The 288,358-nt window shown below is 38.5% G+C and overlaps 2 long non-coding RNA genes and 1 pseudogene across 2 annotated transcripts; 2 read left to right on the forward strand and 1 right to left on the reverse strand.

The window, feature by feature from the left end:
* Window positions 1-113,595: 113,595 nt before the first annotated feature.
* Window positions 113,596-209,884, forward strand: LOC115931739 (uncharacterized). Its single transcript, XR_008670909.2, has 3 exons — window positions 113,596-113,923; window positions 132,659-132,836; window positions 209,651-209,884. It is a non-coding gene; the product is annotated as an uncharacterized lncRNA (long non-coding RNA).
* On the forward strand, window positions 178,202-178,377 carry LOC115932896 (uncharacterized; annotated as a pseudogene).
* A 13,172-nt stretch (window positions 209,885-223,056) lies between the features above and the next one.
* Window positions 223,057-224,942, reverse strand: LOC109026553 (uncharacterized). The gene is made up of 3 exons (XR_004070097.3): window positions 224,819-224,942; window positions 224,413-224,621; window positions 223,057-223,602 (listed from the first exon to the last, which is right to left on the reverse strand). It is a non-coding gene; the product is annotated as an uncharacterized lncRNA (long non-coding RNA).
* Window positions 224,943-288,358: the final 63,416 nt, after the last annotated feature.

Genomic DNA, 288,358 nt, shown 5'->3' on the forward strand with positions numbered 1-288,358 from the left:
GAAAAAAAAAATAGGAAGAGTTCAAACAAAATTTCAAACATACCTCAAGGAAATAGAAAACCAAAAAGAAATCAATCACAAGGTTTGCACAAGGAAAGAAATAATAAAATCAAAGTATAAGTAAATGAAATCGAGACTAAAATAATTATATACTATTAACAAACAAAAAGTTGGGTTTTTGAAAGGATAAATAAAAATCAATAAAGTGTCATCTAGACTAAGGAAAAAAGTGGACTCAACTAAAAAGAATCAGAGACAAAACAGAAGACCTAACAAATGAGACCACAGAAATACAAAGAATCATTAGAGACTATTGTGAGCAACTATCTCTAAAAAATTGGAAAACCTAGAAGAAATGGAGAAATTTCTGGACTCACACAGCCTACCAAGATTGAACCATGAAGAAATAGAAAACCTTAACAAACCAAAAAACAAATAATGAGATCAGAGCTCTAATAAGACTCCCATCTAAGAAAGCCTAGGAACTGGTGGCTTCACTACTGAATTCTACCAAAATATTTAAAGAACTAATACCAATCCTGCTAGAGTTATTCCAAAAAATTGAAGTTGAGGTAATACTTCCAAAATCTTTGTATGAGGGTGCCATTACACTGATACCAAAATAAGAGAAGGACACAACCAAAAAAAAGAAAGAAAACTACCAGCCAGCCAGTATCAACAATAAACATAGATACAAAAATCCTCAACAAAATGCCAGCAAACTGAATTCAACACCACATTTAAAAGGTCATGACCAAGTGGGATCCATCCAGGGATGCAAGACTCATTCAACATATGCAAATCAATAAACATGATACATCACATTAGCAGAATCAAAAACAAAAGCTATATAATCATTTCAAAAAATGCTGAAAATGTATGAAATAAAATTTAATATTACTTTATAATAAAAACACTCAACAAATTGGTTATAGAAGAGCATAGCTCCGGATAACAAAGGCAATATGTGACAAACCAATTGTTAACTTCATAAGGAAAGCAGAAGACATGAAATGCTTTTCTCTAAGATCTGTGAGAAGGCAAGGGTATACACTTTCCCCACTTTTATTCAACATAATGCTGCGAGGCTTGGCTAGAGCAATTAGGCAATAGAACAAAGAAAAAAAAGGCATCCAAACTGGAAAGGAAATAGTCAAATCAGCCTACTTCTCAGATGACATAATCACATACTTAGAAAACCTGACCACTCCACCAAAAAGCTGTTAGAGCCAGTAAGCAAATTCAGTAAAGCTTCAGAAAACAAGATCAACATACAAAAATCAGTAGCATTTCTATATGCCAACGCTGAACAATCTGAAAGAGAAATCAATAAATAATCCATGTATAATAGTTACAAAGAATATAAAATACCTAGGAATAATTTTAACCTAAGAAGTGAAAGATTTCTAGAAGGAAAACTATAAAACACTGATAAAAGAAATTGAAATGGACACACCAAAAAAATGGAAACATATTCCAGGCTCAAGGACTGGAATAATTAATATTGTTTAAACGACAATGTTACCCAAAGCAATTTACAGATACAATGCAACCCCTATCAAAACACGAATGACATTCCTCTTATGAATGGAAAAGTCTCCTAAAATTTATATGGAACTACGAAAGATCTTAAATATCAAAGCAATCCCGAGCAAAAGAAACACGGTTGGAGGCCTCACACTAGCTGACATCAAAATATACTACAATGTTATTGTAAACAAATCAACATGATACTGACATAAAATATTCCATATAGACCAATGGAATAGAATACAAAACCCAAATATAAATTCACACATCTAGAGCCAATTCTTCTTCAACAAAACACTAAGTATATTCAGTAAGGGAAAGATAGTGCCTTCAAAAAAATGGTGCAGAGAAAGCTGGATATCTATATGCCAAAGAATGAAACTAGGCCCCTATTTCTCACCAAATGCAAAAATCAAATAAAAGTGGATTAAAGACTAAAATATAATGCCTGAAACCATACAACTACTAAAAGAAAACATTATAATTCTGCTTCAGGACGTTGGTCTGAGCAAACTTTTTTTTGTGAAAGACTTCAAAAGCACTAGTAACCAAAGTAAAAATACGCAAGTGGAATTGCATAAAGATAAAATCTTCTGCATAGCAAAGGAAACAACATAGTGAAAAGACAACCAGCAAAATGAAAGAAAATATTTACAAAGTATCTGTCAGACCAGAGATTAATAACCGGAATATATAAAGCCTTCAAACAACTCAATAGCAAAAAATAAGCCAGTCACAGAATGACACATATTGCATGCTCTTACTCATACATAGGAGCTAAATTTAAAAAATAAAGTTATGGAATTGATTCAGGGAAAATGGCAGACAGGAGGCAGGACTAACTTGCAGCATCCACTCAGATGGACAAAGCAGTGTGTGTGGAAACCCATATCTTGAACTTTTTCTCCAAGAACTACTGCTGGAACATACCACGAAAGTAAAGAGAATCCACAGACCTTCTGAAGGAGGTGGGTTGCTGTGGGTTCTGTGGTTCTGTGGGACAGGTGAGGAATTGTGAGTCTGCTTGCTTTCTCAGCTGGGAAAAGTTCTCAGCCCTGCTCACCAGCTGCCTGGAAATAAACTCGGTGCTGTTTTGGGAACACAGTGGGAGTGAGACCAGCCTTTTGGGCGGTGGGTTGCATTGGAGCTGGGTGAAGACTGTGAGGACTGTGGCTGCTAGCTTTTCCCCACTTCCCTGGTGACCTGTGTGATTCAGCGGAGACAGCCAAAATCCCTCTGGGAACATAACTCCCTTTGTCTGGGAACCACACCCCATCCCACACGGCAGCCACAGCAAGCCCCATGGAAGGAGAGTCTTGAACACAGACATGGCTAACCCTGACCCCACCTGATGGTCTTTCTCTACCCATCCTGGTAGCAGAAGAAAAAAACATAATATCTTGGGAGCTCTATGACCATGTCCACCACCCGATTCCCCCTAACCTACCATAGCAGATGTGCTCTTGACAGCACAACCTCCTGCTTGAAAATACAAAAAACACAAAACTAGTGCTCTTAACAAAAATGCAACAAAAGGCCCTCACAGAGTCCTCTTTACTCCTCTGCTACCTCCACCAGAGCAGGTGCTGGTATCCACAGCTGAGAGACCTGGAGACAGGTCACTTCAGAGATCTCTTTGCAGACATTTCCCAGTACCAACCCTGAGCCTGGTAACTGTGCTGGGTGGCTAGATCCAGAAGAGAAGTAACAACCACTGTAGTTGAGCCCTCAGGAAGGCCCATCCTTAGGGGAAAGGGGAGAGTACCATATCAAAGGAGCACCTTGTGGGACAAAAGAATTTGAACAGCCGCCCTTGAGTCCCAGAACATCTCTCTGACATAGTCTACCCAAATAAGAGTGAACCAGAAAAACAATTCTGGTAATATGACAAAACAAAGTTCTTTAACACCCCCTAAAAGATCATACTAGGTCACCAGCAATGAATTCAAACCAAGAAGAAATGCCTGAATTTCCAGGGAAAATAATTCAGAAGGTCAACTATTAAGCTAACCAAGGAGGAACCATAGAAAAGTGGAGTCCAATGTTAAGAAATCAATTTTAAAAAAGGTACAAAATATGAATGGAAAAATCTGCAGTAAAATACATAGCATAAATAGAAAACCATGACAACTACTGGAAATGAAGGACACACTTAGAGAATTGCAAAATGTACTGGAAACTCTCAGCAATAGAAGAGAACAAGTAGAAGAAAGCATTTCAGAGCTTGAAGACAAGGCTCTTGAATTAACTCAATCTTACAAAGATTAAAAAAAAAAACAAAGCCTCAAAGAAGTTTGGGATAATGTTAAACAATGAAACCTAAGAATAATTGGTATTCCTAAGGAAGAAAAAAATCTATAAGTTTGGAAAACATATTTGAGGGAATAATTGAGGAAAATTTCCTTAACTTTGCCAGAGATCTAGAGATCGAAATACAAGAAGGTAAAAGAATACCCAGCCAATTCATCACAAAAAGATCATCACTGAAGCACATAGTCATCAGGTTATCTAAAGTTAAGAAAAATTTTAAAAATCTTAAGAGTTGTGAGTCAAAAGCCTCAGGTAAACTATGAAGAAAAATCTATCAGATTAACAGCAGATCTCCTGGCAGAAACCCTACAAGCTAGAAAGGATTGGAGTCCTAAGTTACCCTTCTTAAACAGAACAATTACCAGGCAAAAATTTTGTATCCAGCAAAACTAAGCATTATAAATTAAGAAAAGATACAGTCTTTTTCAGAAAAACAAATGTTGAGTGAATTTGCCAATACCAAACCGGAACTACAAGAACTGCTAAAAGGCGCTCTAAATCTTAAAACAATTTCTCAAAATACATCTAAATAGAACCTCATTAAATTGTAAATCTCACAGGACTTATAAAAAAAAGATAAAAACCTAAGGTTTTCAGGCAACAAATAGCATTATGAATAGAATAGTACCTCACATCTCAATACTAATGTTGAATGTAAATGGACAAAATGCTCCACTTAAAAGATACAGAACAGCAGAATGGATAAGAATTCACCAACCAAATATCTGCTATCTTCAAGAGACTCACCTCACACATAAGGACTCACATAAACTTAAGATGAAGGGGTGAAAAAGATATTCGATGTAAATGGAAACCAAAAAACAAGCAGGAGTAGCTATTCTCATGTCAGACAAAACAGACTTTAAAGCAGCAGCAGTCAAAAAAGACAAAGAGGAACTGTGATGATAAAAGGAGTAGTTCAACAGAAAGATATCACAATACTAAATATATATGCACCTAACACTGGAGCTTCCATATTTTTAAAACAACTACTACTAGACCTAAGAAATAACATAGACAGCAACATAATACTAGTGGGGCTCTTCAATACTTCACTGATAGCAATAGACAGGTCATCAAGACAGAAAGTCAACAAATGAACAATAGACATAAACTATGCCCTAGAACAAATGTACTTAATAGTTATTTACAGAACATTCTACTCAACAACTGCAGAATATATATATTTTTTTTTTCCAAGTCTCACTCTGTTGCCCAGGCTGGAGCGCAATGATGCAATGACATGATCTCGGCTCACTGCAACCTCCACCTCCTGGGTTCCAGTGATTCTCCTGGCTCTGCCACCCAAGTAGCTAGGATTACAGGTGTGTGCCACCACGCCCAGCTAATTTTTGTACTTTTAGTACAGATCATGTTGGCCAGGCTGGTCTCAAACTCCTGATCTCATGTGATCAGCCCACTTTGGCCTCCCAAAGTGCTGGGATTACAGACATGAGCTGCAGTGCCTGGGTTGACATTCTTTTCATCAGCATATGGAACATTCTCCAAGAAAGATCATATGATAGGCCGCAAAACAGTCTCAACTTATTTAGGAAAACTGAATTTATAACAAGTACTCTCTCAGACCACAGTGGAATAAAATTGGAAATCAAACTCAAAAGCAACCCTTAAAATCATGCAAATACATGAAAATTAAATAACCTGCTTCTGATTGATTTTTGGGTGAACAATAAAATCAAGGTGGAAATTAAAAATTATTTTAACTGAATGACAGTAGTGATACAGCCTATCAAAACCTCTGGGATACAGCAAATGTGGTGCTAAGCGAAAAGTTTATAGCATTAAATACCTACATCAAAAAGTCTGACCGAGCATAAATAGACAATCTAAAGTCACATCTCAAGGATCTAGAGAAACAAGAACAAACCAAACCAAAACCCAACAGAAGAAAAGAAATAACCAAGATCAGAGTAGAAATATATAAAATTAAAACAAAAAAAAAGATAAATGAAATGAAAAGTTAGAGAGAAGATCCAAATAAACTCAATTAGAAATAAAACAGGAGATATTATAAGTGATACCACAGAAATACAAAAGATCATTCAAGGCTACCATAAACACCTTTATGTGCATAAACTAGAAAACCTAGAGGAGATAGATAAATTCCTGGAAATACACAATGCTCCTAGATTAAACAAGAGAAAAATAGAAACTCTGCACAGACCAATAACAAGCAGCAAAACTGAAATGTTAATATAAACATTACCAACGAAAAAAAAGTCCAGTACCAGATGGGTTCACAGCTGAATTCTATCAGACATTCAAAAAATAATTGGTACAAAACCTATTCACACTATTCCACAAGACAAAAAAAGACAGAATCCTCCCTAAATCATTTTATGAAGCCAATATCACCCTAGTATGAAAACCAGGAAAGGTCATAACAAAACAAGAAAAATGCAGACCAATATCTCTGATGAACATAGATGCAAAAATTTAAACAAAATACTAGCTAACCAAATTTAACAGCATAATAAAATGCTAATCCACCATGATCAGGTGGGTTTCATATCAGGGATGCAAGGATGGATTCATATCTGCAGGTCAATAAATATGACATGCCACATAAACAGAATTAAAAACAAAAATTACATGATCATCTCAATAGATACATTTGACAAAATACAGCATTCCTTTCTATTAAAACCCTCAGCAATACTGGCATAGAAGGAACATAGCTTAAGGTAATAAAAACATTCTATGATAAACCCACAGCCAACATTATACTGAATAGGAAAAAATTATAATCATTCCCCTGAGAACTGGAACAAGACAAGGATGCCCACTTTCACCACCTCTATTCAACTTAATACTGGAAGTCCTATCCATAGCAATCAGACAAGATAAAGAAATATAGGACACCCAAATTGGTAAAGAAGAAGTCAAAATTTCACTGTTTGCTGATGTCATAATTGTATACCCAGGAAACCCTAAAGGCCTATTCAAAAAGCTGCTAGAACTGATAAATGAATTCAGCAAATTTCAGGATACAAAATTAATGTACACAAATTAATAGCTCTTCTATGCACCAACAGTGACCAAGTGGAGAATCAAATCATTTATAGAATTCTGATGGAACTCAAAAAGAGTGTGCACAGCAAAAATAAGACTAAATTAAAAAAAAATCTGGAGACATCACATTGTTCAACTGCAAACTATATTATAAGGCCATAGTCACCAAAACAATATGGTTCTGATATACAAACACTCATATAGGCCAATGGAACAGAATAGAGAATGCAGAAATAAGACCAAATACTTACAGTCACCTGATGTTCAACAAAGCAAACAAAAACTTAAAGTAGGGAAAGGACACCCTATTCAACAAATTGTGCTGGGATATTTGGCAAGCCATGTGTAGAAGAATAAAACTAGATCCTCATCTGTACCTTATGCAAAAATCACCTCTAGGTGGATCAAAGACTTAAATCTAAGACCTTAAACCACAAAATTCTACAAGATAACATTGGAAAAATCCTTCTAGACATTTGCTTAGGCAAAGACTTTATAACCAAGAACTGAAAAGAAAATGCAACCAAAAACAAAGATAAATAGACAGGTCCTAATTAAGCTAAAAAGCTTTTGTGCAATAATGAAATCATCAGCAGAGTAAACAGACCACCTGCAGAGTGGGAGAATATCTTGTTAATCTATACATCCAACAAAGAACCAATATTCAGAATCTACAAGCAACTCAAAAAAATCAGCAAGTAAAAAACAAACAATTCCATCAAAAAGTGAACTAAGACAGTAGACAATTCTCAAAAAAAGATATACAAATGGCCAACAAACATGAAAAAATGCTCAACATTACCAGTTACTAGGAAAATGCAAATCAAAACCACAATGAAATACCACCTTATTCCTGTAAGAATGGCCATAATTCTTTTGGAGGCTGAGGCAGGTGGATCACGAGGTCAGGAGTTCGAGACCAGCCTGGCCAACATGGTGAAACCCTGTCTCCACTAAAAATACTAAAAATAGCTGGGCATGGTGATGGATGCCTGTAATTCCAGCTACTCAGGGGCTGAGGCAGGAGAATTGCTTGAACCCAGAAGGTGGAGGTTGCAGTGAGCCAAGATCCTGCCACTGCACTCCAGCCTGGGTGACAGAGCAAGACTCCATCTCAGAAAAAATAAAAATAAAAAAAAGTAAATAGATGTTGGCATGGAAGTGGTGAAAAGGGAAAACTTTTACACTTTTGATGGGAATGTAAACTAGTACATCCACTATGGAATACAGTGTAAAGTTTCATTAAAGAAATAAAAGTAGATCTACCATTTGATCCAGCAAGCCCACTACAGGGTAACTACCTGGAGGAAATGAAGTCATTCTTCGAAAAATATACCTGCACATGCAAGTTTATAGCAGCACAATTCACAGTTGCAAAATTATGGAACCAGCCTCAATCCCCATCAATCAAAAAGTGGTTTATTATGGTATATATATACCATGGAATACTACTCAGCAATAAAAAATAATGAAATAATGGCATTTGTAGTAACCTGGATGGAATTGGAGACCATTATTCTAAATGAAGTAACTCGGGAATGGAAAAACAAACATCATATGTCCTCACTTATAATTGGAAGATATACTATGAGGACACAAATATTTAATACAATGGACTTTGGGGAGAAATGACTAAGAGTGGGGTGAAGAATCAAAGGCTATACTTTGGGTCCAGTGTACACGGCTCAGGGGATGGGTGCTCCCAAATTTCAGAAGTTACCACTGAAAAACTTATTCATGTAACCAAACACAACCTGTTCCCTAGAAATCAACTGAAATTAAAAAATGAACTTATGGGGTTAAAAGATAGAATGATAGATACCCCAGGTTGAGAATGGTTTGTGTGCAGGAGGGGGAATTAAAGAAAGATTCATTATTGGGTGCAAACATACAGTTAAGCAGAAAAAGTAAATTCTAATGTTCAATAGAAGACTAGAGTGACTATAGTTAGCAACAATATATTATGTATTTCAGAGAAACTAGAAGAGAGGATTTGAAATATTCAATCAATATTCAAAGACAAATATTATTTGTTCTCACTCCCATTTGAAAGCTAAAAAAATTTGATTTCTCAAAGATAGACTAGATTGGTGGTTATCGGAGGCCAGGAATGCAAGGAGGCAGAAGATGAAGAAAGGCTGATTAATGGACATAAATATTCAATTTGACAGAAGACATAATAACTAGTGTTTGATAGACAAGCAGGGTAAATATAGTTAGCAATAAACTATTGTATATTTCAAAATAGCTATAAGAGGAAAATTCAAGTGTTTCCATCATAAAGAAAATATAAACATTTAAGATGATGAATGTTCCAATTAAACTGATCTGATCTTACAAATTGTGTGATTGTGTTAAATTATCATATATACCTCAAATATTGCACATCTATTATGTATTATTTAAAAAGTTAAAATTTAAAATATATATTGGATTGAGCCAAGAAAAAATAGAAAATTTAGATGAGATGATCTTTTCAATAACAAATGAGTCAAATAAAAACAACTAAGAAAATATTAGAAACAATATAACATTAACATTTTCTTACATACAAATGGATTAACCTTTGAAATTAAAAACTAGAGATTGTTAGACTCGGGAAAACTGCTGAGAGGCAGTATATCCTTTCTATAAGAGGCATACTTTTAATATAGATATGTAGAGACAAAATGCAAGATAAGCCTTCAAATGCACACAGTATGCAAATAAAATATAGTGTGATGATATTTATTCAAGCAACAGAGAAGTCAAGAAAATGAATATTACCACAATAATGAGATATTTTGCAATGATGATAATCAAATTACTTCAATTAGCATAACATCAAAATGAGCATGCTGCTAAATGCAAAGCTTCAAAATACACAGAGATAGCTAACAGTACTATTGGGAGAAAAATACAAATCCACAGTGACATTTACATACTTTAAGACACCCCATTTTAGAATCTAGTTTTAAAAATAACTGAATCCATAAAAGTATAAATTATCTGTATGTACTTAAACATTTTCATTTTATTAATATCTTGGACCCTGTATTAGTTCATTCTTACACTGCTGTAAATACATACTTGGGACTGGCTAATTTATGAAAAAAGAGGTTTAATTGACTCCCAGTTCCCCAGGCCATACAGGAAGCATGGCTAAGGAGGCCTTAGGAAACTTACAATCATTGAGGAAGGTGAAGGGGAAGCAAGCACATCTTCACATGGACAGCAGGAGAGAGAGAGAAAGAGAAGTGGGAAGTGCTAAACACTTTCAAACAAGTAGATATCATGTGAACTCACTCACTATCACAAGAACACCAAGGGAGAAATCCACCCCCATGATTCAATATCTCCCACCAGGTCCCTCCCTCAACAATAGAGATTACAATTCAACTTGAGATTTGGGTAGGCACACAATGCCAAACCATATTATTTTGTCCCGGACCCTCCCAAATCTCATGTTCTTCTTACATTTCAAAACGCGATTATGCCTTAATAGTCTCCTGAATTCTTAACTTATTCCAGCATTAACTCAAAAGTCAAAGTCTAAAGTCTCATCTGAGAAAAGGCAAGTCCTTTCCACCTGTGAGCCTTGAGGCTGTAAATTTAAAAAAAAATTGTTATTTACAAGACATAATTGGGGTACAGTCATTGGGTATGACTTTCCATGCAAAAAGAGTGAAAGTGACAAAAACAAAGGGGCTACAGTCCCCTTGCAACTCCAAAACTGAGCAGTGCAGTCATTAAATCTTAAAGCTCTAAAATAATCTTCCTTGATTCCATGTCTCACATCCCGGCCAAGCTGACACAAAGGGTGGGATCACAAGGCCTTGGGCAGCTCTGCCCCTGTGGCTGCTTTCATGGGTTGGCATTGATTCCCTGTAGCTTTTTCAGTCACACTGTGAAAACTGTTGGTGGATCTACCATTCTGGGGTCTGAAAGTCAGTGGCCTTCTTCTCACAGCTCCATTAGGTATTACCTCTGTGTGAATGCTCCAAACCCACATTTCCCCTTCACACTGTCCTAGTACAGGTTCTCCAAAAGGGCTCTATCCCTGGAGATGACTTCTGTCTGGATGTTTAGGTGTTTCCACACATCCTCTGAAATCTAGGAAGAGGTTCCAAAACCTCAGTTCTGTGCACCCACATGCTTAATACCATGTGGAAGCCTTGGTTGCCTCCAGCTTGTACCCTCTGGAGTACCCTCTGGTTGCCAGAGCTTGTACCCTCTGGAGCAGTGTCCTGAGCTGTACCTTGGCCCCTTTTAGTGACAGCTGGGGCTGGAGCAGCTGGGATGCAGGCACCATGACCCAAGGATGCACAGAACAGTGAGGCCCTGGGCCTGGCACACAAAACCATTTTTGCCTCCTAGGCCTCCAGGCCTGTGATGGGAAGGGCTGTCATGAAGGTCGTTAAAATTCCTTTGAGGCATCTTCCCTATCGTCTTGGGTATTAACATTTGGTGCCTCTCTACTTTTGCAAATTTCTGCAGTCTGCTTGAATTCCTCCACAGAAAATACGTTTTTCTTTTCTACCTCTTGGCCATGCTTTAAATTTTCCAAACTTTTAAGCTTTGCTTTACCTAAAGAGATTTAATTGACTAACAGTTCCAGTCTGTACAGAAAGCATGGCGGAGAAGGACTTAGGAAACTTACAATCATGATGGAAGGCACAGGCAAAAAAGGGCCATTTTCACATGACTGGAGGAAGAGACAGAACAAAGGGGGAAGTACTGCACACTTTCAAACAACTAGACCTCATGAGAACTTACTGTCATGAGAACAACAAGGGGGAGATCCACTCTCTTCCATGATCCAATCATCTCCCAACAGTTCCCTCCCCTAACACTGGAGATTGCAATTCAACATGAGTTCTGGGTGAGGACAGAGCCAAACCATATCAGACCCTAAATCTAAGAACTATAAAATGATCACCTTTTAATGTCCGTGTGATATGCTAAGTTAGATCACATACTGTGTCAAAAAATATGCAAAATTATCTCAACAGATTAAAATCTTATAGAGTATGTTGTCTATTTCTAATAAAATTAAATTTGAAATCAATAATAAAAAGACATTAAAACATCCTCACTTGATTTTAAATGAAATGACACTTATAAATAATACCTCACCAAAGCAAATAATCACAAGGGAAATCAGAAAGTGTGTCATACTAAAAAATAATAAAATCACAAAGTAAAATTTTTGTGATATGCTTTCAACACAGTGCTTAGGAAGAAATTTATAAATATAAATATACTCATCGGATTATGTCAATTTTCTCATTTTATGTCTCCTAAACTTACACTTTATAATTCGTTGCAAGAGTTCTATTTGTTAAAATTCTTACAGTGATAATGCAAATTTGAATTCTTGAATTTTGTTTTAAACTACCACAATGTACACCTTTTTGTTACAAAACTTTAAAAAAATAAAGTTTTCCAGTTTATACTTTATATTGTTGAGGTGTAGAAGAGATAAAGAGAGGGCCTCTAATAAGTACAGGATGAAAAAAGTTAATGTTCCTCCTGGTTTTGCTGACTGTGGGCTCCTCTGGTTCCTTGATATCATATTCTCCAGATCAGGGATTTTGGGTCAAGAAATATGTTCAGCACAATTACGTCTAGTAGATAGAGCTACTTAACTGTGTTGGCCTGTGTTGCAGTAAATAATAATAGACCAAACCTCAAAACAGCTGAACAGCTGTCACCACAGCTAACAGGGGAGCCAATCACGAGGTCAGACGAGAACTGTAACTGGGGAGCACACATAGACCCAGCTGCCAGAGCTAACAGCACATATATATTTATATCTGGGTGGCTGTAGCTGCCAAACCTTTTCCACAAGCAGCTTTGTGTATTGACTTCAAGCCTGATAGAAAGACAGAGAAAAAAAATTGCACATTCAACAATGCTAGAAATAGAAAGAAGAATGTGTCAAATAATCGTGTAAATGTTTGGTGTATGGTGAATATTATTTTCAAAGAAGAAAGATGTTTAAATTTTATGATAGTTAATTTAAAGTTTTTTTATTTTTAAAAATTTCACCTATATTGAGTTATGGAAAATAATATTCTCTTTTTCTCTAGAAGTCTTGTGGTTTATTTCCCAGTTTAGATCTCTAATCTATATAACATGATTTTTCTTTAGGATGTTATTTAGAGGTAAGTATAAAGTTTTCAAAATATATATCCTATTATGATTTTTAATTTGGGAGAAACAGAGAAAGAGAGAGATAGTAATTTAGCCTTAATTGACAAACTTGTGTTTATATCATAATGGCCCATATTTCTAAGTGGTACTTCAAGTGTAAAAGCAAATAATAAGAAGACATACCTACTGAGAGAGCAAAATTAAAACTTGATTAGATCTGCTTAAAATCTGCCAAGCTTAAAGTTAAGTAAATGCTTTCTTAAAAAAAGCTTTTATTTTAGTTTTAGAGGTACAAATGCAGGTTTGTTACATAGGCAAATTTGTATCATGGCGATTGTTGTACAGATGACTTCATCACCCAGGTATTAAGCCTGGTACCCTTTAGTTAATTTTTCAGATCCTCTCCCACCTCTCACCCTCCACCCTCTGAAACACCCCAGTGTGTGCTGTTCCCCTTTATGTGTCCATGTGTTCTCACCATTTAGCTCCCACTTATAAGAACTTGTGGTGTTTGGTTTTCTGTTCCTGGGTTAGTTTGCTAAGGATAATGTCCTCCATCTCTACCCATGTCCCTTCAAAGAACATGTTCTTGTTCTTTTTTATGGCTGTATAGTATTCCATTGTGTATATGTACCATATTTTCTTTATCCAGTCTGTCATTGATGGGCATTTAGGTTGATTCCATGTCTTTGCTGTTGTGAATAGTGCTGCAATGAACATATGTGTGCATGTGTCTTTATAATAGAATTATTTATATTCCTCTGGGTGTATACACAGTAATGACATTGCTGGGTTAAATGGTGTTTCTGTCTTCAGGTGTTTGAGGAATCACCACACTGCCTTCCACAATGGCTGATATAGTTTACACTCCTCTCAACAGTGTTTACGCATTTGGTTTTCTCCACAATCTCACCATCTGCTATTTTTTGATTTTGTAGTAATAACCATTCTGACTGGTGTTACATGGTATCTCATCGTAATTTTGATTTGTGTTTCTCGAATCATCAGTGTTTTTGAGATTTTTGTCATATATGTTTTGGCTGGCTGCATGTATGCCTTCCTTAGGAAAATGTCTGTTAATGTCCTTTGCCCACTTTTTTATGGGGTGTTTGTTTATGGAAGTGCTTGATATTCAATGAAAGTCTCAAAGTATTTCTCCTATTATTTACATTTAGTAAATGACACTTGTAAATATTATAAGGCATACCAGCAGACGTGGACAAATAATGAAAAGCCAAGAGGCAAAAAAGAAATTCAGCAGCAGATTATCTAGATTTTGGAAAGATTGAGCATAAATATTAAAATAATTGTGATTAATATATGTCACAATATAGATGAATGAACAAATAATATTGCCATAAAACTGAATCTATAAAAATAATAAATTATTTGTAGATTTAAAATACAATATCTTAGTCTGTTTTTGTTGTCATAAAGGAATATCTGAGCCTGAGTAATTTATAAAGATAAGAGGTTTATTTGCCTCATAGTTCCACAGGCTGTTCAAGAAGCATGGTGCTGGTGACATCTGCTTCTGTTGAGAGTCTCAGGCTGCTTCCACTCATAATGAAAGGCAAAGGGAAGTCAGCAGGTGATGTGCACAGAAATCATATAATGAGAGAGGAGGCAAGAGAGATCAAGAATGCACCAAGTCCTTTTAAACAATCAGCTTTTATGCAAACTAATAGAGTGAGAATTCACTCACTCCAGACGGACGGAATTAATGTACTCATGTTGGATTTACCCCCATTACTCAAACATCTCCCATCAGGCCCCACTTGTAGCACTGGGGTTCAAATTTCACATTTGGTTTGGGGTGACAAATATCCAAACCATAATATCCAATAATATAAAATTCCCAAAATATAATCACATTAAGAACCAAGTAGAAGGCTAAAGTGTCATTTAAAACATCATAACAGAATAATAGTGAACTGAGTTACATATAAATAGAAAATACTGGACCAGTTACAGTGGCTCACACCTGTGATTTCAGCACTTTGGGAGACCGAGGTGGGTGGGAGTTCAAGACCAGCCTGGCCAGTATGGTGAAACCCCATCTCTGCTAAAAATACAAACATTGGCCGGGCATAGTGGCAGTCTCCTGTAGTCCCAGCTACTTGGGAGGTTGAGTCAGGAGAATCACTTGAACCCGGGAGGCGGAGGTTGCAGTGAGCTGAGATCACGCCACTGCACACCAACCTGGGTGACAGAGTGAGATTCCATCTCAAAAAAAAAAAAAGAAAGAAAGAAAAGAAAATACCCCTCTTGATGTCCAGAGACAAAAAAGAAGGGAAAACTTTATAAAAATACATGATAGGATGGCTATAGTCTAAATATTTATGTCTCTCCAAAATTCATATGTTGATATCTTCTATGGTTTGAGTTTGTCCCCCAAAAAGCATGCATTAGAAACTTAATATCAAATGCAACAGTGTTGGGAGGTGAGGCCTAATAAGAGGTGATATGGTTGGCTTTGTATCCCCACCCAAAACTCATGTCAAATTGTAATTCTTAATGTTGGGGGAGGAACCTGGTGAGAGATGATTGGGTCATGTGGGCAAATTTCCCCCTTGCTGTTCTCATAATAATGACTGAGTCTTCATGAGATCTGCTTGTTGAAAAGTGTGTAGCTCTTCTTTCACTCCCTCTCTCATGCTCCACCATAGTAAGACGTGCTTTCCTCCCCTTTGCCTTCCGCCATGATTATAAGTTTCCTGAGGCCGCCCAGCCACGCTTCCTTTACAGCCTGTTGTACTGTGAGTCAATTAAATCTCTTTTCTTCATAAATTAGCCAGTCTTAGGTAGTTCTTTTTAGCAGAGTGAGGATGGACTAATGCAGGAGGTTTTTAAGTCATGAGTGTGATGCCTATCACAAATGGATTATGCCTATTACAAAAGGGCTTGGGGCTGTAAGTTTGATCTCTTGCTTTCTCTCACCCTCTCCTGTACTTTTACTGTTTGTCATACGATAATGCAGCAAGAAAGCCCTTGCCAGAATCCAGCCCCTCAATCTTAGCCTTCCTACCCTACAAAACATGAGTCAGCAAATTTCTGTTCATTACAAATTATTTCGTCTCAGGTAAAAAATGAACTAAGAAAGAAAACTGATATCAGAGAAGTGGGGTGTTGCTATAAAAATATATAAACATGTGAAAGTGGCTTTGGAACTTGATAATGAATAGAGATTAGAAAAGTTTGGAGAAACATGCTAGAAAACCCTAGATTGCAATAAACAAAGGGTTAAGGAGTTTCAGCAGAATTGCTGAGTGTTCAGAAGCAAAGAACTGTAAAGAAAGATTGAAACATCTTAGAGATTACCTAAGTGATTTTGATCAAAATGTTGCTAGGCAAATGAATGATAAAGGCAATACTAATGAGGTCTCAGACAGAAATAAGGAATAACCTATTAGAAACTGGAGGAAAGGTCATATGCATTATAAAGTGGCTCAGGATTTGGTTAATTGTGTCCACGCCCAAGGGCATTTTGAAAGGCAGAATGCAAGAGCTATCAACTAGCATATCTGTTGGAAGGAATAATCTAAACAGCAAAGCATTCAGGGTGCTATGTGACTTTTTTCAATTTTGTATAGTAAAATAACAGGACAAAAAGTAATTTAAAGACAGAATTGTAATTAAAAAATAAAAACAGTGGTTAGAGATTTGAAGGATTTTCACCTTGGCCTTGTGGTACAGAAAGAACAAGCATCTTTAGTAGAGGGAACCTAGGCTGTAGGCAAGAGAATGTTTAATAAGAAGTTGAGTATGGATAGTATAAAGCCAGAGATTATTTATTAAGACAGTGGGAGAAAGACCCCAAAGATATTTGAGAAATCTTTTAGACTGCTCTTCCCATTGCAGGCCCAGAGCTCAAGAATGGCAGAATGGTTTCAGGGGGCAAACCTGGGGTGCCTTATGTAAACTCACTGCCCAGATCCACCTCAGAACTCTGTTCCCTGCATTCTGGTGCACATTGCTCCTTGGTTACCCCAGGTAGGGCCCAAGATAACGCAAGTGTGGCTCACACCAGAGCATTGGAAGATGCAAGTAGCAAATCTTGGTGACCTCCATGTGGGTCTAAGTCTTTAGTCGCATATAATGCAAGAGCTGTAGGTGCATGTCCTCCTCCATCTAGATTTCAACAGATACAACAAACAGCCTGAGAGACAAGGCAGAAAACTGTAGCAGGGGTGGAGCCATTGAAGAGAGCTTTTACTAGGCCAATGCCCTGTAGAATCATAGAGTCAGAGCCACTGCAAAGAGTCCCCATTAGGGCAGTACCACATGGAGTTACAGGGGTGGGGTTGTCACCAAGGCTCAGGAACTGTAGAGCTAGCTGTATGTAACACCAGCCTTGGGAGAACCACAGGCAAGAAGAACCTTAGACCTGTGACAGCTGCAACATGGGCTGAGCCCTCCAAAGCCATGAGCTTTGGGCCCTTCAAGGCTTCAGAAGTCCAACCTCTACCCCAGTGTGGCAGAGGTATGGAATAGAGCCAACAAAGATTCTTCTGGAAACCTAAAGATGTGACATTTGTCCCGTTGGGTTTTGTACTTGCTTGGGACCATTAACCCCCCTTTTATGGCTATTTCTTTCTTTGAAATGAGAATGTCTATAAAATTCCTGTCTCATTATTGTGTTTTGGGAAGATTTTAGTCATTCTACCTCACAAGCTTATGGCTGGAGAGCAATATGCCTCTGGATAAATCATGATTTGAGTCTCACTCACATGATGTTACACGAGAATTTGAATTATGGAGTTGGTACTGGAATGAGTAAGAATTTGAGGGTAGTGGGGTGGAATGAATGTGTTTTGTATTTTGAAAATAACACAAAGTTTGGAAGTTAGGGTTGAAATTCCATGGTTTGACTCTGTGCCCCAAAATGCATATGTTGGAAACTGAATCTTCAATACAACAGTGTTGGGAGGTAGGGCCTAATTGGTGGAGTTGGGATAATGAGAACTCCACCTTCATTATTAGATTATTCTATATTATAAAAGGGCTTGAGGCTGCAAGTTCAATCTCTTCTTTCTTGCCCTTCTGCTTTTTACCATTAGATGATGCAACAAGAAAGCTTTTGTGACATGGCAGCCTCTCAATTTTGGACTTCTCAGCTTCCACAACCGTAAGCCAATACACTTCTGTTCCTTATACAGTCTCAGATATTCAGTTATAGCAGCACAAACCTATCTAAGACAACACTCAAACATTAATGCAATAATATTAAGAGGTGAGGACTTTAGGGTGTGATTAGGTCATAACGGCAGAATTCTTATGGATAAGATTAGTGCCCTTGTAAAAGAGGTTCAAGGAAGGGAGCTCATTCTTTCCTTTTCACCTATGAAGAATTTGGCCCTCACCTGACATTGATTCTGCTAGTGCCTTGATCTTGGATGTTCCAGCCTCCAGAACTGTAAGAAATAAATTTATGTTATTCATAAATTACCCATTCTAAGGCATTTTTGTTATAGCAGCTCAAACTAAGGCATAGTATAAATTGTTACAATAAATATTTACTTTGTGTCTTAAGAGGAATGATGAATAGGAATAAGGTAGAGATAATATGTGATGAGAGATTGGTCATAAATATTCCTTAACTATAAAAATAATTTATTTTTAAGTTAAAATTTGTACCTACTTCAAGAAAGGTAAATCAGTTTTTTATTATTGTATATTGAAAAAAATCTTCCCTAAAAATATAAACATTTACTTAGCTTATAATTCTGTGGTTAAACTATTTGCGTTGGGATGACATGAAAGGTTCTTTTGTCACCAGCGGGGAGCAACCATGTATGTAGAATCATCTGACATTTAGACAGCTCTGTTTCTGGAGAGTGGGTAGCATTAGCTGGGTTGATGGGAGTAACTAGTCTATGTGGTGTTTGGTCTTTCATTCCAGTCTTGATCAATGTAAGGAAGCATCCAAAAGCATCAAGAGACTATAAGCTCCAAGGTATAAACATTTTTCCAAGTTTCTGTTTCCATTGATCTTCCTGTTCCCTTACACAATGCAAGTCACATGGGCAGAGTAGGAGTCAATGTAAAAAAGTCTGCACAAAAAGTACAGGGATGCAAGAATAAATTAGGGGCCACTACTATAACTATGCTACAGACCATCTCTAATCCTCATGATGGGTAACTTTCCCATAGAAATTCTTCCATCTTTGACAAAATACATCATAATCACATTTAATTATGGGATTATGTTTGAAATCTAGAACCACGCGTAATTCCAACAAATCAGTAGCTCCTAGTTTGCAATTCTTCTTAATACAGAGATCTAAACTCAAAAGAAAGGTACAAATCTAAACTAAAAAGAAAAATTATCTGTCCACCAAACACTCAACATATAGAGTGAAATAGACATGAATTAACTACAATAGACACCTTCATTTTGTCTGGTTACTTACTCTACGGGAAAGGAATAGTCATTGATATTGTTAAAGTCTTGATATTACTCTATTCCAAGGGAGTGTTTCCCCATTTCTTGTTTTTATAACTTTTGGGCTCACTTTTTTGGCTTTTGCCTTCTCCATTTGGGGTATCAATCAAATTATATTAAAGTGGTCCAAGTTTGTAACTGAGAAGCTTTCTCAACCCGCTAAATTCTCATACAGAGTTTGGAACCCAGAAGTCTCCTGCAATTTACTCAAATCTGAGATTGTATTTGCTGCTCCCTTAAAACCTTTGCAGAGTGATGTAACAGAAACTAACAAAGTAGGGATATCAAATAATTTGTCTCTCCAATGAAGGAATCATTAAGCTAATAAAAAACAAGACAGAATCCATTTTTCAAGAACTCCCGAATCTAATTTTTAAAACTTACAGTAATTGAAGGAGTGCTTTAAAAAGAAAAAGCCTGCTAAACTTTGGTAGAAAAATATTGTAGTGCTTTTGCTTACCCACTTACCATTTTCTCCCTATTTACCAGTAGAGAAGCAGCTGTGGGGGCAGCAGTAGACATTTCTGGCATGGCTTGCTGGTATTAGAATGTAATAGGATCTGTTCTCAAAAACTGTGTGTATGCATTTTGACATATCTGGTGTTTTCCTGAGGAGTCAATGCAGTGGCTGACCTTTGTTTCATCCCTCTCAGACTGGAACAGTAGTCTTGGTAGTGGTGGTGCCTGTCAAAAGCACTTAAAGACATAAACTACTTATAGTTGTCTGAGGCAAGAGATGGCATACGGGGCAAGTAAAAGAAAAATTCAAAAGGGTGGGAAGGGGAACACTAAGAAGAAAAATTCTTGGTGGATAAAGAATTTGAAGAGATATTGTGTATAGTATGGAATTTGGAGTGTGACATGCATATATACCAACAGTTGAATGCATGCTTAGAAAAGACCTAAAATGTTTCTACAGTTATAAAACTGACAGATCTGTGGGTTCCATGCAAGATTATGAAGGCTGGTTTGTCTTAGCATTAAAGGAGTGCCACAGCTTACAGTGAATTTGTGGACTGAGAGAGATTATTCTATGTTTATTTTATTTGTTAATTGGTTTTCTCCATATGTTTAGCCAATCTTGGTCAGGTGATCAGCTGACCACTAAGAAAATAGAATAAAGACTTCAGAGGCCACACATAGAAATGAATACAGTATCTGCAAAAAATAGTTTGGAGAATTCATTTTAAAGTCAGATGACTGCAGCAATTAACAACTGACATCAGTAAACCCTTGAATTATGTATAATCTAATTCCTAGAGTTACTGCATTACAATATTCAAGATATTTAGTTTTCAATAATCACAAAAGTGAAAAATAATACAAAGAAATGGAAAAGAATGACCAACTTATAAAGAAAAAATTAAACATGTCAGAAGCCATGCCTGAGGAAACCTAGACTTTGGACTTGCTAGACAAGGACTTTAAGTCAATTATCTGAAATATATTCCAGGAGAGAAAGAAAACTAAAGAGAAAGAATGAGGGGAAACCAATAGAACAATGTATAAAAAGATAAATATCAATAAAGAGATATAACTATTTAAAAAGAACCCAGAAAATATTTTTTAAAATTATACTTCAAGTTCTAGGGTACATGTGCACAACATGCAGGTTTGTTACATATGTATTCATGTGCCATGTTGGTGTGCTGCACCCGTTAACTTGTCATTTACATTAGGTGTATCTCCTAATGCTATCCCTCCCTACTCCTCCCACCCCATGACAGGCCCCGGTGTGTGATGTTCCCCATCCTGTGTCCAAGTGTAAAAAGAACCCAGAAAATAATTTAAACTGAAGTGTATAATAATGGAAATGAGAAATTAATTAGGAGAGTTCTACAGCAGATGTGAGCAGGCAGAAGAAGAAATAAGTAAACAAGAAGAAGTTGAGAGATTTAAAATTATCCCATCTGAGGAACAGAAAAAAATAAAAGATTAACTGGAAATTAACAGATCGGTTTATGGGACACCACATAGCATGCCAAAATATACATTATGAGAGTAACAGGGAAAGGGGCAGAAAGAATATGTAAAGAGCTGGGCAAAAACTTCCCAAATTTGATCAAAGACAGTAATCCATAATCCAAGAAATTAGATACACATGCAACAGGTTAAACAAAAAGAGATCTACACCAAGACACATTACAACCAAAACGTTGAAAGCCATAGTCAAAGAGAGAATTTTGAAAGCAGCAAGAGAGAATCAGCTCATCACATTAAATGGATTTTTTTTTTGAGGTGGAGTCTCATTGTGTTGCCTAGGCTGGAGTACAGTGGGGCAATCTCAGCTTACTGCAACCTCCATCTCCAGGGTTCAAGTGCCTCAGCCTCTTGAGTAGCTGAGACTACAGACATGTGCCATGATGCTTGGCTAATTTTTGCATTTTTAGTAGAGAAGGGGTTTCGCCATGACGGCCAGGCTGGTCTTGAACTGTTGACCTCAGGTGATCCACCCACATCGGCCTCCCAAAGTGCTAGGATTACCGTGACCGGCCTAAATGGATTCTTAATAAGATTTCATACCAGAAACCATGGAGTGCAGAAGGAATTAGGATGACTAAAGTTCTGAAAGAAAAAAAAAACAGTCTACTAAGAATTCTGTCTGTGACAAAACTAAACTTCAAAAATGGACATACTGAGATATTCAAAAGCTGGGCAGTTTGTCAGTGGTGACATGGCTTACAAGAAATGTTAATGGGAGGCTTTCAGGCTGAAATTAAGTCACTAAACAATAACTCAAAGCCACATATAAATATACAATAAATATATATATACACATATAAATAAATATACAATACACACATATATAAAATGAAGAATTCAACAAAAGTAACTTCATAGGTAAGTATAAAAGTATTAAAGTATTTTTGGATGTAACTTCTTTTTTGTTTCCTATATGATTTAAAAACAAAAACTATAAACTCAGGTTGATGGACACACAATGTATAAACATGTAACGTATAATAGGAGCAATCTAAAAGTGATGACAGCTTTATAGGAGCAGAGATTTTAACACATCATTGAAACTAAATTCAAACTCAATTGTTAGAAATGTACGATATTAATTATAATTCACATACTAACCACTGAGAAGTTGCTCAAACACAAGAGAAGGCAGTATTAAAAGAACTGAGGAACAATAGTATGTGTTTATACATATTTTTATATTTGTGCATGTGCATATATATGTAAATGTATATAAATGTATGAATGGGTGAATGGGTGTGCATATATATAAATATACATCATATAGAAAGTAAATTGGAAAATGGCACAAATGTGTTTGTTTGTGCTGCTATTAAAAAAATGCCAGAGAATGGGTAATTTATAAAGAACAGAAATTTATTTTATCTTGGTTCTGGAGGCTGGGAAATGCAAGGTGAAGCGCTGGTGATGAAGTGCTGGCATATTCAGTATCTAGTGAAGGCTCGTCCCTCATAGACAGCACTATCTACATGTCCTCACATTGTGGAAAGAATAGAAGGGCAAACAGGGTGTTCTTACATGGGGGAAGGGACACAAGTATAAACAGGAATGCACATTTTTGGCTATACAATATGTTACACTAGAAAAGAAGTCTTAATTCAGACAGACTGAGATTATACAAATTATTTTTTCTGATTGCTATAAAATAAAGCTACATATAAAAACTGGAAAACTTCTAAATGCATGGAAATTGAACAACTTACTATTAAGTAACCAATGGGTGAAAGAGGAATTCACATGGGCAATAATAAAATACTTTGAGATGAATTTAAACAAAAATACAACATATGTAAATTTAAAGGATGCAACAAAAGCAATGCTCTGAGGAAAACTTACAGCCGTAAATGAGTACATTAAAAAAATGTCAATAAATACCCTAACTTTACCAAGGAACTGGAAAAAGAACAACAAACTGAAGCCAAAGCTAGCAGAAGGAAGGAAGTAAAGATTACAGCTTGAGTAAATAACATAGAAAATGGAAAAACAGAGAAAATCAACACAACCAAAACTTCATACTTGGTAAAAAAAAAAAAAAAAAAAGACACACAGTTATTTAGACAAACAAAGAAACAAAGAGAGGGGATACAAAAACTACAATCCGAAATAAAAGCAGAGATAGTACTATTTTTTTGTCAATAAAGAACATGGAGATGTTTCTCGAACCTAAATAGAAAGATAGAGGGCCTGGACAACGAAGAATCTTTACATGGATGGATCTGATAATAAACTAATGTTTACCCCTTCTCTATCTATTATTTTAAATATTCATTAAAAATAATATCTTACATTAGATCATAGATTTTCTAATGCACTTATGACCAAACTGTTTATATATACGAGGTCCTGTCTGCAAAATAAACAAAGAAACAAAAAACGTTTGCTTGACGTTCTGCAAACCTATGGACAGGCCTGAAAATGACTCCTGTCTTAGGTCTGCTCTGGACTTTTGAGTTTAGCATCACTGTCACAGTTCATCCACTTTAAGAAATCTTAGTATGTACTATTAGGAGAAAAGCTTGTTCATTCTTTCTTGTATATTAGCTTGGCAGTTTTCTAAGTCTTTTTCACTGTTAAGTCATTTACCATGACTTTTTTTCTAGATGAGGGTTTAGCCAAATACCCTAGCCAGCCCTTAACAGAAATAGTATATCCTATATTTCAATTTTTAATTTTAAACTTTATGCTGCTATGCTTAAAGTTTGTGTATATCTCCTAGTATACATATGCAAAAAATTTATCTGGGGTGTATACGTAGGAGTAGAACTAGTGTGTCAACAGCTATTCATATTCTCTACTTAGGTAGATATTGTCAAGTAATTCCCCAAATATATTAGCACCATGTACACTACCTCTAGAATTTTTCTATTGCCCTATGTAACAAGTTTCATATTTTCAGAATTAAAAATAAAAACCAATCAGATAAGTAGGTTGGCATTACATATATATTTGAAATCATATCAAGTTTTGATCAGTTTGAATTTCTTTCCCTAATAGCCAATTGAGTTTGTTGTTTGTTTTCATAACACACTTGCTCATTTCATTAGTCTATTTCTCAGTTAGATTTTTGGGTTTTTGTTGATTTGCATACTAATATTTTAGAAGTGTTACAAATACCATCATCCAAAATGTAACTTGTCTGACATTTTTATGATCTCATAAATAAAAAAATTATTATAATTTTGATGTACTTAAAATCATCCATTGTTTCATTTGTAATTTATACCTTTTATATATTATTATTCTAGGTCATAAAGATGTTTTATGATTATTTTTGGAGTGGGAAAAAAGAAACATTTGAGAAAGAAACAGTGAATCTGAACAAAGAAATTATATATTGCATTAAAAATAAGTAAAATGTAGAGGTGTTAATTTTCTTCATAAAAATAGACATTAAAATGGAGCTTACTGTTTCCCCCTAAAGTTTACCAAACATTTCAGATTGTTGTACTTAGTATTTCAATGTCTATTTGATTATGGAATGGTTTAGCTGATGGTTTCATATATGAAATATGTATGACTTTCACTTTAGATAGCTAAAATGCATGGCTGAATTACTACAGAACAACAGGAAATGTACCTGGTAGTTCAAGTTCAAACTATGACATTAGCTTTGATGTAACATATATGAATTGTAAGTAATTGATTGTTTTTGAACCCTATGAATTTTGCTTCAATTAATTTTTTTCAAAGAATTCTACTAATATAATCATAAATGATATCTCCCTTTTCATGTTGTCCATGTTCAATTCCCTTTGGCTGTCAAATAAATACTCCTTTTATTTTGTCCTTTGCTACCTTATAGATATAAACTTCACAAGGGGAAATTCCTTATGAAACATTTTACAAAACAGTGTTTCCTTTAAGCTATGAGCTGCTTACGGAGATTTAAAAATAGACATACCACAAGTTCCAAAAGCTCTTATTTTTTATTAGTTTATTTACCAATCTTGCTACCGTTCCCTTTCTTTGCAACTTTCAAAGCTGTAGAGCTATAGAATTACAGTGCAATATGAGGAATAGAAAAAAGATAAATTTAAATAAGGCTCGTCCTTTAAATCTTTTATTAAAATAAATTTGTTGTATATATATTTTCAAAAAAGGAAAGAAAATTAATACAGATTATTATGTGCCAGCCATTGTTCTAAAAATAGTATAAAAAACCATCAATTGGCCAGGAGCGGTGGCTCACTTCTGTAATCCCCGCACTTTGGGAGGCTGAGGCGGGCGGATCACGAGGTCAGGAGATCGAGACCATCCTGGCTAACACGGTGAAACCCCGTCTCTAATAAACATACAAAAAAATTAGCCGGGCACGGTGGCTGGTGCCTGTAGTCCCAGCTACTAGGGAGACTGAGGCAGGAGAATGGTGTGAATCCGGGAGGCGGAGCTTGCAGTGAGCAGAGATCGTGCCACTGCACTCCAGCCTGGGTGACAGAGTGAGACGTTGTCTCAAAAAAAAAAAAAACTATCAATTAAATAATAAAAATAATAAAAATATTGATTTATTTTAGTCAAATGAAGAGTGTAACTATTTTGAAACCATAAACTATCTTCTTTTACTCTTTATATTGAGGTATAAAGGACAAATAAAATGTGTATATTCCAGGCATACAATGTGTCATTTTTGTATATGTGCACATTGTGAAATCATTACCACAATCAAGCTAAATACATCCATTAACTGCCATAGTTACTCTGTGTGTGTGTGTGTTAAGAATACTTAAGATCTACTGTCTTAGTAAATTTCAAGTATGCAATACATTATTATTAACTATAGTCAGCATGGTACACAGTAGGTCTCCAGAGCTTATTCATCTTAAATTGGAGTCTGTATCCTTTGACCAGTATCTCACTATTTCCCCAACCTCCAACCCCTGAGTGCCACCTATAAATTAATTTTTTTTTTGGAGTCCAGATATAAATAAGATTATGCAGTATTTTTGTTCCTATGTCTGGCTTATTTCACTTTACATAATTTCATCCAATTTCATCTTTATTGTTGCAAATGGCAAGATTTCCTAAAAAAAAAAAAATACCCAAGTCTTGGAAACAAGTAAGTTTGTTTGTCTATGGAAAAATAAGTTGAATTTTTAAAATGTGGTTATGGACATTTAATGGAATGCCATTCAGTTTTTCTTACTTTATTACAGATAAAATAAATTAAAAAGAGAAAATTTGCTTGTGAAACCCAGATATTACTCATTGCTTACAAAATATTAATTGTTTAAACATTTTTAATGTGCTGCTGACTTTTTTAATTTCTGCATAAAACATAAATATTATATTTGAAAGTAATATAACACATAGAAGTGAATATTTATAAGTGCATATAGTTTGACATATGTGATCAAATATATCCATAAATGTAAAAATAGGCATAAGTATGTATACAAATATACATAAGGATAGTGACTTTCTTTGTTGCTCTCATTTTTTTGTTAATAAATAGCTATTGGTGCTAGGCTTAGAGGTTCATGCCTATAATCCCAACACTTTGGAAAGCTGAGGGGGAGGATTGCTTGAGCCCAGGATTTCAAGATTGGCCTAGGCAACATGCCAAGACCCAGTCTCTACAGAAAATAAAAAGTTGAAAAATTAGCCAGGTATGATGGCATAAGGCTATAGTCCCAGCTACTCAGGAGGCTGAGGCAGGAGAATTGCTGGCTCTCAGGAGGTTGTGGCTGCAGTGAGCCATGTTTGCACCAGTGCACTCCAGCGTGGGCAACAGAACAAGACCCTATCTCAAAAATAAATAAATACATACATATAAATAGCCATTGAAAAATGTTCAGTAATACTGAATTATGCATTGAAAAAATTAAAGATGACTCTTTGAGTTTTGAAAAGTAAAATGATAAAATCTATGTTGAATTTGTTTTATCAAAAACACAATAACTTTGAAAGTACCTGTTAAAATGCTGTTATATAAACAATAACCATTTTAATTGAGTGAATTTCCATACATGGCCTTAATATACAAAATATTTTTTAAAAGTTGTGACTGCATCTAAATAATATGCATTATATATAAAATTATTTTTAAGATACCCAGAGAGAGAAAGACAGGAAGTGAGTGGAAGATAGAAAGGATAAGATAAATAGATGAGAAATGAGGAGGAAAAAAAGGGGAAAGGGAAAATATAGAAAATTTTCAAGCTAAAGATATTGAGCCAAAATCTAGACCAGCAGTTTCATTTCAGAGTGTGAACAATAGCTACCAAGTACATCAGTAACACAGCTATTAGTACTTGACGAATCTACTGAATAACTTCTAGAGTGACAAATTAGAATTAAAGAAAACTGTCTAGTTGTAACTGAAAAATCAGCACTGTAACAATATAAGAGCAGAAACTTAAAAAAAAAATCTGCTATGTCTTTAACAAAAAATGACAAAATAATCATAATTAGCATTAGTGTAAATAAAAACAAAACAGGATTTTAAAGCAGCAGTCCACTTTCATAGGAAACAATAACAATAGGATTAACATAGTGTTGTTGTTTCAAAAAATTCTATATATAAAAGAAAATCTCTAAACATCTGGGTGATATCCCTCATCTTAAATTCTGTAGTTTAATTAAGACTCTTGGAGGGCCCTTATCTTATCTCTTCAAAAATAAGTGATATTATTTTAGGTAACTAATGAAGTTCATGGCAGACATTATACATTCTTTGCTGGTAGTGATTAGTTTGAAGAATGCTTGAAATATGTATCTAAGAAGTGTATTAGAAGGGAAGGTAGGAGAGTTTGTATGAAGAACTTTTGTAGGAATTCAAGTTTGATTTCAAATATTCAACAGTCTCTTAACACTTTTGATTAAGTACCTCATCTCATCAGGCATAGTCAGAATTGACATTCCTGTGTGCCCCACAGCTCCCATTCTAAATATTCTCAGGCAAGCACGATCCAAGGGTGCAGTTTCCAGTTTCAAGTGACCAGCATTGCAGGGCCTTTGTGTTTTGTTCCACTAGAAGACTACCAAAAGAGTGCTATATGTGTCCCCAATATTTTACTGAGTTTTGCTGAAATACTCCTCACAATGTTGAGTTGTCCTTCTGCTCTCAATTTTCTTTTACACTCTTCTAACGATCACTAAACCATGCAATACATTTGTGTGATTAAAAGTCAGGATCCTGGCAGGAAAGATAATTCATCACAAAGACTTGCAACAGTGGAAGTTAATAACACCCAAAAGGGACAACGGGAGGAAAACAAGGACAAAATACTCCAGTCCTCTATACTCTTCTTCCCGTTTATCTTCTTTTGATGCCTCCTTTTTGTCAAACTTAACTTGAAGTCTGCTGAAAACTAAGCCTGAGAGATGCAATCTGCAGAGATTAGCATCTGGACGGAGGGATGAAACATGTATATGAGAGGCAGAGAAAGAAACAGAAGCAGAAAATCACTATATTTTTTTCTGACAATGAAGAATTTTTGCTTTATCTAACTCATAACCCAAAGTAGAGTTCTTTTCCAGGAAGCTATTTAATTACACATGTCAACAGTCCTCTTTGCCAGAGATAATCCAAAACATGCAAACTAAAATAGAGGTACAATATGCAAGGTATAACAAAACAATGAAAATACCAAGTGAAAACAACTATGACTGAGTCAAGGATTACAGAGAAATAAGAAAATACAACTTTAAAGAGTCAAGGGAAATTCATACAGTATTGGAATCTTGAAGGATTATAGAGAGTTAGATAAAGTATCACAGAGGGGGAGAGTGTGAGAAAGGATAATAATCTAAAAAATATAGATGGGTTTTAATAAGATTTAAATGTTGGTAACATGGAAGAAACTACAAAGAAAATTATAGCTCAATTAAGCAAAAGGAAAGTCATGGATAACCATTTACACTGAGATAAGAAATTTTAATTTTACTTTACAGAAATTGAAATAATTGAATCAGGTGAGTGGTTATGGTTAGCTTCCTGTGACAGAAAAACTGCTCTGTAAGTTTGGAAAGAGGCAAACTAGAGGCTAAAAGCAGCCCAGGCATTAATAATCTGGGAGAGTGATGTACGTATAAATCACAGATGTGAAAGTGAGCATTGAAAAGGAGGCCATATTTTATGTGGGACAAAGTTGAATCTGTACTTATTATTTCTCAGAGTAACTACTTTTGCTTGTATTGACTAATATCTATAGAACACTTTGTTTTCAAAATATGTTGGTGAGTGTCTAAATAGATCTATAAAAATGTTGGCAGTGCTCATGTGAATTTAGGGTGAGGATTCATTGGTGGGAGTATTTTTATTTGTGAGTATTTTTATTTATTGTTTTCAGTGACAACTTTTATGAATTATTTACTGGGACAAAAATTATCTGAACTGTAAAAGAAATAGAGATTTTGTCTAACATCCATCAGGGTTGTTACCAAGTGTATGTAAACTGTGGAAGCCCTTATCTTGGTGAATAGCTTAAAACAGGCACTTGATAAATGTTTCCTTCCACCGCGCTTTCTTCCATTACTCTGAGTGGAATCTGCAAATGCCTGAGTCTGCTGAGTTATGCTGAAAGAAAATAATACTTGAATTGCAAAAGAAAATGTTCTGTATAAGTTAGAAAGCTATTTTGTTTAGTTTTCTGTATACACTCATATATTTACATAATCAGTGTTTATCAACTTGCATCATATTTTGTGATGTGTGGATATTAGATAGATAAAATATAGGTATATATATGTACATATAGGTATACATATATTTACACACACATATAGAGAGAGAGAGAGGAGCGAGCAATAATTTTCATCTTTTATGTAAAGATTGCAAGACAGTGTTATTTTAGTTGAATAAACTGAGGAATTTATATCTTCCTGTATATCAAAATAATACTCTATTGCCATATTGCCTTAGCACAAAACATAAAAATGTAAGTTATCTTTTTCTGCCAACCTATTTCACAGAAGCTCATTTATCCATCTATTCCTTCACAGAATGAAATATTGAGAGACTTTATGCTAAATCTACAAAGAAGCTTTTCTTTAGAAAAATATATTTCAGCAATTGCTTAGTAATGTCGATCAAGCTATAAATATAACATGCTCACTAGAAATACTTCGTTTAAGGGGAAAACAAACATTGCATACCTTTTCGGGTTGTTCATACAGAAAACCAAAGTAGCGTCTGTTTAGGGAGGGATAAATGGATTTTCTATTAAAGGGACTTTTCAACAAAAACAGTAGAAAAGGAGACCTTTCATTTGAAGAAGTCTTTATAACAAACAACACTTTGTTAGCTTAGTAAGAAAGACTATTTTCTTCTCAGGAACCAATACCTAACAACTAAAAACAGAAGATAAAGATGTATTGTTCAGAGCAATTACACCGGAAAGAAACATGAATAAAGACAGTGGCTTTGTGTCATTTTCAAACACATCTCTTGAGGAAGAAACCAGTTATGAGGCTTCAAAAATTGAAATTAGGACATTTAAAAAAATATGTAAATCTACTCTTCTGTTTCATTTTTATCTTGAACCAAAAGATTAAGAATAAATAAATCAAATCAACTTAAAATTATAAGTTCAATACACAAAATAAATATTTTCATTTTAAAATAGTCAAAAAGCATGAAGCAAAATAATTACATAATAAAATTGAAATTGTTTTAATATGTATGTTTCTCTAATTGCATAAAATAGACTACTCAATTTTATTTTTAAATTTTTCCATAACACTTGTTTCTTTCTATAATACTACATGAGATATTTGTTTCTTACATCTGCTGTTGATTTTCTCTGTATCTCTACATCTCTATTCATTATCCGCCTCATCTTCATTTAGGCAGACATATTTTGTCTGCTTTTTTCTGACAATATTAGATGCTATATTAGTAGAACCTGGTGATTGATTCTGTGTTAGGCTTATGGTAATTAGAAGGAATCAATGGTGACATCTTAGCTTCTGGTGGTGTGTGTTGTCATTTAGGATAACTTAGAATGCCAAAGAAGGAGTAAGTTTTCTTGGTAAGACAATGACTTGAGTTTTGGAAGCTTGTATCTGTTCGTCTTGTGGCTCATCTAATTGTAAATGTCTAATACACAGTTTAAAAAAAGTTTTCTGGGTCTCAGAAAAAAAATCCAAAGTCTGAGCTGAGCAGTATTGGATGAAGTAAAATAAGTTCAGATATTGAGATTTGTGTGAAAATAAATTAGTATATTTTAAAATAAACTGTAGTAATACATCAAAATATTTGCCTAAGCTTCATTCGTCTAAATATTTGATCCATACCATGAAGGAATTGGTTGTGTTTTGTTTACAATTGTTTCTCTATTTTTGTATATAGGAACAAAATTGATAAATGCATGCTGAATAAATAAATGTGTTAGGAAATGAGTATCAATGCTTAGGAGTTATTTTGTTACCACTCAATCTTTAAACATATTTTGTTTTTCTAGATAGGAGACCTAACTCAGGTTAGCACATTCTCATATTCATTCATTGGGCATTTTATATTAAAGCACTGTTTTTTTGTTTTGTTTTGTTTTTTTTTGTGGAGTCTCACTCTTGTTGCCCAGGCTGGAGTTCAATGGCATGATCTCGGCTCACTGCAAGCTCCGCCTCCCAGGTTCACACCATTCTCCTGCCTCAGCCTCCCATGTAGCTGAGACTACAGGCGCCCGCCACCACACCTAGCTATTTATTTGTATTTTTAGTAGAGACAAGGTTTCACCGTGTTAGACAGAATGGTCTCGATCGCCTGACCTTGTGATCCGCCTGCCTCGGCCTCCCAAAGTGCTGGGATTACAGGCGTGAGCCACCGTGCTTGGCTATCAAAGCAATCTTTACAAGCTCTGATAATTTATACAAGTTCTGATATATGGCTACCAAATGCTAGTCCAACCCAGGGCCAGAATTCACTGGCTTCTGCTGCATGTACTTGTTGAAACCAGATAAACTGCCTTTTTATTGAAAGCATTATAGAAATCAATTTGGGTTTATTATCACATATTTGAGGCTTTTTATCTGGGCCAAAGCAAAAAAAAAAAAAAAAAAAAAAAAAAAAAAAAGGGGAAGGAAGCATGGACAAATGGTAAATTTAAATATTAAGCAGAAAGTATTTGTTTTATTTTATTATGAAGTCTTTCTGGGGACCTCAAATTAAAATAAAATTTAATGTAAAACATTCGTTATCATATTAAGAGTTCCCAGGCATGGAAATATTAATATACACACAAACCACAAACTAACTCAGAGATTACTCACTTAAGTTTCATTGTATATATTATAAAGCAAGGACTTCACATAATCGTAGCCAAAAGGCTGAGAAGCAATAAAGCAAGGACTTAAAGTAATAAATGCATAGTTAATTTTATACCTACCAGCTATATTTGTCTCTTCAGCCAAGAATGCTAAGAAGGTAGTCATGTCAATTGTGAAATGTTTCTGGCAATTTCCTCTTTAGGAATCAGACTTTAACAATCAATTCATTTCAAAGAGGCCAGTAAAGATCCAGAGGTTCTAAACACAGAATATTGCACATACTAATTAAAATTTTCAAAGATTGCCTAATGCAATTGTCTTACATCTCAGTGAAGAGAACAGCAGTTTCCTTTGATTCAATTATCACCTGATATTATTAGTAGTGCTTTTCAGAATTGTTATCACTCTCTTCCTGATACAGGAGGGCACATTTATTTATTTGAGGTATCTCTATGTAGGCCATTACAAGAGAAACAGAATTCAAATGGTTGCCTGAAATTCTTTACAAAGAGACAAAATCAAATTCAATTACGATAAGTGCACTTGAATCAAGACAAGGTATAAATAAAATACCTAAAATAATAATACCTAGACTCAAAATTTAAATCATGGCATCATGGGTAGGTAATACACTTCTATGTTTAGCACATCAATAAGTTATTACCATATTTAGGAGCTCAGATTGTTGGAAAGATGTAATGTAACACTGTGCTTAACTATCAATTTAGAATTCAAAATTAGATGTAATTAACTACATCTTTAACTTTGGTAGCATTACTAAATTTCATAAACCATTTCTTAATATTTTAAATTGTGTTAGTATCATATCAATATGTAAACGTGTAATACCCATCAATTTGTAGGTACCCTTATAGCACTTCATTTCATATGTCAAAATCTTGTAAACTTGGTTGTAATGACTGCAGTGCAAAAGTAATTAAGTGTACCAGACAGCAACACCTATCAGGTAGTCAAAGCACTTCCCATTGTATAATGAGATGAAGCAGAAAGAGTGTATCTTAAGACAGTGTGCAGAGCAGCCCCATATGCAGAGGAAGCAGTGAGGCAAATTTTTTTTTCTTCTTTAGAGAAGTCCCAGGAAATGGAAATTTAGCAAGCTTCAGCCTATTACGTAGTGCATTTTCCATAAATAAAGAATAAAACCTTACTGCTTTAACATGCTTCAAGCCCCAGTGGAGACAGTGAAGTAAAACGATACAAGTTTTGCAGCAGATTTCAGGTCCCAGGGAGGTGGAGTTGACTGTCAGTGACAAAGCTGTTTTATTTAAGTAGGAAAAATGAATCATTATCACCTTTGACTAGAAAAATAACATTATCACCCTCACACATGGAGCACTGAAAACCAACATTTCACAATTCCACTTGTAAGGGATTCACTAAATGTCTTTTGTGTCATATGAAGCACACAGGTTTTAATTAACTCCTTGTTGTAGAAGGTACTATCACGGTATTTGTTTTTTTGGACACACTCATGGAATGTTTTTTTCTGTAGCTACAGAAAGCCTTCAGTTATCCCATTTTCCAGCAAGATGAGGACTTGCCTCACTTTCACCATGCAGTCCAGAGGTTTCTAATGAACACATTTTTAAATATAGATTGGACACTATTCAAAAGACTGACCTGCCTTCGAAGCAGTGGCTTCCAGATCTCCCAGATATGTGACTGTTCATGAAGTTGTGTCAAGAACCTCCATGTTTTCCCACTTCTTCCTTGCAGTTCAGAGACATTTTATTCTCTATCCACTAGTTTAATTACGCATATCTTAATTACCTTGTAGGCATTTTGTGAAATGAATAAAATCACTAATTTTGTTAATCAAATCACTTTTTGTCTTTAGACAAAAGTTGTGTCCCAATGAAGACATTTTATGCAGCTACCAAGTACTATATGCTGGAGGCTGAGTTCAAAGTATAAAAACTCTCATTCTCTAATCTTGAGGAGCTAACGATCTTGTATCTAGGCATGGGTGAGTGACTAAAAGAATGAACAAAATTGTGAAAAATTGAGTAATGAAGTATATACATCATGGACCCGAAGAAAACTCTAGTTTAATCTCCTTGATAGGATTGAGAAAGTTTTCATATATAAGGTAGAATTTTAGCTGGAGTTTGGAAGATTGGTCAAATTTTAGTACGAAAATAAGAGGTAAATGGTTGTAATTTAATAAAATAGGATGAGCTAGACTTGTCTGTTGTTTTGGTATGCATAGATACGGTTTAAAATCGCATGAAAACCATGCTGGTATAATGAAACTTTTTCTGTAGGCAATGTAAGATTATGTAGAAACATTTATTAGCTTTCTCATTCAATGCTAACAGGCTAGGAGTGACAGAGGAAAAGACAAACCAAAAGAGACAAAGGGGATTGTTATTCTCTAAACAAAGTTCTGGTAATTGTAATTTTTGTACTTCTAACAATGTTTTCATGTCCTCTAAATTAAGGAACCTAATGTGGTACAACTGCTACAAATTGTGTTCATTAGGAAAACCTACAATTCATTGTGGTTTAATGTGTTTTGTTTTATAATTGTTCCTAAAATAACATAACTTTTTATATATAAAAGAAACATACTAATAAATATCTGTCTAGTCATATTAGGAAGAATAACAAAATGGAAGATAGATTTTTGTTCAGAAAAACTGGGCACACTTGGGTTTCAATCCCAACTATTACTTCTACTTGCCATGTGACCATGTTCAAATTATTTAGGCATTTTAAGTCTTCTTTTTCTCAAGTCCAAAACTGGTTTAAAATTTTTATCTCAGATGTTGTTAAAAACTAAATGAGATAATATATGTAAAATTTTTGGAGAAAATACTACTTATTAAACTTTGTTGTGATTCATGAGCTCATGAAAATATCTTTAAGATGGAGGGTGACTATAATTCTCATATTTAGCATTATGTATATTGCAATTGTATTTCCCAGTTTTAGGAGAAACTAAAGCAGACTAATATATATTGAATTTCATATATATATGTGGAATATATGGATAGATAGGTTGATTTCCATATATGTGTGTATATATAGAGAAGGAGACAGAGAGCGAAAGAGACAATGACAGAGAGACAGAAAAACAGAAAGTCTATAACCTGAATTCTGTTATAATTGGTATAGAGTACAAAAGACTTAAGCAATTGTACGTTACTATTTATTTCCTTCCCCTCACAAGAAAAATTAAGTAAAAAAATTATACTCACTTTAAGATCTTATACTTCAATTTTAACAACTTTTTCCTTTACCCGAGGTTATCGTCTTTGAAATTCAACATTGGGGCCCTTGTTGTCATATTTCAAACTTTGGCAACAGGCCCACAGACTTTTTCTCAATCTTAATTTATTTTATAATCTTTGTTGAAAACTTCTAGTGAATGATGCATCCAATATCATACTTCTGTTCTTGAACTTGTTTCTAATAACTATTCCTCACCATCATTTCAGATACCTATTCCAGGGACATAACTTTTTTATACTTATAATTATTTTAGCTGGAAAATGAATCATGCAGATATTCAATTCCTTAACTCCTTTACTTTCCACCTTATAGCTTATTTGTTCAAATACTCCTACTCTGATTTTATCAGAAGCCTGAATTTATTAAGCCATAGGTTATCCCCAATTTCAAAAATCCTCTTCTTAGTATGATTCTTTTTTCAGCTTATATTCCATGGCTCATAGTTCAATAAGATTTTTTACATTATTCTAAAAGCCCGTGCATTTTTTTCTTTCCATTATACTAATCTGAAGAAAAAGCTATCTGATTTCTGTCTACATAAAATATCAGGACACATTATTCCTACTACAAAATGATCATCCCAAAATTGAAATAATCCCTCATCACTTCAATTCTAGGCAAGACATCTGGTCAACTAATCTTCATTCAATTTCAAATCTTTCAAAGATTGTTCATACACTTCAAAATCTATTTCTATCTTTTCTATTAGACATGTAGTCATTTTCTCTGAATATCAAATTTATATACATAATTTTACATTTGGATGCAATCTGTTCTGTTATAATAAAGTAGCTGTTTCTTCTGCTATCTAATCTTTGTATTGAATTACATATTTTCTTGTCTCTCAAGAAAATTATTCTATCAATTCTCTCATCTCTCTCTGTCCTTCTTTCCACCCTATTTTCTTCCTTTGAAGCTTCCTGAGACATACAATCCTGTTTTACCTTCTATTTCCCCAGCATATAGTAAGGCTTATCAGTTACAAGTAATATACACTTTTATTTAGTAATAAATGCTAATATAAATAATTTAAAAGAAGATACTACACTGCTATAAAGTAGGAAAGTTTAATTGAATGTTAATTCTGCCTTTTAAGAGACTCATGTATGTGTTCATTAAGCATCAATTATTGTGAACATTATGCAGATTTAGGATTGCTTTAAGCATTCTATTTTAAAATTGTTATTGTGGTTAAATACATATAAAATAAAATTTTCTATTTTACCTTCTTCTCAATGCATAATTCAGAAGCATGAGTTGCGTTTACAATGTTGTGAAACCATAATCATTACCTATTTTTAAAACTTTTTCATCACCCAAATAGAACTTCATAACAAACAATAACTTTCCATTCTCTCTTCCCTCAGCCCCTGAGAACCTCTAATCTCTTTCTTTCTCTATATTTTACTTGTTCTAGATATTTTATACAAGTGTGTCAGAAAATATTTGTCCTTTTATGTCTGGCTTTTTTCATTTGGTATAATGTTTTCTAGGTTATATCTGTTATGGCAATACAACAGAATTTCATTCCATTTTCTGGCTGAATAATATTCTACTATATGTATACATCACCTTTTGTCCATTCATTCATTTGTTGATGAACACCTGGATTGTTTTCATCTTTTGGCTCTGTGAATAATGCCACAATAAGTAGTGACATACAAGTATGTGAAACTTTGTTTCCAGTTTTGGGGGGTATATAACAAAGTCTAAAATTGTTTGGGTTATGTGATAATTCTATGTGTAGCTTTCTGAGAGACCATAAAACTCTTTTCAACAGTGACTGCAACATTTTATATTTCTGCCAGCAAGGTGCAATGGTTCTAATTCCTCCACATCCTTGCCAACACGCGTTATTTTCTTTTATTTTATTAGAGCTATCCTAGTAGGTATAAAGTAGTAACTTATGGTTTAGATTTCCCTAAAGACTAATAATATTGGACATGTTTGTATGTGCTTATTTGTATATCTTCTTTGTATAGATGTTTATCAAGTCCTTGGGTCATTTTATAAATTGGGTCATATGTTATTTTGTTGAGTTTTAGGAGTTCTTTATGTCTCAGGTATTTAGTTTCCATAAGATATGTGTTTTAGAGATATTTTATCCCAATCTGTACCTTTACTTTTTCACTTTCTTGATCATATCCCTTAATAAATAAAATATTTTAATTTGTAAAGTCAAATATATATATTTGACTTTCAAATTTATATACACACTTCTACATTTGGATGCAATCCGTCCTGTTATACATAGCTTTTGTATTATACATGGCTGCTGTATTATGCATGCTTGTGTATTATACACTGAGAAGAACGTAAAATAGGAAATTTTATTTTATATATATTTAACCACAATAACAATTTAAAAAATAGTTTTTTTTTTTTTTTTTTTTTTTTTTTTTTTTTTTTGAGACGAGTCTGGCTCTGTCCCCCAGGCTGGAGTGCAGTGGTACGATCTGATGTCGGCTCACTGCAAGCTCCGCCTCCCGGGTTCACGCCATTCCCCTGCCTCAGCCTCCCAAGTAGCTGGGACTACAGGCGCCTGCCAGCACGCCCGGCGAATTTTTTGTGTTTTTAGTAGAGACGGGATTTCACCGTGTTAGCCAGGGTGGTCTCGATCTCCTGACCTCGTGATCCGCCCGCCTCGGCCTCCCAAAGTGCTGGGATTACAGGCTTGAGTCACCGCGCCCTGCTAAAAAATATACTTCTTAAAGAAATCCTAGATCTGTGTAATGTTCACAATAATTGATGCTTAATGAACAGGTACATGAGTCTCTTGAAAGTCAAATATACATATATATTTAATTATATATATATATATATAGTTATTCATGCTTTGGTGTCATATGTAAAAATCCATTGACAAATCTAAGGCCCAGAATATTTATGCCTATGTCTTCTTCTAAAGGTTTTTTGATGTTAACTCTTACATTTACGTCATTGATTCATTTTGAGTTAATATTTTATATGGTGTGAAGTAGGGGACCAGCTTCATTCTTTTCAATGTGGAAGTCCAGTTGGCCCAGCACCTTTTGATGAAGATGCTGCTTTTCTATTATAGACTTGTCACCCTTTTCAGAAATCAGCTGCTAATAGACACATAAATTTATTTCTGACTCTCAAATATTGAATTGATCTATATAACTATCCGTATACCAATCCCAAATGGTTTTTATTAGGGCTTCTTTGTAATAATTTTTAAAATTTAGAAATTGTGAGTCCTCTAAATTTGTTCTTTCTCAAAATTATTTTGACCATTTGGATCCCCCTGCAATTTCACAAAACTTAAGGATCAGCTTTCTGCATTTCTGCAAAAAAAAAAAAAGGCTGTTGCAATTTTGATATGGATTGGCTTGAATTTGTAGATAACTCTATGTGGTACTGATGTCTTAAAATATTAAGTCTTCGACCCCATGAACATGGGCTGCCTTTCCATTTAAATAAGTGTTTAGTTTTCTTCATCTGTGCTTTATATTTTTCAGTGTATATTAAAATGTTTGTTAATCTATTTAACTTTCTTGGTTAAATTTGTTCTAAAGTATTTTAATGTTTTGAATGATATTGTAAAGTGAATTACTATTTAAATTTCGTTTGCAAATTGTTCATTGCAAATGTGTAGAAATACATTCAATTTTTGTATGTGGATTTTGCACCTGGCAATTGGGCTGAATTTGTTTCTTAGTAACTTTCTTGTGGATTTTGAGAGATGTTTCTACATATAAGAACACGTCATATGTGAATAGATATATCTTTATTTTTTCCTTTTAAATTGGGGGACCTTTTATTTATTGTCCTTGCCTACTTGCTCTGTCTAGAACTTCCAATATAATGTGCAATAGCAATGATGAAAGTGGGCATCTTTGTCTTGTTTCTATCTTAGTGAGAGGCTTTCATTTTGACTTTGTGTACAATATACGGAGGGAAAAAAAAGGAAAAACTGTGCTTCTTAAAATCTCTTAAATTTGCTAAATATTTTATTACTGATTATTTTTAAATGATGTTTTATATCCTAAAAATTCAGGAACCACGTATTAAAATATTTAAAATGGTAAAATATTAGAACAATTGCCTAGGACCAAATTTACCCAACATCAAAAGCTTATAAAAGCTCTTCATTTTATAACTTTCAGGAAGAGCTCATATATCTGAGTGGAAACACTTACATTAATTGTAATACAACGTTAGTTGTAAGTATTTTCAAGTGATTAGCAATTTTTGCTGTTAGTAGATCTTAACAAGTATTTCAAATTTTTTGGCTTTATTCCTGAGTGAATAATCATGTATAAAGTTATCCTCACTTCATTGTTAAAGACTAAAATATTATCTAGGCTTTTACAAAGCACATTAAGATTGCATGCAATGCACTAAATTAACAAAATATTATTTTTAAGAAATAAAAATAAGGTAAAATGATAATGTAATAAGGATATCTTAGAGAGTCAGTTGCTTTTATACAAACAACAATAATGAGCATAGCTGAATGAGCTGATTCTCTGAATCCACGATAAAAATATCTTATCCATGGATAACAATCCATGATTCTCTGAATTCACAATGAAAAAACATTTTATTAACCTTTAAACTACAAAATAAATAAGAAAAAAGTGAAAACTTTAGAGATTTTAGATAATTAAAATAATTGAAGTCTCTCAAATTCACTAAGCAGTCTTAGGCATTAAAAAAACAATGGCATGATGCTTTCAAGTAGATCAACAAAAGTAAACCAAAAAATAATGGGGTTTGGGGATTCACTTGTGGTTGTAATAGATAAATTAAAATATCAAAGCTAGTTTCTTCTCATTCAGAGTTGCAAACATTAAAATAACCAAAACATTATAATAACCAATATGTTAATTAAATATATCTGTGATTATATAAAACTTGTTTCTATTTGAAAATATTGCTGAAAGTGCACGCATTATTTGTCAACAATTTATTTGTCAAATTAGAATAGTTGTATTACATTCTGAACAATTTATATGCTTTAAATGTAAATAATCTAATTGTGGTTTAATTTTCAAAATTGCCTCTATGTAAAATTCCAAAGTTGCTTATTTTCTCCTTCAATAAAATGATGTAAAGTATTAGTTCACTTAATATAATGAAAGTAAAGAGCATTGTTCACAAGTTGATTGTGGAAGAAAAACACATAGGCAGCTCTCCACGTCATTGGTCAATACCATATTTTCTTAAAAGATGAGAGTCTGGAAGTATAGATGTAAAGTTGATTTCAATACATCTTGTCTTAAAATCCAGGTTATCTTAGTCACCCACTGGAACTTTCCACCTGGGACATGTATATAAATGGATCAGAGTTCTGTTGGCTGATGTAATTTAATCAAATTCTGAACATTTGCAACTGGCTTTATACTAAGTTGTTTGATTTGTCCTTCTTGAATATATTATAGATTATTAAATCTATTTAACATCTAATGTCAACAAGTTTTACAAATAATTCTGTATCACTTTACTCATCGAATCTAAATGTTCCTCCCATTACAAACTTAAATAAAAATACTCCAGTGTGCAGCTTTACTAGAAACTTCATCAAATATCTGACCTTCACAGACAAAAAGCTGTATTGGGAACAACATAGATTTTATTCCTTATAACAGATACAAGATCCTTGAGAATAAAAATTTTATAAGAGAATAATTTAACATATCTCATATTATTATCATAACAAGACAACCCCTTATTAAGATTTAAAGAATGTCAAAAGAAGCGGGATTCTTTCATTTACATTACATTGCTTAATAATTCTACAAAATAGAACATTGTATGGTCCCAGAGGTACAGTAAAAGATTTGAATATAAACTTAGACAAACCTTCTAGATATAGATAAATTTATTTAATTCTCATAAAATTACCAACGAAGAACTAATCCATTACGTGACTCACTGAAATCTTTATAAATTAACATTTTTTGTATGTGAGTGTTATTTCATATGCCAAAAAATATCCTTTACAATTAATGGCACTGTTTAATACAGTAATTTCAAAAATTGATTCTCACTTATTACAATTATATTAATAACACTCATGGTAATACTATGATCATAATCATGGTAAAATACTAATTGAGAACTGTAAGTTCTAGGCCCTGTATTACATACTTTACACATTTTCTCATATGATTCTTAAAAAAACTTAAGTGGTAGCTATTATTATGAGCATGTTTTACATATAATCACATAGGCTAAGGTTGTTAAATATACTTTTTAAGGTAACAAAGCTACTAAGTGTTGGAGCAGAGATTCAAACATCAGTCTGACCCAATAAATTGCATAAGAAATACAAGTGACAAGGAACTCATATCCATATGTTTTTCAAAATGCAAGCCACAATCTACTAATAGTTCATGAACTCAACTAAGGCTCTTCATCAGTATTCTTTACCATAATAAAATTTAATAAGTTATAAATATTAGACCATATCATAATAGTAAGGATATAATTGATTCATGAATTTATTTTCAGATATATTCTATTGATGAATTAACACAAACCAGAATTAAATATTTATACAATGCTGAGTTCTATTAACTCCATGAAAGAGTACATGCACCATTTAAAAAATTACCAAGTCATCTGCAGAAGGCAAAAAGTCAGTTTTTAAGTGCTAGAAAGTGGGAGTTCATGAATGCTGTGCTTATTAAGCATTAAAAATTAGTATCCTGGAGAGGATAGAAATCAAATGACCAGCATATAGTTGGATAAAATGAATTTCACTCTTCATTGATCAGGAAAAAGTCTTCACTTTGCATCCAGTAAGGGTTTGTAATCTTGGGGATATTCAATAGTCATGGTCCTTTACAAGCTTTGATTGATTAATTACAGCAGTGATAAACACAGTAATCATTTTTGATATTTCATAGGGAATTGCCACTATAGGTTGTATGTTCAAAGTAAGCAACAATTTTCTTATGGTCCTTTCCTTAATCTCTATTGTAGAGTAATGATACAAGGAATGATATATGGTCAGATATTTTTGGTCAATATTTACATCTTGGGTTTAGATTTTTAGTGGATATGTTTTGTTTATCCATATGCCTTCAATTTCACTTTAATGCATGATCCATAAAATAGTTACTCTACTAAAACTGTTCATAATACCCTGATCACAGCAACAATTAATCATATTCTTTCATTTGTACATGGCCAAATCACTAAAAAAAGATCCTGTGGGCAGGTGTGTCACATTTTGGAAAACCAACTGGCTTCCTTATCAATTTTACATAGAGTCTTCTTAACCTACAATCAAGGATTTCAAAGGGTTAAATATTTAATCTACTTACAAGTTAACAAGTTAGCTTGCCATGATTTCATGGACAATGGGAGAAGATAAAATATTTCTAGGTGAGAGACAAAAGACATTATTACTGATAATGCTGCAAAAGCAGTGAAAGCATATGTACATTCCTGTCACCTTCCCTTGTCCCAGAGTCCAATGGGGAGAAACATATGGGCTCAGGCAGAAGCCAGTACACACAGTGAGTTGTGTTCAGAGAGAAGCTGAGCTTTAGGGAATGTGGATCTCTTATAACGGGTAGGAAGCATATTGACCCTTCACTCTGGAAGGAGACATCCCTTCTATTTTCTAAGGCTCTTAATATGAGACAAACAGCAACATGCAACATACATGAAAAATTTTCTCTCAACACTTACCTTGGAGCATTTATCCAAATAAAAACAGGAGACTAATAGTATAGAAAATATTGTGATAAGTAAATTCTGTTTTGGAATTGTGAATAAAGTGATTCTGTTTTTCAGTACTCTTGCAAGAAAAATGTGCAGGAGATTTTGTTGAACCTGTATCTCAGGGACAACATATGGCTTCCTTTGCTATGATTGCTTCTGTCATAGAGCTTCAATGCAGTATTCAAATATAGGAGTATCAAGGCCAATAAAGAAAACTTCTCAGGAATCAGCGGATAGAAATATCTCTGATACAGCCTGAAAGTTTTCTACTTCAACAGGCATGTTTATAGATCATGTGAAATACTACCATTATAGACTTACAAAAATCTCAACAGAGCATATAAACTCTTTTAAGATAGTAGACTTATTTATCTCCACAATCAATACTGTGATACAATATATCTTGGTGCATACATATGCAAGTTACAAAGAGTACAATCTATAGTTTTTGTAGTTATCTGAGGAAACTGAGAGTTGTTTTAACCAAATAATTCTAAATTCACAGCAGGACAAGTATAACTAGTTCAAACAGTTCAAGGACATTTTTTTCTTAATTAGTTGAGTGCAAATATGTTGTTAGTGATTTCCTGTGATATGGAACCATTGTCAATATTTTAAGCTATCTGGCTTTATAGAAAGAATATTATATTTTATAACTATGATATTCATGTCATATAAGAAAAATAAGGTAATAACAGTCATACGCTTTAAAATGATGCTTATTTTAATTAAAGATTTTTTTAGCTAAAAACATTGGTTGCTGAAAAGTTTGAGCCTGGAAGAAGTAGTTACCAATGTTACTAATGTTGGGCTGATGAGAAAATAAACTTCTCTGGATGAACCTTATGAAAACTGTAGTTGTAGTAATTTTAGCAGAATATTACAATAATAGAAAAAGTATGACAAACTGAACAGCTTAACTTGTGTAGCAAATTATACGTGCCTTGAATCAAAAAAATTATTTGTTTTTTTAAACACCTTTATTGAGGTGTAACTGATATACAAAAGCCTTCACATATTCAGTGTATACAACTTGATGAGTTTGAAAATATGCATACGCCTGAGAAACCATCAGCACAATCGAAGTAATCTCTGAGAGGCAGCAGCTCTCCCATGTATACTACAGCATTATTTATAATGGTCAAAATATAGAAACAACCTAAAAGTCCACTGACAAAAAAGAAGATAAAGAAGATGTGATATGTCACCGAACAATGGAATACTGTTCAGTATTTAAAAAGATGAAAATGTTATCTTTTGTGAAAACATGGAGGAAAGTAGAGAACATTATGAAAAGTGAAATAAGCCAGTCAGAGAAAGACATACGTTGCATGATTCCGTCTATACAGGATATCTAAAATAGTCAAACTCATAGAAGCAGAGAGTAGAATGGTGGCTGCCAGGGAATGGGTGAATAGGGAAATGAAGACTTGTTGCTCAATTGATATAAAGTTTTGGTTACCCAAGATGAAAAAGTTTTAGAGATCTGCTGTACAACATTATATTTATAGTTAATAATATAGCATTTAGCACTCCAAAGTTGAAGATGATAGATTTCATTTTATGTGCTTTCACCACGCCCACACACAGTCACTCAGACGTGTGAGCATGCAGCATGCAAACACAAAAGACAGTAATTCATCAAAATGTATACACTAAAATGTGCAGTTATTTTTATATCAATTATACCTCAATAAAGCCTTAAAAAGAACAAGATAACATTAGATACCAGAAATTGTAAGAAAGTTTTTTTTGCAATATTTCTTTAGCCTCATCCAATTCGCAGCAAATTTGAAGTGACAATTATTTCATAAAAAATAATCTTTTTTTAAAGATTTACTTTGATTAGTTATATTTATAGAAATTTAATACCTTTTTACAACTATAGAACAATTTTTAGTCACTGAATGACTTGCCTTTTTTATCTCTTAACTAAGAGATAAGTAACCAAAGCGTTAACCTTTAATGCAGCTAAAGTTTCCTTTTTTAAATATATATATATATATGTTGTTTCCATAATAAAAGACACAACCAGGCAGTTATTCTTAGAAGAAGCCAGCTAGACATTTTAAGTAGTAATTAATTTTTAAAAATCCTTGTGAACTTTGTGCTATTTTAAAATTATGTATTTATAAGTTTCAGTAAACCAATTAGCATTAGAGTTACCATGAAATTTAAGAGGCTTTGTAATCAGCTTCATTGTTTTTTTTTTCTACTTAGTTTTATGTAGACCTGGGCTAGATATTCCTGGACTATGCATATATAATGACAGACTTTAAAAGCAACTTAAAAGGTCGACTGTTGTCAAGTTAAAAAGTCCCCACAGGAGAGTGAGGGTACAGGGTAATAACGGTTTGACACTGTAGTTCCTATGTTAACCACATAACAGAGCGAAATGTTATCTGTGACAGCTACAAGATAGACTTAGGAAAGCACCAGAAAAGAGAGCAACTGATTCTCTTTTCCCAAGCAATCACAGAAAAATAAGAAACAAAATAAGACTGAAAGCTCAGTGACAGATGACTGACGGTCAAAACCATATTGGCCGGGCACGGTGGCTAAGGCCTGTAATCCCAGCACTTCGGGAGGCCGAGGCAGGCAGATCACAAGATCAGGAGATGGAGATCATCCTGGCCAACATGGTGAAACTCCGTCTCTACTAAAATACAAAGATTAGCCAGGCATGGTGGCGGGCGCCTATAGTCCCAGCCACTCAGGAGGCTGAGGCAGGGGAATCGCTTGAACCCGGGAGGCGGAGGTTGCAGTGAGCTGAGATCCCGCTACTGCACTCCAGCCTGACAACAGAGCAAGACTCTGACTCAAAAAAAAAAAAAAGAAAAAAGTCATATATAACTCATGAGCTGTGGTAACTCAGAGCTACAGTTCCTCACACCGTCCCGGTAAATGTAACAAATTTAAGGGGGTCTCCAAGAAGAATCAACTCTTAGTTAGTCACCACTGCAATTGTACCTGAAGACCAAAAGGCACAGGTAAGAATTGTTTTCAGTCTTTAGGCTGGCGACACCAGCACCACTAAGTGAGGCCGACAAGGCAATTTTGGTGGATCTCCTAAAATGTCTGATAAAATAAGACCAGGGCTAAGTACTACTATGACTACGACTACGACTACGACTATGACTACGACTAATCATACCACTACCTGTAATAATAATTACAAAGCTGCTGAGTCTGTTAACTTGCCAGGCAAGGGAACACTCAACAGTTAAGAAATTTACGAAGTCTCTGCAGCGTATGATCAGGGTTCCCTAATTGATTAAAAAAAGGGAATTCACAATAGTTATGCTAAATAAGAGCCGAAACTAGAACACCAAATTAAGTGAAATGAGTTTATACGTCTGCACTGTCCATTCACCAGGAAAGACTCCTTAGTTTGTTGTAATAAATAAATGTTCATTCAGGTCACTCAAATTCATGACATCTTATCAGCTTTAACTGGTTAGAGCCAGTTATCATGAAATGAAACAACCAGTTTTGCTATATTCTAGGGAAGTGTTATTGTAGATATGTTTATGTGTGAACTAGATTGGTATGTAAACTGCATTTCTTAGTATGAGTTTCTGCCAAAAAAATTGAGTACCACTAGTTTAGATGTTGGTCAAAATTAATTATTTGTCATATATATTTTGACTCTTCTCTAGATCCTAAATGCTGAGAAAATTAGTTATTTTAAAATCACAGTTTTTTAAAGATAAAATAAAAAACATGCTGATAGTCTTTATGAGGAATTTTTGGCTAAAATTAGGTTAGAATATATGCTATGTTTCCTTTTCTTTGCTGATCTGTTTGTAGTAGAGAGACATAAGTAAATGAACGTCTCATAAATTTTTAAATGCACCAAATAAAGGAGAATGGATGAAAGCTATCAGTGCTGCACATTGTTAAAAGAAGCTTTACTAACCTTGGCGTAGAAAAGATGTCCAAGGTGTTTATCAGCAAATTGAATTACAAATGCAAAGCCAAGGAAAAGTTTTACAATGCAAAGCTGAAATCAGGATTAGATTATTTTGAGGCATCTGGGTTCTTTTTCATGGGTATACACATAAGCTTGATTAGACAGGAGTAAAATGGAAATCATGAATTCATAGGCAGGGGTACATACATTTAAAATAATAAAATTGATCTGCATGGACTGGCTTAGCTAGCAGATTGTCACAGCATGATCTCTCATTCGGATATTTCCTTGAAGCTTAAGATTGTTAGAGTAAACAAGGCATAAATATCCAAGTGATAGTGGCTAGACGTAGGTATTCATCTTCAAACTTAACTGTTCTTTGAAGAATTATATGGTCCACAGAAATCCTGATAGATATACTGTGGATATCAAACACAATAAGTATTATCACAAACTTTAAATTAGCACAGTGTGCTCCAGCTTACTTAAACTGAAAGTTTATGAGACTAATTGTCTTTCCTTACATACAGATATTTGAATAAGCCATGTCCAAAGTACATTTTACTTCTGAAATTTATTTTTGCTTAAATTGGAGCTAATGTCTGATCTGGCTTTGCAGTTGAGATATTCATATAAATATCCAGTGTCATATTTAAACCCAGATTTCAAAATTCTTTATGGTTTTTGACTATTTCACCTTCTTTATATGTTTTGGAAATACAATAGAATTCAAAAACTCAGATTTTTTTGGTTGCAAAATTGCATTTCCTAATATTAGGACTCAAATATATCATATGAAATCTAGAGAAAGTTTTTGCAACTCTCATCAATTTTTCAAGAATTTGAGTTTGTTTTATGCATTAATATGTTTGAAAATGTTTACATTTTAATGAATTAAAATCTCATGTTAAATAATATAGTTTACCTCTATTGATGTAAATCCTTTATCTCTTCCTTTATATACATTTTAGAGTTTACATGCTCTAAAAGTTACATGCTATTGTCTCCAGCAAACTCCAAGTGGGTTGTTCACTGTTCAAAGTCTTTTGAAATATATTTTTTCCTTCATAAGATATTTTATTAAATAAAATATTTAGGTCAAACCCATATTTATGCCTTCATAAAGGTATATTTGCTGAATGCATGACGATGAAAGAGCTACTTTTCCTTTTTTAGATTTTGAATAAAAGACTGTGCTTCAGGAAAGAAAATAAGGATGTAAAAGTGAGCAAGATTAGCTATGGTAGCTATAATTGTGTGTCCTTCAGTAGTAGTCCAACTTCTAGTCTAAATATTAGTGAGATAAGAGCCCAGGCAGTGTTTCTATTCAATTAATCATGGCTAACTTCCTTATACAATTCTTATTTCATCATTAATTTTTAAAATATTCTTTTACTCCTTAATTTTAAGAATACAAATTATGTCTTTTGTGAGTACAAATAAGAACAGCATATATGCAAGCAATAATACTTAGTAAAATGGATAATATCCACCTGTCAGTAATTCAATAAATGCAGTATTACTTATACCATTGAAGGTCCTTTATGCTCATCATAGAGGCAATACCTCTGCCGCCCTTTTGGAGTTAACCACTGAGCTAATTTGTGTGTTTCTACTGCTTTTCATTATAACGAAAATACACACCAATACACCCACACGTTATGTATGTTCTTAGAATTTAATACATATTAATCTGTCAGCTGTAAATATTCTCAAAAAATGTTGGCTAGCTGTACCAGTAAATAATGCAGAAACATTTATCACAGTTTGATGTATTAGCTAATTTGAAATAATCACTATTTTCTGTCTCTCACTTATAATTTGTCATTATTTGCGATTGTATGTCCCACATTACAAACTCCAGGAAAGCACATATATGTTTTGGCTATCTTGTTTTGTTGCAGGAATGAAGGACTGGAGAGACCACAGGGTGAGAAAGAAGATTTTTATTGAGTGCAGTCAGGCCCAGCAGATTAACATCCAAAAACTGAGCCAAGAAAAAAGACAGGTCTTGGCTTTTATACACACTTCAAAAAGGGGGTTGGTTAGTTTGAAGCAAACTTACAGTGGCAGGAAGCGTAGTGGCGCAAAAGCAAGCATGCAGAACAAAGCAGAACAAAGACAGTTATTCAAATTGTGACAGGTGCATAACTCAGGATTACATATGACATCTTGCTATGTAGCTCAGATGGCTGTTACCTGGGTTTTACTCAAGTGCCTTGCACGGGCTTATCTCATAACATTTGTTATGGTGCCCAGGTGGCTGTAGTTCAGGCCTGCTCTGGCTTCTCATGACCTTCACTGTGCTGCCTAGATAAAACAGAATACTTGAAGGTACTAGTTACAGAGAATAGAAATCCATAACTCGTAGGTTTACTCACATCATAAGAGAAGGGAAAATTTGTTTTTTCTTCTCCCTATGTTGAGGGAGTGCTGGGAGAGTCTCCAGAGCACATTCCTTTGAGCCATGGTTTCTTAGATAACATTATTGGAACTTTTGCCTGGGTCTGGGTTTTGCCTGTCGCTGCCTTTGGGATGATCAGTCTAATACAGAAAGCTTATTTCTTTCTCTTTTTAATTTTATTTTTCTTTCTTTCTCTAATTTCCACCTCAGTTTAGTGCTCAAATTCTCCAAATTAGCATATATCATTAGGAAAGAAACAAAATGCTCACAACCCTTTTCTCTTTTTTCATTTACAGCAATATTTATGCAAAACATAAAGTTTATCTGCATCTAATTTTTCATATATGACTTCATTGAATCCACTCCCACCATTTTTTTTGCTGCTACTACCCCAGAGAAACTGCTCTTGTCCTGGTCTCCAATTATCTTCATGTTTCTACCTTCAGATTTTCCTTCTACTTTATTTCTAATTCTACTCCTCTCTGTAACATCTTAAAAAGTGTCCCAAGTTTCAAACCCTTCTATTTATAGTCACTTTCATGATGTTGCTACGTTTCTTTTTTTATATATACTTTTGAGTAAAATCTGTACACTTAGAACTCCCAAATTTATAAATTCAGCTTTGCAATCTCCTTTGAGTTACAGACTCTCAGGCACAGGTGCCTATTCAATGTTACTTCTCAGATGCTTACTAGGCATACAAAATGCCAATATGATTCTTCTATTCACCCCTAGAATGTGTGCTTCTTATACTCTTTCACATTTCAGTTAGTGACACATCCATTCTGTTACTTAGGCTAAACTCTTTGAGTCATCCATAGTGTTTAACATCTTCTCACATTACAATTTAATTCCTAATTCCTCAAAAAAAAAGTGGGTTCTAACAACATATCTGAAATTTGACCAATTCTCTCTATCTCTGTTTTCATCATGATGAACTCTGTATTGTTCCTTTCCTGAATTATAGTAAGTTTCTCCTAATTGATTTTTATTTATCACACTTGACTCCAAGAACATACTCTCAATTCAAGGGCTAAAGTGTCCTTCAAATTATGTTACATCGTGTTACTACTATGTCCAACACTTCCTGATGACTTCCCAACTCATCCACAGTGAAATTCAAGATCATCACAATGGCTTACCAGGCCTATGAGATGCACTCTCACCACATCCTCATTATTTATGTAATCACATTTCTTGTTTCTCATTCATTCACAGACCTAGTTCTTTGAAGCTAATAGTCAACTTGTGATTATTCTGTTGTGTTCTACCTATTGTGTTGCTGAATTAAAATGGTCTTCCTCACAATATGAATATGGCTCATTCCCTCGACACATTCCATTTTTTAGTCAGCAGCATTTTTATGAAGGTATTTCCTTACCACCTTATTTAAAATTAAAGCCCTTAACACTCCTAATTATCTGTTCCTGTTTTTTGTTCCTCACAAAAAACATGACACATACTTTCAAAATTTCAGTGGTTTCTTTTTCAATGTCAAAAGGTATGTACTATGAGGTTAGGGAAATATTGTTTATTTTGCCATCCCAAGCAAGGCATGGTGTTTAATAAGCATTTGTTGAATAAATAAACAAATATTTGTTGAACAAATTAATGACTGACTGATTTCACTGTTCCTAACCACTGGGACCATCTCGATCAATGTGAAGATATGAAAAACATCAGAAAGAGAAGAATGTTGTCAAGTGTTGCCAGAGCACCGTAAAAGTCAAACACCACACCACATTCTGCCCCCACGTAGAATTAACACAAAATAATTTTGTAGAAAGGAGAGACACCTTAACTAACAAGGTTAAATTTGAAATTGGTGAAAAAGAGAAAAGCACATACATATATGATCCAGAGACAGAACCCATGTTTTACAAGGGAGAATAAAAACAGTTACATTTATTGTATGCCTGAATTTCATGGTTTCACTGTATCATATTGGCTGTATATGGGACTAATATCTGATTACAAAAATGTCTTATGCCATTTGCATAGAGATTTGAAAACACAAGGCTAAAACTAAAGGGTTATCATCCTAAATGCATGTTTGTAAATGTTTTCTAGAATTGTGACCCCTTGGTGTTATTGCTGGGCAGAGAAGTTACTTTCAGAATTTATTGCTTTTTTTTTTATGAAACATAGATTCTGATAACACTAGCTCTAAATGTCTAGTAACTCTAGACTGTTCTAAATTTTATGTCAAGATAGTTGCAAAAGGAGACAAAGGAATAGAATACCATTTTGGGAGGGTATTGATGAGCCTAAATTTGAGGCTCAATAGAACATCTATAAACAAAGGCACATTTCTAGTTACTAAAAGGCCAAATTTTGAATTAGGTCTTTTTTTGAATTTGAACTTTTATCCAAATGAGCAGTGTCAAGGCAAATATTTCACTAGACAAAGTTAAACAGCAGAGAATACTTTATCCAAGGGTATTGCAATTGTGGAGAGAGGCCAGCATTCAATCTGGGCTCTACTCTACACAAAGAACTAAAGCATTTTTAAGATGCAAGGTAAGAGGATCATAGGCCACATGTGTTTGCTAATTGGCTTTACTGAAAGGAAAAATGGACATTTTAATATTTTTATGACACAAAGTAGTTTCACAACTTGGCTCAAGGCACCAGTACTAATGTAGGTTTTACCCTCCCATAGAAACTGGTAGATAGGGGTACTCAACTTGATGATTACATTTGAAAGGGTTGGGGCTCAGTTCCTTGAGAAAAATACCCCTGGGTTGTTAAACTGTTAAGAGACTGCAAAAATATTTACATCTCAAAGGGACAGAGAAAGAATGTATAGTTTCAAGAGTTCTAAATCAAATGGTATACAAAAAGGAAGGTCAGTGCACTGCCTAGAGCAGGAACAAGCCTGTATAAAGTTTTTGAAGCTGAGGGGAATAAATACTAACATCCTCTTGGTCATGACTACTATGTACATCAGCATCAGCTCATGCCTAAAGGCAGATCAACACTGCCAGCCTAGCAAACCAGCATGACTTTATCATCTTGTGGTTTGTAATTGACTGAGAACCACATGCTATAAATATTTTATTTGTTTTTTCACGGCACTGACTTCTCAAGATGACAACTTTTAGACTCTCAACATTTGTAGATAGTCTTTGTTGATTTTTTCCCACATGACACACTTTTTAATAACTCTATGGGATATGAAACTAATAACTGAATCGCAATGGTGATGACCCCAACCTATTAACTTCAGCCTTCAGTAACAGCGGGGATATGCCAGGATATAGAGAAGAAAAATATAATTGTCCTCAGTATTTTTTATTCTCACTAAGCATAGTCCTTGTTGGAAAGGACATAGTCAAAATAATCTTTATAATTTATTTTAAGAAATTTTCTGTGGTAGTTCTACATTTTATTAACATGAACTTTGTTTTAAAAATATTATTGTATATATATATATGATGTAAATAATGATGATTTTGATACACATATAGATACTAAAAAGGATTTTTTCTAGATAAAACCCTGAAGACAGTATAACATTACTGAGTTTTCTACAGAATTTTTTTTGTATTTCTGCTTTTTAATTATAGTTTTAGTTGACATGCAATAATTACACATATTTATGGGGTACATAACAATATTTTGATACATGTATACAAGGACCTTGGTATTTTTCATTCTAATTATAATCTTTAATGGGGGGATGTCATTAAGAGTATCTTCATAATTTATTTCAAGAAATTGTCTGTAGTGGTTCTACATTTTATTAGTTTGAACCTATTTTATATCTAGACAGCTTTCCTCAGTATAGGTGGCTCTGTGCCTCATTGTCAGAGCTGATAGTAATTCCAACTACCATCTAAGTTTGTCATTTGTTTATAGCATTTATTTCTCACAGGAGAATAAAGCCAAAATTTTTTAATCAAGTTAGAAGACATCGTTTGATAATTACATTGCTTTTTAATGTGTATGAATCTTAGCACCTTGAATTAGGAAAGATTGTCAATGACTGAATTAAACTAATAATACCTAAAAAAAAAACCTGACAATTTTAAAGTACTTATTATGTATTATACATTAATTAACTCATTTATTCTTCACAATATTACTAAAGACAATATAAATATTATTGTTATTTTCAAAGTAAGGAAACTGTTGCACAAAATTTTAAGTAATTTGCCTAAAATCATAAATTAGTACTTGACGAGCTTTGATCCCAAGCTGTCTAAATTTAATTTTACAATCAAAAATTCATGAACTGCCCTGCATCTCCTAAAACTTCTAAGAGAACCATATATAAAATTTAATTTTAAATATAACTTGAAACATGTCATTTTCCTGAGTGTCTGTTTTATCTAATATATAATATCAGAATCAAATGTTGATACTACTTAATAATTTTATTTTATGTAACAAAATATAAAAAAGACTATTAGCACAGATTGTGTGCATTTCATCATGCCAATATTATATCATTAACATATTAATTTCACTTATAATGCAATTATTGTGTAAGTTTTGTCTCAAATACAATTATGCAAAAAATTCTATCTAACACAAATTCATTTTAATTTTACATGTTTTGTCTCAGCTGATTTAATTTTGCGGAGGGGACCAATATTTTACAAACAATAAAACAGAAATGCCTAACACCAGTTAATACTCTAAATCGACATTTGAAAATACCAATATTCTATTTTAAAAATATTCTAAGATCTATATCTATATCTATCTATGCTACTTAGCTTGTGATAATCACTTCACAATGTATACCTACATAAATCCTCACATTTTCAGCCTTAAATATGTACAAGTTTTACTTTTCAATTCTACCTCAATAAAGCTGAATGTGTATAAATTCATTATTTATAGCTATATATAAAATAAAATATATATAACATATATATATTTTATAATATATATTATAAAAAAGCTAAAATGTATATATATTTGGGGAACCAAAAATAAAAATCATACAAAAAGGCATTTGTACAAATATATTTTACTTTAAAAATCAATGAGGAAACCACATTTTAAAAGGTGTATAGTTAATGAAAGTAATTTTTCTATTCTTTAATTGAGTTGACATATACCCATGCACCTTTGAAAATATAATTCTACAGGCTGGGCGCGGTGCTCATGTCTGTAATCCCAGCACTTTGGGAGGCCGAGGCGGGTGGATCACGAGGTCAGGGGATCGACACCACGGTGAAACCCTATCTCTACTAAAAATTGAAAAAATTAGCTGGGCGCGGTGGCGGGTGCCTGCAGTCCCAGCTACTCTGGAAGCTGAAGCAGGAGAATGGCATGAACCCGGGAGGCGGAGCTTGCAGTGACCCGAGATCCCGCCACTGCACTCCAGCCTGGGCAACAGAGCGAGACTCCATCTCAAAAAAAAAAAAAAAAAGAAGAAAACATAATTCTACATATTGTAAAACATTTTAAAAAGCAGCATGTGCTTTGCTTTTTTTTCCCCCTAGTTATTTTGCATCTGATGCGCAATACTAGATGCTCCATTTATTGGCATATCCTGTGTATGCATCTGCATGTATAAAGGTGGCACATTTCTTCTTTATTTTAGGACTTCTGGATTAATGGGAAACCAACTAGACTTAAATTGAATGGTCAGAGGTTTCTGGTGTCTTTCTTAACATTGCCTAGGGGGATTCTTCTCACTGCAGAAATTTCACATTCAATCACAGTATACCCTGGGGTCATTAGTCATGGTCTTGGCAGGTTAGATAAATAATTATTAAAAATAAGGACAAGTCTGAGGTAGCTAAATTAAAAGCAAAATACCAGTTATAGTGTTACTTGAACTAGTTAAGTTCAAATAGAGCAGAGTCACAACTGTCAGATTATAGATTTACAAAAGCATATTTTAACTCTATGGTTATAGGCAATTTAAATCAAAAATCTATTTTTGTACAAGGTTATTCTCAGGACCTGTGAGAACCTGTTATCTTCCTATCACATATATGATTTGTTGAGCAGGATTGATTAAAAAAATGAATTAAGTCAGAATAAAAAACAAAATGGGAAGGAAAATTAGAAGAGTGCATGATAAATGAAAACTATGAGTCAATTCAAAGTGACCTTTTATTAATTTATGAGTACAGAAGTCTTAGTTCCTTTATTTCTGACTAGAAATTTTTAGCAACAAGTAGAATCTAATTAATCATTCATATTGCATTATTAAAAACGTATTAACCACTGTGCTAAGATTATGTCATAGTTCCTACAGTCACAAAGTATAATCTACTTAAGTCATTCATTAATTGGGAAAAAAATCATTGTTTTCATATAAAATACTATCATAGAGAAAACTGGGAGACCAACTTTTAATAAATACACATATAAATGAACACATTTATTAATATAGTGTTACATATTTTGAAGAAAATTTAAATATAGAGCTATTACTTACAGGGTCTGGTGGGATGGACAGCATTGTATATAGTGCTTAGAGAAGGTCTTTCTGAAGAGCTAATGTTATTTATGAGATTTAAATGGTGAGAAAGAGACAGACGTTAGAAGACAAAGGATTTAGACAGAAAGATTATCTAGGGCAGAGGCTCTAAGGCAAGGATGAATGACAAGAATGTTTAAAGGCAAGATCAAAGAGCAATGTGGAAATGATAGCGTATAAGTTATCAGCGAAGGTGTTAAGCACTCTACAGAGCCTCACTGGCTTGTACCTAAGTAGAAGATAGGTAAAACTTTTTCTACTCAAGAACACTCGAGTTGATAATTTATGACAAACAGTCAATGACAAAGCAGGGTGCAAACTATTTTGGTAAAATATCAGATAGTAAAAGTTTTAGGCTTCATTGGCCAAAAGGCAAAATTGAGGATATCATATGTCTGCTTATATATCAAACAAGAAGACACACTTCCATATTTTTGTTGACCAAAATAAAAACATAATAATAATTAGACTTATAATATGAATCTACTGATAAAAACAACTGAATTCTTTACTGGGAAATAGCATTTTGTTTAATTGAGATTCAGGGTTTATTTTACCTATCATCAAAATTGATTGCAAATGCTCATCTGTTAATACTCATCTATAATAAAATTTCACATATTTTATCTTTGATTTTTTTTTTTTTTTTTACATGGAGTCTCATTCTGTTGCCCAGGCTGGAGTACCGTGGTGTAATTTCGACTCACTACAGCCTCTGCCTCCCGGGTTCCAGTAATTCTCCTGCCTCAGCTTCCAGAGCAGCTGAGATTACAGGCATGCACCACTACACCCAGGTAATTTTTGTATTTGTAGTAGAGATGGGTCTACACCATGCTGGCCAGGCTGGTCTCAAACTCCTGACCTCAGGTGATCCACCTACCTTGGCCTCCCAAAGTGCTAGGATTACAGGAGTGAGCCACTGTGCCCGGCCTGATATTGTTTTTAACACAGAGATACCGCCAAATATTGACATCAGTTCATAAGCATATTATTTTAATTGAGCACGTAAAACATTTGGAAGGTATTCTACTAGATTCTTCTCTTGATATTTGCCTTTTAGCATATCATTATATTATTATATTGCAGTTGTCACTTCCAGTTAAAGGTTAGGTAGGAGTTTCTCAATTGTATAATTACATTCATTTTGAAATATTAAATTTTCTTTTATAGCTACATCAATTTTCAAATACCAGTCCTGAAATTGTAGTTTGAACTCAGAGAAAATACATTTTACTGCAAATTTGCATGGGAATGAAGAACAACCTTTTTGTTATAAGTTATGAAAGCACAGAGAGAATGTACAGCAGATTGGCATTTTGCTAAATGATTTATTGTTTAGTTGTTGAAATTACATTATAGTAGTCAACACTTTTCATATAAGCACTATTTTGCTTTGTAATTTTTGAATTAGTTTTGATAAATATCTACAAATATTTACACTAAAAGCTAATTTCAAAGCCTTTCAATGAAGTGATTGGGGTGATTCTTCTTTAGAAAAATTTCAATCATGTCGATCTGTCCAAATAATTAGTATAAAATGTTACCACTGCTAAACGACCTAATTATTATGCAGGTAGGTTAGGATTCTTCAATTTTCCATAAAAATATTTATAGAATTGACAATGGTTACATAGACAAGAATGAATGAAGTTCACGGGATAGATTCAAACATTTTCTTCAACTATATGCTGGTAATAGGGAATAACAAAAGATTTTATATACCTTGCATTTTCACATACTATAAATTTTTCCAATTACGTACTTTTTGATGCACATACATTTTTACCACCAATATTTGTAAACCATCTTAGCAGATTCCATTTCTGGATGTACGAAATTAGTTTTAACTTGACATATTTGAAAAAATTCAAGTGAGAATATTTTCACTTGAATTTTTTCCTTGTAGACTACAAAGAGAAATTAATTCTTCAAATACTTCAAACTGGTCATTAACCTACTGAAAAATCGATCACAGTTGAAGAGTGTTAATAATACCTCTCATCAAGTACCATGGACCACCACCCTAAGTCATATCCTTTACTTTTATTTAAAATAATTATATAATATTCTGCTCTAAATTTCATCTTGCATGAATTCGATAGCTATTCTTGTATACTTGGCATATGTCATGCTCCTTTGTTTCTCAACATTGAAATTTCATTTATATCTGGAAAATAAGACTTACCTATGAGGTTAAGGGACTTATATATTGTGAGTTAAGAAAGTCATTTTTAGAAAAATTCCGCCAGGCTTGGTGGCTCATGCCTGTAATCCCAGCACTTTGGGAGGCAGAGGCGGGTGGATCATGAGGTCAGAAGTTCAAGACCAGCATGGACAAAATGGTGAAACCCCATCTCTTCTAAAAAGACAAAAATTAGCCAGGCGTGGTGGCAGGCACCTCTAATCCCAGCTACTTGAGAGGCTGAGGCAGAGAATTGTGTCAACCTGGGAGGCAGAGGTTGCAGTGAGCCAAGACTGTGCCACTGCATTCCAGCCTGGGTGACAGAGTGAGACTCCATCTCAAAAAAAAAAAAAAAAATCCACATTCTTAAAATCCAGGGCAAGTTCCTCTGCTTTAAATTTGGCCATTTGATTCTTTCATATGGGACTTTGTAGCTGGGGCAAGTGATTCAATGGTTTAGAAATAGTTTGAATTTTATTAATGAGCATAGACATTGTATATAGGATTTTTTTTTTTTTGATGCAGAGTCTTGCTCTGTCACCCAGGCTGGAGTGTAGTTGTGCCATCTCAGCTCACTGCAACCTCCTCCTCCCGGGTTCAAGTGATTCTCCTGCCTCAGCCTCCCAAGTAGCTTGGAGTACAGGGCGCGCCACCACTCCCAGATAATTTTTTTTTTTGCATTTTTAGTGGAGACAAGGTTTCACCACGTTGGACAGGATGGTCTCCATCTCCTGACTTCATGATCTGCCCACCTCAGTCTCCCAAAGTGCTGGGATTACAGGAGTGAGCCACTGCACCTGGCCTGTATATCAAATTTTTGAAGAAATCTCTATTCTTTTTTAGATCTTTTCGAGAAACAGCCCTTGGTACTAATGTAAGTATCATGGAACCCATGTAACCAGAATATTTATTTCTCTCAGTCAGTATGACATTATCTGATCCACAAAGTATAAAGACAGGCATTACTAGTAGCCCTTCATCATCAAGTCCACTTAGAGAACCCTAACATAGTCTCTTAAAATTGACTATGATTTTAGGGAATCATAGGGATTTTAGGGAAAGAAAAAAAAAGTTCTAGCAGGGCTTCCATTTTATTCTGCAGAGTGTGTTTATTCCAAAAAGGGATGTTACTAAAGTAGGATAAGAATATAAATGTTTCCCATGGAGAGATTTGGTACAGAACATCTTCACTGTTCACTTTGGTATAGAGGAGTAAGTCACAAAGTTAGGACCTATACCAATAAATAAGCAATGGCAAATAAATGCACTGGATTCATGTGACATTCACAGATAATAGCCTAAGTTGCATTTTTGTCTTCTGTAAAATAACCATAATTATCATAAAGAAAACCATCTTCCAGCTTAAAAAAAATGTGTCTCTCAGGGCCCATTGTAGCCAAGAATACTAGGAGACATAGTTATACCAATGAAATATAAACGAAAAGCACTGGATAAGCATTTTTAGAATACTCTTTTAAATATACCTAATTGACTGGCATGTACTATTTTTCCCAGGTCTAGAAAATAGGTGCAATATTTAAGTGGAAGAGCCTTTCTCAGACTATTAAGCAACAAACTGCAGTCAAATGGTGGTTGAATATAATTTTATGGAGAGTGTAAGGGTTTTATACTCATGGAACTGTTCTAAATATACTGGCATACTTTCACTTAAAAATAAAATGTCAAATTTATTTAAACCATGTTTTATTTAGATTTAATTTTACTTACAGCTCTTTTATCATATGGACAGTAGGATAGATCTAACTAAATATGACACACAGAACAATTTGGATTTATTTTCTTCACCTTTTTTTTTTTTTTTTTGAGACGGAGTCTCACTCTGTCGCCAGGCTGGAGTGCAGTGGCACGATATCGGCTCACTGCAACCTCTGACTCCCTGGTTCAAGTGATTCTCCTGCTTCAGCCTCCCAAGTTTCTGGGATTACAGGCACGTGACACCACACCCAGTTAATTTTTCTATTTTTAGAAGAGACAGGGATTCACCATTTTGGCCAGGATGGTCTCGATCTCCTGACATTGTGATCCACCCACCTCAGCCTCACAAAGTGCTAGGATTACAGGTGTGAGCCACCGCACCCAGCTTTCTTCACCCTTTTGCTTTCTGCCATGGCATTATGCATCAAGAAGGCCCTTGAAAGTTTTACCAGCCCTTTCACCTTGACTTCCTGGTCTCTAGAATGGTGAGAAATAAATTTATGTGGTTTATAATTTACATAGTCTCAGGTATTCCATAATAGCAGCACAAAATGAATACATGCATAGACAATGATAAATAATAACAAGTGTTTTGAAAGCTGTTTATTTTTTGGAGGGGGATCAGCTACTCTACCTATGACATCACAGAAATAATTACAGATTGAATACAAAACAGTTGTGGAATATTACTTCAGAGGTCATAAACCTTAGAATTGTATGGGTAATTAAAACTAGTCTGGTTTTCCAAATTAGGATATTTTAATGGCTTTTAGTATGTTACATTAACTTTTGAGAAGCCTACGTTTTAATATTATATAAAAATATTACAATTTGAAAAATGCTAAACAGGATAAAATGCTACCATGTTTTTCAAATAGTTATCTGTTTCTTTCCAGGGCCATATAGCTTCATCATAGTAATCCCCAGCCCAAAATAAGTAGCCAGTGAGTCACTAAGAAAAACTGGAGTACTAAGGCTGCCTATTGGGAGATGATCAATCTATCAACAAGAATTTCTTATCTTGTTGAAAGTCATTGACATTTAATGAGATATGACATAATGATATTCCACCAAATACAGTAAAATTTGACAGATTAATCTGGGGGATTTGACATCTTAGTAATGATGATTTTTTTCATCCCATCTGTTGTAATTAATTACCATATATTGTGTAATACAAATTTAGACGTACTTCTTTAGCTGCCTTTCACAAGTTTCAAGAAGTAATATTTACATACTGAGTTCTAAGGAATTTTATTTGTATTATTATTTTTGTATGTGCTCATTAAATTTTTGTGAGCCAAAGGGTCTTTTCTTATTTTACTATGGTTACTAATGTCTATAGTGATAACAATATGGCTGAAAAATAAGGCCTACAATACTAATTTTTTAATAAGATATGACCAGCACATGATTACTTATCCAAATATATCATGGGTTTTTGAAACAATGTATATGCTTTAGTTTGGAAGGGCTGTGATATGGTTTGGCTCTGTGTCCCCACCCAAATCTCATCTCGAATTGTATCCCCAGGTGTTGAGGGAGGGACCAAGTGGGAGGTGATTGGACCATGGGGGGAGATTTGCCCTTTGCTGTTCTCCTGATAGTGAGTGAGTTCTCAGGAGATCTGATGGTTTAGAATTGTGGCACTTCCCCCTTCACTCTTTCTCTTGCCTCTGTGGGAAGATGTGCCTTGCTTCCCTTTTGCCTTCCACCACGATTGTAGGTTTCCTGAGGCCTCCCCAGCCATGCAAAACTGTGAGTCAGTTAAACCTCTTTTCTTCATAAATTATCCAATCTCAGGTAGTTGTTTGTAGTATTGCGAAAACAGACTAATACAGGCTGCATTTTATGTATTTTATTCAGCTTAAACGTATTAATTTTGTTGTTAAAATTTGTATACATATATTGAACTATATATGCATTTAGTCTGTCATTGACATAGCTATCCTTGTTCTATCATTTTTTGCTTTGTATATTTTTAAGCTCTTTTATTACTGTAAATTTAAAACAAATATATCTAATATGTACTAAAACTTTTTGAGTCTGTATTGGTCTTGATCTTGAGTTACAGGTTTTGTTTTGGTTTGTTCTCATAATTGTTTTGCCTTAAACTTATTTTACTTTTGACCATCTTTAAGCCTTAGAAAGTTTTTTTTTAAATAGTGTAAATTTGGATTTTATTTTTTTATTTAGTCCGATAATTTTTTTGTTTATTTTAGAGACAGGGTCTTGCTAGATTGTCCAGGTTGGGCATAACCTTCTGGGCTCAGACAATTCTCTTACCTTAGCCTGTCTCATAGTCTTCAGCTGTGAAACTGTCTTTAGGCATGAAACTCAATTGGCAATTTTTTTTTCTTAGAGGGAATTTTTAAGGCATTTTTACCATTAATATTTTTAAAATAGTTAATATTTTCATCTATTTCTATAATTTTATGTTTTGCTTTATTTTACATCAATTTTCATAGTTTATTTTTTTAATTTTGACTTATTTTAGAGTGATAGTTATAGGTTGGTTTTTAATTTATTTGGCCCCAGCCCCAAATCTGAGGATTGGCATTTTTCAACAATTCTGAGAAACAATCATTCTGATGTGGGCTTTGACTTCATTTACATAGGGTGTACACCAAGTAACCAATGGGAAACCACTAGAGGGTTTCCTCAGAAAACTCTGTAATCGGGCTCTTGAGCACCTTTTCTCAGGCCAGCTCCTACCCTGTAGAGTGTACTTTCATTTTCAGTAAATCTCTGCTTTTGTTGCTTCATTCTTTCCTTGCTTTGTTTGCGCATTTTGTCCAGTTCTTTGTTCAAAACGCCAAGGATCCGGACACGCTCCACCGGTAACAATTAGATTGTGTCTCTAGAAACTTAGTGGAGACTTTTAGCTTTTATTTTCGATTTCTACTCAGTATTATTGTCAATATGGGCAAATACATTATCTTTTGTTTTTGTTAACAAGTGGGCATTTCTGTGCACTCAGGAGATCATTCCCTGTGGGGTCTCGTCTCTAAACTAACCTTTCACCCTTTATAGGTTCCAGGTTTGGTAGTTTATCTCTCAATTTGTGCAAAAAAAAAAAAAAAAAGAAAGAAAAGGAAAAAAATATATATATATATATACCCACTAAGATTCAGTTCTAGGCCAAAAGTATTCAACAGATGTTCTCAGTGTTAATACCAGTTACAGTACTATCTTACTTCTCTGTATTTGTGTTTTTTATTGTTATTATGATTTATGGCCTTTATTTTTATCTATTCAGGTAAGCGTTTTGGTTTTCTTCAGCCATCCTATGTCTCTAATATTTGTTTAGACTTTAAATATGTCATAACTTTTTGCATATAGAAATTCAAAAACATGACAAGTTTTTTTGTAAGCTAGATATTTACCATGTCTTTTTATATGTTTGTTTTGAATTTTCATGTTATCCTTCTCCTATGTATGCAATGCCTATATACACAAACATAGGACGGCCAATATAATAATGCATTGTTAACATTTTAACAAACCTTCCCTAGAAATTATTTTTCCCATAATACTTACTGAGGTGAAAGCATAAAAACTAGTTTAAGATTAAACAGTTATTAAGTGGCAGAAACTGCATCCTGAACTCTTTGTACATAAACAAATAGTGGACTCATCCAACCACACCATAAAAAGACATGTCAAAATATTATAAAATTGTAAAGAGCTATATATTGGGAAATACTCTAAAGAAGGAGGTAATAAAATGCGAACTGGGTGTATTGAGATCTCATTTATAATTTTGAGAAAATGGCTTCATATTACAGTAAAAAAATTTTGTTAATTACCCAATATAAATGTTGTCAAATAAACGGGATATTTGTTTTAAAATGTATCAATTTAGTTATAATTTATAAGTATTTATAATTTATCAATTATTTTAATTTACAGTTTAGGAACTAATTGTACTAAAAATAAATTACAAATTGTTTCCAGAATTTCAGGATTCAAAATTATGTTTTTATATTACAACCATTATGTTTGCTTTTGGAAGTCAGTAGTTTGATATACATTTTATATGTACTTCATTTACATCGAGGCAATCTTCTTGAAACATTCTATGGATATCAAGCTTTATATATCAAACAGTATTAATCTAAGCATATATTTGAAAAAAGGAGATAACAAATTTTCTCTTATAAAGTAAAATTATTTCATTTATGTATCAAAAATTTCTGTAAATAAAGTGAAATCACACATACTAAAAACTAAAAAAGTCTCCTTAGTGTTGAATAAAATCTAAACATTAGACGTTTGATATATGATTTTAAGGAGTTTTCTCTTCTTGTACATCATCCATCTTTATAAAGTTGAAATACTGTTTTGACTTGAAAGTTATGGTATTATTTTGTGTTTTTTATATAATCTGATCTCAGATTCAATGTGATATAGAGTAAATTTAATGAGAAAGTTATACCTTGTTTACAGATTCTGCCACTTAATAGCTTGAAGGCACTGAAATTTAAAATTCACTATATGTTTTTATTAATGATAAAATAATGTCACATCTAATTTACATAATTGTATAAAGCTTTGGAATATTTAAACTTATGCAATCATACATTATATGTGGTGGCACAAAGTATTAAATATTATTGCATGAATCATTTTAATTATATTTATTAAAACTTTTCATCTCCCAATAATTTTTTATTTTGACACTTCAGTAAAAATATTAAAATGATAAAAGTGACATTTTGATGTTATAATTCAAAATTTCCATTGTCTTGAATACATCAGATTGACTAAAAGGAATATTTAGCACATCTACTACAATATAGAATTTACTGATTTTTAAATATATCAAAAATACCTAACTATTTGTCATTCATCATGTTTTATTCCTGATTTAAAACTGAAAACATAATGTATGAAAATATATATTTTTAATTTTTGGGTCATGTACTAATGAAAGACATACAATCATAAGAAATTTCTTTATCCAACCTGCCTGAAATAATATTCACATGGTCTTGAGTTTCTCAAGGGTTTATTCACTTTTACATAATCAGAAGTTTAATTTTTAATAAGATAGTAGCGTGTAATTAAAATTTTTAAGTGCATTATCAATTCCAATTAATTTTCAGATCATTTTATACATGATTGTGTCATTTTAAAAGACATTGCTTCCAAATGTAAATAAAGTGAACATTCCAGATATATTGTAAAGATTATATCCATAACTGGATTATCTATCTTCAAGGATAAGGAAAAAGTTTTAAACACAAACATTAAATATAAGGTGAGGGTGTAATATTGACTTATTTGTAATTAGAAAACTAGATCTAAACGTTCTCTTAGCAAAAATAGGTGAACCATTATGGAGCAAATTACTAATCTAAATTATTTGGAGGTAAACGTCAGTTTTGCACCTAATGCACACTTATTCATATTTCTTTAAAATAAATGATTACTAGAAATTCATATACTATGCATAAGTAAGCATTTCCATAGGCTGTCAACCTAAAATATGCATATGCAAAATATTAGGACTGTATACACGTATTGTTTTAAAATGAGAGTTGACTTCCATGAATTTTGAGATTACAGAAGATAAAAATGCTTTATTGTTTCTGGTTTTATACAAATAACATTTATCAGTTCACACCATTTATAACTGATAATCTATCTGTACTTAAAATTTTCAAGCTTCCTTGTTAATTTAAATATTGTTATTCTTCCATGAAGAAAATTATTATTGTATCATTTTAGAGATAATCTTGATAAACTTTCTAAAAGTTTGTACTGCAGAAGAATTTTCTGTAGGTTTTCACATCATCCACTGTAATAGGTAATAACTGGTGCCTGAATTTTTTTCTCAAGCATTGGGAAATGAACATAGTTATTGACTCACATAAAATATTAATCCTGTATCTCATATTTTAAGTTGACCGTGTTGAATATGACAATTAATGTCAATATTTGAGTCTAATGTATTTGCAGAAAATGTGTAAGCTATATAAACACAACACTAAAAAATGACAAAGGAAGTTTCCTGTTATGTCAAAATTGAAACCTAATTCACTTTCAAGTCCACAATTTTTTTGCACTATATTTATTAGTTTTTTTAAAAAAACAAACTCTTTTATTTAAAGGTGAATATTTAACTTCATTAAGATGTGCAAATGTGATTATCTAATTGAGATAATAGTTAAACAATTCATTGTCTCAAATCTATTTTACTTTTTTTCCATGTGAGTGTATATCTATTTTTGAGCCAGTGTTTCCTTAACCTTAAATACAGTGCATATGTCCTCAGAGTAAAACACTCATGTGCAGTATTTCTCCATATTTATTAAAAAGAATTATCTAGACAACATATAATTTTACTACTAAATTGGAAAATGCATTTACTTAGGAAAATGTGCCTTACTCTTCCTGTGAAGCTTGACATAATTTTCTTCTTTACCTTACCCATTTCTCGTTTCAAAAGATCTCGGAGAGGTCCTTTCGGATAATGCTATCTAAAATATCCCTGTCCCAACTCTACTTCCCTATCCCTAACACACATTATCTTTTACTCTTAGAAATTTGTTGTATACTTATTTGTTTCTAGATAAGTTATTTTTGTGCTGATAAGAATGCCAGCTCTGTAAGGACTCTGTCATTTCTGCACCTTATATTCCTACTAAGATAATTACCTGGCACACAAAAAATCAATTAGCATATGTACGGTTTAATACATGGAGAAACCACAAAAATACTTCCTCATAAAATTCTCCTAATCCAATATCAGTAGTTTTAACTTTTCTTAGCATTTTTATTACAACTTTCTTAGAAGAAATTTATGAACTGAATTTTAGGCGTGTTAAATATCAGCGTCCTGTACAACATCTGATTGTCAAGATCTATTATTGTTTGGGTGTGTACGAATAAAAAGATGCCATCTGTGCTAGTAAGGAAGATTTAGGAGTTACTATTAATAGTGGGGTAAATTAAATTAAAGTTGATACAATTGCCCAGTGAAGTATAAAATATAGAAGAAAAGAGAATATAGCCAAACACTGAAGAATACTAGTATTTATGGTGCGGACAGAGAAAAGGAAATGGAAGCAGCTGGTCCAGGCTGTCCAACAGATTTTGTGTAGGGTGGGGGAGCTCATTACACTTTTTTCTACCAGCAACCAAGAAACCAAACAATTCAGGTACTCTGCCTTTTTTTTTTTTTTTTTGTCTCATCTACTATCAAATCCAGAGTCTCAACGGCTCCTTCTGCCAATAAAAAGTAATAACAAAGGAGAAAAACTAGTGGAGATCAGTATTATGGAAATCAAGAAGAGAGCAATTTTCAAGAATAGGTTATCAAATATCGAAGAGAAATCAGAAAAGTCAGAAAACGATCTATTAATTTGTTCAATACTAATTTTTTAAAACCTTAAGGCACGGATCAATTTTCATTTACTTCAATTTTCCCCGAGTTTTGCTCTACTGAAAAGATTTTATCTGCTGTGTACTTCTTTTTTGCCTATCTTCTCTGAAGGACTCTCCTTAACAATGAGCTTCCCGATATGTGTCCTGCTGATCACAATAAGACATCATGACTCTCTTGTGCTCTAATTTTTATGATAATTTCAGTCACTAAGATTTGAGAGACTTAGATATCTTACCAAAATTTTGAGGGATGCCAAGAAGTGTTACATTAAGTACAGGCCAGAGTATCTCTATTTTTCTAAGGCAGTTTGACTAAAACTTTTAAATTCATTCCTTTTTATATTCTCAATGTAACAAAGCCTGCAAGCCTGCCATCATAAGACTTTCTCCTTTGTAGATACAACGTTCAAATCTCCTTCTGCCCTGGGAGTATATTCTTTCTATGAAATTCCAACTGCTTCACTGTTGCATACACTGATCAACCCCTTTCCCCCACACCCCTTTAGTTGATCCTGTTGAATAAAGAGTGTATTTTCATTTGATATTATCTAATGCTTCTTTGAGAGTATAACTGTCGGATTCTCGAAGGACATGATGTGGATACTACAGAAATGACTGAGTCTATGCCATATTATCTAGAATACAGTGGCATTTGATTGTTTGTTGAGTTCTTAAAAACATATTTTTCTCTTAACAGTACTGGCACAATTTCGGTATTTAAAAAGTATGTGTGTATTTTACAGCAGATTTGTCCTGTTCATTCTCTAAATAAAATATATAGTGTCTGTCAACTTCAGCATTTCCATATCTCTTTTTCTTTCCCCGAGCCACCAGGAATGACTCTATTAGTTTTATACACTTGAGCTTAAATACATCTAGAGCAAGGAGGTCTTTCTAAAATGAGTAACATGAAAATACATTATGTGGCAGACTACTGTGTGATGATACAACTCATCAATATATGTAACAGTAACTTCTGCAACACCAGTGAAATCCACAGGGAAAAAAAATAATCTTTATTTGAGTATCAGTTGTAGAGTATCGTTGAGAAGAACAGAGGATGTTAAATGCTACTTCAGATGTCAGGTAGAATAGAGAGCTACTAATCATTTGCAGTAGTACAAAATGCAAATAGTTGGTGAAAAGAGTGTCCCAATTGTCAGTCCTCAGAACATGTTTAGTCTTCTACGAGGGCCCACCAAAACAAACAAACATACATGTGGGGAATGTTCTTTGGGTACTCTTCGTGTTATCAGTGTGGAATGTATGTAAGGCTGAATTTTCATAGTAATAGACTGGAGTCTAATAAATACTTTTGTAATTGTTTTTAGTTACCTATTTTTACTCCAAGAATGGTGTAGCCTAAAAACAAACAAACAAACAAACAACAACATAAAACGCTGGGTGCCATGGCTCACGCCTATAATCCTAGCACTTTGGGAGGCCGAGGCGGGCGGATCACGAGGTCAGGAGATCGAGACCATCCTGGCTAACACGGTGAAACCCCGTCTCTACTAAAAATATAAAAAATTAGCCAGTTGTGGTGGCATGTGCCTGTAGTTTCAGCTACTTGGGAGGCTGAGGCAGGAGAATCGCTTGAACCCGGGAGGCGGAGGTTCGGTGAGCCGAGATCATGCCACAGCACTCCAGCCTGGGTGAAAAACAAAAAACAGAAAAAAACAAACCAAAAAAAAACTTATTTTACGTTTATATCAACTAATTGCTAGATGAGTTGGGATTAGGGCCAGTTTAATTCAAAGGTGAAAACAATCATTTACATGAGCTGCTTACATACACATGCACAGAAATTATCCTCTTCTTAAAGTTTACTGCTTTCACAATATTATGAGTCTTCTGCTTGCCTTGGGAAAAACACTGTAAGCTGTTTTTGTTTTATTTCTGTTGCCTAAGTTATCATAAAGTCTTGTGTAAATAAAATATTTAGGGGTAAGAATGAAATACTGTCTACCTACTTAAGTAAATATAGATGGAAGAATATAAATATATATATACATTACATAATATACATATATACATAAATATATATACACAATATATAAATATATATACATATATATGTATATAAATATATAAAATATATACACAAAATCTATACTTAAATATAAATATATATATACACACATAAATGAAAGGTATTACCCTGGGGCAAAGGGAAGTAAATTTTGTGAGGTTCCCTGAGAGCATTTGGACATACTGCATACCTGAAGATAAGTAAGGGATATATTATTGCATAGTTTCCAGTTCTTAAGCAAGCTACCATGTTCACAACACTTGCAAATGTTAAATCTGAATGCTGAGCCAAACTAAAATATATTCCATTTATAACTGTTGCAGTTATATGTGCTTATTATAGTTGATATTTTGGCCAACAAAATATTTTCATAGCAACATAAATATTAATTGTATGTTCCGCGAGATGCATGCTTAACTTTGGTCAAAATATTTAACATTAGAGATGTTAAAATATTTTCCTATATTATAAAAAGTGAAGAATTGAAAAGCTTGTTTATTTTTTCTGATATAGAAAGAGCTAAGAACTGTGTTTGGCACCGTGGAAATATGAAAAAGTAGTATCTATGATTAAAAGTTTTCCAAAAATATTAATTATTTTATGTATTTTATTCATTCATATTGAGTAATGACCGTATGCAATTTCTCCACTAAGAATAAGCAATAAATTGGTAAATAAAGCTTTTATAGTGCACTTCCGAAGATACATATGTAACAAGACAGTTGCAGGCTGGGAATATATATGCAAAGGAAGAAGTGGGTATTGCTATTACACTGTATAGAAAGGGCACCTAACATGATTTTGGAGCCAAGGGATTTATTCTCAGTGTAATAAATATTTACTTTGAAATGTGTATCATAATTTGCCAGGTGATGATTGGGTGAAGTTTTGCAGGAACCAACTGCATACAAAAAGAAAAAATACTGGCAGCAAAAGAGCATAATTAGTGGCTAGTAGATGACACCAAAAAAAAAATTCTTAATTTGCTGTGGTTTCACAATGGCAATGTGGTAATCATAAAAACAAATCCTTCTTCAGAGATGATAAGTGAGCTATTTACAGTACTGCAGCATTGCAGTGATTTATGATCTTCAAAGTAAACATAAAAAACTACAGAGTAAAATGAAACACTATTGGCAAAATGTTGAGAACATCGCAAGTAAGGCATAGGCACATGAGTCTTAGTAAACCTCTAACTTGGTGTGTATGAAATATCTCCACAATAAAAATTTGAAGAAAAAATTAGAAGTAAAAATTAGAAGAAAAAATCCCACAGAGAATGAAAGAGAATTCATAATCTGGGAAATTTATTTGAATTCTAAAACCAAAAAATCACAATAATATATAGATAAGTGTTAATTATTCCTAAGAAAACTATAGACAACTTCAAAATTATAGGCAACGGGTTTTCATAGAAAAGTAATTAGGAATAACTTATATAAATATAATTAGTAATCATGAAAATGTAAATTAGGACCAAAATGAGATGTTTCATATCAAATTGACAACAATTAAGAAGCTTACTAATAAATATCAAGCATTAGTAAGATTTTCATCAGTTTTATTGCTCTTACTAGGCTTTTAAATTGATACAAGTACATTAACAACTTGGCAGCCATATAAAGTTAAATACCCATAAACTCCCAAAAGCAGTAATTTCACCGTTAGAGTCATATATCTTTGAGAACTCTTGTACGTCACCACCACTGTTTCCATAAGAATGGGATTGTAGTTAAATGGGAGAGAAAAAAATGGTTCAGAAGACTGACTGGCTGTATACAATGTAGTATATTTGCTAATGAAATACTATAGATCAGAGAAAATATGGTTATAGAACACATCTCAGAAATAAAATATATGAATGAAAAAGAACGCTGTAAGACTTTATAGCATAACTTTTGTCAGCAAAATTATAAAAAAAATAAACACCTAAATATGTACACAAATAAATGCAGATGAATATACCCATATGCATATATATTATGCATTTTAGGAACTTTACATTTGTGATTAAACATTTTTAAATCTAAAAAATTTCTGCATATATATATATACATATATATATGTATATATTCAGGTTATTGGTTAACCTGGGATCGAGGAAAACCTTAGGATACAGTAAAAAGAAACAAAAATCCATATAGCAATACAATTGGCCTTCTGCTTGATGGGTTGAGTAGTTGATTCCTGAAACTTTTTTTTTTAATTATTGTGCTTTAAGGGTCACATGTGTGTTGCATAAATTTTTTAATGTATACATATTATGTAATAAAATGGATTAGTATGAGGGCATTCATATAGAGCAAAGGTTATTAATTACTAAAGCAAGGATGTATTATGTAATTATAAACAGAATAATTCATCCTTAATTTATAACAATAAAACTTAACATACCAAAGGATATTGTATTGAATTAGCTGAAGTTAATACTCATAAAATAAGAACTTTAAAAGCATAAATCATATTTAAAATATTTGATGTGTCTACTTTCATATGTGACCATAGAAACAATTTGACAAAGACAAAATATGTCAATTAGCAATGATGTAATGGATTTAAGTTATCAGCAGGATTAAAACTATGTATATACACATAAACCTTTGTATACTGCAGATAAATTATATGTTTTTAATACAAATAAAGAAAAGAGCGTTTAATAAAAACAGTTGCAAGGCATACAATTGTAAAGGATAATAATCCAATAATAAAGTATTGTGAAGTAAAATTTAAGGTGACTATTATTTCTATTTACACTTATAAAAATCATGAAATATTAAAAAAGTAATCAGTATCAAAAAACCTAAAATTAAATTTATCTAGAAATGTATTAATTTAAAAAATAAAATAGCACAAGTAAACTAAAATCATATACTAGAAAAAATAAAGTTATCATTTACAATACTAATGAAAGAAAAATTTTTCACACAAAATAATGAATGCTCTTATGATAAAGAAAATGAGGAAGAATTTTGCTGTTTATTTCAAATAGATTATTGCAAAATAAAGGCTTCATAGCCATAACCTGTATTTTTCATTCATTATCTAGGTATTATTCTAATACAGCAACATTTCCACAAATTATAATATAAAATTTTAATACTATCCCATTTTCTCTAATTAAACATTTTTTGATGAATAAGAGTTACATGAATATGTAATCTGATGTTAATCTTATCATTGCATCTGATAATCTTTTCAATTTTGCTGTACTTTTTACTACAGCTTAGTCTTTGTCAAACTTGTTAACTTCAGGAAAGCTGGATTTGGTACTTGTTGGTTGGCTTCTGATATGGTTCGGCTCTGCATCCCCACCCAAATCTCATGGTGAATTGTAATCCTCTCATGTTGAAGGAGGGGGCTGGTGGAAGGTGACTGAATCATGGGGGAGGACTTGCCCTTGCTGTTCTCATGATGGAATTCTCAAGATATCTGCTTGTTTAAAAGTGGTAGCACTTCCCCCTTCCCTCTCTCTCCTGCTATGCCATGGTAAGATGTGCTTGCTTCCCCTTTGCCTTCCTCCCTGATTGTAAGTTTTCTGAGGTTCCCCAGCCTTCCTGTACAGCCTGTAGAAGTGAGTCAATTAAACCTCTTTTCTTCATAAGTTACTCAGTCTCAGGTAGTTCCTTACAGCAGTGTGATAACAGACTAACATAGATTCCCTATGAGTGAGTGTTCCTAGAAAGTTAGAATGTGGAAAGTGCCAGTGGAAGGCCAGATGCCTGATATTGGCAAATGTCACTTTCATTGTATTTCATTCAAAGCAGTAAAGAACTTACCTATGTTTAAGAGCCCTAAAATGAGATACTTGTAAAAACAGGGTTAAACATTATTGACATTTTTTTTAAAAGTTGCATAGTTGCCAGGTTGATGAGGCCGCTGGGACCCTATTATATACATACACACACACACACACAAGCACACATATATAATAATACATAATACATAAATAATACATATTATATAATACATATTATATATGTAACTTTTATACATAAACCATTATATCTATACATTCTATACATTACATGTATAAAAGTTATACCTCAGAAAACACTCATAATGATGAGAATTCAGTGCATGAAAGAAAACAGTAACATTTCTAGAAGAAAAAAGAAAAAGATCTACATTCAAAACTCCCATAGAATTCTCTACAGTAACTGTAGAATACAGAAGAAAAATTTAACACAACTATATTATAAATTAGAGAAGGTTAAGAGACATAAAGAGAAGTAAGATTTTGGTATTTCAATTGATCCAGTAAAATGAATAGCAGTAGATGGTAATAATCTACATAAATATGACTAAAAGGAAAACCTACAGAAATAAATACATACTCTCATAAACACTACAAATAAATCAAAATTAAAATTTAACAAATGTTCAAATAACCCAGAACTAGATAGGTAAATGAAATCAGAAGAAAACTATGAAACAAACAGCAACACAAACAAAAAGGCAAAAATAAGCCCTAAAATATTAATAACTATATGTAAATGTTCTAAATACACCAATTAAAAGTGATTAGCAAAGTCAATTTAAACACATATCCCAACTACATGCCCCTGAGAAAAGCACTTCAAATATGGAAATATAGGAAGGTTGAAAGTGAAATGATGAAACATATATCATGCAAATAATACATTTTTAAAACAGGAGTGGATGTATTCATATCAGAAAAAGTAGTCTTCATAGCAAATAAAATTACCAGAGGTATTGAGGGATATTATACTAATATAAATGGGACAGTCCTTCAAAAAACATAGCTATCCTAAATGTTTATGCACCAAGCAATAGAGCTGCAAAATATGAAACAACTTGAAAGAGGGAGAGGTGGGTGGAGGGATTGATAGAGAGGTAGTGTAAACTAGCTGCTGAATATAAATATATATATGTACATATGTATTTTACATATTACTGATTATATCACAAATATTCAAGTACTGATAGTCTTTTTCTGGTGCCTTCGCTATAATAGTGTTTTTATTTTGTTCTGTATACTTAAATTTTATGGAAAATGAAGTGAAGCAATGTTTTTAAAGCTCTTTACTGTTAAGCTGTCACCTGATGTATAGTAGTTGCAAAATTCATGGACACTGAGAAAACCTTTTCATTAAAGGTACCAACTTCAAAAAATGATATAAAGAAGTGCTTTTGAGAGCTGAAAGCTGTGGCCACATGGAACAAAAGAATAAATGGTAAGAGTTGTGTCATGTTCATATTGAAGTTTCATGCTTTTATAGCTCAACAGATCAAATGTGATGAACCACTTGGTCCATAAAAGGCTATGGGGCTTTCACTTTCACAAAACTAAAGAATCAAATCGCTCTTCTCTTAGAAATACCCTGAGAGATTAGAGATTTGGATTTTAAAAAAAAGCAACGTCCTACCTTCTGCTACCAATTGTGAGTTGTGGGCTATTAGTGTCATGGATAGAATATACTTCTTTTAAAAACACCTAAAAGTGCTATATTATGGTAACATCTTATTTTGTCATTAAAAGCTACGAGATGAAGTTCTCTTACATAAAATGTGAATGAGAATACCTGAATTTTTCCATTTTCTTTCGGTTCTGAATTTGTCAACTGAACAAGACACACTGCACCTTCCATTATTATTATTGTGAAATTAATTTTTCTTAATTGTAATAATGTATTCTTTTAGATTTGAATTAGAAAATCTAGAGACTATAGTCTCTACATGATTCTTTGTGAAACATATGACAAACATGATCAAATATGAAACATCTTTGTTAAATATCAATATTTTTCTCTTCTAATCTACTCCTCTGTTCCTCCCTCACTGCCTTATACCCTCCCGGGCCTTCTTACTGATCCTTGAACATGTCAAATTAGCTGTGTCATGGGGTTTTGCACAGGTTTTTTTCCTTTGCTTAAATGCCCCTTACCAAGAGAACCATGTGACCAAAATCTTCTTCAATCTCTTAATAAACTCTCTTCTTATGGTTAAAATATCACTCTACCTCCCAATCCTCTTTATAATTGTTAACTTTCCTCTCTATTATTTCTAAACTCACTTTCCTTGTTTCATTTCCCCCAAAATACTTAGCATCCTCAGCATAATATGTAATTTATTATATCTATTTATCATTTGTTGCATATTTTCCATTAGCAGGAGTTAAGTTTCATGACGACAGTGATTTTTTATGCTTTGTTCACAGATACCATCCAAATTCCTTCTAGCAAGTTGATGTAGATGTTCTGACGCTGTGGGCTTCAACATTGTCTTGTCCCTTCTTAAAACAAGTTAACCACTTGTACACTGCTCATTTCTCTAGGTTATTGTCCTCCTAAACTTGTCATAAAGCATCAGTGACTCATTATTTTTCTATGCAACCTTCACCATAAATTTGGTATTGGTTCTTCCTTCATTTGAATAGAATACATGTTACTTTTCTAGGGGCTCTTTTCAAACTGATACCTTTTTCTTCTTAATGCCTCAAACTAGATACTGTTCAAACATGTTATAAAAAGTTAGTACAAGTTTATTACTGTGCAAAAGTTTTGAAATTCATGAGTATTTTTTCATAGTATGCACTTTTTCCATTATCATTTTAAAGACCCTTCACCAAATCTCAAATCTTATTTTGCTTAACTTGCATCTGCCAAGTGTATTCTTCTATAAAATAATGTTAGTGTCTTTTCTCCATTTACTTGATTTAAATATTTTGCCACTTATCTTACCAGAAGACGATGCAAAGTAACTGAAGGCTAACATAGCTTTAATGTAAGTAATATTAATATATATGACCAAGCCATTTACAATTTCTATCATGTCTACTGTAAAATATGTATGCAAATATGGTGATTTTGATTAATGTATTTATTAAAAAATCTTCAAAGGAAAGCTGTTTAACCTGTAACATGGATGAGTATTTATTTGACAAAAAAATTAATAAGTATGCATCCTTTCAAAAACTCAGCATATATGTTTTGAGTATGTAAAGAATGCCAAGTATTGGATGACGTTATGAGAATATATAAGAATACAAGACAATCAAGATGGCTGTTTTTAGGAAACTTATATTTGGAGAGATTAAAATAATTAACATTTAGGAATAAATGGAAATTTCATTACACTTAAATATAAAATAAATAATCACTAGTTATAAAAATCATTTTTTAAACTTGGAAATAACTAACATTTTATTTACACATACCCAAGGAAAAATGCTATTGATACATTTCTGAAGAATAATATATATGTAAATGCACATTTTATCAGAAAGTGGCACAATATTTTAGATCTTTACAAATAGTCCAGTGGTTGTTCAATCATTCAGTTTAATATTTGTTCATCCATGGAGGGTTATTCCAGTACCAATTATTCTATCATGGCAATAAATAGAAGTCTCCATGCTTCTTAAAATATAACAAAGTTTTATGTGATATTGCCTTTGTAGAATGAATACATTCACTAGTTTTAAAACAACTGAGTAGATATGAGGAAATCATGTGATTCTGAAATACTAAAGTCACATAAAATAGATATTGTTTTCTAGGAAAGTCATCTGACAAAGGACGGATTCCTAGTAATAGAATCCATTTGAGAAATTGTTGAAATTATACAGACAAGCAATGATTAGGACATGAAATGGAACAGTAGTTGTAGGAATGAAAATAGAATGTTTAATATTGTAATATGAAAATGTAATATAATTTTTTATTTCCAGTATATTTATGCATTTCCAAATATACAAAACTACGGTGACTCTGAGATGCCTAGAGCAGGAACTGTGTTGTCATAAGCCTATTTATTTTAGTATAGACCATTGAATTTTTAAACCCAACACATCAGAGTGATAGTTCTAAAATCCCCTTGGGCTTCAAAACTGTTAAAAATGTTTCCCCTGTCCTGATTCTATTTCATGAATCTGTATATTGCAGTTTCTTTTTACAGCCTAATTAGAGAAGTAAGATTTACAAAGGCCCGGAAGTCAAATCAATGCAAAGAGAACACTGTAATCTGTTTCACTGGGTCATATGAGTGAGTTGTGATCAAGAGTCAAAAAATTATGGTTGAAACTGTTGCCAGTGATAGATTAACACCCAGAGGATGAAACTTTAGATAAGACACTATACTAAAGTAAGCAAGTAAGCAGGTTATTGAACAGTACATAATTAAGGTTGGAGACTACAGGTATTGACAAATGAGAACATGGGCCAAGTAGTTTCCTAGAAATTACAGATTAGGGCTCATGACATTTATTTTTCTCCAGATATTATGATGCTCAATTTGTAGGAGGCATGCAATGTGTTGTTGCTGACTATAAAATTAATGTTCTTCCCTCTTCTAAAAAAATCCAAAACGTTCAATGAGGTATGAGAGTCATATTATTTAAAAGTTCCACATCTTCCTAACAGTTTTTTCACTCACCAAATACTCATGTAACAAGTATTAAGTCAGGTGGATTATATTTGAGATCACTCAAAACTTGTTCCTATCACTGCTTCACACCCATTCTTATGTATGTGTACTATAAATGATGGTATCTGGATAATGATTACTGACCCATATGCAGCTCCCAAACCACAGCAAACTTTGGAAATTCAATTACAAGGTCCAGATGCTGTATACTGTATATGTAAACTGTTTCAGGAAGGAAGATTGCATATTAATAACATAGTCTATGTGAGTTATCTCTGCAGGCTAGTGAATATTTTGCAGAAATAGTTCTTGGGGAAAGCAAAAGGTATGCAGACAACTAGAGTGTTTCAAGTTTATTTCAACCTACAGCTACATTACATGTTTAGTCTTATAATTAGTATTTTTGTTTCAATTATTAAAATCTCTCCATTTTTATAAATTATTTTATTAATATCTTTTAAAGATAAAAATAAATCTGAAGTATCAAGCTGTGTATTCTAGATACTGCAGAATATTATGTCATTTTTATGTGCTCAAACTGACTTCCTTCTGATTGTATAGAGTACAGAATAGCAATTGACATTTTTTGGAAAAGTGTAAAAACCAAAACGTTGGTAAATGAAGACCACCACCAACCAAAATTTATATCTAGTAGTAGATATATACAACTTAAAAAAAAACTAGCATTTATTAAGTTTTACTGCTTATTATAGTTATTAATTCAATTTAACTATTTACCAATCATGTGTTTTCTAGGCACTTCCTATGAACCAGGATCTGTACTTGGTGTCCCAGTTATAAAGTAAAACAGCCTGTCCTTCCTGCACTCAAGGAGACAGCTCCATAAGCAGGGAGCTTGTTAAAAATGCAGAATTTGGGGAACTATTCATAGAGATTTTTACTAAGTTACATTTAAAAAAGCCTGGGACTAGCTACGATCTCCTCTCTGGAGATTTGGATGTGATAGTCTCTTAAGCATATTTTGAAATATACTCGCCCAAAGAATGGAGAAAGACCCAGCCGGCCCTCCTCAATGTGGCTGCTGAGGGAGCTATATGTATAATTTAAAAACTGCCGAAAACAAAGTCTCCTGTTCTGTTTTTTTTTTTTCATTTACTTTTTTCTACCACTTCAGTTCACATCTTATTTTCTTCCATTTAATAATTTTCTGCTGTTAGCCAAGGAAACAGGAAATTTGAATGCTCCATTCCACACCAAATGAATCAGGAACTCCAGGTGAAAAAAAAACAAGTGGAGATCTGCTTTTTCTTCTTTTTCTTTCTTCTTTTCATTAATCTCTATTTGGAGAAACACTGGTCTTGGAAATGAATTGACAAGTAACATGACCTTAGACAAATCGATTAAGTTTTTTGACCCCTGACTCTTTTTTCATCTGTATAATGCTATTTTTACTAAGGATTTATTGATGTTCTTCCAGCTCTGATATTTTCTTATTGATTCTAATTACATTTCAGCTTTATTCATTTTCTTTTTGATACAAATTCCTTTGATGGGAATCTCTTTAAACAAAAGCTTTGAGATTTTAAAAAATTGTAATCTTTGATAACTTCTACATTTATTATCCTCCATATTTTAAATTTTCTCTTGTTTACCACTAGTTAATCTTAAAGTCTTGAAGTCAGCTCAGATTGGAAAATATATGAAAGCCCATGAAAGCCCAGTTCTTGTTTCTTTCCTATTTGCATTTGCTTTTTATAGAAATCTGGAAAAATTAACAAATTTTAAAATGGTTTGTAATAATTATTTCAAATATCTTTTCTAGAGTTTCTAATTGCTTTTCATTCATTGGAGATGACAGTTCCAAATATATTCACCTTTTTAAATGAAGAGGATAGAATTTTCATCAGAAGAATGAGAAAATAAAAGTGCTATGATTAGAAAAACTTGAGGATTATTCTAACCAGCAAGCAAAGATCTCTTAAAAACTTCAGAGGAATTGCAGAATTAAAAAAAAAATGTGGCAAGAACTCGATTGGATAGATAAATACAGATAATAGATATCTTTGAGGTAAAATAGGACCTCAATTTAAATAGATTAATGTAAGAATTTAAAAAATGCTGATGTAATATATCAATATTACATCAATATATCATAATTATACATGAATAATACATCAATATATCAATATTACAATAATCCTTTCTGGGCTGAAGGAAATAGAAATAAATAGGAACAAGCCACAGTGGAAAAAACATACAATCTGTTTCACTAGGTGAGAGGGTTGTCCTGAAAACATCTGACATCTGGAATGCCCTTGTCTCCACATATGCAAAGTCCTCCAAATATCCTAAGGTTAATATAATGCCATCAAGTAAATGGACTTTGTTTATATACATGGGAACTTTTTAAGAAATCAAAACAGATTAAAATTCTTGAAAGCAGTATGATTGATCAATAACTAAATCAATCCATAACTGACAATTTGCACAACCTGGGTAACAAGCATTTTCCAGGAATAAATTGCTATTCATCCATAGTGTGTAAATGACTCTTCCAAAACGATTTTAAGAGATGTCACCATTTTTTATCTTATTTTTTCTTCCAGTTCCATCTTCCACTGTCTCACACTCTCTTTACTTCGTTCCTCAGTAACAGCTTTCCTTTAAATTCCTCTATTTCCTTTAAATTCCTCTATTTAAATTCCTCTATTTCCTTTAAATATGTGATAATCTTTGCTCATTGACTCTATTTTCCTAAGATACAGTTGTTCTAATTAATTTTACCTCAGCTGACATCAGGAGCATTGTAAAAATTAATAACAATCTTACAGAAGAATCTTTCTGAATACTACGAAATATAATCAGGTTTACCATTTTTATAAATGTCTTTTGTTTAGAGTAAAACAGGTGATGATATGGCTTTATCATCAAAGGATTCACCTCAATGCTAACCTAAAAAGAGAGGAAATTAGTTCTGATATAGGATCCAAACACAATTAAGCATTTTAACTCATGCATATAACAATCTCTTTGTCTCAATCAACTGCTACTCTTCTGTTATACAATGAATTTCCTTCTTTCAATTATTTTCTAAGAAGCATTCTATTTTTGGCATAAAATATTGATTTCCGTAAACAAAAATTCATGAAGGTACAGCATAAGCGTGAAGACTTTAGATTTATATATGATTTCTGAGCAGGGGCTATTAATTTTGGTTGACTTTGAGAGAACATTTGAATTGATTAGTATTAACTATTTTTAAATCAGTAGAGATAGTTTTCATATACATATAGATGTGTATATGCATATGTATGTATGTATTTTTCTTGTTTTTTAAATAATAGGAGTAATGGGGCAAGATAAACTTGTATAGACTAAAGAAACTTGTATAGACTAAAGAAAATAAGTTGGTACATTTGAATTGTAGTATACAAAGGTACAACCTATTATAAATGTATACATGTATTAAGTATGATGAGTAATAACTATGTCTCCAAAAATCCTTCCTGGAAAATTGTTTTCTCCTAAATGTGCTGCTGCAGTTAACTTGTATTTTCTATTGAAACACTATTGCAATATGCTATGTTGCTTGCTTGCTTGAGTACACGTTACTTGAGTAAACTTTGTGACAGCAGGGAGGGACCACACCTCTCTTTTTCTCATTCTTTTTTCTCCAACACCTTTTCTAATATATGAACAGTTTTGGCCTCATATATACCCATTGAAATAAATGAGAGGCATATTTTAGGCCCTGGTCATTCCTGCAAAGTCATGCTCAACCTCAACGCCAGTAATCTGGTATGTTATTCTTTGTTATCTTTTTTTCTAACAGTGTTGCAGTGATTTTATTTTATTATATCCTATGTTATGGACCTTGACACTTCCATTGGATACCTTAACACCATCTGTTCTATGCATCACTGCAGAGAAAGGTTGATGACAGACTGATACCTGTCATCTTAGGAAGTCATTTGTGCACTAGTTAAAGCAATTATAAGTGGGATGATAGTCTCTGAAAAATGTCCATTTTCCTTTTGTGAAGTAATTCTGTTGTTTATGTCATGTCTCCATTGATGAGCCCACTGTCTCTCAAACTATTCACTTGCCACTTTCTAATTTTATAATCTCCACACCTTTGGAATTTGCCAACACAACAGAGCATTAGATGATTTTCTTCGACTTCATGCTTGATCTGCTTCAATCTATACTATTTGTTATAAACCTTCATGACTGACAGATCAGACCTATCATCTTGGATCCTCTGTAGTGGCATATTTTGTCTTTGACAGATTATAACTTTAAATGGCTGAGAATACTTTGTCAACTTAAAAATGTATCTGTAATATTTACAAGTATATAATTTTTGTCTTAAGTACTACAAAATAAAGTTAACTATTTTTAGTTGCATTAAAAAGTGAAAACTGTTTTTCATTTCTAGATATGCTATTCTCTTCTAAGTAAAATAGGATAAAGTACTTTTTATTGAAAATCAAAATTATAAATCTGTTATCTTCAAACTTACTATGTACTTGTGAGGTTTTTTATGTTAGGGAGTGCTTGAGTATAATGGGAGATCAATATAAAACCTCATTTAAGAAACATTTTTGCATCTAAAATCATGCCTAATAGAAAGCTCAGGAAGTAGAAGTGGTGAGCATTCCTGATAAAATTCTTCTTTATGAGCAAAAAAAAATTCAAGACAAATGTGTTATGAATCTGATTTTTTTTCATATTCATACCAAAACAAAGAATGTTACATAATGAAGTCATGGGTGGTTTTTACTGAGAGTGTTAAATTATGGAGAACTAGTTATTTTCTCATAAGACTTTTTGTCTGTGGTTACTGTTCAGTTACAATTGATGTCCTTAATGGCAGTGGAAACATCCATATCCACCATATCAGTCAAGTTCCAAGTAGCTGACTGTTGAATACTTGGTGCATTAAGTAAGAGGCATCAGCCAAGAATGTTGAGAAAATTAAAGGGTTGTTAGAATAGAAAGAAAAAAGTTGAAAAAATATGGTTAGTGAGAAATGCTGTACAGTACCATCCTTTAAATTTGACAGAAAAGTTGATTTCATCAAGAGTAGAAGAGTGGTTACAGTGTCATTTTTAACATAAGTTGAATATGTACTTAATTCTTAGTAGGAATGGTATATCCTCTGAATTTGTAGATAAAGTTATTTTTATTTAATCAGTTTCTACAGCCTTTCACCTTTCTTAAGATCCACTTTATTATGACTATCTATAAATATTTATCATTTATTATCTTGTATATCTTCTTTTAAATTTTCTTATATGGATGTCTTGGAGTGAAGCGACCAGATGGTAGCCACTTTTTATGAGTAGCTGTGACGTGGGAGTGCTGGGAAGGGAAGGTCATGGTCCCTTTAAATGATACAGAAGTGGGAAAGGGAAGTGCTGGGTAATGGAAGGCATGGTCCCTTGCTAGGGCTTCTGCCCAAATGTTGCATTTCCTAAGACCACCCTCGGCCACTATGCCCCATCCTGTGTCTGTAAAAATCCCTGAGACCCTAGCAGGCAGACACACAAGCAGCTATACATAAAGAGGATGTCAAGAGGAGCACGCAGGTGGAAGATACCGGCAGGTCAGCAGGCCATCGGCCAGCAGAATGATGCAGAATTTGGCCAGAGCAGTTGGAGAAGCTCCACGGCCCCCCATCAGGGAAAAACCATCTCCCTTCTGGCTCCCTCATCTGCTGAGAGAGACTGCCACTAAATAAAACCTTGTACTAATTCTCCAAGCCCAGGTGTGAGCCAATTCTTCCAGCACATCAAGGCAAGAACCTGGGGTACAGAAAGCCCTCTGTCCTTGCAACAAGGTAGGGGGTGTAATTGAGGTGGTTAACACAAGCCTATAGATGGCAAAACTAAAAGAGCACCCTATATCACTCGCCCACTGGGGCTCCAGGAGCTGTAAACATTCACCCCTGGACACTGCCGTGGGGTCGGAGCCCCACAGCCTGCCCATCTGTGTCCTCCCTGAGAGGTCTGAGCAGCAGGGCACTGAAGAAGCAAGCCACTTCCCTGTCACATGCCCTGCAAGGTGGACAAGGAAACCTTTCCCCTTTCAGGTGCTATCACATTACCTGTATAAGTAGTCATTCCATAAATATTTCTTGAACTAAATTTAATAGATTTATTACAGACATTAATTGGAATTAAAAAATGCCTCAAAAGTATAATCATTTATTTTCATCTTTTATCTGGGACATAACCAAAATTTAGAAGTTTAATATTAAAAAGATGATTCTCACACAAACCTAGGATAAACATATTTTAAGATTATATAGAACTCATTAATGAAGGAACCGAAAAGAAGGTAAAACTGGTTTAAAATACATTTTGTGGAACTGGCATATAAAGATAATGTGGGGAGAAATGTTAAAATAAGACTGCTAGATAAAATACAGCACTTGTTAATGGCCTATAAAACAATATATTAATCTTTCATGTTTTCTTTTCTACAAAGAGAAATGTACAAATTGGCATGTAAATTCATACAGTGAAAGTTACATATATATAATTGTTTTGTTGGTGTGTTTGAAAGCCAATGTTCATGCTTTAACGTTCAAGTTTCAATGTTCAATGTTCAGCATTGAAAGTTCCTTCCACACTGTTTTTTTTGATGTTTTTAATGATTTTCTTAAACAGAATCAATAAACTCTTAAATAAGGCCTAATAAATATATCTGCTTTTTCCCCAACTGTTTATATGGAAGAAATCTTAACTCTTTTATCCAAAAGAAAACAACTGCTATCATGTTTGTCTCTCTAGGCTGTGAATGGTAGACTTGAATCCCAAAATCTAACGGCCAACCATAAACTGCAACCAGAATGTAAGAAGACTTAATGAATTCATTTTCCCAAGAATTTTGCAGAAGAGTCTCGGTAGAGGAATATTGAGAAATTAGTCACTGCAATATACAGACATTGGTGAATAAAGAGTAATAGATTAGACCTATGTAAGGAGTCTGGAGAACAAAAACAAAAATGTCTTTACCAGAGCCTTGGGGTGGTGGGAGGGGAGAGGGACACAAGGAGAAGCATATGAATACACAGCCATACTTGGACTGTTTAAATCTTATTGCAGTAGAATTGAATGACTGATTTGCAAGAACATTGCTAAAAATCAAAAGTATAGGCTGCTCCAAAGTACCCTCTGAATATCTAAAAGATGCTGTGTAAATCACGCCCTCCAACATGACTGTATTCATAAATATGTTTACATGCATATGCACAGACAAAGACATGTCGTCTTATTTATTAATTACTTCAAGGCGTTAGGTCTTTGGTTCACTAAATTTTAAAACTTGATATTTTTATATATTACTGAATCTAAAACCAAAAAATGGTGAAAAAGCAAAATCAAATATTTTATAATATAAAGTGAAAAAAGGGCATTATATCAAATTTGATGTATTGTGATACTAACATGGCACATCTAGTTTAGTCAGATGTCCTGTTAGGCTTCATTGCCTACATGCTACCATAATTAGATGTGACAGTTTAGAACATTTTGTGTGTTAAAAGACATAAATAGAAGTAAATTCTTTACAATATCAGGCAGGGAATTCTAAGTCAATTGGTCTGGGCTATCAAACACAAGTGAAAAAATTTCTAAGTGCACTAGAGAAAGCAAAGCTTAGCTTCGAAAGTTGTGCTAGTGGTACTTTAATTATGCTATCAAATCATATTTGAAAGACGACTGATTATTTCAATGCTGAAACACATACACACAAGGGCAAAAGATGATTTTTAAACACAGCAGGCTTCTCTAATTCCTCTTACACTATCTCACTTAAAATGGCAAATGCAGATTTCATTGTGATGTTGATACTCTCACTCTCTTCCTTCCCCCAAGGCTTGCTTTGCAACTTTTCTTGCTTGTACATTTTCATCCTATAGCGTTAAGTAAGCATTTAGAGGATTTCACCTGGCATAATTCATTCTTACAGTCAGACTCCATTACGTGTGCAACAATGGCCTATCTATTCTGACATTACCGGAAATGAAGAAATGATTTTTTTTCTTTCAGCAGAGGATAAGCCTCGTAAAATTTTTGTTTCAAACACCTTAAGAGTCCCTGTACATTTCCTAGCTACTTTTAGCTTAAAGTCTTGCACTGTTTGGTGTCGTGATCAGCGTAAAAAGTATTTTAGATCCTACAGATTCAAATCAAAAATTGCTATAAATCATAGGCAAAAATTAGTGTTCAGATCATCTGTTAGAATATCTGCCAATGACAAGGTTATTTCAATATCTAGATTGATTTTATATGTTGAAAATAAAATGCTACAACCCCTTTCTCTGCAGGGCAAATTTAAAAATAAATTTAACCTGTTTATGGGGCATTAATTTAAAAACCAGTTACTTGTTTTACAAATGAGATGTGGAAGAACTACAGAATGTTAGAATTTAAGTTTTTTTCTTAAAGTATTGAGTCTACTACATCATTTTATTTGTGTATTTTATATTGGGATGAATATACATTTAAACAGGAACAAGTAATTTTTCTAAAACATAAATTGAAAAGATAGAAGTGATAATCTCCAATCGGTAGACATAATTTGGGCACACTGATATCACAAGTTTTAATAACTAGCCTTATAATTTCTAAAGAATATATTATTAAATGAAAGAAAATTATTATTTAAAAAACAGAGTAAACTTTGCTCCCCTAGGCTCACTTCCGATGTCCTTGATTTTTTTATACTTCCGATTTTAGATAATTTCATCCTCTTCTTTTCTGTTCACAATATCTTATGCTTCTAACTATGTTGCTAGCTATATTTCATCTATGTTAATATGTATCTAAAGATATCCAGTGTCCTTTAGATTACATCATTTTCATTGATAACATCCTAATTCCCACCCCCAAGTTCTTCAGACAATATTGGGTCTAATTTTAAGAATTTGAGGGAGTAGAAGAACCAGAAAAAGACTTGGTGTTCAGGACAAGGGATACATGTTGTAGTGACACGGTTGAGAGTATCAGAAAGTGTATAGAACTAAATTGGCCCCACAATAGTGGAGGGCCCTAATGTTTAACAGCAATGACCCCTACATAGTAGAATTTCAGGAGACAATTTTATTTTCAGATTAATTGATTAGTTGGCTTCCTTTATTGGATAATTTTGCTATTCTGGACTTGTATTACCTATAAAATATTGGCAAATTCATTTTTAAAAAAGACACTAAGAGATGACTGGGATTCCATATGATATTTGGAGTAGCAGAAAAATCCCCAATTAAACAATGACTACAAACTGTTGGAAGCAAATCTAATGAAGTTCACTGTATCTACCTGGAATATATGGATTTGGGAAGAAAAGCTTAATCAAGCCATATAGACCTAAAATAAACAAAAAGAAAGGCATTTGCAACTTTTCCTTCGGTAAGTTTTTTCTACTACTTTTTCATGTGTCCCCAGCTTCAGCTCATTACTTGCCACTCTAGTCTTTCTTTTTTCATTATTCAAACTTAGTCAATCACATGTTTTTGTCTGATCAACTTTCTATTTATTGATCTCCTAAAGAAGACATTCTTCATACATTAGAACCATGTTCTACTGTTTTCATCCTAGATTGACAGTACCTCTCACTTATTTTCATGTTCTAGGCAATGGGTAGCTTTGTTCTGCAGCTAAAATATTCTATGACACTATGATCGAAAGTGCCATGAACAAAAGTGAATGGACTATTAATGATGAGAATATGGGGTTCACTAAGTGTGCTGCATTCTATATGTAAAATGCAAGTTTTGGAGTCAAGATTGGAACACAGATTTTAACACGTTACAATCTACCGTTACAAATAAAAGTAATCTGCCATTGCTTTTAGTGGCAAAACCGCAATTGCTTTTGCACCATGCTAATACTTTCCATACGTGATCTTAAATAGGAAGATATAACTAGAGACTTAATTATATTTAAAATGGAGATAAATAATATGTATGATAAAGTTGTATTATTTTATCTAATGAGAAAATATGTAAAAGTTTTTAGCAGAGTGTTTGAAATATAGTAAATTTTCAATAAACATTCTCATTACTAGTTAGTATTTTATACTGTAGGTATATATTTTTGGAAAGAGTATACAATAAATGTTTAGCAATTCTTTTCACCAATTTTCTTTGATAGAATAATGTTTTTAAGTTTGAATCAATGAGGTTTAGGTGAACCTAGTAAATCTGTAAATTCTACAATTTGTCCATGACCCAGTTCTGACCAGGGGATTCCAACTGGATGGTTGTAATTGATTTGTCCAGATATGAACATGTGACCCAATCTAGACATAAAATTAAATCTTAGCTGTTCCCTAGATAAGAGAAATAAAATTCTGACCGCATCATTTTATTTCCTGACTTTAAATTAGCTATAATTCTAGACTTTTTAGTTATACACAATTGTGTTTGAGAGCTATCTCATATCAACTTGTGAGATCCAACTATTAAATTTTTAGAAATTTTTGAGGTCATTTTTAGACACAGAAATTATTAAAAATAAACATGTTAATTTATAATTAAATTATATTAAACATAAGGAAAATAAATTACTTAAATTCATCACTTCCTAAGTATTTTGCTATATTTTGCTGTGATTTATGCTACCAAAAATATTTACATAGATGACGTTTGTATCACGGCAACAGTATATAATGGCAAGCTAATGTGCATCTCTCCAGCTTCCTATTAGTGGCCTTAGGTTGTACCTTGTAATTCAGTCATGAAGAGAATATTTACAGCATGAAAATTAACACCGCATATCAGGGTTAGATTTAATATTTTGATTGTGTAGAATTAATAAAAGTAATTAATAAAAGTAAAAATAAAGAATGAATAAAAGTATGCTAATAATGCAAATTATTTTTTAAATTGTGTCTGTAGCCATTACATTGTGAACAGCCCCAACATACAGGGACATATCCCTGTATTAAAAAATTCATGATTCTCAGAAAAGTGGTTCTATCATTGGTGAACAAGTAAAGGTTTTAATTTTACTTTTATCTTACCACTAATGTACATAAAAAATAGTAACCAATATTCATATTGAAACTCTATTCATTTGCTAATTGCAGTCAGTTATCTATGGATTTAAGAGTTTGGCAAAAATTAACAAAAACTCCCCCTGAAAAGGGAACTAATATTTTATTACTTGTGCGTTATATGCTATGCGTCTTTATATTAGTAAAACATTAAAAAAGTTGCATATAAAACTTTTTTGAGAGATAATTCTTTTTTTTTTTTTTTTCTGAGATGGAGTCTCGCTCTGTCACCCAGGCTGGAGTGCAGTGGCGCAGTCTGGGCTCACTGCAAGCTCCGCCTCCCGTGTTCACGCCATTCTCCTGCCCCAGCCTCCTGAGTAGCTGGGATTGCAGGCGCCCGCCACCGTGCCCGACTAATTTTTTCTGTATGTTTTTAGTAGAGACGGGGTTTCACCGTGTTAGCCAGGATGGTCTCGATCTCCTGACCTCGTGATCCACCCGCCTCAGCCTCCCAAAGTGCTGGGATTACAGGTGTGAGCCACGGCGCCCGGTGGAGAGATGATTCTCAAATATTTACTTGCTCACACTGGTTATAAGCTAGTTATTAAGAGAGTTAAGTAGTATTTTTACCATATGTTCCTGAGTCAGTTGTACTTGTTAAAGGAGTGTTGCAAGTAATAAACCTTAGTATGCACAATTAGATTAATTGAGATGAGATATGTAGCAGAAAAGTGTTTAATTTCCAAGTAGGAAGTGGATAATACCTGTTGAATGATACACATTAAATATTAAAGAGTTAACTGCTAAAGCTCAGATATCAGATCATGTGCCTATCCATAAAGATATTTTAATGTGTCTTTTTATAAAATGCCAGACTATTTGTAAAAGAAAAGAAAAAAAATCAATATGCTATGCTTGCCAAGAGAAGTTGTATCAAATAAAGACAAATGTGTTTATTATAGGATCAAGAAAGCTGGATTCTCAATTTTAAATGGAAAATTGTATGAGGAAATTCAAAGAGGAGTGAGATACAGCAGAAAACAAAATTGGCATCTGGGGAAATCTGATATTAATGCTCCTTACTAGTTCTTTCTGGAAACTTTATAACCATGCCTGACAAAGTGACAGTTACTCAAACTTTAAAGAGCCAGCTTCTGTGACCAGCATGGGGTGCATGGGAAAGGATTATTCATATCTTTCTTTCTGGCCTAATACTTCACATTGCTCTTGGACAGAGAAGAATGAAGATCATTTAAATGACGTCTAGCAACATGCACTGAGTTTTAACTTCTTCTATGAAGAGACGGAAACCTGCAGATTGTGGTTTTGATTCAGGAACCATAGCTCAATAAAATATCTACCCCTTTTGTTATTAATTTATGATGCACATCAAAATAAATTGACTAGAAGAAAATAAAGTTTTAAGTGTTGAATTTTTTTTTTTTTTGAGACGGAGTCTCACTCTATCACCCAGGCTGGAGTGCAGTGGCACAATCTCGGCTCGCTGCAAGCTCCAACTCCCAGGTTCATGCCATTCTCCTGCATCAGCCTCCTGAGTAGCTGGGACTACAGGTGCCCACCACCACGCCTGGCTAATTTGCTGTATTTTTTTAGTAGAAACGAGGTTTCACTGTGTTAGCCAGGATGGTCTCTATCTCCTGACCTTATGATCCACCTGCCTCAGCCTCCCAAAATGCAGAGATTATAGGCGTGAGTCATCGCACCCGGCAAGATTCTGAATTTTTAGAGAAGCTACAAGCCTACTCAAAAAAAGGCTATTATTGCTCAACATCTAAGGCAAATTCTGTGATGTGAATCTCAAGTTGTTACTTACAAAAGTATGACATTTGTCAGGAAGACAACTTTTCTCAATACCTTTCTAAAATATGATCAACATTAAAAAAAAAGACCCATCTATCTGATGTCTTCAAGAGACACATCTCCCATGTAATGGCATCCATAAGCTCTAGGTAAAGGGTTGCAGAAAGATCTACCACACACATGGAAAATATAAAAGTGCAGAAGTCACTGTTCCTACATCAGATAAAACAGACTTCAAACCAATAAAAGGTAAAAAAGAGCAAAGAAAGGCATTACATAATGATAAAGGGTTCAATTCAACAAGACTAAACTATCTTAATTACATATGCACCCAATATTGGAGCACCCGTATTCATGAAACACATACTTCTAGATCTACAAGGAGCCCTGGACAGCCCACACAATAACTGTGGGAAACTTCAACAACTCACCAACAGTATTAGACAAATCATCAAGGCAGAAAACTAACAAAGAAATTCTGGACTTAACATTGACATTTGGTCAGCTGGACCTAATAGACATGTACAGAATTTTCCATTCATCAACGACAAAATACACATTTTTCTCATCTGTATATAGAACATATTTCAAGATGGACCACATACTCAGCCATAAAGCAAGTCTCAATAAATTAAAAAAATATATAGAAGTCATACCAACCACATTCTCGGAACACAGAGGAAAAAATATAAATCAATGCCAAGAAGATATCTTAAAATCACAAAATTGCAAGGAAATTAAACAACTTGCTCCTGAATAACTTTCAGGAAAACAACAAAATATAGGCAGAAATGAAAAATATTCTTTGAAATAAGTGAAGAGAGACACAACATATTAAAATTTCTGGGATATGGTGAAAGCGATGTTAAGAGGAAAGTTTATAGCTAAACACCTACCTCAAAAATTTAGGAAGATCGCAAACTAAAGATCTAACATACCATCTAGAGGAACTAGAAAAAGAATAACAAGCTAACTCCAAAGCTGGCAGAAGAGAAGTAGTAACTAAAATCATTGTGGAGCTGAATGAAATTGAGACCCCAAAACCCGTACAAACAATTAACAAAGCCAAAAGTTTATTTTTTGAAAATATAAACAGGATTGTTAGACCACTACCTAGATTAACAGAACAGAGGGAAGGTCTATGCAAAAACAGAAACAACAGAGGTGACATTACAACCAATCGCACAGAAGTACAAAAGATCCTCAGAGACTATTATAAGCACCTCTATGCATACAAACTAGAAAATCTAGAAGAAATAAATTCCTGAGAACATGCAGTCTTCCAAGATTGAATCGGAAAGATATTGAAACACTGAACAGACCAATATTGAGTTCTGAAATTGAATCAGTGATTAGAAAAAAAAAACTACTAATCAAAACAACTCTGGACCAAGTGGATTCACAACCAAATTCTACCAGATATATGTAGAAGAGTTGTTACAAATCCTACTGAAACTATTTCAAAAAATTAAGAAGAAAGGACTCCCCCACAAGTCATTTTATAAAGCCAGCATCACCCTAATACCAATGCCTGGCAAAGACACAACAGCAGCAAAGAAAACTACAGGCCAATATATCTGATTAATAGAGATGCAAAAATCTTCAACAAATTACTAGGAAAGCAAATTGAATAGCACATCAGTTAATTCACCAAGATCAAGTAGGCTTCATTCCTGGGATGCAAGGTTGGTTCAACATGTGGGATTTAATAAATGTGATTTACCACATAAACAGAATTTAAAACAAAATAAATATGACCATCTCAAGAGATGCAGAAAAATATTTCAATAAAATCCAACATCTGTTCATGATAAAAATTCTCAAGACACTAGATATTAAAGGAACATGTTCCTTAATATCAGCCATCTATGACAAACACATGGCTGACATCTTCCTGAACAGGCAAAAAATGGAAGCATTCTCTTAAGAGCTGGAACAAAATACGGATGGCCACTCTCACCACTCCTATTCAACATAGTTCTGAAAGTGCTAGCCAGAGGAATCAGCAAGAGGAAAAAAAAAAAAAAAGGGCATCCAAATGGAAAAAAAAAGTCAAACTATCTCTCTTCACCTGATATTATTCTACACCTAAAGACTCCTACAAAAGGCTCCTGAACTGATATATTATTTCAGGAAAGCTTCAGGATACAAAACCAATGTACAAATATCATTCACATTTGTGTACCCCAATAACGTTCAAGCTAAGATTGAAAACAAGAACATAATCTCATTTAAAATAGTTACAAACATTAAAATACCAAAAGATCTCTAAAAACTGTAAAACACTGGTAAAATAACTCATATATGACACGAATGCAAAATTATTCCATGCTCATGAATTGGAAGAATCAATGTTGTTAAAATGGCCATATCGTCCAAAGCAATCTACAGATTCAATGCTATCCCTACGAAACTATGATACCACTTTTCACAGAATTACAAAAAAAAAAAAAAAAAAACTATTCTAAAATTCATTTGGAGCCTCTAAAAGCCTGAGCAGTCAAAGCAATTCTATGAAGAAAGACAAAAAGACAAATATCTGATATCCAAATTGTAGTTGTAGGTAAGCCATGGCATGTTGCCTATGCCCTTTCCTTTTCACTCCGTAGTAGGTTTTACAATTGCAAATGTCTCACGTGTGCATACATATCTGTGTATATGTGTGCATGAGTGTGCATAAACCAGGAAAGCCCTTTTAGTCCACATTACCTGGGAGCAATTAATAGTCATGATAAAAATAAGTATACAAAAATAAAAATTACCTTTACAGAAGCTAAAAATCAACAGAGTAAAAATCAACACTCTTAATATTCATAGAAATGTGGAGACACACCCTCTATTTCCATAAGATGTCCAAACACTGTTTGGGTTAAGCTTCTCGAATTCTCAATAGTTTACACGGATGTCAGTTCACAAGTAGTACACATAGAACACGGAGACTTGTATAATTCCTGAAGGGTTAATTTATAAATGGATGGATTAGGGTTGGGCTAGAGATACCACAAAGGATAGCGAAGTAACCTGTCACTTCCTAGCAGCCATTTCCTTACCACAAGCACATCTGAAGTAGAAAGTGCATTACTCATGATCAGAAGTAAGACATCCTGTACGGTCTGTGCTTTGTTTGAATCAGTGGTTAAAGATGTAGCTACTTACAGGGAAGAAGCGAGATGAATTAGTATATTGGTCTGACTCTTCATCCTTCGCAGCTCCCGTTAAGGGTTCACCATGAGCTGAGGCCACTTAAAAGTCAGAGGACCCAGAAGACAAAACGTACGTTAAAAAAGGTAATTGCAAGGAAAAAGTGGCACATGAATTTGAAGGAGCAAATAAGGTATCTTTCACAGTTTAGAAACATTAGCTTTCATAGAGATAATTTTTTCAAACACATACATGATAGTGTCTCTAAAATGCTTAGGACAATGTCTGGCTTGCATAAAAGGGTTCTAAAAAATTGTTAGGTTTGGCCGGGCGCAGTGGTTCACGCCTGTAATCCCAGCACTTTGGGAGGCCGAAGCGGCGATCACCTGAGGTCGGGAGCTTGAGACTAGCCTGACCAACATGAAGAAACCCCGTCTGTACTAAAAACACAAAATTAATCGGGAGTGGTAGCACATACTTATAATCCCAGCTACTCGGCAGGAGACTCTCTTGAACCCAGGAGGCAAAGATTGCAGTGAGCCAATATTGTGCCATTGCACTCCAGGCTGGGCAACAAGAGCAAAACTCTGTCAAAGAAAAAAAAAAAGAAAGAAAAAGAAAATTATTAGATTCATTCTTCTTCCTGTATTTGTGAAATTTTCCAGCAAGAATGAGTAAGTAGAAGAATCAAGGGCCCTTTTCTCTCAGAAGAAAGCATTTACTATGTTAAAGGAACACAAGCTGCATGTTGATGATACATCATTACATAAATATTTGACATCTGCTCCTTTATGAAGTAATTGGCGTCAAGATTTAACCTATCAAAGACATTTACTATGTGCCATTTTGTATAAAACATCTATATTGCTTTGAAATGAGCAGATATTTGCAATGATACTGTCCTTGAGTGCAGATGTTGTGTTCATATTACTTTAATTTGGTCTGATAATTGTGGGTAGCAAAATCTAGTGGTTGTGGGACACAAACTCTGTTAACATTGCTAACGGAGGTACGCATTCAACTATTTTTGTATATGCTTAATAGTTTTTGATGCTTCCTTGTGTACCTCTTGCTTTTGATTTCAAGCCAGTGCCAAAGATCTTGTTTGTATATACATATATTGAAGAGATATAGCAAAGTAAATAGTTTCTACAGGACTCCATGTCATTGATTTCACACCGTGATAGGCAGCAGTTGTTCCAGGATCTCTGCTAAAACTCCTCATATCTAGTAGCACTGCAAATAAGCGAATGGACTTTATTCATGCCAAAGTCAAACAGAATCCTCTAAAAACTTAAGGGAATAATGGTTTTAATGCAAATATTTCTTTTTTGATTTCTAAAATGTAGCTATAGAAATTTACTGGAAAAAATATATATGGTCTACTCTTGAAACCTTGAAGAAAAATCTATCCTGAATTTTGTACATTTTTTTTTCTCTAGACATAAATGAAAAAGAATTTTAGAAGACTACTTTACCAGAACTCTTAACATCTAGCATCTTTCAGTTGCATGTGATTTGGGGAAAGAAAAGAGCAAAGAGATAAGGTATTAGATACATTTTTGCCAATGACAGTTAGTAGATAAAATTGAAATAATATGGACAAAACATATATAGCTAAGGACAATTTCATTGCAAATATCTCTTCAGCTCAAAGCAATATAAATCTATTTTATACAAAATGTTATACAGCAAATATATTCAATAGCTTCAATCTTGATGACAATTACTTCATAAAGGAAAAATATTTCAAAGATGTATGCAGCGATATACTGTCAACAAGCAACATGCCCATGCCAAATATGTACTTCATTGTTTTCATTATCAACAATAATTCTTTAAATCTCCTCTTGTTCTAGCTGCCACTTAATTTGTCAGCAGAATTTTCTAGAAAGGTGTTAGAGATCAAGAATGTTTTTTAAAATGCTGACAATGGAGGAAAAGGACATTACTAGGAAAGAACAGAGAGACAGTGGTAATAACCAATATTAACATTTTTCAGAATACAAAAGTAAAAATAAAAAAAGATAGTAGATTCATGTTATGACACGTAAAAAAAGTATGCTTAAGAAGTGTTTCTATTTTTTGTTTTGTCTCCCTACTGGCAACATCCTCTGCTGTAAAATGCTGCTAGGAAAAGATGTTGCAGAGAACTTATAGATATTTGTATAATTTTATATCTCATTTTAAAATGTATGCCGATGACCAATAGATGTATAGTAAATTAAGGTAATCTGAGGGGACCAAATTGAGCACCCCAGATTTCAAAAGATATTCAAAATAATTTACCTATGTGTATCTTGATTCTGGTAGAGGCTGTCAGTAGACTTGGTGGTCAGTGAGTAATTACATCATAGTAAAAATCATGTGGGTTCAATTAAATAAAATACAGTTTGTTTAAAAATATAACAGTATGCCTCAAATATGTATGAAACTTATTTCTACTCTGATATATAAAAACCCAATTTTCTAATATATTGTGTACAGGAGGCACGATGGTTTGATGCTGCAAACCATAGGTGGGTGGTCTGTTAGATTTTACAATAAACATACTGCTCAGTAGGATCATAGAGGAATGTGTGGGAAACAGATAAGAGTGATGAGGTGAATATATTGGCAACCTGGAGGTTTGAAAAAAGACATCTGAGCAATTCCTGTAATTCTTTATATTTCCAAACTACATAGCAAAGGCAGAATTAAGCACAGAAAAAAACAGTAATAAGGCAAAAAGGAGAAAACACGATATCCTTTGTGTAGCATGATTTTTTGCATGATCCATGGAATAAAAATATAAAAAACTAACTTTCATAAGCAATATAATCTAACTTCGTTATAAACAAAAAAAGTTGTCTTGATCATTAAAATCATGTTTAATCTAAAATAATTTTCATTTAGGGAATTTTATAGATCCTTTGAAGTATCAAAATATGTCTATACATAATTATAGCACCAATTATATGAGTTGTAGAGGTAAATTCTGCTTGAGCAAACATAAGAGAGCCTATGTTTTCTTTTTTTTTTTGCTTCATAGACTTTTTTCTTTTTAGAATAAAACTCTCTTCAATCAGAAAAAAGTATTTCAATATGGTTTTTAATTTAAAAATAAGTCGTGGTTTTTCATGATTAGTCCCTGATTTGAAAGCTTAGTCATTTGGGAAAAAATAAATATTGTTCAATCAACACAGTATTTTCTTCTTTAAACTTTTTATTCACATGTCTTTAAGTTTACCAGTACCAATCCTGAAATACCTAAGACTGAAGGTTTAAAAATTTTGCATCTTTAATATTCTTTTTTAAATTAATGTCCCTTTTAACACCTAGAACTCATTGCCTAGTGAATTCCTTAATGTAGTCTCCAATGCATAATACATAGCTAAGCTTCCTTTGGACAGGTAATACCTCCTTTTTGATTGATTAAAAGGAAGTAATACAAAGTATTAACTAAAACACTAATTGAAATATAAATATTTTAGATTATTAGATAACCATCATAATAATTATTCATACATGAAATTGAAACATTTCATTGCAGGTATTTTACTGATTACAGAATTTGTAATGCATATTCTACCCTGTGAAGAATAAAAATATTATCTTTCCAGAGTATCAAATATGTCATTGAGAATTTTATAGAATATGCTGCCTGGGAAGAAGTAGAATCACCTGACATTGTTAAACATTGGCAAAGACAGAAATAACAGCTTGCACCCGTGCAAATTGCCTGGAAGTTTGTTGATACAGATGAACATGGACAGATGGTTTTCTGTAAGCAGTATCATCGTTGGTTTTCTACTTAACAGAAATGAAGGACCTCATATTTATGATGACATATTAGAAATCATGAGAATGAAGCTGTTCATTTTTCTTCTAATACTTTCCTCTATCAAGTAGAGACACTACTAGAAGAGTGCCTAGTGAGTACTTACACGCAGTGTAGAGTTAAAGATATCCATTCTGTTTAGGTGATCTTGCCCGTAATCATGGTCCAATATAGTATTCCACTCTTGCAGTAAAGAGTGGTTATCTATTGATTTTAAAAGTTCTAAGTCTATATCCTTATTGGAAGATGCGAACACAAGAGGGAACTGTTTGAAGTTTATGAGTGCAGAGTAGGGAAAAGTAGCACATTGCTTGCATCTTACTTAGAGTTGTCTGGGTGGTCATAAAATCAAACCACCTGTCTAGGGATAAGAAGTACTTAGCGGTAACAGACATCAATAAGACAGAACACATCTTCAATGACCCCAGAAGGAGAAGATGCATAAAGAGCTATCACAAAAGGTTAAAAGTAAAGGAGAGAAGAGGGATCAGTGAAACAGGAAGATGTGTACAGTGATAGTTATCAGAAAGATTCTTTTACCCTAAAATGGCTGTTTTTGTTTGTTTTGTTTTGTTTTTTTGAGACTGAGTCTGGCTCTGTCACGCAGGCTGGACTGCAAGCTCCACCTCCCGGGTTCACGCAATTCTCCTGCCTCAGCCACCCGAGTAGCTGGGACAACAGGCGCCCGCCACTACGCCAGGCTAAGTTTTTGTATTTTTAGTAGAGATGGGGTTTCACCGTGTTAGCCAGGATGGTCTTGATCTCCTGACCTCGTGATCCGCCCGCCTCGGCCTCCCAAAATGCTGGGATTACAGGCGTGAGCCACTGCACCTGGCCCCTAAAACGGCTTTTAAGTATTTTCTTGAATGAAAACACCAGATATATTCAACAGCAATACTAACATTAAAAAGACTTGGCAGCTGGGCGCGGTGGCACACACCTGTAATCCCAGCGCTTTGGGAGGCTGAGGCAGATGGATTCATTGAGGTCAGGAGTTCAAGACTAGCCTGACCAACATAGTGAAACACCATCTCTACTAAAAATACAAAATTACCTGGGCATGATGGTGGTTGCCTGTAATCCCAGCTACTCAGGAAGCTGAGGCTGGAGAATTGCTTGAACCCGGGAGGTGGAGGTTACAGTGAGCTGAGATCACGCCACTGTACTCGAGTCTGCGTGACAGATTCCATCTCAAAAAACAAAACACAACAAAACAAAAAGACTTGGCAAACAAACCATTGTCATTCTTTGGATAACAATTTTTTAACCATTTCCAATTTAAGGTCCAAGTGTCCAGACCCCCATGTCTGTAAGAGATCACTGCTAGTCACAAACGTTCAGGAAAACAATAATCCTAGCTTGTACTTCCCAATAATTAATTAGAAGTGTCTCTTCTGCAATTTGATTGAATCATCTCCAAGGAAAAACACTGCTGTAAAAAATAAATAAATAAATAAATAAATATATATATATATATATATATATATATATATATATACCACTATGTATATATGGGTACAATTTTTAATACATTTCATTACATTGATGTACTCTCAAAAATAAAAAACATGCCAACTAAACTCCTGTTGCTTAGACAATACTATAGATACATGTAGTCAATAACCTTTCTCCTGAACTATTATCTCAATGAAATAAACTGATCTTTAACCAAAAGAAATGTGAAGATAACCAGTATGGGATTACATTTCCTTTATAATGGCTTTAATCAAGTGTAACTATACTACTGAGTATAACTACAATTGCATTAAATTGCAATTTACTTAAGAATATTCAAGAGTCCTTAAATTTTCAAAATATAAATAAAACCTAACCATATTAAAACTGATTTTCAACAGAAAATGTTTTTACCTTGTATTAAAATTATTAGACACACTACAATTACCCAACTTAAACCTGTTCCAGTTAAAATATTTTTCTGAATGCAGAAGCTAGGAACATGTAATATCTCTGTACGTAACATCTTTACAAGATAGTTTTATATATGACATATTTACAATCACTTAAATGTTGTTTTTGCTACCAATTGACTTGCAAAAATTCATACAATATCCTCATTTTTCAAGTAATAAGCTATTTTATAGTAGTTAGCATTGAGATTGCTCCACAATCCATTTTCCTCAAACTATATTTTCTTCCTCTGAAATTCAAATTAATCATAGATGGTAATAGCTTTTGTGGAAGTAGAACTAAGGAGGAGATTTAATGAGTGATTAGTGGACAATTATCTTAGTTCTTTTTACAAAATTAGAAGACTTAATTTTTAAAACAAATTCAAAATCTTTTTCATATTTGAATATCTTATCCACAGCTTGGATATGAAAACTTGTATTTTTTATGTTTATACACTCTAGTTTTGAGTTACCTTTGTACCATAATCTATTATGGACAAAAAATAAAAATGCTTATAGAGCACAGAATTTGAGAAAGTATGAAACATAATCCTTACCCCTTCACCCTTTCTGAAAAAGATTATAATAGCAAGAATGATTATAAAAATGCATATGTAGCATAAGAACTATTTTCAAATCCTGATTCTATTGGTGATAATAAGGATATGGCATCTCTTTAAAAAGAAGATAACTGTGGCATTTTTAAAACATAGCCACGAATACTTTGAATGTCCTCACATCAAAGGGTAGACATCATGTTTCTTCCCCCTGAAGTCAGACAGGCTGTGATTGCTTAAACCAACTCAGAATTAAAGTAATTCTATGTGACTTCTGAGGCAGGATTATTAAAGGCAATACATTGACCCATTAACTGAAACACTCAGGCAAGCTACCTGTATGATTCCATGCTGTGAGGAAGCTCAAGTTACATGAAGAAGCAATATTCAGACACTCTGGTTAAGAGATTATTTTGAGCCCAGCCTTTAAGTCATACCAATGCAGGAGCCAAACATGTAAAGAAGCTTTCAGAAGATTTCATTGTCCAACGTTTAATTCATTCCTAGATATCTAGGAATTCTCAGAGGCCCCAATTACTGTAGACCACAGAAATGTCACCCCACTTTGTATTTTCAACCCCCTGACCCCAGAATATATGAGGATGACAAAATGGTTATTGCATCACACCACTGAATTTGAGTAGTTTGTTTTGCAGAAGTAACTAGCAGAAGCAATCACAAGTAGAATGTTTTCTTTCTCCACAATTTAGAATACCATCACAAAAAGGAAAGAAGAGAAAATGTGGCATAGCATAAACCTGAGTCTTCCATTTGATAGCTGTAAATTTTGATAATTGGTATTTAAATCTTGGATGATATTCTCATATTCTGGTCATTTATGAAAGGTTAAATAAGATAGTGTAATTAAAGTATCAGACACAACTGTGCTTTCAACAAAAAATGCATAGTTATTTTATTCCTCCCCTTATTATTAAATAAATTTTAATAGGTCTTTTTATAGGTGAAACATTATCGCCAGAAAAGAATTTCAAACTATATAAATGAGAAAAAAAAATGTTTGGCTTTTTTGAAATTAAGGAAAATTTCATAGTGCAAGAGGTATTGGTAATGCAGTCTTTCTTTCATTTTAATAAATACGTGACTATCTCACAGGAAGAACACAATGTTTGAGATACACAGGTAAATAAAGGGTTGCATTTCCAGTCCTCATGGAATTTAGAATCTAGCAGGTAAATAAATGGGAATCACAAACAATTTTTAGCCCGATGAGTTTTTAATACAGAGAAGACCACAATACTATGGGAATATAGAGCAGCAAAATTTGCCCTTGTCTCCTCAAAAATAAACCATTAAACTGATTCAAAATAATAGACAGTAGCTAGCAAACACTAGAGAATATGCCTTGAAGAAGCAGCAAAAGACATAAAAGCTGTGAGAAGAAAGAATGCAGAACATCTTAGCGAAATTGAGAGACAACTAGTATGTTTGGGTCATAGACACCAGTAAGGGCACGTGACTGGAGAAAGAAGTCAGGGCTATATGAAAAGGACCTTTAGTAGATTACTGAATTTCTCTTAAGGGCAATAGTATATTACTCAAAGGGGTTAAGCAAGTGATTTCAGATATTTGTTTTAAAATGTTAGCTAAAGAACGCACAATCTATATGACTCTCCAGAGTAAAACTCTTAGGGATTTTCATACTTTTTTTTCCCTTTTGATGCTCATGACATACCCTCATTCAAAAAAGGTTTGGGCATTCTTCTTCTATAATTATACAATGGACATAAGAATAATTGATTTATGATTCGTACTGTCATGCCCTGATTTAGGAATCAGAAATATAAAGCCTTTTTATCACATACATGATTCAACTGGCAAAATTATTTAAATTTATCGCTATTCTTTCATGATTCTTTAAAAAAAAATCCCTACAAAATGAGTTTACACTGTAAACTGTTTCCCAAGTATAGCAGGAAATTTCATAGAAATATATTTAAAAAGGATTAGTTAAGTTTTGAAAAACTAGTATGTAGATTTATATAATTACCAAACGGGGGAACAAAATATTAAACTATATTATGTTAAACCTCTCATTATTATTTTTTGTCATAGTATCAAATATCTATGTATTTGCTCCACATTTAACTACTGACACTTGTGGTTTGAAAGCCTCTTAGTCTTTCTTGCTGTCTAATGGATGCTTGCTTAATGGACCTTGATACTATTGTAGGCTTGAATTTACATAAATCTTACCTCCAGAACACACAATATAATAACTACCTATCCTATACAGACGGTCCAGCTATTCTACCTATGTCTTTCTGGTCTCATTCATAGAAGTTATTTCTACTACTAGTACACTCTTCTCATGAGAAAACAAATAAAAAACAAAAACAAAAAAAAAAGTCTACTTCCTCTTCACTCTCTTGCTTCTGCTCCATCTCGTGAATTCAATTTGCTGGTTCTTTGCTCGTGGAAACATTGCTTGGATCCAGAATGTGACTTTGCTTTCTGTGGTGCTGGCTCTTCTGCTAGCTTCTTTCCTTTAATCATTTTATTAAAAATTATTCTAACATATTTTATTTTCAGCATATTTTCTACCAACATTCATCAGAATTAATAAGGAATCTCTGCTTAAAGTTAAGCATTATGGCTATGTAAGTTAAATGAAAGCATATTCAACATGTATAAATATTGGCATACAGCATAGCATCCAAGGACATAGTCTTAAAAGATAATTAAAACACTTAACTTTGATATGTGAGAGCTTGTTTTGAAAATGAAACTCTACACCCATACACAAACATAACATTTACCAGAAAATTTTCAAGTTTTTTCAAAGGAATGTCACCTACTATGATCACAAAAGTTGGATGTCAGGAGTAATTAATTATCTCATACTTTTAGCCACAATGCTTAGACAGTAGGAATTAAAGTTTTAAATTGGGACATAAATCTGGAAAAAAAGTTAAATTGGCTCTGTGGGATCTTATGTATAAGCAAGAATGCTTATATTTTTCATCAAACTATTCTCTTTTAAAGGTTTGTTTTATAGCCAATTAATTTTGCTGTATTCCGAGTCATGTATTTAATAATGAGAAAAAAACAAGTTTTCTATATGTTGTTTTAGAAGAGATGGAAAAGCACTTCAGAATTTTGTCAGAAAAAAAAGAAATATGTATCAAAGTAATTTTTCACTTTGTTACAAATTCGAGTGTGTCAACATCTACTCTATATATTAAAGTCTATTCAACACATGCATAAATAATGGAATAATATAAAATACAAATGACTGCGCAAGTTAAGTTGACAAATTGTTGAAAGTTATTTGCTAAAACATGAAAGTCAAATAATAAAAGTTGGGGAATACCAAAATATCATGTGCTTTTTTATCTGTCTAGGGAGATTGATTATTTAATCCACTTCTTTTTAAAGTTTCATGAGCACTCAAATATATTGTAACTCTTTCTGAATGAAAACATAATATTCATAAAATGAACGTGAGGATTTCATGTTGATCTTCCTATTGTCTTTTAACAACAAAACAACCTTTCAAACATAACAATATGAAACAAAAATTATTTGAGTATCTAGCAGACTTCTCTTGGAGAAAGAAATATACTGAGACCCAATTTGCTGCAGAGAGTGAGATTCCAAAGCATATTTTAGAAGGAGAGAAATTAAAGAAAACCTTAATTTCCTTAAATAAGAAATAAATGCAGAAGTTCCGCCTCTAGAATGGCTATGTGAAGAGCTCCATGGATCTTTTATAAAATTGTTGAAAATTATACAACAACCATCACTTATGTCACTTGAAAAGTCTTAATGGTACATAGAAAATGATGAAGTATTTATTCAAGAAAATCTACTGAAACTCAGTAAGAACAGTGAGTTTTTTTGCATTTTATCCACAACCCATTCTTACCTCTCTTTCTCAGACTATCTTGATATAAAAACTGTACTCAAGGCAATGTAGCCAAGAACACAGAACTTTTACTAGACCCCACTGGGGAGCTATAGTATCTTTCTGGTAGTAACAGTACATCAGAATTTTTCATTTCAACCCCCACCTACTGCCACTACCTGTTCTTGAGATTAAGCTTTTGTGGAATGTGGCCAAGAAGTAGGATGTCACTTCTTCCTACCAGCTCTAATTCATGGAATGAGGACTGTTTGGGTGCAACACACTGAGAACACTGAGCCCTGATTGCCTTCTTTCTGGTTTGTCTGTAAGGCAAAGTTCTCGTTCCAGGAGTGGCAAGCTGAGATTACCAACGGCTACTTCTCATCCCAGTGACCCAGTCTCAAAGTAGGGCTGTCACTCCAAGAGGAGAATGCTGCTCTCTTTGCTGCATCACCAGAGCCAAAGCTCAGAAGTTTTGCCCAAAGGAAGGGGCAGAACATAGAGCAGAGAGTGTAAAGCTTTTCCCAAAAGAAGAGTTTGGGGAAATTCAACCATAAGGGTACTTTGAAAAACAATGAAGTGATGGTAAAAAGCAAATAAGAGAGACTGGCACTTTATTAGAGACATATGCTTTGAAACAAATATCAGCTAGTTTACAAGGAATAACCCAGGAAAAAGAGAGCTAAGAAGAGCCCCTCTGGTGTCAGGAAGAAGTTTCAAATGCTGAACAAATGAAAAGACCTGAAATACTAAATAAGACTGTTAATATAACAAAAGCTGTAAATACATAGTACGTTTCTTTTTATCTCTTTTTTTAAGACATAAAATTATGTCAAGTGTGTTAGTCTGTTCATGCTGATACATATATATACCAGAGACTGAGAAATTTGTAAAGAAGACATTTATTTCTCATAGTTCTGCAGGCTGGAAGTTTCAGATCAATTTGCTGGCAGGTTTGGTGTCTGCTGAGGTGCCTTGAACACTGCATCCTCCAGAGGGGATGAATGCTGTATTTTCATATGGTGAAAAGGATGAAAAGGCAAAGGGTCCTAATTCCCTCCAGCCCTTCTATAAGACACTCATACCATCCATGAGGACAGAGCCCTAATAGCCTAATCATACCCTCAAGGTTCCAGCTCTTAATGCTGTCACATTGAAATTAAGTTTCCACATGAACTTTGGAGAGGACAAAACAACAAACCATATCATCAAGTAACAGTTATAACAATAAATTATTGGGTGTATAGCATATACAGATGTAATGTGTACAGCCATAATAGCACAAAAAGGAGAGCCAAAGTATACAAAAGTGAACAAAAGTAAAATTTCTATATACATATATGTCACTAGAATTGTTATGAATCTACAATTGATTGTGATAAGATGTCTACAGTAAACCCTAAAGTAGCAATTCAGGGAAACATTGAAAAAACATAGATAAAATATTATTAAATTTAAATGTTTTATAAAAAATACCTAATTCAAAAGAAAGCAGTAAAGGAGGAATAGAGGAATGAAAAGACATAAGGTATACAGAAAACTGAAGTAAAATGATGGATGTAAATCTAACTACACTAGTAACTTCATGTGAAAATGAATTTAAATATTCAAATAAAAGAGATTGTCAGACTGCAGGAAAAACAAATTAAATAAACAAGATCCATCTACATGTTGTCTGCAGGAGACACACTTTAGATCCAAAGATGAAAATTCATAGAAAAAAAAGGATGGAAAAGTTATACAGGCAGTAACCGCAAGAAAGCTGGAATTGTTATATTAACATCAGAAAAAAATAGACTTTAAAACAAAAGGGGTTACAGAGGTAAAGGGAGATATTTCATAAAAATAAAGGTCCAATATCTCAAAAATAAAGAATAATTATAAGCATATATATATGTGATATGAAAAGCCTTCAAAATCCATTAATGTATAAACCTCCAAAAATGAAGATTAATTAGACAATTTAACATACTTCTTGCAGCCTTTAATACTCACTTTCACAAGTGGATAAAATGACTATGCAGAACATCAGCAAAGAAATAGAACACTTGAACAATACTATAAAATAACTAGACTGATTAGATATTTAAGGAACACTGTAACAACAGTAGATTCTCAAGTGCACACGCAACATTACCCAGGAATACCATATCCCAGGCCATAAAATAGACCTCAATGAATTTAAACATTGGAATAATACAAAGTATATTTTCCGACATTAATTGAGTAAAATAATAAATCAGCGATAGGAAAATTTGGGAAACTCAGAATTATGTGGAAATTAAACAACATGCTATTAAATAAAAAATGGGCCCAAGAAGAAGTAATAAGATAAATTAGGAAATACTTTAAAAAAAGATAAAATACTTTAAGAATGCATAATATCTCTTATGTGATGCAATAAAGGTAGTTCTCATACTCAAAAATAACATTCTCTAACTTGCCACCATAAGGCACTGAAAAAAGAAGAGCAAATTAAAACTACAGCAACCACAAGAAAGTATTAGGGATATACAAATTAGTGAAATAGAAAATAGAAAAACAATTGAGAACCTCAACAAAGCCAAAAATTGTTTCTTTGAACACATCAGCAGTGGCCACAATTTAGATAGACCGATCAACAAGAAAGAGAAACTATTCAAGTATTAATGAAATTTTTAAAAGGACACTAAGCTTACAGAAATAAAAAATTATTATAAAAGTACCTATGAAAAAATATAATTAAAATTTAGATATTTTTTAAGAACTGGACAAATTCTAAGAAAGATTCAAATTAGCAAAAATGAGTCAAGGAGAAATATAAAATCTTATCAAGTAAAGAGATTAAGTTAGTAATCAAAACTACCACCTCAGGAAACAATGACAACAGCAACAAAATCTTCTAGCCAAGAATGCCTCTACCAAACTTTCAAAGTTGAATTAATACAATTATTTACAAACTCTTGCAAAAAAAAAATACACTTCCCAGTTTATTCTATGAAGCTAGTATTACCCTAATAACAAAACCAGACAATAGCATCCAAAAAAAAAAAAAAAGAAAACAAAAACATAGAACAATATCTTTAACAAAAATAGATGGAAAAAATCCTCAGCAAAATGCTAATGATCAAAATCCAGCAATACATAAAACATATAATATACTATAACCAGGCAGGACTTATCTCAGGAATGCAAGAAAAATGTAAAATAAATGCATCATTACATTAACTAGATTCAATTATATTGAGTTTCATTTTCCCTATTGATTACCTACTAAGTTGCTTCCAGTTTTACAGTATTTCGTACTGCCATTCCTAGACTCATATCTGGACTGTTTCACAATATCGACTTTAGAGAACACAGACGGATAATCTTGGAAATAGAGAAATAATACTGTTCATTGATTTTAAAATCATATCTATATACACACAAATAGTCAAAAAGTCATTTTAGCCAAAATTAATTCCATCTCAAAGAAAATAAAATAACGAAATGATACCATCAAAAAGAGATGAGAAAATGGAGGAAATGAATATTGGAAAATAGAGTCACTGACTTAATTGTTGGATTTCTAGTGAAGCAGGTAAACAAATTAAATTCTCTTCTGTAGAGTTATCCTATCTAGGGCCACATGTCTTTAACCTGGCACCAACAAAGTACTAAAACCATATAACAAAGCATTCTTTTATTAACTCCATATTCATCAAATGATTTTCTGGTATACATTTGGGTCCTCATGTAACTTTGTCTATCTAGAAAGAACACTTTTGTCAATTTAAAAGGAATATTTCAGTTCCTACAGCATTTCTTTACATTAACTGGTTTAAACACCAATCTCCGTTAGTAAGTATACCCCTAACAAAAACTGGATTAATAATCAGGTATCTGGGCAGGAAATGCTGCGCCTCAGGGTCTACTAGCAGTGAGTGAGTAAGGAAATGATTCTTTGTGTCTTTCTGTAGTAAGGCATTCATAGCTTCTGTTTTACAAAGCATAATTATAGCTACCAATACTTTGGAGCCATAGATCATCAGTAAAAGGCTATATTTGTGTGCAGAACGTTTGATATAAAAAGTTAAGACTTCTAATCTTATTTTGTTATAACTTTTCTAATTATATGGTATTGTATTTTCAGATATGAGTACACACAATGAAAACAAAAAGACAAAATTACCATTCACAGTTTGCCTTCTTTCCATCAAATTGGTCTCATGTCACATAAATGTAGTTTATTTTAGAGATGCAGTGTTCCTTTGTATTCATAGCATCATCACTCAAGATGGTAATTATTATGGTGAACATTTGGGTCATTACGCTGGTTTATCCTTTTACAGATTGGTATGAAATTGGATCTTATCCTTAAGCTCCAATGTCTCTATGGCCCTGATGTTGAAAATGTAGTCCTCTTTGTACCTAACCTTAGGAAATGAATAAATGGCTATTTGGAGTCCTGGTTCCCTTTGTGCTTTTATATTCCTGAGGGCATGGCTTTATAATACTTCACAGAATAAGACTAATTGTGAAACATTTGGATGTAAGTTGATTTGGATGTCCTTGATTACACAACATCTGCATGTAAGACAACACACTATTTTCAATTATGATTTTGTCAAGTTCTGAAAATACAGGATTGACTTTTAACTGAAAGTATATCTGTGTGCTGGCATAATACCATTTGTGCTATTTTCTTATATTTATTCTGTATATTAAAAGGGGATATTAATTAAAAGGATTTTTGTGCTTATTTTAGACAATAAAGAAATTTATTATGAAAGTTTACTCATAAATATGCTGGACAGTCATTTCATAATAAAGTATGACATTCTTTCCTTTATGTCTCCCCAAGGGTAAAGATCATTCAAGCAGAACTATCTCCTGTATCAGTATTTATTCACCTAAATAGACTGTTTTGGTTAAAATTTTAATGAAAAGTCATGCTTATATTACTGTATAATTTTGTATATGCATGAATATCTATTCAAAGTAGAGATGTAGTTGACATGAAGGGATGTCTGCCTAGTTCACAAAAGTATGACCATGGAAATATCATTTCTATGATACTCCCTCATTAGGGAGCTATCCCTTTGTCACTCCAACCTTGAAACTGTAATGTCAGAGATTATAGTATCTACTTCCCTGTGCAGTATTTTTTGATCCAAGTAATAGACCCATGATCTGAGAATAGTCAAAGTGCATCTCAGATTTTTCAAGAGTTGGAGACAGTGAAGGTTTCACTTCTGATGGTATATGTTGTAAGAATGAGTCTGTATCTGTCAGTGCCAAATTAAGTAAGATGGAATAAGAATAAAGCTGATGCTCAGAGAAGGGGGAATGAGAGTTAGAGGTAGTATTGACTTGAAAATCCGTCCTGAGGTCAGACCCACAAATGCATTTTGTTATTTTATTTCCATACTGATAAAACCTTCTTTTTATGGTTATAGTTCAAATTAGTTTTTTTCAATTTCAATTGAAATAACAGGTGTAAAAAACCACAAAAGTACCCCATTTCCCCTTGCAAATGTATTGTTCTGAAGCTAGAATGATGTTGAAATACTGGAGGTCAACCTAAAATGATACTATTTTACTGATGCCTTCATTTTTAGTATTATTTTCCCTAGATTTTACAAGAGGTAAAAACATCTACTATAGATGTGCTACCTTTTGAGGTTGCTTGTAGTCTTCATATCTGGTGTGTGGCTGAGACAGTGGAACACGATGGAAAGATTGGAAATGATACAATTCCAAAAAGCTGTTTTTACAGTGTGAAGCCTAGCCTCAGAATAAAATCCCAATACTATCACGCAAAAAATTACTAGGTTTGCACCACGTATGAATAGGTTGGAAAACTAAAAAGGCCTATGAGGCCCTATAAGAACCACCTTATTAGTGTTTAATAAAGGTAAAGGTAAAGTATGACAGAAATAAAATGCAGGAAATCATTGAAAGTCTGTCTTTCAGGAACAGAGCCTTTCTCCCTAAAGATCCTTTCTCAGTCTCACGGACACATTTTATCTGTATATTACGAACCTTCAAGATTTGAGCTTACTATAATAATTTAAGGGAAGTGCAGAAAAGTCTTTATAGCAGGCTCCCTCATACATTGTTGGTCATATACTTAAGCCAAGTTGTGTAAACCATCAAACTAAACATTCTCAACGATGTAGACCAGTTGGCACTAAACTTAAAGCAACATATTATGAATCACTAACTAGCACATGCCATTTTCATCTTGCTCACGGGTCAGTGTTATTCTTCCAATGCATCTCTAGATATAAATATTAAGCTGTTCCAGTCCAACTGTAAGAGAGCCCTCCCTTATGTAGCCATACATTAACATATATGAGAATATAAGATGTGTTGAGGAAAAAGTATCAAAGGATTGAGAAACCTACATAAATTTTAAAAAGAATTAAGAGAAGACCAGGCTATGTTTAATGTCATCAAAGATAATTCTAGTGCATTTTCATTATTTTTTCACGTGGCTTTTCTTTCTTTTCCCCTTGACTGATTCTCTCCTACTAGTTTTGATCAATTTTATAGAATAATCTGCGTATAAAGCACACATTTTAGTCCACTTCAGTTTTACAAATTTATAAAGCTAGATAACCACCTACACAATCAAATATAGAATATTCCCTTCATCTACACATCTATTGCACGACCTTTGTCAATGAATTCCCCACTTCAACCCCAGAAAGGTTTAATGCATTCTGTCTTTCTATAATTTCAAATTTTATTTACATGAAAGCATACAATATTTATTATCTAGTATCTGCCTTCTTTCCTCTAGTATATGACAAAAATTCACTTTTTTTTTTTATACAAAGGAATGACGATCCTTCAATTGTAAAAACTAAAGAACATGCCACCCAACTAATCACATGCCTTAGGGTATATTTCTGAAAAATAAGATACATATTTTAAAAGCAACTTTATTAAAACTCAGGGCTATTAAAGTATATATACAAATACAACACTAAAAAATAAAGTTACGTTTCCAGACCGGGCTCAGTGGCTCCTGCCTGTAATCCCAGCACTTTTTGAGGCCGAGGCGGGCTGATCATGAGTTCAGGAGACTGAGACCATCCTGGCTAACACGGTGAAACCCCGTCTCTACTGGAAATAAAAAAAATTAGCCGGGCTTGGTAGCCTGCGCCTGCAGTCCCAGCTACTCGGGAGGCTGAGGCAGGAGAATGGCGTGAACCCGGGAGTCGGAGCTTGCAGTGAGCTGAGACCATGCCACTGCATTCCAGCCTGAGCGACAGAGCGAGACTCCGTCTCAAAAAAAAAAAAAAGCTTCTGCAAAGCAAAGGAAGCAATCAGTAGAATGAAAAAACAGGCCGGGCGCGGTGGCTCACACCTGTACACCCAGAACTTTGGGAGGCTGAGGCGCGCGGATCATGAGGCCAGGAGATCAAGACCATCCTGGCTAACATGGTGAAACCCCATCTCTACTAAAAATACAAAAAAGTGTCCGGGCATGGTGGCAGGCGCCTGTAGTCCCAGCTACTCGGGAGGCCGAGTCAGGAAAATGGCATGAACCCAGGAGGCAGAGCTTGCAGTGAGCGAAGATCGTGCCACTGCACTCCAACCTGGGTGACAGACCGAGACTCTGCCTAAAAAAAATTAAATTAAATTAAAACTTAATAAAAATGAAACAACCCAGATAATGGAAGCAAGTATTTGCAAACCATGCATCAGGCAAGGGGTTCATACACAAAATATATAAAGAACTCAAAGTACTGAAAAGCAAACATACAAATGATCTTATTAAAAAAATCTACCCCAAACATTTGTCCCCCACCATTATTCCCCTACCTTCTTTTCCCCACGGCCTTTGGCCCCCTCCCTCTCACCACCCTTTTTCTTTCACCATCTGCCCCCCAACTTCTTCATCATTTTTTGCCCACCCTCATTTCACAAAGCTGCCTCTACTCTCCTGCTTAACACCCTTTTCCCCATGCATCTTCCCAAACCTTTTCCCCAGTTTCTTCCCACCGTCTTTTCCCCTTATCCCTGGCCAGCCTCTTTTTCCCCGTCCCGCTCTCATCACACTCTTTTGCTCCTTTACTTAAGAAAAAACATTTTCTCCCATCTTTTCCCAAAACCTTCTCTCCACTCCTGCTGCTCAGTACCCTCTTTCCCCGTTTCATCCAACCAAAAACTTTCTTCATCGTCTTTCCCCCCGTTCCTCCTTGCCATTCTCTTTCCCTTCTCCATCTACCCAAAAACATTTCCCCCGTCTTTTCACAAGCCTTCTCCCCGTGCCTATTCACCTCTTTCCCCCTCCATCTAAACACCCAAACTTTCCCCACCGCCTTTTCAAGTGCTCTTTTTTTACCTTTACCACTAGTGCTCTTTTTTTCCCTATCCTGCTTGCCACCCTCTTTTTTCCCCTCCATCTACCCCAAACTATTTTTCTGTTGTTTTCCCAGCCCCCATCCCTGCTACCTCTCGCCACCCTCTTCTGTCCTCCTGATCACCCTCTTTCCCCCCTCCAACTATTGAAACACTTTTCATCCACCATCTTTTCTTTCTTCACCGTCTTTCTTTTCTGCCACGGTCTTTTCACAAAACCTTGTCTTCCTCCTGCTGGCTACCCTCTTTTTCCTTCTCCCACTTGCTACCCTCTTTTGCTCAACCCAAAAACTTTTCTCCCCCACTGCATTTTCTCCCCACTGTCTTTTCACAAAACCTTCTCTCCCTACTGCTCCCCCCGTTTTCCCCCATCACCTCCCTCTCTTTCCTCTTCCCACTTGCCACCCTCTTTTCCCCATCCATGTACCCTTAAACTTTTTACCCACCGTCTTTCTGCAAAACCTTACTTCCCTCCCACTCCCCACCATGTTATTACACCTTCATCTACCCAAAAACTTTTTTCCCCACCATCTTTTCACCACCATCTTTTTCAACTCCTTCTCTGGCTAAGCTATCCTTTTTTCCCTTCGGCCCTAACTACCCTCTTTACTCCCCTCTACCTATCCCAAAAGTGTTTTCCTTCTCCTACCGCTTCAGCCGCGCTGCTATCTGTCCATCACTGCCAACAACCGCAGTGAGGCGAGCCGCGCTCCCACGGCTACAGCCTCCAGCATATGGCCACCGAATCCTGATTCCTAGTCCTCTCCGTTGGGCAGCCAGCAACTCGACACGAAGATACGGAAACCTGAAAAAACGTGATGGCGCTTCAGCATCATTTATATACTGCGGTAATGCCCACGGAGGTTCCTGGACTGCATGCCTTGATTGGATGAGAAAAAAACCTCCAGGCTTACTCTGATTGGACTTTATGATCATGTTCTGATTGGATGAGAGCAAGTCTTAACACAACCAATCACAGCATGAAAATAAAGTCCAATCAGAGTAGGCCTAGAGGTTTTTTTCTCGTCCAATCAGAACATGTAGTCCAGGAACTACATTTGCATAACCTCATATATAAAGCATGGTGAGGTGGCGTCAGGTCATTTCAGGCTCTTCTGTGTTGAGCGGAGGAGCAGCTCTGTGCCCAGCTTAGAGGACTGGAAGAGGCCGCAACCTTCCGCCTGCTGGAGGGTGGAGGATGGATGGAGCTTGGAGCCTGGAGCCTGGTTCACTACCTCGGTGCGGTTGGTGGTGGCGATAGAGCAGCAGGAGAGCGGTCGGCAGCAGAAGCTTCTCCTGCCAGGCTGGAGGACTAGAAGGAAGAGGCACTGCCACATGCTGGAGACTGGAACCTGTGCCACCATGGCTCGCCTCGCTGTGGTTGGTGGTGACGTCAGAGACTGCAGCTCAGCCACAGTGGTAGAAAAGTGATGGGGTAGGTGAGTTTTCCGGGCCTGCCTTGTGTGCCTCTGGGGGCAAGGGTTGGGTGTCCTGCTGGAGACTACCATGCCTGTGGCAGTGGGTCTGGTTGGGGACACTCTCCAGGGTGGCATTGCTGGTGGTGGGGCAGGTTGCCTGGCTATCTGGGGCTATACTGCCTGTGGTGGCAGGGCTGGTGGGGGGAGGCAGATTGTGTACACTAGCTTGTATTGCTGGTGGCTGGGGAAGGATTAGGGGTGCTATTTTCTGCTGCGCTGCCCGCAGCAGGGAGTGGGTTGGGTGGAGTTATCCGGGGCTACAATGCTGGCGGGGGGGTGTGGTTTAGGGGCGTTGTTGGGTGCTACACTGTCTGTGACTGGAGGGGTGCACCATTAGGAGCTGAACTGCCTGTGGCTGGGTCAGATTTTGGACACTATTGGATGGTATGCTCCCTGAGGTGTGGGGGGAGTGCTTTTGTGGGGGGGTATTGGGGTTACATTGCCTGAAACTGTAGGGTGTGTTGGATGTGTTATCCGGGGGCTACACTGCTAGTGGCAGGGGGCAGATTAGGGGTGCCATGGGGGCTACACTGCCAGTGGCATTGGCGAACTGATGAGGTGGCAGCGGCAGTGACAGCAGTGGCCTCCTCGTAGCTTCCAAGTAAGGTATCGTTTTCCTCTTCTCGGACTCCAGATTCTAGAAGGCGATTTTCTCCCGCTCGAGCTGGATTGCATGGTAGGGCCTCCACACCCACTGTGGTTTCCCAGCCTGCCCTCATGCTTTGTGTTGTGAAGACCACCTGGGACTACCGGGCAGGGAGTAGTAGGCACCATGGCGGAAGTGGGAGACAGGGCACTGTGGGTGGAGGTGTCAGGAATGGGGACCAGCCCTTTGGTGGGGAGGGCTGGCTGGGTCTGAGTTTCTCCTACGCAGGCTCCCAGAGGAGGGCAGCCTTGGTGGGCCCAGCAATTCCTGGCCAGCTGGACTTGGCCGGGGGCCGGTTTCGGTGAAGGCACTCACTCCCACCCCAGGCCCCAGTTCCTGGCCAGCTTTTGCCAGAAGGAGAGGTTGGACTTTGGAAGGTGGGTGTGAGTGCCTTCAATGAAACTGATCCCTGACACCCAGTCACCAGCATAATGAGGTGAGGCTCTAATGGTTCCAATCCCTGAGTCCCGTTTTGGGCTTTTCTGGCTTTGCTTGCCCAGCTGCTCCAAGCCACTCTGAAGGAGGAGAAGGAGTCGCCGCCTGTGGTACGGTCGAGCAGATGACGTGGCTCTGCAGTTTGCCTCATGCAGTTAGTGGTGGAGATGGAGACCGCAGCTCGAATGGAGCAGTAGGAGGGCACCCACGGGGGCCTGCTGGTAGCAGCCTGGTAGGGTGGGCTGGTATGATGAGGGGGACTGGTTGTATTGGCATTGGTGTTAGTAGTGGTAGCAGTAGGAAGTCTGGGGGCCGGGAAGGGGGAGTAGGAGCACTGCAGGGCCCATCCCGTTCTGGGGTGGGGAGGAACCTGTGGGTGCTGTAACGAAGGTCGCGGTGGCAGTGGTGGTGGTACACCTAGGGCAAAGAGGAGTCCTCCCCCTTCTCCTGCAATCTCTGGAGTGTGCCCTCCTCCTGCTGGTGCCTGAGCTAGGCATGAGTGGCAGCATTATCTCATTCTTAACAAAATTTAGTGACTATTTGTGTATCCTTTTGCTTGTTTTTTGTTGTGATACTCTTGGAGTTACGCAAATTTTATGAATCGAGGAGGGGATAAAAAGTATTATATGATAGACCTTCTGATTCCCACACCTGTTCTTCTTCCTTTCTTCCATTGTGTATTTTCTGCTCATTTTCTTCTTCCTCTTCATTTTCTTTTGCTACTGCTTCTATTTCATGTTTGTATTCTTGTTTCTCCTCCTGTTTTTGTATTCTTATGCCAAGCAATGGCCTTAACCAGCCAAAACTGAGTTAAAAATAAAATACTTGTCACTGTTGTGTTTTTTAAATAACTGATCCCTTACTATGTTTTAGAGATGAGGAAAAAAAATCAGTTGTATAATTAGTTACTTGAATAGCTATGCTTTCATAATTGTGTTAACCCATTTATGCCTAGTGTTCCATGCTAAGCATGTGGAAATTACTTACATCCTACTGTTAAATGTCATCGAAAAGGTCTGATTTTTCACTTATGCAAAAATTCAAAAAATTGCAACCTCTGGCATAAATGGACTAATGTGTTATTCAAGGAATCAAAAAATGAAGCATCACATAAAATATTGGTAACAAACAGCCATTTCATCTCTCTCACATTTTTTTCTGGAGCTATGCAAGAGTCACAGGGGTAATAAGTTCTAATTTATGAGATGATTAAGTGAACTATATTCCCTTCATTTTTTTTTCTGCCACCATTTTCAAGAGTATTGTCATCTGCATGAGCAAAGGGTTCATCACCACATCTTTGCAAGAGGAAAAAGAAGGGGGGAGAATCATGTGTATAATGTTGTAAGGCAAACATTCACAACCAAAAACAAGGTTTTATTAACTATCACCTTTAAAGACCTGCAGTGTTTAGCCCTCTTTGATTCCTAGTATTATTACCTTTGGTATGAACTCTTTTATCAAACTGATCACTCTAGAAGTTTATGCATTTTGTATCATTTTTTAAGCCAACAGAAATGTGTAATGCCTATAATTCTGACACTTCAGTTATTTTTAAGGCTATGAGCATGTAAGATACTGTTGGTATATGCAAGAATATGTATAAATACCACTAGGTAGCTTATTTTGAAGAGTTAGTATCTAAGTTTTTGTCCAGAGTAGATTGGTTGCAGTTTCTTAGGTGTGTTTCTTAATATATTGCCTCAAAGTTTTAAAGCATGTAGAAATTTGAATACAGTTTAACTTCATATAGTCCTTTGTTGATAGATTTAATATTTCTAAAGACTAAAGACATCACAGCTCCCTTTAAGGTTCAGTAATATTAATAAAATTTTAGAAATATAGGGTTAGAATCCAACAAATTCAGAGGAAAATTGTTAAATTATATAGCTGTAGAGCAGGAATGAAACCCAGGTTCTAAGCTCTAAGGGGGCCATGAGGTACCATACAGGTTCTTCAGTGACTGGGCATAGATTCAGCAAAATTACAGGATGGTTAAGAGAGTGAGCTGTGGAGCCCAACTCTATGTAACATGAATTTTTAAACTGCATGGTGCCTCAGTTTATCCATCTTTACAGTGGGGACTGCAGTAAGTTTTTCTTTTTCTGCTCAGTTGTCTGTCATGTTGCGACTGTTCCCTAGTCTGTCTTGTTGCCACTCAGTGCCCACATGACAGGACCTAAGGTAATTTCTGACAGCCTGGGACTCCTTAAAGAAAAACAGAAGGTGCTACAAAACCCATTTTAGGAGAAACCTCTGTTGTCCTCATGGAACCCCAAGAACTTCAGGCAGATGGGTCTCTCTCAAAATCTAAAGCTCTCCTCTGTTTTGCTTTGTGTTATCTGACCTTTTAGGTTTGGGTGGGCATCAGAAATCAGTCACGGAGAGAGATCTAAAGAAAGTTGTGGATATGAAGATGTATTTATGGTAAGAAAAGTTGTGAAGGAAAGAAATGTTATATGAGAGAGGATCTTGTATGGCAAATTTTTGTCCTAAAGTAGAATGACTAATTATGAAAGAGGGAAGTACAGGAAAAGTCAGAAAGTTCATGTCATAGATAGTCTGTGGAAGTTGTGTTAGGGTTCATAAAATGAGAAAGAAAAACTTAGAACTGCTAGATCTTTTCCTGTCTAGAAGTGTTGTGTATATGATGGATATATAAAGGAGCCCTAATTACTTGGCTTAGAAGAAAAGGAAGTCTCTTAAATATTTTGTCAGAAAAATAGAATCTCTAATGCCTTTTATTTAACATGACTTCAGTAATCTTTGGGAAATAAAGACAGTGTTAAAATCATTTTTTAGTAGAGACAGCATTTCTCCGTATTGGTCAGGCTAGTCTCGAACTCCTGACCTCAGGTGATCCTCCCGCCTCGGCCTCCCAGAGTGCTGGGATTACAGGCATGAGCCACTGCACCCGGCCTACAAATAGGTTAAATCATTTTATAAATTAGCTGTTGTTTGTTTTGCCTACTTTCAGACTTCTGGATTTTTTTTTAAGTATGAAGGATTTCAATTGTTATATGAATATAAATGCTTAGATAAATAGCACAAACATGAATTTTTTTTTGACAGAGTCTCGCTCTGTTGCCCAGGCTGGAGTGCAGTGGCAGAATCTCAGCTCACTGCAACCTCCACTTCCCAGGCTCAAGCAATTCTCGTGCTCAGCCTCCCAAGTAGCTGGGATTACAGGCATATGCCACCATGCCTGGCTAATTTTTGTATTTTTAGAGACGGAGTTTCGTCATGTTGTCCAGGCTGATCTCGAACTCCTGGCCTCAAGTGATCTGCCCGCCTTGGTCTCCCAAAGTGTTGGGATTACAGGTGTGAGCCGTCACACTTGGCCGACTGTATTCTTTATGAATTTTTTACATCAAAAAGCTCATTTGTAATATTTTCTGTATGTATTCATGCTATAAAATTGATTTTGTTTTATTTTAACGTTGTAAAAATAGAGATGGGGTCTGATTGTTTTGCCCAGCCTGGTCTTGATTTCTGGGCTCAAGTAATCCTCCCACCATGGCCTCCCAAAATGCTGGGATTACAGGCATGAGCCACCATGCCCAGCCTATAAAATTTATTGTAAAGGAAAAGGCATATTTTTATTAAGCTGATAATCTTTACATAAATACTGAAGCATGGCATATTTCTTTATTCTACTTGGGCTATTTTGTGTTGCATTAAGAAGAATTTTTTATTTGTTTTTTCTTCTTACTATGCTTGTTTCTGGAATACTCCTTTCCTCCCTTATCTTCCAAAGTCTACTACATCTAAATTTATCCTATTTTTTAAGGGTTTGATCACATATTACGTCATCCAGGAAGTGTCTCTCCTATTCCCTCTTCTCCAAAATGTATATTTTTTTTTCTGGAAACTCTTGATCCTTTGCCTCTAGACCATAAGCCCTTTGTAGGCATGTCTGTATCTGAGTTTTTAAATTTTGTTTTCCTCTTTTCTCACTCCCAGAATAACACCCTGTGCCAAGGGGTAGTAGACACTTGTTGAATGCATAAAAGAGCTTAGCAGCTAGAGTTAGTGTGGATGCTGTAGAAGGTGTCTGATACACATATGGCAGTTTGATGCTGAATAGTTTTTGGAAATTAAAAAACAGGTAGAAATTTCACCAATGTCAGTGACTAACATAGCTGTAATTAGTAAATTATCAAAATATTTCTTTTTTTTTCTTTTTTACAGAGAGAGTCTCTCTGTGTTGCCCAGGCTGGAGTGTGGTGGTGTGATCATAGTTCAATGCAGCGTCTGAGTCCTGGGCTCACACGGTCCTCCTGAGTAGCTGGGACTACAGGTGTGTGCCACCACACCTGGTCAATTTCTTTTAATTTGTAGAAACAGGGTCTCATTATGTTACCCAGGCTGACCTCAAATTGCTGGGCTCAAGTGATCCTCCCACCTTGGCCTCCTGAAGTGCTGGGATTATAGGTGTGGGCCACTGAGCCCAGTTAAAAGCATTAAAAAAGAAAAAAAAGTTCTGTTTATTGGGATTTGGGGGAGGAAGAGAAAGTAAATATGGGATTGGTTCATCCTAGACAGCACTCATAGTTCTAGATAATATTAGAAAGCAATAATGTTTTAATTTATATATGCAGGGAATTTCAGAGTAATTTCAATCCTAGGAAAAAAATTGGGAGTTATAAATATGGGAAGATTGGCCGGCATGGTGGCTCACGCCTGTAATCCCAGCACTTTGGGAGGCCCAGGCAGGCAGATCATGAGGTCAAGAGATCAAGACCATTCTGGCCAACATTGTGAAACCCCGTCTCTACTAAAAATACAAAAAAAAAAAAAAAAAACTAGCTGTGCATGGTGGCACGTGCCTGTAGTCCCAGCTACTCAGGAGGCTGAGGCAGGAGAATCGCTTAAATCTGGGAGGCAGAGGTTGCAGTGAACCGAGATTGTGCCACTGCACTCCAGCCTGGTGACAGAGTGAGACTCCATCTCAAAAAAAAAAAAAAAAAAGAAATATGGAACAGTTGGTTGATTATAATAGAATTTAGGACTCCCTTTGAAAGAATAATATCAACTAGTTTTATATAAAAAAATTAAATTCCTAAGTAGATTAGTCAGGAGTAAAGGAAAAGTCAAGATTCCCAACTTATTTGGATTTCTTTCCCCCATTACAGTGTACTTGAGGAACAAAATTTGGGCTGTTTGGCTGTCTTTATTCTTTGTTATACACAAACAAACTGATATCAAAACCAAATATATTGAGGTTACATTTTTCTTTTCTTTCTTTTTTTTTTTTTTTTTTTTTTTTTCTGAGATGGAGTCTCGCTCTCACCCAGGCTGGAGTGCAGTTACATGGTCTTGACTTACTGCAAGCTCCACCTCCCAGGTTCACGCCATTCTCCTGCCTCAGCCTCCAGAGTAGCTGGGACTACAGGTGCCCACCACCATGCCCGACTAATTTTTTCTATTTTTAGTAGAGACAGGGTTTCACCATGTTAGCCAGGATGATCTCGATCTCCTGACCTCGTGATCTGCCTGCCTCGGCCTCCCAAAGTGCTGGGATTACGGGAGTGAGCCACAGCACCCGGCAAAGGTTACATTTTTCTAGCAAAATTTGATTCAGATTTATGATGAGAGTCACTTTTATGCTTATAGATTGCCCCTTTACCCCATATTTGGTTGAACTGACAGACATTCTTCTTGCCATTATCACTGTCATACACTGTTCACATTCAGAGTAATTTGTTTTAGGCAATTCATTTCCCTTGGCAATAACATGGAGATTAATGTAATTTTGAAAATGTTTAAGTAGTCATCATCATGACTTTGAGTTTCTGTTCAAAGATGTTTAACTTTGCCTTACTTTTAAGATTTTTAAATTCATTTTTAACTACAATAACTTTTATGTATTTGGAGGTATTTGGAATGAAATCAAAACTTGTGCTATCTAGGAGTTATAACCTAAAATATGCAGAACATAAATATACCTGATGTAGGAGTATATACATCCTGTTGAGGGGGGAGAAAGAAGTTACTTTATATTCACACAAAATCATTTTAATGCATGAAGGAGGATATGCTATTTTAAAATTTGATCTTTCACTAATTGTAAGTAATACATTATTTTTTATATATACTGAAATTCCTGGATGTAATCTACTGAGTTTGTTGCATATTCTTCCAGTTTTTTTTTCTGTGTTTGTATAATTTTCTAAATTATGGGATCATAATATACTATTCTTTTGTATACTACTGTTGCAAGTTTGTCTATTTATTTCAGAGTTACCTCTATCAATCATTAACAGCAACTTAATACCCCATTTCTAGTACATGAAAATACCATAATTTGCCAGGCACGGTGACTCACACCTGTTGTCCCACTACTTTGGGAGGCCGAGCTGGCTGGATCACCGGAGGTCAGGAGTTCAAGACCAGCCTGGCCAACATGGTGAAACCCCATCTCTACTAAAAATACAAAAAACAGCCAGGCATGGTGGCATGTGCCTGTAATCCCAGCTACTTGGGAGGCTGAGGCAGGAGAATCAATTGAAACTGGGAGGTGGAGGTTGCAGTGAGCCATGCCACTGGACTCCAGCCTGGGTGACAGAGTGAGACTCTGTTTTAAACAAAAACAAGAAAATACCATAATTTGCTTAATCAACTTATGGTCACTGGATTTTTTTGTTGTTGCCAGAAAAAGAAAGCTGTAAACAATTGTGTGTGTGTATGAATATTTATGCACATGTACATATGTATATGTATTTTGTGTACTTGTACAAATAGCTTTGTAGGATAGATTCCTAGAAGTGGAGTTGCTGAAATCAAAAGATGTGAATAATGTAGATATGGATAGATATTTATACATTTTCCTTCCAAAAGGTTGTTGTACCAATTTGTAAAGCTACCAATAGTATTCACATATGCCCCACACCCTGGCTAATACTAGATATTACAGTTTAAAACATTTTGACAATTTAGGAACTGAAAAAATGTGATGGCCTTTTGTCAATCACTATTGAGGCTGAACATTTTTTAATATGGAGAAAGTTGTCTTTCTTTCTTTCTTTCTTTCTTTCTTTCTTTCTTTCTTTCTTTCTTTCTTTTTTTTTTTTGAGATGGAGTGTTGGTCTTGTTGCCTGGGCTAGAGTGCATAGAGTGCAATGGCTTGATCTCAGCTCACCACAACCTCTGCATCCTGGGTTCAAGCAATTCACCTGCCTCATCCTCTCTAGTAGCTGGGATTATAGTCATGCACCACCACTCCCTGCTAATTTTATATTTTTAGTAGAGAGGGGGTTTCTCCATGTTGGCCAGGCTGGTCTCAAACTCTCGACCTCAGGTGATCTGCCTGCCTTGGGCTCCCAAAGTGCTGGGATTACAGACCTGAGTCACCGCACTTGGCCTTTTTTTTTTTTTTTTTAGACAGAGACTTGCTCTTGTTGCCCAGGCTGGAGTGCAGTGGCACGATCTCGGCTCACTGCGACCTCCGCCTCCCATGTTCAAGCAATTCTCCTGCCTCAGCCTCCCAAGTAGCTGGGATTACAGGCATCTGCCACCACGCCCAGCTAATTTATGTATTTAGTAGAGATGGGATTTCACCATGTTAGGCTGGTCTTGTACTCCTGACCCCAGGTGATCCACCCACCTCAGCCTCCCGAAGTGCTGGGATTACAGGTGTGCGTCACTGCGCCTGGCCGTATGTCTTTTATAAATTGCCTACTTTTGTTCTTTGTTTATTTTCTGGTGGGGTTACTGGTTTTTAATAGGTTAAAAGTTCTCTACATATTCACTTTTTTATTTCTTTCTTTTTCTTTTCTTTTTTTTCTTTCTTTTTTTTTTTTTTTTTCTGAGACAGAGTTTTGCTCTTGTTGCCCAGGCTGGAGTGCAATGGTGTGATTTCAGCTCACCTCAACCTCTGCCTCCTGGGTTCAAGTGATTCTCCTGCCTCAGCCTCCTGAGTAGCTGGGATTACAGACCTGCGCCACCATGCCTGGATAATTTTGTATTTTTACGAGACATGGGGTTTCTCCATGTTGGTCAGGCTGGTCTGAAACTCCTGACTTCAGGTGATCCGCCCACCTGGGCCTCCCAAAGTGTTGGGATTACAGGTGTGAGCCAATGCGTCTGGCCTTATTCACTTTTTTCGTACATGTGCACATATCCCCCTAGCTATTCTTTTGTAATGTTATGTAGTCAGATAAATCCAAACCAAGCACTGTGCTGCTGTGAGACCTTGGGCACATTATTTAACCTCTGTACACCTTAATTTCCTTATTTGTACAATGGAGATAATGTAAATAGCATTAGGCATAATGGCTGGCACAAAGTAAGTAAATAATAAATGTTAGTTGTGACTGTTACTAATTTATTTATGTGACTTTTGTGTTTTGTGCTCTACTTAAGACTTTCCTTGCTCCAAAATGTAAAATATTCACCTAGCTACTAAACTAGAAAAACAAAGTGAGGAACATTATATGCCTCTATGTGTCTTTGCTTTAAAGATGAAAAACAATGTATACATTTTTGCTTGTATATCACAGGATATATGATACTTGGAAACATTGGTTGTCATAGTAAGAAGAATGAGTGAGAGGAAGACTTTTTAACTGCATGCATTTTTGTATTTTTAAAGCAAAGAAGTCCCCAGATTGTATTTAATACTTCAATGGTTTCTTTTTTTTCCTTTTCCTTCTCTTTTTAAAACTTCTAATTCTTTGATCCATCTGGAATTTATTTCTGGTATAAGAAGTGAGACATGTTTTGGGGGATAAAATTGTGTGTGAATTCTACCCCAACTAGCTAGTTGTGTCAGCACCATTCAGTGAATAATCTGTTTTTTGCCCCACTATTAGAATTGCAGCTTTTGTCATTTACTAAATGTGTTTGGGACTATTTCTGATTGGTCTTGTTATTTTGGTCTCGTGTGTATAACCATACACTTTAAATTACTATCATTTTATAATTTTAATACAGATGGGGTTAGTTACCTGTTCATTTCTCTTTTTTTTCAGACTTTGACAATTCTGGTCTATGTGTTCTTCTAGATGAACTTTAGAATCATTCTGTGACATTCAAAAAGAAATCATAGAGATTTTTATTGAATACTGAATATTGATTGGGAATACTGAAATTGGAGGTGAAGTTTGGGGAAATTGACATCTTTATGTACTTTCTCTCCTGTGTTCTAATAGATTTTTATGTGTCTCAGTAGATTTTCAAACTTTGCTTCAAATAAGTCCTGTACAAATAAGTCTTGTATATTTCTTGTTTATTTATTTTAAAAAACATCAGACCCATGAATGGGAGTTTGTTTATTTTATCCAACAAATATTATAGAGAATCAAACAGGTAGTTTTTATTCTAGTGAGAGAAGACAGAATATAATCAATAAAATGAAGTACGTGATCCATTTCAGATTATCATAAACCTATAAAGGAACCAAAAGGGTGAGGTGATTGAGAGTAACTAATGGGAGCTTACCTTATATGTAGGGTGGTTGGAAAGACTCTTCTGAGATGACATTTGAACGGAGACCTTAAGTTTGAGGAGGAGCTAGCCACCTGAACGAGCCAGGAACAGCGTTCCTGGCAGAGAGTAAAGAAGGACAAAGGCCCAGCTAGGAAGGACCTGGCAGAGAAGGGCTCCTGAAGAAACTGAAAGGAAACTCATGTTGCTGGGGCCTAGTGAGCAATCTGGAAAGTAAGCAGGCCAAATCAAGTAGGGCCTTGGGTCATCGTAAGTAGTTTAGACTTTATATGCAGTGCGTAGGAAATCCTTGGGGAATCTGAAGCAGGAGAGTGACGTGTTCTGATTTAAGGTTTAAAAAGAACACTTGGCTTTTTGAGTTGAGAAAGTATTGAAGTGGGAAGCCCAGTTAGGAGTTTTTGCAGCAAGAGGTAAGGAAGGTGGTAGTTAGATGGAGAGGCCAGGGAAGCTTCAGAGTCTTGTGTGTGTGTGTGGATGTTTGTGTGTGTATGTGTGTGTAAGGAACAGCTAAACAACTTGCTGTTGGAGTGGGCGCTACTGAGAGCTAAGTCCTGCTAGCTGCTGCAGAGGCCGTGTACAGCAGAACAGAGCTGATCTTTGCCTTCACAGGCGTTTGATAGTTCTGTTTGTTTCTAAGGTGTGTACCAACATAAAGTAGGCTAAGAGCATTTGACTTTAACATTAATGGAGCTCGGGGGTGTTGAGGGGGTGTAGCAAAAAACAGAGTCTGTTAATAACCCTTGTTTTATATTGCTTAATATCCTGTAGTCTCTGTTAGTGGGTCAAAGGGGAGGAAGCAGCAGATGATCTTTAAGGTATCTGTCTTTGAGTTAGAAAAACATAGCTTGAGGAAGTTATGTAGCTTCTCTACAGCCTTACAGCTAATGAGCTCATGCACACACCCAGTCTTAGCACACTGCCTAGTATATGTCTAGAGCTCAATAAATGGTAACTTTTAGTAATACCCACTTAGATATTGTTATATCTATTAATTCAGGCCAAATAGCTACATTAAAATTTTTCTTATCTCAATTTCTTTGTTCTTTTGTGTTAATCAGGGAGGGAATTGGCATGTAGTCATCCATTTTGCTTGTGAAATATATTTGTTCTTTTTTTGTTTGTTTGTTTTGAGATGAAATCTTGCTCTGTCATCCAGCCTGTAGAGCAGGGGTGTGATTTTGGCTCACTGCAACCTCTGCCTCCCGGGTTCAAGTGATTCTCGTGCCTCAGCTTCCTGAGTAGCTGGGATTACAGGTGTGCACCACCACACCAGGCTAATTTTTAGTTTTTTTTTTTTTTTGAGATGGAGTCTCACCCTGTCGCCCAGGCTGGAGTGCAGTGGTGCAATCTCTGCTCACTGCAACCTCTGCCTCCTGGGTACAAGCGAATCTCCTGCCCCAGCCTCCCAAGTAGCTGGGATTACAGGTGCACGCCACTACATACACCTGGTTAATTTTCATGTTTTTAGTAGTGATGGGGTTTCACATGTTGGTCAGGCTGGTCTTGAACTCCTGACCTTGTGATCCTCCAGCCTCAGCCTCCCAAAGTGCTGGGATGACAGGTGTGAGCCACCATGTCCAGCCATATTTTTGTATTTTTAGTAGAGATTTCTTTCAATATCATACTTTATTAGAGGTAGGATAGGTTAACTAAAAAGCTTTTTCTTTAGCTTCCATTTGTTTCTTTGTCTTTAAGTAAGATGTCATGATGTCAAAAGAGGCTGCAAATAAAATACCTTGTCAGTGGCATTCCCCCAGATTAGATCTTAACCAAAAGGCTGAGAAGCAGTAGCTCTTTTTCCCCCCAAAGGGAAGAATGCTTACGTTATTTTACAGGAGAAAATTCATTCCAGTATAGCACCACTCTGGTCTTGTACAAATTACATAATTCACTTAGATAATTTCTAGTCTTTCCTCTCCTGGATGGTGGACTCTGTAATAAGTTTAGGAGGTCAGCTTTCTTTACATTATCCCCAGGTTGGAGGATTTTAGGTGTCGGGATGCCCAGGGTGGTTGTCCTTCTTAGCCTTGTCTTACCTAACATACTTTTAGAATTGGTCTAGAGCTGGACAGCTTTGTGGGAACTGGAGTGACCTAATTTGCTTCAGTTTAATAACTAATATTTTAGCATTTAAATGTCATAGAGGCATTGCCCTATCCCATACTTTTGTATCAGGAGGTTTTATTATTTTATCAGTTAAAAATTGCATATTTTGTAGGATCCTTTTTCTGCTTTGGTGAAATGTAGGCTTCACCTCTATTGTGATGCTTGGTGGATTCATTCTTGCTCATCTGAAGTGACATCTGTGGTCCTGCCACTGTGAAGTATATTTTTAGCTTTTTTTTTTTTTTTTTGAGATGGAGTCTCGCTCCGTTGTCAAGCTGGAGTGCAGTGGCACAATGCCAGCTCACTACAACCTCCACTTCCCAGATTCAAGCGATTCCCCTGCCTCAGCCTCCCGAGTATCTGCGACTACAGGTGTGTGCCACCATGTCTGGCTAAATTTTTTTTGTATTTTAGTAGAGATAGAATTTCACCATGTTGGCCAGGATGGTCTTGATTTCATGACCTTGTGATCCACCGGCCTTGGCCTCCCAAAGTGCTGGGATAACAGGCGTGAGCCACTGTGCCTGGCCATTTTTAGCTTTTTTTCCAAGGTAGCTTAGGCCACCTTGAACACCGTTGCGTAACACATTTTGGTTATGCAAAGGTTGTGGGCCAAAAGCCAGGAGTTCCTGCTGAGAGGAAAAATTGCTTGTTTTTTGGCAGGATAGTATTTGAAATTTTGTTGCAAGATTTTCCTGTTGAGTAAATATGTGTGTGTTTATTTAATATGAGAAGATTTAAAAAGGAACTTAAATAGATCGATTTCATTTTGCAATATTGTATTACCTGTTTGCAATATGTAAGAGGCTAGTTCTGGGTTTATCTGTATAATTCAGTTAGAAGTGCTATTGTCTTTTATGACAGTGATGTATAGTTATTACTATATTATTCTCATCCTAAAACATTATATGTTGATATGTAAGAGATGAAGAAGTTGCTCATAAAATCTTGATCAGATTTCTTAAACTATTCATAGAATATTTTTAGTTCATGAGTCAACCATGTAACTACCCTGAGTTAATGAGTTTTGGTGCTAAGAACTGAAATTATAATTTGATACTGCCACTTAAGGTGCTCCCTTCCCCTTCAGTCTGAACTTTAGATTCTTTCATTTCAGTGGGTTTCAAATGCAAGGTATTCTGCCGAGGTATCTTAGTGAGCCAGGACTGGAGAAGGGTGGAGGGAGGGATGGGGAAAGGCAGGGGGAGCCTGAAAAGATGAATCCTAGGTCTCCCATTCTCACTAGATCAGAATGTTTCTCCATTGTAGCTTTTGTACATTTAGCTTTCATTTAAGACTTCTGAGGAAAACATTCTGGTTAAAAAACAAGATCTGAGCACTGTTGTTGTGTATCTCGTGGATAAGTTTTGAGGACGGAGGTTGTAGTGGTCTCCAGGCTGCAGTTCATGTGAGGACAGGCAGGGCTTGCTTTGACCTGTGAATTTGTATGCCGGTAGGGGCTAATTTCCTGACTTTGCTAGTTGTTTTTTTTTTTTTTTTCTTCTGTATTGGGTGAATAGTACTTTTAAATAAAATTGACTTCTTTGTTTTTTTTGAGATAATAAAGTTGAACTTCATTAAAGTCATACCACAAAACTAGGACAACAGGAAGGATTACTGAGATGAGGGAAAAAATGGAGAAGTCACTTAACTTGTGACTTTGAGTGACATTGTTTGTAATTGTTGAACTCAGCACTCACCACAGCTGAAAGTTAAACAATGTGCATTAAAAAATTGTACCTCATGGGTTTCTAATCATTTAGGCCACTGTTAGAAAAAAATGGGATGACCCTGGGTTAAAATCTTTTTTTATTTGCCTCTGCATTCCATTTATAGCTTTATTTATTTGGGATGTCTGAGTTGGGAGGAGAGAGCAGAGATAGATCACTTAAAGCATGTTTTAGGACAGCAGATCAGAATTAGTTGGAAAACTTTTACAAAATGCATGAATGTTCATATAGTGAAATACTCTGTTTTTGGACAGAGTTTCATTCTTGTTGCCCATGCTGGAGTGCAATGGCACGACCTCAGCTCACCGCAACCTCTGCCTCCTGGTTTCAAGCAATTCTCCTTCCTCAGTCTCTCGAGTAGCTGGGATTACAGGCATGTGCCACCATGCCTGGCTAATTTTTGTATTTTCAGTAGAGACGGGGTTTCAGCATATTGGTGAGGCTGGTCTTGAACTCTTGACCTCAGGTGATCCACCCACCTCAGCCTCCCAAAATGCTGGGATTACAGGCGTGAGCCACCCCATCTGGCCCATGTAGTGAAATTCTCTTTAGCAATAGAAAGAACCATAGATGCATGAGAATAATTGCCAAGATGTATTTTTTTGGGGGGGGGGGCAGAGTCTCACTCTGTCGCCCAGGCTGGAGGTTGGTGATGTGATCTCGGCTCACTGAAAGCTCTGCCACCTGGGTTCACGCCTTTCTCCCCACCTCAGCCTCCTGAGTAGCTGGGACTACAGGCGCCCGCCACCATGCCTGGCTAACTTTTTTGTATTTTTAATCGAGACGGTGTTTCACTGTGTTAGCCAGGATGATCTTGATCTCCTGACCTCATGATCCACCCTCCTCAGCCTCCCAAAGTGCTGGGATTACAGGCATGAGCCACCGCACCAGGCCAACAGAGATGTATTAAGTAATAAAAGCAAGATACAGAATAGTGTGTTTCTAGCATGCCACCATTTACATAGGGGAAAAAGTGTGATTGTATGTATGTGTGGGATATTTCTAAAGGACACTCTAGAAACTAGTAACTTTGGTTGCCTTCTGGGAGGGTAACTGGGTAGCAGCTGGAGGAGAAGGGCAAGGAGATTTTTCACTTTGTATTCTGTGGTACTTTTAAAAACTCTTAAGTCCTGCATATAATGTTTATTTCTAAAAAGATCAGCCCTCACCACAATGCCACATGTTGGCTTTTCCCCTTCCACCTGGAGCAGTTGCAGATGTATAGATGAGGAGAAAGCTCCTCAGGTGGTTTTAATGTGTGGTCTCATGGAACATCTCAGCTTCTCCTAGTTCACTACCTGCTGAGAAAGCTGCAAAGCATTGCAGAAAACATTAGTTTTTCCCATTTTGCCACAGACAGTTTTGTGATATTGGAGGAATTATTGACTTTCTGTGATCTTCACATTTCTCACCTGTCAAATCAGTGTTAGTTGGGTAATCTCAACTTTCCAATCCTTAAGATTTGCTGACCTCCATGCCTCGGGCCTTGGAAGGGAGCAGGGAGAAAACAGACTGAGGGACAGCTGGTCAGTCTTCTGACTCTTCTCCTTCCTGGTCAGCTTTCACAACAGCAGGAAACGTGACATCAGGAGAAAGGATGATATATTTATTTAAAATATTTATATATTACATGGTACCACATGCAGTTTTTAAAGTTCTTTTTTTTTTTTTTTTTTGAGATGGAGTCTGGACCCTCACCCAGGCTGGAGTGCAGTGGTGCCATCTCAGCTCACTGCAACCTCCGCCTCCCAGCTTCAAGTGGTTCTCCTGCCTCAGCCTCCCAAGTAGCTGGGTTTACAGGTGTGTGCCACCATGCTGGCTAATTTTTTGTATCTTTAGTAGAGACTGGGTTTCACCATGTTGGCCAGGCTGGCCTTGAACTCTGACCTCGTGATCTGCCCACGTTGGCCTCCTAAAGTGCGTGAGCCACCACGCCTGGCCTTAAAGTTCTTTCTATACGTTTTTTCTTTTATTTTTTGGGTCAGAGTTTCATTGTATCACCCAGGCTGGAGTGCAGTGGCACAATCACGGCTCACTGCAGTCTTGACCTCCTGGGCTCAAGTGATCCTCCTGCCTCAGCCTCCCAGGTAGCTGGGACCATGGGTGTGTACTGCATGCCTGACTATTTTTTCTTTTTCTTTTTTTTTTTTTTGAGACAGAGTCTTGCTCTGTCACCCAGGCTGGAGTGTAGTGGTCCAATCTCGGCTCACTGCAAGCTCCACCTCCTGGGTTCACGCCATTCTCCTGCCTCAGCCTCCCGAGTAGCTGGGACTACAGGTGCCCACCACCACGCCCGGCTACTTTTTTGTATTTTTAATAGAGACAGGGTTTCACTGTGTTAGCCAGGATGGTCTCGATCTCTTGACCTCGCGATCCGCCTGCCTCGGCCTCCAAAGTGCTGGGATTACAGGCGTGAGCCACCGCACCTGGCCACCTAATTATTATTATTATTTTAATTTTCTTGTAGAGATAGTTCTGGCTTCATTGCCCAGGCTGGTCTTGAATACCTGGCCTTAGGAGATCCTCCTATCTTGACTTCCCAAAATGCTGGGATTACAGGTGTGAGCCACTGTGGCCAGCCTGTAAGTTTTGTTTCAAAGTTAGATTGAATGACCATTCCCTAGAAAATTTTATTTTCTAAACCCAACTGGATAAAGAATATATTGATAAAAACTGTGAAATTGATCAATTTGTCATACTGAATTATCTTTTGAATTTGCCCTCTTCCCAAATACCTTGAAATGATGGAAACAAAATTAAAACTTTACTAATAAAGTATTAAATGGGTGAAGATTTTATATATATAAAATTATATCTGTTATATTTTTATGTATGCAATTATATAGTTTTCATCTTATATTTAAATTCTATTTTTTGAAAACCACCCAGTTAGGTAATAATAGAACTCTGGTCTTAAAGTAAGAGTGTATGTACACACATGCACATGTGTATATGTGTATATAAAATTTTTGTCATGGGAGTTTTATATATAATTAAGATAGAAATTATATATTATTGCACACATTTTTACACATATGTAATATTCTCTACCATATATATGTAAAATACACCCATATGAATTATGTATAACATAAATATTTGTGTTATCCTGAAACATAAACATAGATAATCATGTTTTAGAATGGGAATACTCATGAGTATAGGGGTACCTGTTCTCCCATTAGTCAGTCTGTGAATTCAATATTTATGTTTTCTCATCCAGAATTTCTCTGGGACCTGACAAGCTGACTCTGATGCTTGTGTGTAAGAGGAAATGTTCTAGAATAGCTGGGAAGGTGGGGAAAGTAGCAGCAACAACGAAGCACAGTGAGGTGAAACTTGCCCTGCTGGATATGAAACCTCGTAATACTAGAGTAATTTGAAAAGTGTGGCATTGGCACAAGAAAAGACAGACAAATCAAATTAGTCTAGAATTGTGGACAAGTAGGAATAGAGTTTATAATGAGGATGGCTTTCTTTTTCTTTCTTTCTTTTTTTGAGATGAAGTCTGACTCTGTTGCCCCAGCTGGTGTGCAATGGTGTGATCTCGGCTCACTGCAACCTCCGCCTCCCAGGCTCAAGCAATTCTCCTGCCTCAGCCTCCCAAGTATCTGGGATTACAGGCGCATGTCACCATGCCCGGTTAATTTTTGTATTTTTAGTAGAAAAGAAGTTTCACCATGTTGGCCAGGCTGGCCTCGAACTCCTGACCTCAAGTGATCTTCCCGCCTCAGCCTCCCAGAGTGCTGGGATTACAGGAGGAGCCACTGCTCCTGGCCTTTTTTTTCTTTATTTGCTATTTCAGTTTCATAGAAGCAAGCAAAGAGTAACATAACAAATGTCCATCTACCTACCATCTGTGATTACAAAACTTAGTATTTTATCATCCTTGCTTCAGAATTACTTAATAAAGACAATACTTCCTCTGCACAAATGCTTACCTTAAAACTACTCTTGAATTCTTTTCACAATTGACTTATCAACTCCCAAATTTAAAACCATGTATTTTTGTCTTTATATGCCTTAGACATTTATAGATAGGTATTTACTGAGCAGTTACTATGTGCCAGGTATTATGCTGTTTTTATATACTGTTTTTACTTTATATAGCTAATCATATTATCTGTCACATATTAACCTATTTTAAATATAAAAAGAAATGACGCATTAATGTTTTCAAATCTTGGTAACTTTTATTAAGTAAACACCTGAGAGGAAGCTTTTACTAGTAATTGTGGTTTTATTTATGTATCTATAGTTATAATTTATTAGAAGTACACTTGGTGTTTTAGTTCTTATTAATTCTATTTTTTTCCCATCCTGTTTAGATGGTTTCCTAGAAACATGATGGTTTACTGGCGTTGATCTCACAGTCTGGTGAGAACTTCTTTACTCATAATGTCAAGTTCAGTTTATCTTCCCAACCAAGGAGCATTCAGCACAGAACAAAGTCGTTCTCCTCCTCACTCTGTAAAGTATACGTTTCCCAGCACCCACCACCAGCAGGTAAGGAACAAATACTATGCAAATTACATATTTTTTCTGTTTTTCTTTACTTTTCCTATTTAATACACAATACCAAATTTGGTTGGTAGAAACCACCAAATTTACCTTTTTTTTTAAGTGGCAAGAGCTATTTACAAAGACAAGGAACCAAAGGTTGGGAATTAATTATTTCTGTCTTCTTACTGTGGCTTTATGCCGATTTCAGGAGTTGAAGTTGTCTTTGTTTTGATGACAGGAGTTGATGATAAATAGAAAACTTATCAATTCTCTAGAATTTCTAGGGTAAGACCTATATTTATACTCCCAAGTTGTGGTTGAGTTTTAAGCTGGCCAGATAACTTGGCGTGTCTTGAGTGATGGCCAGGATAAAGACCTCTGTCTTCTTGAGAGATTGATGGTAGGAAGATTTGCATAGTAGGTAGGAAGGAAGGGATGGTAGATAGGAAGGAAGACTTTATTATAGGAAGAGTTTGTAAGAGATTGGTTTACCTTGTGAAAAATAAAGTATGAGGTGAAATAATCATCTCAGAGTAGACCAAAGATATGGATGTAAGAGGTTTAAAGAAAAATAGGAAAGGATGGGATAAAACGGTCATCTCAGAGACTAAGAAAGCAGATTTGTCATCAAAATGTACTACGGGGTCCTACTGAGGACTCCTTTGAAGTATAGTCATGATTACAGAGTTAGAATGGACATTCCTACATTGTTCCTGTGTAGGGAGGCATTTAGTCTTTTACCATTACGTGTAACGTTAGTTACACATTTTTGTTGATGCCTTTTTTGGTTGAAGAGGTTGCTTTCTGTTCCTAGTTTGAGAATTTCTGTCATGATTGGTGTTGAATTTTGCTTGTGTTGTCCCCCTACCCCAGTGTTATTCATCTGATTACCAATTTTCCGGATTATTGTTGCTGCTGGTTTTTTCATAAAATCAGGCCGGGCGCAGTGGTTCACGCCTGTAATCCCAGCACTTTGGGAGGCTGAGGCGGGTGGATCACTTGAGGTCAGGAGTTTGAGACCAGCCTGGCAAACATTGTGAAACCCCCTCTCTACTAAAAATACAAAAAAATTATCCAGGCATTGTGGCAGGCACCTGTAATCCCAGCTACTTGGGATGCTGAGGCTGGAGAATAGCTTGAACCCGGGAGGCAGAGGTTGCAGTGAGCCAAAATCGTGCCGGTGCACTCCAGCCTGGGCAACAAGAGTGAAACCCCAACTTAAATGAAACAAAATTAACTTTGCAGTTTAGTTTATATATATATACACATATATCTATATTAGAATGCACTCATTATATGTGTACATTGTAACAAATTTTGACAAATTCATAAACTCATAGAACCATCACCAAAATGAAGATGAACATTTCCAACACTCCAGCACGTTCCTTGGCACCCCATCCTCCTTGGCACCCACCCGTGTCAGTCCTCCTCCCCCAATTCCTACTAACCTCAGCTCCTAGGAAACCACTGATCTGCTTTCTATCATAAAACATTGTATACATTCTGAGCTTCATGGGAACTCTTTTGTCTATGACCTCTTTTGCTTCCCATAATACTTCTGTGATCTATCCATGTCTGGCATGTCTCAGTTCATTCCTTTTTATTGTTGAGTATGGGTATACCACAATTTGTTTATCCAGTCACCTATTCCAGTTTTTGATTATTATAGATAAAATTACTTAGAAAACATATATCTATATATTGTATCTAGATTATTAAAAGAAGTTTTGCCTCATTTTCTTAACAGTATCCTTTGGAGAGCATACATTTTTTATTTTTATCAAGTCGGATGTAGTTTATTTTTTGAGACAGAGTCTTGCTCTGTTGCCTAGTCTGGAGTGCTATGGTGCCATCTCAGCTCACTGCAACCTCTGCATCCCAGGTTCAAGCAATTCCCCTACCTCAGCCTCCTGAGTAGCTGGAATTACAGGCATGTGCCACCACATCCAGGTAATTTTTGTATTTTTAGTAGAGATGGAGTTTCACCATGTTGGCCAGGCTGGTCTCGAACTCCTGACCTCAGGTGATCCACTCTCCTCAGCCTTCCAAAGTGCTGGGATTACAGGTGTGAGCCACTACACCCAGCCCAGATGTACTATTTTTATTGTTCATTTTTTGTGCTTTTTGTGTCAAACCTAAGACGTTTTTGCCAAATTCAAGGTCACTAAGATTTTCACTTACGTTTTCTTTTTTTCTATTTTTGTTTTGTTTTGTTTTGTTTTTGTTTTTGTTTTCTTGAGACAAAATCTTACTCTGTTGCCCAGGCTGGAGTGTAGTGGGGCAATCTCGGCTCACTGCAAGCTCTGCCTCCTGGGTTCACACCATTCTCCTGCCTCAGCCTCCTGAGTAGCTGGGACTGCAGGCGCCCACCACCACGCCCAGCTAATTTTTTTTGTATCTTTAGTAGAGATGAGGTTTCACTCTGTTAGCCAGGATGGTCTCAATCTCCTGACCTCGTGATCCACCTGCCTCGGCCTCCCAAAGTGCTGGGATTACAGGTGTGAGCCATCGCGCCCAACCAATTTTCACTTATGTTTTCTTCTCTAAGTTTTATAATTATAGGTCTTTCATTTAGGTAAATTACCTATTTTGAATTAAAATTTTATATGTGGTGTGGTAAGCATTGAGTTTCAGTCTTTCTGCATTAAGAATGATGTTAGCTTGGAGAGTGCTCTTTACTCCTGTGTTTTCTTAAGGGGTTTGTGTAGGATTGGTACTTTTCTTTGAAATGGAGTCTTGCTCTGTCATCCAGGCTGGAGTGCAGTGGTACAATCTCAGCTCACTGCAACCTCCATCTCCCGGGTTCAAGTGATTCTACTGCCTCAGCCTCCTGAGTAGTTGGGATTACAGGTGCGTGCCACCACACCTGGCTAATTTTTGTATTTTCAGTAGTGATGGGGTTTCACCGTGTTGGCTAGGCTGGTCTCGAACTTCTGAACTCAAGTGATCCGCCCGACTCAGCCTTCCAAAATATTGGGATTATAAGCATGAGCCACTGCACCTGGCCTTTTCTTTTTCTTTCTTTCTCTTTCTTTCTTTCTTTCTTTCTTATTTCTTTCTCTTTCTTTCTTGGCTTGCTTTCTTTTTTTCTTTTTCTTTCTTCCTTTCTTTCTCTCTCTCTCCTCTTTCTCCTCTTTCTTCCTTTGAGTCTCACTCTGTCACCCAGGTTAGAGTGGGCAGTTGCATGATCTCGGCTCACTGCAACCTCTTCTTCATGGTTCAAGCAATTCTCCTGCTTCAGTCTCCCAAGTAGCTGAGATTACAAGCGCCCACCACCATGCTTGGCTAATTTTTTGTACTTTTAGTACGGTTTTGCCATTTTGGCCAGGCTGGTCTCGAACTCCTGACCTTAGGTGATCTACCCGCCTCAACCTCCCAAAGTGCTGGGATTTCAGGTGTCAGCCCACCACGTGGTGGCTGGGATTGATACTTTTTCAACCTTAGATATTTGATAGAATTTATCAATGAAACTTGGTCCCAGATTTTTTTTTCTGGGAAGAATTTAAATATGAATTCAATTTCTTTAGTAGTTATAATTCAGATACTCAATTTTTTCTTGAGTCAGTTTGGGTATATTTTGTTGTTTAAGGTATCAGATTTATTGACATAATTTGTCTCAATATTTCTTCATCATTTCAGTGCCTTTGAGATATGTTGCGATGTTGCTCCTCATGTTGATAATGTTTGTTTTTATTATTTTTTAATCGGTCTGCCTAGAGGTTTATCACTTTAATAGATTTTTGAAGAACTAGCTTTGGTTTCAATCATTTTCACTATTTTTCTATTTCACTGATTTCTACTCTTTATTTTTTTTCCTTCTCTAATTGCCTGTGTACATCACTTCACAGTACATATCATCACTTCATTCTTTTTGTGTATTCAAGTTTTCTTCTGATATTATTGTGTTTTTGCCTGAAGCACTTCATTTCTCTCAGTTTAGGTCTTTTGGCAATTAATTCTCTCAGCTTTTATTTGCCTGAAAATGTTTTTATTTCTGAAGACTATTTTCACTAGATATAGAATTCTAAGTTGACAGTTTCAGTATTTTAAGAGATGTCATATCATTGTATTCTGGTTTGTATGGTTTCTGACTAGAAGCCTGAAGTCATTCTTAATTTTTGTTCATTAATATATAAAACACATTTTCCCCCTTGTGGCTACTTGTTTTTTTTTTTTTTTTGAGGCATTCTTGCTCTGGCATTCAGGCTGGAGAGCAGTGGTACGGTCTCAGCCCACAGCAACCTCCACCTCCCGGGTTCAAGCAATTCTCATGCCTCAGCCCCCTGAGTAGCTGGGGCTGCAGGCATGAACTACCATGCCCAGCTACTTTTTTAGTTTTTTTTTTTTTGAGACGGAGTTTCACTCTTGTTGCCCAGGCTGGAGTGCAATGATGCGATCTTGGATCACCACAACCTCCGCCTCCTGGGTTCAAGTGATTCTCCTGCCTCAGCCTCCGAAGTAGCTGGGATTACAGGCATGCACCACTATGCCCGGCTAATTTTGTATTTTTAGTAGAGATGGGATTTCACCATGTTGGTCAGGCTGGTCTCGAACTCCTGACCTCAGGTGATCCATCCACCTCAGCTTCCCAAAGTGCTGAGATTACAGGCATGAGCCACTGTGCCCGGCCCCAGCTAATTTTTTGTATTTTTAGTAGGGACAAGTTTTCACTATGTTGGCCAGGCTGGTCTCGAACTCCTGGCCTCAAGTGATCTGCCTGCCTAACATATTCTAATACTTTTCCCAGAGTCTTTTGGTTTCAATTTTTCTTTTTTTTAAGCATACTGAAATTTAAAATGTTTTTACTGCCATCAAATATTTTTTCTATAATGTTTATTAACCTTTATGCCTGATTGCCCGTTCTTCCCTGATATCAGATAAATAAGTACCCACACATTTTCTTTGAGTTTTCATGCAATGAAGAGTAATTTAAAAGATAATAAACGTATCTACAATTTATTTTCAAATAGTTCAGCCAAAATGAAGTTTTGTACACATACACAGACACACACAGAAAGCAAATATGTTAAAATGTTAACTACTGGTGAATCCAGATGAAGGATAAATGAGTGTCCATTATACTGTTCCTTCAACTTTTAAGTGAATTTGAAATTTTTCAAAATAGTAAGTTGGATGGGGAAATATTCTTTGCTGTAAGCTAGAAATTAGCTAAGCTTCTAGGTGTTTTGTGACTCACCTTATCATTTGAAATATCCTAATCCTACAGTAGTCTGTGGGGTTTATAAGAAGTGTTCTGCTGCATTAAAAAAAAGAAATTTAAAAATATAGTGAATAAAGGTCATCTTCCATGGCTGAATACATTACCAAAAATGTAATTTATAGAATTTCGTTTTTTAGCGGAAAAGTGTCTTAAAAACTCATTCATTAAAATGAGATGTGTTGAGTTGTAGTGTGACCCATTTCCATGTTATAGTTGAGAAACTGGGTGTTCAGAAAAATTAAGTGACCTAGGTAGTACCTCCTGAGTTGGAATTAACCCAGGACCCCTGACTCTAGTCCTGCTTTTTTTCCTCTAAAATGTAAACCATGACTACTACTACTAACTAATACTTCTCTTTCCATCTCCCTCTCCCCATTCTCTCCCAACTGCCCACCTCCAGAAATAAGTATTTAAAAAGAACTAACATTTGTTAGATTTTTTTTAAATGTTAAGCCTAGGTATATCATTTATAGAAGAATTAAATAAGCTTGAAAGAAAAAATTACCTGCAGTTTCACCAGTTAAAAGTTACTAACATTTTCATGTTGATTCTTCCCTATTTGTGTGTGTATTATTTTAATTTTAGTTTAATTTAATTTTATGTTTTTTTGTTTTTTTGTTTTTTTTTGCTGCTGCTCCTTGTGTAACAGGGCTAACCCATAGGCAGTGTGTCCAGAGTCGGGCCGTATGAATATTTTAATGTGCTCACTTTGTACATTCTGTTTAACTTTACTTTTGCTTAAATACGTGCTTAACTTCTTTTTGTGCCAATAAGTTTACAACTGTATTGTTAGTGGCTACTTGGTATTCCACATATGAATAAATAGTTATTTATTTAATCAATTTTCATACATTTAGGTTGCCTGTTTGTTCAGAAGTACGGTGTTGTGACATGCATTTTTTTTTTTTTTTTTTTTTTTTTTTTTTTGAGACGGAGTCTCACTTTGTTGCCCAGGCTGGAGTGCAGTGGCACGATCTTGGCTCACTGAGACCTATACCTCCCAGCGATTCTCCTGCCTCAGGCTCCCGAGTAGCTGGGACTACAGGTGCATGCCACCCAGTTCAGCTAATTTTTGTATTTTTAGTGGAGACGAGGTTTCACCATGTTAGCCAGGCTGGTCTCGAACTCCTGACCTCAGGTGATCTGCACACCTTGGCCTCCCAAAGTGCTGGGATTACAGGCATGAGCCACTGCAGCTGGCCCGTACATTATTTAGGTTGTTTTTTCTGTATGCATTCTTACTTGTTTCCTTAAGGTAGATTTCTTTTAGTATAATTAATTACAGACCAGGTTGATTTTTAAGGTTCAGTGGGTATTTCCAGATTGTCCTGCAAAAGAGTAGGGCCAGTTCTTAACTCCTGACAACAGTGTATAAAGGTACCCACTTCTTGGCCGGGCATGGTGGCTCATGCCTGTAATCCCAGCACTTTGAGAGGTCGAGGCAGGCAGATTACCAGAGGTCAGGAGTTCGAGACCGGCCTGGCCAACATAGTGAAACCCCGTCTCTACTAAAAATACAAAAATTAGCCAGGTGTGGTGGCCGGTGCCTGTAATCCCAGCTATTCAGGAGGCTGAGGCAAGAGAATCGCTTGAACCTGGGAGGCGGAGGTTGCAGTGAGCTGAGATTGTGCCACTGCACTCCAGCCTGGGGGACAAGAGTGAGATTTTATCTCAAAAAAATAAAAATAAAAAAAATAAAGGTACCCACTTCTTCTGTATCCTTGCTGACACCACGTTTATCGTTTAACAAAAAGATTGTTAATTTGATGAATGATTGTTTTTAAATTAAACTTATTATTTGTTAGTAAAATTTAACATTTTTTATTTGTTTATTGGTTATTTTTCCTGTTTTGTAAATTGTTTTTTCATATATGTTGCCCATTTTTCTGTTGGTTTATTTTATATTGAGTTGTTAGAGTGCATGTTTTGCAAATGGTTTTCCTATTTAATCATTTCCTTTTTAATTTGTTATTACTGTTTTGATAAGCAGAAGACTGTGTTTTTGCATGTGTGGTTTTTTGTTGTTGTTGTTGTTGTTTTTGAGATGGAGTCTTCCTCTGTCACCCAGGTTGGAGTGCAGTGGTGCCATCTCTGCTCACCACAACCTCTGCTTCCCGGGTTCAAGCCATTCTCCTGCCTCAGCCTCCCAAGTAGCTGGGATTACAGGCTTGCACCACCACACTTGGCTGATTTTTGTACTTTTAGTAGAGATGGGGTTTTACCATGTTGACCAGGCTGGTCTTGAACTCCTCACCTCAAGTGATCTGCCTGCCTCGGCCTCCCAAACTGCTGGAATTACAGGTGTGAGCCATCATGCCCAGCAGAAGACTGTTTTTTATTTTATCCATCAATTTTTCTTTTTTAAAAACTAATGTATTTTTTATCTTTTGCTTTTGGCGTTCCTGAACCCACGATAATGTGAATCTTTTTTTTTTAATTTGAGGCTTTTTGTGATTTGCTAATAAGCCTCTTATAAATGTTTGCTATTACTTGGTTTTTTTATGTAAGATATGAGGTAAGAATCTAACTCTTTTTCTTCAGGATTGGTATCTTGCTGTTTCAACCCAAGATTGTAAACTTCATGAAGGGAGATATCTTGTCTGTTTTGATCCACCACCCTATTCCTGTTATATAAGTAGGCACTTGAGGATTTGGTTTCTTATTAAATATTTAATATTTAGAAAGGAAGTCAGTGGAAAATATTCATTTGTAATATTAATTCTTTGCATCAGAATATTAATCTTTGCATCTGATGCATCAGATGCATCAGAATCACCTGAGGAGCACTTTTGAAGTCTGCTGATTCAAAATGTAATCTCTTTTTCTATTATATATGTTTCTGTAACACAAATTTGCTCATATGCATATAGTGGGAGAATGACATTAATGTATCATGAAAGTCCTGGTAGTTCACCAAAGATCTTTCTTTATGCATTAACATTTCTAAGTTCTCAGGAGTATGCTGTCTCATAATGAAAGAAAAAGGCTTCGCAACACATGAAGACTTAAGAATATTTGAACATTCTGCATTTAGTTTTCATTTAGTGCAAATAGTAGCTGGTTTAGTGAATTTAAGAACTGTCGTGCTTTTCACAGTGTTAGTGAAGATTCAAGCATTGAAAAGACAATATGAAGACAAATTTTCTTGTATTTTTTTTTAACGTTGATAAAGGAGGGAGGGGGAGAAAAAGAGGTTGATAAACATGGTTATATGCCAAATCTGATCTTTTTCTTTTTTTTGAGATGGAGTCTCCCTCTGTCACCCATGATGGAGTGCAGTAGTGCAATCTCAGCTTACTGCAACCTTTCCCTCCTGGGTTCAAGCCATTCTCCTGCCTCAGCCTCCCGAGTAGCTGGGACTACAAGTGCCCGCCACCACACCCAGCTAATTTTTGTATTTTTTCGTAGAGATGGGGTTTAACCATGTTGGTGAGGCTGGTCTCAAACTCCTGACCTTGTGATCTACCTGCCTTGGCATCCCAAAGTGCTGGGATTACAAGCATGAGCCACCATGCCCGGCCACTGATATTTTATTTAGATGAAACATACTGGTTTATTTTGGAAGCCAATGACCTCAGGGATTTACATCTTAAGAGAGGAATCATAAACTCTGGGGCTTAAAGCTGCCAAAGATTGATTGTATGCCAGATGCAAAGGATACTGGAGCTTTAACTCTATTAAGTCTATTAGAATTGTTATTGCTTTTATTGGTGCTTTCCTTACAGAACTGTACAGGTTTTAGGGTATAGCCATAATCTTATTTTCCCAGAAGGCCTCTCAGATTCAGTGCATACTATTACAGAATATGAGGCTTTTCATCAGTGTATATTAGCTGAAATATCTGTACTACGGTGTTTTGAAGCAACTGTCCAGTTATCTCCTGTATGCATTCTTGGCTCAGAACTATTGACTTTTCACAGTTCCTTAATCATTATTTAATACATTTTAGGGTTCTGTAATCCTGTGAACTATCCTCATTGTAGGTTTCTGATAGTCTAAGTAAAACTAGTACTCTAAACTTTATGTTTTATAATATTGCTTATATCTTTACAGCAGACTGGAAATTAATAGGGTGTGTGTGGATGTGTGTTGGAAGGTAGTGGATTTTGGGTGAAGGGGCTTTCATTCTGCTACAGCTCTGCTGATTTGGAGGCACAATGGGATGTTTTTGGCTAAGGAAATGTTGTGTATGCTGTAGTGTGGGCTTTATGGAAGTAGGCCCAGAGATAGTAGCAGCTGAAGTTCCTAGGTCACTTCTCTGACTCGTGTACCTCAGTTTTGGTTTGGAAAGCCTGAAAACTTTTGATAGGAACACTTGGTCATGTTATAGTTGTTAAGTTGGGTGGACACACAGGTTTTACCTGGAATACTATTTCCCAGCCAGTGGTTTAGACCATTTGAAGAGCCATTGCAAGGAAATGGCTGAGAAGTTGGTATCTTCCTTTGTCATGATTGCATTATTTACCTATAAATTCTCTATAATTTCAGTATTGTTACACTAGAGGCTGATCAACACTAATTCACCTTTGAATAGCTTTTAGACTCTTCAAAATAGTACATGGTATATCTAAACTATAAAAGTGAGGTGAGAATTTGCATATATGTAAATACGAAAGTTACTACTAAAGGTTTCATTAGACACATATTACACATGGCTCTGCTGTGGTTTAAAACTGACTTTTTCATTTAAGGCAATCTGGACTCTATTAGTGAGAAATGAATTGTTTTTCTTGGTTTTATTCTCTAAAGGATCCAGCATTCGGAGGCAAACATGAAGCTCCATCCTCTCCAATTTCGGGGCAACCATGTGGAGATGATCAAAATGCTTCACCTTCAAAACTTTCAAACAGAGTTAATACAAAGTATGGATCGTGTAGATTGAGAAATTGCAAAAGTAGAACAGCAGATCCTTAAACTGAAAAAGAAACAAGTAAAAGTCTTTGCCTAATATATTCTAAGAATGTATGTTTTTGTCCCTTCAGAAGATAATTTTGAGTTTTCCATATTTTGAAACTTTACATAAAAGGAATCATGCCTTACGTATTCTGACTTGCTGTTTTTTGCTACTATTGTGGTTTTCTTACATTCATTCATTTTCCTTGCTGCACTGTCTGATTATATGATTGCAGAGAGTGAAATTTGTTTTTCCATTCTATTTTTGATTTTTTTTGATAATCCATACATTGGTGCTGGTTTTTGGTTCACATGTAGAGATTTTCCAGGGCATGTGCCCAGGATTGGCAGTGCTTGGCCCAAGATTATGCACAGTGAACTATTTAATAGATGATACCAAATTTGCTAAGAAGTAACACTATTTTATATTCCCACTGGCAGCTTATGTGGGTACTTATTTGTGCAGATTCTTGCCTTTACTTGATATCATTTTTTCAGTTGGATATGAAATAGTCTTGTGTGGTTTGGAAGGAGGCTGAGCTTATTTTCATTTGTTTATGGGTTATTTGGGTTCCTTATGTGCATTGTTCAAGTCTTTTGTCTATAGTCTCCTATTTCATCATTGAAACTTTTAGGATTTCCTGAAGTCCCTTGTCAGATATGTGTATAGAAGATTTGCCTAGTTTGAGGCCTGTCACTTCACTTTTAGCCCAGTATCCACTCTCAGTGTACACTAAGTGCATTTTTTTTCCAGATTTGGAGTCTCGCTCGGTCACCAGGCTGGAGTGCAGTGGTGTGATCTTGGCTCACTGCAACCTCCACCTCCCGAGTTCAAGTGATTCTCCTGCCTCAATATCCCAAGTAGCTGGGACTACAGGCTTGTACCACTGCGCTTAGCTAATTTTTGTGTTTTTAGTAGAGACGAGGTTTCACAATGTTGGCCAGGATGGTCTAGATCTCTTGACCTCGTGATCTGCCCACCTCTGCCTTCCAAAGTGCTGGGATTACAGGCATAAGCCACCATTCCCAGCCCTGTATCTCTTAAGTGAAGCATTTAATCCATTTACGTTCAACATTAATATTGAGATGTGAGGTACTGTTCTATTCATCATGCTAGTTGTAGTCTCAATATGTTGTTTTTTAAATTGTGTTATTGTTTTACAGATCCTGTGAGATTTATGCTTTAAAGAGGTTCTATTTTGGTGTATTTTAGGTTTCATTTCAAGATTTAAGACTCCTTTTAGCATTTTTTGCAGTGCTGGCTTGGTAGTAACAAATTCTCTCAACATTTGTTTGTTTGAAAAATACTTTTTCTCTCCATTTATGAAGCTTAGTTTCACTAGATATAAAATTCTTGACTGTTATTGTTTTGTTTAAGGGGGCTAAATATAGGACCCCATCCCTTCTGTCCTGTAGGGTTTATGCTGATAAATATGTTGTCAATCTGATAGCTTTTTCTTTATAGGTTACCTGCTGCTTTTGCCTCACAGCTCTTAAGATTATTTCTTTCATCTTAACTTTAGATAATCTGATGACTACGTGCATAGGTGATGATCTTTTTGTGATGAATTTTCCAGGTGTTCTTTGAGCTTCTTGTATTTGGATGTCTAGATCTCTAGCAAGGCCAGGGAAGTTTTCCCTGAGTATTCCCTCAAATAAGTTTTCCAAACATTTAGATTTCTTTTCTTCCTCAGGAATGCCAATTATTCTTATGCTTGGTTATTTAACAAAACCCCAAATTTCTTGGAGTCTGTTAATTTTTTAAAATTCTTTTTTCTTTGTCTTTTTTTTCAGTTAATTTGAAAGCCTTGTCATTGAGCTCTGAAGTTCTTTATTCTACTTGTTTTATTCTATTGTTGAAACTTTTCAGTGTATTTTGTATTTTTCTAAGTGTGTCTTTCATTTCCAGAAATTGTGATTGTCTTTGCTTTATGATACCTGTTTCTCTGGAGACTTTTTCATCCATATACTGTATTGTTTTCAAAATTTCTTGAAGTTGGTTTTCACCTTATTCTAGTGCCTCCTTGAATAGCTTAATAACCAACCTTCCAATTTTTTTTTTTTTTTTTTTTTTGGCAATTCAGAGATTTCTTCTTGGTTTGGATCCACAGCTGGAGAGCTAGTGTGATCTTTTGGGGGTACTATACAACTTGTTTTGTCATATTACCAGAATTACTTTTTTGGTTTCTTTTCATTTGGGTAGACTGTTTCAGTGGAAAGATCTGGAACTCAAGGGCTGCTATTCAGATTCTCTTGTCCCACATGGTGGTGCTCTCTTGATGTGTGCCCTCCCCCTTCCTCTAGGGATAGGGCTTCTTGAGAGCCAGATTGCAGTGATTGCTAATGCCCTTCTGGGTCTAGACACCCAGTGGGGCTACTGGGCTCCAGGCTGGTGCTGCAGAATGTCTGCAAAAAGTCCTGTGCTGTGATTTGTCTTCAGGTCTCCCAATTCTGGATAACAGCCCCTGCTCTGGTGGAGGTGGCAGGGGAGTGAAGTGAACTCTGGGATTTTTTGGTTGTTGTAATGTGATGGTTTTCTCAAATGCTGGTTATGCTAGCAGTGAAATTTTCACATGGACAGACTCAGGACCTCTGGTTAGCCAGGATGTTGCAGGCAGTGGAATTAGCTGTTGTTTTCTCCTTCTATGGAGCAGGGTTGTTCTCTTATGAGTTGCTTGGCCTCCAGCCAGGAGGTGGCACTCTCAAGAGAGCACAAGCTACAGTTGTAGAAGGGGGCTACCATCTTGCCCTATGTTGGCCAGGATAAGTACTCGGGTTTCTCAGGTGATGGGCAGGGACATAGAGCTCCCAAGAGTTTATGTCTTTTGTCTTGGGCTACCAGGGCAGGTAGAGAAAAACCATCAGTTGAAGACAGGGCTTGGCATGTCTAAGCTCAGACTCTCCTTTGGCAGGGCTTGCTTCAGCCACTATGGGGGATTATGGGGTGGTTCTCAGGCCAATGGAGCCTTTGCTGCATCATTCTGGTTGCCAGGGAAGGTGGGGGAAAGCTGCCAGTGACAGGCCTCACCCAGCTCTCATGCAGCCAGTGGGGCCAGTTTCCTGCATGCCACCCAAACTGCACTGAGTTTATATCCTGGCAGCCAGTGAGCAGGGCTGAGATCTTGCCGCAGGCTACAAGCCATTCCACTGAGAAAGCAAGCAGGGCTCTCAGGCTTCACCTCTCTGCCTGCTCACACCTTTGGCTGCAAGCTTCTGTGCTCTATTGTGCTTCCCATTTGCCACCCACCCCCACACCCCACCATCTCCATTCTACTCAGGAAAGTTTGTGCTCAGTCAAAATTATTACAAAGTTCATCTACGAGCTTCGGTCACCCTGTGGCCCCTCTGCAATTTCACTGGCTCCCCTCCCTCCCCCAAGGACTGTGACATAAGGCCAGGAATGGCTTCCCTGGTCTTCGCTGGGGACTGGGAGTGCCTACAGGGCTCTTCCCACTGCTTCTTCTACTTTTATATTTTGCTCAGCTTCCTAAATCCATTTCAGCTCTAGGTAATATTAAAGCCTTCTCCTGTGGTCTGAATTTTCAGGTTCCCCAGTGGGGATGTGTGTTCAGAGGCAGACTTTTTCGCCTCTCACACTTTGGGAACTCACAGTTTTTCAGCTGTCTTGCAGCATTTGCAATGGCAAGCCACTTCTTTCAAAGGGTCTGTGAATACTTTCAGTCTCCCTAGTATGTCCCTACACTGGTTCTTGGAACAGAAGTTCACAATGTGAATCTCCAGACGCTGATCTGTTTGTCTAAATGGGAGCTGCATGTTAGTCCTGTCTCCTCTCTGGTGTTTTTTCTCTCCTACCTGAAAGGTACAGAGTTTCAGTGTGGGATGATGGAAAGTGCTGGAGTGGATATTGGTGTTGGCTGCACAACAATGGGAATGAATTTAATGCCACTGAGTTGTACATTTGAAAATCATTGAAATGGCACATTTTAGTTATGTATATCTTACCACAATAAAACATCAGTTAAAAGAATTTTATTTACAGACCAAATATGTCTGTACTCTATTTATAACTCCTAGTATGTTAGGAATCACCCCAAGTACATGTTCCTAGGATTAATGCTTTCTAAAATAATCCTATGGTCTGGTACGTATTCTCAAGGAAGGGATTCCTGTTGAACCCAGCTTGAGGAATTCTTTGCTGTCTACTGCTCAGTGTCTGTTGACTGGAACGCTGGAGACGATGCAGCACACATTGGCCCCTGTGGTGCTCACATGATTTCCTTGTGCTTTCCTCCGGTGGGATGCAGCATGGGAGTGCCAGGTTGTGGAGTGCAGCGTGGGAGTGCCGGGGTGTGGGGTGCAGCGTGTGAGTGCCGGGGTGTGGGATGCAGCATGTGAGTGCTGGGGTGTGGAGTGCAGCGTGTGAGAGCCGGGGTGTGGGATGCAGGGTGTCAGTGCCGGGGTGTGGAGTGCAGCGTGTGAGTGCCGGGGTGTGGAGTGCAGCATGGGAGTGCCGGGGTGTGGGATGCAGCGTGTGAGAGCCGGGGTGTGGAGTGCAGCGTGGGAGTGCCGGGGTGTGGAGTGCAGCGTGGGAGTGCCGGGGTGTGGGGTGCAGCGTGTGAGTGCCGGGGTGTGGGGTGCAGCTTGTGAGTGCCGGGGTGTGGGGTGCAGCGTGTGAGTGCCGGGGTGTGGGGTGCAGCGTGTGAGTGCCGGGGTGTGGGGTGCAGCGTGTGAGTGCCGGGGTGTGGGGTGCAGCGTGGGAGTGCCGGGGTGTGGGGTGCAGCGTGTGAGTGCCGGGGTGTGGGGTGCAGCGTGGGAGTGCCGGGGTGTGGAGGAGCAGCTGGTGTTTCACGTTGCTGAACTAAAGCCTTGGTTGCACTCGGCATTCAGATGCTGGGGACACTGTGGTGACCTGACACAGGGTAGCATAGAGATGGCATTGCCCTCAGCCTGCTAGCAGCAGGAGGGTCGGGGTCCATCCTCAGCATGTGCGGGCTGCCCCTCGTCCGCAGCGGGAATCAAACTGACGCTGCATATCTCTTAACAGTTTCAGATTTTGCCTTGTCCCATTTTTGGATGTGATGATTTGGGTTGGCTCTGGCCACTGGCAATACCCTGAGTTATTAGAAAATGTAAGGAGCTGTTCCTCATCCCTGTTTCCTGTGTCCTTAACCTTTCTCTGTTTTTAGTTTCTCAGCATTCAAGGGGTGAGCCAGTGCTCTTTAGTGAAGGACGTCTTCTTTGTGGATATGAACAATTTCTCCCCATTTCTGTTTCCCATCTTGTCTCTAACGTGGAGGGAAGGGAGTGATGTTTGTCCACAGCACCTTCGGCAACTATCATGACATGTTTGCGAACGTCACTGTCTTGTGCTAGACTCATAGCCATGATGCATATTTGGCATATTTGGTGCTCAATAAATGACCTCACATAGACACACAGCAACATGTGAAAAGCCAGTAGGAAGGAAGATCGACTGCCTCATACAAGGTCAGCAAACCTTTCTGTAAAGGGACAGAGAGTAAATATTTTTGGCTCTGTGGCCATATGGTCTCTGTCACAAATACTCAACTCTGCCAGTTAGAAAGCAGCCATGGACAAGAGGCAGGTGAACGGCCATGGCTGTTTCAATCATCTTTATTTATAAAAAAAAAAAAATGTGGGCCAACCTGGCCTTCAACCTGTAGCTTTCCAGCCTAGTATAACCTTTTCTTTAGCTATTCTCTTTTGTTTAGTCTTAGAGTTAATGACTATGTCGAAAAAGTCTTTGAGACCAGGAATAAAATTTAAGGAAAAATACGCTAATCACCTTATTTCCAAATTATAGGTAAAATAAGTACAAATAATAGCAGATTACAATGGGTCTAGTTTAGTGAAAGGCTAGAGGACATATAATAGAGGCACATGTAAAAATTATAGATAATAGTGTCGACTTTCATAACTTAAAGTGAAAAATTTCTTTTACTATGTTTACATTGCAGGCAGAAAAATAACATTAGTAAGGAATAATTTCTATTTCTTTTTGGTTATTCTTCTCTCATTCATATTAACTTTTCCTAAATTTCAAAACTGTTAGGCTCAATATCTCATAATCTGTATGAGGAGAATATTTTTGTATCATCTGCTCTGAAAAACTAAACTGATTATATTCTCTACTAAAGACCTGCTCATATCCTGTTGATGTCTCTAAGCAGAGGAAGAAATGGTTGCTCTAAACAGGTGGCAAAGCCCTGATTTTGCACACGTAAAGATTTGCTTACTTCCCACATGATGGGCATCTTTCCACTCATGGTAAGGCATCATTGTCTTCTTAGTTTATATTCACTGATTCAGTATTTCCTGAGTACCTGCTATGAGCCAAGCACTGCTCATAAGTTTTCTGTGCTTCAGCAAATCAGTGAACAAAAGGGACAAAGATCTCCATCTTCAAGGTGCTTGTTTTTCACAGGGAGGAGCAGGTAGTCAACAATAAACACAAAAAAGTGGGCAGTACAGAGTGGCAAAAGTGAACAGAATTATGGAGAACAGTAGGACAGAGTGATGAGAGTGCAGGCGCTGTGCTGTGTGTGTCTGGATGGGGGAGGTTTCAGGGTTACGCAGGGTGATCAGAGCAGTGGGCAGACCCCCTGAAAAGATGAAGCTTGAGCCAAAATTTGAAAAAGATAAAGAAATAGATCATGGCTATCTGAGAGAAGAGACTTCCAAATGGAGAGCAGATAGAGCAAGGATCACGAGACAGGTGCTTGCCACTTGCATCCATGGATGAGCATGGAGTCTGGCATGGCTGCAGCAGTGAGGGAGGGTGGAGCTTTCAGAGGGGAGGCTGGACTGGTATTGGGTCCAGACCATGGATGGCCTCAGAGCCCACCAGCTCAGAAGTGGGAAGTGATTGCAGGGTGCTGGGCAGAAGTGTGTCTAAAAGGAAGTCTCAAAGAATGCTTCTGACTGCTATGCTCAGAGTAGACTGCAGGGGTCAGGGGTAGAAACAGTGGAGTCTGTGAGAGGCTTGTGCAACCTCCCAGTGAAAGATGATGGTGACTCCAACCAGGTTGTAGCATTGGAGGTAGTGAGAAAAGCCAGATTTGGGTAGATCTTGAAAGTAGGACAATCACATTTTCTGAGGGATTGGAGGCAGGGCGTGAGAGAAAGAATGATGCTCAGGATGATGCTCAGGTTTTTGGCCTGTTATATGTTAACAGAAATCCTCTCTATACAGAGATTTAAAAAGAAAATGCTGTTGAAGTGTTACCCAATAACAACTACCCTTATATTTGTATTGTAACTTTATACTGTCAGATGAAAATGTCAACAGAATGTCTCTTCTGGTCTGAGAAGAATAGCCACGTATAAAACCTGTCTGCAGCTTACTGTTCTCTAGCAGAGGTTGTGCTTTTATGGATAGCTCACTGGCTTGCTTCCTAGCAGAGTCTCCTAGCTAGAGGGAGGACTCTAACTCTCATGGCGTGTGCTGCTTAGTCTTGAGACTAAGAATAAGGGTTTGGAGTATAATAATTAGTTCTTGGTTCTGTTCTGCTTGGAAAAAAAACTCAGAAAGCCTCTTGGGGCCCACAATGATGAAAATAGTCATTACTAATTGTATCCGTGGGCACCCAAGGCATAAACATGTACAAGGCACTTAATAATAACACTATCATCACATCGATTTTTATGATTCTCGGGCTTACCCTGGGCCACACACTTTGTTGGGAGCTCCACACATTGTCTTTCAACCCCTCGCGGCACCTTGAAATCTATAATCCTTTTGTAACAGATGAAGTGTCTGAAATGCAGAAAGGTTACTGGACTTGTTTAAGTCCAAATAGATACTGCAGAGTGGGGCTGGGGCTCCCTTGACTCCAGACTTGCCCGCCTCCAATGTCAGCATCCTTCTGATTTTCCTGCCTCCAAAACTCAGGGATTTAGATGAATGATGTATTCATAACATGCTAACTCAACAAACACATTGATTTAGTGTTTTCTACGTGTTAGAAACTGACTTAGCTTGACATTGGAGGATAAAAGATTGATTGATTGGTTGATCAAATGGTTTTTGAATGCTTATCATATGCCAGAGGTGTGCAATACTATAGAAAGATGAAGATGAATGGTCCTTTGTCTTAAGAAGGAACCACCATTTCTTGGATGTCCTGGATGGTGGTGTTTAAATACTATAGGACAAGAAGCAGCAGAAACCTAAATGGGAAGCCTTCTGTTTGAAAACCCTTCCTTATTTAGGCATTTCAAAAATGTATTAATCTAAGAAACTTGGTACCTTTTGAATTGCAAAGTGGACAATCATATTTCAAGAATGATTTGAGGCAGGCTTAGCTTAGGTACAAGTTATTATAATTATAATTTGTACATAAGCTAAGTATATTAGTTTGTTCTCATGCTGCTAATAAAGACATACCTGGGACTGGGTAATTTACAAAGGAAGGAGGTTTAATTGGCTCACAGTTCCACATGGCTGGGGAGGCCTCACAATCATGGCAGAAAGTGAAGAGGAAGAAGGACACATCTTACATGGCAGCAGGCAACAGAGAGCTTGTGGAGGGAAATTCCCCTCTATAAAACCATCAGATCTCATGACACTTATTCACTACCACGGGAACACTATGGGAGGAAATGGCCCCCATGATTCAATTATCTCCACGTGGCCCCGCCAGGTGGCTAATGTGCCGGGATTATTACAATTCAAGGTGAGAATTGGGTGGGAACACAGCCAAACCATATCACTAAGCCTACCTCAAACCATTTGTAAAATATTCTTGAAATATAATTAGTTTTCTAATGTACTCTCATTCAAGTTCTTGTTTGCCTCTGAAACTCACCAGTAGATATGTAAGAAATAGTATTCAAATCACATGAGGCTCTGACCATATCATTTCAAAACACGCTCATCTCTGCTTGAGAACATGACTCCAGCGCCATCTCTTCTGAGATCCTTCTTGCTGATTTTACTTAAATTAGACGCCTTCGCATACCTGCCACATCACTTTACATTGTTAGATTTTTACATAGATTTGTCACTGCCAGAAATTGTCACCTACCTGTCTGTTCATTTATTGCTTTGTTTTGACAAAGTGTTTGATTTATGCAATATAACATTTAAGTGAAAAGAGACTCAATGTTCATCAATAGAGTTTAAAATTTCCAATCTATATGACATTATCAATAGCTTTTTTATATTAAAATACATTTTATATTTAACATACTTGTATTCACGGATGACCCAAATTGTTGGAACTAAAATTTACATTTATATAAACTCATCATTGATCTAAATACAATATGGATATGAATTTATATGTACTTTAATGTCATCAATATTAAAGTGAATTCCAAATAAAAATCCATAAAATTGTTAAACATGGAGGAGACAGATATAAAGATATAAATGCTGTCTAGGGGAACAGCATTTCAGATGGAGGAACAGGCAAGGAGAGAAGCTTGGAGTGTGGTGAGGAACAGACAAGGAGAGAAGCTTGGAGTGTGGTGAGGAACAGGCAAGGAGAGAAGCTTGGAGTGTGGTGAGGAACAGGCAAGGAGAGAAGCTTGGACTGTGGTGAGGAACAGGCTTGGAGAGAAGCTTGGAGTGTGGTGAGAAACAGACAAGGAGAGGAGCTTGGAGTGTGGTGAGGAACAGGCTTGGAGAGGAGCTTGGAGTGTGGTGAGGAATGAAGAGCATTTGAAATACTCACAGAAGGTCAATGTGATGCAGATGCGGTAAGCAAGGCAGAGTGTGGCAGGAGATAAAAATAGAAAGATAAACAAGAGCCAGATAATACAGGGCTTTGTGGAACATAGTAAGGAGTTTGAATTTTATCCAAGAGGAATGGGAAGCTACTGGAAGGCTTAACCAAAGAATGACTTGCTTTTATTTATACCTAAAATAGATTATTGTGTTTCCTCTGTGGAAAAGGGATTATAAGTGGGCAAAACCAGAAACAGTTAAGAAGTCATTACAGTACTTGAGGAAATGGTTCATGAGTTGGACTGGGTGGTGCAATGGTGTGAGAGAGAAGAGGGTGGATTCAGCTGGTGAGCTGATTGTGGGAAGTGAGGGGGAAACAATGGAACTTCTAGACTTTTGGCTGAAGCAACTGGGTGGATAGTTCTATTTTCTTGGATTTAATGTTTTGGATGTGTTAAGTTTCAGAGGCTTATTAGGAATCTATGGCTAGTCAGGACTAGAAAATATAAATTTGGAAGTCATGCACTTAGGGATGATAGTATTTGAAAGCATGACCCAACTTAGCTTAAGTAGAGATAGGGAGGATAGACAGAGAAGGGAGGAGGCCCAGGACAAACATCAGGGTTTAGAAGTCTGGCAGAGAAGCCAAAGCCATCAGAGAAGACCGAGGAGTAGCCAGAGAAGCAAGGGAATTGACAGGAGAAGGTGGCAGGGAAGCTGATAGAAGGAAATGCCTCAACAAGCATTCTCAGGTCTGTCGGCTGCTGCTGAAAGAAAACGAATCACCATATTCGGCAGAAAGAAAGAAAATGAATCACCATATTCGGAAACATGAAGGCCACTGGTGGGGATGATAAAAGGAGCTTTATGGGAGTGGTAGGGAAGGACACTGACAAGAATGGGAGGAAGAGAATGAAATTCAAGGGAGTGGAAATGAGGAAAAGAGCTAGAAAGACACTGGCTCAGGGCAGGGTTTCAGAGGGAAGGATATCTTGGAGTTGGTTAGTGTGTTGGTGAGAATTCTCTTGTGTGGATGACATTATGATAGTACAGAGGAGAGAGTGGAAAACAGCTGAAGCAAAGCCTTTGCGCCTTGAGAGCTGGTGAGGTCCTGAGTGCTGGGGGAGGTGTTGCCTTGAGACAGGAATGGGAACACCTTGACGTTGCTTCCATCCTCCTGGAAGGTTGGAGTTGGTGGAGGGGAGATGGAGTTCCTCTATCTCTTCTCTATAGAGAAGGAAGAAGAAGAAATATTGGAGGCTTCAGGAGCATAAAGAAAGTGTGAAATACTTGGATGTCTTGGATACTGGAGTTTTGTTTAGAAGGGAAGTGTAGCAGAACCTCTGGACGGTGATAAGTATGTGTTTCAGATTTGTGACCTTGAGTTTAGAGTGTGGACTGTCACTATGGCTTTGTGATTTTCTTCAGCTACTGGCTGATGGTGCAGTGAAATAGAATTGTAAATGGGACCTCGAGCTCTCTGGAGGAAATGGGCTCCTGGTGACTAATGTAGACACCCAAATTTAGATAACAGATTCAAGCGGCCATAGGGGGCGGTGAGAGGAGAACCATCTCTTCACAAACATCCTACTTCATGCGCTTTCTGTGACCAGAGCCAAGAAAAACAGTGGCTAGACTCCTCACCTCCACCCCATTGGCCATTTTAAAAGAAAACACCTGACAAAGACACTTCTAATGTTGGGATGGAAAGCCACCCAGTCAGGGCTTGGCTATCTCAACCAATAAGAACTGAACACACGTGAATCCTACATTTGCATAAACAGACGTGACAGAGAACCTGGGAGAAAACTTTTCCTATTTGAGCCATAAACCCTTCCTTTGTTCTTCGGTGCACACACTTTCATTTGTGCTTCCCCAGTCTGCGGGAGTTTTTTTTGTCTTTTTTTTTTTTTGACTTTTATAGAGAACAGAGCTCTTCCTTTTTCCTCTGCAGATTTCATGATCTTTTGTTAACAGCGCTGAGTAGGTGAATAGTTGGTTTGAATAGGTTATTGCTTTGCTGTGTGAATTCAATGGAAACAAAGTTTGTGGTTATAGTTTATCAAATTGAATAACGTGATTATAATGATGGGCCCTGGACCCCAAAGTGGGAAAGTTCAAAGTAAGACCAGGAGGGGATGATAGATAACAAAAACATTTTAAGGTCAATGGATTTGTGGTTTACAATGTTGAAAATGGTTGGAGTAGACAGCACAGAGTAAGTGAGCTGGAAAGATAAGGCTTAGTAGGAGAATGAGATGTTAACATCAGTCTTTTTAATATTATTATTATTATTTTGAGACAGAGTCTCACTCTGTCATCCAGGCTGGAGTGCAGGGACACAATCTCAGCTCACTGCAACCTCTGCTTCCCAGGCTCAAGCAATTCTCCTACCTCAGCCTCCCGAGTAGCTGGGACCACAGGCACCTGCCACCATGCCTGGCTAATTTTTTGTATTTTGGGTACAGATGGGGTTTTGCCATGTTGCCCAGGCTGGTCTCTGACTCCTGAGCTCAGACAATCCACCCACCCTAGGGGCTGGGATTACAGTGTGAGCCACTGCACGCAGCCAGTATCAGTCTTGTGGGGTGGGACATTTATTGTTACATGGCAAGGGCTAAGGCATGATCGTGGGACTGGGCCTCATGGGATGGTGGAGGAAAGAGTGTTGTGGGAGAGAAAGCTAAGGATTTGAGAGCTCACTGCTCAGTGGATTATCTACGCGCAAGCTGAAGTCACTAAAAATGGTAACAAGAGTAGGTAGAGATGAAGATGGAGCCAGCCGCTGAAGTCCGTGGTGGATGAAGGAAAGAACGTGGGGGTCTGAAGATGGCAGGGAAACACAGGTGGTGTAGTCAGATGGCGTGTGGTCCAAAGGAATTGGAGGCTTTTGGAGGAGAAAGAAGGAGATATCGTGTGAATACAGCAGTGGGAGTAAGGGCGTGCTTGCCCCACCTGCAGGCCATGGCTTACGTACAATATGGGAGGAAAAACATTTCTGTGTAGAAGGAGGCTGGGAAAGTCATGCTCGCTGATAGTTAGGGGTGAAGAGAATTTTTAAAGAGGAACTACAGTATGCAAGAGAGGATTTAGGGAGCTGATATATACGAACAGGATGCAGAGGAAGAGTTTGGGAAAATGGGATAGGGTGAGAAATTATAGAATGCACAGGAAGTGATGGAGAGGAGTTAGAAAATGGTCAAATGACTTTGAAAATCCAATCATTTCAAAGCACATAGCCTTCTGTGTTAAGGAGAAACACACAACTGCTTTGCTAAGTCAGGCATGGCAACATTAACGGTCCTCTGCTGCCCCTTCCCCTGTGTGCCTTAAACTCAGAAGCCCCATTCTCCTGAGCTTTGGTTGGGCATATGGCTGCCTGCTGGAGACTGCATATCCCAGCCTCCCCAGTGAAAAAGCTGGACCATGTATCTAAGTCCCCCAGCAGTGAAAGGCCCTTAAAAGGAGGGATTTGGGGCTCGGTTTCTCTTCTCATAGGATTAAGCATGGGTGTGGTGGGGAGTCAGTATCGACGGCATGGACGATTAGAACATCCCAAGGAAAGCCACTGCAATGTCAAGGGTATCAGAGCCCTAGATGACTTCACGCAGCGGAGCTGCTTACCTGCCCTGAGCCGCCTGCCTGCTTCTCGAAAGTGTGAAAGATCAATCGGGTCTACTTCATTAGGCCCTAAACACTACATCGCATGTCCAGGTTCTGGCTTTGAACGTATTTGAACATATGCTAATAGCCAGTCTCGTTATGTCACTTTATAGGATCACATAAATCACCATTTCAGGCCCTAGAATATTCCTGGTCGAGGTCAGGACACATTTGAAAATGTGGGAAAGGCTGTATAATAGCCTTCAGGTTTTCATGACTTCTTTACTACCTGAGGGATTAGTCAACAAATTTAGTAATAAATCCACAGATATTTGAATCAACAAAATGGACTGACAAGTGTCATGTAATTTTTCTCAAGTTTTTGAGGGTTACGTGGCAGGTGCTGTTTGTATCATGTACTCTTCAGCTCCTTTTTAGGGGAACAGCATGCTAGCATTTCTGCGTTTTGGGGTGAGGCCTGCTGTCCTCACCCTGGTGCGAGCACATGAAGTGAACTGGACACCTAACAGTGTGGTTTTCCTCTCTGTGCCAGTGGCTCGGATTCCCTCCCTCACCTGCAGGCTGAGCAGGTCGGCTTGTCCGTCATTCTGCCTTTTAAGTGAATCAGAGGGCAAAAGTTCCCTTTCCCTGGAGCAGTTTAGCCATCTCTTTTAATTCAGTTGTGCAAGTCTCCAGCCTCAGTGAGGGCTGTAAAAGGCAATCATGCAAAGTGTCTGGTTCTTTAAGGGAATGGTATTAGTCAGATTTCTGACTTTTTTGAGATGCTGTTGGTGGAGAAATACTTTCTGATGCTTCAAATGCAACATCTTTTATGCAGTTCAGTAAGAAAAAATCTTCCTCAATCCTCATTTTTACAAACATGTCCATTTGATTTGTTACTTTGCATGGTTACATTATTTTTGTGTAATAATTACTGTGGCTCTTAATAACAAGGTTAATTATCACTAACAAGTTAATGTATTCCACCAGGAGCACTTTTTTTTACCCTGTCTTCCTGTTATGTGGTAGTTTTTCTGTTTCTTCCAGTAGAAGCTTCAGTGAGACTGCATGCATGCACAATAAAGGGTTGTATGAGCAGTGTTTTGGGCAAGACAGGCCTGGAGAGCTTTGTCCCATGCCAGTGCCATGGGGCCCAGTGAAAGCCTGGCCTGGGTCTTAATTAAGGACAGAGACACGGAGCACCATCCAAGGGGAGAGAACAAATCTGTTCCTTCACAGCAGATCCTATTTGCAAGTTCCACTCTCTCTGCCTGAGATTCTCTTCTCCCAACTTTCCATCAGTTTCTTGAGAGTTTTCTTTTTTTAAAAAAAAAAAACAACTTTGTTGAGATATAATTCACATTCCATACAACTCACCCACTTAAACTGTATGACTCAATGGTTTTCAATATATTCACAAGTAAGTGCAAACATCACCACAGTCAATTTTAGAACATTTTTATCACCTCAAAAAGAAACCTAGAACTGTTTCCAAATGGCCCCATCTTCTCACCCCCATGGCTAAGAATCCATTTACCTCCTTTCTGTCTCTGTGGACCCCTCCATTCTGGATTTTCATGTGAACGGAATCATAGAGTATGTGGTCTTTTGTGACTGACGTCTTTCACCTACCACGATGTTATTAAGGTTCAAGCATGTTGTAGGATGTATTAGTACTTCATTATCTTTTATGGCTGAATGAGGTTTCATTATGCAGATAGACCTTATTTTGCTTATCCATTCAGCTATTGAAAATCTGGCTTTTGTGAACAATGCTGCTATGAACATGGACATGAAAATGCCTCTTCAAGATCCTACTTTCAATTATTTGGAATATATGGGTAAGTTGTCTTTAGTGGCCTCATTAAAAAAGTAAAACACAAACAGGTGGAATTAATTTTAATAATACATTTTACTTACTTCGATATATCCAAATCTCACGTCAACAAATCATCAATTAAACACGTAATAAGAGATTTTGCATTCTTTTCCACTCTAAATCTGTAAAATCCAGGACATAGTTTGCACTTGCAGCTGACCTCAGTTGGAACCAGCCCGTTTCACGTGGGCAATACCCACAGGTGCCTAGTGGCTACTGTGTTGAACAGGACCCTCTAATCCTCAAGGTGCTGGGATTCAGGAGGAGCTGACTGTGTGGTGATAGCTGCTCCTGAACTTCAGGTTGCTTCCTCTTTCTCTCTCTCTCACTCCTCGAGAAACATACAGCAAAAGCTCTTGGCAAAGCTTCCAACCTCATTGTCAGACCCATCTGATTTTATTCAGTGAGAAGGATTATGTGATCTGGCTCTTGATATGATGAGCTAAGTTCGAGTTGTATTTCTTTCAAGAGAATTTTGAGTCTGAAATACAAAAAGTGTCCCAGCAATACACCTATTCTCCCTTGTGCTGAGTCACTTTGGACAATTTAACCTCAAATAATGACAGGGAATTCTTGATACTTTGCTGTTCAACATTTTGTCAGCTCTAATGAGTGTTCAATTTATAACTAATGACAATGCATCTTATAGGGTGGGCCAGCCCATATGGGTGGGGGTTGATGTGAGAGGGTTATCGTTATAATTTCAGCACATACTTTAACAGTGGCAGTTGTACATTTTGCATAAAGGCCTGAAGTCATGTGACATCAAGAATATATGAGGAAAACAAAAGCATCTTCCAACACAAATAATGTAATATGATAGTTATTCATATAATATTGCCCCTTTTCACTTGAGTTGTTTATTTAAGACCGAGTTAGGGAGGGTGTGACAAAATAACAGATGCTCCCATGAATGCTCATCTCTTTAAATCTGGCCTCAGCTGATGTCAGTCAGAGTCTTCTATACTAACAGGGGCTGCTGCAAATCTCAGCTTTGCCGCCGGCTTGGGCACGTTTCCTCAGCGTCTCTGGCTCCCCGTATTCTTGTCTTCAACACAATGGGTGGAAGTGTGGTTCAGTGTCTAAGAAAGTCTCCAGCACAGTGTGGGATGGGGACAGGCTCCTGTTTTCCTTTTCTTCTCAGAAGCCCATGAGCTGGTGCACCATCTTGTTCATCTCGACTCACAGGTACAGGTTTGGGATCACAGTGTGCATTATTAGGGACAGAAAGAGAGTGCCACTGAGATAAAGGCAGGAAGAGAGTACCACTGAGATACAGGCAGAAGGCTACCAAGGACATCTTTATATTCTTTTGCAGACCACTGGGGTCACTTGAATTTAGAATTTACCAGGTGCAATTTTGCAAACTATCTTAATTATCTTGACATTATAAAAGCCTGTAATCTTGTACTTCTGACATCTGAGTAATTAGGACTTTGAACACCAGTGCCTTCTAGGTCACAGGCTTGCATTTTTTCCACTGCAGATTGGCTGTCAGCCATTACCGCCTTTCTGCTCCAATGGAAACCTTTCTAAATGAGAGCGGGATTGGACAGGATGGCTTTGATTTGAATCTCTGTAAAAACAACTTTCATGTATTGAGCTGCATTGAATTTTTATTTGCACACTGAACTTTATTTTATATTTTAAAAAGACAAATAACAAGCAATTATATTTGGCAGATAAAAAGAGACATATGAGCATGATAAATTTGGCTGTGGATCTCTCTGACCTAATCTAATAATCGTTTTGGTTTCAAAAGCCAAATGATTTCTCAGAGCAGCTTTTTACTTGCTTATACAGCTCAGTTAAGAAGAACACAAATAGTTCCCCAGGCACACCCAAGATACAGCAACATTATAAAACATTTCTTATTAATTGCTTTTTAGGTTAAGAATTATGGTAAGGAAAGATTTTGATTTTTGAGAGACATTAAAGTAAAATGATATTTACCCTTCACATGCTAATTTACCCTTGTAAGTTATGGGGCATTTTTATCCGTTCTGTAAGTTGTGTGAAGCTTTTGAAACATCTTTACATAGAAGTTATTTCTTTTCAGTCTATTTTTCTAAGAACCTTTGCTGGCAAATAAGAAAGTTCATTTACCAGGGGATATGTATAAGTATTGAATGTTAAATATTTGTTGGGGAAAGATAAAAATGACATTAATGCATCAATTAACACTTAGTGCAAATATTTTTAACACATTGTTAGGCCCTACTTCTGGTTTTCAAAATTATAACACCATTATGTCATAGGAATAAAATTCTCCTTATAAAATATTTATATACATATAGTACATATTATACGGTGTGATATACATATATATATAGTATATATTATCTGTTATTTTATATATAAATACACAGTATTTTACAGGACTTGTTTTTTCCAGAAGAAAGCAACTTTGTTAGAATTTTATATAAACCTACTTTTTGACTAAAATTTACTTTAAAGAAATGATACAATCCTTTGGGCAAACTGTTGAACAAACAAAAATTCCCTTTTCACTTTCCATTGAGTTGATTTAGTTGAAAACACTCAGTTGAAAAAATCAATGTACGTATTTTAGAATACTTTTTTAGACCAAGCTGAGGATTTAGGGTCTGTTCTTTACTGTGGGGGAGGGAATGAAGCCTCAAAAATGATCTCGTGCAATCGGAAAAGTTGTCAGAAGCCTGTGTGTCCATGAGAATGAGAAGCAGGTAACCGTAATTGGTGAGGATGCTCAACCAGCTACCATTACGCTCCGGGGAGCATGTGACCAGTGTTACTGCGGCAGACCAGAGCCTGGGTCACCCCCGGTATACCGACTGTGAGTCAACCACTCCCTTAAAAAAATGGAAGCAGTGCATCAGAGTCATGAAAAATATCTGCTACACCTGCCTGACGGGTCACTGCTGGGCCATGCTCACCCTGCAGTGAGTTCCCTTAGAGGCGGGTTACAACGATGGTCCCATCCCTGCCTCCTACTGCTGCTTTAATGCTGCTGGCCTGCCCACTCACCATCACCCAGAATAGCCTAAGATCCCACCCTGGGCACTAAGCTCTGTTTCTCTGTCTTTCACAGATTTCCCTCCCACGTATCGTCATGGTCCAGTGTGTCTTATTTCACTTCCCTGGACCTTCACTGCCTGGGTTAGGATCAGTGCAGTGTCAGAAATACAGACTTTAGGTCGCAGCTCCTACTCGGGTAAGTTACTTAGCCTCTCTGTCTCAGCTCTTTCGTCTCCGAAACAGGTAAATTTATTACATTGACTCAATAAAACCCCAAGCCTTGAGAGGAAGGTTGATAGTACATGGATCTTTTCATTTGCAAGGATGGGGAAGAAAGGAAAAAGAGAGAATTTAAAGGTAATAGAATAAAGTTGGAGAACTTGTTCAAATGACAATTACATTGTCTGCTTTTAAATCATGTATTTTATTTATTTGTTTTGCCTTATTTTGTTATTTAGTACCAACTAATTGCCAGACACTGTGCTGGGCTCTCGGTGTACAAAAGTACAGAGAACCCAGATCCAGGGCCTTCCATTTGCATGGCGAGGAGGTTGTAATAGACATATGAACACATAGGTATAGCAAGTGTAGAAACTGAAGTGTGACAAGATATTTGTCAGGCAAGAGGAAGGGACTGACGGTGGCCCAGAATTCTGTCACAGAGGAGGAGACATTTGTCTTGAATTTTGAAAGGTGGAAAAGGGTTAATCAGCATTAGCGGGGAGGGATCTGGGCAGAAAAGGAAAGATTAGAGTGTGCTCAGCCTCTTTGGGAATTGGTAAGTGGTTTGCACAACCAAAAACCAAGGTGTGAGGAGAGGACCTATGAGATTCAATGGTGGGCATGTAGACAAGGGTCCTAGGAGCCAGACAAAGGCATTTAGAGTTCACACTTCAGGAGTCAATGACCACGACAATGATGTGACGAGGTCACAGAAACCAGCAGAGACCATAGTTTTTTTAAAAAAGTTGCCTGAATGCAGCGGCTCCTGCCTGTAAGCTTAGTAATTTGGGAGGCCAAGGATGGAGGATAGCTTGAATCCAGGAGTTCAAGACCAGCCTGAGCAACATAGCAAAATCCCATCTCTACACAAAATTTAAAAAATTAGTCCAGTGTGGTTGCACGTGGCTGTAGTTCCAGCTGCTCAGGAGGCTGAGGCAGGAGGATCGCTTGAGCCTGAGAGATTGAGACTGCAGTGAGCCATGATTGCACCACCTCATCCCTGCCTGGGCAACAGAGTGAGACTGTCTCAGAACAAAAAATATTATTGACATTTGTTTTGATTGACAAATCATAACTGTATACATTTGTGGGGTACAATGTGATATTTTGATAATTGTATACAAGATGAAATAATTAGATCAACCTAACATATTCATCACCTTGCTTACCTGTTCTCTTTCATGGTGAGACAATTGAAATTTATGCTCTTAGTTATTCTGAAATATATGACACATCATTACTGACTACAGTACCTTGCTATGCAATGGATCACCAACCCTCTGTCTATCTGAAACTTTGTTCTCTTTGATCATCAACTCCTCACTCCCTGTCTTCCCACACCCCGCACCTGTCAGCCTCTGGTAACCATCATTCTACTTCCTGCTTCTATGAGTTCAACCTTATTAGATTTCACATGCCAGTGAGATCATGGGGTATTTGTCTTTCTGCGCCTACCTTATTTCTCTCAGCATAAAGTCCTCCAGATTCATCCATGTTGTCACAAATGACAGGATTTCCTTCTTTTGAAAGGGCTGAATAGTATGCCATTGTATATATACCACATTTATCCATTCATCCACGGATGGACACTTAGGTTGATTCCACATCTTGGCTGTTATGAATAGGGCTGCAATAACTATGGATGTGCAGACGTCTCTTGGACCTACCTTCAGTTCCTTTGGATACACACCCAGAAGTGAGATTACTGCATCATTTACTGGTTCTATATTCAGTTTTTTGAGGAACCTCCATGTCATTTTCCACAATGGCTGTAGTAATTTACATTTCCACTACGCATAAGAGTTCCCTTTCCTCTGCATCCTCTCCAACATTTATTTTTCATCTTTTCGATGATAGCCATTCCAACAGGGGTGAGGTGATAACTCATTGTGGTTTTTATTTGCATTTCTCTAATAATTAGAGATGCTGAGCATTTTTTCATGTACCAACTAGCTACTTGTAAATCTTCTTTTGAGGACTTTGGGTCCTTTGCCCATTTTAGCATCATCTAATTATTTGTTTTCTTGCTATTGAGTTGAGTTTCTTTTATATTTTGGACATTAGCTGCTTATTTGATGTATGATTTGCAAATGTTTTACTCCATTTTGTGGGTTGTCTCTTCTCTCTGCTGATTGTTTCCATTGCTGTGCAGAAGCTTTTGAGTTTGATGGCATTTTATTTGTGTGTTTTTGCTTTTATTGCCTGTGCTTTCAGGATCTTATCCAGAAAAAATTATTGTCCACACCAACGTTATAGAACTTTCCCTTATGTTTTCTTCTAGTCATTTTAGAATTTCAGTTTTTATATTTAAGTCTTTTATCCATTTTTTAAATTTTATTTATTTATTTAGAGACAGGGTCTCACTCTGCCACCCAGGCTGGAGTGCAGTGGTGTGATCTCGGCTCACTGCAACCTCAGCCTCCTGGGTTCAAGTGATTCTCGTGGCTCAGCCTCCTGAGTAGCTGGGATTACAAGCACCTGCCACCATGCCCGGCTAAGTTTTGTATTTTTAGTAGAGATGGGGTTTCACCATGTTGCCCATGCTGGTCTCAAACTCCTGACCTCAGGTGATGTACCTGTCTCAGCCTTCCAAAGTGCTGGGATTACAGGCATGAGCCACCATGCCAGGCCAAATCTTTTATCCATTTTAAGTGGATTTTTGTGTATGTCATAAGATAAGGGTCTAATTTCATTATTTCACATGTGGATATGCAGTTTTTCCAACATCATTTGTTGGAGAGACTCTCCTTTCTCCATTGTGTGTTCTTGGCACCCTCATCAAAAATCAGTTGACCATAAATGTGGGGGATTATTTCTGGGTGTTCCATCCTGTTCCATTGATTGATTTGTCTGTTTTTTATGCCTATTCTAGGGTGTACTAATTGCAACTGCTAAAAGTTTAAAATGAGGGAGTGTGATGCCTCCAGCTGTGTTCTTTTCCTTCATGATTGTTTTGGCTATTTAAGGTCTTTTGTAGTTCCATATGAATTTAAGGATTGTGTTTTCTATTTCTGTAAAAAATGACATTGAATATTTGATAAGGGCTGGACTGAATCTATAGAACATATTGGGTAGTTTGTACATTTTCACAACATTATTTCTTCTACCCATAAACATGGAAAATATTTCTATTTATTTGTGTTTTCAGTATTTTATAGTTTTCATCAGCATTTTATAGTTTTCAGTATGCAGGTCTTTTACCTCCTGGGTTAAATTAATACCTAAGTATTTATTTATTTTGTTGCTATTGTAAATGGGATTTTTTTTTGAAATTTACTTTTTAAATATTTGTTATTAGTATATAGAACGCTACTGATTTTTGTACATTGATTTCATATCCTGAAACCTTAAGTTGTTTATATGTCCTAACAGTTTTTTTTGTGGAGCCATTAGGGTGTTCTATATAAAAGATCAATTTGTCCGCAAATAGAGACATTTCACTTCTTCCCTCAATTAGAATGCCTTTTGTTTCTTTCTCTTGCTAAGACTTCTAGTGCTATGTTGAGTAGGAGTGGTGAGAGTGGGCATCCTTCTCCCTGATCCTAGGAGAAACGCTTTCGACTTTCCACCATTGAGAATGACGTTAGCTATGGGTGTGGCATGGGCGTCTCTCCTGTGCTGAGGCAGCTCCCTCTATGCTGGATCTCCGAGGGTTTGCTATTATGAAGGGTGTTGAAGCAAGCTGGGGGCTGAGCCTGGAGCACCTGTGAGGGTGCTTCCTGTGGCGTGGTGCCTCTGGCTAGTTTCTCTGATGTGGCACCTCCATGGGCCAGGACCGATCTGTGCCCTGTTTGCTGTGAGCCCCACCTGTTTTTGTTTCTAACTGGCCCTGTGGGCACTCCCAATGTTTCCCGTGGGACAAGACAGGTGTGAGCTCCTGCAAAGTGGCCCAGAATGGTGGGGATGCGTTTCCCATGGGACAAGACAGGCGTGAGCTCCTGCAAAGGGGCCCAGAATGGTGGGGAAGCATTTCCCGTGGGACAGAACAGGCGTGAGCTCCTGCAAAGGGGCCCAGAATGGTGGGGGAGCGTTTCCCGTGGGACAAGACAGGCGTGAGCTCCTGCAAAAGGGCCCAGAATGGCGGGGGAGCGTTTCCCGTGGGACAAGACAGGCGTGAGCTCCTGCAAAGGGGCCCAGAATGGTGGGGAAGCATTTCCCGTGGGACAAGACAGGCGTGAGCTCCTGCAAAGGGGCCCAGAATGGTGGGGAAGCGTTTCCCGTGGGACAAGACAGGCGTGAGCTCCTGCAAAGGGGCCCAGAATGGTGGGGAAGCATTTCCCGTGGGACAACACAGGTGTGAGCTCCTGCAAAGAGGCCCAGAATGGTGGGGAAGCAGAACTTCTGCCTCCAACTCACTTTCTCACTGTGCAACTGCGGATCCAGAGGAATCTCTGCATGTGAGGCTCTGCCAGGTTGGGGAGGAGTGTGAGCTCAACATCTCTCTCCACTTTTTACCATTGCAACAGCTTTTCTTAGCTCTGGGGTCCAGGAGTGTGTCTCAGCCTTAGTCCTGAGTTCTGGGACATGCACGATGGTATTCTTGCCTGTGGAGAGCTGCTAGTTGAATTTCTGTGGTGGTGAGTGATGTCAGTGAAGTCCCATTCTGGTTTCTCTCTGATGTCACACTGAGAGCAGTCTTGGTGAGAAGATTTATCTTTGTGTAAAAGCAAAGAAGAGAGGAGAGAACCTGCGTTTCTCCTCTGCAGTATCCGCTGCGTTTTTCTGTAGAATTGGGTGTGCCATTTGCAAGAGCTGTGTGTGTGCAGCAGAGCAGGCAGCCAACCAATCCTTGCGGTTCAGCGTGAGTTGGGAGGGAGAAAGCGCAAACCACTAAGTGTAGACAACACTCAGGGAGTTCAGTTGGGAAGTTTAGCGAGTGGTGTCCAAAGCAGAGTTGCTCCCTCAGCACTATGGGCAGGTTGGGCCACACAATTCTTTGTTGTTGGGGAGGGAAGGCTGTCCTGTGCCTTGTAGGAGGTTTGGCGGCATCCCTGGCCTGGACACCCCATGACAGTGGCAACCCCTCCCCTAGCGGTGACAAACGTAAAGGTCTCCAGATGTTGCTAAATGTCCTCTGGTGGGGGTGGGAAGGGCATTGCCCTTTGTGAGGACCGCTGGTAGAGACTGATGCAGGGTTCAGAAAAGAGATTTTTCTTTTTCAGTTGGGACATACATGATCAGTCTTGGGGAAGGAAGCAGAAGCAATGGTGGAATAGGACAAAATAAAGGAAAGAGGTGGAAAGTGATGCACAAAGACCGCCATGACCCAGTGTGGGGTGATATGGGCGAGGACAGCATCCAGCGAAGAGGTCCTGGCTCCTGACTGCGATTTGGTGGCTCTACTGTACCCTGTGCAAAGGGTATAGGTTGGTGCTTATTTTCTCTCCATGTGGTCAGAAGTCTTATCTTCAAAGTGCTTAAACTGTAGCCCTTGCCCTGTCACCTCTGGTTACTGCTGGGACCTGGGTCACACTCCTGGTTCATCTGCTGGCCCCAGGCCAGGTGAGGCTCCCACGTGCCTGCTGGCCTGAGAAAGGCTTACGTGAGTCACAGGGGCTACTAGGGGTAGAGAGAAGGGAAGAAGATGGAGAAATTAAGTGAGGAATAAGACTGTACAAAGCCAGGAAGAAGCCGAAAGGGGACTTGGCTCTGGCAGCATTTTGTTTTGCGTGAGTCTGTGCTGGAATAAGCTGTCAAAAGGTTGTCTACCCATTGCCTTCTGGTACCTTGTGCTGTGCTCATTGTTGGCAAAACACTTGAATGATTGTGGCCTAAATGTGCAGTGATAAAAGACAGAACACAGCTTTGTTATTTTTCCAACCAGAATAGGAGATTGGCTTTTGGAATCAAGATTTAAAATTCAGCCTTATCCTCATGATTTGCTTGTGTTTTGGCTTGTATTTTGGCTTGTGCTTGAAGTGACAAGAAAGATCAAGGGTTTAAATGTGATCTTGAGAAGACATGAGAGAATTGATATTTTCCTATCTAATATTTATATTACTTTCCTGTATAGAGTAGGCTAAGGATTTTATTTGGACGCTAATTATATGTAATTCCTATAGCAGTTATTTTGATTAAGCCAACTAGATTTACCTCTAATTATTCATTTTAAGCCCTAGATTTAAAGATAACTTTTTATTCTCTGTAAACAACCTAAAAGTTGCCTTAGATTTATATTTCATAATACGTAAAAATGCTGAAAAAGGGCTTGCTTGGCTGGAGAGACATTTTAATTTTTCCCTTTAATTTTAAATGACAATAGTGTGTGTATAGGAGCTGCGTTTCCTACCGAATATTCACCTGGTGTGGAGACTGAATAACATGCCACTCTAAGGGTTAATAAAAGCATTAAATAACTTGCATCTGGGAAACATCAATTGAACAGATAATTGCTTCTTTGTGTTTCTGCTTAGTAGTGGCTGGACATGTAAAGTTTCTATACCACAAAATGAAAACAGTTGAGCAAACAAGAGGCCCGGGGTCACATAACCGATGCGTGCTCAAAGCTCAAAGCAGCGTCAATCAAACCTGGAGGGTACCATGTCGAGAGATGGTATCTTTCCATTAATCAGGAATTGGTACCCGGACGATAGAGGGCCTCTGTAATGAAAACCTCAGTTAGCAAACAGCCAGAAGAGAGAGAAAATAATCCAACCAGCCAAATAATCAAAGAACACATGAAGTGTCTGTAGGGAGATTTCCACAGTGGGAAACCCATAGAAAAAGTTCTATCTCTCACTCTTGTTTTTGTTTTTTGGTTTTGGATACAATTTCATTTAAGTAGAAAGATCATCCATGATTTTCTCAATCTTCCTTATGTCTTTTATGCACTATACTTGCCAAAGTAGCATAGACAGAAAAAAAGCAGGAATCCTATGGATTTCCACCCTTAGTCCTTCAACTAACTTTAAAATAACTTTTTGTTTTTTTATTCAGGTCTACGTTCTAAGTCACACTCCCCTCCCACATGTCTTTGCCCGCTATTTTACTTCATTAATATTTACCAGCTTTTCTGAATTTAGGCACCAATTTTGTATTTTCATATATTTCTATGCATATCCTTCAGATCCTTATTTTCCTCAATATTCATGTAAAATATATAAACTATAATTTCTGTGTTCTTTTAAGAGATAGCAGGTACCTAAACAAAGGGGTGTTCTCCCATGATTTTTTTAACTCAGCATTTTTTGCCAGAAATGGTCACTTGGGATTTATTCCTATGCCCTTGTGTTTTTCCCTCCCCCTCCCCTTTCCCTCCCTTCCCTCCCTTTATCTTTTTCTCTCTCCCTTCCTCCTGCCCACCCACCCTACATTTTTCCCTCCGTCCCTCCCTTCTTGCTCCCTCCCTCTCTTTCTTCCTTCCTCCCTCCCACCCTCCTTTCCTTCTTTTCCTCTCTTTCTTTGTCCTTTCTTCTCTTCCCTCCTCCTTTCCACCCTTTTCCTTTCACCAATATTTATTGAGTGCTTATTGCATAAGAGACTTTGAGTGTCCAGTGCTGGCTTGTGGCAGGACAAGCTGCAGACAAAACCCCTCAGACACCAAGTTGTAGAAGGAAGGGCTTTATTCAGCTGGGAGCATTGGCAAGACTCACATCTCCAACAACCGACCTCCCCAAATGAGCAATTCCTGTCCCTTTTAAGGGCTCACAACTCTAAGGGGGTCCACGTGAGAGGATCGTGATCGACTGAGCAAGCTGAGGGTTCATGACTGGGGGCTGCATGCACTGGTAGTTAGAACAGAGAAGAACAGGACAGGGATTTTCACAGTGCTGTTCCATACAATGTCTGTAATCTATAGTTAACCTGACCGATTAGGTCAGGGGTCGATCTTTACCAGGCCCAGTATCTGGCACTGGGCTGTCTGCCTGTGGATTTCATTTCTGCCTTTTAGTTTTTACTTCTTATTTCTTTGGAGGCAGAAATTGCGCATAAGACAATATGAGGAGTGGTCTCCCTTAGCTAAGGACTCTGACCCCTCCTTCTGTGGGACTCCATGTATTGTTTCTCATTGGGAACACTGGGAATAGCAGGGCCCAGTTGAGTTTGGAGAGTGTCGCCTAGTGCTCTTTAGTTGCAACCATCTGAAAATAACATGAAAAGAAAGGGGAATTTCCTGAAAAATGTTGGTGGTAGCAATGAGAGCAAGGCTCAAAGAATAAACTGGAAGCTGAGAAACTAGGCTTGGAATTAGAAATCAAAGGGACTGGGGAAGCAAGGACCCTGCATTCGTCTCTGGGCAGGAAGGGTTCGCTCAGTGCACTGGTGCTGTGATAAATATCATGTGCCTCTGCTGTTCTCTCATCACGGATCAAGAGTCCAAGCCTGGAGGGAGAGCGACTGACAGCCATAGGCTGGTCACACGCCTGCCTGAGAGCTGCACGGGAGCTGGCGAGGAAAAGCCCTTGCTGCTTCCAGTGTAAGGCAGGTGTCTGGATTTATCTTCAAGAGAGCCAACACGATGAATGAAGGAACTTAAATCATGGCACGGTTAGAAAGAAAAGTAGCAAGACAGGAACTACTCCTTCTCTCCAAACAGAAAGAAAACCAAAATGAGATATTCACTATAATTAATATGAATTTGCAAGGGAAATAACGCGGTATATGATCTCAGTCTCAACTTACATCTTTATTTCAACTATATCTACTTCAGAAAGGATTTGAAGGGTTTCCAATAAAAGACAAATAAAATGTTATAAATGGTAGATAAATGAAGATCAAATATGACCCTGGTAGAGGTATGATAATTTTGTCTGTCTCGTTCAAGAGCTACACTGGCTGCACCTGATATAGTAGATGCTCAATAAGTATCATTACCTTCTGCCAGGTCCCTCCCAGGACATGTGGGGATTATGGGAACTACAATTCAAGATGAGATTTGGTTAGGGACACAGCCAAACCATATCAGTATTACATTTTATTGCAACTATTGGCTCAATCGGTGCACTATGTATTTTTGTTTAAAGTTGCTGCTCAAGCGTTTACCATATATATTGTTAACTTATCACAGTTTATTCTTAAGTACTATTATATCATCTCCCAAGTAATATAAAAATCTTACAGCAGTATATAAGCAGTCCTGGCTTTTCGTGGTTCTTATATGCAGGAATTTTTGTTACTGTGCTTTGATTAGATAACATGTATAATTCCTTCATGGACACAGTGTAAATTTCACTTTCCACAGTGTATTAACTACGTGTAATTTCATTCAGTAAAAATTTTGATGTTGGTTTTTATACAAAAATTAGTAAGTATTTAATGGACAAGCATGATGATCAGTGAGCAATCATGCTCTCTCTGTGAAAGTGTGCTGGTTATTTGTCGCTGTGTACCTGTGCGTCTGTATGAATTTAGTTGAGACAGATATCAAGGTGTGTAGTTGTGTAAACTACTTGTCCTCCAGTCATAAACTCACATAATTTAACTTTTAAAGCACCATCACTGTTGGATAAGTGTCCAGGTCACCTTTATTCATTTGGATACCTCCATGAAAATGTTAAAAAGCTGCTTTTTACTAACAAATACAACTTTAATCGTCCAGCTAGTGGACCAAGGAGTTATTTCAATGTTTAAAGCCTACTGTCTTAGACAAACTTTTAAACAGACTACTGAAGCTACAACTGGAGATCATGCAATTTTTAAGCTAAGTTTTGAAAGATATATTACTTAAAAATGCAGTTGAAATACTTAAGCATCATGGCAGCAAAGAAAGTGAGTAATATGTGCGTGCAGTACAGCAGAAACTTGTATTGCTCTGTGAAAATAACATGCAGGATACCAACAGAATGCAAGTGGAGCTATTGGCTCATTTTGCTCCTGCTTGTGCAGAACTTTTCATGTCAGGCCGTTTCCTGGGCTACTGGTGAGTTTATGGATCACCCAGCTGTAGTCTATCCTGTTGTTCCTGAAGTGGGGTGGAGGTCAGCCAGCAGCCTGCAAAAATGTTAGAAAATAAGAGTCAAGCAGGACTTTTGATGCCCCCAGATCATGTTATTGTTATGATCAGCCATCCACAGCAGGTGTCTTATTTGCATTACATCTGGTGATAGCGATGGATCTACATTGCTGTTTGCCTCTTGTAACCCATGGCATGATAATGCAAAATTATATCCGATGATAGTGATGGATCTACATTGCTGTTTGCCTCTTGTAACCCACAGTGTAAGAATGCAAAATCCAGGGTTAGGAGTGCAGTCAGTGGCAGTGTGACTAGGTGTTTCTCTGTATGATACTAAGAAAAATACAGCCCAGGAAACTGTTAGTGCTTTCATTTTGTTTCACTATAGGTCTGCCTGGATGATCAAAACAGATAGGAAGGAGCCATGGTGGGGCAATGATCCTGTTCTGTTGTCTCCTGGAGATTCAAGCATTATATATGGAGAGCTATCATCTCTACCCCTCCTCCCAGTTTACTCTCATGGTGAGGTCAGGTAGAGTTTAGCAGGGATGTTCATGTGAATATCGTCTGTGTTTGTGAATAGGTTCATATTTCAGTTGCAAGCAACATGATAACTTTAAAGTTCAGTTGCTGGTTAATAACTGTCTTTTTTATTAAGTTGATACTGAACTTGATGTCTTTTTGCAGCACTAACAGAGATTACTGGTGCTACCTTTTAGCTTTTGATCATTTATGCAAGCCTATATCTTTAGCTTTACGCTGTAAAAGGGGTATTTTTTCAACATTTTTTTGGTGAGAGTATTAAAGTTGACATTATTATGATCACAAGTGTAAACAGGTATATAAGGAAGTGGCGATACATTGTTAAGACTGCTGTTATTCATGATGCTCAGCCAAATGAAGGTGTAATTAATACTGCCATGTAGAACTGGAATAACGTCAGCTCAGGAACAGCAGGTTTAGATAGTTTGACTGTAGTGAATTTTCATGAATGGAATAGGTAATCATTTTAGTGGATCTTGGGGGTCAATTCAGGCTGTTTTACTTGATCCACTTCTTATTATCCTTACAAAGTCTTCTGAGATAACACAGCACTGATAGTTGCTAACAGACTTTATATCTACCACATTATTAGCATTTTATCTTGATACACTGATAAAATAAGCTTCAGGAATACTTAAAAGATTGCAATGGCTTCCAGGTGCCAAATGCTAGATTTAATTTTTTTTAGGACCAACATGTGGGTTTAGACACACCACTTGTGGTGCAGCACACATGTATTATCCAAACTGAAATTAGGAATTCAACTGAAGTCCATGTAGAGTCGAAAAATGTGAATATTTGGAGATGATCTAGCTCACTTTATTTTGTAGAAAAGAAAACAGATTCAGGGAAAGGGCATGCATTGCCTAAGGTGATTCAGCAGGTTTGGAGCAGAAACGCAATACAATCTCTGTTCTTTTGCTTCTCAGATCCAGAATTTTTTCACAATACTGAACTACTTATGTTTCTGATTCCTTATTTTTTCTGTTTTATACTTTGCCAATATTGTCTTACCAAGATCCTATTCTTTACCCCAAATATTTAAATTCATTACCACTATTGTCTCTTTATAAGTAAAAGTACTAGTTGTTATTATAAATGATTATTCGATCACTTTTCTTTTTTTTTGGGTCCAGTACAAAGTTAGTAACAAATAAACGTTATAGGCCTTGGCAATCCAAGGGGAGCTCAAGTCCTCCAGGGCACATCAGGAAAAGGCTAAACGACAGCTGAGCTTCGAGTGGACAGAATACAGCTCTCATATGGACTGTTGAGTATTTGATATTCTCCAACAATTTCATTCATCTTCAGTTTTTTCGTCTTTGAAGTGATGGATTTAGTCCTTGCTATACTCGACTTTCAAGTTTCTTTTGAAATAATTATAGATTCACAGGAAGTTGCAAAAGGTGCAGGGATGTCTTAGGTACTCTTCACTAATTCTCCCAGCGGTGACATCTCGCATAGCCATAGAGCATATCAAAACCTGGAAACTGACATAGGTACAATTCAGAAAGCTTGCTCAGATCACAACCATTTTGTACACATTTGTTTTTGTATGTATGTGTGTGTGTATGTGTGTGCATGTGTTCTGTGCATTTTTACCCCGTGTAGATCTCTGTAACTACAACCTCGACAGTCAAGATACAGAACTGTAGCCTCACCACCAGGCTCCAACTTGCAATCTTTGTGGACACTCTGACACATTTTCCTCCACCCGTTCCCCTTGGCAACCCCATAGTCTGTTCTCCATCTTTACAATTTTATTTCTATAATTTATATAAATGTAATTGTACAAAATCGTATTTTTGAAGGGAAGAAACAAGTCACAGATATTTTTGTTCGCACTGCAAAATAATTTTTAACAGTCATTTATTTTATGTTCTATTTGTCTCAAAAAATGTGCTTTGTTCTTTCCCATATTTTCTGATATCAGGATAGGAAATCAATAGCAAACAAAACATAATTCCATTCATTTTTTTCCACAGCTTGTTTTTCACTGCTGTTTCCTAACGCTTATTGTTCCATTTACTCTTTCTCTCTGTTTTCCATCACATAAAAGTAACTTTGTGTTCTTTATCTCTTCTAAGAAAACTTGGTAATGAGTCTTTAATGTGAAGCCCGGACCACCCTTGTTTTGATTTTGTGTTATGGGTGTTCTTTTGTGTGATTGCTTTCATGGAGAGTCCTTGTGACGCTGGGCTTTTCCAATGGTTTGTCAGAATGGAAATAGATATTTAACAAACCAAACACAAAATGACCTTGCTCCAGGAATGCATCATTTCTGAGAAAACACTACCTCTTCCAACTAGAGATTGTGAATATTACTTATATTATCCTTTACTCCCTTTTATTAAAACTGTATTTTTTTTTACACATTTGTATAACTCGGGTAATGAAATGTGAAACTAAGTGATTGCCTACCAATTACAATTGATATTAATGATGCTAGTGGGAGGCCACCTCTACAGTGGCTGCGCCATGTCTAGGGACTTGCTAGCTTTGCTAAGTTATATGAGATTGCCTGCGTACTAAATGCAAGCTTACTCATGCACATAGGAAACCATTTGTATTAATATGATTAAGAAGCCCTGCCTAACCCTGATGAAAAATTACTTGAAAATAACAGAAGACAGAGTCCTTATTTTAAAGTACATTAACTATTGGGAGTAATTACTATTAGTCCAAACATAACTGGATCTAATGAGACTGAATAGAAACAAATTAGACATAATTGGAAGCTAAGCAAAAGTCAATTAAATTCCTATAATTTTACCTTTATAAAAATTATTGAATTAAATGTCCTGGATCCATTGGCAGAGGAAATAAAGGCATGAAGAATATTTCCAGGAAACTGTTACCTTTTTCGAGGGAAAAATATTGTTTCACTTAATGATTAGAGTTTAGTAAAATGTAGCTTAATGAATTTTGCTGCCTTAGCAGTTTAATAACTTCAAATGAAGTAATTATGCAAATTTTTGCTAGTTTTACCTACAAAGTAATGCAGGAGTTGTTTTAAGGAATCCAGGAGTAGAATTTATTTGATAGAATAAAGTAACATATTTATAAAAATCAGCAAATTCAGATGGTTTGGAATAAAGGTATGATTGCTTTTACTCAATATTCACTTTAGGGCTGGGTTAGCTGTGTGGGAATTGCAGATGACCTGTTGTAGAAATTGTGTGCTTGGAAATATATCACCACATTGCTCCATGTAGACTCCCTCTGTGATTCAAGTCTTGTTCCTACAGCACTGCTGTCAACCCTTAACCACCGTCACCCTATAGACCCCAAGTCAGTTTGTATTCAGTAATGCAAGTGGTGTTCTGTGCAACTGGTCACCCAAGAACTTGGTGCTAAGAAACTGAGAAAGTGATGACCAAGACAATCTCATCAAAACACAGCCAGGGCCAGTCACAGTATCGTAATTTCTGCTTTCTGGATGTTCAAGGAAATGTAGATCATGACTCCTTCTGTGATGCCTCATTATCTTCAAAAGGAGCTATAAGCGCACACTCATTTCCAAATGTGATGGAATAAGATTGCAGTTTCAATTAGGTCCTAAAGTATAATTAATTATATAATAGTTATAAAAATATTAATTCTGTAAGGACAGTTACAAAGGAACAGTAGCAAATAAGTCTCAGGAAATATATCAAATGAGATGTTCAGGTGTGATGCAGCTTTGTACATACTATACTAAATACATTATGTCTGTAATTAAACCAGCTGCATACACAATGCAGGTGTGGCAAATTCTTTGCTGAAACATGTATGCCAGTTTCCTAATTTTTTAAAATGACAAGTGCATGCTTAATCAGGTTAGAGTGGATAGATTATGATATTATCAATGCACTGGACAAATCCATTAATGATACAGTGAGATTTTGTGCAGAAAAATGGAATAGAGAGGTGTGAATACAAACTTCGAAGAATAAAGAGCATACATTTGTAATTAAGAAATATCTCTCACTTTCATCCCTTATGTGCCACACATAGCACAATCCAGCCCCACCCAGCCATGACTCTTACATATATCACTCCTGACAAAGCCGGCCTGGCAATTCAGACCTGGAACCCAGGGAAAAGAGAGGAATCCCATGTTTTCTGGCAAACACTGCTGCTGCTTTTGTAGTGGTGTGAGATGAATGCCTCTACATGCACACAAGTGCCATGTTGAGGGGGATGAATCTTTCAAGATTTGTTTAAAGTCAAATAATGTGAAGGTCCATGACTGACCTCCAGGCCTTTCAGAGCTTCAGTTAACTCCTTTGTGTTAGGGGATGTTAGAAGAACGTTTACAGGTCAGAGCAGGTGATGCTCAGGAGCAAGAGTGAATGAGGAGGAGGAACCCAAACAGGTCCAGCACAGAACATCAGCATCTGAGCATCAAGTCTACCCCTGAGAAAAAATGGTCCAAAGGTTTGTGTGGACCCCATTCTCCAGGCTTTACAAACCCTGTGATTTCTGCCTCATTCTGTCCCGTCCTGTCACTTTGAGTCTGAATTTGAAGAGAGAAAAACAGTAACTAGATCAGTAAAGTAAGGAGGAGTGAAGAGCAGGAAGGTGGAGGTCGTGGTGGTGGAAGATGGAAACCTCCTCGCGTGAAATAGAACAGTTTGGATGTCAGCTGTCACTGCTCTAGATCTCCTAAAACCCACTCCATTTTTATTAAAAATATATATTGCATTTTTCCAGTGTACACGATATCATGTTAAGAGTTCATAAAGTTTTGAGGATGTGAGTCATCAGAAAGGAGGTTTAAAGAACCGATTATTTTGGTGGCCTGGCTCCTTTACCCCAGTAGGAAAGATGCCATTTTGCTTACGCCCTGTGCTGAATTTCAGAATGCCTGTCAACCCAACACGCTTCAGCATGAACTTTAACTCAAAAAATCAAAAAGTACCAGGATCAATTTACAATCCTAGCTATATGATATTTTAGAAATTACAAAGCCTGTAAATGAGCTATTTTGTCAACTTCGTAGATGAGAAATCTAAGAGTGGGTTAGTCAGTTCTCTTAGATTTCTCATATCCATAAAGTGGATAGAACATCTAATTTAGAGGCTTGTTGAAGGATAGACAGAAATGGCATTTATAAAGTATCTAGCAAAACTACTGCTAGGGATTATGTGCTCAGTAAATGATGAGCACTATAATCACAAATAATTTGATCTTTGCCAGTGTAAAATGTATTTGTCTGTCTGCTTGGTTTTTCTCGGAGGCATAGTTTCCCTCTGTCGCTCAGGCTGGAGTGCAGTGCTGTGCTCACTGCAACCTCTGCCTCCCAGGTTCAAGTGATTCTCCTGCCTCAGCTGGGATTACAGGAGCCTGCCACCATGGCCCAACTAATTTTTGAGTTTTTACTAGAGATGGGGTTTCCCCATGTTACCCAGGATGGCCTTGAACCTTGGCCTCAAGTGATCCATCCACCTTGGCCTCCGAAAGTGTTGGGATTACAGGCATGAGCCACTGTGCCTGGCCACATTTATTTTAATTCAGAGAACAATTTTTCAGTAAGGTTGTACAAATGATTGTCCTACATTCCTGCATGTTTGAAACTCTTTTTCTCTTTTTGTCTCCATATGTGAATGACAGTTTGGCTAGGTATAGAATGCTTGGTTTACACATTTTGTTGTTCATAAGTCTATAGTCTTATCTTTGTTCCCATCCTCTATACCAGCTTGAGTAGGATTAGAGTGTGGGATTCACCTATAAAACTCTATACCCATTGAACAAGTCCTCTTTTCCCCCTCCGCTAGTCCCTGGCATCTGTCATTTTATGTCTCTGTTTCTAAGAGTTTGACTACTTTAAAAACCTCATATAAGAAGGATCATGCAGCACTGTGTTTGTATTTTTGTGACTAGTTTATTTCACTTAGTATAGTGTCCCCAAGGTTTATCTATGTTATGACATATGAAAGGATTTCCTTCTTTTTTAAGGCTGAATAATAATTTATTGTTTATATACCACTTTTTAAAATCCATTCATCTCTTGACAGATATTTAGGTTGCTTTTACCTCTTGGCTATTATGAATAATGCTGCACTGAACATGAAATGAGCAAGCTCCTTTTTTATCTCTTTACTTTTGTTAGAAGCTTTTAATTCCTGATTAATGAGTTCTGAATGTATGCAGAGGTCTCTACCTGGCAGTGACCTAAAGCCTTGTCTTCTGCCACCCCACTCAGCCTTCAGATTTACATCTCTAGATTCTTGAGGTTGGGAAATGTTTCCCTAGCAGCCATGGTTTTGCATTCATTGGCCATTCAGGTTTTCTGCTTTGCCATCTTCCCCCGAGGGTTTCCTTATCCTCCTGGAAGCACAACTAGGCATTTAAGTCCATGTTGACTGTATTTTACCTGCTATTTCTATGTGTTTTGCAATAAGGGCTTTTCAAGATACCCATAACTTGTGGCTAAAAATGGCGTTTGTTCCAATGTGCCTTAGAAATATCCAGTTCCATACTTACCTGGCAGGGCAGATACCATGATCTTAAAGTCAGTTTTCCCAGGGCAAGGCTTATCTATTCCACTCTGGATCCATTATAGGGATATGCTGATCCCTGGAATTGCCCCAAATGTGGGAAGCTCTACTGCAAAATTTTTGGTAGTGAGCGATGGCATTATGCATTCATGTATGAATTCAACTGAGTATCCAGTTGCATACAAATAATAATAACATCTTCTATAAAATGTATTCTTGTGTATTAACACATGGGGCTCTCTAGTACTCCTGCTGAGATATATGGGAATCTACCCTAGTTTTGCCATTTTCTCCTAACATCAGTCTACTTCTTTTAATATTCATTGCTTCTCTCCATTTCTGTAGTTCAGTGCATGTTCCTTTCTTCTGCAGGAACTACTTCTCTTTCCTCACCCAACTCATAAATCCCTGCCTCCTACCCTAAGGGTAGGCACATGACCCAACCTGGGAGATCAGAATGTCACACCCCCAATACAGGATTGGTTTGTGAGTAGGCAGATGATTCTGTCCATGCACAGAACTAAGTAGAAGAGAGTTTTTATACCTCAGCTTAGCTTGATGCTAGCAGAGAGCTACTGGAGTTCTATTTCCTCCTCTAGGGAAGAAAAGGATTTTGGTTTGGAGATAAAGCCAAGATACCAAGAAAGCGCGAATGAAAGACTTAGAGACAGGGAGTCCTGGCCCCTTTTCAGATGCTCAGATGCTGGCACTAGCTTGAGGCCCAGTTCTGCTTCTGCTCTTCCCAACAGCCCCTTTTCAGATGTTGGCACTAGCTTGAGGCCCAGCTCTGCTTCTGCTCTTCTCAACATTTGGTAAGGGGAGCTCCCAATTTCTTTTCTAAGATAGCTGGTTTGACTTGGATATCCATCTCTTCTAATCAAGGGTCCTGATTCCTTGTCATTGTCATCAAAAAAAGTTTGTAAATATTTCACTTCTTGCTGACATGCTTTTGGTGTTGAACAAAGTGATTTGCACAGATACAATTTCTGCATCTTAATAGCTTACATTCTAAGAGCTGTACACCTGGCACTCTTTCTCTGGAACTATAACTGCTACATTCAAGAATCTTTATTAATAATACTTTTCAGATATATAGTTAAAAAATAATTTTAATAGTTGAAAGGCATCCATCTTTCCAAGAGGTTTAGACATACTGCAATTGAGTGCTAAGTGACTTTTATTTTGTATTTTTGTATTTTTTAATATTTGTATTTCCATAGGTTATTGGGGAACAAGTGGTACTCAAGATGGATGAAGGACTTAAATCCAAGACAAGAAACTATAAAAGACAACATTGGGAAAACTCTAGTAGACATTAGCTTAGGCAAGGATTTCATGAACAAGAACCCATAAGCAAACGCAATAAGAACAAAAATAAATAGCTGGGACCTAATCAAACTAAAGAGCTTTTGCACAGCAAAAGGAACAGTCAGCAGAGTAAACAGACAACACACAGAGTGGGAGAAAATCTTCACAATCTATACATCTGACACAGGACTGATATCCAGAATCTACAATGGACTCAAACAAATTAGCAAGAAACAAACAAATAATCCCATCCAAAAGTGGGCTAAGAACGTGGATAGACTTTTAGGTTACTTTTAGGTATTTGTGTGTGCAGACCTCTTGGTGTCAAGGCTAAACTGTTCCTTTCTCTGACACATAGGAAATTGATGCACAATACCTTGCAGTGTATAATTCCAGGCCCCTAGGCATTGGAGACTGGGTTATCTTTTCACTCAACTGACAGTTGATACATTGTTTGCACTGAAAAATCTGGCTTTGTTGAACCACACCAGTTTATGTTTTTAATTCCAAATGTTACCTTGTTATGAACTATTTTTTTGTCCTTTCCTCTAGAGAAATGCTAATGCTGCTTGCTTACATGGAAAGTAAAGTTAAGGAGCTGGTGTTGACATTTTGGCTTGCTGTCACGGGCAAAAAAGAGTAGTGCTGTTTTTGTGTGTTTAATTTTCTTTCACTTTCCCCACTCTGTGTATTGGAGGATGCCTTTAGCAATAAGTAGTCCTTATCCAGGTCACTCACTCATTAACCACAAACCACTGACAGTAATGTCTTTACTAGATATTTTGCTTCTTTTGATTAATTTGTCTCTATTTCCTTTGTTCTAAAGCCTATAGTGGGTAATCATATTTGGAATAATAGTAGAGCTCCCTGCTGTGTTTTCATTTGCTTAAATCAAGACTTAGCTGATGTATTGAGGAACCAAGACTGAGATGTGGGGCTAGGAGGGCCTAGGGTCTGTCAGGCACTCTTCAGTGACTTGAGGTGCTGAATGACTCACACTGTACTGGGAGATGACCACCTGTGTGCATCCAACACTGTCACAGATAGTGCCATTGAGCCACCAGGAGCAGCCACAGACCATCAGTGGTTGTGCTTTGGAATACGCAATTTTGTGTTTCTGGTGAGCTGTAATCTTTTCTTTTCCCGTAGAATTATTTTTCATTGAATTATGCTATTAAAACTCATCTTTGGGTTTCTTGTAACGTCATTGCCGAGAACGTTATTTTTGCATTTCACAGTGATTTCTTGAGGAGGAAGTAAGAAGTAATTGTTTTCTGGACTCACTGTCTGAAAAACTTGCACTTTACTGAAGCGATTGTTTTATTTACACTAAGTAACAATATGAGTTTTGTTAGCTTTTTGGATGGACTACAAAGCATAAAACCAACTTTGTTCCTCATCTCTGGCAAAGATGGAGGGTTGTTGGCTTGCGTTGTGTGATGAGTCTTATACCTGGCTCTGTCTGCTCTTGCCTTTTGCCTTACATTTCAAAGACCTCACTTTTTTCTTTTCTTTTTTTAAAAAATATTTTATCACGTGATTTTATATACATTTTAATAAAATTTCTTTTTTGTAAAAAAAGCAAAGCATAAATAAAATAGGGTAGCCATTTCTTCTAAGGTTATGTTGAATCTAACCAAAACTCTTATCAGAGAAAACTCTTCTTTAGATGTAGCCTAAAGCAGGAAGCAACAAACCTGTATACAGCCAAAGTATCATTTCAAGGGCCTGCATTCAAATCTCACACATGTGGCTTGGAAGTGATCTCTTTCGCCCTTATTTCAAGGCCTAATCTTAGGTTACATACTGCTTAAAGAAGCTTCAGTATGCAATTTCAAAGCCTGTAGTAGATGTAAAATGAGAAAATTAGAAATAAGGAGAAAAGCTGCTACATGAGGACACTGACAGCAAGGAAAGGGAGAGAAAAATTCACAAAGTAAGTGGAAAAATAGACCAATGCAAATAACCCCACATAGTTTAACAGACCTCGTCATATCTATTGTGTACAGGTTTGTATGACATAGATTATATCTATTATATGTAACCCAGTGTTCATAGTGTTGACTTAGAAATTATCAACCAAATTCAAAGCTTTTAGGCTTTGAAAATTGTTTGAAAAGATTTTCACCCAAAATATTTAAATTATTAAAAAAATTATTGTTGATTAAAGTTGTAATCCTCAATTAATTAGAAGTTTAGGCTATCCAGAGACCTTATATTCCAAAGACTTTAGAGAGTTGTTTGTTAGATGACATAAATTATTACCATTATCCTACATTTAAACTTCTAATTTATGTAAATTGTGAGCAAAATTGAGAGCCACACAAATATTCAATCTCTGAAGCTCTTATGGCAGCATTGATCAAATAGGTTAGAGAACACATGGATACAGCTTTATTGCCTTCTAGTTTTACTGCAAACGTGTTATTTAATAGCATGCAAATGATTGGCTAGGTGTACAGACTGCCACAGCCTTCATAGCAAACACGTTTTGTGTTTACCCTAGCATACAAAAATGCTTCATCTACGATGTATGCTGTAACTGTGTGTATTGTCTACCCTAGCATGCAAAAATGCTTCATCTAAACTGTATGCTATAACTATGTGTATTATATTATCTATAATTATATTTCTCCTTGGTTTAATATTAGATATTTTCAGGTACAAGAAATGTATGCACATTATAGATTCAATGCATGCAAGTTCTATGTGTAAATATTTATTGATAAGAGGCATTAAACCCCTGCCTTCTGTGCTGGATAAACTCCTGAACTTAGCCTCCGAAACACCACAGTAGCCTCCCTGGTAAGCACAGGGCTCTTTCTCTACCCTTTTGTGTCTCCCACGCTCCCACTTTTCTACAAGAGCTGAGTGTAGATCAAGAGCAATAAAGTTCATTTCCCCAAAATAAGGCGTAGCGTTCAGGTTTTGTGATACCTGATTGGTTTACATTGTTTACAGGTGGGGCCTGGAAGGGGTAAAAATCAGAAGCTTCTTATTCTGAGCACAAGGGCAAGATCATTGAGCAGACATTGACCTCCCTTCAGACATTTCTTGGGAGAAACAGAATGAGAATTTCAGGGGCCAGTGCCTGCACCCTACTAGCTGTGGCAGCCTGGTGCTCATCTACTTCTCCAGCTTGGGAAGGCCTAGGTTAACCCCAGTCTTTGGAGGCATTGTTATTCCTCTTCTATCCCTGCTTCCCCGTGTTTGTGTTCTGGGCCCGGTGTAACACTGAGGTTCAGAATTGCTTTCAAGAGAGGAGCCCATTTCTGTGTCTATGCAAGGCTGGACAATTTCTCCAAGTGGTTCAGTCTGTGGGGGTTAGGGGGGCAAAAGCATCTCAGGTAGTAATAAACACTGCTTTGCCTCTTGCTTTTTTATTTTTATTTTTGCAAAACTTCTCTGTAGGTGTGTATTTCTCTAGAGGATTTCAAAAATTCTCTGTAGGTGCGTATTTGTGTAGAGGAAGGAGTGGTGACTGGGCCAGGGTGAATGGATTATTTGATCTATATTATCTTGAATTTTATATCTTTTATTTTAAAATTTGGGTACTTTTTGAAGTAGGAAATCAATGCACATGGCTAAATATCTAAAAAATGTAAAAGTATACATTGAAAAGTCTTCCTCCTAATCTCGTAATTGTCTCCATTTCAGTCCCCATGGCCACATCATGAGGCTACTGATGTCATTAGTTTCTTTTGCGTTCTTCTAGGGTTTCTGTTGGCATATGCAAGCAAAAATAAATGTATACCTTTATGTTTTCTCTTTTTACAGCAAGGACAGTTTATTAAACACACTGTTTTAAACCTTATTTTTTCTCTAAATAATATTTCATATAAGACAATATGTAGACTTTATGTATTTTTAAAATGAAGACATAGCATTCCATTGAACTTAGACAATAATTTACTTAACTAGTCCAAGATTGAAGAATAAAATTATTTTGAATCTTTTGTTAATAGTTAATAGCTTTGATGAGTACACTTATGCATACATTATTTTACACATGTTCAAGTATGTTGTATAAACCCCAAAGTGGGAATGCTCTGTCAAATATTACAGGTATTTGCAACTTTGATAGATACTAATTGCCCTCAATAGAGGTAGTAAAAGCTTACACTCCACAGCCTTACTGATGATATATATTATAAAAATTTTAGTTCTTGCCAATCTAAAGGTGAAAAATGTTATTTCATGGTAATTTAAATGCTTTTCTCATTTTATAACTGAGGTTGACATCTATCAAAAAATTATTTGAATTTTTCTGAGAACCATTTATCTTTGAATCCTTTTCTGTTGTTTATCTTTTCCTTCTACATTTCTAAAACTTCCTGTACAGAGAGATTCACTCGTTGTCTGTGATATGATTACAAATGTCTGCCCTCCAATTTATTATATGTCTCTAGATCCAAATACCTTATTTTTTGCCATGTAGAAATTTTTAATTTGTATGATAAAATGTTAATACTTTATGGATTCTGGATTTTCAGAAATAAAAAGGTCATCCTCACTTCCAGGTTTTAAAGAAATTCTTTAATGTTATTTTATGTTTTTGTATAGTTTTATTTTTATTCACATTAAAGTTTTTGTCGTACTTGGAATTTATTTTGGTATGTGATGTGGGAAATGAATCTAACTTTATTTTTTCATATATCTTCCTAGTTGTCCAAACATCAACATTGTTGAAACATCTCATCTGTCCCCTTGATGTGAGATGGCATCCTAATTTCCTTTACTTAGAGGGGTGGTGTCTAGGGATGAGATCACCTGGGGTGTAATCATACGTCTTTGACTGGGAGTGGGGCTGAAAAGGAGTTCCCATGTTCCTGGTCATGTGACGTGTGGTCATGTGATGTGGAGAAGATCTCCTGTGACATGGAGCTGGAGGAGGGAATAGGAACTAGCTCTGGCTCAGAGGACACAGACTTCCACTGTTTTATCAACATTTAGGAGATTTTCTTGAATAAATGCTTATTAATTTGCATCTGCCCTTAGGTCAATTTCCAGAGACTTTAAATGTGTTTTATAATTTTTACCAGTTAAACGGTTGTTTCACTGTGGGGAAAAGAGTATCCCAAGCTCCTCTTCTCTGGAAATCTGATCAAATTCTTTTTTAAGTCCTTCAGTAATGGTTAATTATATATGTGTATATCATATTTACATTTATATTTATTGATATAACAGTTATGCTTGGTGTTTCATGCATATATGATAGCATCTTATGTGTTCATAAATTTTAAAAGTTGTTTTCTATGTGATCTGATTTATTTGCTTGAGAAAAACTTTTTTCTTGTAGTTTCGTTTGGGACTTGCTCAGTGGTAATTTTTTAAATGACAGCTTTATGCAGTATTTTTATGATCTCTTCTTTTACCCAGGAGTGATTACTTCTCTATTTTCTGCTGTGTTAAGACTAGGTGGTTTCTCTTTCTACTCCCTTCCAGGCCTCTCACTACTAGAATTAGGTCAATGAGAGTATCCGTGGCATGTTATTTAGTATTTGTTATTTTGCTATTACATACACTTCTAACATTTTATTTACTGCTTTGAATGATCCACTTTGAGTCCTGGCTGTTATAGCTGAGTTGACCAAGTCCTCCTCCTCAGACCCCCACCTGTGTGTGTGCACATCATGTCTCTCAGCTCTGGAGCTGCAGATGATGTCAGGGTCTCAGCAAACGAGACCCCTCAAAGTTGAAAACTGTACAAACATCGTATGCAGCAGCCTTGATCTACCCTATGTCTTCCATTCTTTCCTCCTTCTTCTTCTACTTTTTGTTAGTTTCAATATTGGTTTATTTCCAGGGCATAAGGCATTTATATTCATTTTATTACCCTGGTTCTCATGTTTATTTTAGTTTTAGTCAATGCAATTCACAATTATAATATTTCACCATAGTTTTTCCTTGGTTATCTCTTTGTTGGCTAAAGTTTGTTCTCTGGGACTTTTCCCAAGTAGGAAAATATTCCCTGAGTTTGTGTGTATTTAAAACTGCCTGAAGTATACTTTGAAATGTAGCCTGACTAGGTATAAAACCTTTGGTTTTCATTCCACTTTTTGAATATCTTGTAGGTAATGGGCCACTGTATCTTGGCATTAAATTTTGCTAGGAAAAAATATGAGACTAGCCTGTTACATTCTCTTTTTTAAGAGTGGCTTGATTAAAGGATCTTTTCCTTAATGTTTCTTTAAAATTTTCTAGGGTGTTCTTAGTGTTTCCTTTTCTGTGGAACCTAATTTTATTCTGGAAAAGTTTTGTTGAATCAGTTCTTAAAGGGATTCATGCTGTTTCAATGCTGTCTTTTTTTTTCTTCCCATACCTCCCTTTTTTGATATATTTTAGATTGTCTCTGCTTATCTTCTGTAGCCACTGTTTTCCTTCTAATAATTTTTAGATTTTCCCTTTAATTTTACTGTATTTACTTTTACATTTTTATTTATATTTTCTATGTTCCTTACTGAGTTTTCTAAAGTCTGTTTTAATTTCTCTACTTCTTCTAGGTTCACCTTCATTTCTATGAAGATTTTGCTTTTTCTTCATGTTTGCTGGTTTTTGTCAGCACATTTTTTTATTCTAACGTTTCACCACTTCTTTCTCTGAGTTCTTATATTTCTGCTTCATGGTCTTCCATTTTTGATCTGACAGCTCCATTAAGTTTTCATTTCATGGCAAAATATTTGGGTAACATTTTCATCTTGCTTTTGGCATTGATTTTTGTTGTGTGATCTTTCTCCATTGATAAGTTTGCATTTTTCCCCATAGTTTTTTCTTGTAGTGTCTTTACATAAATCAATAATTATTAATTACTGAATTAATTGAAATGTTTTGAACCAATAATTTGTGAAAAGTTTCTATGAAGATGAAAGGAGGAGGCAAAGTTGTCTTGCAAACTTAGCAACCCAACAATCTTCTCCTTCACCACCATAGAATTAGATGGCTTCTGCAGATACAGCTAAGTCTTCTCCTTCACCACCGTAGAATTAGGAGGCTTCTGCAGATACGGCTAAGTCTTCTCCTTCACCACCGTAGAATTGGATGGATTCTGCAAATATGGCTAAATCTTCTCCTTCACCACCATAGAATTAGATGGCTTCTGCAGATACGGCTAAGTCTTCTCTTTCACCACCATAGAATTAGGTGGCTTCTGCAGATACGGCTAAGTCTTCTCCTTCACCACCATAGAATTAGATGGATTCTGCAAATATGGCTAAGTCTTCTCCTTCACCACCATAGAATTAGGTGGCTTCTGCAGATACGGCTAAGTCTTCTCCTTCACCACCATAGAATTAGATGGATTCTGCAAATATGGCTAAGTCTTCTCCTTCACCACCATAGAATTAGGTGGCTTCTGCAGATACGGCTAAGTCTTCTCCTTCACCTTCATAGAATTAGGTGGCTTCTGCAGATACGGCTAAGTCTTCTCCTTCACCCCCATAGGATTAGATGGATTCTGCAGATATGGCTAAGTCTTCTCCTTCACCACCATAGAATTAGGTGGCTTCTGCAGATATGGCTAAGAGCTTAACAACCCAACAGTCTTCTCCTTCACCACCATAGGATTAAATGGCTTCTGCAGATATGGCTAAATCTTCTCCTTCACCACCATAGAATTAGGTGGCTTCTGCAGATATGGCTAAGTCTTCTCCTTCACCATCATAGGATTCAGTGGCTTCTGCAGATACGGCTAAGAGCTTAACAACCCAACAGTCTTCTCCTTCACTGCCATAGAATTCAGTGGCTTCTGCAGATACACCTAAGTCATCGGCTCTTTGTAGAGCATCACCTTCTCTGAGTGAAACTGAGTCCAGAAAGGCTTCGATGACCTCGGTCCATAGAGGTTCTGAATCCATTATTACAAACAAAGAATACAACTTTTATATTTCAGAGTCCCTGGCCTTCAGCCCTTTCTGAAATCAGCCACCACTGTGCCTTTAAGCCATCACTGTGCTTTTCTTCCTTTGGTCTTCCATGGCTTGCTTGATTTCAGCTGTTTAGAGTCTCTATATGTACTTTTGAGTCTATGATCCATTTCTATTTACTCCTAGTTCGACTTAAAATGAAATTGTATTTTAAAATATATTCTTGCTGTTTTTAGTATTATTTTCAGGAAGAGTAGTGAGCAATGCTGTTTATTCAACTCTGGTCATACCAGGTCCCCTGACTGTATTCTCTTCATGCATCTCTAATAGAGCTCCTAGACTTTTCCAAGGCTTATATTGAAGTGACTTAATACATGTTTGTCAATGTTTCCTACATTTTCTACTCTTCATATGTCTCATATATGATGCTTCAGTAGGAGTCCCCAGTGTTTGGGGGACTCCTACTCTTTTCGAGTAGCCAAACTCTGAATGTATAATATTTCTTTTCCCCTGCTTCCATCAGTGGTAGTAGACACCCTGGAGGGTCTAATTGCAAGCATAACCACCCAACAGTTCTCTCCTTTAGTTTAGAGCCCTGTAGTCAGTGTTGGCCAGTAAGTTGTCGTGGAGTACCCAGAGTGGACACTTCAACAGGGTGTGGTAGTCAGTGCTGGCCAGTAGGTTGTCATGGGGTACCCAGAGTGGACACTTTGACGTGGTCTGGGAGCAGAGCATTATGTCCACTCTTGAATGATAGCTGGGACACGTTGGACGGTGGAACCAACAAAATCACAGGCTTCATGGATGACCTGGGATTTTCCTGCATTCAGTCGGTAAAAAGTGTGAAGAGTATTAAGTCCCTCTGAGATTGAGAGGGAACGTAATTTTAAGAACAACTGGCATCAGATCGTTTATTCATTTTACTTGACAAGAATTTACAAACATCTTTAATATGTGCCACAACCATGGACTAATATAAAATAGAATACAAATGCACAAAAGAGAACAGAAAAGTGGAAAATGTCAAGTAACACACAGAGAAAAAATATTACTGGCTGGGCGCAGTGGCTCATGCCTGTAATCGCAGCCCTTTGGGAGGCCGAGGCAGGTGGATCATCAGGTCAGGAGTTCGAGACCAGTCTGACCAACATGGTGAAACCCTGTCTCTACTAAAAATACAAAAAAATTAGCCAAGCATAGTGGCGGGCACCTATAATCCCAGCTACTCAGGAGGCTGAGGCAGGAGAATCACTTGAACCTGGGAGGCAGAGGTTGCAGTGAGCCGACATTGCACCACTGTACTCCAGCCTGGGCAACAGAGAGAGACTCCATCTCAAAAAAAAAAAAAAAAAAAGTACTTGAGAGGATATGAAAAACTGTTCCCCAGAGGTGGCGTAATTTGGAAGTCATAGTGTATGTTGGTGTCAAGGAAATAAGTGAGTTCTTTTTTTTAAAGAAAGGTGTTTTGTTTTGTTTTAAAGAGAACAAGGTTCATTAACAATATGCAAAACAGATGAAATGCAGTCAATAACGCTATGAAAAATCACTTTGTATACAGAATGAGAAAGCATCAATAACATTTTAGCCTTTATTTTACCGTTTAGTAGAGAATTATCAGTATAGTGTTTTCACTAGTTATCAGCATCTTAAGGGAAGTACTTATGTGTGTTGTAACTTTTGAAAACTGGAATCATAGATTGCTCTAAATTATTGTATTAAAAATTGAAGTAATGATAACTATTCAGCTGGAATGTCAGGAAAATGTTGAAAATGACCAAGAGTTTACCAGGAAAAGGCTGCAAGGTAGCACCCGGTCATACCTTTAAATGACAGACAAACACAGACACATACACAAAAGCAACATTTAAGTAGAGGAAACTTGTTAGCGCTTCTGTGTTTAGAGGAAGTAAAATGAGTCGGATTAGTGCTTTCCATCGTGATTGCCTCATCTGTGCTTGGAGCCACTTGGGAGGATTCTGTTGGCTTTATCCTGGCACCGACTAGCACTGCACAGCGTAGAAGGCACAAGGACTGAAAAGGTCATGTCTTTCTGCTCGGAAAATTTGAAAGGTTATAGAGTGCAGTGGGCCCATGCAAAATGCTCATTATCTGCTGTGTCTCTTGTTTTCAAAATTCTTTATCAGGTTACTGGCAACAAAATGCTGTTCCCTTTGGTTACCAGACAATGAGGCATTTATACCAGCAAGTCACCTGGGAACACAGCAGCCAACATTAATGAGTTGAAAGTACCACTGGGACAGTGAAGAATTGACAAGACTGCTGGCCTGCTGATCTTGTTTATCTTGCCTTTTTTTTTCTTTTTCAAGGTTTATTTGTGGAAAGTCTGTTTTTGTTGCTTATGTGCTCATCTGTGCTGCTTTAAAATGCCTTCGTGGTGGCAGAGAGTAATTAGCATATAGAGTCTGGAAACCAACTTTTAAATTTTATTAATGAGCTGAGTTTAGTTCCCCTTTATCTTTTAACTGACTCCAGGAGCATTAATGAAAAATATATAAATATGAATACAGGTGTAGTAATAAAAAAGAATTATCAGTCACCCTTAATTTAATTGGTGTCACCTTAGCCTTTAGAAGGGTAATAGGATAGTATTGCCACCTGCAATCATTCAAGACTATTTTACTCACTACAGTAATTAGCTCACTTTAAAAAATTAGGTGATCTTTCAAAAGTGAGTAAAATAGAATCTGGTGAGAACCGTTAAGACACGTTTGTGAATATAGCATTGGTAGAATATCATAGATATTTAGGGTTTCGAGCGACCTGTGGACATTTTGTGCAACTTCTGTTAATGAAAGAATCTCTTGAAACACTCTTTTCATGCATGGAGTTACTAGGCATCTAGCAACTGGAGGTTATATCAATGTGTCAGATACTCCACAATCTCTCTTCTAATATTACGTGCAAAATACCCTGTAGACTAGGAAGCATGTTTGATCTTCTTGGTTATAGGTGCAATTTATTCAACCAGCATTCGTCTATGTGCATTGAAGTCCATTATGACTACTTTTGGCGTGGAGACAAACACAAAACATGGCCTCTGAAGAGAGTGTATGCTGGGATTTGGGATAAGGCATATAAAGAATAACTTTACTAAAAAGCTGAATATTACATCATATGAGTTAAATACTCTTGCCAAGAATTATCAGTAACCATAACAGCTGATGAAAGTGGATGTCACTGCAAATCAAACTAGTGGGCATCTCTTGTTTCTTAGCAAAATTTTCCACATTAAAGAAACCCTTAAAACGACATTTTTACTTGTAAGATACACAAGAGACATATTTGATTTAGGAGACATTCAGAGCAGTTTTCTGCCTTTGTTGCATACGTACATCAAAGTGCTTTAGTGATAGTTGCAATTTTGGTAGTTATCTGCCATGTTAGAAATGAATCCAAACTAGTATATTTTGACCTTTCAATTTAATTGCCAAAAAGCAAAATTCACTAGTATTCAGTGCGTCCCATCAAGTGGAAATCCAAAGCATGTTTTCCCATTAAGGAGACTCCTTCTCTTCTCACAGATAGCAAATTTCCAAATGAGGAGAGAGCTGGTTGAAGGACCATGATGTTGAGCCAATGATAGGTGTTATTGACCTTTCCTGAAACAGCTTGACTTCTGAACATTTTTTGAACTTATACTTATACTTGAGATACAGTAGATTTGATATCACACATTATAATGGATGGTTTTCTGATAGGACCTGACCATTTACTAGCCTACGTCCTTCTAGTTTTCTACATAAACTCTCTACTGCAGCAACTAATGATAGTTATTATTATAGTTGCTAACATTTGCTGATCTTATTGTTTTCTAGGCACTGTGCTGAGAACTTCATATCCATTTATTTCATTTTATCTTGAGAGGTGACAGCGTGCTGGCAGCCCTTGCAGCCCTGGCTCGCTCTCTGTGCCTCCTCAGCCTTGGCGCCCACTCTGGCCACGCTTGAGGAGCCCTTCTGCCCGCCGCTGCACTGTGGGAGCCTCTTTCTGGGCTGGCCAAGGCCGGAGCCGGCTCCCTCAGCTTGCAGGGAGGTGTGGAGGGAGAGGCACAGGCGGGAACCGGGGCTGTTCACGGTGCTTGAGGGCCAGCGCGAGTTCCAGGTGGGCGTGGGCTCTGCGGGCCCCGCACTCAGAGCCACCAGCCTGCCCACAAGCCCCAGGCAGTGAGGGGCTTAGCAACTGGGACACCAGCTGCTGTGCTCGACTTCTTGCTGGGCCTTAGCTGCCTCCGGCAGGGCAGGGCTTGGGACCTGCAGCCCACCATGCCTGAGCCTGCCTCCCCCCCCACCCCCCCATGGGCTCCTGTGCCATCCGAGCCTCCCCGACAAGGGGCACTCCCTGCTCCAGGGCTGTGCCTAGTCCCATCCACCGCCCAAGGGCTGAGGAGTGCGGTCGTATAGTGCGGAACTGGCAGGCAGCTCCACCTGCGGCCCTGGTGCAGGATCCACTGGGTGAAGCCAGCTGTGCTCCTGAGTCTGGTGGGAACTTGGATAATCTTTATGTCTAGCTAAGTGATTGTAAATACACCAATCAGCACTCTGTATCTAGCTCAAGGTTTGTAAACACACCAATCAGCACCCTGCGTCTAGCTCAGGGTTTGTGAATGCACCCATCAGCACTCTGTATCTAGTTAATCTGGTGAGGACTTGGAGAACCTTTATGTCTAGCTAAGGGATTGTGAATGCAACAATTGGCACTCTGTATCTAGCTCAAGGTTTGTAAATGCACCAATCAGCACTCTGTGTCTAGCTCAGGGTTTGTAAATACACCAGTCGACACTGTATCTAGCTAATCTAGTGGGGATGTGGAGAACTTTTGTGTCTAGCTCAGGGATTGTAAATGAACCAATCAGCACCCTGTCAAAACTGACCAATCAGCTCTTTGTGAAACAGACCAAACGGCTCTCTGTAAAATGGACAAATCAGCAGGATGTGGGTGGGGCCAGATAAGAGAATAAAAGCAGGCTACCCGAGCCAGCGGCTTCAATCCGCTGGGGTCCCCTTCCACACTGTGGAAGCTTTGTTCTTTTGCTCTTTGCAATAAAGCTTGCTACTGCTCACTCTTTGGGTCCACACTACCTTTATGAGCTGTAACACTCACCGTGAAGGTCTGCAGCTTCACTCCTGAAGCCAGCGATACCAGGAGCCCACCGGGAGGAACGAACAACTCTAGACACACTGCCCCAAGAGCTGTAACACTCACCGTGAAGGTCTGCAGCTTCACTCCTGAGCCAGCGAGACCGCAAACCCACCAGAAGGAAGAAACTCTGAACACATCCGAACATCAGAAGGAACAAACTCCAGACATGCCACCTTTAAGAACTGTAACACTCACCTTGAGGGTCTGTAGCTTCTTTCTTGAAGTCAGTGAGACCAAGAACCTACCAATTCTGGACACAATCTTATACCATAGAACTGTAAGTTCTATTCTTCCAATTTTACAAAACAGAAACAGACAAACAGAGGTCATTCTCTGAAAGATGTCTCTCTCAGTCCATTTCTGCTGCAATGTACCTTAGACTAGGTAATTTACAAAACAACAGAAATGTATTGCTAGTATAGTTTTGGAGGCCAGAGGTCCAAGCTCAAGGCAGCAGTAGACTCGGTGGCTGCTGAGGGCCCATTCATCATAGATGGAGTCTTCTGTATGTCCTCATATGGCAGCAGTAAACTCGGTGCCTGCTGAGGGCCCATTCATCATAGATGGAGTTTTCTCTATGTCCTCATATGGCAGAAGAAAGAAGCAAGCTCTCTCAGACCTTTTTATAAGGGTACTAAACCCATTCATGAAGGGTCCACCCTTATGACCTAGTCACCTCCTAGAGACCCCACCTCTTAATGTTATTGCATTGGGAATTAGGTTTCAATGTACGAATTTTGGAGGAATGCAAACATTCAGATCAGATCTGTTTGACCTCACAGCCAAAACTGGCAGTGGAATTTGCATGTTGCTCCTGGAACATATCTAGTAATTTTCCATCTCTATACATTTGCTATGCTGTTTCCTCTATACTGGATGATCCATACTATCCATTTAACTTTGTATCTTTAAAGGCTTGTGTGTGTGCCCATCTATTTTGGTGAGGTTGTTACCAAAACACCATGGGTTTGGTCTAGGTCCTGCTTGCTGCTCACTGCACAGAAAGCCAATCACTGAGATGGTGAGTGTTTCCAGGGAAGAAGCTTTCATCCGGTGCTGCAGCTGAGGAGATGGGAGCTCAGCCTCAAATCCATTGCCCTGACTAAAAATGGGGTTTTATACAACAGGCAAGAAATGTAACAATGTGTAGGAAACACAAATTAGGGAGGAACAAGGAGTCATCTGGTGGCCTCATCTGGTGAGTTTCAGTTCTTTAATGCTTTTTTTTTTTTTTTTTTTTTTTGGAGAAGCCTGAAGGTTCTTTCCTGAGGAAAGAACTCAGATGAAACAAATACAAGTTTCAAGCTTTAAGAGCGGAAGAGTCAATGTCTATGTTTATATGAAAGAACACGCTATGGGGGTATTGGGCTGGCTTCAAGGTCAGTAGGATCTATTCCAGAATTACAAACATCGTATATAAGCCCCTAAGTCTAACCAGTGTTTTGAGTTTTTCACTTATCTTATGTGTAGCCACCATGCATGTAACATTAAGACATCAATTACATGTGTATGCTTTTGCCTCTTGTTAATTTTTGTTGCTGTTGTTTTTTCAATTTAATTCACAGGCTCCAGCACAAAATGTAAGATGGGATAGGAAAAGCTTTTTTCCTACCCAACAGAATGCTGAAAATGTAAATATTTTTTCTTTGGTTTACAGTAATAAGGAGTGTGATTCCTTTTTTTTTCTACCTCTTCTACTTCTGCGTTTTAAGAGCTCTGTAGCTTAGTGAGCTCCCAGGCTTATGAACACCCTGACACAGCTAGTCTTGAAATGTTGCCAGCATTGTAGGATTTGCATACTTAACATGCTACTTATACTGCCATAAAGTATGTAAGGTGGAAAGGATATTGTCTTTTAGTGTGGGTACATAGAGCATGGCACGAGTTGTTGCCAGCCTCACATCACATCTGTCTTCTGCTTTTATACTTTACATCCAGGGTCATACAGTCAAGTTTAGACATTTTTAAAAATCTTATTTCTGTATTACTAAATTATTCACGGAGCCAGACTCTTCTAAGTTACTCTGGGAAAATGCCTTAGGCCTTCCAAGGACACAAAATTTTCATTCTTATAAAAAGCATTTGGCTAGGAATCAGAAGACCTACATTTTCATTCAAGAACTGGTACTAGTTTGTGTTGTGATTTTAGGCAGATCCATTATTGTCTCTAAGCCACAATGTCCTGAACTCCAAAACCACAGCATTGGCCTAGATGGTTTCTTAGGCCTCTCTTTGTGTCAGGAATTGGTGAGTTCTTGGTCTCACTGACTTCAAGAATGAAGCCACGGACCCTCGCAGTGAGCGTTACAGTTCTTAAAGGCGGTGTGTCCAGAGTTTGCTCCTTCCTCTTGTCTGGAGTTGTTCATTCCTCCTGGTGGGTTCGTGGTCTGGCTGGCTCAGGAATGAAGCTGTAGACCTTCGCGGTGAGTGTTAGAGCTCATAAAGGCAGTGTGGACTCAAAGAGTGAGCAGAAACAAGATTTATTGCAAAGAGCAAAACAACAAAACTTCCACAGTGCAGAAGGGGACCCTAGCAGGTTACCACTGCTTGCTCAGGCAGCCTGCTTTTATTCCCTTATCTGGCCCCACCTACACCTTGCTGATTGGTCCATTTTACAGAGAGCTGATTTGTCTGTTTTACAGAGAGCTGATTGGTCCATTTTGACAGGGTGCTGATTGGTGCATTTACAATCCCTGAGCTAGACACAAAAGTTCTCCAAGTCCCCACTAGGTTAGCTAGACACAAAGCACTGATTGGTGCATTTACAAACCTTGAGCTAGACACAGGTTGCTGATTGGTGCATCCACAATCCCTTAGGTAGACACAAAAATTCTCCAAGTCCCCACTAGACACAGGAGCCCAGCTGGCTTCACCTAGTGGATCCCGTACCTGGCCGCAGGTGGATCTGCCTGCCAGTCCCGCACCATGCGCCTGCACTCCTCAGCCCTTGGGTGGTTGATGGGACTGGGAGCTGTGGAGCAGGGTGCAGTGCTCCTCGGGGAGGCTCAGGCCTTGCAGGAGCCCATGGCAAGGGGGAAGCTCAAGCATGGCAGGCTGCAAGTGCCAAGCCCTGCCCCACAGGGAGGCAGCTGAGGCCTGGCAAAAATTTGAACGCAGCACCAGTGGGCCAGCACTGCTGGAGGACTCGGTGCACCCCCTGCAGCTGCTGGCCCAGGCACCAAGCCCCTCACTCTCTGGGGCCAGCGGTGCTGGCCAGTAGCTCCAAGTGCGGGAGTGCGGGTGCCTGCCAAACCCACGCCCACAGCAGACCTGGTTCCCACCCGTGCACAGCAGCCCCTGTTCCCTCTGACGCCTCTCCCTCCACACCTGTCCACAGCAGAGGGAGCTGGCTGTGGCCTCAGCCAGCCCAGAGAGGGGCCCCCACAGTGCAGTGGTGGGCTGAAGGGCTCCTCAAATGCGGCCAGAGTGGGCGCCGAGGCCGAGGAGGCACCAAGAGCCAGCCAGGGCTGCTAGGGCTGCCAGCACATTGTCACCTCTCATCTTTAATACAAATTTTGCTATATGCTCTAAGGCTACAATTTTGTCTTGTTACTCTGGTAATAATACACTTTCAGGCAGTAACTTGAAATAAAATTCAATTTTCATAAAATCTCCGGAAAACTGGAGAAAGAGAGAATTTTATTTCAGTATTGTTGTCCTGTGGATTGGAATATGTTCTAACTCACATCATAATTCTTGAAACATTATAAAATATAAAAGCTTAAACTAATATGTTTAATTGACTCCAAGATCATTAATGAAAAGTATATAAATAGGAATACAGATGTAGTAATAAAAGAGAATTATCAGTTACCCTTAATTTAATTGGTGTCACCTTAGCTTTTAGAAGGGTAATAGGTAAAGACTGTTGTGCTCAGAACACCAGAAATCTATTCGAACTAGGTGAAAATTTGCTAGTGAAGGTATTTGTGAAAATAGAAATGCAGCTTATGTAAAAACTATTCACTTACATATGCCCACAAATACAGAAACATCTGAATGCTCAGTTTTAACCTATTCCTCAGTAGGTTAAAGTGCTCTGGGCTTACTTGTCTCTTCCTCTTGACTTGGAGAGAAGAGAAGCCTTTGCTTTTACTCGGCATGAAGGAGCCTCAGAATAGTCACATCTCAATTCTTAGATGCCTGAGAGCTTTGTAATGCAAATCAGGCTGCTCCTTTTTTCTTACCAGCAACTTAATTTGGGACAGGATTGATTGACTAGAAAGTTTGCTAATCAGTTTGAAACAAAACTAGTCTGGGGGCCAATGGAAGTTTGCCAGAACCTCCCTTCCGAAGACAAGGTCGACAGCTGGTCTCACTTTGGAAATGCTTTTGCCCATTATCTTATCATTTGGTCCATTTTATATGGTCCACATCTCAAATTACAATGTTTTTTTGAAGGCACTCCAGAGAAAAGAAAGAGAAAAAAAGACACCACACATGACTTAGAGAACAGATTTTATAATACTTTGAAAATGAGGTACCTCGTTGTAAATTTAAAATCCACCTCCTGATTGTTTTAGAGTTGATAAGTATGTTGACGGTTGTGAATGACTGCTGAGCTGTGGCTTTTGGGTGTAGCGGATGTGACAACCTTTGCTGGTGAAGCAAAGAAAACAAGTTTGATTTGACCATGAGAACATATGAATTCCTGAACTGTTAAAAATAATAACTCTTGTTTGTGTCATTCTCCGAAGTTTTAAAATAAAATTAGATCATTGTGCCCAAACCAAAAAGTTCTGAAGTCATTGAAGTGACGGAATCATAGGATGCACTGCAGAGGCTGAAATTCCAAACCTTGTAGGGACAGGAAGGTAACGTGAATGTATGAATTGGACTAAATGTGGATAGCAGGGAAGAGAGGGTTCTATGGAAAACTAGAAAGAATATGCTTCTAAGGATGTTCAAATTTGGATTTAGAAAACAAATACCAAGCCTGCAAAACAAGAGACCTGGAATAAATTATCAGCTTTGAAAAAATCAAGAGTTTGAAAAAATATATTAATTCTTATTTCAGAGACATCCATGTAATTCAGTGTCTTTCACAAGGCAGACAAAAAGAGCTTAGGAGAGAGAGACAAAGGAAAATAGAAACAAACAAAAGGTGTTAAGTTTCTAAAAAACAGGCACTGTGTTGGGCTTTGAACATATAGAATAGCATGAATTCTCACCATGACTACCTGCAGTAGCCAGTATTATTCCCACTTCATGGATGAAAGATTCAATCTTAGAGAGTTTAGGTAACTTATAACAGTAGAAAAGCAAGAATTTAATTACAAATCCTGTGTTCTCTTCTCTATACTAAATGTATGAACTCAAGCAAGTTATTTATCCTCTTTATTCTTCATGTTTTAATGGGCATAATAATGGTTTATTCACTAGAATATTTTAAGAATTAAAAAAGTTAATAATTGTAAAAATTCTCACAGAATTTTTTTTATGTTTGTTGAATATGAAAGTATGATCATTACTTTTGTTGAGCAACTATCAGCATAGCAGATGTTTAAACTGTTTCTGCAGAGGGATTTGGGCAAGACAACTTTTATTCTTATACCTGGGTTTTATTATGAAGTTATATCCAGTTAAGCTTGCGAGAATTTGGAGTGCAGCCTGCAGTTGTATGATGGCTGAGGAATACAGGAACATTGTGGTTACTGTAAACATGAGAGTAATAACTGCAAACTAAGGAATAACAGTATGTTAATCAGGATCCTCCAAAGAAACAGAAGTGTGTGTGTGTGTGTGTTTGTGGGTGTGTGTGTAGAGAGATTAATTGTAGGGAATTGGCTTCCACAATTATAGAGGCTGAGAAGTCCTGTGATCTCTAGTTGGCAAGCTGAAGCCTGGAGACCTTGCAGAGCTGATGGTATAGTTCCAGCCTGTCTGAAGGCCTGAGAACCTGGAGGGCTGATGGTGTGATTTACAGTTCAAAAGCCAGTGCGCTCAAGACCCAGAAGATCTAATGTTTCCATTTGAGTCAGAAGCCAGGAAAAGACTGGTGATGTTCCAACTCAAGCAGCCGGGCAGAAGGAGTTCCCTTGTTCCACAAGAGGGCCAGACATTTTGTTTTATTCAGGCCTTCAGTTGGTTGGATAAGATTCACCTACATTAGGAGGACAATTAGCTTTACTCTATCAATTTAAATGTTAGTCTCCTCCTGAAACTCTCACAGCCCTCACAGACATACCAAGAATAATGTTTGGCTTAATATCTGGGCACCCTGTAGCCCAGTCAAGTTGACACATAAAAGTAATCATCACATATGGTAATATATAATAGGATAAGCTGTAATGAGTTAGGAAATGGTCTGATGTTAAGAAAATAATAAAGAAAGCAAATGTGTTGAATGCCTGTGGGAACTTGTAACAAGATAGTCATGCACATGGTGAAGAAATTTGTTAGCTGAAGAAGTTCAATACACTGGCTCCTCCAAGATAACTTTCCCACAGGAAACTTTGGGAGCTACTCAGGTATTGCATCCTCTGGGAGTAATTAACTATTCACTAACAGGAGGTTTGCATGTAACCAGCAACAGCAGGTAAAATTTCAGGTGCTTCTATCAAAGAACTAGAGAGATAGCTCAGCCACTGCTGGATCCTGTGCAAGGATCCCTGGAGAATGCACCTTCCCTGAGGTGTGATGTGACACTTACAATATACCCTGATGTATATTGTATACGTTTTATTGAGTTGGAGCCAGATGGGGTCTATTTACTCCCAGTTGATTTTCAGAATCATCATTTTTATATATTCTCAACAAACCTGTCCCTCTCTCTCCTCGTGGTAACCACCTGGCACAACTCTATCCCTTGTAAATCCAGCTCTCCACAGAGCTGAGTGTGGCTGGAGAAGCCCACAGTGACGCTGATTGCTCTTCCCTTACATTTGTGATCACTAACCGGGGCTGGCTGCCTGCTTTGCAGGGCCCAGGACAAAATGAAAGTGTGGGGCTGTTCGTTCAGAAGACATTTTAAAAAAGCCTCATTAAATCCACTAAAATCTAAGGTGTTTTCATTTTAAAAATAATTTGTGACTTATAAACCATAAAACAGGCAACAGTGACACACGAGAAATAACATAAACTTACAAATTGCAAAAATTATGTGTGACTCCACAGTCACACACATTAAGCCACTAATGCAGCTGGCCCTGCTGCTAACCGCTAGTAGGCTCCTAGCACACCTGCCATTCTAATGCCTTCCCTCGCTCATTCATGTTTCTGGGAGGCTCCTTCAGATTCTCTCTCCTTTTAAGCCTCTAATGTTTTCTCTCCCATCCTCACTCTCAGTTAATGACTTTGGGGTATATGTCACTGAAAGAAAAACAAATTTAAGCCAAAACCAGAATAAGATGAGAGCTTCTGCAAACTGCTACTTCCTCATCACCCCCCACCTGGATCTATGGCCAAACATTGTCTTCCTTTTTGTTACCCATAAGTTAAACTGGAGCACTAAATCCCAATGTCTCTCTCGAATTCCAGCAATTCTCCTACCTCCCACAATGTCGACTTTTCTGTCTCTACTGGAGTGTTCCTATCAACATGCACAGTTGAATTTTCCCATCTGGCACTACCTGTCCTGATCTTATGTTCCTTTCAAACTACTGCACTATTTCTGCTTTCTTCAGAGTGAAATTCTTTGAAAGGGTTTTCATATTTACCATCTCCAATTTTTGTCTTCATTTTTCCTCTCAGATCCACTAGGTCTGACAGTTTCCTCTGTCCTTTCACAGAAATTGCTCATTTCAAAATGTGAATATCTTCCATGTTGTTACAGCCCATGATCGATTCTTAACCCTCTTCTCACTTAGCCATGAATAGCATTTGCACAGCTGGTTGTTGCCTGACCCTCAAACACTTTCTCACTTGGCTCCATGACACCACAGGCTTCTTGGTTTCCTTCCTTCATCGTTGGCCTCATTTCTCCCTCTGCTCTGCTGGTTCCTGCTGTTCATCCTGTCCTTTACAAACTGCAACAGCTTAGGGGCTAGTCCTCTGACATCTCTACCCGCATGTACTCCCTTAGGGATTTCAAACAGTCTCATAGCTTTAAGCACCATCCATACACTGACGACTCCCAGATTCAAAGGTTTAGTCCAGACCTTACCCTTGAACTCCAAATGGGTATACCCACGTACCTAGGAGATAATCCTTACACTCCCTTCTTTCTCCACTATGCTTAATTTAATCTGTCAGAACATCTGTGATTCTATCTTCCAAATAGATCCATAACCTGACCACTCTTCACCACTCATCTTGCTACTCCTGGTCCAAGTCACCTCCACCTTGCACTTGGATTATGGCAATAGTCTCTTAACTGTTCTCCCTCTTCCATTGGTTCTTCTTAATCTTCTATTCATTACATAGGGATCCTGTTAAAAGACAGGTCTGGTAATATCAGTCCTTTGTAAACATGTCCAATGGCTTCTCACCACAATCAGTAAAAACCAAAAACCCTCCATCTGGTGGCCCCCAGCCCCTTCCTCCTCCACCTCACATGTGCTTCCTTTGCTCACCCTCCCTTGACTGCTTGCTGCTCTTCAAACGTGTTAGGTTATGCTCCTTCCTCTGGGCCTCTGTCAGCAACATCCTTTCTCCAACATCTTTGTGGGTGGCTCTCTCACTTTTACAGGTCTTGCTCATGGGCCTTCTGGCAAGCCCTTCCCTGATCACCATGCTTGCTTGGCAGGCTGGCACTCTGTCTGCCATGTTTAGTTTTCTTCATGAGATCAGAAAGTCCTGTTTGTCTTCTTTACTGCTTTATGACCAGGGCCTAGAAGCACTTGGCACAACTAGGCATTCAGTACAGATTTATTAATTGAATGACTAAATAGCAGTTGTGAATCAGAAAACAATGGAAACTATATCTCCAAAACTTTGTGATGAATAAAACTGGCTAAAATATGAGAATTTTATGTACCTTAGTCACATATCATAAGATTTTCTAAGTATAATTCATACTTGGTTGCATGTCCTAAGATCTTTTTAGGGAGGTTTCCTCTTTCTAAGGGGATTCAAAGATATCAGTGAAACCTGAAAATTGTCTTGGGTTAAGTAGTGCATTGTGGAGTACCAAATGGCATGAAAGAACAAAACTGCTGTCATTGTGACTGCCATAGTCAATGTCAATGTTGGATATGACTGCATGAGCTGACAGCCCCTGGAGCATGTGAAATATATGAAATGCACACTGGACGTAACAGAGCATTTTTGCAGGGAGCTGGACCAACTCTTTTATATGACTAAGATGCTATTTGCAGTTCATATAAAGGAAAAAAGCAAATATGCTCCATGCAGTGCCTAAAAGAGCCCTAGTGGCTTCAGGGTAGAAAGCCATCCCACTTCTCTTCAGCAGAGCATGAAATCAACCTACTACCTTTTATCAGGTTACTTACATAAAGGAATTGTACCTATTAATAAAACATCATGCATCTTGTTTCTCCAAGAGCAATGATAACCAAACTCTCCTTTCCCGTTCCCTCTTCCTTCCTTCTCTGGGGTCACTTTTTGCTGCCCTGTGTTCTGTTCAGCATGCATTGGCCATGAGGATCTGATTGTTAGTCCAGATGACTTTGAAGTAGTTTTTCTTATGGTAAGGTTTTCTCCTAAGTCTGTAGCATCGAATCCTTGTTTTATGGTTGATCCATGCCTAACCTGAAGATGATAGAATGCAAATTCTGCTTTATATTTGTGTATATAAATATTGCATCAGTCACATGTCCATTTTGGTGGCAACATCGTCTGTGGTTTTCTTAGCTGCCCTGGGATCGGATTTGCTTAATCATGTTCCCTTTTCTTTCAGGTTGTGCTTGGCTTCTTGCTGCCCACACCTACTCCATGATTTCATGCTAATTTCTGCCCTTCTTCTCAGTTAGTGAAAGCTTCCCCGCACTCATTATCAGCACACTTGAATGTCCACTTAGTGTCAGACATACAATTTTTAAAGTGAGAATTTCATCCAGGACTTTTACAAAGCCTCTCATGTGGCCACTGACTGCAGTTAAAAAAAATAGCCTGTTAGAATGGTCACCTTGACATCATAGTCCAAAAGTGTCCCAATAATGGATGTGCAAAAAAATTCTGAAACCATCATAGGAGTTAAAAATGAGAACACCAGCCCACAAAGAATGGTATCACCCAAACATTTGGACCAAGTCCACAGTTCTTATGTTTCTGTGCCACATAGCATAGACAGCCTAATATATTTAAAGTAACACTTAAAATGTACTTTACAGATTCAAATTTTAGCTGCTTGTTTCTATTTGCCAATACAGAACATAAGTTTTGAAAAAATAAACTTTTAATTGAAAATTTTACAAAAAGTAAAATAAAAAACTGCTTATATTTCCATCCAAGGGAAAGAAGATACACATAGTAAATACTTTAAAAGTATGTATATTCTTTCACCCACTTTTAGGATTTATCCTAAGTATAACTAGCTGTTTTATAAAGATGTTCATCATCATTATTTACAGTAAGAAAAAATGAACCTAAATGTTGACAGATAGAATTCACGGAGTGAGCTATGGTGCATGCACACAGTGGGGAATTACGCAGGACTGAACACTATGTTTAAAAGCATTTTTAATGGCATGTCAAACACTTATTCTAATATGGAAAATACAGTGACTTCGTGGATATACAAAAACATCCTCATTTTTGTGTAATCGCGTATCATATATGATCCTAAGTACGTAATACTAAACATGAGAAAAAATGCTTGCTAAAAACAGACCAAAATGTAGAGGGCTGCCACTGTGTGGTGTGATCGGGTGACTTTTTGCCTTTTAATTTATATTTTTATTGGCACAGAACATTGTTCTCATGTGCCCGAAGAGATTTAAAGATGATCTTGAGATGATTAGCGATTAGCCTCCTCTCAGAGTCCTGCCGGGGTAGATAACAGGGAAGATTGGGGCAGGTCAGAGCTGACTCCAGGACGTTTGTGCTTGGTGCCCCGCTGCAAGGGACAGCAGCTCCGCAGCTCCAGCCCACTGTTTGTCACAGGTCCTTGGTGACTGTCTTACCAGTTATTTTCAAATTCAAGATAAAATGGAGATAGAGACTTTCACATAAAACTTTCTACATTTAACTAGCAGCAATTATATTTTTTTGTCATAAAACAAAGGGTAGGCCAAACAAAACGTCTTAAGAGTAAATCTGTCTACAATGTGTTCAGGAAACGAACACAGGTCAGGTTTATGTGGAAGATATCCAGGGCATAGCACATCTGCTGGAAGCATTTCAGTCATGAGCACAGCTGGGTATTGGCCGTGAACCTGGTGTGCATTGAATACACATCCCCGTGGCCCGTACAGTGTGTTCCCTGTGGATAGTTTATTAGGTTTCTTTATTCCCTTCATCTATTCTTCCCTTTCCTTTCTTCCTTCCTTTTTGCTTCCCTCTCTCTCTTCCTGTCTTTATTAAATATATGGGATGCAGATTTGATGAATATGTCAATCAAAGATCACCAAGAAGTCTTAAACAGGTAAACCACAGAAAACAGTCAGGATCAGAATAAGAACAGTTTAGTGGTTCTCAAGCTTTTTGTTCTCAGAACTTCTTTATAATCTAAAATGTGTTGCGCCCCCTGAAAAGCTTTCACTTTTATGGGATAAAAATAAATATTTATAAAACATATAGTACAAAATATAAATATATAAATAAATTTGATTTGTTTATATAAATATGTATATAAAACCATATTTATCATATTAAGATTTGAAATGGACAAATATTTAAAATATTTATTAGTTAATTTTAAATAATTACCAACCTTTCAAATAAATAACATTTTAATGAAAATTAAAAAAAATTAAATTCCGCCTGGCGCAGTGGCTCATGCCTGTAATCTCAGCACTTTGAGAGGCCGAGGCGGGTGGATCTTTTGAGTTCAGGAGTTCGAGACCAGCCCAACCTACATTGTGATACCCCATCTCTACTAAAAATCCAAAAAAATTAGCTGGGTGTGGTGGCATGTGCCTGTAGTCCCAGCTGCTTGGGAGGCTGAAGCAGGAGAATTGCTTGAACCTGGGAGGCAGAGGTTGCAGTGAGCCAAGATCGTGCCACTGCACTCCAGCCTGGGAGACAGAGCAAGACTCCCTCTCAAAAAAAAAAAAAAATTAAATTCCAATTTATTTTTTATTTTAATTTATTTAGTTCTAAAATTATATTTAATTTTGTAATTTATTTTAATTGTATATTAATCACATTTATTTTAAAACCAAGTAAATGTGTTGAGAAGAGAGAAATTGTTTTACATTTTTGCAAATCTCCTTAATGTGTAGCTTAATAAAAGATAACTGTACTATTCTGTTTCTGCATTTAATCTGTTATGAAGTCACCTATCATGAATCTTCTGGAAAATTCCACGTATATTTGTGAGAGAATGAGGGTAAAAATGGCGAATAACATCTTAGTATTATTATAAAAGTCATTTTGGCCTCCTGTTGCCACTGAAAATGTCTCAAGATGTCCCAGGGGACTTTGGCCCACACTTTGAGAATCAATGTTCAGGCTCCTTTCTGAGCTGATTATGTAGCTGAGCACGTTGAACATCATGTGATTGAGAACCTGCCCCTTCCAGCCTTCATCTCTTCCATTAGCTTCCCTAAACCATTCATTTTTTAGGGCATTATTTTCTATCAAATACAAACACCAGTGGAAGAGAGAACACATGAAGCCATTAGTAGTTTAATGCCTTAATGTGAATAAATTTAATTCATTTCAGTTTGAGAGTCCATGGGGTCACAAAGGAGATGAAAGAGAAAGTACAAGAGCCAGACATAAGGTTGGAAAGAACCCTGTCCCCAGTGAAAGGCCAATTTTTTCTTTCACAGCATCATCTTGGAACAACCTGCTTTCTGGATTCTTAGCTCACAAGTTTGAAAAGGAGCCATTCCCTGATCTATTTTAATTGCTTATCTTCAAAAACTATCTGAACTACGGTACCCTGTGGCTACTACCTTCCAATTTAGGACTCAGGTTTCCAGGAAAAGAAAAGAGTTACAACTACTAATAAAAGTCAGTCAAAGTAACTGCTCCTCTTTGAAAGTTTCAGCTCTTATTTTAGATATGGGGGTTCACATGCAGGTGTGTTACATGGGTGTATTACACTCAGCTAGTGAGTATCGTACCGCTGGGTAGTTTTTCAATGCATGCCCCTCCCTTCTTTGCCCCCCACAGTCCACAGCGCCTGTTGTTCCCATGTGTACGTCCATGTGTGCTCAATGCATAGCTTGGAGCTCCCACCTATAACTGAGAACATGCAGTGTTTAAACCCCACTAATTTCTTTGAAAAAGTATTTCTGTTGATAACCCTGCAGGAAGCTCTTATTAATGTCTTCATCCTTTAAACCTACTTAGCCCTATGCTGCATTAGTCACTTGTACTTTTTTAAAAAACTATTTTTTTCTCTCATTCTGACTTACTTATCCTTACATGCATTGCTATTTCTTCATTCCTAAGGAAGTACGCATTCGATTTAAGCATCTGTGCTGAGACATCCTTGGAAATTAAATTCTAGTCTTTTTTAATGGGGCAAAATGGAAATATAATCTCAGGTAATGCTTTCCAGTTCAGCTTACTGCTGGTTTTTGCAGATGGAATTATAAACATACTTAATCAGAGGGATATTCCAATAAACTTTAGCCACAGTATATTCGTGCCTTTGCATGGGAAGAGTTGATCTCTCCTCAAGCTAGCTGCAGCCTGCGTCTTCTGAGGGAAGAGCTGTCTTCACTTGCGTGGGATGAATTTGAGGGATCACTGGCCTTGCCGTCTGAGAGTGCGGTCCCTGAGCTGGGAGGATTCTGCTGAGATTAGGTCATGCAATCAGCCTGAGGTGCCACCATGGGGGCGAGCTCAAATTATAGTTTTGGTACCATGCCTGAGTTTAGTCAGCAAAAGTAATTCACACCAGAGGGGGAATGTGCAAGAGGTCAATAACAGAATGAGAAATCAGGGGCAGGGAAAATGCAGGTTGTGAAAGACGATGAAGTGATGATTAGAGGCAGGCTAGGGTGGCCTACCAGTGGTGAAGTCCTGGGAGTGAAGAAGACGTTTGCTTCATAAATAAAGAAAGTCTTCTGTGCTGCAGGAGAATCAACTGTTGAGAGGGGTGAACGGATGCAGGGTAGTTTCCCTGTTACCACATCCAAACAGATGTTGGTAACTGCCATTTCAAAAATACCACCGGAATACTCATTATTTAAATGTTTTTATTACACCACAACTTTGGAAAACATCTCTAAGCCAGGCATATAAGCCAAGGTTACATAGTATGTCAGGAAAGGTATAACAATTGAATTAATTAACTGTGTTTTGTCTATGATTTTTAAGAAAAAAATCTATATTTTCTGCGAGTAGTGAGCAATACTTATCAGTTGGTTAGTCACTTGTGTCTGCGAATTTCATCACCAGCATGATCGGAAAGGTATCTCCCCTCAGCTTCATTTGCAGGGAGGCCTGAGTCGCTCTCAGCCGCCCCCATTTCTGCGCTGCAGCTTCTGGGGAGCCCCTGACACCACAGACCCCAGAGCAGCCCCTGCCGACAGCGTGCCTGCTCCGGACAATCCCGAGCTAAGGATCTGTTAGTATTAACTGGGATTTTCTGTCTCGTATAATGCATGGAGCAGTGTTTCTTAAGGAATGAATTTGTGAAGAAAATGCACAGCTGCCCCAAACACTGTAGGCACTGAACGAGCAATCATGGCTTCTCTCTTTGCAGAAATCTCTGTGGACTTTCCTGTTCGTGGGAGGAGTGCCTTTTTCTAGGGTGCAGTGGCTTCCTCTCCATGCTCACCTCGCACACTCCCGGCTCTGCCTCTGCCCTCCGGCCACCGGTCCCCCAGTCGTGCCACGTCCCTGCTGCCTGAGGGGATGCTTGCATGGCTCCCTCTGCCGGGACTTTCCACCTATATGCTTGGCCTTGACCCCTCACTCACATACCCTTTTCTTCACAACTCTTTCCTGACTCTCGACACCATCCTACACTCACAGAGTACTGCATGCCTTTCTGACATAGCCGTGTGTCAGTGTGCTGTGTGAAGTGTTTTCATGTGTATATGACTATTTGCATGTTATAGCAGTGTGTCAGTGTGCTGTGTGAAGTGTTTTCGTGTGTGTGACTATTTGCGTGTTACAGCAGTGTGTCAGTGTGCTGTATGAAGTGTTTTCATGTGTATATGACTATTTGTGTGTTACAGCCGTGTGTCAGTGTGCTGTGTGAAGTACTTTGGTGTATGTGACTATTTGCATGTTACAGCAGTGTGTCAGTGTGCTGTGTGAAGTGTTTTCATGTGTGTGACTATTTCCGTGTTATAGCAGTGTGTCCGTGTGCTGTGTGAAGTGTTTTCGTGTATATGACTATTTGCGTGTTATAGCAGTGTGTCAGTATGCTGTGTGAAGTGTTTTCGTGTATATGACTATTTGCGTGTTATAGCAGTGTGTCAGTGTGCTGTGTGACGTGTTTTCATGTGTATATGACTATTTGCGTGTTATAGCAGTGTGTCAGTGTGCTGTGTGAAGTGTTTTCATGTGTGTGACTATTTGCATGTCATAGCCGTGTGTCAGTGTGCTGTGTGAAGTACTTTGGTGTATGTGACTATTTGCATGTTACAGCAGTGTGTCACTGTGCTGTGTGAAGTGTTTTCATGTGTATGACTATTTGCGTGTTACAGCAGTGTGTCAGTGTGCTGTGTGAAGTGTTTTCGTGTATATGACTATTTGCGTGTTATAGCAATGTGTCAGTGTGTTGTGTGAAGTACTTTGGTGTGTGTGACTATTTGCGTGTTATAGCAGTGTGTCAGTGTGCTGTGTGAAGTGTTTTCGTGTATATGACTATTTGCGCGTTATAGCAGTGTGTCAGTGTGCTGAGTGAAGTGTTTTCGTGTATATGATTATTTGTGTGTTATAGCAGTGTGTCAGTGTGCTGTGTGACGTGTTTTCATGTGTATATGACTATTTGCATGTTATAGCCGTGTGTCAGTGTGCTGTGTGAAGTGTTTTCATGTGTATGACTGTTTGCGTGTTATAGCCGTGTGTCGGTGTGCTGTGTGAAGTGTTTTCGTGTATATGACTATTTGCATGTTATAGCACTGTGTCAGTGTGTTGTGTGAAGTACTTTGGTGTATGTGACTATTTGCATGTTACAGCAGTGTGTCTGTGTGTTGCGTGTTTTGGTGTATATAACTATTCACATGTTACAGCAGTGTGTCAGTGTGCTGTTTTCGTGTATATGACTATTTGCATGTTATAGCACCATGTCAGTGTGCTGTGTGAAGTGTTTCCGTGTATATGACTGCGTGTTATAGCAGTGTGTCAGTGTGCTGTGTGAAGCGTTTTCATGTGTATGACTATTTGCATGTTATAGCCGTGTGTCGCTGTGCTGTGTGAAGTGTTTTCATGTGTGTGACTATTTGCGTGTTATAGCAGTGTGTCAGTGTGCTGTGTGAAGTGTTTTCGTGTGTATGACTATTTGCATGTTACAGCAGTGTGTCAGTCTGCTGTGTGAAGTGTTCTGTTTATGTGACTATTTGTATGTTACAGCAGTGTGTCTGTGTGTTGCATGAAGTGTTTTGGTGTATATGAGAATTTGCATGTTACAGCAGTGTGTCAGTGTGCTGTGTGAATTGTTTTCGTGTATATGACTATTTGCATGTCATAGCAGTGTGTCAGTGTGCTGTGTGTTTTGTGTATGTGACTATATGCATCTTCCAGCAGTGTGTCAGTGTGCTGTGTGAAGTGTTTTCGTGTATCTATTTACGTGTAATAGCAGTGTGTCAGTGTGCTGTGTGAAGTGTTTTCGTGTATCTGAGTATTTGCATGTTATAGTAGTATGTCAGTGTGCTGAGGGAGGTGTTTTAGTGTATATGACTATTTGCATGTTTTCTGCACACTAGATGGAGTGCAGAGTGTGTTGCCTGTTTTTCTCCACTGCTCCATCCTCAGTGCCTGCTACAGTGTTGGACACACAGTAGGGGTTCAGTAAATGCTAGTGAACAGTTGATTAAATGAGCAAAAACCTTTATTGAATACCTACCATGTTCCAGACATGGCTAACTGATGAGAATTTACCAATTACATGCTTGCTGCCTTCAGGGAGCTCAACCTCACAAGACAGACCATCATGTAGAGACAACTGCTACACAACATGGGAAGAACTGCTAGAGATGTAAAGATGTAAAGACCCAAAATGAAGAAGCCAGAACACATGAACACGAAACCAGCCAACCAACAAACACAAGCAGATGGTGCATAGAGTCTGGGGACCAACTGCACGGTGCTGAGGAATGCAGGTGGAGGCAGAGTGGAAATCACCTGAGTTTCCATCAGGCAAGAGTTGCACTTGAATTTGAGTTCTGGCACTTGCTGAGCCTCTATGATTCTGTCTTCTGTAAAACAGGAGTAATAATATTTATTTATATCTACCATACAGGCAATTGTGAGATTTACTTAAGACATACTGTCTTAGTCCATTTTTCTGCTGCTTGTAACAGAATACCTGAAACTAGGTGACTTATTTTTAAAAAGCTTATTTCTTAGAGTTATGAAGGCTGAGAAGTCCAAGGATGGGGGTCTGCAGCTGGTGAGGGCCTTCTTGCTGATGGGAAATCAGAAGAGCCCTAAGGTGGTTCAGAGCACCACATGGCAAGGGGCCGAGGATGCTAGTGTGTTAGCTCAGATCTCTCTTCTTCTTGTAAGGCCACTAGTTCCTCTCCCATGATAACCCGTTTAGCCATTAACCCACTAGTTCTTTAATCCATGAGTAGATTGATTCATAAGGGGATAATCCCTGTGATCCAATCACCACTTAAAGTATGCCCCTCTCAATACTCCCATATCGGGGATTGTTGCAACACAAATTAAGATGGCCTATTAGATACCCTTAATCTTACGTCTTAAGGTGTTCTGTGATGTTGCAGTTCAACCCCCTCTCATTCCTCTCTACTCTTTTAGCAGTTACAAACAAACAAACTCACCAAAGAAACCACCAGACAAACATACATCCAATAGTATTGTGTCCGGAATTGGTGGGTTCTTGGTCTCACTGACTTCAAGAATGAAGCCACGGACCCTTGCGGTGAGTGTTACAGTTCCTAAAGATGGTGTGTCCAGAGTTTGTTCCTTCAGATGTTCAGATGGGTCCAGAGTTTCTTCCTTCTGGTGGGTTTGTGGTCTCACTGGCTTCAGGAGTGAAGCTGCAGACCTTCACAGTGTTACAGCTCATAAAGCTAGCACGGACCCAAAGAGTGAGCAGCAGCCGCCAAAGACGGTGCAGACCCAAAGACTGAGCAGCAGCCAGATTTATTGCAAAAGGCAAAAGAACAAACCTTCCACAGTCTGGAAGACCCTAACTGGTTGCCACTGCTAGCTCAGGCAGCCTGCTTTTATTCCCTTATCTGGCCCAACCCACATCCTACTCATTGGCTCATTTTAGAGAGAGTTCATTGGTCCATTTTACAGAAACCTGATTGGGCCATTTTACAGAGAGCTGATTGGTCCATTTTGACAGAGCGCTGATTGGTGCATTTACAAACCTTTCGCTAGACACAGAGCACTGATTGGTGCATTTACAATCCTTTAGCTAGACAGGAAAGTTCTCCAAGTCCCCACCAGATTAGCTAGACACAGAGCACTGATTGATGTGGTTACAAACCTCTAGCTAAACAGAAAAGTTCTCCAAGTCCCCACCCGACACAGAAACCCAGCCGGCTTCACCTCTCAATGGCACTTGCCCTGAGACTTTGCGGCACCTAGCCTGGGTACTCCGGCAGCCTAGTAGGCACCGGCCAGCCACACCGAGTGTGGGCCCCTGAGCCTGCACCCACCCGGAACCAGCACTGGCCCGTGAGCATGCACAGGCCCGCTCCCGCCTGCGCCTCTCCCTGCACACCTGGTGGGGAGGAGAGGGAGCCGCCGGGCCTCTGCCAGCCCCAGAGAAGGGCCCCCACAGCACAACGGTGGGCTGAAGGGCTCCTGGAGCACCGCCAGTGAGGGCTGCTAGCACGTTGTCACCTCTCAGTATTAACAATACAAATACTTTTTTGTCTTATTTGTCCTTTGACTTATTTATAACCAACAGAATGTAGAGAAAGTGATACTGATGTTGAGTGACTCTGGAGGCTAGACCAGAAAATGTTGAAGAGTATCAGAATATACAACCCTAATATATGTTACTTTTGCATAAATTTTATTTTTAAAATTTTTAATTTTTATTTTAAGCTGAAGGCAATTGAGAAAAAGAAGATGCGAGAAGAGCTGTTTACCCTTCCTTTATCTGCTTAAAAGCAAGGAATAAATTTCCATTATAAAGGTGTCCCCTTGTTCTCATACCAAGAAGAGGAGACAGCATCAAGATTACTCTACATAAAGTAACCCAACTAAATAACCCTTATCTATAATAGTTTCTCCCATATATTTACCTTCCTACAATTTAATGCCTATAGAAGCCCAAGCCCCTTTTCTTTGGTTCCTTCCCCACAATTTATCGTACTTTGTTAAAATGGTAGGTAAGCTCCTAAGTGTAACCACTTCTTTGGATTTTTTTAGTTCTTTCTCTGCAGTTCCCATGCATATAAAAATATTAACAACAAATAAAGTTTGTATGCTCTTCATTCGTTGGTCCATCTTTTGTCAGTTTAATTCACAAATTAAGCTGCAGAACCTAAGAGGATGGAGGAAAAGTTTTCCTTTCTTACAAGATCATGCAGCATCTGCTTCACTTACTGAGGAGCCCTGAGCCACCATGTATAAAATCTGAATACCCGAAGACCCCCATACTGTGAAGAAGCCCGACCACATGGAGAGGCCACATGAAGGTTCTCAAATCAGAACCCCAGCTGAGGTCCCAACCTACAACCAGCATCAACCACCAGAGATGTGAGTAATGATGTTTCCAGTTGATTCCAACCAACAGCCTTTGGGTCACCTCCAGCCTTTGGATCTTTGCATCTGAAATGCCACTCATGACAGAGCAGACACAAGCATTTCTGCTGTGTCCTGTCCAAGTCTCTGACTGATAGAATCTGGGCTTGTTCTAGGCACCTGAGTCTTGAGGTTGTTTGTTACACAGCCTCAGTAACTTGAACAATGGTTATGCAACACTTGAGCTAGACCTTGAAAGATGAATGGGGATTTTTGTCTAGCAAAACTGTTTGGAAAAGGCTTAATATTTTAGGAGAAAAGTTAAAAGGTAAGTGTGGTTAACACATGGGTTGTGGGAGAGAATCAGGAGATGAGATGAAAAAAGTTGATGTAAGAAAGTGTGCTGTATGGTTTAGTGAAAATTATAATATATTTGTTCATCAGCATAGGCAATTTTCTTCCAGACCACTGGCTTTGAAATGATGTATTTTTAAAATTGCAAAGTTTATACCATAGAATTTCTGGAGGCTTCTGAAATTTCAATTGGAGATAAAACAGGACTTCAAAATGTAACTTCTCCTAAATTATGAGCTATGGTTTAACTGATGAGTAATTTTTAGTTTTATTGTTGGTTAAAAACACACTGTCATTCCCATGAGTGCTCGCATCCAGTTTTAGCATGTGTGTGTGTGTTTCATTTTTTGTTTTGTTTTGTTTGCGGTGAGCAGGTTGGTATCAGAGTTATGAATGAGAAGCATTCTTATCAGAATATACTGGATACTAATACATTTTGCATGTAACTTTCTACAGAGGTATTGATTTTAATCAACTTTCAAGATGAAGCACCACATTTGTCAAGGCAGAAGACCCAAATGTGCAATTTTTTCTTAGGGGAAAACTGGCTATAATGAATGTGCTAAAATATGTTAGTTATCTACTAACCTCAACACGCAAGAAAGCACTAGATCATTAGTTTGCCTGGTAAGGGAAAAAACAGCGGTTGTAGCCTGCCCAGCTACAGAAGAAAGTGGAATCAGCAGAACAAGTGGCCTGTGAAGATGCCAGCTTGTGAGAAATGCCTGGCTGACTGTGAACAGGGATATTATTAAATGGATGCATATGATGCATAGCGTAATTATACCACTTATGGCAGAAAAAATCACCATTTTATCAAATGCTCCACTGTGTACATCAAAGATCATGGTATCATCTATCTCTGGGATGCTATGTGAGCTTTGCAGTTCTGGAAGGGCTTCGAGTCAAGTTTTGATTAATTCTTGATGGTTTTATTTGATTATAGAAGTAGAGCTTGAATGTGTGTGTGCGTTTTCCCTTTTTCTTGTAAGAACTGACAATATTGATTAAATTTCCCTTTTAGGAGTGGGAAGCAAGAAGCAAAGTAATTGTCACCGCTTCTTGGAGAAGAATGGCTTATAGTGCTTTGAACATATCGTCTCAAAATAACCTCTTTGGAAGATTAGTGGAAAGAAGCAAAACTGTGAAGACCTTGGTTCACAGTAGCTGTTGATGTTTCTTTTTTTCATTTTGGTATTGATTATAATCGCTTCTTCATAAAGCTCAGATGCAGGGTTTATTTCCAGTTCTTTCACCGTGCTTCTTACCTCAGAGTCAAACCATTGCTATACTCTCCACATAGTTGGATTCCAGTGTTTAAATTGCATGCGTGAGGGGCTCAGATTTGTGACATTGCTTTACACATATTACTGTAAAAAAAAAAACATAACCCAAAATCTAGAGTATATAAGGCTTTGTGCTAAGCAAGCATGGAAAAGAGTTACTTATGGCTTATATCCATGTGTGGACTATGATTGATAGAATTTCCCTTGCAATTGCCAAAGAGAAGTCTACATGGTCTTTGAAGAAACAAATTACCTATGACCCCATGTATTTGCATTTGTGCTCTTCCTAACTACACAGTACAGTCTGAATTTAGCCCCCCAACATAGGGGGATGTTTTAGTGGACAAGCACTTAATTCATTTCAAGGTTTTGAGGATTTATCTTATAAGCACTTACTAAGCACTGGTTATGTCTCAAGGCCAGGGCTGCACCCTGGAGACTCAGGGAAGCACAATACTTGATTTCATGGATCTCATAATCTAGTGCTATGGAAACATTAAAATATTAAAACCACAGTGGAGAAGAGCAGTGGATAGGTCTTAGGGAAGAAGGCTTGTATGAAAGGTGATGCCTGAAATCACACTTAGTCATCTTTACATATGACAATTTTTATGGAAGAATGAAATCTTCAGGATTGAATGATATTTTCATTTTAGCAAACTGGCCATCTCTTTTCTTTGAGCTTATAAACATGGTTGAATGTGTAAAGTAGCGGGACAAGAAAAAAATACCTTTGAGTGACCTTGCTTTATTATGTGAAAAATGACCAACTGGCAGGCAGGAAAGATACATGGCTTACCATGTATCTTTCAATTTTTAGGAGGTACTAAAAAATTCAATGCAGTTACCACATAGAAGCAAGAGCTAGAGAAGTTCTGAGAGAATTTTTAATCTTAGGTCAGACAGCAAGGATGTGAGGCGGCAAAGTTAAATTACACTGAGTTACACTGACATTCACTAGTCTGATAGATACAGAGAGACACAATTACCTTCATTCACACAGAGTTTCCTAGGGCTGCAGGAACAAAGCGCCATAAGCTCGGTGGCTCAAAACATTCGGAAATGGTTCTCTCACAGACTCACAGCCACGGAAGCTCCAAGTCTGAACTCAAGGTGTTGGCAGGGCTGTGTTCCCTCCGGAGGCCCTACGGGAGGGCCCTTCCTCGTCTCCAGCTTCTGGTGGCTTCAAGTGTCCCGTAGTTTGTGACAGCCACACTCCAATCTCTGCCTCTGTCTTCACATGGCCTTCTCTGTGCATCTGTGTGTGTCACATCTTTGTCTGTCTTTGTCTTATAAGGACACTTATTGGATTTAGGGACCACATGGATAATCCAAGATAACCTCATTTCAAAACCCTTAATTTTATAATATTGGCGAGACGTTTGTTTGTTTGTTTGTTTGTTTGTTTTGCAAATAAGGCCGTAGTCACAGGTTCCGGATGGACATATCATTTGAGGGGAGACAATTCAACTCACTATACACACAAACACATGTGTGTATCTATATAGCTGTATAATTGACACCATGAAATCATTAATGAAAACACTGCCCTTTTTTTGAGACAGAGTCTTGCTCTGTCGCCCAGGCTGGAGTGCCATGGCGTGATCTCGGCTCACTGCAACCTCCACCTCCCGGATTCAAGCAATTCTCCTGCCTCAGCCTCCCAAGTAGCTGGGATTACAAGCGCCCGCCACCACGCCTGGCTAATTTTTGTATTTTTAGTAGAGACGGGGGTTTCACCATGTTGGCCAGGCTGGTCTTGATCTCTTGACCTGGTGATCCACCTGCCTTGGCCTCCCAAAGTGCTGGGATTACAGATGTAAGCTACCCCTCCTATATTAAACACTGCCCTTTCTATAGAAAAACTGGTCAAGTACTGGACAGTTTACTACAAAAGAAACAGTAAAGAGATAAAAAATGAAACCTAGGTTCAAAACCATGAATAATGAATCTTGGTTTTAATGATGGTTTCATCAGTGTATGCATATGTCCAAACTTATCAAATTGTACATTAAATATGTGCAGTTTTTAATATTGATTTTACCTCAACAAAGCTATTATAAATACAAATAATAAAAAGTGCAAATAAATTGACAAGATACAAATATATTTAACTATCAAAATGATAGAGATTAAAAAACGGTGCTGCTGGCCATGTGCGGTGGCTCACGCCTGTAATCCCAGCACTTTGGGAGGCCAAAGCGGGTGGATCACCTGAGGTCAGGAGTTCGAGACCAGCCTGGCCAACATGGTGAAATGCCATCTCTATTAAAAATACAAAAATTAGCTGGGCATGATGGTGCACGCCTGTGATCCCAGCTACTTGGGAGGCTGAGGCAGGAGAATCGCTTGAACCTGGGAGGCAGAAGTTGCAGTGAGCTGAGATCAGGCCGCTGTACTCCAGCCTGGGCCACAGAATGAGGCTCCATCTCAAAAAAATGACAGACAAACAAAAAACAGTGCTGTTGAGTGTGCATTGAGACAGGCATTTTCCAACACTGCCTTTCTGGAAGCAGGGAGGAGAGGCACAGAAATTTCAGGAAGGGTAAAGTCTTCATCCTGCAACCATGTTTCTAGGAGTCTAGATAATTCGATATACAGGTAAAGTCACAGCATTTATTTAATCATGTTAATTAGTTATGTAACATATAATAAAATAATATTGTATGTTAATATAATAAATATATTATGCTAATACATTAATATATACACAGTCCTTCTATCTGTTACTAAAGAGAGCTCACGTGACATCAGCAAGGAAACACAGTCCTATCTGTTACTAAAGCAAGCTCATGTGACATCAACAAGGAAACACAGTTAGTCCTTCTATGTGTTACTAAAGCAAGCTCACCTGACATCAACAAGAAAATACACACTTAGTTCTTTGTATCTGTTACTCAAGCGAGCTCATGACATCAACAAGGAAACATACACTTACTCCTTCTGTTACTAAAGGGAGCTCATGTGACATCAACAAGGAAACACACAGTCCTTCTATCTGTTGCTAAAGGGAGCTCATGTGACATCAACAAGGAAACACACTGTTAGTCCTTTGTATCTGTGAGTTGTGCATCTGCTGATTCAAGCAGTCACGAGTCAAAAATATTTGCAAAAAAAGCCCTTTAAACTGTATTGAACATGTACAAAGTTTTTCTTTTTATTATTCTCTAAATGACACAGTGTAACAACGATTTGCATAGCATTTACATTGTAGTAGGTGTTACCAGTAATCTAGAGATGATTTAAAGTATAGGGAGAATGTGCATAGGCTGCGCTGAATACTACACCATTGCATATCAGGGACTTGAGCGTCTAGGGATTCTGGTATCTGGGGGAGGTCCTGGAACCAATTTCTCATGAATACCGACAGATGACTGTATGTTGTATCTTGATGCAATGAATAAACAAAGCAGATAACAGTAACTGACATGGGCTAGAAGGTGAGGGGAAATGAAGGGGTTGCTATTTACATGTTTATATGGGATGAACAGGGCAGACCCCACAGAGGGGATATTTAACAGAAACTGAACGTACGAGAAGCAGTCCTGAGAACTGTAGACCAAGAGAGCTCGTGGTGGCCCTGGGAAGGGGCTTGTCAGATCTCGTGGCCCCTGGGGGCTGGTGACTGTTAGCTGCTGGCCAACAGCCAGCTGCCGCCCTGAAATCTGCCACTGTCAGCCGGTAACCCAGCATGGCAGAGTATAAAGGCAGGCCTGCTGCAAGGAGATGAAGGACCCCTCTGCTGGGCAGCCTGGGCTGGAGGGTTCTACTACCAGCCTTGCCAAAAGTTTCTCAGAATTGCACTGCATTTTAAGACTTTGCCTGCTCAGCCCCCTGCAGCCCCTTCTCATTTTCCTCCACATGCACTTCTCCCAAATAATCTCTTGAGTGGCAAATACCATTCCGGTGTTTGCTGCTCCAAGAACCCAGATGTACACAGTGTTCCAGCAGAGGCTGCACAAATACAGTGGCCCCGAGGAGCTTGGCATTTTCGAGGAGCATCAAGGAGGCCAGTGTGGCATTCATGGAAAGGACAGAGGGAGAGTGGGAGATGAGGTCAGAAATGTACTTGAAGTCCTTGCCGAAGAAAAATCGTTGACTTGCTTATTATAAAACCCTTTTTGTTAAGGAAGAAATAAAAACTGTTAACCAATGGCATCTGTATCCATTACAGAATTTAAAGGAAGGGCATCATACAGCCAGTACCTTACAATCTTCCCATTAGCGGCATTCAACACATCTGTCTAGGTGGTAAACCTAAGTGGCCCAGTTCTGGGCCATTAAATTTTGATGTAACCCATTAAGGAAACGTACGGCCTTAGTTCAAAGGGCTGTTGCCATTGTGTCTGTGAGAGCGGTGCTGCAGAGTGCATTTTATGCAAATCTCATAGATTTTAATGAGTGATCCTGCTTAATAAGCTAGTTAGACCATTTGGGCATTTACTTGAGAGTGACCACAAATGCCTTTTTCTGAAACCATTTCACAGTGCTAACATTTAACTGAAATAGCAGTTAACACAGAGCCAGGCACACAGTGAGCACTAAGAGTGTTACGTTACTGATGACAGGGATGAAGAACAGGAGTCTTACCAGGTGTGTCAGTCTCGATGCTCCTGAATGACCCAGACAAAAAGGGACTAGAAACTTTCTTTTCAGGAGTTTGTGGCTTAGATCCTTGTTTCACCACAAAGCATGAGCTTGACACAGCCTGGACTTGACAGCACTTTCCACAGGGCACTTAAAAATACTTTTACCTCCTCTCTTTTACCTCCATAAACCATGACAGGTCTTTGCTCAGCCTCTGATAAGCAAAAGATTAGAAAATCCCTTTAAACTTCAGAAACAGAGCAATGCTCAGTCAGGCGATAAAAGCTGCAGAAATTGCTCTTGAATATTATCACTGTGTATCAATTGAAGTCAGATGAAGAGCTGCACATTCATCCAAAGTTCTTTTCATACGAATTAGATGCTCTTCAAAGGTGTAATTACCATTTAAAAATGACTTTGGAGTGCAGGATACACAATAGATTTTTAATGTCTTTTAATTTCTTTCGATGTTTCTCATATTTCATTAGTACGTTCTTATTTTACCAATGAGTCACAGGACTTTCAAGGACTTTCCCTCTCCCACAGTTAAAATGCTAAACAGAAGCTAAGCTCACGTGAAAAACTTGTCTCAATAACCAGAGAAAGACTATACTAATTACAATTTGGATTGCGTGGATTATCAATTTGTCCGATACTCCGTTTGCCTCCACCTTGAGGAGAGAACTATTTCCAGCCCCAGAGTCAAGCTGCCTCATTGCACGGAAGAGGGAGTAAAATGAGAAGCCTGGTGATGTGCTTATTGTCACAATTTGTGGTACAGCTGACACTTAGACTACATCTGCCCTTGAAGCTCAACCTCTTTGCCCTACTCCTGTGGTGTTTCTTGGCATCTGGTATCATTTCAAAAGGATAAGAATGACATAGAGAAGGTTTCTCATTGCTAAGCATGGAGTAGGAATATTTTAGTGAAATGTGTAAGTTTTGGGGCAGAAGTAAAAACACCCCATCTGCTCTTCCACACTTGGAGAGAGCAGCACACAAAGCAGCAACTTGGCTCTGGGCGGCAGCTGGCTGAGGTCTCGTGGTCTGGAGGACAGCCCCTGGCTTTCGCATCATCCATGTCTTGCCATTTCTCTTTGGATAAGGCACAAATGTCTGAAGATATCCTCCAGGCCTGAGGACCTGCTCCTATTCTATCCAGTCTCGTCTTTCATGAGCCACTGTGCTTCAGCCACTGCTTTTCCTTCCACCCCTTTGTCTTTCCTTTTTCCCAGGTATAAGGCCTTTGCACTTTCTAAACCCTCTAACCTGGAACACTGTTTCTTCTATTTATCTCAATAACTCCAACCCCTTCTTTATACCCTATTTCAAGCACTGCTCCCCAGGAAAGCTCTCCCTGCCCTCTGCCCAGCCCGGGGCCTGTGATTATGGGTCTTCGCAGCACCAAGGGCCTCCCCTTCACTGTACACATGGGTTGCATGTTTCTACTTGTGCATGCAAATATTTGATTCAGGTCTACATCCTCCAGCCCCCTTACAGAATATACTGCTAAGGGCAGGTATGGGGTCTGGTTTTGCCCACCCCTGCATCTCCATAACATAGCACAGTGCCTGACACAGAGAAAGGAGAAGGTGCTCCATGAACATTTCCTGACCCAATCCCTGACCAAATTCTCTAGAAGGGTTGCTGTGCTCTCATTGCATAGACATGCTGCAGGAGCACTCTGCTGTTCTCCAGAATTCTGGCTCTCCATCTCAAAATGATTCTGTGAGTGGCTGCGTAATGCATCCTGACCAAAGAGTCAGGAGCCCTGCAATCCTTCAACACTTCTGCAATTAATGAGCTTTCAGACACAGGGCAAACCATTTAACGTCTCTATGTCTTCTTATATGTAAAATTGGATTTTTAATATCAGCTTTATTTACCTTACCGAGTTATTCTTCTATAACAAGAACATTAAGAGCCTGGCTTGTATTCGTTTGAGTGAGAGATTGTTGGTGTGAAAAGCATTGGTTATAGGCAGTTTCTTACTTCTACACACAGTGGATTCCTGCACATGTGTTTCAAAGTTGAATAACAAAGAATAATGAGGGAGACATTTCCAGAGAACTAAAAATACATTCTAAAATTCCTAATAGTGGTTAATTATGTGCTGCCTCCCTCAGACCCATGAGGCAGGTGAGACCTTCAAATGCACGCAGCACAGGGGGCCACCAGCCGTCCTGGGGATGAGAAAGGTGACCCGAGCACCTCCTCTTCCTGGCCTGACCACTCCTCTGCCCACTGCTGCAGCGGCCACAGCATTTCCACGTCTTTAGGAAGATTTGGGTGGCTGGAAATCGACATCCAGATATCAGGAAAAGCAGTTCTATCTTCTTGCCATCTGTGGTAAATTGTAAATGTGACCCCAAATGTTTACTGTTTCCTTTTTCTCCAGCCTTTGCCATGTAATTTTATAGAGGTCACCAAGTTTGACATTGGGCTTAGCCCTGTGAATTAGTCTAGGTTCTCCAGAAAAACAGAAACAATAGGATAGGTGTGTATACATATAAAATAATATTGTTCATCATATTATTTTTATTTATTTATTTTTTGAGACAGAGTCTTGCTCTGTCACCAGGCTGGCATGCAGTGGCATGATCTCTGTTCACAGTAACCTCCGCCTGCCAGGTTCAAGTGATTCTCCTGCCTCAGCCTCCCGAGTAGCTGCGACTACAGGCGCCCGCCACTACGCCCCGTTAATTTTTGTATTTTTAGTACAGACGGGGTTTCACCATGTTTGCCAGGATGGTCTCGATCTCCTGACCTTGTAATCTGCCCACCTTGGTCTCCCAAAATGCTGGGATTACAGGTGTGAGCCACTGCACCCGGCCTATAATACTATTTTATAAATATATACCATATGAAATTGGCTCACATGATTATGAAAACAGAAGTCTCAAGATAGATATGCATTTGCAAACTGCAGACCTAGGAAAGCTGATGGGCTAATTCTAGTCCAAATGCTGGTGGGCTTCCAAGGGAAAATCTGATGTTTCAGTTCAGGTCCACAGGCAGAAACACAAAACACAAAACCCAATGCCTGGGTTCACAGCAGTCCAAGCAGAAAGAGTTCCCTCTGACTTGCTCCTTTCAGGCCTGCAGCTGACTGGCTGAGGCCCAGCCACATCGGGTGGGGCGGGGGGGACAACCTGCTATGCTCAGTCTGCCAATGTAAATGCTAATCTCATTTGCAATCACCCTCCCAGACAGACCCAGAATAATGTTGAAACAAATTTCTGGGTACCCTGTGGCCCAGTCAAGTTGACACATACAATTAACCATCCCACCACGAGATTTGCTGTGGCCAGTGGGATGTTCACAGATGAGATGCCAGCAGAGCCTTGAAAGACTCCAGACCCATCAGGCCACCCAGGTAGTCACTTGGGAATGCACGCTGATGGAGGTGCTTTCGTGGCCACTATGGCAGGCGAAGGGAGTGTGGTGTCCCCTGTGCTGGTCCTTTGCAGGAGGTGACACACGCCACTTCCACTCATGCTTCCTGCCCGACATGCATGAACAGACTGTCTGCACAAGGTGGGGTGTTCCAACCAACTTCTGCAGATCTTGTAATTGATGATTTGACATCCACTAATCACAGGGCCAAACTAACGGCCAAAGGTGTCTACATCACCCTTCAGTCCCACTTTTGAGGTAGCATAAAAGTCATATCACAAACCCTCCAGCCACAAACAAATCCGTGACTTGTTTCCTGCCGAATAAGGGCTGTCCCTACTTTGTGACTTCTCCCCTCTGTGTTCATGGAGGCTTCGATCCATGCTTCCTGTACTCCTGCCTCCTGCCCAATCCTGGCGCTGCCTGGGCAGCCCTGTGTGGCATGCCAATGCTCCTTTTTGTTAGGAACTGTAAGAAACAAGCTCTTATTTCAAAGGCAGTTGTTCCTGTCTGTGTCTATCACTTTACCATACCTGAATTAAACAAATCCTGAACTCAAATCGTAAAACATGGGGAATGCAAGCATATTATATGAGCAGAAGGAGTGGATATCTGTGGACAGTCCTGACGGCTCAGACCCTTAGTTCCCACAGTGTTCTGAGCATGCCAGCTGATCTCTGCTGACACTGACTTCCGTCCCTGGCAGGATAGGAGGTTATGGTTGTTGAGTGTAGTCATTCCTTAACCACTTTGCTATCCTGCCTTATTATTGTCAATAAACACTATAACATATGCTAAATTTTAGCATTCTGTGAAATGAGAAAGGGTGTATGATAGATATTGTTTCTAAGGCGGAAACCGAGACAGCAAGATCTTACTGCACCATTCTGTGGCTTCCCAGCGCCAAGTCATTCTGATGACCCAGGTCTCACACTGGCACCTTTAGAAAACCATGGTGCCAGGAAGCTAAAATCTTATTTGAATCCAAATAAAAGATATATTCAGACTGCTAGTGGCTCATGACCTGAAGTCTAAGGTTTATTCGGAATTGGCAGAGATAGCACTGGTAAATATATATGCTTTTTTAAAATGAAGGGTCCAAAAATACGACATTTCCCTAAGCATTAAGTCAAACTGAGAAATTTGTACCAGTGATTTGGAGCCTGGGGGTAATGAGGCAAAAACTTCATGAGCTTATTCCGGGACCCCCACCTGAGTCAAGGCCTCAAAGCCTTAAGGATACAAATTTCCAGTGGCGGCTTGTTGCCAATAACAGAAAAGGCAGAATCATGAGCAAGCCGGCTGTCTGCCCACCGAAGAGAGTGCTCGCAAATGCTTGGCAACACTCCCCGCCTGTGTGACTCCCTCTTTCAGCCTGGAGGGCTTTCCACGTTCACAGTGTGCATCCTCTTGACATTAAAGACATTATCCCAGGGCGCTTACCCTGAGCAAAGCTTCCTCTTCTCAGCTCCTACAGTTTGGCTGATGCTGCTCAAGAGTCCCCCACAGTCCTGGCATCTGGTTTCCTTCTGGGAGGCATCTGCCCTGCTGAAAGACAAGAGGCTGTAGAAAGAACAGATAGAACAGGATCCCTGGGGCTCTGATTCTTAAGGGAAAGCAACATGGCCTTGGCTGGTGGATCGGCTAACAAGAGGCTTAAATAGAGGCCCTGTTGCTCCCTACAAGAAGTTTGGACACACTGTGATGAGGCATTTGAAAGAAAACCTTCCGAGTACACTGCGAATCTGTATCATAAACAAAAGAAGCCTTTGGTATGCCCTGTGTGCCCCCTGCACAGTGCACTCAGTACATAACTACAGACTGTTCTGCAAAAAAATGAAACAACTGGAATTTTTAATATCATGTCTGAGATTTCCTGTGAGAACATGGTGTACACGTTCTACTAAATTCAAGGTGCAATTTTCCTCTAATTGTTTTCAATAGTTCCTTCCACTGTTAGCATCTTTCAGAAAAATATCAGCACATTGCTTTCCCTAGAGGGAATAGAAGAGAATAAAATCCCATGATTTAATCTTTAAAAAGTTGAGAAACAAAAGTCAAAAACATCCAAATTTAATGCTGCCTTTTCTAGCTTATGCATGTTACGTTAATATCTAAATGATGTCCAGAAGTATTTACTTGTGTCATATTTACAAAACTGGCTGACAGATTTTAAGAAACTTGTTTTGGCTTTTGTTATTAATGTTCTCAGGAACACTTGACATGAAAGTTCTGGTTTTCTATAAAACAGAGTTTTGACATTTTTGGAGAAACTTAAAATAGATCTACTAGGTTCTGGTGAATTCAGAATATTCAAAGGACATAAAGCATGACTGATGAGGAGCATAGGATTTTGTGCCTCAGAGCACTTACCATTGATTAAAGGCCTTTAGGTTGGATTCTGACCTGGAGATAGTGTCCACTGACTTCACGGCAGTCTCTCTTCTGCAAATAGGGGTAGTGCTTTTCCTCATCCTTATGGAAATGATATAGTGGGATGTGAAAACATGTGGTTTCCCCCGTGAAGTTCTAAACATTCCAAAAGTGTCATTTACTCACTAGATCCTTAATAGATCTTCCTTCTAATATGGATTTAAAAAAAAAAAATTTAGATCACTCTTGCTTTCATGATTTGAGAAGGTGTTACTTAGAGAAATAAGGCAAAAGGAAAACTTTAAGATTGACATTTGTCTAGGGTGCCTCAAACATTTCTAGAACACTAGATAGATTATCACTCGATCTCTTGTTTTGAAAGCAAATTGGTTTCTAGAAGACCCACTTTGATGATGAGACCTGTGGAGGTTTTCATCGCAGATGTTTATTTACACGGAGAAGAACCCCTGAACACGGTGACCAGATGAAAGGCAGCTCAGGGCTGAGCTCTCGGGACTCAGCTCTGCCATCAGCCACCAGCCACATTTTCCTCTGAGTTTATGAAAATGATGCACCCTTGCACTCAATGCTACAGTTCTTGAGTCAGCATTGTGCAAGTTGATTATCCAAATTGGTCCATTCTTGTCATACCCAACTAAATCAGAGAAGAGGGGTCTGAGTAAAAGGCACTCAGGGTACATAACGTCACTCTAGAAATGCTGTTGTCTGCAAGTCCCGTGGCTGAAACTGCCTGTTGTAACCAGAGACCACTTTCATCTGTAGCAGGTGAGATAACAACTGCAAATCAAGGACTAGTTTTGCCCACCACAGTCACCCACCAATCAGACCTTACCAGCCCCCAAAACTTTGCTAATATCAAAGAACTTTCTCACAGGACCACAAAGGAACAGTCCTCTTTTTCCACCTTCGGACCACCCTGTCTGCCTCTATATTGTGAATTGCAATTCTTTCTTCCTAAATATTAAATTTAGAGACTCATCTCTACATTTTTAATTTGCTTTAGAGAAGGTCAAGCAGACACTTGCCAAACCCTGTGGTTTCTTTGTCACTGTGTGGCTGGGTTCGTTCCTCTTCATTTTGTCCTCACTCACAGCTTCCTTTGTCTGAAGCTTCCTTCTCACTGACCCGCTTACCTCGGGTGGCTTCTCTTCTGTTGTATCTTAAGAGGTAGCTGCTGCAAGTCTTTCTTAATTCACTGGGGAATAATGGCAGCCTCTCCAGGCCTTCTGTGTCAAGACCTCAGTCCTGGTTGGCTGCAAAGCTCCTCACCCAGCCCTGCCAGATAGTCTTGTTTTGCTTTCTTCTTCTAGTCTTCAAATCCCACTCTGATTTTGAGATTCTTTTGTTAAAACCCAGCAGCAAGGATGGTGGAGCGTGCATTGGGTGTTTGGGTGGCAGGACAGCTGGTTTCTAGTCTTGGGTTGGAAAATACCAAACAATTTGGCTTTGGGGAAATGACTCCCCTTTTTGGTGTGACGGATTATTTCTAGTAAATTGTAATGAAGAGATTTCATATCAGTCAACAGAAGTGGTTCTGAGCATGATCACTAAGTGCGAGCGGGAGTCACAGGGCCTCAAGGCTTATCTCCTCCAGGGCAGTTTTATCTCTGCCCCAGGAAGGAAGTATGTGGTAATATATTTCCTGGTCTGGCTGCTGGTCGGAAGTTGTGAGGGTGATTGCCAAATGAATTCTCTATATGTAATCCAGATATCAACTGGCATTTCCTGCTCCTGTGATCTAGATTAGAGAGGCCTAGCAAGCAGGCCACTTGCCGTAGGTGCCGAGTTTATGGTCCGCATCACTTTTTTATGTAGGCTGAACCTGGCCCACATGACATCTGCCCAGATATAAAATTCCACCTCTTCCTTGATTTCCACCTAAAATGTCACTCACCTGAGGCAAGGATCCATGGAGATTTGAAGGAGACATGTGAGAGTACGCTTCAGAAAGGCACGTGCTCCTAGTAAATGTTAAATACTGAGATTCTTAAATGTTTCCTCATGCCCAAGTCTGTATGTTCTACATCCTTGAGAGGGAACCTAATAAAAGGAGTTATTTTTCTCGACAAATGGAGTTTATAAAAAGGACTTTGAGATCTTTCAAAATATGAACTAATATAAGAATCATTTATTTTTGGAAACACATTTGTTTATTCATTCACAGTTACATTCATTCATTCTAGGCTTTTTTGGTTTGGCCTCTACAGAAGAAATTATAAAACTGGTTCAGTACTGCCCCTCATCAGATACACTAATTCCCCAAATAACGGAAGCCAATGATTTCTGCATGTGAATTGTCCAGCTTTTAAAGTCAGCCATTTGGCCATCTGTGGCCATTTGGTGATGTGTTACTTGTGTATGGACTGCCAGGGTTACTAGTGTGGTCTCGATGGAAGGTAGCTCTTCAAGGAAATAGTAAAAGCCAAACTGCACAAAGCAAATCCTGTAGCTGACAACAATGTGCCCAGGATTTTCCAGATTTGCTCTAGTTATTCCAATAAGCACTATTCAAACTTATAAACAGATGAAAGGAGAAAAGAAAGGAGCCTTTAAAGACAAAAAGAGGGCTTCTTTCTGCCAGTGAAACATTTCTCAGGTAAGATCACATCATCTGCAATATGGCTTGCAAATGTGTGTTTAAGATAATTTTTGGAACAGCCTAGACCAACCAGTTAAAGTGACTAAGAGTTAAACTCCAGGAGGCACAACAGAATATATATGTCTATATGTTTATATATATATAATATATATATAATATATATATTATATATATGTCTATATATATGTCTATATATATATATATATATACATATCCTCACACCAATACACACAAAAACCTTTTATCTATTTGTTATTTCACAAACCCTAATAACTCTAAGCTGCATAATATCTCTCTTAATGATATAGGCGTTAAGAAGAAACTGCTTAGGCAGATAGTGAGGGTATGGTAATCCTCAGTAGGTTTTGCTTTTTAATGAAAAGCAGCCCCAAAATCATTGTCTAACAAAGATCAGCCTGTAAGATGGAGCTGCAGACATAGACAAGCCAGCAGCAAGCTTGCATGGGTGAAGGTCAGCAGGAAAAAGCTACGGGGACTAGGCATGTTCAAAATGGAGGCTCCATCTCCCCTTCCCTTTGCCAACCACGTGTACAGGAAGGAACAGACAAGATGGCACCGGTCAAGTGGAAAGTTCATTTGCATATTAAGATTCGGATGGGGTGGCCAGCCTTCTCCGCATGCCATGTAAACCTATGTAAGCTCTAGGGAAATCAGACACCGCCTCCTCAAGCCTGCCTAAAAAATCCTGCACACTCCTTGCCGGCTGGTCTTCCCTTTGGGAAACTCTCTCTCTCTCTCTCTCTCACTAGAGAGAGACTATTCTCCTTTCTCTTTCTTTTGCCTATTAAACATCTGCTCCTAAACTCTTCCTGTGTGTTTGTGTTCTAAATCTTCCTGGCACAAGACCATGAACCCTGGGTATTTACACCAGATAACTTTCCATATGATTTGTTGAGCCTTATATGCTAGGTGCTGAGTTGGGTACTGACTACAAAGAGTTGAATTTGTTGTAATTTTCTAAAAACCTCATATAATTTCCTTTGAGCTTGACCCTTCCTGTTGAAGTCCAGCTGACATTTTGGTGAGTGTTTCTCTGTGGACTGATTCACCCCGTAGATAACTAGGCAGGAGGCCTGGACAGAGCTTGGGAAGGCTCTGCCTGCAGTGGGTGTGCAATGGGAGGAAGGTTTTCCCCATGAGCCTCTTCACTTAGGGTCAATTTGAACGGGACGTTTATCTCCCAGCCCATCTTTAGGGGGAATCTGCCGTTGGTGAGTGGAGACAAAGGGCAGGAGTTGGGGTCTCACCACTGTATTGTCCATACCACCACCATCTCTGGAGCCAAATTCCCAATCTGCTTAAGGCTTCGTCTCATATTGCACGTCCCCCACACACTGATCTTCCAGGTCTGTGAAGCATCGAAACACTTTTCCATTTCAGGGCTGTTTGTGCTGTTTCCTCAGCTTCAATTTTTCCCCTTCCTGAAGTTTCAGGGAAGTCCTCTCCGTTTAGTCCTGACCATCAGAGAGGCATTTCCTGCCCCTCTCCGTCAGTCCCATTTTTGTTTTTACATAGCGCGTTCATCAGTTTTTATTTATTATTTGTCTATTCAGCACTTTTTTTGTCCTGTTTGTCCTGTTTTACTTTTCCATTAGAATATAAGCAATGAGAGGACAGGGCTGGGTCAGGCTTGTTTGCTATTATATTTGCAATACTTATCTTGTAGGTAATTAATGAATGTAAATAAATTACCTTCAATGCTATGAATTATAATAGTTGCATTTGCTTCTTCACACAAGTGTCCCACGATTACCATAAGCTTGTATGTGTGTTTAGGTTCTTTTTTTCATAGCATTTCTCATAAGATGATTATCTGAGTCAATGCATTGCTTAGGGTTCACCAGAGAAACATGTGTGTGTGTGCGCGTGTGTGTACATGTCTGTGTGGGAGGGTGAGAGAGACAGAGATTTCGTTGAAGGAGTTAGTTCACATGATTATGGAGACTGCAAGACCAGAATCTGTAGGATAGACCAGCAGGCTTCAGACCCAGGAAAGGGCCCACGTTGTAATTCTGAAGGCCGCCGGCTGGCCGCATTCCCTCAGGACTGGGGGAGGTCAGTTTTTGTTCTATTCAGGCCTTCAACTGATTGGATGAGGCCCACCCACATTACAGAAAGCAATCAGCTTTACTCAAAGTCCCCTGACTGAAGTATTAATCATATTCCAACACACCCTCACAGAAATGGAATATATAACAATATGTGACTAGAACAGTGTTTGACCATCTATCTGGGTGCAACGGCCTGGGCAAGTGGTCACATAAAATGAGCCAGAATAGACAACCCGAAACTTTAATACCGACAGGCTTGTCCTGAGGCCAGGACACATCTTCATCCAGGTGGGGTGAGGGGCTTGCCATGTTCCCACAAGACCTGTGATTTTCAGCAATCCTTAAGTCTCTGAGGTTCAGATGCCTTGTATATATAACAGGCAGATTAGTCTAAATCCGGAGATTGCAAACTGTAGCCCCCAGGCCAGATCCAGCCCCTCCTGCTTATGTGTGGCAACACAGGCTGAGAATGGTTTTTATGGATGAACATTTGGGATTAATTTGGTTCTAGGGAACTAACTTTGAACTTCCAATAAGCAAAATGTTATCTCCTCCTCAAAGGATTCCATTTATCTCTTTTGTGGGCCTGTATTATCAAAACAAACAAAAACTAAATGATTATGTTATAGTTTGAATTTTGTCAAGAAAAATGTTGTGGAAATTTATTTTATCTCTTCTTTTATTAGTATCGACATAATATCTTTGATTTTTATCTCTTGGCTCAGGAAGCCTAAAACATTTACAATCTGATCCTTTATAGAAAAAGTTTGCCAACCCTTGGTCCAAATGCCTCATGTTTTCAAGTCATGACGTTCTGTGTGCCTAGGTTCTCGTGGAATGTAACACGCTACAGGGATCAGCCGTTTGGTGAGTCTGTAGTAAACCTTTTATTGAAAGAGCAGCGTCTTAGATGAAATGAGCTTTGAACGATTTGGGGAAGTAGAGCGATGGGGGGTGGGGAGAGACTTTCTGCTGCAGACAAAGGTTCCCTACATGTCTGCCCTGATCCTGCACCTTAGTGCCCTCTGAACAATGAAGACAAGCCAGGCAAACCCCAGTGATGCTTTAACCTGCAGCTCGGGACAGCCTCCACTCTGTCTCAGACTCGCCCGGCTGTGTTCCAGCTTCTGCCTGGGGTTCAGCCACGGGCTCACCTGTCCTTGCAGCAGAACCTCTGTCTTTGGAGTTGGTGCTGGTCTTTGAATCATTTATTTGGCTGTGACTCAGTCAAGCCTGATTGGATTCAGACCAGCATGAAGGGTCCTACTGCTCCTAATTCTCCCTCCCAGCTGGGCCTGCTTCAAATCCTCCAGCATTCAGCCCAGCAAACCATGATCTAGCTCAACATTCCCTCTGGGCATGTGCCTCTCCAAGATGCTGCAGGCAGAGGAAGCTGAAAGGCTGAGTGAGCCTCCCATTTGAATGTCTGCTTTTTCTAGGGCAAGCTGTTCTTTTCCATACCTTGTTTGTAAGACAGAGAAGGGGTCTGCCTGAATTGTACCGGGCACTGTGTTAGTGCTCCATGCAGATGGGCCAGGTTGCTTTCACTCTTCTGAGATTAATAGTTGCACTTCATAATCACAGAGCCATTTCACAGTTTGATACCAAGCACCCATACAGACAATATTCGGAGTCAGTGAAGAGAGTTTTTGCAATTGTCTTAGAAGATAAATTAGCGACAGTGTGAGAGATCAGTTTGCACTGTGCTTCAGTTTTCCATTGCAGGCTCTTACTAACCTGATCCCATTACAGCTTTGAATTAGGAAATAAGCCTGAGGCACAAATAGCTGTGAAAGATTTGTTTGGTTGAGGGTTTTGGAATTCGAATGCTTAACAAAAGTTTGCAAAATCCTGTGAAATTTCTTTCTTTTCTTTCTTTTTTTTTTTTTTTGCATTTCATTTACCTTGTCTTATTTGTTCTTTCTGTTCTCTCTAGTCTTATTTTCAAATGCAATTAAGACCACCTAGTTCTGTCATTGGCTGGAATTCCCAGGAATCAGTGACCCTTTGATAGAGGTGTGTGTGCCCTGCCCAGGGGACCCAGTGGGCAGCATGAGGCTCCCCTCTCCCCTTTCTCAACCAGCCTGGAGTATGTTGGAAATAAAACAGAGAGCTAAAGAATGTGGAGAAACTGCCGGCCTGAACCCAACTAGAGTGGAAAACATCCAAGGAAGGCCGGTGGCGCTGGGAAGTGAGCTGAGTCTCTTGGGTTCTAAAAAGCTGGAAGGATTGGAGCAGGAACCCAGCCCCACACTTTCCAGCTTGTTTTGTCGACAGGAATGTTTTGCTGGAGGAAAGACCTGAGGAGAAGTTTGATTTTCTGTAACTCAAGTAGATTTGGAACATTGCTCTTCCTTTCCATTGCAAACAGTTTTTTCTTCCAATGCTGATATTCACTGAGATGTTTAACTCCTGTGTATTTAAAAAAGAAGGGTATAAATACATTTAGATACTAAAAACATTATTTGCAGTTAATTTAAATATATATTAGAGTAATAAAAATTCGGAAAGTGATTGTAACGCTTACTTCATGTGTGGATTTAACTATGTGAATTGATCGGAAGCTGAGCTTAAATGGCAATCACTTCCTGAGCTTTGGTTGGGTATCTCTTACTCCCTAGAACACGGTTGGTTCCTTGCTTTCAGTTCAGATTGATTTGTGCAAAAGTGAACTCCTTGTCTTCCCCATCAAGTGAGCCCCCACACAACTACTTTATTTTTTCAGTGATACCATCGTTCTTTCAGTTACCTGGACTCAGAAACTGGAGCTGCTTGTCATTTCTTTCTGTGCTCTGTCTTCCATGTCTTTGCATTTCCAAATCATGTGAATGTATCCCTAGTGCCCCACTGGTGTTTCCATCTCCATGACCCCACCCTCCACCCTTATTCCACTGGTGTTTCCATCTCCATGACCCCACCCTCCACCCTTATTCCACTGGTGTTTCCATCTCCACAACCCCAACCTCCACCCTTATTCCACTGGTGTTTCCATTTCCATGACTCCGACCCCACCCTCTACCTCTTACTCCACTGGTGTTTCCATCTCCATGACCCCACCCTCTACCTCTTATTCCCCTGCTGTTTCCATCTCCATAACCCCACCCTCCACCCTTATTCCACTGGTGTTTCCTCTCCGTGACCCCACCCTCCACCCTTATTCCTCACTGATTCAGTAATCATGACTTCACACTGAAGTAATGACTTCCATGACTGCACGCTTTGGTGTTGCTTTTGGTGTTTCTCTCACGTATTTTAATCATTGATCCACAGACCTTTCTTATGCATTACACATTATTTTCCTCATTTTATAGATGAATCAACTGAGACACCAAGGAACTGATGGACTTGTCCAATTCACACAGATAGTTAAGGATTGAGGCCAAGACCTCTAGCCCGGAGGTACCTAGCACCTGGAGAGCAGCCTGCCTGGCTTGCTGTTGCCAGTAGTTTCTCCTCTTCAATGGGCCATGCAGAACCTTGACCTCGTTCACTGCTCATAGCCAGGAGCTATGGACAAAGGCATTTTATTACCTACAGGGATAAGTCCGTTTGTTCCCGGACCAAACTTAGAGTCGGGCTGCTTATTCTCGTGGCCCAATAATGAGATGCAGATAAACTGGGAAAGAAGAGAGCTTATTTCTGTAACTGGGTACAGGGAGAAGGCCTGGAAAATATTGCCAGACTAATCAAAAATTACAAGGTTTACAGAGCTTATATACCTTTTAAGCTATATGTCTGTGTGTACGTGTGCATTCGTGTAAAGACATAAGTGATTAACTTACTCTAATCTGTAACTAAGATCTGAGTTTTGAAGCCCTTCCTTTGCAGCCTCAGTAAATTGACTTAATCTAGACGGGTCTAGGTACCGGGGGTGATTACATTTATCCTGTCTCCTGCTAAATCATGGAGGTTTGGGGAGTTCCTTTAGACCCCCAATAAAACATTTCTGTGGAGGTCTGGGGAGTTCCTTCAGCCCCCCAATAACAAGTTGTTTAATCCTAAACAGTTCCTGTTAAGAATTCCTTCATTATTTTGTGGTGCTTCAAGACCTGGGAGAGGCCTGGGCAAAACTCCTGGTGGACTTTGGTTACATTCCAGCCTTTGTATAAGGACACTGGCTCTCTCAGCTTTCAGTATGTAGCTCAACACTCAGTGAGTGCTGAGACAGTTGTTATGGAGGCCTGCCTGTTCAGCTGTTAGTGACACCTGGCCTGCCACAAAAATCTCCTTGGTTGGCATGAAATAGCCTCTCCAATATGTCTAATTGACTTATCTGATCTTCTATCACTCTTTTCAGCTCCTCAGAAACTCTGCTCCAGGCAGATGAGGCTAATTTTTGTCCTTCAGCTCCACCTGCACCAATCACCTCCAAATTCCTGCTCATATAGTACCCTCTGCGTAGATGCCTTTCTTCTTCATGCTCGAGTCCCTTATTTTCATGGAGCCTTTCCTGTCTGCTCACACAGATTGTGTGCTTCTTTGTGACAAGAGTGGTCGATTCCGATTGATTTGTCCAGAATTGAACTCCTTGTTTTCCTCATCGCATGGCCCCCACCTGTTGGAAACCTGAAAAGACTACATTTCCCAGACTCCCTTATGGGTGATGTTGGGAGCCTATGACCGTGTTCTGACCAGTGCTGTGTAGATGGAACACTGGCCACTTCCAGAGTTGACCATAAGACACGACTCTCTTCTTTCCTCCTGTGGGAATCCAGGAACCCACATGTTCCAGGTGGCAGAGTTATAGTATGGAAGCAGCTCCTATATCTGAGTTACCACTCGGAGGAGACCAACCAAGTAGGGCCACTGAAGGGACAATGACTTCGAATGAGAAAGACGTAAGTTTTATTTTAAGCCACTGAGATTTTGGGTTGCTTGTTATAGTGGCCAGCAAACATTGCTCTGACTAATTTGGCCTGCCTGCCTGGTTTGATATATCTCTCCACCTGGATTTTAGAGTTAATGATTGGCATGCCATTTATTTTTTACCTTTCTCCCTTCCCTATTTCTTTTCTCATTTTCTCCTTTCTTTTCTTCATTCCCCATTTAATTTTTTGTTTTCTCATTTTTTTCTCCCCAGCATCTTTGAGGGCTCTATTTAATCTTAATTGAGAAACCACCAGGGAGACAAATTCTACTAATTGCAAAAATTGAATAAAAAATGGTCTGAGCTTTCAAGAAAGTGACTGTTTAGTAAGAATTTTATAGTCTAGTAGTTGCTAACAATTTAAGCTGTTTGTCCCTCCATTATTCAGTTGTCCGGGCAAAACAAATGGTCAGAGACCAGTCACTGAATGCAGATTAGGGCTTTCCAGGTTCTCAGGACTTCACTGGTCTTGCATGATGTTGTAGGAATGGTGAGGTGGGGCCAAAATTTACTTTCTGATCAAACAGCCCATGTGTTCATTGGTTAGGTAATAAATATGATTAAGCCTCTACAGCCCTATAGGCTGCAGCACAGAGGAATTACAGGTAATCTTGATTTAGAGAGTGTGTTTGGGTAAGTGTTCCAGCTTATTTGCATAGCAAAGGGTTCTGCTGGGGCCACTGACTTTGTTCTCTGTGAACTCCCAATTCTCTGGGAAGCAGATAATATAGATTCCTCTGCTCTTATCAATTTCCAGTTGCATTCTTCCAAAGCACCAGGAGATTTGTGTTTGGCCATGATTTCAGTTGGCATACTTTGGCCCTGGGGTGATTTCTCATCATTATGATGTCAGCCTCCATTTTCATGCCAATGATATAGTTATACCTGTTTTTGGTTTTTGACATCCCTTCCCTTTCTTTGTCTGGCAGGCATTAAATCATTAATGTTTCAAAATCACATACAGCTGAAACTTTGTAAAACAACATTTCTAGTAATGAGCTCCTTAAAATTGCAGAGACAATCCAGTCCTCTCTTTTTCTTGGCCTCTGCTCACCTCCAATTTCACTTCAAACGAGGATGCAGGGGGTTATCTTTGATTGATAATTATTTTTCCTGATCTAAGATGTCTGAAAACCTGTCTTTTATCATGCAAACCTTGCTAGAATGCAGGTATTTCTCTCCATTACTAATGCAGGGAGATTTTCGTCATGATTTATGTCTTTCAGATTAAATTACTGGGAAACATGGCCCTTCCTGAAGGCTGGCTTTCTCTACAGCAAAAATAGTTCCGACTTCGCTCCTTTGCTTTGACAGTCATGATACATCACTGCACCTCTGGCTAATTAGCAGCTTCTTCCCTGGTCTTATTTTTCCACTATGGGGATGTTTGCAAAACTTTTTTTCATGTCAAGCTTCCATCTTACCTTACCAAGCACTTCACCTAACTGCTGAAGTTTATCATTCACCAGGGAGACACTGCTGGAAACCCCCAGGAATCCCAGAGCAACTGTCACTGTATGATTTAGGAGACAGTCACGGAAAATGAGAAGAAGAACGTAAGCAGCTAACCATCATGACACGCACAGAACTCACATACATACTCGGTGGCAGACACAGCAGTGCCCTCGGATTAGCTCATTTAATTCTTGCTACAACTTCATGAGTTGAGAAATCTGGTTAAGAATTTAGAGATTAAATAACTTGCTAAAGGCCATAGAGCTAAAAAGCAGCAGATACGGGTTCAAATACAGGTATGTCTGACTTTGGTCACTGTAAGGGAGTAGCTGATTCTGTTCTAACCCCAATGCCAACACCAACAGAAATGCTCACTTAAACCATGGAAAGATCATTAGACGTAACTAACAACAGGGGAAGTGCAGATGAATTTTGTGATGTGCAACCACAGATTTCAGAAGCCACTCCTATTAATATCTTATTTGTCATGAGTATAAAACTTCTAAGAATATAAGCACATTATTATATTGATTGTCACACAGAGCACAATGCAGAATTTAGTGGGGATGAATATAATTAATCTATGAGGCTATGCCATGCCATGCCTGTGACTGGTGGTGGGGGGTCAGGAGTCTGAACAAACTGTGCTAAAAATGGGGAGAGAGAGAAGGAAGGAAAGAGAGAAAGAGAGAGAGAGGTGGGTACTTGTAATGTACAGTGTACAGGTCTGGCCTTCCCCTCACCCCTCAGGGCCCCTTAAGTGAAGGGGAATGGGGAAGGGAGAATGAATGTCTTCAAGAGCCCACCAGGTAGCAAATGGGAGGAATGAAGGGCCAGGGCCAGGGCCTCCCCCACTGCATGGGAAACCACACTTGCCATGGGAGGAGCTTCTCCTTTATGGATACTTTGAGACTCTGCATTATTTTCTAATTCAGGATAATAAATCTAGCTCCCTCATGACTTTCCCTCATATTATCTGCCTTTCATAATCCCTTGTGTCATGTTACATGTCACTTCTCTTCCTAATCTCCATGCTCCAGAACCCCCCAGGAATTGTCATTCGTGAATCCTTGGTTAATTAAGTCTTTTAATGTCTTTGTTTTTATATCTCTTTTCTATTTCATAGGAATAGAACATAAGATATTATATATATGTAATATATATAAAATTATGCTCACACACATGCACACACATGTTGTACTAAATGTAAGAAGCACTTTGACCTCTGCAATTGAAAAGTACTTTATGAGGTGACAGAATTTTCTGTTAGGCTTTGCTAAGCCTATTCACACGTCTGAGGTGACCTATTTTTCTGACTGTGTCTCAACACTGGCACTGATATGTTTTCCAAGGATTTTTCATTGAAAGCTATTGTTACAATCCCTTTCTGCTTTAGTAAACAGATGATAATACAAACTTTCCTTACTATTTCAAGTCCACCATTACAACTTACTCTCCTATACTTTAAATGTAGGTTTTTGGCTGATTCTACCATATTGTGTTCCCTTAAGTAAGTTCTGGATTAATTTTTTTTCATTTGCTTTTTTCTTATAAATGTACAATGAGAATGAGCAGCTGCACGGCTTCCTGGGCATCACAGCATCTCAGCCGTCAGAGTCACCATATTCTCCAAGAGTGATGTCATCTTCTCGGTCAAAGTCACCATATTCTCCAAGAGTGACGTCTTCTTAGTCCAAGTCACCATATTCTCCAAGAGTGATGTCGTCTTTCAGTCACCTCCTTGTGCTTCACCCCACCACACTCCTGCCTTCTTTAGCACCTGTGTTTGGACGGCCCTCACGGCCTCCATATTCTCCAAGAGTGACGTCGACTTCTCAGTCAAAGTCACCATATTCTCCAACAGCGACGTCGTCTTCTCAGTCACATCCTTGTGCTTCACCCCGCCATATTCCCGCCTTCGTTAGCATCTGTTCACCCCGCCGCACTCCCGCCTTCGTTAGCATCTCTTCACCCCGCCGCGCTCCCGCCTTCGTTAGCATCTCTTCACCCCGCCGCGCTCCCGCCTTCCTGAGCATCTGTTCACCCCGCCACGCTCCTGCCTTCGTTAGCATCTCTTCACCCCGCCGCGCTCCCGCCTTCCTGAGCATCTGTTCACCCCGCCGCGCTCCCGCCTTCCTGAGCATCTGTTCACCCCGCCGCGCTCCCGCCTTCCTAAGCATCTGTTCACCCCGCCGCGCTCCCGCCTTCCTGAGCATCTGTTCACCCCGCCGCGCTCCCGCCTTCCTGAGCATCTGTTCACCCCGCCGCGCTCCCGCCTTCGTCAGCATCTGTTCACCCCGCCGCGCTCCCGCCTTCGTCAGCATCTGTTCACCCCGCCGCGCTCCCGCCTTCCTGAGCATCTGTTCACCCCGCCATGCTCCCGCCTTCCTTAGCATCTGTTCACCCCGCCGCGCTCCCGCCTTCCTGAGCATCTGTTCACCCCGCCGCGCTCCCGCCTTCCTGAGCATCTGTTCACCCCGCCGCGCTCCCGCCTTCCTGAGCATCTGTTCACCCCGCCGCGCTCCCGCCTTCGTCAGCATCTGTTCACCCCGCCATGCTCCCGCCTTCCTGAGCATCTGTTCACCCCGCCGCGCTCCCGCCTTCCTGATCATCTGTTCACCCCACCACGTTCCTGCCTTCCTTAGCATCTGTTCACCCCGCCACGCTCCCGCCTTCGTTAGCATCTGTTCACCCCGCAGCGCTCCCGCCTTCCTGAGCATCTGTTCAACCCGCCACGCTGCTGCCTTAGTCAGCATCTGTTCACCCCTCCGCGCTCCCGCCTTCGTCAGCATCTGTTCACCCTGTCACGCTCCCGCCTTCGTTAGCATCTGTTCACCCCGCCACGCTTCGCCTTCGTCAGCATCTGTTCACCCCGCTGCGCTCCAGCCTTCGTTAGCATCTGTTCACCCCGCCACGCTCCCGCCTTCGTTAGCATCTGTTCACCCCGCCACGCTTCGCCTTCGTCAGCATCTGTTCACCCCGCTGCGCTCCAGCCTTCGTTAGCATCTGTTCACCCCGCCGCGCTCCCGCCTTCCTGATCATCTGTTCACCCCACCGCGTTCCTGCCTTCGTTAGCATGTGGCTTGTCTGGACGGCCCTCAGCCTCCTTCCATTTCAGCATTGTCATCATCACAGTGCTGTGCTACTTGCCTTATTTTTCTCCTTGACGTCTCCCTTGGCTGATTTTTCTTCTCTCTGAATCATTTAAACACATTTCGTCCCCCCATTTGATCCTATTGTGTCTCTTCCTCTACTTGAAAAATTCTCCCTAAAATGGGTCCTCAGGACTTCTCTATTGAGTCTATATATTCTCTGTGATTTTTGTACTTTATGTATACGCACCTCTGATAAGGAATTTCCTCTGAAGTCTAATCAGCAGTGTCTCCTTATGCAGTGCACCCTCTTTCTTCATCTGGGGATGGAGTGCTCCTCCACAGTAAGCTACGGTGTCTGGCTATCCAGCAGCTGGCTTCAAGCACGGGACTCCGAGGGGACTCCTCTTTGGTCTTCCCATTATTTCACATATTTACACAGTGCAGAGGGATTCTTCCTGGTCCACAGGTCAGAGAGGAGAATTCTATTGTACTGCATCTAGTCCTTTCACTCGTATCCAGGTTCACCTGGGCTGCTAACCCACTTCCTAATTGACATAAATGGATCCTGGCTGTGCTCATGGCTAGCTGCGCCTTTCACCTGTGAAATTTCATTACGGGAGTTTGTGAAGTAGCCATTTCTCGGAGGCAAAGACAGAATTGTCCCAGAAATACAGAACACTTGTTATTAGACGGGCTTTTACAATTTAATTCTTGGAATGTTGCTCTCCATTGAAGAATAGTTAATCATTGGTAGAGACATGTCAGTCGCACACTGCAGCTTATCTACAGTCATGTGTAGCTTAATGACCAGGATTTGCTCTGAGAAATGTGTCCTTAGGTGATTTCATCATTGTGCAAACATCATAGAGTGTCCTTGCATAAACCAGGATGGTAGAGCCTCTCACACACCTAATCTGTATGATAAAGTCTATTGCTCCTAAGCTACAAGCAGCAGGGTACTGTACTGAATACTGTAGGCAGTTGTAACACAATGGTAAGTATTTGTGTATCTAAACATAGAAAACGTACAATAAAAATACAGTACTATAATCTTACGAGACCACTGTTGTACATGTGGTCTGTCATCGACTGAGACGTCATGGGGCACATGACCATATTACATGTTTTAGAATCAAGATTAGATTCTAAGCTTTCCAACAACCCTATTGTCCTGTTACTTGTTTCAGGGCTCAAAAACATTGTTGAGGCTGTGGCATGTTTTGTGCTGTATAATCTGCTCATATTCCCTGAGATTTCTCTTGTGAAAAACTGTCCATGGCTTTGTTCTTGGACATGCTGAGCCACAATGTGGAACTTTCCCATAATTTACTATGCCAGTCACTGCAGCCCTTCTGAGAGGCTGGAGAGAACTCTGTTTCTTTTTCTGTTGTTTTTTTTTTCTACTGATATTTTGTTAAAAATGTAGGTAGACTTTCCCATCTTAAACTGATAGCAAATAGAAGAGGCAAATAACAGAAGGAACTATCAACCACTGTTGTTGTTTCCATTCATGCTTATTCTTTATGAAATGTTTCTGTGCATGGAGGGAAAAAGGCTCTGAGAATACAGCTAGAACCCACCATGCCCACGGAGACACTGGCTGTTTCCTGGCATTCTCTTTGGTGGTGGGAAGCATCTTTTCCCAGACTGACCTATGGTGACACAGACTCAAGTTTGAAAGCATCAGCACTGTTTCTGTCCCAACACCTGCCTTTTTCGGGAATCACACATATTGTTAGTGTTGAGATAACACATTTTGAACCTTTATTTTTATTTTCTGTGTGCTTTTATTGCCCAGAAAGTGTGTGTGTGCGTGTCTGTCTGTCTGTCTGTCTATGGTGAGGGGAGGTGGGAAGAGGGAGAGGGCAAGGAAGGAGAAGGAAGCAAAGACACTTAAGAAACATCACTTGCTTTGAAGTTAGTGCAAAACTAATATTTTGGGTAAAAAGCTTTTCCTTTGCCAGAGCAAATATTTGATTGCTTCAATTCTTCTAAAATATTCTATTTTCTTCTTGTTTCAGCATCTAGTAAATTTTGGGCAGTCCTATTTAGCAAAAGAGAATGAATCCAATCAGCATGTCTCAGAAGGTACAGCAATAGGGTTGGAGGAAAAATAATGTATGAGAAAAGTGAACTGCAGTGGGCTTTTAACTCATTTATAACAGTTAATCAAACTAAATATCTGACTGGCAAATTAACCACTTTGCAGATATTTTGTCACGAGAGTGATGGTGGAGAAAGGCACAGGTGATACCTTGTATGTGCCAATCAGCCATTTATCTTACTGGCCAGCCAGAAAATGGCTTTCATTAGTTATATAGCTTTATGGAACTAAACTCATTTCTTTGAGGTGTGATGGCACAATAAAGAGAATATTCCCATGTGACTGAGGCCAATCTTCTGTTTTGCCCAATAGGCCACTTTCCGAGTGATAGCATTTTCAAAATTTGAGGTTTGTAGGGCCAGTCGCTGAGGCCGATGACTGCAGGCAGGTCCCTTTTCCTTTGTTTGGGTCAGTGGCCCTGAGGTGAGCTGTGCTGCTCTGGTTCTTGTTTGGTTTATACACGATGGCATCCTCTGTTCAGGTCTAAGGTTTCATGTCTTCACCAGTAGAAACAGGATAGCTTCTCAATTTTTAAATTAGAACTGCAAGTTTAATTCTTTATCAAACCATCTAAATATGATAACCCCAATCAGTAATTAAAATTCCCCCAGTTTAAAAATTGTATTCATCCCTGAGAGGTCTGAGAAACAAAATTTAAAACAAAAATAAACAATTTAAAATTTAAAAGGGAGCTCTCAGATTCTGTCTGTCTAAGCTTCTCATTTTAAAAGTGAAAACAATACAGTTATCACGTACAGCTCTAAAGGTTCTGTTGTCAGTGTTTTATATGTGTATGATGTGGGGTGTGTGTGTTGTGTGTGTGTGTGTGTGTGTGTGTGTGTGTGTGTGTGTGTGTGTGTGTATGAACTGATTCTTGTAAGCTGAAGAGGTCGTTATGATTATTTATTTATTTATTTATTTGAGACGGAGTCTCGCTCTGTCGCCCAGGCTGGAGTGCAGTGGTGCGATCTTGGCTTAATGCAAGCTCCGCCTCCCGGGTTCACGCCATTCTCCTGCCTCAGCCTCCCGAGTAGCTGGGATTACAGGCGCCGGACACCAGGCCCAGCTAATTTTTTGTATTTTTAATAGAGACGGGGTTTCACCGTGTTAGCCAAGATGGCCTCGATCTCCTGACCTCATGATCTGCCCGTCTCGGCCTCCCGAAGTGCTGGAATTACAGGCGTGAGCCACCGCTCCCGGCCGAGGTCGTTATAATTATTATTATCCCTGCTTTACAGGTAAGAAAGCTAGGCCTCGAGGGGTTCATTTGCCTTCCGTGGTCAAAGATCTAGCAGTAGCAGCAGCAGAGGCAAGCGCCACCAGGTGTCCTCTGGAGGACTGAGGTCTCCACCACCTTGGAGGAAATCAAGACGCAGAGCAAGGAAGGCTCTTGCCAAGGCCACACAGCTGCTGGTGGCAGCAATTGCACTGAATATTGAAAATACATAAAGAGCAAAATGTAAATAAATAGCTTCATACGGGACAGTCCATAATTGATCTTACTTTTCTCTTATTTATCAAGGTTTAGTTTGTTTTCCAATTTTGCTGTTAGAGAAAAATGTCCAGACATCTTTTAAACAAGTCTTGCCCTAAATTTGTTTAGATAAGATTTCTAAAAGGAATAATAATAATAATTATATATATATGTATTTTGAGATGAATCCTCCCTCTGTTGGCCAGGCTGGAGGGCAGTGGTGTGATCTTGGCTCACTGCAACCTCGGCCTCCCGGGTTCAAACGATTATCCCACCTCAGCCTCCCAAGTAGCTGGATTACAGGCATGCACCCCATGCCCGAGCCACCATGCCCAGGCAGGAATAGTAATTTATGTCCAAAGTTATACAGAGTCTTACCAAGAATGATTTTACTAAAATTCACTTTTACTAGCACAAGAATGAGCATTTCACTGTACACAATCCATATTAAATACATTTATTAAAAATAACTGAACAAGCACTCAATAATTTGAGAGGCATTTCAAAATTTGCTGTAATCTGTGTTTAAGTGGTTGTGAGATTAATTTTTGTTTTTCCAAGAATTTTTAATTCAATACCTTTATTCGTTTTTCTTTTCTTTCAAGTTTTTAAAAAATAAATCTTATGTATTAAAATATTAACTCTGTGACAGTCACATTCTTTGATTTTCATTCTCTCCAAATACTCTTCTATTCACCCATTCCCTGACTAGGGGTAGAGAGGTCACTTGTATGTGATGTCAGCACCTCTGCTGTCCTTCCTAATGTCTTGCTCCTTGGACTTGTGGACTCACATGGATCTTGGATTATCGGAATGACAGGCCAAGAAGGTAGGATGTGGGACGTTATCTTGGACAGCTTCCAGTAGTTCCACTTGTTTACACACTCTTTCTTTTTGTTCCTTATGCTGCTATTATATTTTTGAAAAACTTGTACTTCATACTGTAAGTAAGTATTTGGATGTCAAGTCTGTTGCCCAGTAGGGAGAAACAATGACCTATCGGATATATGTGAATATATACATATATGTATACATATATGTATTTATATTGATAAAGGAAATATCTGTGTGTATATGCATTTGTGTATATATACATACAAATAAATATAAAATAAAAATGAATATATATCTTATGCAAACATATATTTTATAATCTATCAATATATTAATCTAAAATTATTATCAATTATATATCATAATATATACTGTATAAGTTAGATATATTAATTATAAATGATTACTATTTAATAAAATTATCTAGATGATATGGTTTGGCTCTGTCCCCACCCAAATCTAATCTTGAATTTTAGTTCCCATAATCCCCATGTGTGGTGGGAGGGACCTGGTGGGAGGTGATTGAATCATGGGGCAGTTACCCTTATGCTGCTGTTCTCAAGATAGTGAGTAAATTCTCATGAAACCTCATGGTTGTATAAGGGGCTTTCCCCTCTTTGCTAGGCACTTCTCTCTCCTACCCCTTTGTGAAGAAGGACGTGCTTGCTTCCCCTTCAGCCATGATTGTAAGTTTCCTGAGGCCTTCCCAGCCATGTGAGTCAATTGAGACAAAAACTTTCCCTTATAAATTACCCAGTCTTGAGTATGTTTTCAAAGCAGCATGAGAATGGACTAATACACTAGAATATAAAAATATGAATAAATTTAATAACATTAATATACAACAATAATCATGTATACATACATATCTAAGTGTAAACATAAATATACAGTATTATTTGGGAAAACCTCTCAAACCGTGTTTCCTCTGCTCTGATACCACACATCAACAATCAACACAGAAGATTCTGGGATCCCAAATGTGTGAGGATTTTGTCCCACTGGCAAGCAAACAATCAATTCTGCAGCAGACACCAGGTAAGTGTCCTTCAATTCTATTCCAACATTATCTACCTGGAGACAGCATCAGATTCCACACGTTGGGGGCTCAGTCCCCAAGACTGCCCTCCACCCCGACATTAGTCTCCAGTCTGGGCTTCTGGAACTTCTGATCAATGGGCTTCAATTTGGGGTTCCCATGACTCCCTCTTTGGCTCAATTAATTTGCTGGAATGGCTCACAGAACCAGGGAAACACTTACTTGCATTTATCAGATTATTATAAAGGATATTGCAAAGGACACAGATGAAGAGATGCGTAAGTTGAGGTATGGGGGAAGAAGCAAGGAGCTTCCATGCTTTTTCTGGGCATCACCCTCTAGGAACCTCCCTGTGTCCAGGTATGTGGAAATGCCCCCAACCTTGTCCTTTCGGGGTTTTATGGAGGCTTCATGACACAGGCATGACTGATTAAACCATTGGCCATTGGTGCTCAACTTGACCTTCAACCCCTCTCCCCTCCCAGGAGGTTGATGGGTGGGTCTGGAAGTCCCAACCCTCTAATCCTTCCTTGGTCTTTTTGGTGACCAGCCCCACCTTGAAGCTATTAGTCAACATTAGCATGCAAAAAGACAGCACTTAGAGATTCTAAGGACATTAGGAGTTGTATCTCAGGCAGGGGGAAAACAGAAGGAAGGTCAAATATATATTTCACAGCATCACAAGTGCATATGATATAGGAGTTGAAAAGAAATTACTTAGTCAGTTAGTGAGGGTACAGAAGTCCTCAGTAAAGTTTTCCTTTTAATCAAAAGTGGCCCCCAAATCATTATTTTTCTAACAAAGAGCAGCCTGTAAAATCAAGCTACAGACATAAACAAGCAAGCTGAAAGCTTGCATGAGTGAATGCCAGCAATTGTGCCTATAGTAATGTACTACCTGGGCTAGGCATGTTCAAAGTGGTGGCTCCATTTTCTCTTTTTGCCAGCCACTGTATTGTAAGGAGCAGACAAGATGGTGAAGGTCAAGTGGAAAGTCCATTTGCATAATAAGATTAGGGTGGGACTACCAGCCTTCCCCACCTGCTATGTAAATGTCCCACCTGGTCAAGCCAATCCATGAGCCCTAGGGAAAGCAGACACCACCTCCTCAAGCCTGCCTATAAACTCTGCTGTGGTCTGACACTGTCCCCCTTTCTGACACCTCTCTCTCACAAGGAGCTGCTCTCCTCTCTCCTTTCTTCTGCCTATTAAACTTTCCACTCCTTAACCCACCCACATGTGTTCATGTCCTTAATTTTCTCAGCACAAGAGGATGAACCCCTGGTACTTACCACTGACAATGATGCTGCTTCACATATAATGTAAATATATATTTAATAACCTACATATTTCTACATATATTGATGTGTACACACACACACACACACACACTCAAGTGTGGGCCATTACAGATGTTAATGTCTAAAAGAATGGTGCAGATGAATGCCGCAATTGAGGAGAGAGAGTGCTTTGAGCTTGGGGCTGGACAGGCTTAGCCTGGCACGAGCACCTGTAGCCTTGCACTGAGGAATGGGAAGTCCCCACAGACTGAAAATCTTCAGGGAGGATATCCTTAATAAGTTCAGCCAACTTTTTTCTGAGCATATCTTTCCCACCAAAAATCACTTTCCAAAGGTTTGTGTCAGGTAACGAACACAGCACGTTCTCGAGAGAATAAGCTAGTTTGAATTAGAGGGCTAATTTAGGTGAACAGTGGCAAAATTGTGGCGATAGTGAGTTGCGTTTTGAAGTGTTGTAATTTTTGACCTGTTAAATAGGTTTTAACCTTTGGCAGGAGTAAAGAGCCATTGGAGGTTTTTCTGGAGGAGACTGACCTGCACAAATTATTTTTGTAATAAAGAATTACATTAGAAATAGAAGTTAGATGGACTGAGACAAAAACTTGAGACAGGGAAGCTAAATGAGAGTGGGTGGCATTATCCTGGGTGAACCACAAGGAGGGTGTTGGGGTGGCTGTGTGAGGCATCCCTAGAGGAGGGCTGGGAGCTGACTGCATGCTAGGATTCAGATGGGAAGAGTCAGATGACTCCATGTTTTATAAGCATGTAGTTGACAGAAATAGCACAGTCAAGAAGGAACTTTGGCTTTGAGGAAAATACATGATCTATTTTGTGTAGGCAAAGCAGAGAATCAGGTGAAAAGCTATCATCTTCTTTTAACTTGTTAACAACTCTTATAAAATCTGCCAGGGACAGGGACATAAATGATGGTAATACACATAATTATTATGGGGTTTCAGGAATCTGTGTTTCTCTTTTCCCTATTAATTCTGAAATACGGCGAGGCTGTGTTCAGATTTCAAAGAAGCACTAATTCTCTCAGGTCATTCTTTACAATCTGCGGCCATATTTTTCCACTAGAGCAAACCATTTCCTTTTTACTGGGTTTTTCCCTCCCTCCCTCACTCCCTTTCTCCCTTTCTTTTTTTCTCTCTTTCTTTTCATCTTTCTCTTTCTCCTTTCTTTTCTTTTTGTCTTTTTTCTCTTTCTTTCTCTTTCCCTTCTTTCCTTCCTTCTTCCTTGATTCCTTCCTTCCTTCCTCCCTTCCTCCCTTCCTTCTTTTTTCTCTTTCTTCTTTAGAATACATTCAACTCTGGTTTACACGCCCTAAGAGTTAATAGCATTTAAAAGTTGATACCCTTATTTAGTCAAAATAACAGTTGGGACTGGTTTAGTTTCTAACACAGGTTTCCCTCTTGTCTCCATTGGCAATATTGGTTGAGAAATTGTCATAGTGCCTAAACTAATGAAATAGCTCTTTATGATTTTGGAGGAGATGCCCTACAGAATTTGTATCAAATGAATTGTAACTCCTAAAGGTTTACTGTGCTTTTTGGAGGTGCTATATAAATGCCAGAGCCTCAGGGCAAGATCACTTATCATCTAAGGTGGGCTAGGGAGATCCTTCAGCTATTCCTGCTTCAGGAGAAAGGAAGCTGGCTTGAATAACCCACACACCAAGGTTCATAGTTGATTATTATGTCATATCTGAAGATAGAATGTTTTGGTTTTATTTGTTAGAGTAAATAATCAAGCAACAAAAGTGTGAAGGGGACTCCCTTTAATTGCTTCCACCCTCTACCATAGACCTCTTAATAAGACAAGAACATAAAAAAGTAAACAATATTTTAATTTCAAATTTCTGGTTAACAAAAAAATATTGGAAATTCTTACTATTGGGAAGAGAATTTCTACTTCCATGTCCTGGAAACATAACAAAGGCAAAAAAAGAATATTTGGGACAATGTTTAAGTTTTACATTTTTCCAACTTAATAATGAAGCAGTGACATTGTCTGGTGTAAATACCTGGGGTTCATTGTCTCATGCCAAGAAAATTTAGGACACAGACACTCATGGAGGAGTTTAGGAGTAGAGGTTTAATAGGCAGAAAAAAGAGAAAGGAGAATAGCTCTCTCTCCGGTGAGAGAGACAAGGGCTTCTGAAAGGGAAAGACTGGGCAATGGCAGAGTGTGCCAAGTTTTATAGACAGGTTTGAGAAGGTGGTGTCCGACTTATGTAGGACCCACAGATTGGTTATATCAGGTGTGAGGTTTACATAGCATGAGGAGAAGGCTGGCCACCCCACCCTAACGTTATTATGCAATTGCGCTTTCCACTTGACCAGTGCCATCTTGTCTGCTCCTTCCTGTACACGTGGTTGGCAAAGGGAAAGGGAGATGGAGCTGCCATTTTGAACATGCCTAGTCCCCGTAGGTTTTTCCTGCTGACCTTCACCCATGCAAGCTTGCCGCTGGCTTGTCTATGTCTGCAGCTCCATCTTACAGGCTGCTCTTTCTTAGAAAGTGACTTTGGGCCTCCTTTTCACTAAAAAAGAAAACCTTTACTGAGCACTTTCGTACCCTCACTATCTGCTCAAGTAATTTCTTTTTAACTCCTATATCAACAACAGGACTAAACAATGAATTGTAACATTTTAAAGTCAGGGTTGATTAAGGTATAATTTACATATGGTGACGGGGTTCTTGATATACTACCCCAAAATACGTTACCTTGGCACTTGGGGAAATGGCAGATGCAGAAAGGTCACTCTCACCTTCCCCTTGCTCCTCTCCCATGAAACAGGTCATAAAATAACTCTCTTACCTTCCTCTAAAGTAGAAAATAAAACCTTCACTTCAGGGCTGCCCTCCCTATGTCCTAGGAAAGGAACATCTCTATCCTTCAAGACACAGAGCTGTCAAGTAGAATCTGAAGAAACAGGCCATGCTCAAGTTACCCCAATTTATTACTATTATATCAAGGCTTTTGGCCTCCAATCGTATCTCTCTACTATACACTTCACCAAATTTAGCGTAAAAATACACAGGTTTTGCTGTTTTGTTAGGCCTTCACTTGTGAAGTCTTCACGTTATGTATAACTTGTGTTAAATAAATATGTATGCCTTTCTCTTGTAATCTTTTGTTTTCGACTCTCAGTTATGAACCTAACAATGAAAGAGGAAAACAAATCCTTATCGTACTTCACGATCGCCGCAATCATGATGCAGAATGTGTCCGTCACCCCCAATTTTCCCTGCCTCAAGGCAGGCGGTCGTCTTTCCTGAGACCCAGCCCTGCAGCCACTCGTCTGCTTTCTGTTCCTAGTGTTGCCTTCTCTAGAATGGCATCTAAATGGAAACACAGTCTATGCCTCGTTTCTTTCATGTAGGCTAATATTTTTGATATTCATTCGTTCTTGATCGTATCAGTAGTTGTTTCCTTTTCATTGCTTCGTAGAGTTCAGGTGTATAAATGTACCAGAATTTATTCACCAGTTGATGGAAATTTTGATTTTTTTTCTTTTCCTCCAGTTTTTGGCTAGTGTGAATAAACCCACTGTAATATTTGCATGCAAGTATTTATGGGTACATATGTTTTCATTTCTCTTGTGCAACTATCCAGGAGTGTGATTGCTAAGTCTTACAGGAAATATATGTTAAACCGTATAAGAAACTGACAAACTGTTTCCAAAGTGGTTATACCATCTTGCATTCCTACAAGCAATTTATGAGAATTCCAGTTACTCCTCATCCTCATCAGCATTTGGTATTTTCCACGTATTATAAATTTAATTAGTATTCTATGCACTGTTTCAAATATTATATATAACCTTGTGGGTTCTGTCCAGCTGCAGAGAATTATTATTATGGCCAATCCAAATCCTCTAGCTCAATTTTCATTATAGTTTGGAGGACAGGTTAGTGTTACGGAAATCATTATTTGCTTCTGCTTAGAGCAAAGGAATTAATTACAGCTTCTATTAGAAATTTTTTCTTCCTTTTATGAAACCAATAGTGATTGATTGCCTATCATATGACAAATACAAATAACATGTGATTCCTGCCTTCTGGGAATTCATGTTCCTGTGAGGGAGGTGGACCAATAAATACAATTGCAATATAATGTGGTTCATGCTAAATCTCAGAGGGGGAATGGCTACTCAGTTCAGCATGAGGCCTTTAAGTGTTATTAGTATTTCTCATATCTAAAAGCAGAACTGACTCTGGAATGGCAGGAAAATTGTTGAAGTTCATGTGGCTGAGAGGTTTTCATTCCCCCCTGACACCAAAGATGTGGTATCTTTTTCAGCATGGATTCTCCAGTTCTCCAACATCAACTGAGTGTTCAATGATTTGATTCCATTCTGACACTTGGTTCCACAAGACTGTCTCCATTTCAGATGCCAGCCACAAATGGGTCGCCCAGGCTACCCACATTTTTGCCTGGCTGATTACAAATCTGGAGGCTCCCTTGACATCCCCTAAATCTGGAGGTTCCCTTGACATCTCCTTGTGCAGGTTTCAAAACTCACTAGAATGACTCACATAACTCAGAGAAAGCATTACTTACTATGATTGGTTTACTATGAAGAATGTAGCTCAGGAATAGCCACATGCGACAGATGCACAGGGTAAGGGATCAGGGGAATGTGTGTGCATGGGGCTCCCACACGCTCCCTGGATGTGCCGCCCTTCTAGCATCTTGATGGGCTCCTCAGCCTGGAGCTTCTCCAAACCCCATTGTTTATGGGTTTTAATGGAGGTTTCATTACATAGCATAATTGATCAAATTATTGACCATTGGTGATTGAACTCAATCTCCAGCCCCTCTTCCCTTTCAGAGGTAGGGGAAGTCCAGCTGAAAGTTCCAACCTTCTAACCACTTGGTTGGTTCCTCTGGCAACCAGCCCCTATCCTGAATCCATCTAGAGGCCCAGCAAGAGTCACCTCCTTAGCATAGACTCAGTATTGTTGAAAGGGGCTTATTATGAGTAACAAAAGATACTCCTATCACTCCAGAAATGCCAAGGGTTTTAGGAACTCTATGCCAGGAACCCTTGTCAATGATCAAATATATTTTCTACTATACCATAGGAAGTCTAGCTTATCATCGAAAAAAATCATTCATGACATTTGTTAAAACAATAAGGCCAAATTCATTCAGGGGGATTATCTTCATAGGTAAAGAGACCACTGCCATGGGGTTTTACAGTAGGGAGAGAAATTGGACTCAGCTCTAAATCTATCAGGGACAAGTGAGGATTTACAGCCAAGGGTGGGAGTCAGTAGGTGCCAAATTATGAAGAAAAAACCTCAGGAGTACAGGGGATTCTGTCTGAACTTATTCAGAATCCTGCAGGCACTAGAGTGCTGAGATATCACCTGGGGATGGTGGGGGAGTGAGGACATTGCTCAGAACACACGTTGAGTGCAGGAGGTTCTGTGGGGAGTGAGGAAATTGATCAGAACACTTGTTGAGGGCGGGAAGTTCTGGCTAAACTGACTTAGCAGGTTTCTGGCTCTTGGCTTTTGAGGACAAGGCCCAAGGATGAGACCTTGTTGAAAAAGTAGCTCAGAGGAGCCTGACTAGAGTTTGGTCAAGAAGAGAATCTTTGTTGCTATTTGACCCAAGTTTTATAGTCATTTGTCCCGAGCTCATTTCTTCATGGTAGTCTGTGTAGCTACTGAAAATGAGTTGGTTTCTAGTTTGGCCACCAATTCTCTTAACTCAAGCACAGCACTGGTAACATTTAGAAAGGGCTGGCACATACATCCTTTCATCCTACTGTGGCACCGACTGGCATCTCCAGGCTTCTGCGTGTACTTAAATCTTTGTTATAGATTTATTATAGAATGTTCCATGGTTTATATGCTTTTATACTAAAATCTATATGCTTATCTGTGTGAGTTCCTTTTGGGCAGAGACTGAATCACATTAATCTTTATGTCTTCCACTTTTAGTAAAGGGACCACCTTAATATGTGTTAAATGCAAAAATGAAATGCATCAATTTCCTGATCTCTAAAGCAGAACTAATAATTTATATGACCAGGGGTCAAAATAATGTAAATGATTTGGGAGGCTTTAGTGCACAGAGAACAAGTCTGCATAACCACAGCAAAGCAAAATGTTTAATAGCCTTGTTCTGATAATTTAGGTAAGATATATGTGTTTTGATTCAGATAATCACCTGAATTTTCCAGTTTGTTTGAATGAGAAACTTATTGAAAAGAGAGACAATGATCACAGGAATAATATTAAAAAATGTAGGGAGAGTCGTGGGGCATTTTTGTTCACTTTACAAAACAGTTTGTAATTTGAGGGCAAATCTCTTAGATCTGTGGATGGAAACATTGTCTTCAACATAAACATTTTTTTTTTTTGAGATGGAGTCTTGCTCTGTCACCCAGGCTGGAGTGCAGCGGCACAATTTCGGCTCAGTGCAACCTCCCCCTCCTGGGTTCAAGAGATTCTGCTGCCTCAGCCTCCTGAGTAGCTGGGATTACAGGCACACACCACCATGCCCAGCTAATTTTTTAATTTTTAGTAGAGACAGGGTTTCACCATGTTGACCGGGCTGGTCTCGATCTCTTGACCTTGTGATCTGCCCGCCTGGGCCTCCAAAAGTGCTAGGATTACAGGCGTGAGCCACCACGCCTGGCCAACATAAACATTTTTAACATTTATGTTTGTGTTTAATATCCAGAAAATAATATTTGTCAGAGTTATTGGCCAATGGGTTCTACTCGGTGACAACGGAACCATTCCGTTTCATGTGATTCATTTATAGAGTTCCTCTAATATAGCAGGTTCTACTCAGTGACAACGGAATCATTCTGTTTCATGTGATTCATTTATAGAGTTTCTCTAACATAGCAGGTTCTACTCAGTGACAATGGAACCATTCTGTGTCATGTGATTCATTTATAGAGTTCCTGTAACATAGCAGGTTCTACTCGGTGACAAGGGAACTATTCTGTTTCATGTGATTCATTATAGAGTTCCTCCAACATAGCAGCTTCTACTCTGTGACAATAGAATCATTCTGTTTCCTGTGATTCATTTGTAGAGCTCCTCTAACATAGCAGGTGTGCTTACCACAACACTCTCTCTTCCCTGCATCTGTGCACCTGCAGGAGTTTTGAGTACAATAGAGCAGGGACAGTTAACGTGGCATTTCTTCCTCCCATTTTTCATGAGGGTTTTGAATTGTATTAGAAGTTCATCAGGTACTATTTTCTGATTTTTTTTAATGTAAAAGCCTTCTTTTAGATGTTTTGTTTGCTTACCTGTGCTTCCTTGCTTGATTGCAGTTCTTACACATCAGGATCTTGAATGGGTTTTCAGAGATTTACTTTGAGATCTGTTTCTCAAGCTCATTGACAGTTAGTTACTCTTGATGTCTCCCACTTTGTTAAATTTAGATGAAAATTCTCCTTGATTTGTTTTATTTTGTATTCAGTCACCCTTTGACTGAATACAAAACATTTTGAAACAAACATTTATTGTTTTCTAGGTTAAATGTTTTCTTTATTATTTTTCCTCATGGACAGGGTGCTTTGTTTCCCACTGCTTACATTGAGGGTTGAAATTCAGAACAGAAACAGTAAATCTTTCCAGTTCCACAGGAACTAGAATGGCAACGACATATATGAGGCCACGGTGGAGAAATAATGGGAAACATTTGAAACTTTAAGAATAAGACAACTGTAAGGGTTTATCACTTGTCATATTCTGTTTGGTATTGACAAGATACAACCAAAGGGATCCTCATCTTCTATGGTATATGGGAAGTTTATACACATTAGAGGAATGAGCAGGAGCAGAATGGAGTAAAGAAAGAATTTAGGGCGTTTAGGTGTTTGGAGAAAGCAGCAGTTTTTTTTTTTTTTGAGGGGGGAGAAATGGCTGTTGCTTTAGGGAAGAAAAGCATGGGTTACTGCCCTCCTTGCTCCTGTGGGGTCTGGAAAAATATCAGAGAATAAACACCTTCCCATCTATTTTTTTCTGTCATTTTCTAATGGTGACTTTATTCCATGGTAAAGAGTAAACTTATAGAATAAATCATGTCTAAGTGTTTAAGTGAAACATCTTTGTTTACTTCTCAGTTAAAATACAAAAAGAAGAAACCCGGTGTTCAAAAACAATTTCAGAACTCAAATTTACATTTCCCCTGGAACAATGAAGCTGCCATCATCCTGAAAAGTATTTTCCTGGAACAATGAAGCTGCCATCATCCTGAAAAGTATTTTCACAGGAAAAAAAGGAAGGTGGGACTAAATTTCTGGAACACAAATCAAGAGTTTATGTAACAACTAAGAAAACTGGAATATCCACTATAAACCCATCCAAAAAGGACCAACATACCAGGCTAAATATAGGAAAAAATTTCATTTAAAATTTAGAGGTGTTAGGATCAGGCCAATAAATAAGAACACTAATATGTCCTTCATAAAAAGGAAAGATGTCCATACATGACGTAATGTCTTCCACAGGAAAACAGTTGCCTTTATTAAGAGAGGTGACTTTTCAAGGCTTCTGGCGATCTTTCTTTTTTTTTCTTTTTCTTTCTTTCTTTCTTTTCTTTCTTTCTCGCTCTCTCTTTCTTTGTCTTTCTTTGTCTCTCTTTCTCTTTCTTTCTTTCTTTCTTTCTTTCTTTCTCTTTTCTTTTTTTTTTCATATGGAGTCTTAGTCACCAGGCTGGAGTGCAGTGGTGCGATCTCAGCTCACTGCAACCTCTGCCTCCTGCGTTCAAGTGATTCTCCTGCCTCAGCCTCCCAACTAGATGGGATTACAGGGGCCCACCACCATACCTGGCTAATTTTTGTATTTTTAGTAGAGATGGGGTTTCACCATGTTGGTCAGGCTGGTCTCAAACTCTTGACCTCAGGTGATCCACTGCCTTGGCCTCCCATCGTGCTGGGATTCCAGGCGTCAGCCACTGCTCCCAGCCTTAGTGATTTTTTTATGTGACTCGTAGTTTTGAAAAGTGCTGAAATAAAGTAAAATTTTTACTTAGCACAGAGAGGGGTTGACTTTCTTTTTCTCTCAATGGTGAGTCGAGTTTCTTTCAATAGTTTTGCCTTTACCTGATTCCACTGGTTTCCATGTATTTATAATTTTTTTTGGAGTCTGGCCTTGAGAAAATTTTCAAGGTAACTAATATGCACGAAGCACATATTGATCACACTGCCAAGCATTGTGTTTGGGATGGAGAGTCACAGATGAGAAGAAATGGCCTTTGGGGAACATGGAGTCTCATGGGAGCAGGAGAGGTGAAAGCAGTTGCAGCCGATGAAATTCGGGGCTTGACACCACAAAGTACGGCACCTTGGCATTTGAGAAAACCACAGAAGCAGGAAGGACCCTCTGACCTTCTCCCATCCCTCTCCCCTGAAGCAGGTGATAAAAACTAGAAAAGAGGCAGGGCACAGTGGCTCATGCCTGTAATCTCAGCACTTTGGGAGGCTGAGGCAGACGGATCACCTGACGACAGGAGTTCGAGACCAGCCTGTCCAACGTGGTGAAACCCCGTCTCCACTAAAAATACAAAAATTAGCGGGACGTGGTGGTGGGTGCCTATAATCACAGGCATGGGAGGCTGAGGCAGGAGAATCCCTTGAACTCAGGAGACAGAGGTTGTAGTGAGCCGAGATCGTGCCACTGCACTCCAACCTGGGCGATGGAGTGAGACTCCTTCTCAAAAACAACAACAACAACAACAAAACTAGAAAATAATTTTCTGACCTTCCCCAGAATTAGGTCATAAGATCCTCATGTGAGAAGTGCCCACCTCATATCTGGAAGTAATGAATGTCCTTGTTCTGAGGACATGAGGACAGAGAAGAATCTGAGAAAACAGGCCTCATTCAAAAAGTGTTGTCTTGGTTTGTTACCATTAGGCCCTTCCTCCTTTGTCCAATGATACTTCTCTACAGCTATCCATGAAGTCACACCCAGCATCAAGATGCACAGATCACTCTGTTTCTTTGGGTCTTCATTTTCCAAGGCTCTCATGTCACATGAGACTTACTTTAGTAAATCTGTACGCTTTCCGCATGTTAATCTGTCTTTTGTTACTTGGGCTTCAGCCGTGAACCCAGTGATGGCTGAGAAAGGAAATCTTTCCTCCAGTGTCCAGGCCACTGTGATATGCGCGATGAGGGGGTCTGAGTAGAGACCCAACTGAATCCCATCTCTTCATAGAGACACAAAACCTTCATTTAGAGCAAATAAAATATCCCTAAATCTCCACTGTAACCTGAAAAGACAAAAGCTATTATGATATGGACAAAACTAAGCTCAGCAAGAAAATGCTGTTGGTGTGTCTACTTTTTCTTTGGTTTACTTTCTCATTGGAAAATGCAATATGGTTAAACACTTTTCCCCACATAATCTTTTTCTGATGTAATATTTTGTCTTCAGCCCCATGAGACTTCAAGATCTTAACATAAAGTTGAAAACCTTGAGAGAGTTACTTGTATTCCTGTGGGGTCAATAGAAAGCCTTTCCTATGGGCCTTTCTGAGGGCAAACATCTAACATCTGTGGGTTTCCAGGACCTCATGGTGTAGTCTAAAGTCTTCCCTTTTTTTTTTTTTTGTTTGAGACAGAGTCTCGCTCTGTCACCAGGCTGGCATGCAGTGATGCAATCTTGGCTCACTGCAACCTCCGCCACCCGAGTTCAAGTGATTCTACTGTGTCAGCCTCCCAAGTAGCTGGGACTACAGGCATGCGCCAAACACGCCAGGCTAATTTTTGTATTTTTAGTAGAGACGGGGTTTCATCATGTTGGCCAGGGTGGTCTCAATCTTTGGGCCTCATGATCCACCCGCCTCGGCCTCCCAAAGTGCTGGGATGACAGTGTGAGCCACTGCGCCCAGCCTAAAGTCTTTTCTACCTTCATAAAGGTTTACAAAAAGCTCAGATTTTTCCACAAATGAGCTATTTGAAAGCCACAAACACAGACTAACACCTATTACAGTTGTTTGGTCAGTAAATAAAAATTACTAATAATGTGGGAATTATTATCTTTTTGACTGTGGGAGTAAGTGCTTCTCTGGTACAGGTTTCCTGTTATCTTTATGTGGGCAAAAGAAAGACATACACACACACACACACACACACACTCACACACACACACACACACACCAGTTGACTGGGATTCTGAAAACCAAATTCTCATTGTTATTCTGACAGCCTCTTTTCACTTTCAGTGTTTTTGTTGAGATGAGGCTTGAATGTAGTGTAGGGAGGATTTCAATTGTGCAACTGTCTTTGGCTTTATACAAATTTTTAACCAACAGGAAACTTCTCGAGGACAAATAAAAAAGCGAAGAGAAAAAGGTGCTGTTAGACCTTCAATAGTAAGTCAGTTTCACGAAACTATTTTTAAATTTCCTATTAAAATATCGCTCTATTTCTTAGTATATCACTTTGGCATATCTGCTTCTTTCTCTGTATTAATAAATAGCGCATACAGTTTGCCTTTGGTACTTTGTACAATGTTGTTTATCTCAGTGTAAATTGGTAGTGTGTCCACAAAGGCGACTGGAGTGTGAGGCGCGAGTCCTTAGGAGCCTGTCTGCCATCTAAGCCCTGTTAGCATTTTCCTTTACTAATGTTGGGGTGGGGGGACCTCAGAGGGGGCACAGCAAGCATATGAAAGTTTTGTTACAGAGATGCCAGTATTTGTCCTTAGAACAGGTCCAGTTGACAAAGGCACTGCAGGATATGAAAGATTCTCATTACAATGTCACGGCAACATGACTGAAATTATTAACGCTCCACGTGGGATGATGGATGGTATAGGGTGGAGATGTCCTTGGCAGAACATATTGCTTAATTATCTTCTTTTAGTACCAGCTTAAGTCACGTTCCTATGATCGAGTATTATTCCAAATGAATTCATAAAGAGAGAATATTTAAAGATCTTATCCAATAAAAGAGCAGATTAAATGTCAGATCTTCATTAGCGGTTCTTTAATCAAGTTCTTTTTGTGGTTTTATAACAAATGCTTTCATTTTTGGCACTTGAACCTAAGATCCCCAGGTCTCAAAGGAACTTTTCTCATTTGAAATAAAGGGGGATTTAATGATTTTCAAAAGTAGAATTTATGGTCTGGTGGATAAGACTTATAACTAGAATCTGGAAAGCCTTTAATTTCAGTGTTGGAATGAATGACACCTCGGATCTTTTACAGGGCTGTAAAGCCCTGTGACTTAGTTTCCCTATAGGTTAGAAACAGAATGCCATAAAATATACGAATACTTGTAATGCTGTAGATTGGTAACATTTATCAGGCGACATCAGGATTCTTAATAGTCTGCAGTGGGCTCATGTCATTCTTAAAAAAATATAGTCACTACCTTTAAGCAAGTTACCCATGTAATTGATTTAATTAGTTAATATTTGAGAAATATTTTAGAGATGGAATGGATAATGGGATATCATTATATCCAGGCCTGCACCAAAACAGACTTTAGTAGCATTCTGGTTTTCCAGATGAGAAGTACATTTTATGAACAGGAAAAACCGACCACAAGGAGCTTCAAGAATGCCCATCCCAGGCGGTTTCCAGGGAATCCTGAAGTAAAGTATCGGATCCAGAAACAGCATAGCTCTGCCGTGAAGGAGTTGATTCAGCAGAGCAACGAAACTAGCCTATTTCTGATAATACGGAACTTAGAAATAACTTTTATTTTATTTATTCCAAATAATTTATAATTTATTACTTCCAAGTGTATTTATGGTCCTGGTTATCAGATGCAAAAATAAAAATGGATAAACAAAATTTAGCTACCTGAAACCAAGTCTATGTGTTCATATTTTAGAAAATCGTATGCATCCAAAGCCAAAGTCAGGTGTTTGTCTCATCTGAAGAGTTTTTGTGTGAGAGATTATAGCCTTTAGACCCTTACGCTGGGTTCAGATATGAAGGAAATGGTCTCATAGATGACTTCTTTTTGGTCTATTAATTTGTAGACCAATTGGAACTCTTTGTAAGCAGGATACTTACGGTACAGTAATCAGTGCTGCTATTGAGGATGACTTGAGGTGAAACAATATTGTGGTGGAACTCTGGATCATGAAGTCCAATGATTTACACTCAACTGAGTATATTAATTAAATTGTAACTAATGATTCTTGTTACACAGGTGTGGGTGCTTTCAAAGATCAAATAAAATAAAATAAGTGTTAATACTCAAAAAGATAATAAAATATAAAATGTAATAAAACAAATATCATATAAGACCCTAAAATAGAAAACAGTAATCAATTGGGGCCTGTTTATATTTGCATTGTCATTAAACTAAATCTATTTCCTTTTTTGATAGGATACGGTTCTCACAGATCAGATATAGCAAATATGGCCCCTGTGACAGCCTCATAGTCTTTCTTTATGAACTAGCTGTAGAAATATGGGCTGGCATAGAACACATTTACAGAGGTTTTAGTTCACTGGAACAGCTGTATGCGGGATGTGTTGATGAATTAATATTAGCTTTGGGGAGAATCTAGTAGTATAACAAAGGGCTATGTGATTGTTCATGTTCCATTTAATGTATATTTTTTATCAATGCCTTCACTATAGAACACTTGAACACAGGAAGGGGAACATCACACACTGGGGCCTGTCGTGGGGTGGGAGGAGGAGGGAGGGATAGCATTAGGAGATATACCTAATGTAAATGATGAGTTAATGGGTGCAGTACACCAATATGGCACATGTATACATATGTAATAAACCTGCACATTGTACACATGTGCCCTAGAACTTAAAGTATAATAAAAAAAGAGAAGGTACTCAATACATATTGAAAAAGAAAATGAACAATTTATATAAAATATGAGCAGTATGCTTATTGGATAATGACAGCTGAAGAGGTAGATATTCAGAATGAGATTTTTAGGTTAGAATACAGGGGGAGATCAACCAGGTACAACTTCACAGGGATAGAAGCAAAGTCATGTCTATAGTGGAAAGAAATATTGATGTAAATATCAGGCAGTAGCTTGACAGCGGTACCTGTAAGGAAGGCTAGGGGATGGAGGTAGTATGTGACTCAGCTTCTACAACTATTAACTTGCAGGGACTACGGATTACTTACATTCTAATCTTTAGGAATTAGCCTGGTATCTGGGCATGAAGAGCACTCATCAAAGGTTTGTTGAATGTGGGAGATTGTATTTTCCAACCAAGTGTGATCACAATGTCTTCCACAAGCTCTTCTATCACGTGACCCTATCAAGCAATGGAGTCTACCTCTCATCCTCCTTTAACAGGGGCAAGCATAATGACTGTTTTGAGCAATGAAATACAGCCAAAATAATACTGTGGCCCTTAAATGCTCTCAAAGCTTCTGTTTCCTCCTCTTTAGAAGTCAGCTGCCATGTTAGAAGTGTGACTACTTCAGGATTCTCAAGCTATTAAAAGTCCAAGCCACTGATCATGAGGTCAGGGGTTCGAGACCAGCCTGGCCAACATGGTGAAACCCCGTCTCTACAAAAATACAAACATGAGCCGGGCATGATGGCAGCTGGCTGTAATCCCAGCTACTTGTGAGGCTAAAGCAGGAGAATCACTGGAACACGGGAGGCAGAGGTTGCAGCAAGCCGAGATCACGTCATTGCACTCCAGCCTGGGCGACAGAGCAAGACTCCGTCAAAAAAAAAAAAAAAAAAGTCCAAGCCAAGTGGCAATTTCCTAGGAGACTGAGAGCACATGTGGAGGCAGTGGGCAGAAGGATGGCTGAGGTGAGTGAAGAGGCCACCCCACATGAGCTTTCAGATGGTTCTAGTCCCACTGCTGTCTAACTTGCAACCACTTGGGAGATTCCAATCAACAACTATGATAAGGCCAGTCAAACCACAAAACGATGAAATACACTAATAAGCTGCTGGCTTAAGTCATTCATTTTGGGAGTATATTTCAATGTAGAAATAGATAAACGAAACACTGAATGGCTGAGAGATTCTAGATGTAATTAGATTCTAGATGAGTATTGATGTAGATGACATCCATTTGCAATCTCTATTTCTAGGAAACAGAAGAAAAATGGGAAAGAAAATATGCTCATTTCATTAAACCGTAGAGTGCTTTTTAGTCCATTTTTCCTGCTATATATAATGGAATACCACAGACTGGGTAATTTGTAATGAACAGAAATTTATTGACTCACATTTCTGGAGGCTGGAAAATCCACAATTGAGGGGCCGGCATCTGACAAAGGCCTTCTTGCTGTGCTATGACATGAAGACACCACATGGAGAAAGAGCAAAGAGAGGGAAGAGGGGGGGAATGGAGGGGGAAGGGGAGTGGGAGGGGGAGAGGAAGAGGGAGAGGGAGAGGGAGACCTGCTTCTGCATAACAGCACTAGCTCATTCACGAAGGCAGAGCCCTTATGATCTAAGCACCTCTTAAAGGTCCCACCTCCCAATATCATCACAATGACAGTGAAATTTCAACATGAGTTTTGGAGGGACAAACATTGGAAGGGTAGCAGCTTTTACACAGAAGACTGAGTAAAATTAGTTCGCTTTACCCCACAGGCAGAACTGAGAGCATGAATGAAATTTTCTGGGAAGCCCCTGCCCTTTAGAAGAGATATTGTAACCTTGTAGTGACTGGTGTTATCACTCCTGAAACCAGCTGCTTTGCCAGTCTGTGAATTACACAGTCAAGATACTTGCACCTAGTGAAAGCTTAAAGGGCCATCCACCTGGAATGAAGCAGGAAGGAGTCATGTTTAGGGGAGGGTTGTTGGTGGGTGGAGGTGTGGAAAGGTTGACGCAAGGTATAAAAATAACACTGGTTAACTCTAGAAAGAGTGTGTTTACATTCGAGTTTCAAAGGGCATTGATCTTACCTCACAATGTTAGCATCTTAACTATAGAGAGATTATAATGACATCTCGTGGAAACTAAATTTCTGTTGATTAACTTATGTGAAGCCTGAAACTTACTTTGGGCATTAAAGAATTAAGCCAATTACCTAACAAATTTAGACTTTTCTGTACTTTCATTTATTTTTTAACAGAAAATGTAGTGTAGACTAATTGTTTACAAATGTCACACATGGAATCACCCAGGAAGCTTCTTTAAAAAATCCTAACGTCCAGGCTATTCTGTGTAATAATAAAGTCAAAAACTTTAAAAATTTATAGTAAAAATAACAATCCAGAAAGGGTGTTGTTAAAAATAATCCACAAGCCTGTAGAGAAGGTCTTGAAGGCAACAATTATGACCACATTAGAGAAATGCATTCATGAAAACAAGACCCACAGCCATTTTAACTCTGGAAGTTTCTCTGTTCTAAAGACTGTGTGATTTAGAGGGACTAGAGTTTGTTTGTAACAAGAAACAAGTGGAGGCCACAGCTGCAGGCAAATGCATTGGACTAAATGGCCAGGTGTTTATTCATTTTACCTCTATGTGGTATTTTCTACATCTGCTAGTGAAGATTATTGGCGTTACCACTTGAGAGACTCTGAGGGTCAATGTTTTAGTGTTTTTGATTTCTTTGCAGCACTGAATGTAGGCATTGTTATATTCATGGAACATGTAGAAACACGTGCTTCATTAACTAAGTGGAGACTCAGTTTACTGAATTTTTTTTAGTTGTTGTTCATGATAGTTTAAAATATAATGGCTTCTGATGACTTTTAGCGTTAGCTATACTATTCAATCCTTTGTTCCCCACACTAAAGCACTTTCAAAGATTGCTTTATATTGCATTTAAAAGCTTGGTTACCTAAGTTGTTAACAAAATACTTCAAGACCTATTAACACTTTCGTAGTTATAAATGAACATGATAGAAAAGTTATTTATTTGAGACAAGTCTAATAGTTGAAGATTTTTAAAAAATAGTAGTGTTTTAAGGGTAATATTGCCTTGGCATTGATTCTCTGTTCAATATTTTGAAGAGTAAAATATGATAATTCATGTTACAAATTAAGAGAAGCTAAACCCACTATAAATGACAAGGTAATTTAAAAATGACTTATTTCAGTAATAAAACAGGTTTCGTCCATCTCTTCTATAGTTTGGTCTTATCTGAGAACTCATCTATTTTGCTTTACTGCACTGACTGGATGAGCTATTGATGAAGAAATTGGGAAACTTTTTTGAAATCACCAACTTTTATGTGTCTTATGTCAAGAGTCGGCTTCCATTGTCTTCCAAAAATTATGGTACACTTCAAAAGTCAGAGCTAGATAGATTCTTTTGTGAATGGAGGAACTATCCCAAGATTAGCTTGTGACTGTGATTTTTACGTGCTTCTTGATTCCATTGAATGCCATCATTAGCTTAAATACTGTTTGTTGGAGCCAATGAATAAACTTAAATGACTCTAGCTTAGTAGAATATAGAAAGGAATAATAGATATTAGCCTAAATAGCTTCAGAAGAATGAATCCTTTGCCCAGAGACAACAGATAAGTAGTCTGCACTGCTTCCTGAGTGGGCGCCGTGTGTTCATCAATGCTTTCCTGAAGTTTATTTGAAAACCCTACATCTTTAGTTGGTTGCTTTGTTAATACACTAATAATACCTATTGTATTAGCACCCATACATGTCATTAGTTTATTAAAGTAACATCATTACCATGGAATAACATGATTTATATTTTTTCAAAACAGTCTTTTTAAAGACATGGAACTAATATTGAATGCATTTCCTGAAAGCGCTATGAAGACACTAACGGGTAGCACTTTATAAGTTTTAACATTTCTGGAACAGGGTAGAATTCGCTGATATTTACTCTGTGCTTCCCATTCAGTGTTCCTGTTATACATTTCTATCATTTGATTCTTTCAACATTTTATTGCACTTAACTGCTAACATGCCCTGCCCCAGTGCCAAAAGTCCAGCCTGCCCGTCTACATGTAAATGGATAACATTTGTGTTTGTTGGAATGAATAAAAAAAGATTAATTGGTTATGCAATCACATTAAAGTATCTATGGTAAGTTTGAACTTAACCAAGAGGCTGGACAGAAACTATAGGGCCAAAATTTGGTACGACATATAGGAAACTTGTGAATTTTTGTTTGTAATAAGACCCTAGGCATCAACAACACTATGAATCTGTTGAATCAAGTTGAGCCTAACTGCCTCCTTACGTATTTTCTGTTCAGCCTAAAGGTTTCTCTGTAAATAGTGAACTATAATCTAAAGGGAGGTGTAAACAGACTGTAACCTACTTTTGTGCCAATTGCTGAGTTTTGGTCAATCAAAGGGGGCCAGCTGTTCAAACCACATTCAAATCTGTAACCAATCCAGCTGTTTCTGTAGCTGGTTTCCATTTTCGGTATATCACTTTCCTTTCTCTGTCCATAAATCTGCTACGACGTGGCTGTGCTGGAGTCTCTCTCAGCCTTCTCTGATTTGGGAGGCTGCCCGATTGGCGAATTGCTCTTTGCTCAGTTAAATTCTGTTGAATTTAATTTGGCTAAGGTTTTTATTTTAACACATTATAGAGGTGCAGATAAACAATGATAAGATGTCAAAACCCTTCTGGGGAGCTCTGGAAGCCTCTTGCTATGATTCTATGATATAACTCAAACACCATATTTTGCTGACAACTTCCTGAGTGATATTGGAAATACAGATATACTGCATTTCTGGCGAAACAACCATGACATACACTGTAGATTTGGAATGAACGCTATTAAGATAACCCATCCCTCTCTCTAGACAGGCAGGCAGCCAGCCATGTGTGTCCTCTCTTCTTCTTCATCACCAAGAATGACTGGGAGCTAGAGCAGCAATGTTGATGGGCATTGATCTGTTTCAGAAACATCTCAAGTACTGAGAAATGACTTCGGGTGTTCCCTTTTCAAAAGATGCTATCTCATTTCCTTACTAAAGAGATGAGAAAAAGGGAAACTGAGAGATGCAAGGTAAGAACTCAAATAATGTGAATTAAGTCTGAAGGAGATTTTTTTCCCCTCCTATGAGGTATTTACTAGCTGATAATCCTGCAGTGAAAGAATATCCAACCAGTGAGAGTTAGGAAAAAATATGGATTGTTGATTTGGAAGGAGACTAAAAAACTATCCCTGCCGTAATTATTTTTCATTTTACCCCCCCTTAAAATAACTAAGAAAAATATTGCTTTTATAAAACACTGCAGTGAACACAGCCCTGGAATTCTGGTATTATAACAACTTTCAGGTGGAGGCATAAAGTGATATTCCAAAATGTTAAAAATCATCAATACAAGTAAAAATCTGACTTTGAATATTGGACTGCAGTGTTATTACTTCCTCTTGGTGGTGTGTTTCCAATTTTAGGGACTGTGGGGGAAAGACAAGCTGCGTACATACATGCATTCTCCCAATATCAGCCCCATTTATTTGGATGGATCTAATGATTTTACTTTCAAACTTAATGCCCCTGAGATTCCTTAATAATCTCAGATTCTATCAGAAATGCCCCCACCATCAAAACTATGTCTTATGAATTCATTTCTTTGATTTGTAGAATGGCAGGGTACATAAAGTTAACATTTGTCACAGTGTTGCATAACACCTTCATTAGGCCAATTACAGAGAGTGGCTTGAGTGGGCAACCTGTGGGCAGTCATGGTCCCGTGTATCTTCCCACCGGCACTGCTGGGACCAGAGTGTGGGTGACAGAACAAAAGGATTCCATCCAAATGTGTTAGCAGGCCCCTTCAGGTAGGCTGGGGCAGGAGAGAAGAGGAAGGATGGTTCAACAGATTATTAAGAGAATGTTTCAACATTAAAAATATGGGGCAATTATATGAACACTACATGCTACTAAAAGTAAAATATACAATAGAAATGTTCTGAGGAAGAAAAACACATTCAAATGCAAATGAAGAGAACCAAAATGAGAAAATAATGAGCCAAATAGCAAAAGTTAAAACTTGGGTATGTTTGTCTGGCAATAAATCTCTTCTCCATTTGAAAAACAACTAAATGTCTCTATTCCATTATATTAGATTTAAAAATTCTTAGAGTTTAAGGAGTAGTTTTTTAATAATGTCATATACACATCCAAGCATAATAATTTACTATTCACTACAGTGATTTCAGCATAGTGTGTTATAATCAGTATATATGTAAATGCCTCAAGAACATGATCATAATGCTGATTAAACTCCTCAGTAAAACATTCTCTCAATACAAACTTTGCTTTTCTATCGTTCGGATTTTGTTTAGGAAGAAAATTTCAACAAGCCTGCCACATAGACAAACTTCGAAGACAAAGACTTTTTTGAAATAGAAAGTTACAGAGTTTCTCTTTTAAAAGTTCCTTGTGTTTATACATTTTGGGTGTTGCTCTTCCTTCATTATCAGAGACAGCAGTGTCTCAAGTCTAGTGTCAGAGGCATCTGTCTGCAGCCGAAGCACTTTGTCAAAGTCAGGAGGGCTTAATAAGGCTCGATTTTCACTGAATGCATTTGTTAGGCTGTTGAATGTTAAATCGCAAGCTGAATCATTGTGCAATTGCTTTCTTTTCTGTCTTTTTTTTTCTTTTTCTGGCCAAGTCAGAAATGGCTCTGCAGAGACAAGCTCTGAGATATCCATTAGTGGATTAATGAATGATAATTTGTACTAAAACTAATCTCTTTTTTCCTTTCAAAATGAAGCTCATCTTCCTCAATGTGTTTTTTCCATGAGGTGCATGAAATTATCAATATGTTACCAAGAAGATGAATTCTGTGTGTGACCCGTCAGCATCGTCGATACGTAGCAGTGTTATGGCAGAGCTCCAGCATAAAGCCACAGCATGATACCAGGGTTGGAGAGGACCTAATACCTGCAGTCTTGGGCAGCCAGGGGATTTGTTGCTCTACACCAATTTGCTCAAATATAGAACACATACATTTACCGTTTCCCATAGATATATCAGCAGCTCCTTTCCCAGGGATAGTTGAAATCCTTTGGCTCTGTTTTGCTGTGTCTGCTTTCTAAACCTTCTACCCTTCTTTAACTTGCTGACTATCCATTTGGATGCTGGCTGACGGATTTCTCGATGAACCTCCTCTTCAAATTGGGCTTTCACAAATTGAATATACTCTCTGTGGTGGGTAGTATATTGTCCACAGGCATCTGCAAGTGAGGTAGAAGGCAGCATATTGAATATACTCTCTGTGATGGGTAGTATATTGTCCACAGGCATCCACAAGGGAGGGAGAAGGTAGCATATTAGATATACTCTCGGTGATGGGTAGTATTGTCCACAGGTATCCACAAGTGTGGGAGAAAGCAGCATACTGAATATACTCTCTGTGGTAGGTAGTATATTGTCCACAGGCATCCACAAGTGAGGAAGAAGGTAGCATATTGAATATACTCTCTGTGGTTGGTAGTATTGTCCATGGGCATCCACAAGTGAGAGAGAAAGCAGCATATTGAATATACTCTCTGTGGTGGGTAGTATTGTCCACGGGCATCCACAAGTGAGGGAGAAGGTAGTGAGAGGTGACAGTGTGCTGGCACCCCTCACTCGCTCTCGGTGCCTCCTCAGCCTTGGCGCCCACTCTAGCCACACTTGAGGAGCCCTTCAGCCCACTGCTGCACTATGGGAGCCCCTTTCTGGGCTGGCCAAGGCCAGAGCTGGAGCCAGCTCCCTCAGCTTACAGGAAGTGTGGAGGGAGAGGCACGGGCGGGAACTGGGGCTGCATGCTGTGCTTGTGGGCCAGCGCGAATTCTGGATTGGCATGGGCTAGGCAGGCCCCACACTCGGAGTGGCCAGCTGGCACCACCAGCCCCGGGCAGTGAGGGGCTTAGCACCCGGGCCAGCAGCTGTGGAGGGTGCGTCCAGTCCCCCAGCAGTGCTGGCCCACCAGCATTGCACTCGAATTCTCGTTGGGCCTCAGCTGCCTCCCCATGGGGCAAGGCTCAGGACCAGCAGCCCGCCATGCCTGAGCCTCCCCCATGCCGTGGGCTCCTGTGCAGCCCGAGCCTCCCTGACAAGTGCCGCCCCCTGCTCCACAGCACCCAGTCTCAACAACCACCCAAGGGCTGAGGAATGCGGGGGCATGGTGCAGGACTGGCGGGCAGCTCCACCTGAGGCCCCAGTGCGGGATCCACTAGGTGAAACCAGCTGGGCTCCTGAGTGTAGTGGGGACTTGGAGAACTTTTATGTCTAGCTGAGGGATTGTAAATGCACCAATCAGCACTCTATCTAGCTCAAGGTTTGTAAACACACCAATCAGCGCTCTGTGTCTAGCTCAAGGTTTGTAAATGCACCAATCAGCACTCTATATCTAGCTAATCTGGTGGGGACTTGGAGAACCTTTATGTCTAGCTAAGGGATTGTAAATGCACCAATCAGCACTCTGTGTCTAGCTCAAGGTTTGTGGACACACCAATCAACGCCCTGTGTCTAGCTCAAGGTTTGTGAATGCACCAATCAGTGCTCTGTGTCTAGCTAATCTAGTGGGGACTTGGATAACTTTTGTGTCTAGCTCAGGGATTGCAAATGCACCAATCAGCACCCTGTCAAAATGGGCCAATCAGCTCTCTGTAAAACAGATCAATCAGCTGTCTGTAGAATGGACCAATCAGCAGGATGTGGGTGGGGCCAGATAAAGGAATAAAAGCAGGCTGCCCAAGCCAGCAGTGGCAACCTGCTGGGGTCTGCTTCCACACTGTGGAAGCTTTGTTCTTTCTCTCTTTGCAATAACTCTTGCTGCTGCTCACTGTTTGGGGGCATACTGCCTTTATGAGCTGTAACACTCACTGCGAAGGTCTCCAGCTTCTCTCCTGAGGCTAGTGAGATCAAGAACCCACCAGGAGGAATGAACAACTGCAGACGCACCACCTTAAGAGCTGTAACACTCACCGTGAAGGTCTGCAGCTTCACTCCTGAAGCCAGTGAGACCATGAACCCACCAGAAGGAAGAAACTCAGAACACATCCAAGCATCATAAGGAACAAACTCTGGACACACCGCCTTTAAGAACTGTAACTCTCACCGTGGGGGTCCACGGCTTCATTCTTGAAGTCAGTGAGACCAAGAACCCACCAATTCTGGACACAGTAGCATATTGAATATACTTTCTGTGGTTGGTAGTATTGTCCAGGGGCTCCCACAAGTGAGGGAGAAGGTAGCATATTGAATATACTCTCTGTGGTGGGTAGTATTGTCCATGGGCATCCATATGAGGGAGAAGGTAGCATATTGAATATACTCTCTGTGGTGGGTAGTATATTCTCCACAGGCATCCGCAAGTGAGGGAGAAGACAGCATATTGAATATACTCTCTGTGGTTGGTAGTATTGTCCACGGGCATCCACAAGTGAGGGAGAAGGTAGCATACTGAATATACTGTTTGTGGTGGGTAGCGTTGCTTACAAGCATCCACATGAGGGATTTACTTCCCATAGAAATATTTTAGGAGGGAAGTTGTTGGGGTTTTTGAAATAGTGTTTATGTTTTAGTGCATGCCCTTTAACGTATCCTTCCTAGCAAAAATAAAATATAAAATAAAGTAAAATAAAATGTATAGAGATATATAGTCTCCATCAATGAACATGTAATTTGTGATTAATAAGTTGTTACTACAAATAAGAAAAAGTTGAGTAGTTTTAATGGTCCTAGTTCATATACTGTGGTAAGCAAGGGATAGAAGTTGAAGATCCTTTGAACAAAGCAGTGTTCTTCTTGTGTAGCCTCATCCTGGTGCTTACAGAAACCAAGCTTTCTTGATGAAGCTTCCTTCTAAGTGGGCATGGGAGAAGCAGGGCAGCTTACAGCTCTTCCTGAGCTGCAGCATCTGGTTGGGGACAGATTCTCAGCCTTCTGGAGTCCCTGTTGGATGCTAGCTCTTTGTTCTCAACACAGTCCCTGGTCACCCCACCTGTGTTCCCCAGAATCCAGCTTTTAGTCTTGGTAACTTCACTCTTCCCAAAGACAGAATCAGCTGTGGCTCCCCAGAGCAAGCTGACTTGCTTCTTAGAAACCCCAGAAATAAACAGTCTTTGAATCCCAAAATGGTGTACTTGGAGGGGCCTATAGCATTCAAATTTCATTCAAATCCAGAGCTTAAAGGAGTCTAGGTTACCCAGAAGCAGATGACAAACAGGAAAAACTGCTCTGTGAGCTGGTTATGCAAATATTCTTTCAGAAATATGGAGTTTCTGGAATGAAGGAAGAGGATGACGGAATTAAGTCATGCGTGTGGTTAGCCCTGATTGCTAAGGGGAGGCATTCTCTGATATATAAATGACTTCCTGTCAAGGGAAAAATCAGTGTCTTCCAGGGAGGGAGGAGGCGGGAAGTCCCAGTCTAGCAAAGACCACAGCTTGTGCCTGTAGCTGTTTTTAGTTCTCTGAGCCTTTATCTTGCTCAATTCTAACACCAGTGTTAGCCACCCGCTAACCCCACTCTTAGCCACCCACTAACCCCACTCTTAGCCACCAGCTGCAGTCTTCCTAGGGGAAGGGCTCCTCTTCCTATGGGTTGGGTGAGTAACCACAGTGGGCTCCTGATTCTAAGCTGCCCCTCATTCCTGTGTTGTCTCCACCATTTTCTTCCTCAGCCTGGAAGTTGACACTTGTAATTTGGCCTTAGGCCCTCGTTAGGAGTAGCTCACCTGGGGCCATGGACCACAGCTAAGCCCAGGGATAGAACTGTACTTTCAGGTAATAGGTTTTAATTGTAATCCTATGTATTTTATTTATTTTACACACTGATAAAAATTGCTCTAAGAAAGATTCTATTGACTTCCTCAGACTAACAAAAGTGCTCACGGCCTAGAAGAGGTTGCTTCTTCCTGGCAGTGGACCTACTGCCACCGCTTCAGTGACTCTGGTGTCCTTCCACCCCGGGACTAGGTTTCATTCATAACAAACCTGTGCCTTTGTCAGTACAGGTTTGTAGCCCGGATGACATCTGCCATCCTCCACAGTGGAGCTCAAATGCCACTAAAACGCTTATTTCCAGACTTTGTCCGTATTTCATTTTTACCCATTGTTGTCATGTTCCTTTTTTCATCAATAATGAAAAGTCCTGGGCCCTTGTGTCCTGGGTCCTATCTAATTCATCTTTGCATCCCAGCCATTCTCTGACAGAAATGAAATTTTCAATCAAAGTTTGACGAATGTTTGAATGATGAATCTTGTGGCACAAGAGCCTGCTTTCCTTTCTTCCTATCAGGGCAAGGTGCAACTGCCAGCCAAGCTGTGTTTCTGGGTACCCCTGGGAGTTCCTGGTGGGCCCAAGTAAGGTAAGACAGAGAAGAAAAAAATGGCATGGGAGAAAAAGAAGAAGAAAGGAGGAGATAGAGAAATAAGAAAGAGAGAAGAAAAGGAAGAGAGGAAGAAATTGTGGAGTGGAGGGCTGCCCTGTTCCCCACCTCAGGGACATAAGTAAGCTGCCTGTACAGGTTCACAGAAAAATGGATTTGATTCCAGAGCCCTTCCTCATTGTGTATATTTGCACTATCATGTTGTGTAGTTTTTAAGAACCCATAAAGAAAAGCAAAACCTTGTGGGCCTGTAATGATCTCTACAGAATGTCAGATAAAAAGATGAGTTCAAATCTACTATATTTAAAAAGCCAGCAGGATGCAGTGGCTCACACCTGTATTCCCAACACTTTGGGAGTTCTCTTGAGCCCAGGAGTTCAAGGCTGCTGTGAGCCATGATTTCACCACTGCACTGCAGTGCAGATGACAGACAGAGACCTTCTTATCTCTTAAACAACCAAAAAGCCATCAACATAAATGTTGTTAACAGTGTGCTGTGGTCCATACCATCCTCTCTCTCTCTCTGAGATGTCTCTACATTCCAGTGGAGAGGCAAAATGAAATCTATTGTCAGCTAGGTCTGGGACTGGTCTTCCCCAGAGGCAGGATGGCTATTTTGGCATAATTTAGACATTGACAGAAAGCTGATTTGGCCCCCTGAATATCTAGAGTTTTCTCTCTAGTCTGATATTATGCCAATTATGGTATACTATGACAAGTTCTTCTGGTTCTCAGAGTCACCTGCTAGTACATGGAGGAACATATTAAGCCTCTATGAGCCCATCTCATCACACCTAGTGCCTGGGGGTATGCCGGCGGGTCCTATAGAATAGGTATAGAACAGGGTTTTGGTTTTTGTTTATTTTATGAGGGGGTCTGGAGTAGGAGAGCCAGAGCTTGGGGGGATGCTATCAAGGACAGCTCAGTGCCATAGGGTGAGAAAGCCTACGCCACCAAGTGATGCTGTGTGTCTCCTGAAGTCATAAGCGACAAGGTTTATGGGGAAACAGAGGAAATCGCTCAACTAAATATCATCTTCAATTTCCCCTAATTTCTGAAGTTTGGGAAATGCTGAGACCCATGACTTTTCAAATTATGCATGGTCTTTTTAAGTTAAAAAAGAGAAGTGGGTCAATGAATTAGAAGGGAAAAATAAGACAGTCTTCTCCCTTCTTTTATGTGGCAGGCAGGGGTGGCAGGGAGTTACTTCTGTAACTCGAAAGGCTTCTGACTTTTTAAAAGGAAATTGTTGTCATTGTTAATCAGGGCAGGGTCTTCTTGCCCTTTCTTGTAGAATAGCTTGGGTTTGAATTTTGGCTTTAGCCCAAAGTTTCTGGGTTACGATTGCACACAGCAGGCTTGTGAGTGCGGGTGTCAAGAAGGAGGTGGTATTTTCATAATTCCACTCTCTCAGCTCTCAACTTTGTGAAAGTGCCATTACTACCAGAAGTACTTCTCTATCTGCTCAGGTCTTCCTGCTTTACAAATCTCAACAGACAATGATGAATCATCCCTGAAGACTGCTCCGCATCATACATTTATCTGTGTTTCTCAGTCCTGGGTTGACATTTTCCTTCTCTCTCTCTGTCCCAGGATGTCTCAAGCTCAGCACTATTGAATTTTTGGTTGCATAATTCCTGGTCACAGGCGGCTTTCCTGTGTCTTGTAGGATATTTTAACAGCATCTGGGCTTATATAAAGCACAAAAAGGGCCTGAAGCCCTGAAGGTTGGGGAAAGCACACTCAAAATCCAGAGCCTGGTCAGTGAGGCTCAGGCCTTCCCTGAGTCTTTGTCCACAATATCAAGAAACTGCAATGAAGACTCAAAAACTATGGAATATCTGCTGTGACATCTGCCTCTGAATTGTTAGATATTAGCAAAATAATATGGCTTTTGCTGGCACCTCAGGTGCTGGTAGGCTATCATGTGGAATGATTATGAATTTCTGTAAAGAGCCAAGCCAGCTGAGGCTTGGTGGGTGGACTGTTAGGAAGCGTGGCTGGGTCCATTAGCCGGGTATTTCAGTAGACGAAGCTCTGGGATGTGACACTGAAGTCAGCAGGCCCAGGAAGCTCACCACACGTCTTGAAACTGCAGCCTGTGGCACAAAAGTAAAATGGGAATAGATTAGTCTTTTGGGAGCTAATCTCCCAGTTGAAATGCAATAGAACTTACAGCAAGTGACAACTTTCTAAATTTTTTTCTTATGCCTCATGCCGTTCTTTTGTCTCTATTTTTAGTGTTTCCACCTACTAACTTCATTCTTTCTCCCGCTATTTCTAATACATCGCCAATGATGTATTTTCAATAAGAATTCAATTACCTGGAGAGGCAGATGTGCTAACTGGCAATCTGAGGGTTTTTCTGCAAGTTGATTGCAAAGCTGACTCAAGGTTCTAGCCCTGCTGCTGTCAGGAGAGACTCACTGTCAACAAGCTGTTAAAAATGAAACTTCATAATGAGGGAGAATGTATGGAACATCAAGTAATCTCCTTGTTCTTACCAATTGCCTCATTTAATTGGCACTGTTTTATTGAATTTTTAATAAAGTGAAGTGAGATTTTAATGTAATCCCATCTACTTTAGACCTAATTCAACATATTAATTTATTACGAATCTTTGTTTTTTATGAAGTTATGCATTGAAAAGTTTCCCAAATTGCCAGTTATTTGTAAACTTTAAAAAACTTCTCCAAAGTAGTTTTGTTATTTGTAATAGTGCAAAAAGCAACGCAGAACCACACAAGAGCATTTTGTTGACTGTCGCCGCAGTTAAGGTACTGAGTGTTGTTAAGGGAATGTATGTTTATATTTGCTAAGTTTTCATGAACTTGGTAATTGAGCCATGATTATATTAACCCTTTAGATTGATAGAACTATGGCAATAACTATGTAGTCCTGTGATAGGCCTGGACGTTGAAAAGGTGAGTGGCTGATTTCATTTAATTGTGTGATCTGAAGTGGGTCTCATTATAAACCAGACACCTGATTTGAGTCATACAATGTAACTTTTAGTGAAAGTTGTAAAGGTTTTCCTGAAAAAATGCTGAAGGTGCTTTTGCCTAGTAACTGTATTCTGATTATTGTATTTCAGGGCACTCAGGGAATTAGCAGCTTCTCAGATAGAGCATGTAACGAGCTACCAGTGTGTAAAGTCCCCACTATTTTAACAAGGAGACACTAAAACCAGAAAGACATTTCCAGTCACCCAGATCCCGAAAAGTACATAAAAATCACCTCAGGACATTTAGTGGAACCCATGAATAGCTTTCAGTAAAATGCACAATTCATGTGTCTATAATCTTCTAAAAATTTGGTTCTAAATACCTCTTAAATTTCATAAATAATATATGTTAATTTTTTAAAATATTAGACAATAAGCATAGAGAAATAAAAAGTTAACTTGTAATTTTATACCCAGAGGAAATTACTGTTGATATTTTGTTGTATAATCAGAGACATTTCTATTTTGTACAATATTGTGAAAAAAAAACTGTTCATAATATTTTAAAATAAATTTTCTAGTGAATAATGTAACTAACAAGCACATTATTAGCAGCAGCATTGATTAATGGCTGCAGAGCATCTTTTGGTATGGGTCTACTAAAATGTATTTAACCAATCCTCAAAGTTGGTTATTTAATTTATTTTTAATATTTCTGCTACCATAAATAACGCTGTGCTGAGCACTTGCACTTCAGGTTTTCTGTGCTTCTTCACCGTGGTCTTATGATAAATATCTAGAGCGAAAGGGAATTTATACGGCTAAAAAGTGACTCCTAGAGAACTTCAGAATCTCCCAGACATCCTATTCAATTCTTTCTGTGGTTCAACAAATGGAATAATATTTCAACAGGCACTTCACAGAAGAGATGAACAAAATGGAAAAAAGAAAGAGAATGAAGTATGCGCTTACTCCCGAATCCAGAGCAGCAGTCTCACTGGTGCAGACACGTCCCTGAGGGTAGATGTTACTTATGGGGGATCTGGCGTCAGCGGCTGTCCTGGACCCTGGCCACACTATGCCGTCCTCATCGTTCCTGCTCCAGGAAGAGAAACAACACTGCTGAGTTGCTGCTGGGCACATGGCCCTGGCATCGTGGCCTCCATATGTCGGTTATTTACAGGGTTTTCCCTGCTGCACTGGTTTCCCGTGGTGACACAACAAATACTACAAATTTAGCATCTTAAAAAAAAACAGCAGTTTCCCCTCTCCAGGTGACGGGGGCTGGAAGTGTGGAGTCAGGTCCAGCAGGGCCATGCTCGCTCTCGAGGCTCCAGAGGAGAGCCCTTCCTTGCCTCTTCCAGATTCTGGTGGCTCAGAGCTCTGTTTGGTTATTTTTTACAGTTTCTATTTCTCTGATGATATAGTCAATCTTTCCACTAGTGTGAAGGGCACTTACCTTCATCTCACCGAGCATAATTATGTGAGCGTTGCTTCAGAGTCTTTTGGGGATAACTTTGACATTGGGTCTTCTCAGGCTTGGGATCTTCTCTCTTGAGAACTGGTCACATTTTCCTGGTGATTTATATGTCAGTTAATTTTGAATTGCATCATGGTCATTTTCAACATGATTTTGTGTAAGCTCTGGGTCTTCATTTTAAAGTGTAAGTTTTATTATTATCCAGGTATGGTGAGGCCACCAAAGGAAGTCACAATTGCCATCCAAAATATAATTTGCTGTTCACAGCTCTCAAGAGGTGGGGTGTGCCTCGACATGCAGGGACACCATGAAAGCACAAGGGTTGGTCATGGACAGAAGGAAGGGGAGGAGAAGGTGGCAGGCACCTTCATCATGGGATCTGCAGGAAGGAATGGGTGAGGCAGCGTATGCTGGCTTAGGACTGGCTAGTTTGAATGCTTTCAGCAGGCTCTGGGTTGGGGGCCACCTGAGTTGTTGGGCACCTGGCCCTGAGACGATCAGGGAAGGGGCATATGTGTTTGGTGCTCAAGGGCCAGACAGGGGAGGTGGCGGTGGGCTGACTCCAGCTTGGTTGGTTTCCCCTGAAGGCTGTGCTGACAGGTGAGTTGTTTGCTATCTCTAGGAATCAGTTAACCCTGGGAGGGGTAGTCTGTCCCAGGTCAGCAAGGCCCCAGATGCCAAGGCATCAAGAACACAGAATATAAGAAACTAGAAGGAATGCAGCCTTGTTAAAAACCCCTCGGGGAATGTTGTTTATTTTTTCCCTGCAGGCAAATCCATGTGGCTTGGCTCAGAGGGCAAGTTCTGTCTCCCTGTGCATGGGCGGGTCCCAAGGCCTTTGCTAAGCTGCCCTGGTGGCTCTGATTTTGTCCTGTGCACAAACAGCTGGGGGGGATGGGGACCAGGACTGTGGGGGTGCTACACACAGAGCCAGACAAGCCCATTCTGCAGCTCTCTCCTCTAGGGGCTTCCCCCAACTCACCAGCTTACAGGGGCTCCTTCTCCTGATCCTTTGGCCAGAAGGAAGGGGTTTCTTTTAAAGTCCTTTCCCTGAGGCACCACACAGATGTGGCTCTATAACTGGTGCCACCTAAAGGGAAACATGACAAGAAGAGAGAGAGAAGGAGGGAGAGGGAGAAGGAGGAAGATAGAGGGAAAGGAAGTTGGGGAAGGAGAGTAGGGAGAGAAAGGGGAGAGAAGAGAAAGGGAGGAGGGAAAAGAAGTGGGGAGGGAAAAAGAGAGGGACAGAAGAGGTGGGGCAAGAGGGGCAAGAGGAAGGAGGCAGGAAAAGCGGAGCAGAGGAGGGAGGAAGGGGGGCGGGAGAGATGGGGATTGAGAGAACACACAGAATTTCTTCCCCCCATGCTTTGAAGACAGGATCCTTTATTCTTCTGGCCACAGACACTGGATTTCTCCTGGGATTTAGCTGCTTGTGCCACCACAGCTGGCGCTCCACTGGGGAGAGTCAAAAAACAAAAAGACTAACCCCTCAAAGGAAGCACTTCCTTTATATGGATTGAATTGTGTCCCCCTTGAAACTCACAAAATGAAGCCCCAGCCCCAGTATCTGAAAGTGTGACTGTATTTGGAAACAGCAGCTTTAAAGACGTGATTGAGGTAACATGAGGCCATCAGGGGCCGCAATCTGGCCTGTGCCCTGATAGGAAGAGGAGACTGGAACAGGACACACATACTGCAGGAGGCACAGAGCGAAGACACCACCTGCAAGCCAGGGCCATAAGCCTTGGAAGAAGCACCTGCACACCTGAATCTTGGACTCCAGTTTTCAACACCGTGAGAGAGTAAATTTCCATTGCCAGCCAGTCTGTGGCCATCTGCAATGACTCTAGCACGTTAATATACCCATCTAAGGGTGCCTCCCCGAGTTTTTATTCTCTTCCCTGTCTGTCTGCTTTTGTGGATGTCTGGAGCTCTTGAGCAGTTGCTTTCTGATTTTGCCCAGAGCTTTCAGTTGCAATCAGCGAGAAAGAAGCTGCAGGAACTTGTTTCATCTTGACCATTCATACATATTGAACTGATGTGTTTGTTACATTCTACCGTCTCTTGAGTGTAATCAAATAAAAGAGCATCTGATGTAATAGGAAAATAGAGCAGGCTTTGCTAACCAGCTCATCCTCCCTCCTCAGACACCACACAGAACGTTGGTTCCTGGAGGCTCCAATCCATGTTGAGGATTGGCATAATGGGAACAGAATGATCTTGGGTCATAGGTTTTGCTTTTTTTTTTTTTTTTGCTTCTATTCAGAAAAAATTATACTTTAGAATTCTGATTAAAAATCTGAGAAATGAAATAAAGAGGATGCCTTTTAAAAAATGTTTCACAAGAACACTGCAGTTTTATTCTAGAAGTTGCAGCAGGGAGATTTTGGCTTCATGTAATAGAAAGCCCAATGAGAATAAGATTAAACACTAAGGGAAATGGGTTTGCTGCATGTAAGGAAATCTAGAAGTGGGCATGGCCTGGACTGGCTAATCCAGGGGATTAGCCAACTCTCTTAACTTGGGAAAGTCGCGGATATTTTCCATGTAAATTCTCCTGAGTCCTGCAGCCTCTGTGAGAAAGTGTGCTTGTGTGTACTCACGTGTGTGTGTGTGTGTGTGTGTGTGTATGTAATGTGATGTGGGGGCTTTGGACAATCCATTCTCTTCTGTGCAGAGGTGAACTTTCACTTTGGAGAAACTGAACAACTGTCTGAGTGAGAGCACACTCTTATCATCCTGTGTGATCAGTGGCACTTTGCTAATGATCCAAGAAGTGAGAGACAACAGGTGGAGCAGAAATTAGAGTCCACCAGGCCATATTACTCCCACTGGGGAGGGCTGCACCCGGTGATACACTGAAAAACCTGTAACACGTCACTCCCTGAAAAAGGCTGTGCTTTGTAGCATTTGTCAATTTCCGTGGTCTAAATATTGACCCACTTTTTGTTCCCAACACAATGTCCCTAAAAATGGCGATGGGAAGCTTTGCACAGCGGGCTCTTATGAGCCGGCACGAGCTGGCTCCAGCACACCACTGGTTTCCACTTGAAATAGTGAGAATACCTAGTTTTTATTGAGAACGTGGCTGTGCACAGCCTAGAACAGGATTTCTCAGCCTCACTTCTACAGGCCTTTTGGGCTGGCACATCCTCTGTTATGAGGCCTCACTGTCCATGGTAAGATGTTTAGCAGCATCCCTGGCCTTTACCCACCATGGGCCAGTAGTATTCTCCCAGTTGTGACAACTAAAATATCTTCAAGCTTTGTCAAATGTCTCCTGTGGGCAAAATTGTGCCCGTTGGAGAACCACTGGCCTAGAAGAAGGGGGAGTCGGCTCAGTATGGAAGCTGTGTATTTGTTTTGAGGTCCTGCTAACATTTGAAGGCAAAGAGAAGGCCTGACATTTGCTGTGGGCTTGGGCTTTATAAATGCCCGTCAAAGAATGGTCTATGCAAAGGCAGTGATTTCACATATGTCTGAATGTGGATTTGTACATTTTTTTCTAGTTGGTGTGTGTCAGGTGTAGAATCCCTACATTCTGTTTGCTCTATAAGGTAGTATTTTTAACAGTGATTTAAACATTTTAAACTATTGATTTTTCATAATAGTTTTTGCTCCAGTAGAAATTAGGAATTGATCAACTCTTTTTAACTTCAGGTGTGCAAAGCAATTGGCTGATTAAACCTACAAATATAGTAGAACCCTTATGTTATTTTCTGGTTGAGAACTAAATGTTAAAATTTGAGAAAGGTGAGGACAAAATTCTTTATGGATCTTGGTTAGGGGTTTCAAATGTCAATCAAGATATAAATGAGATGAATGCCTTGTGGAATTAATTATTTTTATGACTGTGTTATGATATGAAAATGTTATGATAGGGAAAAATGCAAGAAACTGTTACCCCTGTAGGAATATTGACTTTGTAGCCTTGGTTAGAAGACAGGCTCTGATGGAAAAATTTGCTATGATGGATTGTGCCATGGAGACTTGACTCTCTCTACATTTATGGCACTGAAGCCACCTCTGTGGTGTGCAGTGTGGATGCACACCACGTCTCTCAGATGAAGCACACCTGGCAGTGGGCAGGCCCTGGCTGTGCCCTGCTGCTGTGGCCTGCCCCTTCTTCCTCTAGTAGGGTGGGGACCCTCTAACCAGGCAGCTTTGGACTAGACCAGTGCTATTCAAAGAATGATCTGGAGACAGTGACCAGGAGTCCTTTGTGGACCTGGGGACCTAACATTAGGAATGATAAGTCCAGAAACTGAGCATTTAGAAACTTGTAAAGAAATTTGATGTTGCCATGTGAAGTAAAAATGTGGTCTGTTTTAGCAATTCATTTATTTTGTAGTTTTTAATAGTGTTGGTCTACAATAGATTAGGAAAAACAAAACCAAACAAGAAACCAACCAACCTCCTCCAAATCTGGTTCTTTTCCTCCAAATACTCAGAGAAGCACAAGAATAGACTGTTTACACCCTGGAGAGTCTTGCACAGTCTGTTTCCAGCTCATGCACCGTGAAGGCTGCTATGAGAGTAATAAACTGTGTTTCTTTCAAGGGAGGTGATGAAAACTGGAGAAGGTGGTGAGGATGCTTGATTGAAATGAGTCCACAGCAGGCTTCACAGGGGCTGTGGAGGCCTCTGCCAGGTGCATGTCCAGCCCCCTCAGCTTCTTTGTGGACATCCTGGGCCCTTCAGGGCTCTCTCGGGGTAAGGTGTGAGACCAGATCCTCACATAACTTCCAAGAGAACTGAAACCAGGACAGGGACGCAACACACTCACCTGTTCACTCTCCAGAACGATTTTCAGCATTTCAGGTGGAACTGGAATCTCTCGGACTCTGAGGCCTGCTCTCTTGTAACCTCTAACTTAAGTGCTAAAAGGTATACTAAATGCATTTTCAGTTTTGTTGCTGTATTTGCAAGTGTCTGAAACTCTGCCTATAGTTCATAATTGTAGATAAAGAAGTAAAAAGAAGAAAGCATTTGTTCTGTTGAAGGTAAAATATGCCCACATGTCATATGCAAAATGACATTGATGTGAGAGCCATTTCCTCTCATTTACATAAGACAAAGTTCCTTCCATGCCAAACTTCTCTAGAAACAATATCTGGAAAAGCACAGGTGAAGGAGAGGTATGACAGAGGAATCCCAAACTGGATACTGAACGCAGAACTTGTTGCCCTTGTCTAGCAAGTTCAGATTGCCATAAGGAAGTCACCATGAGTGGTAGGTTAAATGGCCATTGCTACATTAAACTTTCTCTTAATATCACTTCAAACATTTAAAAATATATATTAGAAGAAATGCTACCATTTTCAATTAATTCTATTTTACTGGTTTCTCTTTCTGTTAATATAAATATGCATAGCTCTTTTCTTCAAATACAAAGCTGATTGGAAATTTCTAGGAACTAATTATCAAGAGGAAGAAGAATATTAACAATATACCTTGAAGTTTGTATTTCTTTTAGTCATAGCATTTTTAGATATTCATTTAAACATGAAAAATATTGGAACAATCTTGTTTTACCAACAAAACAACAGATTCCTAGATATAATTTTTATTTAGTCAGGCTTCTCATTATTTTCAGTCCTCAATTTTTTTTCTTCTATTGTCTAAAGGACGTCTTACCATGCTGCATCCCTGTTGTCTTCAGTAAGGATGGCACCAAGTTCAAGAGACTGAAGAAGAGACCTGGAGCCAGTGAATGAGACATAGAGTTTACTGAGGGGACTTACATACAGGGCAGTCCACTGGTGGGAGGCTGGACAGCAGAAGTGCTACCATTTATAAAAAGTATGCAGTTTATACAGACTAGGTGAGTCTGCATGCTCAGGGTATGCTTAAATTAAGTTATTCCTGTCAGGTGTGTCTACCGTACCCTCCTCCCCAGCAGACCCTGGAATGCCACTCACATTCTCACCATGTCGTTCCTCCACGATTTCCCTGGGCCAGGTATGGGGAGGAACATTGCAGCCAGATCTCACAGCAGCAACACAAATTACAACAAAACAGAATAACAAATACAATAACAGTCATAACGTTTTCCCAAGTGCTTGGGAGTTGACCTTACATGCTCAGTGGCAGGCCTGCGGTGGAGAGGACAGCTCTTCGCACACCCAACAGTCTGGATTTTTTCTGGAGAGATGCCACCGTCTGCATCCAGTTGGCAAAGAGGTTTGCTGCACACCATCCAACAAGATGACACCCAGGTATTTGATTGATAAGCCTGGCCCCTGGACTTTGTGTTGACCACCCATCCTCTGTTTTCCAGGTGAGACAGCAAGGTGATTGTTGCAGTTTGTAAGCTAGAAAAACACTCGAAGTTAATGGAAAACATGTACCCTCCCCCTCTGGGATGATATTTCCAGGCGAAGATGGTAAAGGCCCGTTGTTCTGATGTTTGAGGGAGCGAAAATATTTTGCATATTACCAAGTGACTAGTGTCACACCCAGTGGGTCACCCTGCTGGCCCTTTGGTTGCCCCCTTTCCTTTGGCGCCCTTGACTTTCATCCTTGTAGCATGTACCCCTTGCCCATGCAGTTTCTTCATGTCTCCTAAGTCAGTGGCTGCTCGGGCCACTGGAGACACTGGCTGTCCTGCCTAAGGGTTCAGGAGAGACACTAGCACACTGTACCACTGACTGGATGCTGGCTCTAAGATGACATCTTTCATGCCGCCAGTGAACAAAAGCTGATTTTTGGAAACTAGATAGTGCTCAGCGTAGATATCATGCTTCCTTCTTAATTCCCAGAGGATGTCTGGCATTTTCGTCGTAGGCTGGCATTGCAGAGGAGAAGGGGTGGGGGTGGTGTCTCACTCATTTGGCCAGTTCCCCTTGCAGCCACAACCACCCAGCTACCATACGGATGGCTCAATCCTCATTACTGGAGCTGCAGCGGTGCTGCCTCAGGACCAGGTGGCTTGTGGTGGTCACCATTCCACTCACCTGAAATGCAGAGATACAGCACCTCATGTCCCCTAGTGGTAGAAGCCACCCATGATCAGCTCTCCCTCTTCCTCCTGAAACTATTTCCCAGCTCCACCACTTCCACAGTGGTGCCGCCCTGCGCTGTGTCATACTGCCGTCTTTCAGGCAGGGGAGAGAGTTCCACAGTGGTGCCGCCCTGTGCTGTGTCGTGCTGCCATCTTTCAGGCAGGGGAGACAGTTCCACAGTGGTGCTGCCTTGTGCTGTGTCATGCTGCCATCTTTCAGGCAGGGGAGAGAGTTCCACAGTGGTGCCGCCCTGTGCTGTGTCGTGCCGCCATCTTTCAGGCAGGGGAGACGGTTCCACAGTGGTGCTGCCTTGCGCTGTCGTGCTGCCATCTTTCAGGCAGGGGAGAGTTTTGTGGGTCTACTCCCTGAGGGAGTGATTGGCCTGCCTTCATCTTGGTGGTGACCACTAGATGTGCATCGGGGGCTGGGAACCTCTATGGACTTATCTCAGTCCTTGTCCTCACTCTCCTCCCAGTGGGGCTCTCCATGGGGCCCTAGGACTTAGGGCCCCAGGATGATTGGGTCATGATAGCCCTGACTAGTAGATGTGGCAGTCAGCGACCCTTCAAATGGGCTACCCAATGATCCAGGGTCTCCATTTTGCCACCCTTTTCTCGCAGGCAGGACAGTAAGTCTCTGATGTTTCAACCTGAGATAATCTTGTATCTCTTTCTGGTCATAAATTGTCTTATACTTGATGCACCTTTGCCTGTGCTGTGAGCTGAGCCTCAGTGTCTGTTTGGAGTGTAGTCAGGAGCAGCCGCCCGTTGTGGCTGCCAAAACTTGGGCATCTAACCTTGCTTAGATAGATATGCCCCCTGCCACAGCTCTTCCAGACCTCTCAGCATTTTCAGGGGGTTATCATACTCACTCATTTGGCCTCATCCATTAAGGATAGTGGCTATAAGGCCCACATAGACATGGACAGCCAGCCCAGGGTCTCTCCCGTGGATGTCCCCTTCCCTGATCGTAGGCATGGACAGCTGGCCCGGGGTTTCCTCCGTGGATCTCCCTTCCCTGATCACAGGCATGGACAGCCAGCCCAGGGTCTCCCCCGCGGATCTCCCCTTCCCTGATCATAGGCATGGACAGCCGGCCCAGGGTCTCCCCCATGGATCTCCCATTCCCTGATCATAGGCATGGACAGCCAGCCCAGGGTCTCTCCCGCGGATCTCCCCTTCCCTGATCATAGGCATGGACAGCCGGCCCAGGGTCTCCCGCGTGGATCTCCCCTTCCCTGGTGCTATCATCTTGGTATTCACGGGGTTTGCTCTGACTAGTAAGTCAGAGCCTTATTGGCTTTGGTAGGGATGGCACCAGGTTCAAGAGGCTGAAGAAAAGACCTGGAGCCAGTGAACAGGACACGGGTTTTATTAAGGAAACTTTCATACAGGGCCATTGAGCGGTGGCAGGCTGGACAGGAGGAGCACTGTCATTTGTCAAAAGCATGCAGTTTACACAGAACTGGTGCAGGTACATTCTCAGGCTTTGCTTAAGTGATTTCCACAGGTGCATCTGCTACACATATCTCCACTTCATCATAAAAGCAGAATTGTGTTCCCCTGTCCTTTTCCCAGCTTTTTCATATATGTAAGTCGTGACATAAAATGCAAACTCTGGTCATTTTTATCCTTTTTCTGCACCTTTCCACTTATGGCTGGCTTGTCTTCAAGTCTGTTGCTTCTTCTTTCTTATGTTCAGATATTTCCATTTACTTACTCTCTCATCGAAGTGCCCTAGAAATGGGGCCAGTAGTGGCTTCTGCACATAGCACTGAGGTTATCTTTCTAAATTCTTCCTCTGTACTATCCTCCATAACAGCACATTAGCTTCCATTTGGGTCAAATTAACCTCAACTTATGAACTTTAATATCCACCATCATTACATCCTCTTGTTTCATTAGCCACCATCTAAACCAAGTACTTTCGAAGTAATAAACATAAAAAGTTCAAAAACTTGGAACACAGTTTTTACTATGACTATTTCGATTTAGATTCTATTATTTATGCTCATGTGAATGCCTTCTAGTAAGTTTGGCCTTCTTCAATGCAGTCATAGCTTGCACACGTATGGAATTGCTGGGTCGTGTTCTATTTTGTGTGTGTTTTCCTTGCAGTTATCCAATGGGTCCTGAGAGAGTGTGTTGGAGTCTGAACTGCCATTCTCAGCAAGTGTCTGACCCCTAACCCTGAGCCAGGCAGAGTCCAGGGACTAAGGTTCCATGCAGGAATGGAGTGGGGTGGCCCATCTCATGGAGGAGGAGATGAGACATAGGCAACAAGATGTGGTTAAAGACGGACAGGGGGTCAGAAATCAAAGAAAAAGAGAAAATCAAGTATCATCATCTCTCAAGGGTCGGGGTACCAGAAAGAAAGCCAACTTGAAGCAATGAGTATTTATTGCCAGTTATAACTACAGATAGCTGAGTGGGGAGAGAAGCGTTGGAAGGAAAATAGAAGAAGAAACCCAGAAATGTCCAGGTATGCGAAAACAAGTGCCGGCAGTCGCATTAAGAGGTTACTGGGGCCTTGACCGCGGTCAGGGAGAGAAATGGCATCAAGGCAGCTTAGAGACACGCTGCTGGGAATTTCAGTTTGGCTTTCGTGGTAATATTAGTACCTGGATTTTAACGAATACATGTGCACTTGGCACTGGGCTGATATTTATTCAAGGGCCTTAATTGATGCTAAGAAACATAATTTAAAAAACCACTGCTTTCTTTATATTTAATGATTTTAGTAGTAGTTATGATACCGGTAAAATATTAATGTTTATTCAGCTCTCCTTTGTGCTGGCATATCCAGGTTTTCATCCACTGTGGCTGACTGAAAAGCATGGCCATGCTATCAGGGCATGATCTATTTCTCCACCCCTTCACTCTGGGCTGAACTTGTGATTCGCGGTGACTAACAGAATGCGGTGAAAGACCCCCAAGAGGCCTTGCCTCTTCTGCCTTCACTTTCCTGGGACGTCGCTGCCTTCATGAGAGGAAGTCAATGATCCTCTTTGAGATTGAAAGACAACCTGGAAAGGAGGAGCTCTTGGGGTTCACCCAGCTGAGCTCAGCTTAATCCAACACAGCTGAACCCATGCAAGATCAGCAAAAGCACCTCTTGGCCCACCCAGAGAGCTGTGAGAAATGTAACTCAGTCCGATTTGGGGTACCTTGTTTGGCAGTATTGAATAACTAATGAACCTTCAATTTTTACAAGCCTGCCCTTTGGCACACACACTCACCCGCACACTGATTCAAACAACAAACTATGCGAGGCCCAGGACGTGACCAGGTGGCATGTCAGTAAATACCTGTTTCCAGGCCCTTTACGAACTTTTCAATACTCACTAGAGCTGCACAAAACTTGTGCTATTGCTGCATAAAGATTGGCTATGACCGTTTTTTGTGGAGAGACAATTTCACGTCTTGAAAAGATATAGTTTTTACCCAAATCTGGGATTCCACACCCAAGACATGGCTGCTCAGAAACAATTGCGCTGAAGAGATTGATTGCCTCTTGGTTGTTATAGGCTCAGGGGAGGAAAGATCTGGGTTTGAATCACTGGCCCTACGATTAACAAGATGTGTAACATGGGAAAAATGCCTGACTTTCTGAATCTTCATTGCACCTCTGTAAATGGAGGCAAATAACATTAATCAATCTAGGTTATTTTGAAATACATAGTAAAATCACTCAATCTAGTGCCTACCACATACCAATTTTCAAAAACTGTAGTTTTCCTCCCCTGGTACAGTGCTTCTGTAATTGTTGTACCATTACAATCTGCACCAAAAGCAATTGGAGTTTGTTTAAAATGTGGGTATCCAGGCCCACCACACACTGGTCAGTTATATTACTTTTATCTCTTATAATCCATTTTTCTTGATTATATTCTTTTAAAATATATGTGACACCAACTAGAATGGCTAAGATGGAAAATGCAGACAGTATTAAGTGTTGGCTAGGATGTGGAGCAGTTGGGACTCTCCTACTCTGCTCCTGGGGGTGTGCACTGCTGTATTTACTAAAGCTGGGCATAACTGAACCCAAGAATTCCAATCCTAGGCATATTCCCAATGGAAATGTGTGCATGTGATCACCAAAAGATAGATATTATTAAAATGTTTATAGCAGCACTCTTTGCAATAGCTCCCAACTGGAAGCTACCAGGTGCCCATCAACAGCAGAGTGGACTTTTTTTGAAGCTGGGATACAATGCAGCAATGAGCATGAACAAACGACCACACGCTGCAGCACAGGTGCATCTCACAAATGCCATGTTTTAGACAAGAAGCACATACAACAGTACATACTGTACAATTACATTGACTTAAGTTTAAGAAATGGTAAAACTGGCTGGGTGTGGTGGCTCATGCCTGTAATCACAGCACTTTGGGAGGCCGAGGTGGGCAGATCACGAGGTCAGGAACTCGAGACCAGCCTGGCCAACATAGTGAAACCCCGTCTCTACTAAAACTACAAAAAAATTAACCGAGTGTGGTGGTACGTGCCTGTAGTCCCAACTACTCGGGAGGCTGAGGTGGGAATTGCTTGAACTCGGGAGGTAGAGTTTGCAGTGAGCCGAGATCACGCCACTGAACTCCATCCTGTTGACAGAGTGAGACTCCATCTTAAAAAAAAAAAAAAGGAACTGGTAAAACAATACTATGGTCTTAGAGGCTCAGAGTAGTAGCTACCCCTGTTTAGGGTAGTGACGGGAAGGGCACCAGGAAGGTTTTGGGGGCGCAGTAATGCTCTCTGTTTCTTGATCCAGGTGCTGACTAGATGGCTGTGTTTGTTTTGTGCAAGTTTGTTGAGCTGTACCACTTATAATCCGTCCACATCTCTGGATGCATATTATACTAAGTAAAAAGTTTACGTTCATAAAAGAAACCATGGGACATAAAGGATACGTTTTTGCAAACTTCCTTTATGTCTCTCTAAAATCTCCCCTGCGTTCCTCTCTAGGTCCTTCAACATGAATGTTTGGAGAACTAAGAGAAAGAAACACAAACCCTGACTAACTTGAATTTAGAATTTTTTGACTTACAATAGGTTTATTGGGACGTAACCCCATCGTAGGTCAAGGAGCATCTGGACTTACAATGGTTTACCTCAGTATATTTTGAGTTTATCATGGGTTTATCAAGGTATTAAATGCATTTTGATTTATGATATTTTAGACTTATGATTAGTTTATCAGGCTGTAACCCCACTGGAAGTCTAGGAGGACCTGCATTCTAATTTAAAAAATATGCAAGCCTGTTTACATATTTATTTTATATTTCTTCACCACATCTACAAAGCAGACCACAATTAGCTTTGTAAAAAAGGAGATATGGAATCTAAATGTTCCAGGACATAGTTGTGAGAGCTGCAAAGATGAGTCGATTGATTTTGTTCGGGATCCTCCTTCTTGCTGATGCTGGCTGACCTTGTTTACTCAGCCTCCATCCTTGGGCCTGGTCAAAGAGTATTGCCGACTAGCCTGCCTCTTCCTCATCTATACTGTCATAAGACTATCTCTTTTTTGTCCAGGTACCCCTGTTGCAGTCTTAAAGGTTGTCTTTCAAAAGTTGAAAGACACAAAACTTGATGTGATCTGGCTGCTCTAACTTGATTCCGCGTTTGTGCAGAAAATCCCTCCCCACAATTCTCGTCTCCCGAAAAGCATTCATTAAGGGTTTGAAGGGGATGGAAATAATTAATCTCACCTATTTGCTCAATGTGTTGCCCAGGCTGCAACTCCAGTCTATGAATGTCTCATCTGCCCATTCACAGCGATTCGAAAACGAGTTTTAAACAGTAGAACCATTAATTTGGTGACCTTTTAGGCACCCAACACCAGCCACCTGGAATCTCTCTGTCAGTTCACAGTGTGTATTTATTTTTTTTCTTTTTGCTCACAAACAAGAAAAGTTTGCATGAGCTGGCGGGGTGAGTAGGGGTGAACGGAATCAACATTTGTTGAAGTGTTCATATGTGTTTTAATGACATTGTGTAAATTATTCTATGTAACCCTCACAGTATCCTGAAGGGAAGATAAAAGCATTTTCATTTTACAAATTAAAAGAATGACCTGTGAGGCAGGCTCACTGTGAGCGGTGACTGGCGTGCCTGAGTCTGTGGAGGGAGAGCACACTCCCAGGCATCAACTCACATGACGCAGATTTGATACTTGTGGATAGGCAGCAAGGAACAACAGGAGTTTGTGGGAGCTGCTTCCTCGAGACTCAGAAAGCTGCCGGGGTGGATGGAGCTTTGACTGTGTGTGCCCCCGTTGTGCTGTAGATGAGTGACCCTGAAAAGCAGCCCACCCTGGGTTTTACACCACGGGGGAACATGATGCAAGGAGCTCCAGAATTGAAGGACGTCCCGTTTCTAGGGGAGGGTGGGAACAGAGCCTGAGAATTCCAGCCTGCTCACCCTT

Source organism: Gorilla gorilla, chromosome 14 (genome assembly GCF_029281585.2).
Source record: "Gorilla gorilla gorilla isolate KB3781 chromosome 14, NHGRI_mGorGor1-v2.1_pri, whole genome shotgun sequence".
In the NCBI taxonomy this organism is placed as follows: Eukaryota; Metazoa; Chordata; class Mammalia; order Primates; family Hominidae; genus Gorilla; species Gorilla gorilla.